This window comes from Oryzias latipes, chromosome 8, assembly GCF_053564925.1.
Source record: "Oryzias latipes strain Hd-rR chromosome 8, Olatipes_Hd-rR_3.1".
Lineage (NCBI taxonomy): Eukaryota > Metazoa > Chordata > Actinopteri > Beloniformes > Adrianichthyidae > Oryzias > Oryzias latipes.
In genome coordinates this window covers 25,558,476-25,822,647 of record NC_136244.1, presented here as the reverse complement: position 1 = coordinate 25,822,647, position 264,172 = coordinate 25,558,476, and the positions used below count along the sequence as shown (strand labels likewise).

Here is a 264,172-nt window from a genome sequence, read left to right as displayed (position 1 = left end):
CAACAGTTTGGTTTCACGCAGAGAAAGAGAACATCAGGTGCAATATGTGCTTTCAGGATGTTTCTGGAGAAGAACAGAGAAGATCAGAAGGAGCTGCACTATTTATTTGCAGATCTAGAGTAAGACTATGACAGGTGGAGGTGGGACTGCACCAAAGATCAGCTTTCAGCTCCTTCTTGTTTGCTGTGGTGATGGACAGACTGACAGATGAGGTTAGACAGGAATCTCTGGATCATGATGTTTGCAGACGATATTGTGTTCTGTAGTGAAAACAGGGAGGAAGATCAGCTGCAGCAAGAAATATCTATATGTAAATTAGAGGAAATCTAGTGGAACGTGAAGGGGAGAAGGTGGAGGACTGAGGGTCCTGAGGCATGGGTAAGCAGGTTGGAACAGGTGGACAAAGGTTTCAGGTGAGATCTGTGACACCTGAATGAAAGGAAAGGTGCAGAAGACTGTGGTGAGAGCCGTCATGTTGTTGGTTTAACCCTTGTGCTACCTTAGATGACCCCACCCTTACATTGACGTGTTCTCCCTACCATGAAAAAGGTGGATAAAGGTGGAAAGATTTCATGTAATCCATGGACACCAGTGAAGATCACAAATCATTGAAGAAAAAAGGTTCAGCGCACTGTCTAGTGGGTCTAGATGACCCAACTCCCAATGTTAAAGTGCCTAGGATAGCACAAGGGTTCAGGAAGACCAAAAACGATGAGGTAGGAGAATGCAAAGGAGAGACAGATGATCCACCATGGGTGGCGTCCTCTAAAGGAAACAGCAGAAAATACATTTTCTAGAAAGTTTCGATGATTAGTTTCAGCAGTAGCAGCAGCAACTTCGGCCTTCATCCAAAGAGAAAACATTTTTCCACAACTCAGACTAATGTGGATTAAATGTTTGGCCTGAGGACACAGTGTCAAAGCTTGGAGTTGAACCCCCGAGCAAAGCTTCTATTTAACACTTGTATTTATTTACTACTTTCAGTGTCAGATGGCAAAAGCTTCAAAACTTTCCTCTTTAAGCAGAAAACATCATTTATCAGTTTTGAACTAGTTAAACATTCATTTGTAGAGTCTGCAGCTTTCATAATAAACTATTTGTGAGAAAAACATAGTTATGTCTGAACGAACCTTTGACATTCAAAAAATGTAAGATGACGAATTATGCTGAGTCTAAATGAACAATGTGCAGAACTAAATAGATGATCTATTTTCACTGTGCTTAAGAAATAAGTGCATTAAATCTTAATTGATTGTTTAATTAATCATTAGTTTTCTGTTTTTTCAGACTGTGTCTCACAGTTAGCGGGTAAGTGAACATAATTATTACATTTTCTGTTTCAAAAGCCAAAATGTTTATTTCGTGGTAGAGCAGAAAACTACAAAAGGCCTTTAAATATTGAAATACCAAATGCATTTCTTTTGCTTAATTAATATCACATATACTATATTACATTATAGTAAGTAAGTAAGTAAGTAATCTTTATTTATATAGCACTTTTCACAGAGAGCGACTCACAAAGTGCTTCAAAATGTTAAAACAATATGTTACACATTTACTTATTTTATTTTGAATTTATAGCAGTTGAAAATAGTTTTTAAGCCATTAATCAAACTATATTTGTCAGTCATTATATTTAATGGATTTAGTCTGTCATATGTGTGTACTGTATGTATAAATGTATGGAAGCATATCTGTCTCAATATTCAAAATAAAAGTCAATACCCAAAATGCTTTTTCATTATCACAATAAAGCTGAGTTCGTTGACTCAAAAATAAAATGAAAATCTGTCCACCAAACGATTGTTTCTTTTTCTTCTTAAACATCACGTATTTTGTGACATGATTAAAGTGATTATGCGAAGAGGGGATTGGATTTTTGTTTTCACACCCACCGTGCAAAAAGTGTCCCTCATTTCATTTCTAGTCAGGAGCTCCAGGGGGGAGGCGGGGCAATGATGTCAGTCCTCAGTCAGTGTGGCGCTCCAGGGAAGGCTTTGGAGCGCGAAAAGGACCAGCCGGCTGCTCCACGCGAGCAAAGCATGCCTCTAGTGGATTGATTTTTCATTTTATTTTTGAGTCAACAAACGCAGTTTTATTGTGGAAATGAAAAAGCGTTTCGGGTATTGACTTTTATTTTGAATTATGAGACAGATATGCTTCCATATACGTGGACAGTTGTCAAGAAGACAGCATCATCTTCTTTTATTATCTTTATTTTTTCTTAATTTATGGATTAATATCCTAATTAGACTTGATATGACTATGCATTATTTTTTTAATTGATTGTCTCTTTTTTGCTGAAGTTGCTTGAAATTAGGCAAATCAATCAATCAGTTTAAATTGTTGATGCCCCTTAGTTTTATACTCCTAACTAAATTTGCTAATTTTAATAAAGTTTTTTTTATTTACCGAGTAACTAAAAATGTGTAACTATAAATTTCATAAAATACTTTGTTATGACATTTAAAATATTTATTTCCTGTCACTTAATTTTAAACTTAAATGTCTCTTGCAGTCTGGCGACATTTCCTGACAATATTTATTTTATTACATAATTGCAGTTTCTGAGTCCACAAAAACCAAACCAGTACTTTTCTTTGCAGTTTGTGGTCTGGCAAATCTAAACACCAGTATTGTTGGAGGACAAGATGCTCCTGCAGGGTTCTGGCCTTGGCAGGTCAGTCTGCAGTCACCTTCACACTTCTGTGGAGGATCCCTCATCAACAACCAGTGGGTGCTGACGGCCGCTCACTGCTTTCCAAGGTGAGTAACAATAGTAGAACTGATCAATTATCATCAGAAGTTGAGTTGATTACTGGGGTCTATTCTTGTTTTGATTCATAACTAAGATTAAAACAATCCTGAGAAAAAAAAGCTTTATAAGAAGCAATAGACCTGATTATCTACATTTAACTTTCAATAACATTATTTTCTGAATCCTTTGTTTTTGATTCCGTGCTGTTTTCTTCTGTAATTTAATGAAGGAAACAGTTGAGAACAATGTCTCCAATCAAACCTCACAAAACGTTTCTGTTTTCTTTCTCAGTGGCAGTGCATCTGATGTGACTGTAGTTCTGGGTCTTCAGAGTCTGGAGGGATCCAACCCCAACAATGTTTCTCAAACAGTGACAACTGTAATCGTTCATCCGAACTACAACTCAACGTCATCGGATAACGACATCGCCCTCCTGCAGCTCTCCTCACCAGTAACCTTCAACAACTACATTTCTCCAGTCTGTCTGTCTGCCACCAACAGCACCTTCTACAGCGGAGTCAACACCTGGGTCACCGGCTGGGGCAACAATGAAAGTGGAGGTCAGTTAGTCATTGAAAAACATGTTGATTTACTATTGTTAAGGGAAATTTTATTACAGTTGTATTTATAGACCTTCATGGTGATTAGGACATCATAGCGAGAAGCTCCTGGTTTGAATTTTGTCTCTGTGTGGAGTTCTCATGTGTGCTCTTTAGTCACATGATCTGCCAAAGACTTAAAGCTGTATCCCGCAACAACTGCATGACTCAACAATTTTTGAAGTTTAATAAGTAAAGATTGTATTAATTCAAATAAAATAAAGCCTGATTTGTGGTACAAAAAAATGCATGAAATTAGTCAATTAGTCAACATCTTTCATGTTGGTGGAATAAGCTCGGACCACAGATGGATAAAACCTAGAGCCTAGATGAGGATGAGTCTAGGCTCTATAGGCACCAGTTGTCATCAACTGAATGCACAACATTGCTAATCCCAATACACATTAGGATTAACAAGAACATATAAAAAAAGAAAGCAGAGCAAGAAAGGTTTTGCTGACCATGTCCTGACACCATGTACCTGCTTGGAGCTTCTATTGAATGCTGATAAGAAGTACTGTTTGATCATGTCAAGCTGGTACTGGTTCCAAATACATCAACTTAAAGCTTGCAAGTAATAAAACGACATGGCACACTATGTAAACAAGTACAAACTCTTTGAAATTAGGATTTACAGCAAAGAATTACAACCAATCTGGTGCATTTTTTGACAAACACTTTACCTGAAATCTGAAAAATGTACATTACAAATGATAAAGCCCTTTGATTTGTTAAGGAAGAATGTCTGTACCTCTCAGTATTCCGTGAATCCGGTTGTTTTTGAGACATTACAAACATTCAGAAGCAGTTCTTTCATGGACTTTAGATGTTGTCAGTTGATCAATCTTTTTCTTCTCTTAGTCTCCCTTCCTGCCCCACAAACCCTTCAGGAAGTACAAGTACCGATTGTGGGAAACAGACAGTGTAAGTGCAGCTATGGAGCCAGCTCGATCACTGACAACATGGTGTGTGCCGGGTTACTGGAAGGAGGCAAAGACTCTTGTCAGGTAGATATCTTCATAATTTTTGTTTTCCAGATCTTTCGCTGAATTCTTCCTTAAATTAAAATGTTTTCATCTTGAAGGGAGACTCTGGAGGTCCGCTGGTAATTAAGCAGAACAACCTCTGGATCCAAGCAGGAGTTGTGAGTTTTGGAGAAGGTTGTGTTGAACCTAATTACCCAGGAGTCTACACCAGAGTGTCCCAGTACCAGACCTGGATCAACACCCAAATCACCAGCAATCAGCCGGGCTTTATCGCCTTCACCTCCAATGGAACTGACAGTGACCTCAGTGTGTCGTGTCCAGGAGTGCCACCAATTGTAACCGGAAATGCAACCACCACAACCCCCACCCTCACCACTCCCACCACCCCCAACCCTGCCACCATTACAACCCCCACCCCCACCACCCCCACCACAACCCCCACCCCCAACACCCCCACCACCATCACCACAACCGCCAGTACAACCCCCTCCACCACCAGCACCCCCACCCCTGCCACCACTACAACCACCCCCACCACCACAACCACCCCCCCCACCACCACAACAACAACCACCCCCACCACCACAACCACCACCCCTACCACTACCACCACAACCACCCTCACAACCACAACCACCACCCCTACCACTACCACCCCCACCACCACAACCACCACCCCTACCACCCCCACAACCCCCACCCCCACCACTACAACCACAACCACCCCCACCACCACAACCCCCACCCCTACCACCACCACAACCACCACCACCACAGTGTCTACAACCACGAAGCCTACTGGTAAAATATTCTGTTAAACAATACATTGTTTTTAATTTATTCAAAACTAAGGAATGAGTTTAACATGGACTGAAAGTTCCAGACTTAAGCTTTGGTCACTTGTACCAGTATGGCAGGGAGTAAACCCGTTTGGGTTCCTTGTGCAGTCCGCATGCAGGATTTTTATTTGGGGGGTGGTGGGGAAAAAGACAAATATGTAGCTGCATCTCACCCACTTAACCTTTGCTTACATTTATTTTTCTCAAATGCGCAAGAATATTTTCAAGTTCACTGACCGGTTTATGCCCTTGATATTTTTGTTGTTGTTTTTTTTGCAGCTGCCGTCTGTGGATATGCACCACTAAACTCCAGACTTGTTGGTGTAAGTTCAGTGACGAATAATGGTCAGTGGCCGTGGATGGCAAGTCTGCAAAGGAATGGAAAGCATGTGTGTGGGGGGACTTTAGTTTCCTTAAACGCTGTGCTGAGCAATGCTGAATGCTTCTCAAGGTGAGTTACAGCTGAAGTTGATGGGCTTATGCAGACCATATCATCATGACCTGAGATGACCTTTTTTACAGTTCAGTGTTTAGGCGCCATGAAATCGTAAATGGCTACAGATTAAAAATCTTAGATTTACAGCAATTATCAACTTTATATTGACTCTGATCTGCAGGTGTTCTACCACTTTCAAAGATATAATAAATGCTGAAACACTGTAAAGTTTTAGAATACTTCAATGTTTCCAGTTTTTAAGAAGTATTAAGAGTAAAGTGTTGAAGCACTCTGAAAAAAAAGACGGATGGTACAAAAGAGCGAATGGAGTTACACTAAGATATTCAGGAATTAAATCATAGACCAATATGATTAAAGCAGCACAGTTGAAAGATTTAACAGATGAACACAGCCCGTGTTAGGGTTAGGACTTCTTTTGGCAACTGAAATAAATTATTCCTCATAAAGTTCTCTCCACGTCTCCTGCAGAAGTTTATTTATTTTATTTATTATTCGTTTATTTAACAGGGACAGTGCACATTAAAAGCATCACTGCAATGCGCCAGAATTAGCCCAAAGGCTATTTTTCATCCGTAGTCCCCGGACAGGTGTTAAAAATTGTCAACCTAAAAACATAAATTAAAAACATTAATTAAAAAATATACATTTACAATTAAATTATCATCTAAAATACATATACTAATAAAAACATGCACATAGTGAAAACATAAAAAACAAGTATAAAACACACAAAAGTGATAGAGGGGAGGAGGAAGGGCAGGTGTTAATCCAGTTCAATGTGAACATGTTTGCTGTGATATGAGCCAGTTTTTTAGGTTCTTTTTAAACAGAGTATGTGGTGATGCGTCTTATGATGTGAGGGACAGAGTTCCATTCCTGTGCTGCTGTTACAGAGAAGGCGCTCTGGCTGAAGGCACTTCTCCTCAGAGGAACTATACAGTCTTGTTGACCCGACCCTCGAGTCACTCTTTGGGAGGATCTTATTTTAACAAACTGACTGAGTGGAGGGGATGACAGACCGTTAAGGATTTTATAGAATAGGCATAGTTTTGTATACTTGATGAAATTCTCCCAGCTTAACAGTTTGTGTTTTTGTAAAATGTCACAGTGATGATGTCTTATTGGTTTTCTATCCAGTACTTTAATTGTTTGTTTGTAAAGTGACTCCAGAGGTTTTAATGCTGATTTGTTTGCCTGTGACCAGGTAGTGAGGCAGTATGTCATGTGTGATAAAATCATTGCATGCATGAACATTGTGGCAGCTTGCAGTGACAAATTTGCCCTAATAAATCTAAAATTGGACAGGTTAGACCTCACACGGTTACAAACTTTTTGAATTTGTGATTTAAAATTGAATGTTGTGTCAATCAAAATCCCAAAGTATTCAAACTTTTCTACAATGTCTATTTTCTTTCCTGCCACAAAAACATCAGCCAGAATATTTTTACGTTTCTGGAAATGTTTGCCTCTTGTAATTTTCTATAGTTTCATTCTTCTGTCCATTTCATTCCAAATCTGCTCAATGGGGTTTAAATAAAAATAACCTTTTTTTAATCGGGTAAATTTACTGAGATCCAACTCCCACGTAGAATTACGACCTGGCCCAGAGGCGGCTCAAGGACAGGCATAACAACAACAGTAAAACTATATGCAAACAACATTTGCAAAAAGAACAGACAAGATGTACACCTACAGCCATAACTACAAATTTGCCAGGAGCGTAGTTTTTAACATTTAGAAAACTGAGATGACAGCTTGTAAGGAGTTCTGAAAAGTGGGCACTAGTAGAGTTTATAGCAAATGACTTCAGCCTTTAGCAACAGAGAACTGCAAAGAGGAGGGGCCAACTGAGGTGTGGCCTTTTAGAAAAACAAGACTGCTGCTATATAGCTAACAACTACAGTTTTGGACTTTAAGCAGGTATCTCACATATTAAGTTGATTTTTTAAATAAAGTTTTTTTATTATTTAAACCCAAAGAAAATGTCTACAGGAATGGAGAGGAAGCCAGTTTAATAAGAAAATAGAGGTGGCAGTGGGGGGGTGTTAAAGTGGGCCCCAGCCATAAAGCTGGTGATAGGGGTCAAAAAATTATATATAAAGATTTTTTACTATAATGAAATCTAAATCTAGATTTTGCATTTGCAAATCTATCATGTATTTGTGTCAAATAAAAACAAGTTGTTCAGCCAGATGCATTGATATTTGTAACAATCACCTGAGAACAGGCTGGTATTATCTGCGTATTGGTGAATATAGTGTATTGCTTGAATTTTTGGCATTAACTTTGATCAAATCTAATATTTCGTTCCTGAGCTGTCATCCCTCTGGGTTGTTAGTCCTACTCTGATACTCAAGAATTGTCAACGTTGTAAAATGTGTCCGTTGTAAAAAACCTGTTTTTTCTGTACCTCTGTCAGTTCCTGACTTACCATTGTACCACTTCAAGCTGATCATTGGACTTTACTACTGTGAACTGGAATAAACACTTGGGATGATTAAGATGTAAAGAAACTTTTGATCGGTAGTGTTCAGAGAACACAAGGATCACACAAGGACAAAACCTAAAACTTTGTTATGAAACCAAACAAATATTTTCATTCTGGTTGACTCCATCATGTTTTCCACAGTCCTCCTGTGGCGTCTGAGTGGACGGTTGTGTTGGGTCGTCTGAAGCAGAATGGATCAAACCCCTTTGAGGTGTCACTGAATGTGACAAATATCACTCTGAGCAACCAGACAGGGTCCAATGTTGCTGTGCTGCAACTCTCCACCCCGCCCCCCCTGAATAATTACATCCAGCCCATCTGTCTGGACAACGGAAGAACTTTTACTGTGGGAACAACATGCTGGGCTGCAGGCTGGAGTTCTGGACGGGGAGGAGGTGAGTCTACAGCTACAGAGACTCTCTCTGTAGAGAGTCTACAGAGAGATTCAGACGTTCCCACAATTGTCAAAAGCACCAGAGTTCTCCATATACTTTTTTTCTACTCTTCTAGATGAGCAACTTTTGCAGGAGTTCCAGACGTCTGTGTTAGACTGTGGGACAAATTCTACAAGTGACAGCATTTGCACAGATATATTTACACTGGAGCAGGTAAATGATGAGGCATTGAATTAAACTCATTTACTGTCTGAAAATATTTTACAAAATGTCTTCATACAACCAAAAAAGAGCTGCTGCCTCCAAAACTGAAATGATTGATTTTACAAAGCTAAAAGCTAAATGTTAGTAAAATGATTTTAAAAAACATTTTTAAAACTAATATGTGTAAACAATATTTGATTACAATATTCTCACTGTTGTTTGTTTTTAATTTGTCTAAAGTCTTATTCTCAACTGCCCTTATGGGTAAATATGGGCTGTTTTTGGATGGAAAATGGTCATTTATGATATTTTTATGATATCAAGATCACACATCGCTGAGTGTACCCATAGAGAGAAAAAGTTCATGGACAATTTTTTCTACCGGCATGTTAGCAAACATTTAAACATGTGCGGGTAAGTAATGGGGGAGTAGGTTACATACAACGTATGCAGTGGATATGTTAGTTTTGTTAAAGTTTTGCTCATATTTCTAATGGAAACACAGCTAGTAAGGTCCAGAGCTGTTGGCACATTTTTGCCTATATGAGTCCATAGTGTAAAAACCCCTAAAAATGTTATGTTTGAAGTCAAAACTTGAATGAGTTGGGACAAAAAAGGTCATTCTTAGGTCAGGAGCAGCAGTTCTTACTTTAAAAAGCGACCTGGAACCAGATACAGGAGCACGATTTCTGATGTTCATCTGGACAACAGTTGGAATCTGATCAGTTCACTGATGACATCACTAAGCCAGCTTTCCTCTGTTTACCGTCTGTTTCATCAGGGTGACTCTGGAGGTCCGCTCATGTGTAAGCTGGATGGGTATTGGTTCCAGACGGTTGTGCTGTCATCTGTGAGCAGCACATCCAGGACAAAGCGAGCTACACCCATGATGGTTTTTGAAAAAGTGTCCAACTTTCAGGACTTCCTTTTGCGCACACTGGAGACATTTCTGAATCCACCCAACACCACTTCAAATCCTCTGGCTTCAAGCGCCAGAGAGGGAACTCCCTTTTTTTTCAGCTTCCACCTCTTTATCCTCTCTTTCTGTCTGCTGTTCTTCTCAAATAGAAGTTGAAGTTTTTCTAGAATTACATGATGTGAAATCCACAAATGAATGTAAGTAGTTCATTTTGAAACCCAGACAGGCGTTTCCTGGTTGACTACAATTTTGTTAACATGTAAAAATCAAGTGGGGCTGTTTGTTGGGGTGCTGAATCAGACATTCTGGGGTATATCTGCAAAAACTTTGACCCTTCATCTTCCATCAAGTTATTCAGTTATTCAGGCTTACATCCAATGAACCAGTCGACATGTTTGCTTTGACAGAATAAGGAAGTCTGTGACCCGATTGGTTCAGCTGTTTTGTTTGTCAAATGTGGTCAAAGGACCCAAATGCTAGAATTTTGCACATCCTCTGGGGGGCGCTGTGATTCTTTTTATCTTCTTCAAACCTGTGCTGTGTCACAGTACAAATTATTAATTGATTTAATCCGTCCTGTCTTAGCATTAATTTATTTCCTATGGAAGGACTCAGAATGTTAGCAAACGTTTCTATCCTCTAAAAAAACTCATTTTTTAGGAGCCCTGCTTGATTAAACGGACATTTTAAATGAAAAAAAAAGTGAAAAACTTTTATAAGTGCAAAGTGCAATTTAAATCACAGCTGTTTTCTGATGTTAATAAAAAGATGAAGTAATAAATGGACTGAAATTATTAAGAATGTTACTTTGATTACATCTTTTGTTTAGCAAGATTTACTGACTTTATTTTTTTTTCTTTGTAAATATCACAACTGATGCAAATATTTAGAAGAGATAGAACATTGTGATGATCTATTTTAAAATAATGGTAAGGAGGTATGTTTTTCTCTTTGTTTAAAAACATTACTTATTTAGTCATATGCTTAAGTTCAATCAAATCTAAAAAAAAAAACATTGGCTTGGTAAACTCTGCCATGTTTTGTTATAATTAATCTTAAAAAATTTGGATATCTAAAACTGAAAAAGAAAATTATGAATTTCTGCATCCATGAACAATACTTCACTACTGTTCTTCAATGCTCCATCTTCCTTTAACATGGCTGCTTGGCCATCAATGTCTGAATGGATGGCTCGCCATCAAGCTTCATTCTCTCTTCAAGAGAATCAAAGGGTAAATGAAAAACCTGACCTGTCACTCAAGTGCAACATAAACAAAACAAACATGGTTTCTAGTGATGGGACATTGTGTACTGAGGCATTGAGGCGTGTGCCAAGTGGTGGAGGGGGCGTTTCCTCTGTGTGTGTATTGAGGCTTCCTTTATTTAAGGGAGGAGTGGAAAATGATGTCGTCCAAAGCCGCCGCCAGGCTGTACCACATGACTGATGCATGAAGTGGTTTGGATGCTGCCATGAGTTCTGACAGATATGAATCCCTCTGGTTCAGGTAAAAATGTGTTTGATGGAGAGTTACGGTTGGTGAGAGTTGGGAGATAAGTAAAGATTGTTTGGAAATTTAAGAGATGTCATAAAAGCATGATCAGTGTCCAAACTCAAACCAGCCTCACATAGGAATGGGTATCCAAACTTGGTGTCAAGTCGGTACCAGTACAGTGTAAAACACGGATTTTGGTGCTTCATTTCGGTGGTTCACTTCTAACACGTCAATGATTTGTATTCCACTGAGTTTTGTTGTTCAATTCTAGCCGATCAATCATTTTACCTCTGCAAGGATTGTGGGCGGGCTCATTGAAGAAGGTTTAGGCTCTAAGGGTGGGTGGAGTTTCAGTCAAAACACAGACGGTGAAGCGAGCCAAAGGTATCAGGGGTGTAATGATTCATTTTAACAATGGTGTAATTTGTGGTTGACAATACGATCCAATTCACTGACTTAAAATGGATCCAGGACGTCTTTAGCTAAAACCTCAACCAATGTGACTCAGAGAGAAATGCCTAAACAGGTGAAGTTTTCCAGATTCCTTGTTAGTTTTTTCAAGATCATCAAATGTTTAAATTAAATATATGTACTACCAAGCAATTAAACTAGAATGAATGTCAAATCCATTCACATTTTTGTTTCCTAAAATTAAGCCCACTGTTGTTTTTCCACATCCCAAGAATCCAAAGGGAACATTCATTCATTCATCTTCTAATACGTTTTTTCCTTTCGGGGTCACGGGGCTGCTGGAGCCTATCCCGGCCTCTTGTGGGCGAGGGGACATCATGGACAGGTTGCCAGTCTGTCGCAGGGTCGAGTGTCCGCAATCACACACCCATGCACTCTCACATTCACATCTAGGGACAATTTAGGTTGACCTATTAACCTATGAAAGGGAACATTCTTAGAACATTCTAGCACACTGGATGGTCACATGTCTTTGCTAAATTCAAAGTGTTTCCACACATTGGACTGAAATGATAGACTGATCCATTCCATTCTAATGCACACAATAAGGTCCATGAACGTCTTTGTTTTCCTAGTTAGAGCTGGAATCTGGATCTTGATTGTACGGATGGATTTTGCTCGTAATTTTTCTAGCACCGCTAATGTTAGCTTGGGATTATCAAGGGCTGTAAGTTAGAGAGAAAACAAACAGATGACAGGAAATTGTGGCAAGCTTACTCCGTGCCAACAGTTCCACCCACAAATGGGGTGGAACTGGCTCAGTCTGTGGCCAATCCACAGACCACTTTGAGGGGGCTGAGTGCAATACGTTTTGTGAGTTGATTTTTTTGTCTCAGTAAAGGTTTGCATTCAAAGATACCAAGTGTCTCACCTTTGTGAAGCTGATCTGGTTTCTTCTGTCAGTAATGATAAGCCCTGTCAAGAAGGTTCTCCCTGTTTATAGATGCAGGTTTATTGTGGAGCCAGTTCTAGATAGAACGGTTGCAGACTCTATATTATCTTATTGTATTATTGACGTAAAGTGGTTCCGGATTTTGCTTCTTTTTCCAGTGTCTCTCATTTTCTTTTTAATTATGAGGTCAATCGTGGTGGTCAGTTGTGAGTAGACGGTCCAGTTCCTACTAATGCTGGCTTGTTTTAATTGCGACTGTCCGCCGCTGTTCATATATGTATATATAAATATATATACATATATGAACAAGAAAGGCAGACTGAACAAAATGGGAAACACCCCTGAAGGTGGTAGAGAAGGAGAGGGCAAAGATCCTGTGGGACTTCCAGATCCAGACTGATAGGATGATAATGGCGGACCAACCAGACATTGTAGTGGTGGATAAAGAACAGAGGAAAGTTGTTGTGGTGGATGTGGCAGTGCCAAGCGATGGGAACATCAGGAAGAAGGAACATGAGAAACTGGAGAAATACCAGGGACTCAGAGAAGAACTGGAGAAAGCCTGGAAAGTGAAGGTGACAGTGGTGCCTGTGGTAATTGGAGCACTTGGGGCAGTAACCCCCAAGCTGGAGGAGTGGCTACAACAGATACCTGGAAAGACCTCAGACCTCTCAAGCCCGAGAAAAGCGCAGTGCTAGGAACAGCTAAGATACTGCGCAGGACCCTCAAGCTATCAGGCCTCTGGTAGAGGACCCCAGCTTGGAGGAGAAACCACCCACGGAGGGTGAGAGGGGCGTTTTTTTTTCTTTTCAGTTTATAATCCTAAAGATTGAGTGTACATACCCTAAAATCAAAATAACGAATCTACTCTCAATGTATAAAAAAATGTATGTGGCGAGCCAAACTTAATCATCTCAGGAAACACTCCTGAATCTGGTAAGTGGTAATTTTCTATAAAGAAACTTGTAAAATGTGAAGAAAAAAATGCAATTACTGCGACGAAGGAGGAGGAAGCAGGATCACATGGGCCTCAGTCTTCACAAAGCAGCCAGTGGTAGTTGGAGAGTTTCACCCCAATACAATTACCTTCCTATCCAAAAACATCTGTGTAGTGAAACAAACGCTGTTAACGTCATCCACTGAGTTTTCCCCAATGTTTCTGAGTTCTGTATTTTCAGTGTCTGATGTTTCTATTTCCTAACACTTTTTCAATCGTTGAAGGTTCACACAGGTTCATGTTTAACAGCCTGTGTTTCCATTTCAGAAATATTTGGCCAAATTCAAAGAAGAAATTTGAGCATGTAGGTGTGTCTTTATTTTAAGAACAAGGAACACGGAAAGGAATTTAAAAAAACAACAACCCTGGTCATCCTGAGCATTTCAATACCACTTAAGTTCATCTTAAACATGTAGTCAATTCTGATTTTTAATAGAAGCTTGAGTCACTTTGGTTTTAACATGAATAATCTAAATACAGATTAAAATCTAAAAAGGATTTTAGCTGAAAAATGAAACAAACTTAACAGTAAACTAGTTTGACGGGGAAAACCTAAACATTTGCTGTATAACAGAAACTAAGAATAAACTGGTTTTGTAGCTGTGAGGTATTTTCCCCTTTGCTCTTACAAATTATTAGCACTGATTGTCTTCTTTCTGCAAGGCTGGTTCTTCAGATCTATCCCTCTGTCTGGTTTCCAGCTGTCTACTCCATGTTCCATGGCTTTGTCACAACTGCCCTAAGGGGTGGATATGGGCTGCCTGTGGGGGAAAATGTGGCAAACCTGTATGGGGCACATAGAACATTTCTAGACAACCAATGAGCCCTTAAGGCAAAATTGCTGCTGCACATTTATCCATGGGTGTGCTGCTGGTGACAGGTTGTAGTAGTTACACAACACGTGAGGGTAAGTAAGGACAAAGTAGGTGAGATGCATGCTGGTTGTACACCCCCACCCCCGATCCTGCATGCTGCGCCCAAATCCTGTCCAAAGAGCCCCTTAAGTGCTGTTCATGTGATAAGTGCACATTCTTTGCTGCAGCCTGACTGTTAGAAACGAGGAAATTAAACGATCACAGTGTAGCCTGTGTGGACATCCAATGGGTGTCCTACAGGAACTTTATATATTAAGTGCACACCCCGTACTGCAGCATTTCTGCACGGTCAGTAAAGAGTACTCACTCCTTACTAATTAATGACTGGAGTGTAGCATAAAGACACGGCACAACAGCATCGTCTGTATGTCAACTTCCATCAGTCTTACAAATACTTTTCTGTCTATACCACACACACAAAGGGGTACGTTCCATTTTCATTACATTTCTTAAGGTGGCTATCCGTGCTTCCTCCTCTCTACGACCCCCCCATTAAAACCAGATACATCAAAAAACCTGTTAAACCCACAGGTCCACTCCCCATAAGACATTTCCTGGATCAGGTGTGATCCGTCTATCATAACAAGCAATCACATGATCCAGGTTAGTAGTTTTAAAAAGCTAATCACAGCCTGAGAGCAAACAGGAAGCCCAGCTTTAATCATAAACTTATTAACATCTGTTCTGCTCTAAACTCATTGTCACGGTGCTTCCGTCAGTCACCTTCCCCCTCCCAACTCTGCTCATTGGAACCAGCTGCACCTCATCACCTCATCACCGGCAGACCTTCTTAAGGAGATCCATCCCAGCATTCTACACCAGTCTGTTACACTCTCTCCGGTGCCTATGCCTGGCCTCAAGCTAAGGCTCGTTTCTCCCAAGTCTAGTCACGCTCTTACCTTATCTTGTCCTACGCCTTCAGGTTCTACTCTCCACGGGTGTCGCTGGTCTCTCCACGCCTCTGGCTGTTCAAGCCACGCAGTCCGCGCTCAGGATCATCTGCCATATGATTCTCGGCGCCGAACCACAGTCTTCTGGATACTCCACTGGAACTTCCCACCAGACTCTCTTGCTTCCAAGCTCTACGCTTATTTCTTGGACGTTTAATATTAATTAAAGTTACAACCAAGTCCCTGAGTCTGAGTCTCTTTCCGGGTTTCATCAACTGGGTCTGTTTCATCATCGCGACCATGACAGAACGGACTGGCCAAAACCCAGACCCAGCTGACCCGGAAGGACTCCGCCTAGCCGTCACTCAGAAAGGCATAGCTTTGGGACGTCAAGCTGAATCCCTCCATCAAATGGCTTCCGCCCAACAGGACCTGTTTCGCCGCTTGGATGGAATCTCGCAAGCTCTGATGGCACTTACTGGGCAGCAATCAGCCACCTCAACGGCCAGCGCCTCACCTCCTGCCGCCGGCAATCCGGTCTTTGCTACTGCTATAGCGGGGCTAACGAAAACATCTGGCTCCAACCGGAAACCTTCCAGGGGGATGTCGAGGCCTGCGGGGGTTTCCTCCTGCACTGCCAGCTGATCTTTCAGCAAGCTCCGCGACATTACCACGCTGATCACAGCAAAATAACTCTCATTGTTAACTCCCTCAGGGGTAAGGTGCTCCAATGGGCGCAGGCTTACCTTACAGCTAACCCCATTTTCCGGGTCCCATTCAAATGGTTTATCGGGGAGTTTCGTTTGGTGTTTGACCAGCCCCGCAAGGAGGAGGAGGCTACACGCCGACTACTAGCTCTCAGACAACACAACAGATCAGTGAGTGAACATTTAATTGATTTTCATATTCTGGCGGTGAAAGCTGGGTGGCCGGACATCGCACTGAAAGGAGTTTTTTATCAATCTCTCAATAACTCTATCAAGGACCATTTATGCTCACAGCCTGAAGCTAGAACTTTTGAGGAGCTAGTCACCGCGGCGCCTTACCCCACACAGGCCTTACGACTTCCATAAAACTTTTGAAAGGGGCTACTCTGCCCAAGGGCCACCTGTTCAATTACCCGGCCCTGAGAAACAAGCAATGGAGAAATACATCCACGACGCCCTTTCTTCTGGTCACATCCGTCCCTCTTCTTCCCCTGTAGGCGCTGGGTTCTTTTTTTGTCCAGAAGAAAGATAAGTCCTTACGTCCTTGCATCGATTTCCGCAAGCTTAATCAGATCACCGTTAAAAATAAGTACCCCCTCCCACTCATCAGCTCCGCCCTTGACTCTTTCCAGGAGGATCGGATCTTTACTAAATTAGATCTTCGCAATGCATATCATCTTGTGCGTATGAGGGAGGGGGATGAATGGAAAACGGCGTTTAACACACCCCACGGGCACTTTGAATATTTAGTGATGCCCTTCGGTCTTTCGAACGCCCCCGCCATTTTTCAACATCTGGTAAACGATGTTCTCCGAGATTTCCTGAATCATTTTGTATTTGTGTATTTGGACGATATTCTTATTTACTCCCATGATCAGGTCCAACACACTCACCAAGTTCGGCAGGTCCTCGAAAACCAACTTTTTGTTAAGGTGGAGAAGTGTGAGTTTCACGTGTCCTCCATTTCCTATCTCGGATTCATTATAGAGGCAGGCAACATTCGTCCCGATGCGGCTAAGGTCACCGCGGTAGCCACCTGGGAACCACCTGGATCGAGAAAACAGCTCCAGTGAAAACTTTCACTTAGAGAAATGAGTTCACTCTCAGGGCCCAATTTCAGAAGTCCGCTCACATTAGAGCACAAAGTTGCGCATGCGCTAAATTGGTGTTTTGCGGCAGATGAGCACAGACTGATGTTGGAATTAGTCTACCGACGCAGGCAGCATTAAAAAAGGATCAGTTCGCTACGGAAGGTGTGTAAAGACCGGTATGGACAATGTAATCAGCCTTTGAAGACAGAATTTTAACATCTTTTAAGCACAAGAGATGCGCTGCTTCTGTGACGCTCAGGGCACCGCAGCGCACTCTGTAGCTGGTCAGCCTGTTTCTGCGCTGATGTGGGCAAACACGCCCTTCATTGAAGGTCAAAGACGGGGCAAAGGTGGTGGTAAGGGATCCCCATGCGAGCTGCTCCGATGGGTCGCTGCAGAGTTCGCTACGGTCTCTTTTGATGTATGTAATGTATTATAATATCTTGTGATGTATATAAAATGAATTAACACATTTTCAAATTAAATTGCCCGGAAGCCTCCCGTTTTTTACACACCTTCCGCCGCGAACTGATCTTCATTCTATGCTGCTCTAGACGGAGGACCAATTCCACCATCTGTGCTGATCACCCGCAAAGAAAGCAATCTAGCGCGCACAACTTATAAATGAGTTCTTCCAGTTTTTCACTTTCAAACGGGAAAAATACTAAAGGCCGTGTCACACTGCCTTTACGAAAAAAAGAAGCAAATTCCATTCTAGTGCAAAACAAAAAATATGTTTAAATGAGATAAAAGCTGTTTCGTTCTAGAAAACACATCACAGTTTTGTTCAGTCTGTCCTTTTTGTTCCTGGAGCCATAAATAAAAAAAAGAGATGTTTTTTTTCTTCTAAAAAATAAATAAATAAATAAATAGATAAAACTCTTAAAGCAGGAGTATTTACATCCTACAATTAAAATACCTTGTCTTTTCCTGAATTCAAAAAATGTTCATGGCAAACCTTAATTAATTATCTTAGGGTACACTCCCAAATCCAGTAAGCGGCAAAATCGTACAAGGAAACTGATAAAATGCGAAGAAAAATATGGTGACGAAGAGGAATCGCATACAGTGGGCGGAGCGCACTGACCGCCTTCTGGCACCTCGAGGAAAGAGGGGGTGGGTGTGGCAGGCCCAGATGCGGATCTCCCCAACTGCGGCCCCTGCCCAGAGGCCTGTCTCGGCCATCACACACTGCCGCTATGTACAGTTTGCACATTTTGCACAGAGGAATATTTGTCATACGTGAATATTTTTGGAAAAAGTGAGAAAAGTAGCGGTCTTTACTGAAATTTTCACGGATGTATCATGAATGAACCACATTAAAACACTGGAAGATTCAATTGAATTCAATTCAATTTTATTTGTATAGCCCGAATTCACAACAACAGGTGTCTCAATGGGCTTCATACTGGTAATTATAAGATAAACATACAATCAAAAAGGATCCTAAATCCATAGAATTCAATAGGAGAATACTAAACTTTAACTAAACAGACTAAACTGGGCATCTCTGCCCTTAGACCCATCTTAGCGGGAAGGACAAACTCTTAAAAAATGAAGAAACCTCAGGGGTGTCCACGTGAAGGAGGGATCCTCCCCAGGACGGACATGCGACAGAATTAACTTAACTAACTCTAAAACTACCTATTTAAAGTCCAGCACATGAGCTTCATCCAGATCTACAAATAAACCACACATAGAACACAGAAACCTGCACTGCTCTGAATTTCTTCACGTTGACATTCAGAGCACTCAACAGAAATCACATCAGCACCATGGTCAGCTCCAGCCCTCAAAATGCTTTGTTTTCATTGAACAGTCAGATGGATTCCCCTGGTCAGCATCAGTTCTAAGTCTATCGAATGAAATCAGATGAAGCTGACAGGAAAGCAAACAAGAAAAACAGAAAAGTGAAAAATTCAAAGCAATGTGAGCCGAATAAACTGTAAAATATTTTATTCACCATTCAACATATTTGGATGTGCATTCCTGACATACCAGCAGTTATTATATTTGAGTTTTTTATGAAACCAACTGTTGTTTCCAAATGCTTTTAATCCTCCTGACATCTCAAATTTAACTTTTTTCATGTCTGTCTTTTTCTGTGAATTCTGGTTTTTATCATAATAATTATTTATTCTGTTCTAATAGATGTTTACATCGATTACGATGAGAATTTGTAAAAATCAGAATTTACTGATACATACATTGACATTAACCACCACATCTAAACTGTAGGAGAAAAAATGTTTTACTGAGAAAAACTTGCATTTGATAAAATAATGTGTCTTAATTTTGAACATTTGAAAACTGTATAATCTAAGAGTGTCATGATCTCGCGGGATTTCTGACAGACCCAAACGCTGGAACCCAGAAGGACACTAGGAGACGTAAGGCGAGTTAAGTGAGTTTAATTCTCAGAGGGTGAGTATATTGCAGGATTCTTGATGTGGTGTGGCGGCTGACTGAAGGTTTGTGGCAGGACGGCCCTGAGTGCGTGGCTTCGGCTGAATCCAAGGAGGGGAGCGAGAGCGGAGGATTGCGACCCGTGGTTCACTCGTGATGAGGATATTTCCTGAGAGTGGAGCAGAGAGGAACAGTTAGTGAGACTGGAACTAGACAAGGTACAAAACATGAGCTTGGCCAGACATAAGCACCGTGAAAGGAACAACGGACTGGCGTCTAAAACAGGTCCTGGATCTCCTTAATTAGGCGGGGATGAAGAGGAGGTGAGTGGAACCAGCTGGTCGAGTCCACAGCAGATCAGGACAGGGGGAGGAGGTAAGTAATTGACAGAGGCATCATGTCAAAGAGTTTTAGTTTCTTTAGATGTGTACATTTCAGCTTCCATAACATTTTAAAATGTTTTACTATAGAGAAGAAACCTGAGCAGAATCCATCATCTGTCTGAACTTGAAAGCAAAGTATTGGATCCAAAAAGGATAAAATTCTCTCAGCAAACAGCTTTCTGTTTACTAAAGAGATAAGGTTTCCAGTTTAACCTGTTTTTCTTTTGCTTCCATTTTCAGAGTCGGTGTCGCAGCTTTCTGGTAAGTTTCTGAGCAGAAAAGCTAACTGAGTTTGTTTCTATCATCAAACTATTTATCTGAGACAGTCAGTAATACAGAGAGGAACATAAAACAGTAAAAAATAATCTGAAATGAGAGAAGATAAGATAAGATAAACCTTTATTCACTAGACAATGGGGAAGTTCTTTTATCTCCAGCAGCAAAAAAAAGACATTCAGAAGTACAAACAGCAAACAAAAACAACTACGTAAAAATACACAGCAGAAGCAACCGTAGCAGAATAAATAAAGCAACTGAAAAACAACGACAACAGTTTTCAAAATAAGTAAAAAGAGTGAATGAATGAGCAAACAAAACAAAATCACTAAAATACCCGAGGGTCCGTGGAGTGTCCCTGTAACACTGTGTTGTACAGTCTGATGGCTGTGGGGAGAATTAACCTGCAGTATCTCCTTCTTGTACTAAGGGTGTCGCAGTCTGGTGCTGAAGGAGCTGGTCAGTGCCTCTACAGTTTGGGGCAGGGGGTGGGAGGGGTTATCCACGATGGATGTTAACTTAGCCAACATCATCCTGTCCACCACCTCCTCCATGGACTCTCGTGTGCAGCCCAGGGCAGAGCGGGCCTTCCTCACCAGTTTAAGCCTCCTCATGTCTCTGCCTAACAAACACACATTGCATTAAACCTAATCATTTTATGAATCTTATTGGTTTTGTTTGTAATTTAATGAAAGAAACAGTTGAGAACAATGTCTCCTATCAAACCTCACAAAACGTTTCTGTTTTCTTTCTCAGTGGCAGTGCATCTGATGTGAACGTAGTTCTGGGTCTTCAGAGTCTGCAGGGATCCAACCTGAACAAAGTGTCTCAAACAGTAACAACTGTAATCATTCATCCGAACTACGACTCAGTGACATCGGATAACGACATTGCCCTCCTGCAGCTCTCCTCACCAGTAACCTTCAACAACTAAATCACCCCAGTCTGTCTGCCTTCCACCAACAGCACCTTCTACAGCGGCGTCAACACCTGGGTCACCGGCTGGGGCAACATTAGAAGTGGAGGTCAGTTAGTCATTGAAAGAAAAAGTCAGCTGGTTTCAGGCTTTTGGAACTTTAAATGGAATTCCATAGACCTGTAATCTAAATAATAATGACAACATTCTTTAAACTTGATAGGGATAATTCAGATGCACCTACAGTGATCTGTGACTGCAGCTGTTTTGGAGATTTTACAAACAATCAGAAGCTTTTCTTTCATGGAATACAGATGTTGTCAGTTGATCAATCTTTTTCTTCTCTTAGTCTCCCTTCCTGCCCCACAAACCCTCCAGGAAGTACAAGTACCGATTGTGGGAAACAGACAGTGTAAGTGCAGCTATGGAGCCAGCTCAATCACTGACAACATGGTGTGTGCCGGGTTACTGGCAGGAGGCAAAGACTCTTGTCAGGTGATTCTCCTTTATTTCCTGTTTTCAGATATTTCTCTGAATTTTTCCTTAAATTGAAATGTTTTTTATCTTGTAGGGAGACTCTGGAGGTCCGCTGGTGATTAAGCAGAACAACCGATGGATCCAAGCAGGAGTTGTGAGTTTTGGAGAAGGTTGTGTTGAACCTGATTACCCAGGAGTCTACACCAGAGTGTCCCAGTACCAGACCTGGATCAACACCCAAATCAGCAGCAGTCAGCCGGGCTTTATCGCCTTCACCTCCAATGGAACTGACAGTGACCTCAGTGTGTCATGTCCAGGAGTGCCACCAATTACTACTACTTCACCAGAGGGTAACTATTTGTCATTAAGAGTTTAAAACATTTTGCACTTTTGATGTCTACTAAAAACATTTTACTAAACATAAAAAGAATATGTGTACTGGTAGCAACTTGATGAAAGTGTTATTGTTGTTCACAGGGTAGATGAATTCTGTGTTTCTTGGTATGATAGACTATTACATACAATATTAATAAATCCATAGTAGGTCTGTAATGTTTATGTGTCTTTTCTCCAGCTGTGGTTTGTGGACGAGCCACCCTGAACTCTCGTGTCTTAAATGGAAGTTCAGTGGTATCTGAAGGTCAGTGGCCATGGATGGCAAGTCTACAGAAGAATGGACAGCATGTCTGTGGAGGGACTCTAGTTTCTCTGGACTCTGTGCTCAGTGATGCTAACTGCTTCTCAAGGTGAGTAACATCCCAAGGTGAATGTTTTTCAGCTTCAACTACAGGTGGATAGAAGAATCCGTAGACTGGAATGTATCAATTTATCAATGTATCCCCAGCTACAAAAATCTTTCATTTATAAACATGGAGATTGTTCATGTTTTACATTTGGATATGATCTTTGAGCAATATTGTGGATGGGATTTGAACTTAGACTCTAGAAAACAAACATCTATAGGAAAATAATTAAAAGTGCTGCATTTCTTTAGATGTTTTTTGTCATGATTAAACCAAAATGTGTTTTCCATAGTTCTCCTGTGGCGTCTGAGTGGACGGTTGTGTTGGGTCGTCTGAAGCAGAATGGATCAAACCCCTTTGAGGTGTCACTGAATGTGACAAATATCACTCTGAGCAACCAGACAGGGTCCAATGTTGCTGTGCTTCAACTCTCCATCCGGCCCCCCCTGAATAATTACATCCAGCCCATCTGTCTGGACAACGGAAGAACTTTTCCTGTGGGAACAACATGCTGGGCTGCAGGCTGGAGTTCTGGACGTGGAGGAGGTGAGTCCACATTACAGTTTAAGAAAATGCATGATGTCTGAAGAGCATGCAAACATGCTTCATTTGATCACATTTCTACCAAACTTTCAGAAGAAGAAGTTCTGCAGGAGTTCCAAACCTCAGTTCTAGAATGTCCGACTTCAACAGCTGCAAATGGCAGCATTTGTACCGGACGCTTTACCCTGGAACAGGTAAATCATTAGATGAAGAATTGCATGCATCATTCTTTTGTGTTTGCTAACAATTTTCCTCAGATCTGAACGAAATGCTGCGAAATTACAGAGAAGGAGGGTTTAAGGGCAAGGATGCCCAGTTTAGTTTAGTCTGTTTACTTTAGTTCAGTTTAGAATTTTCCTAAAGAATTCTATGTTTTCATGGTCCTGTTGATATTATGTTTACTTCACAATTACGGGCATGAAGCTCTTTGATACAACTGTTGTTGTGATTTAGGGATATATAAATAACATTTAATTGAATTGAATGAAATGCTGTGTAACTGAGGCACTTGAAGCCTGAAGAGCCCATGACCTTTGCTTCTTGGTAGTTTTTCTAGGATATAGTGCAGGTCAAAGTGGAATCTGGATGAGAACCAGACTTGCGTATCTTCCGGACCTGTGCAATAATTTTTTTATTTAAGTGTGCTGAAAATGTACTTTCAATACACTTTCAAATAAACATTGATTTCATTAAGTAATTGCAGTAAAAATGTTTGGTAATGCTTTCTTTTACAGTACAGTACTTACAGTGTACTTAAGTGGTACTTACATGGTACTTATTGTGTAACTACTGGGTAAGTACAGGGTACTTACATGGTACTTACTAAGTACTTACAGGGTATTTACATGGTACTTCTTATGAGACTTACTGGGTACTTACATGGTACTTTTTGGTGTCTACTCGGTACTTACAGGGTATTTGCTGTGTATTTAGCCATAAGGTCCCTGTTCCATTCCATTCGTATGCATCCTCTTGCAGACAGACAAATAGATCCATAAACGTCATTGTTTTCTTTGTCTGAGTTGGAATCTGGATCTAAATGTGTGGCTGCATAGCTCTGATATTGCTTTTAGAGAGTGGCGGTTCTACACCAACTTATTCTCCGGGCAAATCCCCACCCCCACCCCCCATTTTTTTAAAAACCTGTTTTTGTAAATATCCTTTTGAGGTCTCAATATACATTACAAATCTAAATCAGACAACTCAACAGTGTAATCACTCCAAAAATATTTGGCATTCTCCTAATTTTGTGCAACACCAACACTCAAACATTCATAAACAAATGATCTATTGTTTATTTATGATCTCAAAAAGCGCAACTGTTTTACTGCCTGCATTACCAGCTGTCTTTATGTGAAATACTGACACCAACTGAACGACAGGCAGACGTAAAAAAAAAACCCACTTTATATGGAAAATAAAGACACGTGTGAAAAATGTCTAGAATATTTATTAAAGAATTACATAATTAGAATTAGCTGAGTAATCTAAAGATACGTATGATCCAGGTTTTGCGCAATCGAGGCTGTGCTCCGTGTGCCGTTTTACCTTGCAGACCCCCCCCCCCCCCCCCCCCCCCCCCCATTTTCCTTCACACACTTTTGCGGCACCTCCTCAAAGAGTGTTCACAGCAGGGGATTTTTACACACAGATGCAGATTTTTGGTTTGCAAGTTCTCAGATCAAATCTACAAGTGCGTTCTTTTCCGGAGCATATTTACCTTCATAGTTTCTACTCCTCATAAAGGCATGTGATGAAAGAAGAGCAAACAAACCTGTCAGATGACTTTTCCATGAGTTTGAAAAAAAAGGAAAACAAAACGATTCCCATTAATCACAATAAATCATCATCTGTGAACAGCACATCCAGGACAAAGCGAGCTACACCCATGATGGTTTTTGAAAAAGTGTCCAACTTTAAGGACTTCCTTTTGCGCACACTGGGGACATTTTTGAGTCCAGCCTCCACCAGTACAACTAGCACCAACACAACCAACACATCATCTACCAACTCCACCAACACCACTTCAAATCCTCTGGCTTCAAGCGCCACAGAGGGAACTCCCTTTTTCTTCAGCTTCCACCTCTTTATCCTCTCTTTCTGTCTGCTGTTCTTCTCACATAGAAGTTGAACTGTTTGTTGGTGTCGGTGCTGTTTGTTGGGGTAATTTACGCATTCTGGGGTATATCTGTAAAATCTCAGAGGAAACCCCAGTTATTCAGGCTTACACCCAATGAACCAGTCGACATGTTTTCTATGACAGAATAAGGAAGTCTGTGACCCGATTGTTTCCTGTTTTCACTCTGAAGAACAGATCTGCTCTGCTCTAAACTCTATGCTATGATGATACACAAAAGCGATTCTTAAATATCCATCATAACAGTTTCTAATTTAATGTAACCTTTGTGTGAGTGTGTGTAGAGGGGGGTTGTCCCACAACCCAAACAGTTCTACATAAATATGAAACAAACCACAGGAAAATTGACAAATCAAATGATTCAGTTTGTGACAATTTGACAATAAAAATGCTTATAAAGTAGCAATAAACATCTTTAATAAAAGTTTAGAATAAGACAACACTGTGAAAATGCAAGAAGAGTGTTAAATGGTAGGTTGATGTCTAAAATATGAGGAAACATTCAGTGTATATAAAGTTCTAATAAAAGACCAGATAGTTATTCGAAAGACTGCAGACATGGCTCTGAAGCTGATCTTTGTGGTGGTTCATAAAAGCTAATAACCTCAGTCAGAGCTCACTTTATTACCTAAAAGAATATTCAATGATGTTAACGTATATAAATAAAAATATAAACTTGATTGATAAAATAAAGAAACAACTACAAAGTCGATCATTGACCTACAGCCCAGGGTGTCTTGATGCCACGTGTACTGATGGACACCCTTGAGCTCGATCATGGTGTTCGTTATGGACAAACTATGATGAACACAGAAGTCCAACAACAAAACACAGCTCTGGGTCAGATCAGGGAGACCATTCAAGCCCCTCCAGGTGACACTGTCATTGCCCACGTGGGTTTTGAAGTCCCCAAGGAGGACAATGGAGTCCCCCGTTGGGGCACTTTCCAGTCCCCCTTTGAGAGACACCAAAAAGAACTGCTGTTCGGCTCGTAACCTAAAACCACAGTGAGAGACCTGCCCCCCACCCGAAGGCGGAGAGACATGACCCTCTGGTCCACCGGGGTGCAAACTCCAACAATTGGCGGCTGAGATGGGGGCTCAACGAGGAAGTCCACAGCAGCCCCCCGTCTCTCACCATGAGCAACTCCTGAATGGTAGAGTCCAACCTCTCTAAGGACTGAGTTTCTTTACTATCTATACCACACACACAACAATCCATTTCATTTTCATTACATTTCTTAAGATAGCCGTCCGAACGTTCTCCTCTACACGACCCCCCCATGAACCCGGAAAACTCAAAAACCAGGAAAACCCACAGTACAGGTCCTCTCCCCATAAGACATTTCTTGGAACAGATGTGATCAGTCTATCACAACAAGCAATCACACGATCTGGGTTAGTTGTTTTAAAAAGCTTGTTCTGCTCTAAACTCATATTTTCATTTTTACCTTGATATTTTGATAAGGAGGACCAGTCTGACAGGTAAAAGGTGTTAAAGATGCTTTCTGGTTGTGTCTAAAATATGAGGAAAAACATGCAGTGTATATAAAGTTCTCACAAAGACCAGATAGTTATTCGACTAAAGACTGCAGACATGGCTCTGAAGCTGATCTTTGTGGTGGCTCTGCAGACTCTCTTCATAAAAGGTAAGAAGATTATCACCAAACCGCAGTCAGAGCTCACTTTATTACCTAAAATAGGAATATCCAGGCAGGTTCGAGTATATGAATAAAAATAAAACTCATTCGCTTAAATAAAGGATTAAGATTTCTGGTAGAAGCTGAATCTTGGATGATTTAGCCATAGACCAGTGCTTTAACTCTTGTGCTATCCTAGGCATTTTAACATTGGGAGTGGGGTCATCTAGACCCACTAGACAGTGCTGTGAACCTTTTTTTCTTCACTGATTTGTGATCTTCACTGTCCATGGATTACATGAAATCCTCTCCACCGTTATCCACTTTTCTCATGGTGGGGATAATATGTCAAGGGTCATCTTGACCCCATAGGAATGCACAAGGGTTATTCAAAAATGGGGAAAGATGCACTGAAAGATATTATTTTATTCACCAACCTTGGCGTCATCCTGGAAAGTGATTTTAAATCTGACAAACAGATAAATGGTGTTTTAAAATCGAGTTTTTATTATTTGCAGCTTTTATCTGAAGTTAAACCCTTTTTATCGTTTATTATTTTTGAGCAGGTCGTGCACGCTTTTATCTCTTCTCGACTGGACTACTGCAACGCTCTTTACACCGGAATTTCCCACAAGGCACTTTCGCGGTTGCAATTAGTCCAGAACTCCGCTCCACGACTTTTAACGGGTACCGAAAAGATATGAGCACATTACACCTATTCTTCCATCCTTGTACTGGCTTCCTGTTAATTTTAGGATTCATTTTGAATTTGTTTTAATTGTTGTATTTTCCTTGTTTTTATTTTGTTTGATAATTTTTAACTAATTTTAGTCTCTGCACAGCACTTTGGAAACTGTTTGTTTAGCAAACGTGCTCTATAAATAAAGTGGATTGCATTGGATATTTTTTATCTGACAGCTTTGTCTGAAGTTGATTCATCTGGATCTTAAAAAAAAGATTTTAAGTCCAGATAAATTAATTTCAAGACAACATTACCTGAATTATGGTGTTTCATCGCTGCCATAACTTGAAAGAGCATAAAGACAACTGAGTTAGCCAACCTTACAACCGCGCGACCCCACATTTTACAACCGCACGCCTGCAATCCTAACTTAGCGGGGATCCTGCATGCTCACTTCCCCTTTGCGCGCTCGCCTGGGTTTGCGCTCAGTGTTAAGAGGGCGCTTTTTTCACTTGGGAGGTGGTGTTCAGGGGTGTGTTTTTCACTGGGGGGTGGAAACCTTTCTGGTTGATCTGATTGGCTGAAATTTGCATGTCAAATCCGGCGAGGCAGCGGGGTGGGACTTTCATTTAGAGGTTTTAATAGATCAGAAACGGCGCCTGTAGCATGGATTAAAACGGTAACGAATGCAGTGAAACAGCACAAAAAAACCCGCTGCTCTTTCTTACCTTGGTCTTGGGTCATTGGTTAACGTTTTAATCCATGTTACATCCACAGTTTTTTTCTTTGAAACCCTCTAACACAAAAAGGGGTGGCGAACAAGTTTGACACAAAGAGCCTAAATTTTTAACTGTGAGAGTCAAAGAGGCACACCACACACTGACCTGCACACAAACGCACACAAACACACAATATTATTTCCTCTCCTTACAATACAACAGCACTGGTTTCTGTATTTGACGTTAACACATACCAGTAAAGAATGCATGCTAGTGTGTGTTTTAAAAGAGCAGCAAGAGCTAAACTGAGTTGGTTGTGATTTATTTTTTATTTTTTCAGTCATCACTCAGCATCCAAAAATCCATCAAAGTCCTCATTTTCTGTAGCTGAAATGAACAGCTGGGCTAAATTTTGTATCAAACACGCCAGCTTCCCTTTCTTCATCGTGTCTTTTTGCATTTCCAGGGTTTCCAAAATAAAGTTGTTCTGCATTATGCTCATATCTGCAGCATTGTACTATGGGGGGGGGGGGGGGGGGGGTGTCTTCTTTCATGTCCTCCCCTCTCTCCATACCGTTCTCTCCTAGGTCCTCTTTACCAAAGTCACACAACACATTAGGGCGCTCCGTACATTTTGGAGAAAATGTAAGACTTTCATGTGCTCCTTATGGTGGTGAAAGTACGGTTTATAGAAAATATGATAAAAGGCAGAGAGCCCTATGCTGCTCAAGAGCCGCCTGTTAGCCCCCCCCCCCCCCCCCCCCCCCCCCTCCAAGGTCCCGCCTCGCTGCCTCGCCAGATTTGACATCCAAATTTCGGCCAATCAAATCAACCAGAAAAGCTACCGCCCCCAATTGACAAAAACGCCCTCTTTACACTGCGCACAAACCCAGCGAGCGCACATAGGGGAAGTGAGCGCACGGAAACTGAAAAAAAAACAAGATTAAAAAAAATAGAAAAAGGAAGTGATATAAATTAAAACATCGGGATCCAAACAGAGAAAAGTGGACAAAGTTTTTAAACAAGAATGTATAGACTTTCTTTCTTATTTATTTATTATTTTAAAGGTTCTGACTACTTAGAAGCCGTTTCGTTCTAGAAAACACATCACAGTTTTGTTCAGTTTGTCCTTTTTGTTTCTGCAGCCATGAATAAAAAGAGCTGTTTTTTTTCTAAAAAAATAAAAATAAGAAAAATAACTCTTGTAGCAGGAGTGTTCATATCCTAAAATCAAAATAAATAAAAAAGGCAGGGAAATGGCAGGCCTAGATGCGTCTGTGTGATGGCCAGGCCCTTCTAACTCGTCCGTCACACACTGCCACTATTTAGAGTTTGCACAAATCGCACGGATGAAAACTGGTCATACGTGAATATATTTGGAAAAAAGTGAGAGAAGTTGTGGTCTTTATGTGAAATTTTCACGGATGTATCATGAATGAACCATGTTATAACAATGGAAGAAATACAAATAAACCACACAAAGAACACATAAACTGCACTCTTCATTGAATTTCTTCCCTTTGACATTCAGAGCACTGAACAGAAATCACGTCAGCACCATGGTCAGCTCCATCAATGCTTTGTTTTCATTTAACAGTCAGATGGATTCCTCTGGTCAGAACCAGTTGTAAGTCTATCAAATGAAATCAGATGAAGCTGACAGGAAAGCAAACAAGAAAACAGAACAGAATTGAAAAACTCAAAGCAATGTGAGTCGAATAAACTGTAAAATATTTTATTCACAGTTCAACATACTTGGATGTACATTCCTGACATTACAGCAGTTATTAGATTTGAGGGTTTTATGAAACCAACTGTTGTTTCCAAATGTTTTTATTCCTCCTGACATCTATTGACAAATTTAACGTTTTCTCCTGACATGATGTTTGTGTTTATTAGTACATAAAAGGACTTCGTTGTTTTTTTCAGAGCTGATCAGAGTTTCATGTCTGTCTTTTTTCTTTGAGTTCTGATTTTTGTCATAATAATTATTTATTCTGTTCTAATAGATGTATACATCGTTTTCATTAAAGATTTTTTACAAATCAGAATTTACTGATAAAGACATTGAGATTAACCACCACATATTAACTGTAGGAGAAAAAATGTTTTATTGAGAAAAACTTACATTTGATGAAATACTGTGTCTTAATTTTGAACATTTAAAAACTGTATATAATCTAAGAGTTTTAGTTTCTTTAGATGTGTACATTTCAGCTTCCATTACATATTAAAATTATTTTAAAGGTTACTAATAGGCTGAACAGAATCCATCACCTGTCTGAACTTGAAAGCAAAGTATTGGATCCAAAAAGGATCAAATTCTCAAATCAAAGTGATAAAGTTTCCAGTTTAACCTGTTTTTCTTTTGCTTTTATTTTCAGAGTCGGTGTCGCAGCTTTCTGGTAAGTTTCTGAGCAGAAAAGCTAACTTTATTTGTTTCTATCATCAAACAATTTATCTGACACAGAAATACAGAGAGAAACATGAAACACAAAACATAATCTGAAGCATGGTAAATACTTGTATAGTGCTCTTCTACCTTCCTTGAAGGTTCAAGCCGCTTTACAGTCACAGTCCCATCCACCCTTTTATACACATTCACACACTGATGGCGACTCCGCTGCTGAACAATGACAACCATCCACCAGGGGCAAAATGGGGTTTGGTGTCTTGCCCAAGGACACATCGACACATGGGCGGGAGAGGCAGGAATCAAGCCTGCAATCTCCCATCAGTGATCGACCGCCCTACCACTGCACCACAGCCGCCCTATGATATGATATAATTCAAAATTTTAAATACTTTGAAAAGGTGTCTTCTTCAATTTTTTTATCTCTGTAGTTTTTGTTTCAGATACAAATTTCCTCAAATAGCTAATTCTTTTAATTTTTCCTTGAACATTTTACATTTTAAAAGAAACATAAACATTTGAGAAAGAAATGACAATATAAAGACATGAAATGACATGTTCAATCTCTTGAAAGAAACTTTCAAGTGTGAAAAAGCAAATCAAATACAAAAACCTCCCATTAGGAGAAAAAAAGAGCATTGTGAGAGATTTATGAACTGCAGCAGTTTCCGAGTCCACAAAAACCAAACCAGAACTTTTCTTTGCAGTTTGTGGTCGAGCAAATCTGAACAACAGGATTGTTGGAGGACAAGATGCTCCTGCAGGGTTCTGGCCTTGGCAGGTCAGTCTGCAGACATCTTCACACTTCTGTGGAGGATCCCTCATCAACAACCAGTGGGTGCTGACGGCAGCTCACTGCTTTCCAAGGTAATCAACAATAGTAGAACTGATCAGTCATGACAGCTTTGGAGCTGATTACTGAGGTCTCCTCTTGTTTTAGTCATGAGAAGAAAAGCTGAACAACGGCCGTGTCACACAGACACTACGAACATTTTCCACCTATAAAATTTCAGTTTTTCATGAGACTTGTGTGAAATACTTAAGGTGTTTCTTGCGTTCATCATTCATCAATGTGCACAGATATCTGCCAACGGGTCTTTATGTGAATTCAATTTTGAGCTGTTTAAAATTTTTGGTTGGTTGAGAATAATGCAGTTTACTTTTTATGAAGTTCATATGCAAATATTGCAAAATCTGCTGCAATTGGTAAATGGTGTATACTTATATAGCTCTTTTCTACCTACAAGGCCCAAAGCGCTTTACAGTCACAGACCCATTCACACACTGATGGCCGCTCTGCTGCCAAACACTGGCGCCAACCTCCCACCAGAGGCAAGGTGGGGTCCAGTGTCTTGCCTAAGGACACTTCGACACGTGGGTGTGCAAGGCGGGAATCGAACCTGCAATATTACAATCATGGGTCGACCGCCCTACCACTGCACCACAGCCGCTCACAATTGTGTGTTATTTTTGCTAGATGCATGTGCACCTATGTGGCTTTCCAAGACCATCTGAAGTATGCCTAATGGACTTTTCACACATGAACCACTAATGTACAACTTTTATATCGCGTATACAGTGCACATATCACATTCAAATTTTATAATTGATGCTCAAATCAGTAACGAATTACATATAAACAGCTCAATAATCACACGGTTCATGTTCTATGTTGGTTTACGTGTTCTTTGCGAGGTTTATTCGTACTTCTTCAGTGGTTCAAACGTGATACATCTGTGAAAATTCTTCATATAGAACCACAACGTTTCTCACTTTCTGCACTTATGTTCATGTATGAGTAATTTTCCTCGTAGTGTCTGTGCGACGCGGCCTTAACAAACACATATTACATTAAACCTAATCATTTTATGAATATTATTGATTTTGTTTGTAATTTAATGAAAGAAACAGTTGAGAACAATGTCTCCAATCTAACCTCACAAAACGTTTCTGTTTTCTTTCTCAGGGGCAGTGCATCTGGTGTGAACGTAGTTCTGGGTCTTCAGAGTCTGCAGGGATCCAACCCCAACAGTGTGTCTCAAACAGTAACAACTGTAATCGTTCATCCGAACTACAACTCAGAGACATCGGATAACGACATCGCCCTCCTGCAGCTCTCCTCACCAGTAAACTTCACCAACTACATTACTCCAGTCTGTCTGTCTGCCACCAACAGCACCTTCTACAGCGGCGTCAACACCTGGGTCACTGGCTGGGGCACCATTAGAAGTGGAGGTCAGTTAGTCATTGAAAGAAAAAGTCAGCTGGTTTCAGGCTTTCGGAACTGTAAATGGAATTCTTTAGACCTGTAATGTAAAAAGAGATGACAAGTGAATTTGAAATTCAGATGCATCTACAGTGATCTGTGACTGCAGCTGTTTTGGAGATTTTACAATCAATCAGAAGCTTTTCTTTCATGGACTTCAGATGTTGTCAGTTGATCAATCTTTTTGTTCTCTTAGTCTCCCTTCCTGCCCCACAAACCCTCCAGGAAGTACAAGTACCGATTGTGGGAAACAGACAGTGTAAGTGCAGTTATGGAGCCAGCTCAATCACTGACAACATGGTGTGTGCCGGGTTACTGGCAGGAGGCAAAGACTCTTGTCAGGTGAGTCCCCTTTATTTCCTGTTTTCAGATCTTTCTCTGAATTCTTCCTTAAATTAAAATGTTTTCATCTTGAAGGGAGACTCTGGAGGTCCGCTGGTGATTAAGCAGAACAACCGCTGGATCCAAGCAGGAGTTGTGAGTTTTGGAGAAGGTTGTGCTCTACCTAATTTCCCAGGAGTCTACACCAGAGTGTCCCAGTACCAGACCTGGATCAACACCCAAATCAGCAGCAATCAGCCGGGCTTTATCGCCTTCACCTCCAATGGAACTGACAGTGACCTCAGTGTGTCGTGTCCAGTAGAGCCACCAATTACTTCTTCACCAGAAGGTAACTATTAGTTGAGGATGAGTTTAAAACATTTTGTATTTTTGATGTCTTCTAAAAATATTTTGCTAAACATAAAAAGAATGTGTGTACTGGTAGCAACTTGATGAAAGTGTTATTGTTGTTCAAACAGTGGAAGAATTCTGTGTTTCTTGGTACGATAGACTATTATATACAATATTAATAAATCCATAGTAGTTCTGTAATTTTTATGTGTCTTTTCTGCAGCTGTGGTTTGTGGACGAGCCACCCTGAACTCTCGTGTCTTAAATGGAAGTTCAGTGGTAACTGAAGGTCAGTGGCCGTGGATGGCGAGTCTACAGAAGAATGGACAGCATGTCTGTGGAGGGACACTAGTTTCTCTAGACTCTGTTCTCAGTGATGCTAACTGCTTCTCAAGGTGAGTAACATCCAAAGGTGAATGTGTTTCAGCTTCAACTACAGGTGGATGAAAGAATGTATTTTTATCCCCAGTTACTAGAATATGTCATTTCAAAACATACGTTCATCTTTTACATTTGGATATAATCTTTGAGCAATATTATGGATGGGATTTGAACTTAGACTCTAGAAAACGAACATCTATAGAAAAAAAACTGAAAGTGTTGAATTTTTGTCGATATTTTCTGTCATGATTAAACTAAAGTGTGTTTTCCACAGTCCTCCTGTGGCATCTGAGTGGACGGTTGTGTTGGGTCGTCTGAAGCAGAATGGATCAAACCCCTTTGAGGTGTCACTGAATGTGACAAATATCACTCTGAGCAACCAGACAGGGTCCAATGTTGCTGTGCTGCAACTCTCCACCCAGCCCCCCCTCAATAATTACATCCAGCCCATCTGTCTGGACAACGGAAGAACTTTTCCTCTGGGAACAACATGCTGGGCTGCAGGCTGGAGTTCTGGACGTGGAGGAGGTGAGTCCACATTACAGTTTAAGAAAATGCATGATGTCTGAAGAGCACGCACACATGCTTCAATTGATCACATTTCTACCAAACTTTCAGAAGAAGAAGTTCTGCAGGAGTTCCAAACCTCAGTTCTAGAATGTCCGACTTCAACAGCTGCAAATGGCAGCATTTGTACCGGACGCTTTACCCTTCAACAGGTAAATCATTAGATGAAGAATTGCATGCATCATTCTTTTGTGTTTCCTAACAATCTTCTTCAGATCTGAATGAAATGCTGTGTAACTGAGGTACTTGAACCCGTAAGATCCCATTACCTTTGCTTCTAGGTAGTTTTTCTAGGATGTAGTGTAGGTCAAAGTGGAATTTGGATAAGAACCAGACCTGCGTATTTGCCGGACCTGTGCAATAAAACACATTTTTTATTAAAGTGTGCTGACAATTTAAGGGAAAAAACACACTTTCAATAAAACATTACGGTAATTTCATTAAGTAAAGGCACTAAATAGATATTCATCCAAGGGTCTGTGCTGCAATCCATGCTGATTCATCCACTTGTAGACTAACAGATCCACGAACATCTTTGTAAATTAATAGATTAATTTGCCTTTTAATGGATTTTTTATCAGGGTGACTCTGGAGGCCCCCTCATGTGTAAGCAGGACGGCTCTTGGCATCAGGCAGCTGTGTTGTCATCTACGGCAGTGATGGAGTTTGAAAGACTCAGCCGATTCCAGGACTTCCTGGTTGAGACGGTGGGAACATTCCTGTCTCCTGCCTCAACCACCACCACCACCACTACCACACCAACGACCAGACCAACTACCAGACCTATCAGACCTTCTGCTAGACCAACTACCAGACCTACCAGACCTTATACTAGACCCACTATCAGACCAACTACCAGACCTACCAGACCTTATACTAGACCCACTATCAGACCAACTACCAGACCTACCAGACCTCATAGACCTACCAGACCTTATACCAGCCCCCCTTCTCCCCACATGACTACAATGAATGGCTGGAACATTCATCATAAGGTTTTCTTCTACCTTCGTCTCATTTTCCGGACCTTGTGTTCCCTTTTCTCCTCACACGAAAGTTAAACTTCTAATGATGAGAAATCCATAAATCTCTCCTAAACAAGCTCTAGTTTTTACTCTTTCTTTACACATGCATCTATGTTTCATCCTTGTAATACTACTACTACTTAACAGCAGGAGCTTTTGTTTCAAAGTCTTGCAGAGAAAATAAAGAACAAATTTGAACTTTAATTCCTGATTATCAGGCTGTTCCAGAGCGTCTTCAAAAAGCTCCAGGATGTTTGCAGGGTTCTGACAAAAACTGGTAGAATTCTCCAACCTTTGCTTCTCTTTGTTAGTGGCCGTTTAATACATTTTTGAATTCTACATAAACTTTTTTAATGATAAAATCTTCCTCCTCACAGAACTTTAAGTTCCAAATGATCCAAACCGAACTCTTCCTCCTCAGTCATTACTGGATACTTTTTTGGTTCTTCTTGGTTTTCAGTTGGGTTTATAGTAAAAGCTTGTTATGGTGATCCTGAATCTTACTCTTAGTTGTGCTGCAGGACTTTCTGATCCTGCTGGGGGGATTATAATGGGGGGGGGGGGGGGGGGGGGGGTTTGGTCATTTTTCTTCACGTTTCCCTGTAGATCTTTCCTCCGTCTTTCTTCTCCAAACCCGTATTTGCCATTGTTGCTGTTACTCTCTTTGTTGTTACATGTGTTCCTGTGTTTTTGTGTCGTTTGGGACTCCTCAGCAGTTCAATCATCTCTACAGTCACTAAAATATTTGCTCAGTCAGGGGAAACCATTGACTGTAAATGAAAACTGGGTGAATTCTGCCCCCTGGAGTTCCAAACAGGAAGTACCCACAGACTGCAGGAAGTCAAACTCATGGAAGTAAACAGATATGACTCAGTCATGCCATTTTTCAGAATAACCATTCTTGCTCTGAAACATCTTAACATGTTCTTTCGAATCCTCTTTTATTTTCATATTTTTTCCATAGAAATGTTGACTCAAACGGATACAGTCCTATCACTGCTTATTGGCATTTCTGGTTCCAACATGGAGGCACAAAAATAGGGACTAAATTGACTTAATTTGCTTGGATCTGGGAGTAAATCATTATCTGTGGGTGACGTCACAGTCTCTCTCTCTCCAGTTCTCAGATACAGTCAATAGGAGAAACAGAACATTTCTCACTGATCACCTATTACTACGGAGCCCTGACACTAAGATATTAAAATATATCTTGTTCCCACAGATTAATATCTTGTTCCCTCAGATTAATATCTCGTTCGTACGAAATACTATTCTGTTCCCACAAGATACTATTGCGTTCCCTCGAAACACTATCCCGTTCCCTCGAAATGATTAACTCGTTCGAACGCAATAATTATTCATGTCATAAGTCATTCACGCGGATATGCTGTCTGTACGCCGGCAAAAGCCGCTTTCAGAGGTAACTTCCGTGTCTCTGTGACCCATATGTGACCCAGACAGAAATGTGAAGGTATCTGCGGTAAATCTATGATGTAAATTAATAACAGGATAAATTATCGGCTAGTTAGTTAGTTAGCATGTAGCCTAATAGCCTTCGAATGTAAAGCGACTGACTGCTAAAGTTAATAAAAGACAAGTCCTGAATATTATTTTTCCTATTCGACCCTAAACTACAATATCAGCTGTCTGTCTGAGAACCGACCAGCCAGTTGCCCAAATGCCGGCATACATCAAAGAGCTCTGCGGCGGCGCTAGTAGTAGCCTAGCAGGAGCTATCGTATGACAAAGCAGCCTAGTTATCATAAATCTTTTGATATTTTTCTTATATTCATTGTGACAGTAATAAAGTGATCATTTTTGTTTTCATGTTCCTTTTTTGAACGAATGTGGGTCACAGAGACACGGAAGTTACCTCTGAAAGCGGCTTTTGCCGGCGTACAGAGAGCATATCCGCGTGAATGACTTATGACGTGAATAATTATTAAGTTCGAACGGATTAATTATTGCGTTCGAACGCAATAATAAATCCGTTCGCACGAGTCAATCATTTCGAGGGAACGGAATTGTATTTCGAGGGAATGCAATAGTATTTCGTACGAACGAGATATTAATCTGAGGGAACAAGATATATTTTAATATCTTAATGTCAGGACAAGGGCTCCGTATATTACAAAAAAGTCATGATCATTTTTCTTTATTGTTGGGATTTACTGAAATGAGAAGGGATTAGAATTTGATTATATAAATCTTAATGTTTAAAACCTTTTGTTATTGTTTAATGTGGTATTTTCTTTGATTCTTTCAATTATGTGATTACAAAAATGCTTTATGAATGAAGAGAATGGAACTATCTAAATGTTTTATCAGGTTTTCTGGGCTCAAATGAAAAACCATTCTCTGCTTGCTGATTTAGAAAATAGATTTTCTCTTAGGTGAAAAAAGAAAATAAACTTCAAATGCTGAGGTTTCAATCGAGTTCAGATCATATTTTCTGCATGTTGGGCTTTTTTAATTTTTTTTTTGTAAATTTAAGTTTTATTAAAGGACAAAGAATCAACAATTTTTATGTGTTTGTTATGTAGAGAAACATAAATCGAAATGAAATCAAATTACAGTTGTATTCATGGTTGAGGGGAAATAAATCAATGAAAACTGTCTGGGGTGTCTTTCTTTTAGAAGTTGCAAGACTTTTCAACTGCTTTGATTGACTCTTTAGGGTTTAATCATATTTTTTTGGTGTCCAACAGTCTTTGTGTTTACATGGTTTGGGTGTCTTTGCATTAGTTTTGCTTCCTTCAGTTTCTGTCATGTTTGAGTTCTGTTTCCTGTTTTATTTTGGAAGGTTTCCTGTTTTGTTACGCTCTGGAGTTTTACTTTCCTGGTTCCAGTCTCTCCTGATCATGTACACCTGTGTCTTGTTAGTCCTGTTTTGTATTTCAGTCTTGTCTCTGCCTTCCTCTTGTGCTGGGGCCTGTTTCAGAAAGGAGGTTAAGTGTAAACTCTGAGTGCATTAACCCTGAAATCAGGGAAACCCTGGGTTTTCCGTTTCAGAATGGGAGGTTTGTTAAACCAGAGAAAGCAGAGTAAGTCAAACCCGTTTCTGAAAGAGAGGTAACTTATACTCGGAGTCAGTGTCCATGGTTACTTACGCTGTGAACCTAACCTGGTCGGGAGCAGGTTTTATCCTCTAAAGTCAAGGTTTCTGCCGGTCCCCTCCCCTTTTTAAAGACGAAGCGGTATTTTTCGCTTTAACCTTCATTGCCCACATTTCCGTCACACAGAGACAAGTGACAAGAATGGCTTGTCCTTTTCTGGAGGACCCAATAGACGAGGAGGCTGCATTAATTCATAGAGAATTACATTTACCTCGTACGAGGATTTTGAGAAGACTCGATTTTTTTTTTCTTTTTTCACTTTTAGCTGCTGCCATGTTCTTTTAATTCCTGCAGGATTGCATCTACATGAAAATGAAATCAGGGACATTGAATTAGATTAATGTAACAATTACTTTTTGGAAACACAATTTTCTAGTACTGCTTACTTTCTTAACCCCACATACACCTATACCACTTGATCAATACAAGGGTAGTGTTGCAGCGTGTGTGCTGAGCGGGGTGCGATCCACGAGAGACAAGGGGAGGGGCGATTGCAGGTGCAGATGGGGGGGGTGTGAGCACGGAGCGGAGGTGTGTGCGTGGTATATATTGTGTGTTCGGAGGACGGAGCACTTAGTTAAATAAAGAGAAGGTGTCATTCCCAGAATAACTGTTTTGGAATCATTCTTAATCCGCTCTGGAGGTTGAGGGTTTCCAACGGGAAGTGAACCCCGAAGGAGAATTCCCTTCGGCCCTGAAGGAAATCTCCCCTGCGCTTCTGACCACGGTCGGTCGGAAAGACGAGAGAAAAGAAAGGAGAAGTCTTCGCGCAGCGAAAGGTTCAACAGTAGACAAAAGTTCACTTTTAAAAACACAATTGCATGTATTAATATTAAACTGACCAACGTTTGCAAGAGGGGAAGGTTAACAAAAAAGTCCTCTAAACATTACCGACGTTAAATGCATTTTTCCCCAGATTGGTTCTGTACACTATGCAGCATTTCATGCATTTACACCAGGAATAACACTTCAAAAGTACACCTAAATATCGCCATTTTTATTTCACACCTTACGCAATTAAAAAAGTTATTACAGTCAATATTTTATAACAATGATTTAAATGCAAACTTAGGCATTAACTTGAGCAGCTATGTTTTCCCACGCTAACCGTCTCTGTTTTGCAGATGCAGCGGTGTTGCTTTTCTTCTGGAATATGTGCTCATATTCACTGTAACTCTGCAGCAGCACGTCAAGTTCAGCTGGCGAAAAATACGCAGACCTCTTTTTTTTCACGGTTGCCATGGTGACTCGTGATATCTGCGCTCCATTGATAATGGCTTCTTATAGTCGCGGTGCGCACGCTCACCTCCGAATCAGTCCACTCAGAGTTGATTGACCTAACTCAGATCAGCTTCTCTGAAACAGAAAACTCAGAGTTGTTAATCTCCCGATTGACCAACTCAGAGTTCAAGTTCAACCTCAGAGTTGGTTGAACCTCCTTTCTGAAACAGGCCCCTGGTCCATACTGTCTCTTCCCTGCCTGTCTTCTGCCATGTTATCATGCTTACCCACAGTAAGTTTAGTTTTGCTTCCCTGCCCTGCAGCGCTTTTGTGTAAGAAAAAAACCCTTGCCCTGGAACTCTGTGCCTCCCGTCTCTGCATATTGGGTCCTTCGTGCCCACCAGCCCCCCCCCCCCCCCCTACCTGACAGTATCAGACATCAGGTAGATTTGTTTGTATTTTTACTGCAGGGACAAATAGATAAAAAGAATATGACGTGGCTTAAGATGATGTACAAATAAAGAACACCACATTTGCTTAAAATGTATCTGATTTTCAGTAAATTCAGTCTCTGAAGAATCACAAAATAATTTGTATTTCACTTGGCAATTATTTAAACTGGTGTTCGTGTTTAATTTAAAAACCCACTCCGATAAATTGTATTTTTCTGTGTTTTTAACATGTTCTAATGGCCTTTTTCAGATGATTGAGAACAAATTTGTAGAAAATTGAGATTAAAACTGCATTTCAAAGTATTTCTTTATTTTAATTGCTGTGAATCAGAAGCAGACAAAAAATGCAGTTTTTGAAATATTGTATTTATGATGTAGAAAATACACTGGGCAGGGCCAACAGCTCCCTGCTCCACCCCTTCCTGATGCATCCTCTTGCATACAAATAGATCCATCTACGTCTTTGTTTTCCTCGTCTGAGCTGGAATCTGGATCAGAACCGTACGGATGGATAGCTCTGATATCGCTCCCCACTATTGTTGCACCGCTGACGTCAGGTTGGAGGTGTGAGGGGCTGTAAGCAAGAGGGAGAGAGTGTAAACAAAAGGATGGTGGGAAGTGGGGGCAGGCTTACTATGCATCAACAGTCTTGTGCACAGCTCAGGGGTAAATTACAAACTCCTGCTGCTCTGCAGAAACTATGTCCTGTGATTGAAAGACCACTGGGAAAACCTTTACAATCAAACAATGATCAGAGTGGAACTTTAATTGTTCTTACATGAGGTTTAAACATGTTTGGGTCTCGATATGAAAGGTCAACATTCTTTAAAGAAAATCTTATGAAGTTTTGTTTGACATAAAAACAAAACCTCCTTTAGTAGAAACTGTTTTCTCAGTATTTTGTATGAATTTGTGTGTTTCAAGTTTCCTTTTCTAATATAGCAAGCACAAATTAAAATGATGTAGAAATAAATAAATAAAAGAAGCAGTAAAGCCAGCTGGATGGAAAATGTTCCTGTCATTTAACACATCAGATGACACACTCACTTTTAAGAGCTGTCCTTTGTTCCACCATCAGCAACGTTTGTACTTCTCATAAAGGCATGTGATGAAAGAAGAGCAGACAAACCTGCCAGATGACTTTTCAATGAGTTGCAAGAAAAATGTAAAAAATATAACCATTAATCCCAATAAAAGCCTCATGATGACTGTGTGTTTTTATAATTTATTCAAATCTAAGCAGCAGAGGAATTTATGGAAACCTGAAATGGTGAATTCTTTCCAAGGCATTTGGAAAAAATGCCAATGAAAGTTTCTCTGGTAAATTGGAAAACTAAAGATATGGAAAATCTAAGACAATGACAAGACAGACGGCTACAGACAAAGGGAGATTTTTTTATATCTCCAAAGCTGCAGGAATGCTGTCAGGTCAGAGTAGATGAAGTTGTTTTCACTCTCTGCTGATGTCTGTTGCATCCGCAGTCTGGCTGCAGACATCAATTGCAATCAGAATGCAAACTGGATTTTTATCATTCAAATTTACGTAAGATCTTATTTATTTATTTGTTCCTTTCATGAAAGCACCCGATACACAACCACACAATATATATCTCTTCAAAACATACACAAATTCCAAAATCCATTCAAAACAAACAACAAAACAAAATAATGGAAAAGGGAAGACAGTAAAAAAAAATACTCATTTTTTCATTCTGTTTCTTTATCAATATTAATAGAAAATACAAAAATACGTTTTCTTAACTTGTTCTGTCCAAAAACTAAGCAAACAGATTAGAGCTGAAGGCCTTTTTTTGTTGGACAGGTTTTAGTATCACACAGAGGTTATCTTAGAAAACCAGAGTGTAAATTTGTATAAACCCCTTTTTGTTTTTTTCCCATTATTTTTTATTTATTTGTTACATTCAATGTGTGTGGGGAGGGAAAGGGGAAGAATGTGAGGGGGGGTAAAAGGAAGAAGGGTGGAGAAAGTGGGGGATACAGGCACTGATTTGAATAAGTTATTATTTTAAGCTGTGTAACAATAATACCAGATCGGCTGAGACGACAAATATTACATCAAAGTTGAAATTCTCACCCGAAGATGAGCAGAAGACTGTCCATCAATACACTGTGGGTTAGGAGGAGGATGAAGCAGACAGGGAGCAGTGTGGCAGTGTGCACGTGGGGGTGGAGATACATGCATGCTGCCGATGTGAACCGTGTGTTCATGAGGGGAACCAGATCCCCCCAAATACATGTAACATTTTAAAACATCCTGTCGATCACAGAGAAAACACGTTTATCTTTAGAGTGGTTACTTGGGGGGCGGTATTCAGGGTTGTTTTTGTCACTTGGGGGAAGTAACCTTTTTGGTTGATCTTATTGGGTGAAATTTGCATGTCAAGTCCGGCGAAGAAGCGGGGCGGGACTTTCTTTTAGAGGCTTTAATAAAAAAGAAACAGCGGCTGTAACGTGGATTAAAAGGATTAAAACTGACACAAAACTTCCTCTACTGACTAATCATGACCTTATTTTCCTACTACAATAAAGATTATGTAAAAATATTCTAGCATCTTCAGAGCTATTGAGGATTTTTGACCAAATCTGATCCATTTGTAAATATGAAAAATTCCTTAAAATAAACAAAGTGAAATATTGACATATTCTTTATTTTATTATGACAATAAGGTCATGATTAGTCTGTACAGAAGGTTTGGTGACAGTAGCTTCAGTATCTTCATAACTATTGACAACTTCAAATTTGAAAACGTATATGCAACAAGATAAAATAAAGATGGACTTTCCTACAAAATATTTATTGTAACACGAATATGCTGACGAGTCTTCATTACCAGCTCATATAAATATAGACATTTATTTTTTTTTGTGAGATTATTGATTTTTTCAGAATGGTGTTTCACAGAGTCTACACTTTGTTGACGGTTCCTTGTGGCTGCATGTCTGCATTCACAGCTTGAACGAAGCGAAGAATTCTGATTAAAAATACTTTTGTAGTTCACTCTCTGTGTTAATACAAAAGGATTGAGGTACTTGCTGACACATTTGAACGTTTATCAGAAGAGTTATTGAAGCAGGAAGTCCAAATCTGTGAAGATCTAATTTAACCGAACTGCAGCTGCTCTATTCCCGTGTTCCTCTGCGTAGCTGATAGCTTGCAGCTTAAACTGTGCCTCATAATCGTGTCTCTTTGCATTTCCAGGGTTTCCAAAACGAAGTTGTTCTGCATTATTCACATATCTGCACCTTTGTACTAAAGAAGGGTGTCTTCTTTCACGTCCTCACTTCTTTCCGTACCGTTCTCATGCTGTTCTCTCCTAGATCCTCTTTACCGAAGTCACACAACAACACATTAGGGCGGCTCCGAACATTTTGGAGAAAATGTAAGACTTTCACCTTATGGTTGTGAAAGTACTGTACATAGAAAATATGATAAAAGGCAGAGACCCGCATGCAGCTCAAGAGCCGCCTGTTAGCCCCCCCCCTCCTGCGCTGAAAGATGAAAGTCCCGCCCCGCTGCCTCGCTTATAAGATATGCAAATTTCAGCCAATCAGATCAACCAGAATGGTCACTGCCCCCAATTGACAAACACACCCCTGAACACCGCCCCCTCAAGTGACAAAAAAGCCCCCTTAACACTGAGCGTAAATCCTGGTGAGGGCGCAAAGGAGGATTGTAGCCGTGCAGTTGTAAAATACGGGGTAGCTCGGTTAGAATTGCGCCTGCGTGGTTGTAAGGTTCACACACTCGCCTGAATACGCCCGCTCAGTTGTCTTTACGCCCTTTCACTTTATGGCAGAGATGAAACGCCAAAGGTATTTAAATCAACTCAGTTTTTCAACTGATCTGAGGCTTTTTAGAAGTGTGTTCTAGATATTGCTGTGTTTTCCTTGTTTGGTTTTCATTTTTTCTCACTGTTACCTTTTTTTGTTTTTTTCTGGACGTTAACAGTGACTCCGCCCACTCACCAGTGGATCTTTTGTCACGGCTGCCTCCACTTAGCTAATTAGCCACTCTGCATTTAAGAACCGCTACCTGAGGCTTCATGGGCAGCCCATCTTTTTCATGATGAAATCGCTTGGTATATTTCTGAAGGTTATTAGTTTTTTCTTCTTTATTTAATCCTTAGGATTCTGTTACGTCTTTTCTTGTGATTCTCTGTCCGCTTGTCTGACCATGACAGATCTGTGGAGCATAGAAGCTGAATACAGCTTCTCCATGTTTGGATTTGAGTTTGGGCACCGACAAAAGACCAAGATCCAGGTGACCGGCACCTGTACAAACTGTGTCAGGAGGTCAATTATGTATTTTGGCACTAAACCATTTAAAGCTTTATTAAACTGCCTCAGAACCTTAAATTCTATCTGACAGGTAGCCAGTGGAAAGCCCTCAGAACTGGTCTGATGTGGTCAACGTTTGTGGGAACCCGAGCAGCAGAGTTCTGAATAAGCTGCAGTTTCCTGATTTTTAAACTTCACGTTTTTAGTGTTTATTCTTTTTGGAAGATAGTAGGCTGATTTTGTGACTTCCTTAATGTGTGTATTAAAATCTAGGTCTGTGTCCAAAACTTTCACCCAAGTTTCTGGCCTGGTTGGTTTTAAATGATTATATTGAAGCTCTGTAGCGACCTCCAACTGTTTCTCATTAGACCCTAAAATGATAACCTCCGTTTTCTTTTCTTTTTTAGCTAAAAAAAGTTGTGGCTCATTCAGTAATTAATATACCAATGTACCAAGAGCCTGTACAGGGCCTCGGTCTCCTGGTGTCATTGTGATATATATATATATGTGTGTCGTCTCCGTACAGTAGCTAAGGTAACGAATGTCTATAACCTGGGCCAGTGGGAGCATGTAGATGTTAAACAGTGGTGTACCCAGGATAAAGCCTTGGTGAACTCCATATATGATCTCTGTTGGCTCAGATGTGAAGATACCAATTGACAAGAAATATTTTTTTCCAAGTATGTTTGAATCAGTTTAGTACTGGTTCCGTGAAACTCACCCACTTTTCTAGTCGTTGAGTAATAAAGCGTGGTCATTAATATCAAATGCAGCGCTGAGATCCAATAAAACTAGCACAGATATATTTTCCACGGTCTGTATGAAGATGTATATCATTACACACTTTGGTCAGAGCTATCTCAGTGCATATATATATATATATATATATATATATATATATATATATATATATATATATATATATATATATATATATATATAACATCTGTGGTCTGTACCTCTTCCTTTGGCCATCTTATTATTCCTGCAGGGTATCTGATAACTGGCAGTGCGTAGCTGTTTATTGCCCGGGTCTTATTTTTGCCATTGAGCTGGCTTCTCAGGAGTTGCCTTACCCGTTGGAGGTATTTAGCTGTTGCAGCTTTCCTTGTTTCCTGCTCCAGGTTGCCATTTGCCTGTGGAATTCCGAGGTACTTGTAACTGTCCTCGATGTCTGCTGTTGTTCCTTCTGGGAGTGAGACCCCTTCTGTGTGGACTACCTTGCCTCTCTTTGTCACCATCCGGCTGCATTTCTCGAGCCCGAATGACATCCCAATGTCAGTACTGTAGATCCTGGTGGTGTGGATCAGGGAGTCAATGTCACGTTGGCTCTTAGCATATAGCTTGATGTCATCCATGTAGAGGAGGTGACTGATGTTGGCCCCATTTCTGAGTCGGTATCCATAGCCAGTCTTGTTGATTATTTGGCTGAGGGGGTTCAGACCTATGCAGAACAGCAGTGGGGACAGAGCATCACCTTGGTATATCCCACATTTGATGGACACTTGTGCAAGTGGCTTCCCATTGGCTTCAAGGGTGGTTTTCCACAGCTTAATTGAGTTTCCTATGAAGGCTCTTAGAGTCCTGTTTATGTTGTACAGCTCCAAGCATTCAGTGATCCACCTGTGTGGCATTGAGTCATAGGCTTTCTTGTAATCAATCCAGGCTGTGCACAGGTTGGTGTGTCGTGACTTGCAGTCTTGAGCGACTGTTCTGTCAACCAGGAGTTGGTGTTTCGCTCCTCTGGAGTCTCTACCAATGCCTTTCTGTGTGTTACTCATGAATTGATCCATGTGCCTATTTATCTTGGTTGCAATGATGCCTGACATGAGCTTCCATGTTGTGGAGAGACAGGTTATTGGCCGGTAGTTGGATGGGACTGCACCCTTTGAGGGATCCTTCTGGATCAGGATCGTTCGTCCTTCTGTTAGCCATTCGGGATGAGTCCCATCTCTTAGCAGCTGGTTCATTTGTGCTGCCAGGCGCTCGTGGAGTGCTGTGAGCTTCTTTAGCCAGTAGGCATGTATCATGTCAGGGCCCGGTGCTGTCCAGTTCTTCATACCTGAGACTCTTTCTTGGATGTCTGCCACTGTGATGGTTACTGGATTCTGTTCGGGGAGGTTGCTATGTTCTTCTCTCAGAGAGACCAGCCACTGGGCATTGCTGTTATGTGCTGTCTCTTTCTCCCATATACTTTTCCAGTACTGTTCAGTTTCTAGCCTTGGTGGGTCTGCTCGGCTGTTTTGACCCTGCCACTGAGCGTACACTTTCGCAGGTTGAGTTGCGAACAGCCTGTTTATCCGTCTGGCTTCATTGTCTCTTGTGTACCTCTTTAGGCGGCTGCTCAAGGCTAGGAGCCTTTGTTTGGCAGTTTCCAGTGCTTCAGGTATGGGCATCTGGCTGTATCTCTTAGGTACTTGCTTTCTCATTGTACCTCTTTGAGCCTCTGTCAGCTTACTCACATCCTTCCGAGTTGCCTTGATTTTGGCCTCCATGGTGGCCTCCATGGTGGCCTCCATGGTGGCCTCCATGGTGGGTATTGTTTTCTCCCATGGTTACCCTTATAGCCAAGCATCTCAAGGATCACTGCTGCTGAAGTGTAAACCAGTTCATTGGTTTCTGTGATGGTTGTGGTAGGAATTGCCCTCAATGCTTCATTCACAGTTTCCAGTAGACTTTCAGGTGGTACATCACTTAACCGTTGTAGCTGGTGTCGAGGTTGCCAAGTGTTCATTCTAGACATGATCTTGTCTTTCAGGTCAGTTGCTGCCTCGCTCAGCGTAACTGTGGTTGTTGGGGCTGTGTACCCAATCTCATGGTGGGAGTGTAGTATAGCCTGCTCTCTGACCTGTTGTTCTGGCTCTCCCGGGGTATTGCCATTGTATTGTATCGCTTCAATCTCAAGTTGTGATAGGAGTTGCCTCTTGTGGATGTTCGAGCATTGGGCTGCCAGTTGTTTGGCAGTTAGCCTTGATTGTGAGTTTCGAAGCATCCATTCATTCCACATTCTCTGCATGTAACCACGCTGGTTGGGATTACTTGAGTAGTAGCATTCTATTTCCATTTCCGTCTTGTTCCAGTAGCCCTCTTTCCATCAGAGTGCTCTGGTCCCCCAGCACCTGACGCAGACCTTGTTTGGCCGGGCGACGTCTGAGCCGGCATGACATGTGGTTCATTGTCTCTCATGTTTGTGAGGTAGGCCGTAGCGTAAAGGGTCTATATATATATATATATATCCCAAATCCAGCACCCTGAGACTGTATGCTAGCCGCAAGGAAGGAGGCCGAGGACTAGTGAGCGTAGAAGCCACTATCCAGGATGAAACATCCAAGATGCATGAGTACATCAAGCTCAAGGCCCCAACTGACAGTGTGCTCAGTGAATGTCTCAGGCAATGGAGAGCAGAGGATACAGTGCTGGAGGACAGACCCTCATGGGAGGACAAACCCCTGCATGGGATGTACCACCGGACCATAACTGAAGTGGCTGACATCAAGAAGTCCTACCAATGGCTAGAAAGGGCTGGCCTACAGGGCAGCACTGAAGCGCTCCTCCTGGCAGCCCAGGAACAAGCCCTGAGCAACAGAGCCATAGAGGCTCAGATCTACCACACTGACAAGACCCAAGGTGTAGATCTACCACACCAGACGAGACCCAAGGTGTAGATCTACCCCACCAGACAAGACCCAAGGTGAAGATCTACCACACCAGACAAGACCCAAGGTGTAGGCTGTGCAAAGAGGCGCCTGAAACAATCCAGCACATAACTGCAGGATGTAAGATGCTGGCAGGTAAAGCATACATGGAGCGCCACAATCAAGTGGCTGGAATAATATACAGGAACATGTGTGCAGAATATTGACTGGAAACCCAAAGGTCAAAATGGGAAACACCTCCGAAGGTGGTAGAGAATAATAATAATAATGGATTGGATTTATCTGCGCTTTTCAAGACACCCAAAGCACTTACAGTGTGTCCATTATTTATTCACTCCTCATTCATACTTGGTGACGGTAAGCTACGGGTGTAGGCACAGCTGCCCTGGGGCAGACTGACAGAGGCGTGGCTGCCAGTTCGCGCCTACAGCCCCTCTGCCCATCACCGGGATCATTCATGCGCATTCACACACACCAGTGGAGCCACACTGGAGGCAAGGAGGGTGTCTTGCCCAAGGACACATGACATTTTGGCTGGTGGGAGCGGGGATTGAACCGCCAACCCTTTGATCATTGGATGACCCGCTCAACCACCTGAGCCACTGTCTGGCAGTGTAGAATGGAAGGGCAAAGATCCTGTGGGACTTCCAGATCCAGACTGATAGGATGGTAATGGTTTTGATTTGAAATGGTTTATTTCAAGCAATTAAGTAGAAATAATACACAACTGCAACATAATCATCAGTTATACATTCATACAGTAACTAATCAAACTTAGGATAATTAGACATATTAATAAATATTGCTTGAAAGGGAGTGGAAGGAAGCGAACTTATATAATCCCACCCCGTTATGATGGTAATGGCGAACCAACCAGACATTGTAGTGGTGGATGAAGAACAGAGGAAAGCCGTTGTGGTGGATGTGGCAGTGCCAAGCGATGGGAACATCAGGAAGAAGGACTATGAGAAACTGGAGAAATACCAGGGACTCAGAGAAGAACTGGAGAAAGCCTGGAAAGTGAAGGTGACAGTGGTGCCTGTGGTAATTGGAGCACTCGGGGCAGTAACCCCCAAGCTGGAGGAGTGGCTACAACAGATACCTGGAAAGACCTCAGACCTCTCAGTCCAGAAAAGCGCAGTGCTAGGATCAGCTAAGATACTGCAGGACCCTCAAGCTCCCAGGCCTCTGGTAGAGGACCCCAGCTTGGAGGAGAAACCACCTGCGGAGGGTGAGAGGGGCGTTTTTTTTTTTAATTCCTAAAGCTTGAGTGTTCATACTCTAAAATCAAAATAGCTAATCTTCTCCCAAAGTATTTCATAGTTAAGCGAACCTAACTTAACCGTCTCAGGAAACGCTTCTGAAACTGGTAAGTGGTACCACATTGCACATAGAAACTTGTAAAATTTGAAGAAAAAGACAGCAACTACTGTGTTGAAGAAGAATCACATGCAGTGGGCCTCAGTCTTCACAAAGCAGCCAGTGGTAGTTGGAGAGTTTTACTCCAATACAATTACTTCCCTATCCAAAAACATCTGTGTAGTGAAGCAAAGACTGTTTATCCACTGAGTTTTTCCACAATTATCCTGAGTTCTGTATTTTCTGTGTCTGATGTTTCTGTTTCTTAACACTTTTTCAATCTTTGAAAGTCATTCTGGTCATAAAAGTTATACAGGTTATACAAGGCATACAGGTTCAGTTTACCAGGCTATGTTTCCTGTTTGTTAATATTTGGCCAAATTCAAAGCAGAAATTTTAGAATGTAGGTGTGTTTCTATTTAAAGAACAAGGAACACGGAAAGGAATTTTAAAAACAAACCCTGGTCATCCTGAGCATTTCCATACCAATTTAATTCATCCTAAACATGTACCCAATTCTGATTTTTAATAGAAGCTTGAGTCACTTTGGTTTTAAGCTGAATAATCTAACTACAGATTAAAATCTAAAAAGGATTTCAGCTGAAGTATGAAACAAACTTAACAGTAAACTAGTTTGATGGGGAAAACCTAAACTATTGCTTTATAACAGAAACTAAGAACTAACTGGTTTTGTAGCCGTGAGGTATTTTCCCCTTTGCTCTTACAAATTATTAGCACTAATTGTCTCATTTCTTCAAGGTTGGTTCTTAAGATCTATCCCTCTGTCTGGTTTCCAGCTGTCTGTTCCATGTTCTATGCCTTAGTCACATCTGCCCTAAGGGGTGGATATGGGCTGCCTTTGGGGGAAAATGTGGCAAACCCGTGTGGGGCACATAGAACATTTCTAGACAACCAAAATTGATGCTGCACATTTATCTATGGGTGTGCTGCTGGTGACAGGTTGTAGTATTTATACAGCATGTGTTCATGTGATAAGTGCACGTTTCTTGCTGCAGCCTGACTGTTAGAGACGAGGAAATTCAACAATCACAGTGTAGCCTGTGTAGACATCCAATGGGTGTCCTACAGGAACTTTATATATTAAGTGCACACCCCGTACGTGCAGCATTTGTCAGTCACGGTCAGTAAAGAGAACTCACTCCTTACTAATTAATGACTGGGGTGTAGCATAAAGACACGGCACAACAGCATCGTCTGTATGTCAACTTCCATCAGTCTTACAAATACTTTTCTGTCTATACCACACACAAAGGGGTACGTTCCATTTTGATTACATTTCTTAAGGTGGCTATCCGTGCTTCCTCCTCTACACGACCCACCTATGAACCCGGACAACTCAAAAACCTGTAAAACCCACAGGTCCACTCCCCATAAGACATTTCCTGGATCAGGTGTGATCCGTCTATCATAACAAGCAATCACATGATCCAGGTTAGTAGTTTTAAAAAGCTAATCACAGCTTGACAGCAAACAGGAAGCCCAGCTTTAATCACAAACTTATTGACATCTGTTCTGCTCTAAACTCATGTTTTCATTGTTTCCTTCCTGTCATTCACAAAAGCAATTCTAATGTGTCCATCATGACAGTTTCTGCTCTGATATAACTTTTGTGTGTGTGGGGGGGTCCAACAACACAAACAATTCTTCATAAATATGAGATGAGATGAGAAGAAATGTCGCTTTAGTTAAACTGGTAACAAACCACAAGATAACAGACAACTTAAATTATTCAGTTTGTCACAATTTGACAATAAAAATGCTTAAAAAGTAGCAATAAACATTTTTAATAAAAGCTTAGAAAAAGACAACAGTGTGAAAATGCAAGAAGAGTGTTTAAATGGAGTTCTGTATAAAATTATGTCAGACGTGACTCACTTCTAGGTTGATGTAAGGAGGACCAGTCTGATAGGTAAAAGGTGTTGAAGATGCTTTCTGGGTGTGTCTAAAATATGGGGAAACATTCAGTGTATATAAAGTTCTCACAAAGACCAGATTTTGCAACAAATGACTGCAGACATGGCCCTGAAGCTGATCTTTGTGGTGGCTCTGCAGACTCTCTTCATAAAAGGTAAGAACCTCAGTCAGAGCTCACTTTATTACCTAAAAAAGGAATGTCCAGTATCCAGTGATGTTGACGTATATAAATAAAACTAAAACTCGATCACTTAAATATAGAATAAAATTATCTAGTAGAAGCCAAATCTGAGATGATTTAATTAGGGCTTCAATCAGAAATGGAGAAAGATGCATTGATGGATAATATTTTCTAAATTACACTTTTGTCTTAAAAAGAACATGTTTAGTGCAGATGAATCAACTTCAAGACAGCGTCACCTGGTTGAATTAAAACTTTGACCAACATCTGAAACCCATGAATATTAAAGAAATGACTTCACTCTCAGGCCCCAATTTCAGAAGTCCGCTCACATTAAGAGCGCAAAGTTGCGCACGCTAAATTGGTGTTTTGCAGCAGATCAGCACAGACTGATGGTGGAATTAGTCTACAATCAATCAAAAGGAGCATTAAATAGGGATCAGTTCGCTACGGAAGGTGTGTAAAGACTGGTATGGACAATGTAATCAGTTTCTGAAGACATAATTTTAACATCTTTTACGCACAAGAGATGCGCTGCTTTCTGTGACGCTCAGGGCACCGCAGCGCACTCTGTAGCTGATCAGCCTGTTTCTGCTCTGATGTGAGCAAACATGCCCTTCATTGAAGGTCAAGGAAGGAGCAAATTTGGTGGTAAGGGATCTCCATGCGAGCTGCTCTGACACGCAGAGGTCGGGTCACTGCAGAGAGCGCGACGGTGACCTGTGCGTCACACGAAACTCTTGTGCGTAAAATATATAAAAATATTTTCAAAATAAATTGCCTAGAAGCATCCCGTTATTTACATACCTTCCGCTGCGCACTGATCTTTATCTAATGCTGCCTGTAACTCTGGAAAAATCCCGCCATCAGTCTGTGCTGATGACCCGTAAAAAAAGCAATCTAGCGCGCGCAACTATGCGCTCTTAAGACGCGTCCACTTATAAATGAGTTCTACCAGCATTTCACCTTCAAACGGGAAAAACAGTAAAGGCCGTGTCACACTGCCTTTATGACATAAAAGAAGCAAATTGCATTCTCTAGTTTAGTGCAAAATCAGAAATATATTTTAATGAGATAAAAGCAGTTTTGTTCTAGAAAACACATCACAGTTTTGTTCAGTCTGTCCTGTTTTTTTTTCCTTAAAAGGAAAGACTCTTCCTCTTCCTGAATTAAAAAATGTTCATGGCGATCCTTAGTTTACCTTAGGGTAAACTCCCAAATCCAGTAAGCGACAATATCGCACAAGGAAACTTATTAAATGCGAAGAAATATATGATGACGAAGAAGAACCACATACAGTGGGCGGAGCGCACTGACCGCCTTCTGGCACCCAGCGGAAGGTGGAGAAAAGGGGGGTGGGTGTGACAGGCCCAGATGCGACCCACGCGCAGGGCGCCAGGCCCTTCTCGTGGATCTCCCCAACTGCCGCGATGTACAGTTTGCACATTTTGCACAGACGAAAATTGGTCACGTTAATATTTTTGAAAAAGTGATTTTTTTTTTGTTTCTACTGAAATGTTCACGGATGTACCATGAATGAACCACATTAAAACCACAGATGTACAAATAAACCACGCAGAGAACACATAAACCCACACTTCATTGAATTTCTTCATGTTGACATTCAGATCACTGAACAGAAATCACGTCAGCACCATGGTCAGCTCCATCAATGCTTTGTTTTCATTGCACAGTCAGATGGATTCCTCTGGTCAGAACCAGTTCTAAGTCTATCAAATGAAATCAGATGAAGCTGACAGGAAAGCAAACAAGAAAACAGAACAGAAGTGAAAAATTCAAAGCAATGTGAGCCCAATAAACTGTGAAATATTTTATTCACAATTCAACATATTTGGATGTATATTTTACTTTTTCTCCTGACACGATGTTTGTGTTTATTAGTACAAAAAAATGACATTCTTGTTTTTTTTTAAGCTGATCAGAGTTTTATGTGCCTTTCCTGAGTTCTGATTTTAATCATGATAAATATTTATTCTGTTCTAATGGATGTTTACATCGATTACAATGATCGATCACAATTTATACAAATCAGAATTTACTGATAAATAAATTGAAATTAATCACCACATCTTAACTGTAGGAGAAAAAATGTTTTACTGAGAAAAACTTACATTTGATAAAAAGTGTGTCTTAATTTTGAACATTTAAAAACTGTATATAATCAAAGAGTTTTAGTTTCTTTAGATGTGTACATTTCAGCTTCCATTACATAATAAAATTATTTTAAAAGTTACTAATAGGCTGAGCAGAATCCATCACCTGTCTGAACTTTCAAGCGAAGTATTGGATCCAAAAAGGATCAAATTCTCTCAGCAAACAGCTTTCTGTTTGCCAAAGTGATAAAGTTTCCAGTTTAATGTGTTTTTCTTTTGCTTCCATTTTCAGAGTCGGTGTCGCAGCTTTCTGGTAAGTTTCTGAGCAGAAAAGCTAACTTTGTTTGTTTTCATCATCAAACTATTTATCTGACAGAAAAACAGAGGGGAAGATAAAACAGTAAAAAAAAGAGAAATATGATATAATTCGAACCTTAAATGCTTAATAAAGGCGGTCTCTCCAAATCTTTTTTACTGTAGTTTTTTTAGATAACTAATTCAAAAAAAAAAAAAAATCCAGCAGTTTCTGAGTCCACAAAAACCAAACCAGTACTTTTCTTTCCAGTTTGTGGTCGAGCAAATCTGAACAATAGGATTGTTGGAGGACAAGATGCTCCTGCAGGGTTCTGGCCTTGGCAGGTCAGTCTGCAGGGATCTAGACACTTCTGTGGAGGATCCCTCATCAACAACCAGTGGGTGCTGACGGCAGCTCACTGCTTTCCAAGGTAATCAACATTGGTAGAATTGATCAATCATGATCAGAATTTAAGCTGATTATTGAGGTCTCCACTTGTTTTTGATAGTCATGAGAAGAAAAGCTGAACAAAGGCCATGTCACACAGACACTACGAACATTTTTCCACATATAAATTCGGTCTTTCGTGATACATGTGTGAAATACTTAACCCTTGTGCTATCCTAGGCACTTTAACGTTGGGAGTTGGGTCATCTAGACCCCACAAGACAGTGCGCTAAACCTTGTTTCTTCAATGATTTGTGATCTTCACTGGTGTCCATGGATTAAATTAAATCCTCTTTACCTTTATTCACCTTTGTCATGGTAGGGATCACAGGTCAATGTAAGAATCAGGTCATCTGAACCCCATAGGATAGCACAGGGTAAAAGTTTTTCTTGTGATTGTTTTTCGTAAATGTGCATTGATATTCGTAGATGTGTCTTTACTTGAAATCAGTTGTGAGCTGTTGGTTGAGAATATTGTAGTTTATGTGCATTTTATGTAATTTATACACAATTATTACAACGTCTGACACAATTGTGCATGATTTTGCTAGATGCATGTGCACATTTGTGGCTATCCAAGACCATTCGCCGTATGTCTGAAGGACTTTTCAAGCTTGTGATGTATAATATATAAATAATATATAAATATTTTTTATTGCACTATTTGGCACACATATGTTTAAATTATATAATTGACCTGCAGCACACACACTGCACCCCCACACTACAATACATAGGCAGTATCGGGAAGGGGCGGCCAGTCTTCACTCGCCTGGTCCTGTCAGGGCGGACTGGTGTGTGGGGATCCTGTTGGCCGGAGCGGTGGGCGAGTGAGCGTTGGTGGGGGGTCGGTTACCCAGACGGGGTTACTGTATGGCAATAGGGGTGGGGGGCAACCAGGAGAATGTGTGTGCGAGAGTGCATGGGTGGGGACAGGCATGGGGACTACCTCACTGAGACCCCCTGGGGCTCATCTTTACTTTTGCAGTGGGGGGGGGGGGTGAAGGGGGGGTTGGGTGAGGGGGCTGTAGAGGGTAGTGTACTGTGGGGGGAGGTAGGGGTGGAGCTTTGGTTGTGTCGTGATCTATGGGCTGCTGGGGTTGGGTGCCGCGGCTGACCTGCAGAGACGAGGCTCCGGCTGGGTGGTGGGCGGCTCCTGGGTCCTCTGGGTTCTGGCTCCGTCCTTGGCCCGCGTCTCGGTGTCCAGCGGCCAGTGGCCCCACTGTGCAGATGCTGGGCTCGCTTATGCCTTCTGGAGTGGCTCTTGTAATAAACGTTATTTCATTTTCTCATTCCCACTCCTTTTCACACTTTCCCCCTTTCCCTTCCCTCTGTTAAAAAAAAGAAAATATATATTTTTACAAGATATAATGTAACAAATAAATAATAATAATAAAAAATAGGGGTTAATACAAAAATACACCCTGGTTATTAGAAGATACATCACCTTATAACCTCAGCAACAAAAAAAACAAGAAATTACATAATTGACACATGAATCATATAAATGGCACATTCATCACACACGGTTCATGTTACACGTTGATTTATGTGTTATTTGGATGGTTTATTCATACTTCTCTGGTTTTTATGAGGTTAAAACGTGATATCTATGAATATTGCACATAAAGACCACAACTTTTCTCACTTTTTGCACATATGTTCGCATATGACCAATTTTCCTCCATGCAGTATGTGCAAAATGAACGTAGTGTCTGTGTGACGCGGCCTAAACAAATACATATTGCATTAAACCTAATCATTTTATGAATCCTATTGATTTTATTTGTAATTTAATGAAAGAAACAGTTGAGAAAAATGTCTCCAATCAAACCTCACAAAACATTTCTGGGTTTTTTCTCAGTCGCAGTGCATCTGGTGTGACTGTAGTTCTGGGTCTTCAGAGTCTGCAGGGATCCAACCCCAACAGAGTGTCCCGAACAATAACGACTTTAATCGTTCATCCGAACTTCAACTCAGCGACACAGAATAACGACATCGCCCTCCTGCAGCTCTCCTCACCAGTAACCTTCACCAACTACATCACTCCAGTCTGTCTGCCTTCCACCGGCAGCACCTTCTACAGCGGTGTCAACACCTGGGTCACCGGCTGGGGCACCATCAGAAGTGGAGGTAGATTAGTCATTGAAAGGAAAACTCAGCTGGTTTCAGGCTTTAGAAACTGTATGTGTAATTTTATAGACCTTAAATCTAAATGATCTTGACAAAGTTATTTGAATCTGATGGGGACAGACAGTGATCTGTGACTGCAGCTGTTTTGGAGATTTTCCAAACAATCATAAGCTTTTCTTTCATGGACTACAGATGTTGTCAGTTGATCAATCTTCTTCTTCTCTTAGTCTCCCTTCCTGCCCCACAAACCCTCCAGGAAGTACAAATACCGATTGTGGGAAACAGACGGTGTAAGTGCAGCTATGGAGCCAGCTTAATCACTGACAACATGATGTGTGCCGGGTTACTGGCAGGAGGCAAAGACTCTTGTCAGGTGATTCCCCTTTATATCCTGTTTTCCAGATATTTCTCTGAATTCTTCCTTAATTAAAATATTTTTCCTCTTGAAGGGAGACTCTGGAGGTCCGCTGGTGATTAAGCAGAACATCCGATGGATCCAGGCAGGAATTGTGAGTTTTGGAAAAGGTTGTGCTCTACCTAATTTCCCAGGAATCTACACCAGAGTGTCCCAGTACCAGACCTGGATCAACACCCAAATCACCACCAATAAGCCGGGCTTTATCGCCTTCACCTCCACTGGAACTGACAGTGACCTCAGTGTGTCGTGTACAAGAGTGCTGCCAATTGCTTAATTGTTTTTCGTTCAGTTCATATTTTCTGCATGTTGGGCTTTCTTTAGGTTTGTTTGCAAATTTAGGTTTTATTAAAGGACAAAGAATCAATAATTTTTATGCGTTTGTTATGTAGAGAAACATAAATTAGAATGAAATTAAATGACAGGTGTATTCAAGGTTGGGAAAAATAAATCAATGAAAACTGTCTGGTGTGTCCTTTTTTTTTAAAAGTAGCAAGACTTTTCAACTGGTTTGATTGACTCTTTAGGGTTAAGTAATATTTTTTAGAGGTCCAACGGCCTTTATGATCACTCACACACATGATCCAGTCTTGTGTATCAGGACATCAGGTAGATTTGTTTTTAATTTATAATGCAAGGACAGATTCTGTCATGATGTTACTAGACTTGGCAGACCCAGATGCTGGAACCCAGAAGTAAGCCCAGATGACGTGAGGTAAGTAAGAGGTATTGAATTTATAGTCGGATATTTTGGTAGCAAACTTGAAGGATTGATTCTAATGACAAGCGGAATGATGTGGATCAGGAATCTTGTCTTGGAGGCGAGGCGTGGCTGGAGGGTACAGCAGAAGGTATTCAGGAAAGCAGGGCTTGAGCAGGTGACCAGGTAAGTACTCGTGGAGGAATTTTCCTGTAGGCAAAGCGTAGGAGAAATTAGCGAGAGGCAAACAGACATGAACAAGATACTTGAGGCGACCAGACTATGCACCATAGAGGAACACTGAACTGGCGTTGAATACTGGCACTGGATCTCCCTAAGAGGCTGCAGGCTGATGAGGTGAATGGAGACAGCTGGTCACGTCAGGAACAGAGCAGAGAGGGGAGGGGGAGGAGAACTGACAGAGGCACCATGACAGTACCCTCCCTCAACGACCGGCACGGTAGAATTCGTCATTGACGGTATGGTCCAGGATGAGGGAACGGGAGATCCAGGAGCGTTCCTACAGACCATTACCCTGTCCACCAGAGATTGGAGGCCACGACCACGGCACCGGATGTCCAACAGCCTGCTAACAGTAAAGGCCGGGGCGCCTTCGATGATACGGTCGGGCGGAGGGGAAGCAGATGGCGAGCACAAAGGGCTTTTTAGGGATGGGTATTGTTAAGGTTTTAACGGTACTACTACTCTTATTGATACTGCTTATCGATCGGGTAATTTAACGATACTCTTATCGATACTTTTTGAGGACGAAAAATAAATAAAAAACAAATTTATTTTTCATTATGCAACAATGTTTTTTTTAACAAACTGACTTACAAGTTTAATTAAGCTGTTTTTAAATACATCAACATATTCCTTAATAAACTACTTATAAGAAATTAACAAGCATGAGTAATGTGGAATTACACTACTTATAAAGACATTTATTAGCATTTGTTACTCCTATTCACAGGCTATTTAGAAATTGCTTGTGTGGGATCAATAAACATATTAACAGTGTTCTTATTAACACTTTATTTAGTGTTTGCAGCCCCCCAATGTAAAGCGTGACCAAATGGGGGTGATCTTTACAAGCCATTTACAAATGGCTTGTTTGGGATTAATATACATATTAACAGTTCCCCTGTCAAGGTGGACTTACTTTTTTTTAAGTCCAGCTGATGTGACTCAACCTCCAGACTACACAACCTGGATGAACGAGAACCTTCATTGATAGTTTGAGGTCCTTCCTAAAGTGTGGGCTATGTTCTGCCACAAAGAAAAAAAAAAACTGAATAGAATATCATTAAATTTAACTACATTAATCGAACAGATAAGAAATTAATTTCTTATGGCAGCTAGAAAAAATATATCAATATAGAGTTCTTGATATAGATTTATTCATAATACCCCATACTAATACTTCTATGTATTAATACCAAAGTAGTAAAGTATTGATTTTATAAATTCATACTCTGTAGTATTAATGGTATTAATGTACAAGTTTTCTCAGGGAAAGGCCAAATGCTAAATATTTATGAAGGGCTTTGGATGAAAAATTTTGTGGTTGAGTATTTCTAAACCATAGGTTATTGTCTTTTCCTGATCCATCACATCTTGAATAAAGAAATATTCAGAAACCCAGTTTTCATTTTAAATTATTTTCAATTCGTCGTCTATTATGAAAGAATTCTACAAGATCATGTTAAAAACACCAAAACGCCATTGTCGGAGGTTGTACATAGCAGAAATGTTTCTCTTTTCCAGATTTTCTCAAGGTTTGCGTCTACGGCAGATTGATATGACGGCAGATAACATAGAGATAGAGATAGAGATATTCTTTATTGATCCCACATTGGGGAAATCCAATTGTTACAGCAGTTCACAAAGCAGAGAAGAATGACAGCAATGTGCAAAAGTGAGGGGTGTTCAAAATGTGCAAAAATACAAATACAAACTGTGCAAAAATAGTGCAAAATAGTGCAAAAAAAGTAAGTAATAACTTATGTACACTATTACGACATAACATATGTTATGCGTAATAATAAAATTAAATAAATAAAGTAAAAACACAGAATATACAGATGGGCTATGGATGTATGATTACCGGTTTGTACATCCATATTTAAACTGTGGCATTGTACAATCTCACAGCTGTTGGGATGAATGACTTGCGGAACCGTTCCTTCCTGCATGGGGGGTGTAGAAGTCTGCAACTGAAGGAGCTGCTCAGCGCCTCCACTGTCTGATGTAGTGGGTGAGAGGTGTTGTCCATGATGGATGTTAACTTGGCCAACATCCTCCTTTCACCCACTTCCTCCACAAAGTCCAGTGGGCAGCCCAGGACAGAACTGGCCCTCCTGACCAGCTTGTTAAGTCTCTTCCTGTCCCGGTCTGTGCTGCCTGCTCCCCAACAGGCCACGGCGTAGTAGATAACAGAGGCTACCACAGAGTCATAAAAAGTCCTTAGGGGAGGCCTGCACACTCCAAAGGACCTCAGTCTCCTCAGAAGGTGGAGGCCACTTTGGCCCTTCAGATCCAGGGCATCGGTGTTGTGAGTCCAGTCCAGTTTCTTGTTGAGGTGAATATCCAGGTACTTAAAACTGTCCACTACCTCAATGTCCAAGCCCTGGATACTCACCGGTGTAAATTGTGGTGTTCTTCTCCGGAAGTCAATCAGCATCTCCTTTGTTTTAATTGGTGTTCAAGCACAGGTGATTTCGCTCACACCAGTCCACAAAGTCCTTGATGACGGACCTGTACTCCAGCTCGTTCCCCCCCGACACACAGCCAACAATGGCAGAGTCGTCAGAGAACTTCTGGAGGTGGCAACTGCCGGTGTTGTAGGTAAAGTCGAATGTATAAAGGGTGAAGAGGAACGGTGAGAGCACCGTCCCCTGAGGAGCACCAGTGCTGGAAACCACCACCTCCGACACACAGTTGTGTAGCTTTACATACTGTGGTCTGTTGGTGAGGTAGTCGGTTGTCCATGCAGTCAGTCGTCCGTCCGCTCCAGCCCCTTTCCAGCTTCTCTCTCAGCAGAGCTGGCCGGATGGTGTTGAAGGCGCTGGAGAAGTCAAAAGAGCATGACCCTCACAGCGGTTCCGGCGTCCTCCAGGTGAGTCAACCCCGGTGCAGCAGGTAGATGATTGCGTCATCCACCCCGATGTTCGGCCTGTAGGCAAACTGCAGAGGGTCCGTTGCGGTGCTGACCACTGAGCGGAGGAGCAGCAAGCTCCACCACTCTCAAAAAAATGGCAAAAAACTACGCCTTTTACTGCTGTTAAAAGAATGAGGCGGCTAATGGGACTTTAACTTTAAATACATGCGACCATCAACAAATCCAGCCCTGGATGCACTTTAAATTAATGTGTGATGCATGCAGCAATGTGCATCTTGGTTGCACATATTACGTGTGACCAATCTGAATTTCCATCAGTTTTTGTGCTTGACCTCACATAAATACGTGTGAATAACATCAGCATTTAAAAAAAGCCCCAAATAAAGACATTTATTAACTTATTTACTGAAACAAGCAAAGGTATTTGTATTTGGAAACAACTTTCATACAAACAGTATTCTTGATCAAATAAGTGTACATATAATGAAAATCTCAGAACAATAATTCTTGCACAATTAGTCGTTTTCTTTTATTTAGCGCCACGGTGAGCGGATGTAGTAGTCGCATCTGGAGCGTGCTCCGGCCGACCTCTTACTTTTCATACCTTTTCAGCCCTCATACTCTTTAACCCTGTCTAAGTTTTCTCTATTATCACTTCCTTATATCACCGCATCTGACAAAGGGGACTAAAATGCAGCCTAAAGGACAGAAAGCTTTTGATAAAGAGGATGCTACTGTTAGCCCTAGCCCAGGGGTCGGCATCCCAAAATGTTGAAAGAGCCAAATTGGACGAAAAAAAACAAAAAACAAACATGTCTGAAGCCGCAAAATATTAAAAGCCCCATTTAAGCCTTATAATGAAGGCAACACATGCAATATGTATCGATATTAGCTATATTAGCCTACTATCAAAATGACTAAGTTGCTACAAATACATCATGAGCATTAACGATTAAATGTTTATTTGCCCTGCAGTGCATTCTGGGGAGAACCACGCGTCACGTGACTGCTCTGTTGTGCAAGTTTAACTTCATTACAATACCAATGAATTATGTTTCATTGTGTTGATAAAATTAAAGAAACGTAATAAAGAAGTCCGATTTTTGATGTCATTTTTATTTTGAGGATTTGAACACAAAACAATAAAATGGAACATGCATGCCCCACGACAGTCAGCTTGCACTGGAATGACAGAACAGCTTCAAGCATTTGCGGCGCCTGGAGACTTTCATTCAGCTTGTTTAGGTGGCCTGTCAGTCATCTTCACCAAAAAGTGCAGCTTTTCGTGCCACTCAGGATCTTCCAGTTGCGGGTAGTTCAGGTCTTTGCTTTTCTAGAATGTTTTCACGTGTTCGAAATAGACGATAAAGTGACGCAAAACGTCACCCCTGGACAGCCATCGGACTTTGTTGTGTAGCAGCAGATCAGAATATTCGCTTTCAACTTCATCAAACAATGCACGGAACTGACGGTGGTTCATTTACATCAGCCACCTGCCTAGCGGTCCGCTAAAAGTAAAAAAAAAATGTTATTTTAAAAAGCCCTGCTGGTAGAAACGTGTGTCGCAGGCTATGACGCAAATCTTCGTTTGACAGAAATGTCGAAATGTAATATTGTATCAGAAAGCTGTATGTTTATATGAAAGTTGTAAAAACCTGAATGTGAATATGTATGCTCCCCTGGCATATCTGAAGTTTATTTTGTAAATTTGTGCTTTGTATTGTACTTTCGTTTTGTACAATAAAGTTAAAAAAACCTAATATAGTAATGGCGGTCATGTGCATTTTAGGTCTGTTAGCAGCAGGGGATTGTGGGACCCGGTCCCCTAATCTTATTAGGGCTCAGCATGAGCGTTTCTGTTTGCCCACGTTTCTTTTTGTATGGCAGTTTTGTTGTTCCACCTTAGTTTATTCTTCCTCTTATGTTGTTTCTTTATGTTGCACCATGAGTGTGGAAGGGGGAGAGGTTGATGAGCCCTGTGCAATGTTCAATGTGGTGCGTGTTCAAAGTTAAGGGGCTTGTTATGCTAGAAAGGAAACTGCGCTCTCAGCTAGTCTTTCTGCCTGCCCCTCTCTGAAACTGTTTGGAGACGTGCGTTGTACTGGACAAAGACAGTTCTCCAGCGCAGCCAATTGATTGACAGCTCTACTTTTAGACAGCTTGGCTCCCGTTTTGCCCGCTGTAAGTGACGTACCTGCTGGGCGTTACAATATTTTTCTACGCATTCTTACAGCATTGGGAAACGTTAAGAATGTTTGTGTCTTGTTTTTCCTCCTACAGAAACCATATTAAAACAAAAAATATACACTAACCAAAAATATAAACGCAACACTTTTGTTATTGCTCCCATTTTTTATGGTATGAACTCAAAGATGTGAAACATTTTCCACATTCACAAAAAAAAAACCAGTTGTCTGAAATATTGTTCACAAATCTGTCTGAATCTGTGAGAGTGAGCACTTTTCCTTTGCCAAAACTATCCATCCCACCTTGCAGGTGTGCCATATCAAGATGCTGATTAGACAGCATGATTATTGCACAGGTGTGCCTTAGACTGGCCACAAGAAAAGGCCACTCTGAAATCTTCAGTTGTATCACACAGCACAATGCCACAGATGTCGCAAGTTGTGAGGGAGCCTGCAATTGGCATGCTGATAGCAGGAATGTCCACCAGAGCTGTTACTATGGAATTGAATGTCCATTTCTCCACCATTAGCCGTCTCCAAAGGCGTTTCCGAGAATTTGGCAGCACATCCAACCGGCCTCACAACCGCAGACAGCGTGTAACCACACCAGCCCAAGACCTCCACATCCAGCATGTCCACCTCCGAGATCGTCTGAGACCAGCCACTCGGACAGCTGCTGAAACAATCGGTTTGCATAACCACAGAAATTCTGCACAAACTGTCAGAAACCGTCTCAGGGAAGCTCATCTGCATGCTCCTCGTCCTCATCGAGGTCTGGACCTCACTCCAGTTTGTCGTCGTAACCGACTTGAGTGGGCAAATGCTCACATGCGATGGCGTCTGGCACGTTGGAGAGGTGTTCTCTTCACGGATGGATCCCAGTTTACACTGTTCAGGGCAGATGGCAGACAGTGTGTGTGGCGTCGTGTGGGTGAGCGGTTTTCTGATGTCAATGTTGTGGATCGAGTAGCCCATGGTGGTGGTGGGGTTATGGTATGGGCAGGCATATGTTATGGGCGAAGAACACAGGTGCATTTCATTGATGGTATTCTGAATGCACAGAGATACCATGACGAGATACTGGGGCCCATTGTTGTGCCTACATCCAACAACACCACCTCATGTTGCAGCATGATAATGCACGGCCCCATGTTGCAAGGATCTGTACACAATTCTTGGACGCTGAAAACATCCCAGTTCTTGCATGGCCAGCATACTCACCGGACATGTCACCCATTGAGCATGTTTGGGATGTCCTGGATCGGCGTATACGACAGCGTGTTCCAGTTCCTGCCAATATCCAGCAACTTCGCACAGCCATTGAAGAAGAGTGGACCAACATTCCACAGGCCACAATAGACAACCTGATCAACTCTATGCGAAGGAGATGTGTCGCACTTCATGAGGCAAATGGTGGTCACACCAGACACTGACTGGTTGTCTGAGCCCCCTGACCCCCTCAATAAAACCAAACTGAAGATTTCAGAGTGGCCTTTTCTTGTGGCCAATCTAAGGCACACCTGTGCCTTAGATTGGCCACAAGAAAAGGCACAATCATACTGTCTAATCAGCATCTTGATATGGCACACCTGTGAGGTGGGATGGATTGTCTTGGCAAAGGAGAAGTGCTCACTATCCCAGATTTAGACAGATTTGTGAACAATATTTCAGAGAACTGGTTATGTTGTGTATGTGGAGTTCATACCATAAAAAATGGGAGCAATAACAAAAGTGTTGCGTTTATATTTTTGGTCAGTGTATTTCTCTCCCCCGTCCTTTTACATTTTCAAATATTTTTGAAAATGCTCCAGGGAGCCACTAGGACAGCACTAAAGAGCTCACAAAGTTGATTCTAATGTATCTATCATAACAGTTTTCTAATCTAATACTGTATAACCTTTGTGTATGTGTGTGTGTGTGTGGGGGGGGGGGGGGGTCCCAACAACACAAACAGTTCTTCAAAAATATGATTTGAGATGCAGGGAAATGTAAATGGTAATTCTGTATAAAATATGTCAGCAGTGAATATTTTTAGGTTGATGTAAGGAGGACCATGTATGGAATGTATGATGCATGGAAGCGAATCTGTAGCATAATTAAAAATAAAAGTCAAAAGCAGAAATGCTTTTTCATTTTCAAAATGAAGCTGCACTTTTTGACTCAAAATTACAATGGAAAAGTATTCCACAAAAATGGCAGCTAGGTCCAAAGAAAAACACGGTCAACACAAAGCCCCTTTTCTCTGCCGCTAACACAAAGCTCCACTGCTCCTAACATGTCTGTGTCTCTTAGCAGCCGGATACACAGAAGAAGCACTGACGTCATCGCCCCGCCTCCTCACTGGAAATGCTTTTTTTTAATTGAATATAGTGACAATGTTCGCAATGTTGTTAAAATGAAAATACAATTCCCTCTTTGCATTTTCGTTTTAATCATGACACAGACTACGCATTTTGAAGTATTGCTATTTTATTTTAATATTGAGTCATTTGATGGAATTTCATTTTGAAAATTAAAAGGCATTTCTGTTAATCCATTTTAATGATCAAATTAGACATTTCTAAATGAATTTTGCAACGCATTTACCAGAAAAACGTTTTGAAAATCAAACGTCATCAAACGTCAAATCAAACGGGGCTCATTTTCTTAATCATTTTAATTAAGTGACAGAATAAGGGGTGTTGAAGAAGAAAATGAAAAAGTATTTTTTAATTTTGAGTCAAAAAGTGCAGCTTCATTTTGAAAATGAAAAGGCATTTCTGTTTTCTCTTTTGTTTTTAATTATGCTACAGAATCGCTTCCCTAGTCTGACAGGTAACAGGTGTCAAAGATGCTTTCTGAGTGTGTCTAAAATATGGGGAACCGTGCAGTGCATATAAAGTTCTCACAAAATATTATATTTTGCAACAAAAGACTGCGGGCATGGCTCTGAAGCTGATCTTTGTGGTGGCTCTGCAGACTCTCTTCCTAAAAGGTAAGAAGATTATCACCAAACCTCAGTCCGAGCTTACATTTTTACCTAAAATAATAATATTCAGTGATGTTGACGTATATAAATAAAACTAAAACTCCATCACTTGAATATAGAATGAAGAAATCTAATAGATGCCAAATCTGAGATGATTTAATTAGGGGTCAGAAATGGAGAACGATGCATTGAAGGATAATATTTTTCTAAATGACACTTTTGTCTTAAAAAGAAGATTTTTAGTCCAGATGAATCAACTTCAGAGATGCGCTGCTTTCTGTGACGCTCAGGCCACCGCAGCGCACTCTGCAGCGGGTCAGCCTGTTTCTGCGCTGATGTTGGCAAACACGCCCTTCACTGAAGGTCAAAGACGGGGCAAAGGTGGAGGTAAGGGATCTCCATGCGTGCTGCTCCGACGCGCAGAGGTCGGGTCGCTGCAGAGTGCGCTACTGCCAGAGCGTCACACATCTCTTGTGCGTAAAATATATTAAAACATTTTCAAATTAAATTGCCCAGAAACTTCCCTTTATTTACACACCTTTCACCGCGCGCTGATCTTTATTCTATGCTGCTCTAGACGGAGGACCAATTCCACCATCAGTCTGTGCTGATCACCCGCAATAAAGCCAAAACCAACGCACAACTTTGCGCTCTTCAAACGCCTCCACTTATAAATGTGTTCTACCAGTTTTTCACTTTCAAACGGACAAAATACGTGTCACACTGCCTTTACGAAAAAAAGAAGCAAATTGCATTCTAGGGCAAAATTTGAAATATATTTAAATGAGATAAAAGCTGTTGTAGAAAACAGTTTTGTTCAGTCTCTCCTTTTTGTTCCTGTAGCCATAAATAGAAAGGGCTGTTTATTTTCTAAAAAACAGAAGAAGAAATGGAAAAAACTCTTAAACCAGGAGTGTTCATATAATGAATTAAAATAACATTTCTTTTCTTGAATTCAAAAAAAGTTCATGGCGAACCTTAGTTTAATTATCTTAGGGTACACCCTCAAATCCAGTGAGTGGCAATTTCTCACAAGGAAACTTATAAAATGCAAAGTAAAATACGGCAGGTGACGAAGAAGGATCACATACAGTGGGCGGAGCACAAGAGTGTCCATCAATACACCTGGCATCAGGAGACCCTAAGCAGGAGGTCGATGATGACGACTTTGTAGTTGTTTGAGGCGACTTTCGGCCTTGTGTCTTAGACACTCGGGTGAAGAGATGGGCAGAGCTGTCCACCGATCACTACCAGGTGGTGAGTTGGATTCGCTGGCGGGGAAGGAGGCCGGAAAGACTTGGAAGACCCAAACGTACAGTGAGGGTCTGCTGGGAACGTCTGGCTTAGCCCTCCGTCAGGGAAGTCTTTAACTCCCACATCCGGGAGAACTTCAAACAGGCACCGAGGGAGGTTGGGGACATTGAGTCCGAGTGGACCATGTTTTCCGCTTCCATTGTCTCTGCTGCTGCTCGGAGCTGTGGTCGCAAGGTCTCTGGTGCCTTTCGCGGCGGTAACCCCCAAACCCGGTGGTGGACACCGGAAGTGAGGGATGCTGTCAAGCTGAAGAAAGAGTCCTAACAGGTCTGGCTGGCTTGCGGGACTCCAGAAGCAGCTGACAGTTATCGGCAGTCTAAGCGAGCTGCAGCCCGGACAGTTGCGGAGGCAAAAACTCAGTCCTGGGAGGAGTTCGGTGAGGCCGTGGAGAAGGACTATCGGTTGGCCTTGAAGAAATTCTGGCAAACCATCCGGCGCCTCAGGAGGGGAAAGCAGTTCTCCACAGGCACCGTCTTCAGTCCAGGTGGGGGGCTGTTGACTTCGACTGGGGACATTGTCGGGCGGTGGAAGGAATACTTCGAGGATCTCCTCAATCCCACTGACACGCCTTCTTTTGAGGAAGAAGAGAATGAGGACTTTGGGGTGAGGCTGTCTATTACCCGGGCTGAAGTCACTTAGGTAGTCAACGAGCTCCTCAGTGGCAAGGCTCCGGAAGTGGATGTGGTCCGCCCTGAGTACCTCAAGTCTCTCACCAAAGGTGTATGTGTTTCACCTTCAACTACAGGTGGATGAAACAAGCACACTTGAATGTATTTTTGTATTTTTATCCTCAGCTACTAAAATATGTCATTTCAAAACATAGAGATTGTTCATGTTTTACATTTAGATATACTATTTGAGTAATATTGTGGATGGGGTTTGAACTTGAAAACAAACATTTTTTAGATGTTTTCTGTCATGATTAAACTAAAGTGTGTTTTCCACAGTCCTCCTGTGGCGTCTGAGTGGACGGTTGTGTTGGGTCGTCTGAAGCAGAATGGATCAAACCCCTTTGAGGTGTCACTGAATGTGACAAATATCACTCTGAGCAACCAGACAGGGTCCAATGTTGCTGTGCTGCAACTCTCCACCCGGCCCCCCCTGAATAATTACATCCAGCCCATCTGTCTGGACAACGGAAGAACTTTTCCTGTGGGAACAACATGCTGGGCTGCAGGCTGGAGTTCTGGACGTGGAGGAAGTGAGTCCACATTAAAGTATAAGAAATTGCATGATGTCTGAAGAGCACGCAGACATGCTTCAATTGATCACATTTCTACCAAACTTTCAGAAGAAGAAGTTCTGCAGGAGTTCCAAACCTCAGTTCTAGAATGTCCGACTTCAACAGCTGCAAATCCCAGCATTTGTACCGGACGCTTTACCCTTGAACAGGTAAATCATTTGTTGAAGAATTGCATGCATCATTATTTTGTGTTTCCTAACAATTTTCTTCAGATCTGAATGAAATGCTGTGTAACTGAGGTACTTCAACCCTGAAGATCCCATGAAATTTACTTCTAGGTAGTTTTTCTATGATGTAGTGCAGGTTATAGTGGAATCTGGATGAGAACCAGACCTATGTATCTGGGGATAAAACACAGTTTCAATAAAACATTAATTTAAATAAGTAAAGGCTATTTATTCTAAATAGATATTTATCCAAGGGTCTGTGCTGCATTCCATGCTGATTCATCCACTTGTAGACAAACAGATCCACGAACATCTTTGTAAATTAATTGATTAATTTGACTTTTAATGGATTTTTTATCAGGGTGACTCTGGAGGCCCCCTCATGTGTAAGCAGGATGGCTCTTGGCATCAGGCAGCTGTGTTATCATCTACGGCAGTGATGGAGTTTGAAAGACTCAGCCGATTCCAGGACTTCCTGGTTGAGACAGTGGGAACATTCCTGTCTCCTGCCTCAACCACCACCACTGCCACTACCGCACCAACTATCAGACCAACTACCAGACCAACTACCAGACCTTATAGACCTACCAGACCTTTTACCAGCCCCCCTTCTGCCCACATGACTACAATGAATGGCATGGAACATTCATCATAAGGTTTTCTTCTACCCTCTACCTTGTGTTCCCTTTTCTCCTCACAAGAAAGTTAAACTTCTAATGATGTGAAATCCAAAATTCTCTCCTAAACAAGCTCTTGTGTTTACTCTTTCTTTATACATGCATCTTTGTTTCATCCTTGTAATACTATTACTACTTAACAGCAGGAGCTTTTGTTTCAAAGTCTTGCAGAGAAAATAAAGAACAACTTTGGGGGGGTCATTTTTCTTCTTGTTTCCCTGTAGATTTTTCCTCCGTCTTTCTTCTCCAAACCTGTATTTGCCATTGTTGCTGTTACTCTCTTTGTTGTTACATGTGTTCCTGTGTGTTTGTGTCGTTTGGGACTCCTCAGCAGTTCAATCATCTCTACAGTCACTAATATTAGCTCAGTCAGGGGAAACCATTGACTGTAAATGAAAACTGGGTGAACTCTGCCCCCTGGAGTTCCAAACAGGAAGTACCCACAGACTGCAGGAAGTCAAACTCTCATAGAAGTAAACAGACACAAGTCAGTCATGCCATTTTTCAGAATAACCATTCTTGCTCTGAAACATCTTCTTAACATGTTCTTTAGAATCCTCTTTTTTCATATTTTTCCATAGAAATGTTGACCCTGATGGATTCGGTCCCATCACTGCTTATTGACAATTTCTGGTTTCAACATGGAGTCACAAAAAATAGCGACTAAATTGACTTAATTTGCTTGGATCTGGGAGTAAATCATGACGGCACAGTCTCTCTCTCCAGTTCTCAGATACAGTCAATAGGAGAAACAGAACATTTAAAACTGACTGATCACCTATTATTACAAAAAAGTCGTGATCATTTTTCTTTGTTAGTGGGATTTATTGAAATGAGAAGGGATTGGAATTTGATTATCAATCATCTGGTGATCATCTACGTCTTTGTTTTCCTCGTCTGAGCTGGAATCTGGATCAGAACCGTACGGATGGATAGCTCTGATATCGCTCCCCACTATTGTTGCACCGCTGACGTCAGGTTGGAGGTGTGAGGGGCTGTAAGCAAGAGGGAGAGAGTGTAAACAAAAGGATGGTGGGAAGTGGGGGCAGGCTTACTATGCATCAACAGTCTTGTGCACAGCTCAGGGGTAAATTACAAACTCCTGCTGCTCTGCAGAAACTATGTCCTGTGATTGAAAGACCACTGGGAAAACCTTTACAATCAAACAATGATCAGAGTGGAACTTTAATTGTTCTTACATGAGGTTTAAACATGTTTGGGTCTCGATATGAAAGGTCAACATTCTTTAAAGAAAATCTTATGAAGTTTTGTTTGACATAAAAACAAAACCTCCTTTAGTAGAAACTGTTTTCTCAGTATTTTGTATGAATTTGTGTGTTTCAAGTTTCCTTTTCTAATATAGCAAGCACAAATTAAAATGATGTAGAAATAAATAAATAAATAAAAGAAGCAGTAAAGCCAGCTGGATGGAAAATGTTCCTGTCATTTAACACATCAGATGACACACTCACTTTTAAGAGCTGTCCCTTGTTCCACCATCAGCAACGTTTCTACTCCTCATAAAGGCATGTGATGAAAGAAGAGCAGACAAACCTGCCAGATGACTTTTCAATGAGTTTGCAAGAAAAATGTAAAAAATATAACCATTAATCCCAATAAAAGCCTCATGATGACTGTGTGTTTTTATAATTTATTCAAATCTAAGCAGCAGAGGAATTTATGGAAACCTGAAATGGTGAATTCTTTTCAAGGCATTTGGAAAAAATGCCAATGAAAGTTTCTCTGGTAAATTGGAAAACTAAAGATGTGGAAAATCTAAGACAATGACAAGACAGACGGCTACAGACAAAGGGAGATTTTTTTATATCTCCAAAGCTGCAGGAATGCTGTCAGGTCAGAGTAGATGAAGTTGTTTTCACTCTCTGCTGATGTCTGTTGCATCCGCAGTCTGGCTGCAGACATCAATTGCAATCAGAATGCAAACTGGATTTTTATCATTCAAATTTACGTAAGATCTTATTTATTTATTTGTTCCTTTCATGAAAGCACCCGATACACAACCACACAATATATATCTCTTCAAAACATACACAAATTCCAAAATCCATTCAATACAAACAACAAAACAAAATAATGGAAAAGGGAAGACAGTAAAAAAAAATACTCATTTTTTCATTCTGTTTCTTTATCAATATTAATAGAAAATACAAAAATACGTTTTCTTAACTTGTTCTGTCCAAAAACTAAGCAAACAGATTAGAGCTGAAGGCCTTTTTTTGTTGGACAGGTTTTAGTATCACACAGAGGTTATCTTAGAAAACCAGAGTGTAAATTTGTATAAACCCCTTTTTGTTTTTTTCCCATTATTTTTTATTTATTTGTTACATTCAATGTGTGTGGGGAGGGAAAGGGGAAGAATGTGAGGGGGGGTAAAAGGAAGAAGGGTGGAGAAAGTGGGGGATACAGGCGCTGATTTGAATAAGTTATTATTTTAAGCTGTGTAACAATAATACCAGATCGGCTGAGACGACAAATATTACATCAAAGTTGAAATTCTCACCCGAAGATGAGCAGAAGACTGTCCATCAATACACTGTGGGTTAGGAGGAGGATGAAGCAGACAGGGAGCAGTGTGGCAGTGTGCACGTGGGGGTGGAGATACATGCATGCTGCCGATGTGAACCGTGTGTTCATGAGGGGAACCAGATCCCCCCAAATACATGTAACATTTTAAAACATCCTGTCGATCACAGAGAAAACATGTTTATTTTTAGAGTGGTTACTTGGGGGGCGGTATTCAGGGGTGTTTTTGTCACTTGGGGGAAGTAACCTTTTTGGCTGATCTGATTGGGTGAAATTTGCATGTCAAGTCCGGCGAAGAAGCGGGGCGGGACTTTCTTTTAGAGGCTTTAATAAAAAAGAAACAGCGGCTGTAACGTGGATTAAAAGGATTAAAACTGACACAAAACTTCCTGTACTGACTAATCATGACCTTATTTTCCTACTAAAATAAAGATTATGTAAAAAAATTTTAACATCTTCAGAGCTATTGAGGATTTCTGACCAAATCTGATCCATTTGTAAATATGAAAAATTCCTAAAAATAAACAAAGTGAAATATTAACATATTCTTTATTATATTATGACAATAAGGTCATCATTGGTCTGTACAGAAGGTTTGGTGACAGTAGCTTCAGTATCTTCATAACTATTGATAACTTTAGTCATGATTCATATCTAGTAAAATTTGAAAACGTATATGCAACAAGATAAAATAAAGATGGACTTTCCTACAAAATATTTATTGTAACACGATTATGCTGACGAGTCTTCATTACCAGCTCATATAAATATAGACATTTATTCTTTTTTGTGAGGTTATTGATTTTTACAGAATGGTGTTTCACAGAGTCTACACTTTGTTGACGGTTCCTTGTGGCTGCATGTCTGCATTCACAGCTTGAAGCGAACAATTCTGATTAGAAATACATTTGTAGTTCACTCTCTGTGTTAATACAAAAGGATTGAGGTACTTGCTGACACATTTGAACGTTTATCAGAAGACTTATTGAAGCAGGAAGTCCAAATCTGTGAAGATCTAATTTAACCGAACTGCAGCTGCTCTATTCCCGTGTTCCTCCGCGTAGCTGCTAGCTTGCAGTTTAAACTGTGCTTCATAATCGAGTCTCTTTGCATTTCCAGGGTTTCCAAAACGAAGTTGTTCTGCATTATGCTCATATCTGCACCTTAGTACTAAAGAGGGGGGGTGTCTTCTTTCACGTCCTCACTTCTCTCCGTACCGTTCTCATGCTGTTCTCTCCTAGATCCTCTTTACCGAAGTCACACAACAACACATTAGGGCGGCTCCGAACATTTTGGAGAAAATGTAAGACGTTCACCTTATGGTTGTGAAAGTACTGTACATAGAAAATATGATAAAAGGCAGAGAGCCTCCTGTTGGCCCCCCCCTGCGCTGAAAGATGAAAGTCCCGCCCCACTGCCTCGCCGATAAGATATGCAAATTTCAGCCAATCAGATCAACCAGAAAGGTCACTGCCCCCAAGTGACAAACACACCCCTGAACACCGCCCCCTCAAGTGACAAAAAACGTCCCCTTAACACTGAGCGTAAATCCTGGTGAGGGCGCAAAGGAGGATTGCAGCCATGCAGTTGTAAAATACGGGGTAGCTCGGTTAGAATTGCGCCTGCGTTGTTGTAAGGTTCACTCACTCAGTTCCTGAACCCCTGCTCAGTTGTCTTTACGCCCTTTCACTTTATGGCATGAGATGAATCGCCATAGGTATTTAAATAGACTCAGTTTTTCAACTGATCTGAGGCTTTTTAGAAGTCTGTTCTAGATATTGCTGTGTTTTCCTTGTTTGGTTTTCATTTTTTCTCACTGTTGCCTTTTTTTTTCCTTTGTGCACGTTAACAGTGACTCCGCCCACTCACCAGTGGATCTTTTGTCACGGCTGCCTCCACTTAGCTAATTAGCTACCCTGCATTTAAGAACCGCTACCTGAGGCTTCATGGGCAGCCCATCTTTTTCATGATGAAGTTGCTGGGTATATTTCTGAAGGTCATTAGCTTTTTTTTTTTCTTTTTTTTTCAGATACTTTATTTATCCCTCAATGGGGAAATTCTTCTCTGCATTTGACCCATCCCCTGGGGGGGATGGTGAGCTGCAACTGAACTGCGCTCGGGAGGCGGTACCGTTAAGGGTCTTGCCTAAGGACCCTCACTGAGTGATGTTAACTGCTCACCATTGATATGGTAATTGCCCCCAGTACCATTGTTTCTTCCCCTCCAGGAATTGAACCCTGGATTCCTGCATGGTAGCTTCTCACCTTACCAACCGAGCTACTCAGCCGCTATCAGCCCCTTTATTTAATCCTTAGGATTCTGTTACGTCTTTTCTTGTGATTCTCTGTCCGCTTGTCTGACCATGACAGATCTGTGGAGCATAGAAGCTGAAGGCAGCTTCTTCATGTTTGGATTTGACTTTGGGCACTAACAAAAGACCAAGATCCAGGTGACCGGCGCCGGTACAAACTGTGTCAGGAGGTCAATCATGTATTTTGGCACTAAACCATTTAAAGCTTTATTAAACTGCCTTAGAACCTTAAATTCTATCCGACAGGCAGCCAGTGGAAAGCCCTCAGAACTGGACTGATGTGGTCAAAGTTTGCCTTAATGTGTTTATTAAAATCTAGGTCTGTGTCCAAAAGAGGACACGGGTTTGGAGGAGAAACAACCCGCAGAGGGTTTTTTTTTTTAATTCCCAGAGCTTGAGTGTTCATACCCTAAAATCAAAATAACTAATCATCTCCCAAAGTATAGTTAGGCGAACCTAACTTAACCGTCTCAAGAAACACTCCTAAAACTGGTAATTGGTAACATTGCACATAGAAACTTGTAAAATGTGAAGAAAAAGACGGCAATTACTGTGAAGAAGAATCACATGCAGTGGGCCTCAGTCTACACAAAGCGGCCAGGGTAGTTGGAGAGTTTTACTCCAATACTATTACCTCCCATATCCAAACACATCTGTGTAGTGAAGCAAACACTGTTTATCCACTGAGTTTTTCCACAATTATCCTGAGTTCTGTATTTTCTGTGTCTGATGTAGAGGGCTGCATTGGGTTGGGTCCCGCCGGGTCCCGCGGTCCCAAATCTCGCGGGATTGGGGGGTTTGAATTGTGCTGCGGGTGGGAGCGGGCGGCAAAAAAAACCCCCGCGGGATCAGTGCTGCCATGAATATCTCATGAATATATATTAGAGGACTACGTTGGGCTGTGCAGCTGTTGGATTCTTATGTACTGAAGCTCCGTGAAGGCACCAGGTAGAGACGCCCAATGGCCTCTGTCATCTAACCTGTTGTTGGGGGTGTGCAACGCCCCGCCTCCTAGTGTGTTCTTTAAAGCCTGATACCGTGGTCGCGTGTAGGCGGAGCTACCAGCTAAAGTTATGGTCTGATCGCTGCATGGAGCGATGTGTTTATCAATGCATGGTAGACACCAAGAATGTGGAGAGACCAGGTTTATTATTTTGAAGAGTTCTACTTGGTAATCATGTTTCCATGTTTGAGATCATAAGATCATCCCAGGGAAAGTCTCTGCTTCAACTCCTGCAGTGAAAGCTGCATCTCAATCCGATGCCGTGTTTGCATCTCTCTGACAGAGTTGAAGCCAAAGCCCCTCCCCCGCCTCTGTAACTGCTTTTCCTCTCTACCTGTTCACCTGTTCATATCCTCTGTAGTTGAGAGTTGTTTTTCCCCGCGCTCCCAATGTATTTTACACAGAGCGCAAAATACGGTCATCATAGGTTGACACGATAGTCGGGGCGCTTTAGCGCAGCACAAGGAAGAAAGAGCTGTTACTCTATCTGGCAATACTGCGCGGATAAGGCTGGAGCAGCAGGGACAGGATGTCAATGGATGAAGCAGAAAAGAACCTCAAACGAGCTTCATCCTGAGTCACGCATGGTTCTCAGATCTGCGAATCAGCAAAACTGGAAAAGGCTGACGCTAAAAAAAAAGTATTTTTCTGTCGGGAAAAAATGAATTCATAGATTTTCAGCTCTGTTGAACCATTACAATGTTTTTTTCTCTCCATGAATTCAAATGACTTTGACCTGCATCTTTACCAGCTGGTTCAGCGTGCTTCAGGCTGTCTGTCTGCGCGCGGACACACGCACACTTTTAACCAAACAGGATTTGTGAAAATATATTTAATAATTAAGTTGCACATTACACAAAAGAGGAATGCATGAAAAGATGAGGCTGGAGGAGGGACACGAATCTCTTTAATAATATCAATACAAATACGTTTTTTTTTCCTGCGGGACGGGAGACGATCCAAATCAATGCTTCTCTATTACTGTGCGGGACTAAATTCTCTGAATTTTGTGGGTGCGGGCGGGAGTGGACATACATATTGCGGGTGCGGGCGGGAGTGTAACGCATACGTTGCGGGAGCGGGCGGGATTGGTCAGAAATTCAGCAGGCGCGGGCGGGAGCGGGATGAAGAAAATAGTCCTGCGCAGGGCTCTAGTCTGATGTTTCTGTTTCTTAACACTTTTTCAATCTTTGAAGGTCATTCTGGTCATAAAGGTTATACGGGTTATACAAGGGATACAGGTTCAGTTTACCAGGCTATGTTTCCTGTTTGTAAATATTTGGCCAAATTCAAAGAAGAAATTTTAGAATGTAGGTGTGTTTTTATTTTAAGAACAAGGAACACGGAAAGAAATATCAAAAAAACAAACCCTGGTCATCCTGAGTATTTCCATACCAATTTAATTCATCATATACATGCATTCAATTTTGATTTTTAATAGAAGCTTGAGTCACTTTGGTTTTAAGATGAATAATCTAAATACAGATTAAAATCTAAAAAGGATTTTAGCTGAAATATGAAACAAACTTAACAGTAAACTAGTTTGATGGGGAAAACCTAAACACTTGCTGTATACCAGAAACTAAGAACTAACTGGTTTTGTAGCTGTGAGGTATTTTCCCCTTTGCTCTTACAAATTATTAGCACTAATTGTCTTCTTTGCTTCAAGGTTGGTTCTTCAGATCTATCCCTCTGTCTGGTGTCCAGCTGTCTGCTCTTTGTCCTATGGCTTAGTCACAACTGCCCTAAGGGGTGGATATGGGGCTGCCTGTGGGGGAAAATGTGGCAAACCTGTATGGGGCACATAGAACATTTCTAGACAACCAAAATTGATGCTGCACATTTATTTATGGGTGTGCTGCTGGTGACAGGTTGTAGTAATTACACTACACGTGAGGGTAAGTAAGGGCGAAGTAGGTGAAATGCAGGCATGTTGTGCATATTTTTCATTGTTATACCCCCCCCCCCCCCCCCCCCACGATCCTGCATGCTGTGCCTAAATCCTGTCCAAAGAGCCCCTTTAGTGCTGTTCATGTGATAAGTGCACGTTCTTTGCTGCAGCCTGACTGCTAGAAACGAGGAAATTCAACAATCACAGTGTAGCCTGTGTAGACATCCAATGGGTGTCCTACAGGAACTTTATATATTAAGTGCACACCCCGTACGTGCAGCATTTCTGCACGGTCAGTAAAGAGTACTCACTCCTTACCAATTAATGACTAGAGTGTAGCATAAAGAGACGGGACAACAGCATCGTCTGTATGTCAACTTCCATCAGTCTTACCAATACTTTTCTGTCTATACCACACACAAAGGGGTACGTTCCATTTTCATTACATTTCTTAAGGTGGCTATCCGTGCTTCCTCCTCTACACGACCCACCTATGAACCCGGACAACTCAAAAACCTGTTAAACCCACAGGTCCACTCCCCATAAGACATTTCCTGGATCAGGTGTCATCAGTCTATCATAACAAGCAATCACATGATCCAGGTTAGTAGTTTTAAAAAGCTAATCACAGCTTGAGAGCAAACAGGAAGCCCAGCTTTAATCATAAACTTAACATCTGTTGTGCTCTAAACTCATGTTTTCATTGTTTCCTTCCTGTTATTCACAAAAGCGATTCTAATGTGTCCATCATGACAGTTTCTGATCTAATATAACTTTTGTGTGTGTGCGTGGGGGGGGGGGGTCCCACAACACAAACAGTTCTTCATAAATATGATATGAGATGAGAAGAAATGTCGCTTTAGTTAAACTGGTAACAAACCACAAGATAATAGACAAATTAAATGATTCAGTTTGTCACAATTTGACAATAAAAATGCTTAAAAAGTAGCAATAAACATTTTTAATAAAAGCTTAGAAAAAGACAACAGTGTGAAAATACAAGAAGAGTGTTTAACTGGAGTTCTGTTTAAAATATGTCAGAGGTGACTCATTTCTTGGTTGATGTAAGGAGGACAAGTCTGATAGGTAACAGGTGTTAAAGATGCTTTCTGGGTGTGTCTAAAATATGGGGAAACATTCAGTGTATATAAAGTTCTCACAAAGACCAGATTTTGCAACAAAAGACTGCAGACATGGCACTGAAGCTGATCTTTGTGGTGGCTCTGCAGACTCTCTTCATAAAAGGTAAGAACCTCAGTCAGAGCTCACTTTATTACCTAAAATAGGAATATCCAGTGATGTTGACAAATCTAAAACTAAAACTCAATCGCTTATATAAAGAAAGAAAATGTCTGGTAGATGATGGAACTATGGACTACGGCTTCATTCAGAAATAGAGAAATATGCACTGAAAGAATAGAAGGTGTCACATAGAAACATATTTTCTTATAAATAATAATACTGACACTTTTATCTGGATGTTGATTCATCTTAACTTCAAACCTTAAAAAGAAGATTTTTAGTCCAGATGAATCAACTTCAAGACAGCGTCACCTGGATGAATTAAAATCTTCACCAACATCTGAAACCCATGAATATTAGAGAAATGACTTCACTCTCAGGCCCCAATTTCAGAAGTCCGCTCACATTAAGAGCGCAAAGTTGCGCGCGCGCTGAATTGGTGTTTTGCAGCAGATCAGCACAGACTGATGTTGGAATTAGTCTACTGACGCAGGCAGCATTAAAAAAGGATGAGTGCGCTGCGGAAGGTGTGTAAAGACCGGTATGGACAATGTAATCAGCCTTTGAAGATATTTTTATATATTTTTAAAGGGCGACAGTGGCTCAGGTGGTTGAGCGGGTCGTCCAATGATCGAAGGGTTGGCAGTTCGATTCCCCGCTCCCACCAGCCAAAATGTCATTGTGTCCTTGGGCAAGACACTTCACCCTCCTTGCCTTCAGTGTGGCTCCACTGGTGTGTGAATGCGCATGAATGATCCTTATGATGGTCAGAGGGGCCGTAGGCACGAACTGGCAGCCACGCCTCTGTCAGTCTGCCCCAGGGCAGCTGTGGCTACAACCGTAGCTTACCATCACCAAGTATGAATGAGGAGTGTATGAATAATGGACACAATGTAAGCGCTTTGGGTGTCTTCAAAAGCGCAGATAAATCCAATCCATTATTATTATTTTACGCACAAGAGATGCGCCGCTTCTGTGACGCTCAGGGCACCGCAGCGCACTCTGCAGCTGATCAGCCTGTTTCTGCGCTGAAGTGGGCAAACACGCCCTTCATTGAAGATCAAAAACGGAGCAAAGGTGGTGGTAACGGATCTCCATGCGAGCTGCTCTAACGTGCAGAGAATCAGCTCGATGCAGAGCGTGCCCAACGGTGGCGTGAGCGTCCAAGAAAGATGCGCAACTCTTGTGCGTAAAAGATATTAAAACATTTTCAAATTAAATTGACCAGAAGTATCTCGTTTTTTACACTCTTTCTGACGCGCACTGATCTTTATTTATGCTGCCTGTGTCGGTAGACTAATTCCGCCATCAGTCACTCTGTGCATCCACAAAAAAGCAATGTAGCGCGCGCAACTTTGCACTCTTAAGACGCCTCTTACAAATTAGTTCTACCAGTATTTCACTTTCAAACGAGCAAAATAGTAAAGGCCGTGTCACACGAAAAAAGAAGCAAATTGCATTCTAGTGCAAAATATGAAATATATTTAAATGAGATAAAAGCCACCTGGTTCTAGTCAACACATCACAGTTTGGTTCAGTCTGTCCTTTTTGTTTATGCAGCCATAAATAATAAGGCGTGTTCAAGAGTATTTATATTCTGAAATCAAAATAACTTGTTTTCCTTAGTTGAAGACATGTTCATGGCGAACCTTAATTGAATTATCTTAGGGTACACTCGCAAATCCGGTAAGTGGCAATATCGCACAAGAAAGCTAATAAAATGCGAAGTAAAATACGGCAGATGACGAAGAGGAATCACGTACAGTAAGCGGAGCGCACTGACCGCCTTCTGGCACCACGCGAAAGGCGGGGAAATGCGGGTGGGTGTGACAGGCCTAGATGCCACTCAGGGACGCGTCAGGTCCTTCTCGTGGATCTCCCCAACTGCGGCCCCTGTCCAGAAGCCCGTCTTGACCGTTACACACTGCCCCTATGTACAGTTTGCACATATTGTTCGTATGAAAACTGTTTATACGTGAATATTTTTGAAAAAGTGAGAAAAGTTGTGGTCTTTATGTGAAATTCTCACGGATGTATCATGAATGAACCACATTAAAACCACAGAAGTACGAATAAACCACAACACATAAACCCGCACTTCATTGAATTTCTTCACTTCACATTCAGAGCACTGAACAGAAATCACGTCAGCACCATGGTCAGCTCCATCAATGCTTTGTTTTTATTGCACAGTCAGATGGATTCCTCTGGTCAGAACCAGTTCTAAGTCTATCAAATTAAATCAGATGAAGCTGACAGGAAAGCAAACAAAAAACAGAACAGAACTAAAAAACTCAAAGCAATGTGAGCCGAATAAACTGTAAAATATTTTATTCACAATTCAACATATTAGGACGTACATTCCTGACATAACAGCAGTTATTAGATTAGAGGGTTTTGTGAAACCAACTGTTGTTTCCAAATGCTTTTATTCCTCCTGACATCTCATGACAAATTTAACGTTTTCTCCTGAGATGATGTTTGTGTTTATTAGTACAAAAAAAGGACTTTCTGATTTTTATTAAAAAGCTGATCAGAGTTTCATGTCTGTCTTTTCCTGAGTTCTAATTTTTATCATGATAATTATTTATTCTGTTCTAATGGATGTTTACATCGATTTCATTAAAGAATATATACAAATCAGAATTTACTGATAAATACATTGAAATTAACCACCACATCTTAACTGTAGGAGAAAAAATGTTTTATTGAGAAAAACTGACATTTGATAAAATAATGTGTCTTAATTTTGAACATTTAAAAACTGTATATAATCTAAGAGTTTTTGTTTTTTTAGATGTGTACATTTCAGCTTCCATAACATTTTAAAATGTTTTACTATAGAGAAGAAACCTGAGCAGAATCCATCATCTGTCTGAACTTGAAAGCAAAGTATTGGATCCAAAAGGGATCAGTTCTCTCAGCAAACAGCTTCCTCTTTACCAGAAACATAAAGTTTCCAGTTTAACCTGTTTTTCTTTTGCTTCCATTTTCAGAGTCGGTGTCGCAGCTTTCTGGTAAGTTTCTGAGCAGAAAAGCTAACTTAGTCTGTTTCCATTATCAAACTATTCATCAGACACAGATATACAGAGAGGAACAAGAAACAGTAAAAAAAAATCTCAAATATGACATAATTCAAATTTTTAAATACTTTAAAAGGTAGTCTCTTCAAATTTCTTGTTACTGTAGTTTTTTTTTTAGATACAACTTTTCACAAATAGCTCATTCTTTTCATTTTTCCTTGAGCATTCTGCATTTTAAAGGAAGCATGTAAACATTTGATAAAGAAACAAAAATATAAAGATATGAAATGACATATTTATTCTTTTGAGAGTAACTTTCAAGTGTTTGAAAAGCAAATTAAATACAAAAACTTCCCCTCAGGAGGAAAAAAGCTTCCTAATTTGTGAGAGATTTATGAAATCCAGCAGTTTCTGAGTCTACAACAACCAAACCAGTACTTTTCTTTGCAGTTTGTGGTCGAGCAAATCTGAACAACAGGATTGTTGGAGGACAAGATGCTCCTGCAGGGTTCTGGCCTTGGCAGGTCAGTCTGCAGACATCTTCACACTTCTGTGGAGGATCCCTCATCAACAACCAGTGGGTGCTGACGGCTGCTCACTGCTTTCCAAGGTAATCAACAATAGTAGAACAGATCAGTCATGACAGCTTTGGAGCTGATTACTGAGGTCTCCTCTTGTTTTAGTCATGAACAGAAAAGCTGAACAAAGGCCGTGTCACACAGACACTACGAACATTTTCCACCTATTAAATTTCAGTTTTTCGTGATACATGTGTGAAATACTTAAGGTGTTTCTTGCGTTCATCATTCATCAATGTGCACAGATATCTGCCAACGGGTCTTTATGTGAATTCGATTTGAGCTCTTTAAAAGTTTTTGTTGGTTGAGAATAATGCAGTTTACTTTTTATGAAGTTCATATGCAAATATTAGAAAACCTGCTGCAATTGTGTGTGATTTTTGTAAGATGCATGTGCACATTTGTGGCTTTCCAAGACCATTCAAAGTATGCCTAATGGACCTTTCACACATGAACCGTCGATGTTTAACTTTTATATCACGTGTACAGTGCACATAACACATTCAAAATTTCATAATTGATGCACAAATACATTTCAAATAAACAGCACAGTAATCATGCACGCTTCATGTTGGTCCACGTGTTCTCTGCGTGGTTTATTCGTACTTCTTCAGTGGTTCAAACGTGATACATCTGTGAAAATGTCACTTTTCTGACTTTTTCCACAAATACTAACGTATGACCAATTTTCTTCTGTGGAAATTGCAAAATGAACGTAGTGGCTGTGCGACACGGCCTTAACAAACACACATTACATTAGAGCTAACCAGCTTATGAATCCTATTGATTTTGTTTGTAATTTAATGAAAGAACCAGTTGAGAACAATGTCTCCAATCAAACCTCACAAAACGTTTCTGTTTTCTTTCTCAGTGGCAGTGCATCTGGTGTGACTGTAGTTCTGGGTCTTCAAAGTCTGCAGGGATCTAACCCCAACAATGTGTCTCGAACAATAACAAGACTAATCATTCATCCGAACTACAACTCAAATGATAACGACATCGCCCTCCTGCAGCTCTCCTCACCAGTAAACTTCACCAACTACATTTCTCCAGTCTGTCTGTCTGCCACCAACAGCACCTTCTACAGCGGCGTCAACACCTGGGTCACCGGCTGGGGCAACATTGGAAGTGGAGGTCAGTTAGTCATTGAAAGAAAAAGTCAGCTGAGTTCAGGCTTTAGAAACTGTATGTGCAATTCTATAGACCTGTAATCTAAATAATAATGACAACATTCTTTAAACTTGATAGGGATAATTCAGATGCATCTACAGTGATCTGTGACTGCAGCTGTTTTGGAGATTTTACAATTAATCAGAAGCTGTTCTTTCATGGACTACAGATGTTGTCAGTTGATCAATCTTTTTCTTCTCTTAGTCTCCCTTCCTGCCCCACAAACCCTTCAGGAAGTACAAGTACCAATTGTGGGAAACAGACGGTGTAAGTGCAGCTATAGCTCCATCACTGACAACATGGTGTGTGCCGGGTTACTGGAAGGAGGCAAAGACTCTTGTCAGGTGATTCCCCTTTATTTCCTGTTTTCCAGATATTTCTCTGAATTCTTCCTTGAATTAAAATGTTTTCCTCTTGAAGGGAGACTCTGGAGGTCCGCTGGTGATTAAGCAGAACAACCGATGGATCCAAGCAGGAGTTGTGAGTTTTGGAAGAGGTTGTGCTCTACCTAATTTCCCAGGAGTCTACACCAGAGTGTCCCAGTACCAGACCTGGATCAACACCCAAATCATCAGCAATCAGCCGGGCTTTATCGCCTTCACCTCCAATGGAACTGACAGTGACCTCAGTGTGTCGTGTCCAGTAGAGCCACCAATTACTACTACTTTACCAGATGGTAATTATTTGTCATTAAGAGTTTAAAACATTTTGCACTTTTGATGTCTACTAAAAATATTTTGATAAAAATAAATACTAAAACTATTTTACTGAACACAAAAAAAAATGTGTGTACTGGTGGCAACAGGGGTTCTGTTCTCTATTCTCGTCTACTTCTACTCTCTCTCTCTCCTCTATTCTTGATCATTTATTTATCATTTAGTTCTCCATTCATCTGTTTGGTTCAGTGCGATTCATGCACTGTCCCTCCCCAGGAGTGTCTAAAGCACACTCAAAGCACGATCCACTTCCAGATTCCAGTTGGCTCATCCGTGCTCCTGTACCTTAGCATGTACCTCGTCTCTGGCTTGCCTCGACCACCACACCTGGCTGTGGACCCTGTCTCCAGCTCGTCTCATGCCCCCAGCCTCCCCCAACTTTATCTGGATAAAGATCATTTGCTGGACTTTAAATATGTAGTTGTAGAGTTAAATAAGTTGATTCTTTATGAGTTCTGGTAAATCGCCTGTCCGTCCTGGGGGAGGATCCCTCTTTCATGTGGACACCCCTGAGGTTTCTTCGTTTTCTCCGGATTCTTTTTGTTTAGGAGTGTTTCCTTACGCAGAAGGAGGGTCTAAAGGCAGAGATGTCCAGTTCACTTTAGTCTTTTTAGTTAAAGTTTAGTATCATCCTAGTGAATTCTATGCATTTATGATCCTTTTTGATTGTATGTTTACCTTTATAATTACTACGAAGCCCATTGAGACGACTGTTGTTGTGAATTTAGGGTATACAAATAAAATTGAATTGAATTATTAATAAATCCTTAGTAGGTCTTTAATGTTTATGTGTCTTTTCTGCAGCTGTGGTTTGTGGACGAGCCCCCCTGAACTCTCGTGTCTTAAATGGAAGTTCAGTGGTATCTGAAGGTCAGTGGCCGTGGATGGCGAGTCTACAGAAGAATGGACAGCATGTCTGTGGAGGGACTCTAGTTTCTCTGGACTCTGTGCTCAGTGATGCTAAATGCTTCTCAAGGTGGGTAACATCCAAAGGTGAATGTGTTTCAGCTTCAACTACAGGTGGATGAAAGAATGTATTTTTATCCCCAGGTCCTAAAATATGTCATTTCAAAACATGAAGTTTGTTCATGTTTAACATTTGGATATATTATTTGAGTAATATTGTGGATGGGATTTGAAATTAGAGTCTAGTAAACAAACATCTATAGGCAAAAACTAGAAGTGTTGCATTTTTGTCGATATTTTCTGTCATGATTAAACTAAAGTGTTTTCCACAGTCCTCCTGTGGCGTCCAAGTGGACGGTTGTGTTGGGTCGTCTGAAGCAGAATGGATCAAACCCCTTTGAGGTGTCGCTGAATGTGACAAATATCACACTGAGCAACCAGACAGGGTCCAATGTTGCTGTGCTGCAACTCTCCACCCCGCCCCCCCTGAATAATTACATCCAGCCCATCTGTCTGGACAAAGGAAGAACATTTCCTGTGGGAACAACATGCTGGGCTGCAGGCTGGAGTTCTGGACGTGGAGGAAGTGAGTCTACCTTACAGTATAAGTAGTATGGAGTGATATTTTAAGTTGCAAGAGAAAATATTAAATTTTTGCTTTTCAACAATTTTTTATTCTGCTTTGATATATTTTTTTTTGCTTTCAATTTCTTTTTTTTGCTTTCAAAAACTTTTTTGCGTTTGAAAAAAATATTTTTGCGTGCGTTCTGTCAAATCTTGCTTTTGTTCTATCTTTGAATTTGCTAACCTAAGTTTCAGTCTCTGTGTCATATTGACGGTACTCTGAGGCAGACATGGACTTCGTGTCAGTTCTGTTCGTACGGGGTTCTGCCATTTTCAACCATTCTGACCCGTTTCTCTCAGACTAAAACCCAGAAGGAGCAGCAAAGCAGCTAAAATCAAACCAAGTTTTGTATTTATTCATGTCTGTGTAGTGTCCAACGTGTTTAAAACGTCTGCAGCAGAAATAAAACGTCCGAGCTCCGACTCCGTCCAGCCGGAAGAAGTTAAACTTTTAAACATTTGTATCTGAACTATTGTTTTATTTTAATCAATAATTGTTGAAATATTAAGAGAAAATAGCATTTTTATGACTAATATTTCTTCTGTTATATACATTGAGTCTACTGTGGTGAACCATCATTCTTTTGCTTATTATTGCTGTTGATCTGATCCCAAACTCGTGTGCAGCATAAAATAAATAATATGTGCTGTAAATCTTTTATTGTTTAATTTTAACAAACAGATCTAAAAGAAAATCACACTTTTCACTAATAATTTGCTCTGCAGGATTCACAGATCACACAGACCTGTTGATTTAATGTCAGCTGATAAACTTTACAGTTTCAGGAGATCCTCAGCCATAAATTCACAAATCTGACTTAATAAAAATGAACCAATGCCTAAAAAAAAAAAAAAGAAACTATGAATTATTAAAAAAAATTAAAACGTCTTCATCCAAAAAGACAAAAATGAGGGTTAAAAGAGCTGGTTCAGCCTCTGAGCCTGGGGAGCAGACACCATTCATATGGCAATTTTATTGGTTAGAATCTGGACCAATCAGCAGCTGTTTGATGGCAGCTTGGTCACGTCAAACCGAAACTTAACTCAGCAAAGATAGAAAAAAAGTTAGATGAGACAGAAGGCATGCAGATTTCTTTTTGGCGATGCCACTGGCAGTCATGTCACGCTAAGTCGCGCTCAAAGTGGTCAGCAAAATCAAAGAATGGACAAAAGCGAGATTTGACGCAACGCACGCAAAAACATGTTTTGCAAACGCAAAAAACGTTTTTGAAAGCAAAAAAAAATGCTTTTGAAAGAAAAAAAAGAAAGTTGAAAAGCAAAAAAAATTGACAGCAAAATAAAAAATGATTGAAAAGCAAATATTTAATATTTTCACACGCGACATAGAAAGTTTTGTGAGCGACATGGTGACAGAAATATCACTCCATATTTAAGAAAATGCATGATGTCTGAAGAGCACGCAGACATGCTTCATTTGATCACATTTCTACCAAACTTTCAGAAGAAGAAGTTCTGCAGGAGTTCCAAACCTCAGTTCTAGAATGTCCGACTTCAACAGCTGCAAATGGCAGCATTTGTACCGGACGCTTTACCCTTGAACAGGTAAATCATTAGTTGAAGAATTGCATGCATCATTCTTTTGTGATTCCTAACAATTTTCTTCAGATCTGAATGAAATGCTGTGTAACTGAGGTACTTAAACCCTGAGGATCCCATTACCTTTACTTCTAGGTAGTTTTTCTAGGATGTAGGTCAAAGTGGAATCTGGATGAGAACCAGACCTACAAATCTGCTGGATCTGTGCAATAAAACACATTTTTTATTAAAGTGCGCTGAAAATGTACACTTTCAATAAAAAAAATAATTTCATTAAGTAAATGCACTAAAGAGATATTTGTCCAAGAGGTCCGTGCTCAGCTCCATTCTGATGCATCCACCTGCAGACAAATGGAATCCATTAACTTCTTTGTCTTTTGTCTGAGCTGGAATCTGGATCTAAACTGTACGGCTGGATGGCTCTAATAGTGCTCGCCAATTTCGTTACACCGCTAATGTTAGCTTGGGGGTGTGAGGGGCTGTAAGATAGTGGGAAAGAGAATAAACATAGAGCTCTCAGTAAAGGAGAAGGGGAAGTGGGGTTACTCTGCTCTGAAGAAACTGATAGTAAACTATGATAAATTGAAAAAATCCATGATTCTTTGTACTGTACTTCTAGTTTCACATTTTTATTGATTTTATTTGCAGGTGAAGAAAACTTTGATTATGTTACTACTTGCTACAAACCACTCTGAAAATTCAGAACATTTTGAATCTTTTGTTAGAGAATTACATTTTCTACTAACTATTTTCGTAGCTGGTTGTATAACTTATGGTGAGATTAAATTATTAGAAGCAGATAAAAGTAAATGTGAACCGTGATAGTTTACCAATACATTATGATTTCAAATAAGGATCAATACAGCAGCACTGGTGGGTCGTAGACCTCATCTTTATGACATCTCAACACAAACTGCTTCATGTTCTCAGTCAGCCTATATAAGTGAATGAATTGATTAATTTGCCCTTTTAATGGATTTTTCATCAGGGTGACTCTGGAGGCCCCCTCCTGTGTAAGCAGGACGGTTCTTGGTATCAGGCAGCTGTGTTATCATCTACGAACATTTCAAGCAGGAAAAAACGAGCTGTGTTATCATCTACGGCAGTGATGCAGTTTGAAAAAATCAGCCGATTCCAGGACTTCCTGGTTAAGACGGTGGGAACATTCCTGTCTCCTGCCTCAACCACCAACATTACAATTACCACACCGACGACCAGACCTACTACCGGACCTACCAGACCTTATACTAGACCTACTACCGGACCTACCAGACCTTATACTAGACCAACTACCGGACCTACCAGACCTTTTACCAGCCCCCCTTCTCCCCACACGACTACAATGAATGGCTGGAACATTCATCATAAGGTTTTCTTCTACCTTCGTCTCATTTTCCGGACCTTGTGTTCCCTTTTCTCCTCACACGAAAGTTAAACTTCTAATGATGTAAAATCCAAAAATCTCTCCTAAACAAGCTAGCGTTTGACTCCTCCCTCATGGCGTTCCAAATAGGAAGTACACACAGACTTCAAGGGGCCAAATCTTATAGAAATGACTCGGTTATTCCATTTATCAAAATAACCATTCTTGCTCTGATACATCTTTATAACATGTTCTTCATAATCCTTTTTTTCATATTTTTTCTGTAGTTCAAGTTATTGTGGGAGGGGTGTGGCGTTTTCTTTGATTCTTTCAATTATTTGATTTCAAAAAAGCTTTATAAATGAAGATGATCTAAATGTTAGATCAGGTGTTCTGGTCTCAAATGAAAATCCATCCATCCTCCTCTGGATGTTGATTTAGAAAATATATTTTTCTCTTTGGTGTAAAAAGAAAATAAACTTCAAATGCTGCGGTTTCAATCGATTTCTGGTAATTATTTTTAGTTCCGTTCATATTTTCTACATGTTGGGCTTTTTTCTAGGTTTGTTTGTAAATTTAGGTTTTATTAAAGGACAAAGAATCAACTTGTTTCTATGTGTTTGTTATGTAGAGAAACATAAATCGCAATGAAATCAAATTACAGTTGTATTCAAGGTTGGGGGGAAAAATAAATTAATGAAAACTGTCTGGGGTGTCTTTTTATTCTTAAGAAGTAGAAAGACCTTTCAAATGCTTTGATTGACTTTTTAAGGTTTAGTCGTATTTTATTAGAGGTCCATCAGTCTTTGTTTACTCAGACACATGATCTAGTCTTGTGTATCAGGACATCAGGTGGATTTGTTTGTATTTTTTACTGCAGGGACAGATACAGTAGATAAAAAATAATATGACATGCAGCACTTTTGTGTAAGAATAAACCCCTTTCCCTGGAACCGTGTGCCTCCCATCTCTGCATTTTGGGTCCTTCATGCTCACCAGACAGATAAAAAGAATATGACGTGGCTTAAGATGACATACAAATAAAGAACACCACATCGGGTGAAAATGTATGATTTTTAGTAAATTCAGTCTCTGAAGAATCATAAAATAAATTGTATTTCACTTGGCAATTATTTAAACTAGTGTTTGTGTTTAATTTAAAAACCCACTTAGATAAAAATTGCATTTTTTTGTGTTTTTAACATGTTCTTGTGGCACTTTCTGATGATTGAGAACATATTTGTAGAAAATTAAGATTAAAATTGCATTTCCAAGTATTTATTTTAATTGCTGTGAATCAGAAGCAGACATAAAAAGCAGCTTTTGAAAGATCGTGATTATGACGTAAAAAATACGCTGGGCGGGGCCACCATCTCCCTGCTCCACCCCGTTCTGATGCATCCTCTTGCAGACAAATAGATCCATCTACATCTTTGTTTTCCTCGTCTGAGCTGGAATCTGGATCAGAACCGTACGGATGGATAGCTCCGATATCGCTCCCCACTATTGTTGCACCGCTGACGTCAGGTTGGAGGTGTGAGGGGCTGTAAGCAACAGGGATAGAGTGTAAACAAAAGGATGATGGGAAGTGGGGGCAGGCTTACTATGCATCAACAGTCTCGTGCACAGCTCAGGGTAAATTACAAACTCCTGCCGCTCTGCAGAAACTATGTCCTGTGATTGAAAGACCACTGGGAACACTTTTACAATCGATCAGACGATGATCAGAGTGGAACTTTAACTGTTCTCACATGAGGTTTGAACATGTTTGGGTCTCGTGTATGAAAGGTCAACATTCTTTAAAAAAATCTTATCAAATTTTGTTTGACATAAAAAGAAACCTGTTGCCATAAAAACAAAAATTGTTTTCACAGTATTTTGTATGAATTTGTGTTTCAAGTTTTCTTTTCTAATATGGCAAGCACAAATTAATATGATGTAGAAATAAATAAAAGAAGCAGTAAAGCCAGCTGGATGGAAAATGTTCCTGTCATTTAACACATCAGATGACACACTCACATTTATGAGCTGTCCTTTGTTCCACCATCAGCAACGTTTCTACTCCTCATAAAGGCATGCGATGAAAGAAGAGCAGACAAACCTGTCAGATGACTTTTCAATGAGTTTGCAAGAAAAATGTAAAAAAATACTACAATTAATCACAATAAAAGCCTCATGATGACTGTGTGTTTTTATAATTTATTCAAATCTGAGCAGCAGAGGAATTTATGGAAACCTGAAATGGTGAATTCTTTTCAAGCTGTCATGATCTGATCAAGGCGGACCCAGATTCTGCAACCCGGAAGGAAGAGGCAGGTAGGTAAAAGCAATGAGTTGTATCACTAGAGGAGACATCACGTGGTTCCTCATGGGAGGAGAGCACCGCCATCTTGGTGAGGTCCAGTCACTGCTGCAGTGAATGCATGTCAACACATTTTTTGCATAATACCAGTTCATTGTTTGGGTTTCAACTGCCAAAATCAGAGAACTGAGTCCATGAAGGAGGAAGGTATATCATTTCACAGGTAGGTACTATAATTTTTTTCTTTTAATGCTGCAGGGGCTTCATTAATCATACACGTGTTGACATTCATGATGCTGCAAGGCTGTTATCAACATGCTGCATGATGTTCGTATAATTTGCTGTCAATATGAATGTACATTTTATTTTGCTAAACTTGTATACAGCATACTAGGCTATTATAGTCTTCTTTCTCTTTCGGCTTTTCCCATCAGGGGTCGCCACAGCGAATCATCCTTTTCCACCTCACTCTATCATGAACATCATCTACCCTAACATTAGCCAACTTCATGTCCTCTGTTAAGACATCCATATATCTCCTCTTTGGCCGTCCTCTTGCCCTCCTGCCAGGCAGCTCCATCTCCAACATCCTTCTACCAATATATCCACTATCCCTCCTCTGAACATGTCCAAACCATCTCAGTCTGGCTTCTCTGACTTTGTCGCTAACACAGGCAACATGAGCCGTCCCTCTGATGTACTCGTTCCTTATCCTGTCTAACCTGGTCACTCCTAAGGAGAACCTCAACATCTTCATCTCTGCTACCTCCATCTCAGCCTCTTGTCTCTGTCTCACTGCTACCGTCTCTAACCCATAGAGCAGAGCTGGTCTCACCACTGTCTTGTACACCTTTCCTTTGAGTCTTGCTGACACTCTTCTGTCACACAACACTCCTGACACTTTCCTCCACCCGCTCCAACCTGCCTGCACTCGCCTCTTCACCTCTTTTCCACACTCCCCATCACACTGAACTGTTGACCCCAAGTACTTAAACTCCTGCACCTTCTTCACCTCAGCCCCCTGTAACCTAACGCTTCTACCTTGATCCCTCTCGTTCAGACACATGTATTCTGTCTTACTACGACTGACCTTCATGCCTCTTCTTTCCAGAGCAAACCTCCACCTCTCTAGCTGTTCCTCCACCTGCTCTCTACTCTCACTGCAAATTACAATGTCATCCGCAAACATCATTGTCCAGGGAGATTCCTGTCTTACCTCATCTGTCAGCCTGTCCATCAACATAGCAAACAAAAAGGGACTCAAAGCTGATCCTTGGTGTAGTCCCACCTCCACCTTGAACTCCTCTGTCTGACCTACAGCACATCTCACCACCGTCATACTTCTCTCATACATGTCCTGAACTACTCTGACATACTTCTCTGCCACTCCAGACGACCTCATACAGTACCACAGCTCCTCCCTCGGCACCCTGTCATACGCCTTCTCTAAATCTACGAACACACAATGCAGCTCCTTCTGACCTTCTCTGTATTTTTCCATCAACATCCTCAAAGCAAAATGTTGATGGATACTAGGCTATTATAGTAATATAGATTTATACATTTCTGACTCAGAGACTGAACTTTTCTTGCAGGTTTCCAATGGATTCAGACTTAAGGAAAAAAAAAAAAAATATATATATATATATATATATATATATATATATATATATATATATATATATATATATATATATATATATATATATATATATATATACACCTATATACCAGGACAAGAACTGGAGACAGCCTGGAAAGTGAAGGTGACAGTGGTGCCTGTGGTAATTGGAGCACTCGTGGCAGTAACCCCCAAGCTGGAGGAGTGGCTACAACAGATACCTGGAAAGACCTCAGACCTCTCAGTCCAGAAAAGAACAGGAACAGCTAAGATACTGCAGGACCCTCAAGCTATCAGGCCTCTGGTAGAGGACCCCAGCTTGGAGGAGAAACCACCCGCGGAGGGTGAGAGGGGCGTTTTTTTTTTTTATTCCTAAAGCTTGAATGTTCATACTCTAAGATCAAAATAGCTAATCTTCTCCCAAAGTATTTCATAGTTAAGCGAACCTAATTTAACCGTCTCAGGAAACAGTCCTGAAACTGGTAAGTGGTAATTTTGCACATAGAAACTTTTTCAATCTTTGAAGGTTATAATAGTTACAAAGGTTATACGGTTCATGTTTACCAGGCTGTGTTTCCTGTTTGTTAAAATTTGGCCAAATTGAAAGAAGAAATTTGAGCATGTAGTTGTGTTTTTATTTTAAGAACAAGGAACACGGAAAGGAATTTCAAAAAAACAACCCTGGTCATCCTGAGCATTTCCATACCAATTTAATTCATCCTAAACATGTAGTCAATTCTGATTTTGAATAGAAGCTTGAGTCACTTTGGTTTTAAGATGAATAATCTAATACAGATTAAAATCTAAAAAGGATTTCAGCTAAAATATGAAACAAACTTAACAGTAAACTAGTTTGAAGGGGAAAACCTAAACTATTGCTTTATAACAGAAACTAAGAACTAACTGGTTTTGTAGCCGTGAGGTATTTTCCCCTTTGCTCTTACAAATTATTAGCACTGATTGTCTTCTTTCTGCAAGGCTGGTTCTTCAGATCTATCCCTCTGTCTGGTTTCCAGCTGTCTACTCCATGTTCCATGGCTTAGTCACAACTGCCCTAAGGGGTGGATATGGGCTGCCTGTGGGGGGAAATGAGGCAAACCTGTTTGGGGCACATAGAACATTTCTAGACAACCAATGAGCCCTTAAGGTAAAATTGCTGCTGCACATTTATCCATGGGTGTGCTGCTGGTGACAGGTTGTAGTAGTTACACAACACATGTGGGTAAATGAGGGCGAATTAGGTGAGATGCAGTCATGTTGAACAGATTTTTCATTTTTATACCCCCCCCACCCCATCCTGCATGCTGCACCCAAATCCTGTCCAAAGAGCCCTGTATAGTTCCAGTGTTAAGTCCTCAGTTTTGACGCTCCTGCAGCTCTCCTCGTTATCCAACGATCCAATAAAAATCCACATTCCAAAAGTAAAATAGAAAAATCTTTAATTCCTTTTCTTCAGGTTGAAAAATGAACAATAATCCACAGTGAACTTAAGGGAAAACACAAATAAATATATAGAAAATATCCAAATTAACGAGAAGAACTTAGCGAGGTCAAAAAACTGTTTGACTCCATTCCAAAATTGAGACTGACATGCATCTGCTGCGTAAACCACAGAGTGAAACCCCTACTGGCTATAAACTGAATAACACACCGAATGCAAAATGGTCATCTCTGGCATTAAGGCTCCTACACTACCGGCCCCTAATTGTTATCACACCCTTTGAAACGATTACTTAATGTACTAATAAACTTAAATAAGCACTTCTTACAAACAAAAAAACATGCATCTAGCACCTATTCAAACATTTACATTCTCATTAGTGCTCATGCTTACTCATCAGACTCCACAAGAAGACACAACTTAGTTATTGGTCGACAAAGTTCATTGGTCTTAGTCTTCACTTTCACTTGTCCAACAAAAACCTTGCCTATCAGGAAGGGTTTGCACGACTCTTCCAAGCGGCCAGGATTTCCTGGGTGAGGTGTCATCTATGATGAGAACCACATCTCCCACATGAAAGTTCCTGCTAGGTGTAGCCCACCTTGGACGTTCCTGAAATGGGTGAGGTATTCCTTACACCAGCGTTTCCAGAATATGTCCGCCAGGTACTGAACTCTACGATTTACGTACAAATCGTTTCTTTCAAAAATCCCTGGAGGCAGCTCAGGTTTGGTCTTAAGCAGCAACAGATGGTTAGGTGTGAGGGCTTCAAGGTCGTTGAGGTCGGTAGAAGCTGTCGTTATGGGCCGACTGTTTATGATCGATTCTGCCTCACAAAGCAAGGTATGAAGACTGTCCTCGTCGAAAATTTGCTCATTCACAGTGGTGTTCAGAACTTTCCTCACTGAGCGGATTAATCTTTCCCAGCTTCCACCGTGATGAGAACCTGAAGGAGGATTGAAGTGCCACTGGATGTTTTTCTGTTGCAAATCCTTTGTGATTTTGCTGATATTCCACTCTTTGATTGATCTCTTTAACTCATTGTCAGCTGATCTTTAGTTTGTGTCATTGTCCGAGTACATTTCTTTCACCTGTCCTCTCCTAGCGATGAACCTTCTGATTGCATTGAGGCAAGCGTTAGTGTCCAGTGATGCAGCCTCTTCTAAGTCCACAGCTCGAATGGCTAAATACGTAAATATAACACCATATCTTTTGACTTGAGTTCTCCCTCTTCTTACCAGAAATGGGCCAAAGTAATCAACACCAACTCTGGTAAATGGAGGGTTGTGAGGAATGACTCTGCATCTTGGTAAATCTGCCATAAGTTGTTTACCACATGAACCATACATCCTCTTGCAAATTATACATTCAGACAAAACTTTCCTTATAGCACCGTGAGCCCCTGGGATCCAGAACCTTTGACGCAAAGTGGCCAACATGCGATTTCTTCCAGCATGTCCAGTGCTATGGTGAATGTGTCTCAGCAGAAGTTTTGAGATGTATGACCCTTTTGGTAGGATGGATTGATGCTTTGATTCATATGGCATTGCAGAATGCCTTAACCTTCCTCCAACTTTTAGTACATCCTCTTGCAGAATTGGGTTCAACTTGAAGAGAGGGTTACTTTTCTTCAAAACTGTGCCATTCCTTAATGCTGATACATCATCTTTGAATGTTTGCCTTTGACAGTATTTCACAATCTCTGTCTCTGCTCTTGTCAGATCATCAAAAGTCAAAGGAGTTCCATTGCAAACATTTTTATGGAGGTTGGTTGTCTTCAATTCAGTTGAAGCACTTGAATCCTTCTTGGTTTTTATTTCTTTTGGCAAGTCTTTCAACTTCAGGAACCAGGCCACTGCACGCTTAAGTTTATTCCAAGATGAGTAATAGGTCATCAGTTTGTCCATGGCTGTATGGTATGTGTTTGAACTGCTCTCTTGACCTCTGGATCAGTGTGATCCAACACTTCCGGAGCAGGGTTTTTGGGCCACTGTGACTGATCATGGCATATGAAGTCTGGTCCTGTCAGCCAATCTTGATTGTGTTGGCAGCATACCCTGCCACACCCACAAATAAAATGGCGGTAACCTCCCCCCATTATTGCACACTTTCTTTTTAATTTTATTTCCGATTCTTTATTCTTAAATAAATGCACACATTTCTTTGAATTAAAATATACATTTATTATCTATTTTCAATCATTTCTAGCACATGCACATTTGTTTAGTTTACTTATTTTGGTTTGTTTAATTAATGTCACCTGTTTTTGAGTTGCCAGTGCTGAGGGAGCTACTGGTCGCTACGGGTGTGGCTGAGGTTCTGCTCCTGGAGCTGTGCTGGGAGGACTGGCAATGGAGAAGATCAAGTCTTCACAGCCTTTAAATACTCCAGTCAGGTAATTGGGCAGGCACCATCTACAGGAACCTCCAGGGGAGAAACTAATGGACTTATTTAATGTTTATTTGGTTTGCTTCTGTTGGTCATTATTCATTTTGTTCCACTTTTGATGATTTTTTTCTTCCAGGAGACCAAGTTTTGTGTTTAGTCTTGTCTTTATAGTCTTTGTTGAATGTCTGTGTAGTCATGTTAGTCCCCCCCCCCCCCCATGTTTCTCAAGTGGTCTGATCAGCCACTATATATGTTCCCCTGTTGTGTCTTTGGGTAGGTCAGTTTGTTTCTGTTACTTGGTCTGTTCATTTGGTTAAGTTAAAGTTATTGCCTGAGTTATTTTTGTTTCTGTCGACCTCTTTTAAGGGCCCAGTTTGGTCATCTTTTTACATTTTTTGAGAAAATTAAAACTTTCATTTTTGATCAATTTCTGTTGTCCTCTTTGGCTGCTTGATCCCTCACATTGATGTTTCAGAAAAGCATCCACTGTTAGTCCTCTAGACACAACACAAACAGTTCTTCATAAATATGACATATGATGAGAGGAAATTTCACTTTAGTTAAACTGGTAAAAAACCACAATATAATCTTCTTTCTCTTTCGGCTTTTCCCATCAGGGGTCGCCACAGCGAATCATCCTTTTCCACCTCACTCTATCATGAACATCATCTACCCTAACATTAGCCAACTTCATGTCCTCTGTTAAGACATCCATATATCTCCTCTGTGGCCGTCCTCTTGCCCTCCTGCCAGGCAGCTCCATCTCCAACATCCTTCTACCAATATATCCACTATCCCTCCTCTGAACATGTCCAAACCATCTCAGTCTGGCTTCTCTGACTTTGTCGCTAACACAGGCAACATGAGCCGTCCCTCTGATGTACTCGTTCCTTATCCTGTCTAACCTGGTCACTCCTAAGGAGAACCTCAACATCTTCATCTCCGCTACCTCCATCTCAGCCTCTTGTCTCTGTCTCACTGCTACCGTCTCTAACCCATAGAGCAGAGCTGGTCTCACCACTGTCCTGTACACCTTTCCTTTGAGTCTTGCTGGCACTCTTCTGTCACACAACACTCCTGACACTTTCCTCCACCCGCTCCAACCTGCCTGCACTCGCCTCTTCACCTCTTTTCCACACTCCCCATCCCACTGAACTGTTGACCCCAAGTACTTAAACTCCTGCACCTTCTTCACCTCAGTCCCCTGTAACCTAACGCTTCTACCTTGATCCCTCTCGTTCAGACACATGTATTCTGTCTTACTACGACTGACCTTCATACCTCTTCTTTCCAGAGCAAACCTCCACCTCTCTAGCTGTTCCTCCACCTGCTCTCTACTCTCACTGCAAATTACAATGTCATCCGCAAACATCATTGTCCAGGGAGATTCCTGTCTTACCTCGTCTGTCAGCCTGTCCATCAGCATAGCAAACAAAAAAGGACTCAAAGCTGATCCTTGGTGTAGTCCCACCTCCACCTTGAACTCCTCTGTCTGACCTACAGCACATCTCACCACCGTCATACTTCTCTCATACATGTCCTGAACTACTCTGACATACTTCTCTGCCACTCCAGACGACCTCATACAGTACCACAGCTCCTCCCTCGGCACCCTGTCATACGCCTTCTCTAAATCTACGAACACACAATGCAGCTCCTTCTGACCTTCTCTGTACTTTTCCATCAACATTCTCAAAGCAAAAATGGCATCAGTGGTGCTCTTACGGGGCAAGAAACCATACTGCTGCTCACAGATCTCCACCTTCTTCCTAAGCCTGGCTTCCACTACTCTTTCCCACAGCTTCATTGTGTGGCTCATCAACTTTATTCCTCTATAGTTGCTGCAGTTCTGCATGTCACCCTTGTTTTTAAAGATCGGGACCAGAACGCTTCTCCTCCATTCCTCAGGCATCTTCTCATTCTCTAAAATCCTATTGAACAACCTTGTTAGAAATTCCACTGCTGTCTCTCCTAGGCACTTCCATACCTCCACAGGTACGTCATCAGGACCAACGGCCTTTCCGCTCTTCATCCTTTTCAGAGCCTTCCTAACCTCATCCTTTCCAATCTCTGCTACTTCCTGCTCCACAACAACCACATCTTCCTCCCTTCTTTCCCTGTCATTTTCCACGTTCATCAGCTCTTCAAAATACTCCTTCCATCTTTTCTGTACACTCTCTTGGGTTGTTAGCACCTTTCCATCTCTGTCCTTAATCACCCTTATCTGTTGCACGTCCTTCCCATCTCTGTCTCTCTGTCTGGCTAGCCTGTACAAGTCCTTCTCTCCTTCCTTTGTGTCTAACCTGTCATAAAGCTCATCGTAAGCTTTCTGTTTGGCCTTTGCCACCTCTCTCTTCACTCTACGCTGCGCTTCCTTGTACTCCTGTCTACCTTCCTCAGTCCTTTCTACATCCCACTTCCTTTTAGCCAACCTCTTCCTCTGGACGCATTCCTGTACTTCCTCATTCCACCACCAAGTCTCTTTACCGTCTTTCCTCTTTCCAGATGACACACCTAGCACCTTCCTACCTGTTTCCCTGATAATCTCTGCTGTAGTTTCCCAGTCCTCTGGAAGCTCATCCTGACCACCCAGGACCTGCCTCAACTTCTGCCTAAATTCCTCACAAGTTTCTTCATTCTGTAGCTTCCACCACTTGGTCTTCTTTTCTGTTTTCCCTATCTTCTTCTTCCTGACCTCCAGAGTCATCTTACACACCACCATGCGGTGCTGTCTGGCTACACTCTCTCCTACCACCACTTTGCAGTCATTAACCTCTCTCAAATGACCTCGTCTACATAGGATGTAGTCCACCTGAGTACTCCTACCTCCACTTCTGTATGTCAATCTATGTTCCTCTCTCTTCTGGAAGTAAGTGTTGACTACAGCCATTTCCATCCTCTTCGCAAAGTCCACCACCATCTGTCCCTCCAGATTCCTTTCCTTCACACCAAACCTGCCCATCACCTCCTCATCACCTCTGTTGCCCTCACCAACATGCCCATTAAAGTCTGCTCCAATAACAACTCTCTCTCCTCTGGGAAAACTCTCTATGACCTCATCCAACTCACTCCAGAATCTCTCCTTCACTTCTAACTCACAGCCAACCTGTGGCGCATACCCACTGGCTACATTCACCATCACCCCTTCAATTTCTAACTTTAGGCTCATCATCCTGTCTGAGACTCTTTTCACCTCTAGAACACTGTTTACAAACTCCCCCTTCAGAATCACTCCTACCCCGTTTCTCTTCCTATCAACACCATGATAGAAAAGTTTGTATCCTCCTCCAATACTACGTGCCTTGCTGCCCTTCCACCTTGTCTCCTGCACACACAGTACATCTACCTTCCTTCTCTCCATCATGTCTGCCAGCTCTCTGCCTTTCCCTGTCATTGTGCCAACGTTAAGAGTCCCTATTCTCAAACCTATGTTCCTGCCTTTTCCCTTCTCTCTCTGGCAACGGACCCTTCTGCCTCCCCTCTTTCTTCCACCAACAGTAGTCAAATTTCCACCGACACCCTGTAGGTTAACAGCATCGGTGGCGGTCGTTGTTAACCCGGGCCTCGACCGATCCGGTATGTCTAAAGTGTTGTGGATGATTCGCATGGTTATTTTGGCAATTTTTACGCCGGATGCCCTTCCTGACGCAACCCTCTCTATTTATCCGGGCTTGGGACCGGCACAGAAGTTACTGGCTTGCAACCCCTGTGGCTAGATTAAAAAAAAAAACCACAATATAATAGACACATTAAATGATTCAGTTTGTCACAATTTGACAATAAAAATGCTTAAAACATAGCAATAAATAGTTTTAATAAAAATTTGGAAAAAGACGACACTGAAAATGCAAGGAAAATGTTTAACTAGAGTTCTGTATAAAATATGTAAGCAGTGAATATTTCTTGGTTGATGTAAGGAGGACCAGTCTGACAGGTAACAGGTGTTGAAGATGCTATCTGGTTGTGTCTAAAATATGGGGAAACATTCAGTGTATATAAAGTTCTCACAAAAGACCAGGCATGGCTCTGAAGCTGATCTGTTTGCTGGCTCTGCAGACTCTATTCATAAAAGGTAAGAACCTCAGTCAGAACTCACTTTATTACCTAAAAGAACATTCAATGATGTTTACATATATAAATAAAACTAAAAACTTGATTGATAAAATAAAGAAACAACTACAAAGTCGATCATTGACCTACTGCCCAGGGTGTCTTGATGCCACGTGTACTGATGGACACCCTTGAGCTCGATCATGGTGTTCATTATGGACAAACTATGATGAACACAGAAGTCCAACAACAAAACACAGCTCTGGGTCAGATCAGGGAGACCATTCAAGCCCCTCCAGGTGACACTGTCATTGCCCACGTGGGTTCTGAAGTCCCCAAGGGGGACAATGGAGTCCCCCGTTGGGGCACTTTACAGTCCCCCTTTGAGAGACACTAAAAAAAACTGCTGTTCGGCTTGTAACCTAAAACCACAGTCAGAAAACTGCCCCCCACCCGAAGGCGGAGGGACATGACCCTCTCGTCCACCGGGGTGAACTCCAATACTTGGGGGGTGAGATGGGGGCTCTAGAGGAAGTCCACAGCAGCCCCCCGTCTCTCACCATGAGCAACTCCTGAATGGTAGAGTCCAACCTCTCTAAGGACTGAGTTTCTTTACTATCTATACCACACACACAACAATCCATTTCATTTTCATTACATTTCTTAAGATAGCCGTCCGAACGTTCTCCTCTACACGACCCCCCCATGAACCCGGAAAACTCAAAAACCAGGAAAACCCACAGTACAGGTCCTCTCCCCATAAGACATTTCTTGGAACAGGTGTGATCAGTCTATCATAACAAGCAATCACACGATCTGGGTTAGTTGTTTTAAAAAGTTTGTTCTGCTCTAAACTCATATTTTCATTGTTACCTTGATATTATGATAAGGATGACCAGTCTGACAGGTAAAAGGTGTTAAAGATGCTTTCTGGTTGTGTCTAAAATATGAGGAAACATGCAGTGTATATAAAGTTCTCACAAAGACCAGATAGTTATTCGACTAAAGACTGCAGACATGGCTCTGAAGCTGATCTTTGTGGTGGCTCTGCAGACTCTCTTCATAAAAGGTAAGAAGATTATCACCAAACCGCAGGCAGAGCTCACTGAAAGGATAAAAGGTGTCATATAGAAACATATTTTCTTTTAAATAATAAATCTGACACTTTTGTCTGGATGTTGATTCATCTGGACTTCAAATCTTAAAAAGAAGAATTTTAGTCCAGATGAATCAACTTCAAGACAGCGTCACCTTGATGAACGAAAACTTTCACCAACATCTGAAACCAATGAATATTAGAGAAATGACTTCACTCTCAGGCCCCAATTTCAGAAGTCTGCTCACATTAGAGCGCAAAGTTGCGCGCGCGCTAAATTGCTGTTTTGGGGCAGATCAGCACAGACTGATGGTGGAATTAGTCTGCAGTCGTAATCGGAATTAAAAAAGGATCAGTGCGCTGCAGAATGTGTGTAAAGACAAGGGTGCTTCCGGACAATCATGTTATCAGCCTTTGAAGATATTTTAATGAATTTATAAGAACATAAACACTCACTTGAGCACAGGTGTTAGCTCACCATTGTACTAATAGTTTGCGTGATTGAATGAAATATTTCACATTAGTTGGTTTGAAGGCATAAGTATGCGTGTGTGAACACCATCTGTATTGTGAAAATGTTGACATGTGGACATTTTTGCCGCTAGCTGGTGAGTTTGAAACATTTGAGTGTGTGTGTGGACAGGCCCCGCCCTTTGAGATTTGTATTATATCTAAACTTTATCGTAATGATAAACACCCAGTAGTTTGTTGCTTTATGCTGCTTCATGGTTTTACCCCCCTCCCCCCTCCTATGATCACCCTCCTACACCACCCCTCTCTCTCACATCCCTCTCTCTTCTTCCCTCCTTTCCTTTTCCATCCGGTCCAACACAAAAGATTTTCAAATATGATTAAAATGAATAAAGTTTTGCCTCCATTACAAAAGGCGTTTATTCAGACATACCTCTAGTTTGTCAGAAGACTCATAATCCAACACAAGAGGACTTCAGCTCTCATTTATCTGCCCAGCTGTTGGACAGGACAAGTTAAAAAAAAAAGAGTTCTGCCAGTATTTTACCTTAAAACGGGCAAAATACTAAAGGTCGTGTCACACTGCCTTTACGAAAAAAAGAAGCAAATTGTACTCTAGTCTAGTGCAAAATATGAAATATACTCAAATGAGGTAAAAGCTGTCTGGTTCTAGTCAACACATCACAGTTCTATTCTCTCTGTCCTTTTTGTTTATGCAGCTATAAATAAAAAGGCCTGTTCAGGAGTATTCTAAAATCAAAATAACTTGTTTTCCTGAGTTAAAAAAATGTTCATGGGGAACCTTAATTTAATTACCTTAGGGTACACTCCCAAATCTGGTTACTGGCAATATCGCACAAGGAAACTTATAAAATGGAAGTAAAATACGGCAGGTGACGAAGAGGAATCACGTACAGTGAGCGGAGCGCACTGACCGCCTTCTGGCACCACGCGAAAGGCGGGGAGAGGCGGGTGGGTGTGGCAGGCCCAAATGCGACTCTGGGACGGGTCAGGCCCTTCTCGTGGATCTCCCCAACTGCGGCCCCTGTCCAGAGGCCCGTCTCGACTGTTACACACTGCGCTATAAACAGTTTGCACATTTTGCACAGATGAAAACTCGTCAGACGTGAATATTTTTGGAAAAGTGAGAAAAGTTGTGGTCTTCATGTGAAGTTTTCACGGATGTATCATGAATGAACCACATTAAAACCACAGAAGTACGAATAAACCACAACACATAAACCTGCACGTCACTGAGTTTCTTCACTTAGACATTCGGAGCACTGAACAGAAATCACGTCAGCACTATGGAGAGAAATTAGACTCAGTCGGATTGTGTGTGTGTAAGTAGTTTCAAGCTGTTGTAATCTTATTTTGTGCATACGTAAATTGCGTTTTGTATTTTTTTCATTTTATATTTTTTTAACTTATACACAAAACGTATTATGTGCGTAACAAATCACGCACAAATCCAAATTTATGCGCAAATCCTAATTTACGCACGCACAAAGCAAGAATATGCATACACAAATCCTAATTTACGCACAAATCGGCTGGGTAGCTCGGTTGGTAAGGTGAGAAGCTACCATGCAGGAAACCAGGGTTCAATTCCCGGAGGGGAATGAGCAATGGTACTGGGGGCAATTACCATATCAATGGTGAGCAGTTAACATCACCCAGTGAGGGTCCTTAGGCAAGACCCTTAACGCTACTGCCTCCCGAGCGCGGTTTCGGCTGCAGCTCACCGCTCCCCAAGGGGATGGGTCAAATGCGGAGAAAGAATTTCCCTTCGTGGGATAAAATACAGTGTATAAAAAAAAAAAAAAAAAAAAAAATCAAGAATTACGCACGCACAAATCTGACTGAGTCTAATTTCTCTCCATACAGCACCATGGTCAGCTCCATCAATGCTCTATTTTCATTGAACAGTCAGATGGATTCCTCTGGTCAGAACCAGTTTTAAGTCAATCAAATGAAATCAGATGAAGCTGACAGGAAAGCAAACAAGAAAATGGAACAGAACTGAAAAATTCAAAGCAATATGAGCCGAATAAACTGTGAATTTTATTCACAAGTCAACACAATTCAAGGGCTCCAACCCAAATCCATTTATTCACAATTCAACATATTTGGACATCCCTGACATGCCAGAAGTTATTAGATTTGAGAGTTTTATGAAACTGTTGTTTCCAAATGCTTTTAATCCTCCTGACCTCTCATGACAAATTTAACTTTTTTCTCCTGACATGATGTTGTTGTTTAGTAGAACAAAATATGACTTTTTTTTTAAAGCTGATCAGAGTTTCATGTCTGTCTTTTTCTGTGAGTTTTGATTTTTATCATAGTAATTATTTATTCTGTTGTAATTTGTACAAATCAGAATTTACTGATAAATACATTGAGATTAACCACCACATCTTAACTGTAGGAGAAAAAATATTTATTGAGAAACACTTACATTTGATAAAATAATGTGTCTTAATTTTGAAAATTTAAAAACTGTATATAATCTGAGAGGTTTAGTTTCTTTAGATGTGTACATTTCAACTTCCATAACATATTAAAATGATTTTAAAAGTTGCTAATAGGCTAAGCAGAATCCATCACCTGTCGGAACTTGAAAGCAAAGTATTGGATCCAAAAAGGATCAAATTATTTTAGCAAACAGCTTTCTGTTTACCAGAAACATAAAGTTTCCAGTTTAACCTGTTTTTCTTTTGCTTTTATTTTCAGAGTCGGTGTCGCAGCTTTCTGGTAAGTTTCTGAGAAGAAAAGCTAACTTTGTTTTCTTTGTTTCTTTTTTATTTTTTTTTATTTTATTAACTTTGTTTGTTTCTATCATCAAACTATTAAGCTTACACAGAAATACAGAAAGGAACATAAAACAGTAAAAAAAAAAACTCAAATATGACATAATTCAAAATTTTAAATACTTTAAAAGGCAGTCTCTTCAAATTTCTTGTTATTGTAGTTTTTGTTTTAGGTACAACTTTTCACAAATAGCTCATTCTTTTCATTTTTCCTTGAGCATTGTGCATTTTAAAGGAAGCGTGGAAACATTTGATAAAGAAACAAAAATATACAGATATGAAATGACATGTTTATTCTCTTGAGAGTAACTTTCAAGTGTTTGAAAAGCAAATTAAATACAAAAACTTCCCCTCAGGAGGAAAAAAGCTTCCTAATTTGTGAGAGATTTATGAAATCCAGCAGTTTCTGAGTCTACAACAACCAAACCAGTACTTTTCTTTGCAGTTTGTGGTCTGGCAAATTTGAACAACAGGATTGTTGGAGGACAAAATGCTCCTGCAGGGTTCTGGCCTTGGCAGGTCAGTCTGCAGACATCTTCACACTTCTGTGGAGGATCCCTCATCAACAACCAGTGGGTGCTGACGGCTGCTCACTGCTTTCCAAGGTAATCAACAATAGTAGAACAGATCAGTCATGACAGCTTTGGAGCTGATTACTGAGGTCTCCTCTTGTTTTAGTCATGAACAGAAAAGCTGAACAAAGGCCGTGTCACACAGACACTACGAACATTTTCCACCCATAAAATTTCAGTTTTTCATGAGACTTGTGTGAAATACTTAAGGTGTTTCTTGCGTTCATCATTCATCAATGTGCACAGATATCTGCCAACGGGTCTTTATGTGAATTCGATTTGAGCTCTTTAAAAGTTTTTGTTGGTTGAGAATAATGCAGTTTACTTTTTATGAAGTTCAAATGCAAATATTAGAAAACCTGCTGCAATTGTGTGTGATTTTTGCTAGATGCCTGTGCACATTTGTGGCTTTCAAAGACCATTGGAAGTATGTCTAATGGACTTTTCACACATGTTTAATTTTTATATCACGTCACGTGTATAGTGCACATGTCACATTCAAATTTCATAATTGATTCACAAATTGCTAATAAATTTCAAATAAACGGCACAGTAATCATGCACGCTTCATGTTGGTCCACGTGTTCTCTGCGTGGTTTATTCGTACTTCTTCAGTGGTTCAAACGTGATACATCTGTGAAAATGTCACTTTTCTGACTTTTTCCACAAATACTAACGTATGACCAATTTTCTTCTGTGGAAATTGCAAAATGAACGTAGTGGCTGTGCGACACGGCCTTAACAAACACACATTACATTAGAGCTAACCAGCTTATGAATCCTATTGGTTTTGTTTGTAATTTCATGAAAGAACCAGTTGAGAACAATGTCTCCAATCAAACCTCACAAAACGTTTCTGTTTTCTTTCTCAGTGGCAGTGCATCTGGTGTGACTGTAGTTCTGGGTCTTCAGAGTCTGCAGGGATCCAACCCCAACAGAGTGTCTCGAACAATAACAACTTTAATCATTCATCCGAACTACAACTCAGAGACATCGGATAACGACATCGCCCTCCTGCAGCTCTCCTCACCAGTAACCTTCAACAACTACATTACTCCAGTCTGTCTGTCTGCCACCAACAGCACCTTCTACAGCGGCGTCAACACCTGGGTCACCGGCTGGGGCAACATTGGAAGTGGAGGTCAGTTAGTCATTGAAAGAAAAAGTTAGCTGGGTTCAGGCTTTAGAAACTGTATGTGCAATTCTCTAGACCTTAAATCTAAATAATAATGACAACATTCTTTAAACTTGATAGGGATAATTCAGATGCATCTACAGTGATCTGTGACTGCAGCTGTTTTGGAGATTTTACAATTAATCAGAAGCTGTTCTTTCATGGACTACAGATGTTGTCAGTTGATCAATCTTTTTCTTCTCTTAGTCTCCCTTCCTGCCCCACAAACCCTTCAGGAAGTACAAGTACCTATTGTGGGAAACAGACGGTGTAAGTGCAGCTATGGAGCCAGCTCAATCACTGACAACATGGTGTGTGCCGGGTTACTGGAAGGAGGCAAAGACTCTTGTCAGGTGATTCTCCTTTATTTCCTGTTTTCCAGATATTCCTCTGAATTCTTTCTCAAATTAAAATATTTTTCATCTTGAAGGGAGACTCTGGAGGTCCACTGGTGATTAAGCAGAACAACCGCTGGATCCAAGCAGGAGTTGTGAGTTTTGGAATAGGTTGTGCTCTACCTAATTTCCCAGGAGTCTACACCAGAGTGTCCCAGTACCAGACCTGGATCAATACCCAAATCACCAGCAATCAGCCGGGCTTTATCGCCTTCACCTCCAATGGAACTGACAGTGACCTCAGTGTGTCGTGTCCAGGAGTGCCACCAATTGCTACTACTGCCACAACTATACCTATTACAAGAACTTATGTATCTCTAATACCAACTAAAACCATCACAACTATAACAACCATGAAGCGCCCAACAACTGCAACTACAACTAAACCTACAACAACCGCCACCCATTCAACAACCACTACAGCAAAAACTACAACCCGGCCACCAACCGCCACCCATTCAACAACAACTACAGCAAAAACTACAAACCGACCACCAACCACCACACCCAAAGGTAATAATAAATGCAACGTCTAGTTAACTTTCATATCGCCTTCACCTCCAATGGAACTGACAGTGACCTCAGTGTGTCGTGTCCAGTAGAGCCACCAATTACTACTACTTCACCAGAGGGCAACTATTTGGCATTAAGAGTTTAAAACATTTTGCATTTTTGATGTCTACTAAAAATGTTTTGCTAAAAAATATATAGTAAAACTTTTTCACTGAAAACAAAAAAAATGTGTGTACTGGTAGCAGCAGGGGTTCTGCCCTCTATTCACGCCTACTTCTCCTCTCTCTCTCTCCTCTATTCTTGATCATTTATTTATCATTTAGTTCTCCATGCCTCCGTTTCACCAACATCTGAAACCAATGAATATTAGAGAAATGACTTCACTCTCAGGCCCCAATTTCAGAAGTTCGCTCATATTAGAGCGCAAAGCTGGGCGCGTGCTAAATTGCTGTTTTGCAGCCGATCAGCAAAGACTGACTCTTACTAAGAGGTTTAGTTTCTTTAGATGTGTACATTTCCGCTTCCATTACATATTGAAATGATTTTAAAAGTTGCTAATAGGCTAAGCAGAATCCATCATCTGTCTGAAATTGAAAGCAAAGTATTGGATCCCAAAAGGATCAAATTATTTTAGCAAACAGCTTTCTGTTTACCAGAAACATAAAGTTTTCAGTTTAACCTGTTTTTCTTTTGCTTCCATTTTCAGAGTCGGTGTCGCAGCTTTCTGGTAAGTTTCTAAGCAGAAAAGCTAACTTAGTTTGTTTCTTTCATGCAACTATTTATCTGTCACAGAAATACAGAGAGGAACATGAAATAGTAAAAAAAATCTCAAATATGACATAATTCAAAATTTTAAATACTTTAAAAGGCAATCTCTTCAAATTTCTTGTTACTGTAGTTTTTGTTTTAGGTACAACTTTTCACAAATAGCTCATTCTTTTCATTTTTCCTTGAGCATTGTGCATTTTAAAGGAAGCGTGGAAACATTTGATAAAGAAACAAAAATATACAGATATGAAATGACATGTTTATTCTCTTGAGAGTAACTTTCAAGTGTTTGAAAAGCAAATTAAATACAAAAACTTCCCCTCAGGAGGAAAAAAGCTTCCTAATTTGTGAGAGATTTATGAAATCCAGCAGTTTCTGAGTCTACAACAACCAAACCAGTACTTTTCTTTGCAGTTTGTGGTCTGGCAAATTTGAACAACAGGATTGTTGGAGGACAAAATGCTCCTGCAGGGTTCTGGCCTTGGCAGGTCAGTCTGCAGACATCTTCACACTTCTGTGGAGGATCCCTCATCAACAACCAGTGGGTGCTGACGGCTGCTCACTGCTTTCCAAGGTAATCAACAATAGTAGAACAGATCAGTCATGACAGCTTTGGAGCTGATTACTGAGGTCTCCTCTTGTTTTAGTCATGAACAGAAAAGCTGAACAAAGGCCGTGTCACACAGACACTACGAACATTTTCCACCCATAAAATTTCAGTTTTTCATGAGACTTGTGTGAAATACTTAAGGTGTTTCTTGCGTTCATCATTCATCAATGTGCACAGATATCTGCCAACGGGTCTTTATGTGAATTCGATTTGAGCTCTTTAAAAGTTTTTGTTGGTTGAGAATAATGCAGTTTACTTTTTATGAAGTTCATATGCAAATATTAGAAAACCTGCTGCAATTGTGTGTGATTTTTGTAAGATGCATGTGCACATTTGTGGCTTTCCAAGACCATTCAAAGTATGCCTAATGGACCTTTCACACATGAACCGTCGATGTTTAACTTTTATATCACGTGTACAGTGCACATAACACATTCAAAATTTCATAATTGATGCACAAATACATTTCAAATAAACAGCACAGTAATCATGCACGCTTCATGTTGGTCCACGTGTTCTCTGCGTGGTTTATTCGTACTTCTTCAGTGGTTCAAACGTGATACATCTGTGAAAATGTCACTTTTCTGACTTTTTCCACAAATACTAACGTATGACCAATTTTCTTCTGTGGAAATTGCAAAATGAACGTAGTGGCTGTGCGACACGGCCTTAACAAACACACATTACATTAGAGCTAACCAGCTTATGAATCCTATTGATTTTGTTTGTAATTTAATGAAAGAACCAGTTGAGAACAATGTCTCCAATCAAACCTCACAAAACGTTTCTGTTTTCTTTCTCAGTGGCAGTGCATCTGGTGTGACTGTAGTTCTGGGTCTTCAAAGTCTGCAGGGATCTAACCCCAACAATGTGTCTCGAACAATAACAAGACTAATCATTCATCCGAACTACAACTCAAATGATAACGACATCGCCCTCCTGCAGCTCTCCTCACCAGTAAACTTCACCAACTACATTTCTCCAGTCTGTCTGTCTGCCACCAACAGCACCTTCTACAGCGGCGTCAACACCTGGGTCACCGGCTGGGGCAACATTGGAAGTGGAGGTCAGTTAGTCATTGAAAGAAAAAGTCAGCTGAGTTCAGGCTTTAGAAACTGTATGTGCAATTCTATAGACCTGTAATCTAAATAATAATGACAACATTCTTTAAACTTGATAGGGATAATTCAGATGCATCTACAGTGATCTGTGACTGCAGCTGTTTTGGAGATTTTACAATTAATCAGAAGCTGTTCTTTCATGGACTACAGATGTTGTCAGTTGATCAATCTTTTTCTTCTCTTAGTCTCCCTTCCTGCCCCACAAACCCTTCAGGAAGTACAAGTACCTATTGTGGGAAACAGACGGTGTAAGTGCAGCTATGGAGCCAGCTCAATCACTGACAACATGGTGTGTGCCGGGTTACTGGAAGGAGGCAAAGACTCTTGTCAGGTGATTCTCCTTTATTTCCTGTTTTCCAGATATTCCTCTGAATTCTTTCTCAAATTAAAATATTTTTCATCTTGAAGGGAGACTCTGGAGGTCCACTGGTGATTAAGCAGAACAACCGCTGGATCCAAGCAGGAGTTGTGAGTTTTGGAATAGGTTGTGCTCTACCTAATTTCCCAGGAGTCTACACCAGAGTGTCCCAGTACCAGACCTGGATCAATACCCAAATCACCAGCAATCAGCCGGGCTTTATCGCCTTCACCTCCAATGGAACTGACAGTGACCTCAGTGTGTCGTGTCCAGGAGTGCCACCAATTGCTACTACTGCCACAACTATACCTATTACAAGAACTTATGTATCTCTAATACCAACTAAAACCATCACAACTATAACAACCATGAAGCGCCCAACAACTGCAACTACAACTAAACCTACAACAACCGCCACCCATTCAACAACCACTACAGCAAAAACTACAACCCGGCCACCAACCGCCACCCATTCAACAACAACTACAGCAAAAACTACAAACCGACCACCAACCACCACACCCAAAGGTAATAATAAATGCAACGTCTAGTTAACTTTCATATCGCCTTCACCTCCAATGGAACTGACAGTGACCTCAGTGTGTCGTGTCCAGTAGAGCCACCAATTACTACTACTTCACCAGAGGGCAACTATTTGGCATTAAGAGTTTAAAACATTTTGCATTTTTGATGTCTACTAAAAATGTTTTGCTAAAAAATATATAGTAAAACTTTTTCACTGAAAACAAAAAAAATGTGTGTACTGGTAGCAGCAGGGGTTCTGCCCTCTATTCACGCCTACTTCTCCTCTCTCTCTCTCCTCTATTCTTGATCATTTATTTATCATTTAGTTCTCCATGCCTCCGTTTCACCAACATCTGAAACCAATGAATATTAGAGAAATGACTTCACTCTCAGGCCCCAATTTCAGAAGTTCGCTCATATTAGAGCGCAAAGCTGGGCGCGTGCTAAATTGCTGTTTTGCAGCCGATCAGCAAAGACTGACTCTTACTAAGAGGTTTAGTTTCTTTAGATGTGTACATTTCCGCTTCCATTACATATTGAAATGATTTTAAAAGTTGCTAATAGGCTAAGCAGAATCCATCATCTGTCTGAAATTGAAAGCAAAGTATTGGATCCCAAAAGGATCAAATTATTTTAGCAAACAGCTTTCTGTTTACCAGAAACATAAAGTTTTCAGTTTAACCTGTTTTTCTTTTGCTTCCATTTTCAGAGTCGGTGTCGCAGCTTTCTGGTAAGTTTCTAAGCAGAAAAGCTAACTTAGTTTGTTTCTTTCATGCAACTATTTATCTGTCACAGAAATACAGAGAGGAACATGAAATAGTAAAAAAAATCTCAAATATGACATAATTCAAAATTTTAAATACTTTAAAAGGCAATCTCTTCAAATTTCTTGTTACTGTAGTTTTTGTTTTAGGTACAACTTTTCACAAATAGCTCATTCTTTTCATTTTTCCTTGAGCATTGTGCATTTTAAAGGAAGCGTGGAAACATTTGATAAAGAAACAAAAATATACAGATATGAAATGACATGTTTATTCTCTTGAGAGTAACTTTCAAGTGTTTGAAAAGCAAATTAAATACAAAAACTTCCCCTCAGGAGGAAAAAAGCTTCCTAATTTGTGAGAGATTTATGAAATCCAGCAGTTTCTGAGTCTACAACAACCAAACCAGTACTTTTCTTTGCAGTTTGTGGTCTGGCAAATTTGAACAACAGGATTGTTGGAGGACAAAATGCTCCTGCAGGGTTCTGGCCTTGGCAGGTCAGTCTGCAGACATCTTCACACTTCTGTGGAGGATCCCTCATCAACAACCAGTGGGTGCTGACGGCTGCTCACTGCTTTCCAAGGTAATCAACAATAGTAGAACAGATCAGTCATGACAGCTTTGGAGCTGATTACTGAGGTCTCCTCTTGTTTTAGTCATGAACAGAAAAGCTGAACAAAGGCCGTGTCACACAGACACTACGAACATTTTCCACCCATAAAATTTCAGTTTTTCATGAGACTTGTGTGAAATACTTAAGGTGTTTCTTGCGTTCATCATTCATCAATGTGCACAGATATCTGCCAACGGGTCTTTATGTGAATTCGATTTGAGCTCTTTAAAAGTTTTTGTTGGTTGAGAATAATGCAGTTTACTTTTTATGAAGTTCAAATGCAATTAAAGCTACAAGTAGCATTTAGCGGGCCCGAGCACGTGCGACCGCATGGCACGAGCGACCGCCCCGTGAGCAACGCCCTGCTCGAGCCATTCTCGTCGTTTTTTCTTGTCCATTCTGGAGCTCCAAGCTATTGTTAATACGACAGCAGCCTGGGGGGGGGGGGGGGGGGGGGGCTGTAATCTGTTGCCTTAAGGGACAAAGACTTTTGCATATAGCATGAAAAAAATTCAAGCAATGATGATAATTGCTATCACTGTCCCTAAGGATGAGAACAATAGAACTCATTCAATTTCCACTACAATGTCTAGATGAGTGTCAGCTATGTCTGATAACTTGGCCAATTAGCTGGACCGGGATCTTGCAAAGTGCAGGTGGTTAACGTCCAGTGTGATGAGTCTGTGGACGGCAACAGTACAGCATAGCTTTTGGTTTCCACAAGAGAAGAACTCCTGACACATCTGCCCTAACAGACAATTACAAGAGGAGTTGAAATGTATAACACGGTGAAGGAGTTTTTGTGCAGAAAAAGGTACAATTAGAAAAGCTGGTAGCAGTGACTGCAGATGGGACTCCTGCTATGATCAATAGACAAACAGGTTTCATCACTCACTGTAAAGCTGACCCAGACTTTCCAAAATGTCTGCATTACTGCTGCGTCATTCACCAGCAGGCCTTATGTGCAGAAGTGATTGGCTCTGGACATATAATGACTCTTATTCTGAAAATCGTAAACAACCTCAGCTGGAAAGCTAAACAGCACAGGATTTTTAAGGTGCTATTGGAGGAGATGTCTGTTGAATATGGTGAATATGAACATTGTGAATCTGAACTTGCATTCTTGACAGACATTACTGGAAAACTAAACCACTTGATCTGCGAGCTGCAAGACAATGGCAAAACTATTTTTTTTGACCAGCCTGCCTGAGCCAGTGTTTTTCTTGTGGGGATCTTTTCTGCCAGGGCTTGTCAGCTTGGTCAGTGGATGTTGCTGCAGTTGTCTACCTTGCTGGGACAGCTGGAGTTAAACACAGCAGCTCACGGCTCTGAAGTGGACCCCGTTGCTGTCCCAGTCTGGATGGGCACTGTGGCGATGTTCCAATGGCCAGGCTGGCTCCTGGTATAAAGAGATTCCCAAATACCATTTCCTAACCGCAGAGCCAAGGATGTGTTTACATGTTTAGGTCAAAAATGTGATGGACAGCTTCATGTTGTCTAAACATGCCACCCTGTTATTAATCCAGTTGATATGGTTCTCCATCTGTGTCTAGGTGATAGAAAAGCATTTTTTTTATATTTAGAGCTCTAAGCAAACAAACAGTTGTCTATATAAAAGAGCTTTTACAATTGTGCACTTTTAGCAGGTCTCTGAGTTCATGTGACCAATGTATGGTGGATTTTCACAGACCTTGTTTAAAACTGAAGGTGAGAGAGACTTAGAGAAATGGCTTCATTGTTCTGGAGTTCTTTGTTTCATCCACAGAAGAGTAGAATTGGTGATTGATTTTGAAAAGCTGCTGAAAAAAGTATCTTTTTCAAATTGCAATTTCTAACTTGGGTTTTACATTTTGTGTTCCATTTTTTGTGCTTTAATTGGGAAGCATTTGTTATTTGTTTGGTGTTTTTAAGGTTCTGCAAATATACACATCATTTTTTAGAGACATTTGTTATCAGTTGTGTTTGTTGATTTGTAGTTTAATTTCATTGGATGTATAAATGTCGTGTGGGGGGGAGGCTCGAGAGCAGGTAGGACCCAGGCGCAGAGACGGGAGGCAAACGGGTTCAGGGCAAGTGGGTTTATTTAACTAACAAAAAGCGCTGCAGAGCAGGATGACAAAACTAAAAACAAAAACTTACTGTGGCATGGCAAGGGACATGGACGCCAGACAAGAAGACGTGATCAACATGAGCAGAAGTTAATGGACCAGCACAGGAGGAAGGCAGAGACAAGACTTATATACAGACAGGGCAGACAAGACACAGGTGAACACGATTAGGGCAGATGGGGACCAAAGGAAGTAAAACTCAAGAAACATGACAAGACAGGAAACCTTTCAAAATAAAACAGGAAACAGAACCAAACAAGACAGAACAAGAACTAAAGCGAAAAACAAGACAACAAACTGAAACCATGACAATAGAAAGGAAAAGAAGTTCAAACATTGATTATAAAAAAGGATATAAGAGATAAAAAAAAAAGAAAAAGGAAAAAGATAAAATATTGATTTAATTGCATTTTGAATGAATAAAAAACAATGATTAATAGAATCAGAATCAGAATCAGGAATCAGAAAAAGTTTTATTGCCAGGTTCAGTAGAGCGCACTTTACAAAACGAGGAATTTGACTTGGTGTATAGTGCAATTAAGAATAAGTTAAAAATTAAGTTAACAACAACAACACACTATATACAGTAGAGTAAGGTGAATTAAAGTGGGAGCACAGATGGGCTGGGATGGTGGGGCCTGTAAGTGGCACCGACAGTCCTTTGGTGGGCGGGGGGGGAGGGGGGGGTCACCTGGGGGAGTTGGGGTTCTGTTCAGCAGGCTGGCTGCAGTGGGGAAGAAGCTGTTCTTGTGGCGCGAGGTCCTGGTCCTTATGGACCGGAGCCTCTTGCCAGAAGGGAGGGGCCGAAAGAGATTATGTCCTGGATGAGAGGGGTTGGCTACAATCCTGGCTGCCCGCCTCCAGGTCCTGGAGATGTGCAGCTCCTGGAGAGACGGGAGGTGGCAGCCGATCACCTTCTCTGCTGAGTGGATGACGCGTTGCAGCTTGGCCTTGTCTCTGGCCGTGGCCGCAGCGAACCAGACTGTGATGGAGGACGTGAGGGTGGATTCGATGATGGCGGTGTAAAAGTCTACCAGCATCTTTTCAGGGAGGTGAAACTTCTTCAGCTGCCTCAGGAAGTACATCCTCTGCTGGACCTTCTTAGTGATGGAGCTGATGTTCTGCTCCCACTTGAGGTCCTGGCTGATGATGGTTCCCAGGAAGCAGAAGGACTCCACAGAGGTCACCGGGGAGTCACAGAGGATGACAGGGGGGAGGGGGGCTGGGGCCTTCCTGAAGTCCACTGTCATCTCCACTGTCTTCAGAGCATTAAGCTCCAGGTTGTTAGCGCTGCACTATGACACCAGCCTGGCTATTTCACTCCTGTAGGCCGACTCATCTCCGTCAGAGATGAGGCCGATGAGTGTGGTGTCGTCAGCCAACTTCAGGAGTTTGACAGACAGGTGACCAGCTGTGCAGCTGTTTGTGTACAGGGAGAGTAACAGGGGTGAAAGGACACAGCCCTGGGGGGATCCGGTGCTTGTGGTCCGAGTATCTGAGACGAGCTTCCCCAGCCTCACATACTGCTGTCTGTCCGTCAGGAAGTCTGTGATCCACCTGCAGGTGGAGTCAGGCACATTCATCTTGGAGAGTTTTTAATACTAAAGATGTATGAAAGACATACCGAAAAAATATGTCTTTCAGTGTTTAACTGGCTGTCTTTGGATTATGCATGCCTGAATAATGGCCATTCTTACTCCTCATCTCTCTGTTCACTGCTTGCTAATTTACATAGCAGGGGTCCCAGCAGGAGGGGGCGGGGTTGTAACACGACTCCTTCAGCAGAGCCAGGCTGAGAGAGGCTTTGACATGTAAGATGTTAGATGTTAGAATGCCAGATGTTAGAATGACCAGTTCATTTTATATCTATGAAAATATTCAGGGAGCTATGGGACATGTTCAGCTTTAGGTCTGTGAAAATTGGTGTCGATTGTTGAAACATAAGTTACCATAAAAAAATGTTTGTTTGGAGTCTAGACAGATTTAACACAGGTTTTTGGATGAAAAGGATTTTTTATAAATCATCTGTTACACTTTTAAGTCTGAAAAAAATATGGAAGGCAGCAAACACAGATCCCTACCGTTTTTAATTTTTTTGTGCTGATATTTGAAAGATAAGTTATGCAAAAAAATAGGTGTTTGCAGTTTTGCCTAAAAAGACGTTTTCGGACCTTTTTGGATGTAATGCTCTCTAAGATGTCACCTGTAACTTCAATCATTCTGAATTTTTTTAGGAAGCAGTAGCACATAAATGCCTATGAAAGTTGAATTCTTGGTGCTGATAACCTAAACAGAATTTATGCTAAAAATCTTTGTTCAGTCCAAAATTTCATTAAAAAAATCAAGTGATGAAGTTTCTCGTAGACCCTATAGTGTTACATATCAAAGCTGGAGGTTATTAAAGGCATCTAATTCTGAAATCTCAGCTTCCTGAGACAAACGGCTGATTTATAATAAATTTCTATTATTTGGGTGCACATAATCGACCACTTCCTGTTACGCAGGCACCGTCAGGTGTACACCCATGAAACTTTACATGATGAGAGAGGACCCTTCTGAGTATCTCCAGTTTTAATTTCATGCACATCGGACAAAGCAAAGAGAAAATACAGGGCAGAATGTGCCCAATGCAATAACTAGGTGGCGCTATAGAGCTCGTCCAAGATTGTCATATCCATGGGTTCAGAATAGAAGCTTCATCATATCCATTGAATTTCAGTGAGATTGGACAAGGAATGTGCACGTGAGAGCAACTTTTGTGTGCATAGCGAGATGCCCAACTTTGCCGCTCTGTCACGACCACACCCCCGCATTGAAAGTTATGGTTTTTTGTCAGAGTAAACTTCAATGGCTTTTCAACAGGTGGACGTCATTTTCAGGTGTGTCGGCTCATCCTACTTGGAGCAGTGATGCTCCAAGTCTAACATGTCATTTCCACTTGCCAGCAGGTGGCGCTACACTTTTTCCAGATTCTTTCACTGCAGATGTGTTCAGAGTCAGACTACAATCATGCATATCAATTTTGGATCAGATTGGATTATGCATGGCTGAGTAATGGCCATTTTTCTTTTCATGGCGTGTTTTCGAAACAACGTCGAATTTCTACGCGCCGCCACGGTCACAAACAACCGTAAAAACTTAAAAGCTTCGCAATTTAACATCGGACATGTGTCTAGTTTACAAAACCAAAGTTTGTAGTCATTATTCACAAATCTCTAGGAGGAGTTCGTTCTAGAGCGAGGCCTGCAAATGTCCAAAATAGAGCAAAAATGACATATTGACCTCAATATATCAGACTTCCTGTGCGAGTGACAGGTGGGTCCTTTCAGACTTTTTTGTAAGTCTCCATCTGAAGAACATGCCCTGTAAAAATCAAGCTTGTACGTTAAAGCGTATGCGGGGCGTCGGGACAAACGTCACTGTAGGTGGCGCTATCGAGCCGTTTTTGTGCGCCCATGCCAATCTCCTATAAAATACGAAATTTTTCGCGACTCCTGATGTGTGTGCCAAATTTGGTGAGTTTTGGGGTATGTTAAAGGCCTCAAAAAGGCGACTCTTCCGGTAGAATAATAATAATAATAATAATAAACATTCGAATTACAATAGGGTCCTTGCACTCCGTGCTCGGGCCCTAAATATTAGAAAACCTGCTGCAATTGTGTGTGATTTTTGCTAGATGCCTGTGCACATTTGTGGCTTTCAAAGACCATTGGAAGTATGTCTAATGGACTTTTCACACATGTTTAATTTTTATATCACGTCACGTGTATAGTGCACATGTCACATTCAAATTTCATAATTGATTCACAAATTGCTAATAAATTTCAAATAAACGGCACAGTAATCATGCACGCTTCATGTTGGTCCACGTGTTCTCTGCGTGGTTTATTCGTACTTCTTCAGTGGTTCAAACGTGATACATCTGTGAAAATGTCACTTTTCTGACTTTTTCCACAAATACTAACGTATGACCAATTTTCTTCTGTGGAAATTGCAAAATGAACGTAGTGGCTGTGCGACACGGCCTTAACAAACACACATTACATTAGAGCTAACCAGCTTATGAATCCTATTGGTTTTGTTTGTAATTTCATGAAAGAACCAGTTGAGAACAATGTCTCCAATCAAACCTCACAAAACGTTTCTGTTTTCTTTCTCAGTGGCAGTGCATCTGGTGTGACTGTAGTTCTGGGTCTTCAGAGTCTGCAGGGATCCAACCCCAACAGAGTGTCTCGAACAATAACAACTTTAATCATTCATCCGAACTACAACTCAGAGACATCGGATAACGACATCGCCCTCCTGCAGCTCTCCTCACCAGTAACCTTCAACAACTACATTACTCCAGTCTGTCTGTCTGCCACCAACAGCACCTTCTACAGCGGCGTCAACACCTGGGTCACCGGCTGGGGCAACATTGGAAGTGGAGGTCAGTTAGTCATTGAAAGAAAAAGTTAGCTGGGTTCAGGCTTTAGAAACTGTATGTGCAATTCTCTAGACCTTAAATCTAAATAATAATGACAACATTCTTTAAACTTGATAGGGATAATTCAGATGCATCTACAGTGATCTGTGACTGCAGCTGTTTTGGAGATTTTACAATTAATCAGAAGCTGTTCTTTCATGGACTACAGATGTTGTCAGTTGATCAATCTTTTTCTTCTCTTAGTCTCCCTTCCTGCCCCACAAACCCTTCAGGAAGTACAAGTACCTATTGTGGGAAACAGACGGTGTAAGTGCAGCTATGGAGCCAGCTCAATCACTGACAACATGGTGTGTGCCGGGTTACTGGAAGGAGGCAAAGACTCTTGTCAGGTGATTCTCCTTTATTTCCTGTTTTCCAGATATTCCTCTGAATTCTTTCTCAAATTAAAATATTTTTCATCTTGAAGGGAGACTCTGGAGGTCCACTGGTGATTAAGCAGAACAACCGCTGGATCCAAGCAGGAGTTGTGAGTTTTGGAATAGGTTGTGCTCTACCTAATTTCCCAGGAGTCTACACCAGAGTGTCCCAGTACCAGACCTGGATCAATACCCAAATCACCAGCAATCAGCCGGGCTTTATCGCCTTCACCTCCAATGGAACTGACAGTGACCTCAGTGTGTCGTGTCCAGGAGTGCCACCAATTGCTACTACTGCCACAACTATACCTATTACAAGAACTTATGTATCTCTAATACCAACTAAAACCATCACAACTATAACAACCATGAAGCGCCCAACAACTGCAACTACAACTAAACCTACAACAACCGCCACCCATTCAACAACCACTACAGCAAAAACTACAACCCGGCCACCAACCGCCACCCATTCAACAACAACTACAGCAAAAACTACAAACCGACCACCAACCACCACACCCAAAGGTAATAATAAATGCAACGTCTAGTTAACTTTCATATCGCCTTCACCTCCAATGGAACTGACAGTGACCTCAGTGTGTCGTGTCCAGTAGAGCCACCAATTACTACTACTTCACCAGAGGGCAACTATTTGGCATTAAGAGTTTAAAACATTTTGCATTTTTGATGTCTACTAAAAATGTTTTGCTAAAAAATATATAGTAAAACTTTTTCACTGAAAACAAAAAAAATGTGTGTACTGGTAGCAGCAGGGGTTCTGCCCTCTATTCACGCCTACTTCTCCTCTCTCTCTCTCCTCTATTCTTGATCATTTATTTATCATTTAGTTCTCCATGCCTCCGTTTCACCAACATCTGAAACCAATGAATATTAGAGAAATGACTTCACTCTCAGGCCCCAATTTCAGAAGTTCGCTCATATTAGAGCGCAAAGCTGGGCGCGTGCTAAATTGCTGTTTTGCAGCCGATCAGCAAAGACTGACTCTTACTAAGAGGTTTAGTTTCTTTAGATGTGTACATTTCCGCTTCCATTACATATTGAAATGATTTTAAAAGTTGCTAATAGGCTAAGCAGAATCCATCATCTGTCTGAAATTGAAAGCAAAGTATTGGATCCCAAAAGGATCAAATTATTTTAGCAAACAGCTTTCTGTTTACCAGAAACATAAAGTTTTCAGTTTAACCTGTTTTTCTTTTGCTTCCATTTTCAGAGTCGGTGTCGCAGCTTTCTGGTAAGTTTCTAAGCAGAAAAGCTAACTTAGTTTGTTTCTTTCATGCAACTATTTATCTGTCACAGAAATACAGAGAGGAACATGAAATAGTAAAAAAAATCTCAAATATGACATAATTCAAAATTTTTAAATACTTTAAAAGGCAATCTCTTCAAATTTCTTGTTACTGTAGTTTTTGTTTTAGGTACAACTTTTCACAAATAGCTCATTCTTTTCATTTTTCCTTGAGCATTGTGCATTTTAAAGGAAGCGTGGAAACATTTGATAAAGAAACAAAAATATACAGATATGAAATGACATGTTTATTCTCTTGAGAGTAACTTTCAAGTGTTTGAAAAGCAAATTAAATACAAAAACTTCCCCTCAGGAGGAAAAAAGCTTCCTAATTTGTGAGAGATTTATGAAATCCAGCAGTTTCTGAGTCTACAACAACCAAACCAGTACTTTTCTTTGCAGTTTGTGGTCTGGCAAATTTGAACAACAGGATTGTTGGAGGACAAAATGCTCCTGCAGGGTTCTGGCCTTGGCAGGTCAGTCTGCAGACATCTTCACACTTCTGTGGAGGATCCCTCATCAACAACCAGTGGGTGCTGACGGCTGCTCACTGCTTTCCAAGGTAATCAACAATAGTAGAACAGATCAGTCATGACAGCTTTGGAGCTGATTACTGAGGTCTCCTCTTGTTTTAGTCATGAACAGAAAAGCTGAACAAAGGCCGTGTCACACAGACACTACGAACATTTTCCACCCATAAAATTTCAGTTTTTCATGAGACTTGTGTGAAATACTTAAGGTGTTTCTTGCGTTCATCATTCATCAATGTGCACAGATATCTGCCAACGGGTCTTTATGTGAATTCGATTTGAGCTCTTTAAAAGTTTTTGTTGGTTGAGAATAATGCAGTTTACTTTTTATGAAGTTCAAATGCAAATATTAGAAAACCTGCTGCAATTGTGTGTGATTTTTGCTAGATGCCTGTGCACATTTGTGGCTTTCAAAGACCATTGGAAGTATGTCTAATGGACTTTTCACACATGTTTAATTTTTATATCACGTCACGTGTATAGTGCACATGTCACATTCAAATTTCATAATTGATTCACAAATTGCTAATAAATTTCAAATAAACAGCACAGTAATCATGCACGCTTCATGTTGGTCCACGTGTTCTCTGCGTGGTTTATTCGTACTTCTTCAGTGGTTCAAACGTGATACATCTGTGAAAATGTCACTTTTCTGACTTTTTCCACAAATACTAACGTATGACCAATTTTCTTCTGTGGAAATTGCAAAATGAACGTAGTGGCTGTGCGACACGGCCTTAACAAACACACATTACATTAGAGCTAACCAGCTTATGAATCCTATTGGTTTTGTTTGTAATTTCATGAAAGAACCAGCTGAGAACAATGTCTCCAATCAAACCTCACAAAACGTTTCTGTTTTCTTTCTCAGTGGCAGTGCATCTGGTGTGACTGTAGTTCTGGGTCTTCAGAGTCTGCAGGGATCCAACCCCAACAGAGTGTCTCGAACAATAACAACTTTAATCATTCATCCGAACTACAACTCAGAGACATCGGATAACGACATCGCCCTCCTGCAGCTCTCCTCACCAGTAACCTTCAACAACTACATTACTCCAGTCTGTCTGTCTGCCACCAACAGCACCTTCTACAGCGGCGTCAACACCTGGGTCACCGGCTGGGGCAACATTGGAAGTGGAGGTCAGTTAGTCATTGAAAGAAAAAGTTAGCTGGGTTCAGGCTTTAGAAACTGTATGTGCAATTCTCTAGACCTTAAATCTAAATAATAATGACAACATTCTTTAAACTTGATAGGGATAATTCAGATGCATCTACAGTGATCTGTGACTGCAGCTGTTTTGGAGATTTTACAATTAATCAGAAGCTGTTCTTTCATGGACTACAGATGTTGTCAGTTGATCAATCTTTTTCTTCTCTTAGTCTCCCTTCCTGCCCCACAAACCCTTCAGGAAGTACAAGTACCTATTGTGGGAAACAGACGGTGTAAGTGCAGCTATGGAGCCAGCTCAATCACTGACAACATGGTGTGTGCCGGGTTACTTGCAGGAGGCAAAGACTCTTGTCAGGTGATTCTCCTTTATTTCCTGTTTTCCAGATATTCCTCTGAATTCTTTCTCAAATTAAAATATTTTTCCTCTTGAAGGGAGACTCTGGAGGTCCGCTGGTGATTAAGCAGAACAACCGCTGGATCCAAGCAGGAGTTGTGAGTTTTGGAATAGGTTGTGCTGAACCTAATTTCCCAGGAGTCTACACCAGAGTGTCCCAGTACCAGACCTGGATCAATACCCAAATCACCAGCAATCAGCCGGGCTTTATCGCCTTCACCTCCAATGGAACTGACAGTGACCTCAGTGTGTCGTGTTTAAGAGCGCTGCCAATTGCTACTACTGCCACAACTATACCTATTACAAGAACTTATGTATCTCTAATAACAACTACAACCATCACAACTATAACAACCATGAAGCGCCCAACAACTGCAACTACAACTAAACCTACAACAACCGCCACCCATTCAACAACCACTACAGCAAAAACTACAACCCGGCCACCAACCGCCACCCATTCAACAACAACTACAAAAATAACTACAACCTGGCCACCAACTACCACACCCAAAGGTAATAATAAATGCAACGTCTAGTTAACTTTCATATCGTCTTCACCTCCAATGGAACTGACAGTGACCTCAGTGTGTCGTGTCCAGTAGAGCCACCAATTACTACTACTTCACTAGAGGGTAACTATTAGTCATTAAGAGTTTAAAACATTTTGCATTTTTGCATGTCTACTAAAAATATTTTACTAAAAAATAAATACTAAAATTGTTTTACTGAACACAAAAAAAATGTGTGTACTGGTGGCAACAGGGGTTCTGTTCTCTATTCTCGTCTACTTCTACTCTCTCTCTCTCCTCTATTCTTGATCATTTATTTATCATTTAGTTCTCCATTCATCTGTTTGGTTCAGTGCGATTCATGCACTGTCCCTCCCCAGGAGTGTCTAAAGCACACTCAAAGCACGATCCACTTCCAGATTCTAGTCGGCTCATCCGTGCTCCTGTACCTTAGCGTGTACCTCGTCTCTGGGTTGCCTCCACCACTACACCTGGCTGTGGACCCTGTCTCCAGCTCGTTTCATGCCCCCAGCCGCCCCCCAACTTCAACTGGATGAAGATCATTTGCTGGACTTTAAATATGTAGTTTATGTGTCTTTTCTGCAGCTGTGGTTTGTGGACGAGCCACCCTGAACTCTCGTGTCTTAAATGGAAGTTCAGTGGTATCTGAAGGTCAGTGGCCGTGGATGGCGAGTCTACAGAAGAATGGACAGCATGTCTGTGGAGGGACACTAGTTTCTCTGGACTCTGTGCTCAGTGATGCTAACTGCTTCTCAAGGTGGGTAACATCCAAAGGTGAATGTTTTTCAGCTTCAACTGGATAAAAAAATGTATTTTTATCCCCAGGTTCTAAAATGTCATTTCAAAACATACGTTCATGTTTTACATTTGGATATATTATTTGAGTAATATTGTGGATGGGGTTTGAACTTAGACTCTAGAAAACAAACATCTACACGAAAAAAACTAAAAGTGTTGCACTTTTTTAGTTGTTTTCTGTCATGATTAAACTAAAGTGTTTTCCACAGTCCTCCTGTGGCGTCTGAGTGGACGGTTGTGTTGGGTCGTCTGAAGCAGAATGGATCAAACCCCTTTGAGGTGTCACTGAATGTGACAAATATCACTCTGAGCAACCAGACAGGGTCCAATGTTGCTGTGCTGCAACTCTCCACCCCGCCCCGCCTGAATAATTACATCCAGCCCATCTGTCTGGACAACGGAAGAACTTTTCCTGTGGGAACAACATGCTGGGCTGCAGGCTGGAGTTCTGGACGTGGAGGAAGTGAGTCAACATTACAGTATAAGTAGTATGGAGTGATATTTATGCCACCACGTTGCACACAAAACATTTTGTAAGTAGCAAGTGAAAATATTGCATATTTACTTTTCAATATTTTTTTATTCTGCTTTGATATTTTCTTTTTTTGCTTTTGAATGTTTTTTTTTTTGCTTTCAAAAACGTTTTTTGCGTTTGCAAAACGTGTTTTTACGTGCGTTGTGTCAAATCTCGCTTTTGTCCTATCTTTGATTTTGCTGACCACTTTGAGTGCGACTTAGCGTGATATGACTGCCACTGCCACCACCAAAAAAGTTTTCGCATGCGTTGATTGATTAAAATAAAACAATAGCTCAGATACAAATCTTAAAAAGTTTAACATCCGGCTGGACGGAGATGGAGCTCGGACATTTTTGTTCTGCTGCAGACATTTTAAACACTTTGGTCGCTACACTGACATAAATAAATACAAAACTTGGTTTGATTTTGGCTGCTTTGCTGCTCCTTCTGGATTTTACTCTGACAGAAACGGGTCAGAATGGTTGAAAACGGCAGAACCCCATTCAAACATAACCGACGCAAAGTACATGTCTGCCTCCAAGTGCCTTCAATATTAGACAGACACCTGATTGGTTAGAATCTGAACCAATCAGCAGCTGTTTGATGGCAGCTTTGTCACGTCAAACTGAAACTTAACTCAGCAAAATCAAAGTTAGGAAAAAGTAAAATGGCACACAACGCATGCGAAAACTATTTTGGCGGTGGCAATGGTGGCAGTTTTATCACGCTAAGTCGCGCTAAGAGTAGTCAGCAAAAAAAAAAAAAAAAAGAGTAGTCAGCAAAATCACAGATAGGAAAAAAGCGAGATTTGACACAACGCACATGAAAACACGTGTTTTGCAAACGAAAAAATAGTTTTTGAAAGAAAAAAAAAAGAAAGTTGAAAAGCAAAATAAAAAATGATTGAAAAGCAAATATTTAATATTTTCACACGCGACATAGAAAGTTTTGTGAGCGACATGGTGACAGAAATATCACTCCATATTTAAGAAAATGCATGATGTCTGAAGAGCATGCAAACATGCTTCATTTGATCACATTTCTACCAAACTTTCAGAAGAAGAAGTTCTGCAGGAGTTCCAAACCTCAGTTCTAGAATGTCCGACTTCAACAGCTGCAAATGGCAGCATTTGTACCGGACGCTTTACCCTTGAACAGGTAAATCATTAGTTGAAGAATTGCATGCATCATTCTTTTGTGATTCCTAACAATTTTCTTCAGATCTGAATGAAATGCTGTGTAACTGAGGTACTTAAACCCTGAGGATCCCATTACCTTTACTTCTAGGTAGTTTTTCTAGGATGTAGGTCAAAGTGGAATCTGGATGAGAACCAGACCTACAAATCTGCTGGATCTGTGCAATAAAACAAATTTTTTATTAAAGTGCGCTGAAAATGTACACTTTCAATAAAAAAAATAATTTCATTAAGTAAATGCACTAAAGAGATATTTGTCCAAGAGGTCCGTGCTCAGCTCCATTCTGATGCATCCACCTGCAGACAAATGGAATCCATTAACTTCTTTGTCTTTTGTCAGAGCTGGAATCTGGATCTAAACTGTACGGCTGGATGGCTCTAATAGTGCTCGCCAATTTCGTTACACCGCTAATGTTAGCTTGGGGGTGTGAGGGGCTGTAAGATAGTGGGAAAGAGAATAAACATAGAGCTCTCAGTAAAGGAGAAGGGGAAGTGGGGTTACTCTGCTCTGAAGAAACTGATAGTAAACTATGATAAATTGAAAAAATCCATGATTCTTTGTACTGTACTTCTAGTTTCACATTTTTATTGATTTTATTTGCAGGTGAAGAAAACTTTGATTATGTTACTACTTGCTACAAACCACTCTGAAAATTCAGAACATTTTGAATCTTTTGTTAGAGAATTACATTTTGTACTAACTATTTACGTAGCTGGTTGTATAACTTATGGTGAGATTAAATTATTAGAAGCAGATAAAAGTAAATGTGAACCGTGATAGTTTACCAATACATTATGATTTCAAATAAGGATCAATACAGCAGCACTGGTGGGTCGTAGACCTCATCTTTATGACATCTCAACACAAACTGCTTCATGTTCTCAGTCAGCCTATATAAGTGAATGAATTGATTAATTTGCCCTTTTAATGGATTTTTCATCAGGGTGACTCTGGAGGCCCCCTCCTGTGTAAGCAGGACGGTTCTTGGTATCAGGCAGCTGTGTTATCATCTACGAACATTTCAAGCAGGAGAAAACGAGCTGTGTTATCATCTACGGCAGTGATGCAGTTTGAAAAAATCAGCCGATTCCAGGACTTCCTGGTTAAGGCGGTGGGAACATTCCTGTCTCCTGCCTCAACCACCAACATTACAATTACCACACCGACGACCAGACCTACTACCGGACCTACCAGACCTTATACTAGACCAACTACCGGACCTACCAGACCTTATACCAGCCCCCCTTCTCCCCACACGACTACAATGAATGGCTGGAACGTTCATCATAAGGTTTTCTTCTACCTTCGTCTCATTTTCCGGACCTTGTGTTCCCTTTTCTCCTCAAACGAAAGTTAAACTTCTAATGATGTGAAATCCAAAAATCTCTCCTAAACAAGCTAGCGTTTGACTCCTCCCTCATGGCGTTCCAAATAGGAAGTACACACAGACTTCAAGGGGCCAAATCTTATAGAAATGACTCGGTTATTCCATTTATCAAAATAACCATTCTTGCTCTGATACATCTTTATAACATGTTCTTCATAATCCTTTTTTTCATATTTTTTCTGTAGTTCAAGTTATTCAAACTATAAACTAACCAGTCAGATGCTTCAATATGAGTAGGGCTGGACTCAGATGAAGAAGAGAAGAGCTTCAATCTGATTGCTAAGTCTATGGAACAGGATAAAACCAAACAATCTGGCACAGGACAAAGGGAGACTCAGGGTACGTCTGAATTTCCACCCTAACCCCTATGTAGTGCACTATATAGTGCTTTCGACATTTTGTTGATGTCCGAATCTACAATTCCCAAATCCAGTGCCCTGGAAATTTCCTAAAAAGTCTCTGCAAAAAACCAGTGTGCATCGATGCTCACTAGATCAACAAATTTAGACCACAATGCAATGAATTGCATTGGAAAAAATTTTAACAAAAAGAGCGTTATCTACAAAAGACAGTGGACTCATAAATAATCGTCGCAAAACGCTAATTTTAATTTGATTTTAACTTCGGGAAATCGATGATGTCATATCTGCCGTTTAAAAAAAAAGTAGTGAGCATGGTGTCCGAATTGCTTTTAATATTCATGGCACTTCATAGTGCCGCACTATATAGTTTTTATTTATCAAGTAAGGGTTAGGGTGGGAATTTGGACACAACCTCAGACTTTTTAAGACACGAGGAAGGGAAGCACATGGAAACTTCTTCTTCTTCTTCTCCTTCTTGTAGTTTAATTGGTGGGCGGCACCAACGACAAGGTGCAGTACCGCCACCTACTGTGCTGGAATATGGGTCGGAATGGGGGACTACCTAACTAAAATAAAATAATACTATTTCCTCCTCAATGATCGGGTTCTGCTCAAAAACCTATAATTACTCCATTTAAATTTTCCTCCCCTCCCAAAAGCCTCTTCAAACTCATCTCTTTCCTTCTGGCAACCGTACTCTATCCTCCAGCTGTCGTCTTCTTCCCCATACAATTCACAATGACATAAAATGTGCTCCACTGACTCTTCCCCTTTCCCAAAATCACACAAACCAGTTGGATATTTCCCTATTAAATGTAATGTATTATTCAAACCAGTGTGTCCCATCCTCAATCATGATATTATGTCGTGAACTCTGGTGTTTACATGTGGAAACAATCAGGGAAGATTAAACAGTCACACCTGTAGGGAACAGTCAAAGACAGGAAGTAACAAGACCTGAAACGAGAAGAGAGTTAGTGTAGTCGGTTTAGGGGCTGTCATCTGGCCTTGGTTTTTAAAAGTTAGAAGACATTTCACCTCTTATCCAAGAGGCTTTGTCAATTCTGAAAGAGCTGGTCGGAGAGCTGGTGTATATGTGCTCATGGGGGAGGAGTCAGACCAGAAACTGGATGGTACTGTCTACTTAGCCTACAGGGTTTCGGGTCGTTAAGAGTCCTTTGTCCTCAGCTGGGGGTTGGGGAGCCAGTGACTCCCTCCCCAAACTGGTCGTCTCTTTCCACTGTTAACGACTCAGGTGAAACTGGTTTGGGTTGTTTAGGTTTCACAACACTGCCGTAGATGGATGGAAGAATAAACCTGAAACCACCATTCTTATTAAGAGCAGGTTTATCCTTCCAGACAAAGATGGCTTCTTTCACTCCTCGCTCAAACCATCCTTTCTCTCTGGCTAGAATTCGGACTTCACTATCCTCGAACGAGTGGTTTGTGGCCTTCAGGTGGAGATGCACTGCAGACTCAGGTCCACTTGGGTTGGCTCTGCGATGTTGGTAAAGCCGCTTATGTAGAGGTTGTTTTGTTTCTCCTATATACTGTTCCTGGCAGTTCTCTTTGTAGTGGATAGAGTACACAACATTACTCTGTTTGTAGCTGGGAATTTTGTCCTTTGGATGAACCAGTTTTTGTCTGAGAGTATTGACTGGTTTGAGATGAACTGGGATGTTATGTTGTTTGAAAATCCTTTTTAGTTTTTCCGACAGGCCTGCGATATAGGGAATTGAAATACTGTTCTGTTTCGGTTCTTGTTCCTTCTTGTCTTGTTTTCTTGTATGTTGGGATCTGGTGAATGCCCACTTGGGATATCCACAGGTTTGGAGGGCTTGACGGATATGTTGTTCTTCCTTCTTCTTTCCGTCAGAGCTTGTGGGCACCTCCTGGGCTCTGTGTTGTAATGTCCTGATAACATCTAGTTTGTGCTGTAAAGGGGGGTTGGAGTCAAATAACAGGTACTGATCTGTGTGAGTAGGATTCCTGTACTCTTCAACCTGGAGCTGTCTGTCCTCTCCAATGATCACAGCAGTCTGTTCTACTTTGTGTCTTCCCTGGTGAACTTGAAGTTCTTGTCGACTGCGTTGATATGATCTGTGAAAGTCTCCACTTCCTGGATTTTGATCTTGACCCAAGTGTCGTCCACATATCTGAACCAGTGGCTTGGAGTAGTACCTGGGAAAGAGTCCAGGGCTCTTCTCTCGACTTCTTCCATGTACAAATTGGCCACAATATGCGAGATTGGAGAGCCCATAGCACAGCCGTGCCTCTGCCTGTAGAAGTTTCCCCTGAATTGGAAATATGTGGAGTTGAGGCACACTTCCAGCAGTTCGCAGATGTGGTCTGGTGTCAGATTTTTTCTGTCTTGTAACTGAGAATCCTGCAGTAATCTCTTCCTTACTTCTAACTTTTAAAAACCGAGTCCAGAGGACAGCCCCGAAACCAACTACAATGGAACCAACCTGGATGAATGAGAGTCTTCATAGACGAGAAGAGAGTTAGTGTTTCAAAATAAACCAGGAAGTGCAACACAGGAAAACACAGGTGACAGACTTTGACCAAAAGTGCACAACTCAGGATATAAAACACGACTGACGAGACATGACAAGGTGGAGCCTGCTGTCCCTCACGTGCAATGTTTGGTCAACAAATTTTGTGTAGCTCGCTTTCAAGTGGGAGGGGTGTGGCCTTTTCTTTGATTCTTTCAATTATTTGATTACAAAAATGCTTTGTAAATGCAGAGGATGGGACTATCTAAATGTTAAATCAGGTTTTCTGGGCTCAAATGAAAATCCATCCATCCTCCTCTGGTTGTTGATTTAGAAAATATATTTTTCTCTTTGGTGTAAAAAGAAAATAAACCTCAAATGCTGCGGTTTCAATCAATTTTTGTTAATTATTTTTAGTTCAGTTCATATTTTCTGCATGTTGGGCTGTTTTCTAGGTTTGTTCGTTAATTTGGGTTGTATTAAAGGATAGAGAAACAAAAAAATCTTATGTGTTTGTTATGTAGGGAAACATAAATCACAATGAAATCAAGTTACAGTTGTATTCAAGGTTGGGGGGAAAAATAAATCAATGAAAAACTTCTGGGGTGTCTTTTTTTATTCTTAAGAAGTAGCAAAACTTTTCAACTGCTTTGATTGACTCTTTAGGGTTTAGTCATATTTTTTTAGAGGTCCAAACGTCTTTGTGTTTACTCAGATACAGGATCTAGTTTTGTGTTTTAGGACATCAGGTGGATTTGTTTGTTTTTTTACTGCAGGGACAGATAGAAGAAAAAGAATATGACATGGCTTAAGATGACGTACAAATAAAGAACACCACATCTGGCTAAAATGTATCTGATTTTAAATAAATTCAGTCTCTGAACAATTACAAAATAATTTCTGTTTCACTTGGCAATTATTTAAACAGGTGTTCCTGTTTAATTTAAAAACCCACTCCAATAAAAATTGAATTTTTCTGTGTTTTTAACATGTTCTTGTGGCATTTTCCTGATGATTGAGAACATATTTGTAGAAAATTACGATTAAAACTACATTTTAATTGCTGTGAATCAGAAGCAGACAAAAAATGCAGTTTTTGAAAGATTGTATTTATGATGTAGAAAATACGCTGGGCGGGGCCACCAGCTCACTGCTCCACCCCTTTCTGATGCATCCTCTTGCAGACAAATAGATCCATCTACGTCTTTGTTTTCTGGTCTGATCTGGAATCTGGATCAGAACTGTACGGATGGATAGCTCCGATATCGCTCCCCATTTTTGTTACACTAGTAATGTATGGTCAAAACTATGCCCTAGAAAACAACATCGTTTTTTTTCTGGCTATAAACAGCATAATCATGATTGAAAGACCACTGGGAACGCTTTTACAATTAAACGATGATCAGAGTGGAACTTTAACTGTTCTTACATAAGGTTAAAACATGTTCTGGTCTCATGCATTCTTAAAATAAGAAAATAATAATAAAATAAAAAAACTCCTTTGGCAGAAACTGTTTTCATAGTATTTTGTAAGAATTTGTGTGTTATCATTTCTACTTTTCTAATATGGCAAGCACAAATTAATATGACGTAGAAATAAACTAAAGGAAGCGGTAAAACCAGCTGAGTAATAAAGCGTGGTCAAGTCAACTGTATCAAATGCAGCACTGAGATCCAATAAAACTAGCACAGATATATTTCCACGGTCTGTATTAAGATGTATATCATTACACACTTTGGTCAGAGCCATCTCAGTGCTATGATGCTGTCTGAAGCCAATCAGCAAAGAATTCATTTAAATGACAGAAAACTGCATTTTCAATTATCTTACTTAGAAGTGGTTTGATATGTCTGTTGCTCATTTCTGTCTTGACAAGACTTTCCTAAGCGGTAAAACCAGCTTAATGAAAAATGTTCCTGTCCCTGAACACAACAGATCACACAATCACTTATGACAGCAGTCCTTTGTTTCACCATCAGCAACGTTTCCACTCATCATAATGACCTATCTTATCTACGGTGTGATGAAGGAAGAGCTGACAAACCTGTCAGGTGACTTTTGCATGAGTTTGGAAATATATATGTGTATATATATTCTTTAAAACTTTTCAATGAGTTTGAAAGAAAAATGTAAAAAAAATATAACCATTATTCATGATAAAAGCCTCATGAGAATTTACGGAAACCTGAAATGAAATGGTGAATTATTTTCAAGCCATTTGGAAAAAGAAGCAAAAGTCAGTGCGGAATGAGGAAACGTTTATCTGAAGCCATCCTGGTAAATTGGGAAACTATCTAAATCTGAGAAAATGACAAGACAAACAGCTACATACAAATGGAGATTTGTATCTGCAAAGCTGCAGGAATGCTGTCAGGTCAGAGTAGATGATGTTGTTTTTACTCTCTGCTGATGTCTTCATTGATGATTTGTTGCATCTTCAGTCTGGCTCGGGGGGCAACAGCTGGCTGGGGAGAGTGGGGATCGATCCAACAACTGAAGGGTTGGCGACCTGCTTTGGATTTTACTCTGGGAACTAACAAAAGACTAAGATCCAGGTGACCGGAGACGGTACAAACTGTGTCAGGAGGTCAATTATGTATTTTGGCACTACACCATTTAAAACTTTATTAAACTGCCTCACAACTTTAAATTCTATCCGACAGGTAGCCAGTGGAAAGCCCTCAGAACTGGACTGATGCAGTCTATGTTTGTGTTTACTAAATGATTTCTGAAATGAAATATGGAAGTTTTCAAAGTTAAAAATCAATAATATGATTTTATTTGTCAAAATAACTTATTTTCTCAACCATAAAGATGATTAAAGGTTTTACATTTATCATTGATCAAAGGCTTCAAGGGATCCGTTGAGGCGAAAAAGGAAACTTAAGGTTTAAATAAGTCTTTCACATACAAGTTCCAGTCTGTGAGGAGGCGCTGTCAGACAGGTGAGCTGTTCGTGGGCGTGTATAAATACCAGGTGGTTTTGTTTTGAGAGCAAATATGTTGAGTCTGTTTGGAGTCATGGCTTTCAGGCTGATCTCTGTGACTCTGCTGATTCTCTGCACACAAGGTAAGAAGTTCCACACCGGGTCAGAACCAGAGTCAGAATCTGAGATTCCTTCAATAAAACAAAATTCTTTAACCTCTAACGGTTACACGTGAACTAACATCAACATTTTAGTCTGTGACTTTGACATTGGTAGAGTACCGGTATGTCAAGTACGTTCTGTCAGCGTTTTCAAATAGTTCCGTCTTACTGTATTATCCTGTGAAGTAGTTTGTATTTTGTTCTTGATCATTTCTGCTCTAAGCCTTTAGGGGGAATCATATAATCCTGATGTTACTCCAAAAAAATAGACATTTTACTTTTAGATATGTTTTTTGATAGCAATTAAAATGTATTCAGTTTTTAGTTATATAAGACCAGTTGGTGTTACAAACCTAAACTTACAAATTTGCATCATTAACCTGAAAAACAAATTGAAAATTTGTCATTTAATTCAAAGATTGGTACATATTTGATTATCTATTTGTGATGTAAGATACACAAAATACACATAATTCTTGCTCTAATATTTGTGTTGTTTATACTAATTTACAAAAAGGTGTCATATAAGGGTCTTACAACAGAAGGGTTTGAGTTATTTTGAAAGATATAAGTGTTTGAGAATCAATCGATGACTGTGAGAATGACGGTGTTACCTTGAGACGTGGGTGACCCGGTGACGAAATCCATAGCTAGACGGGACCAAGGCTGGTTAGGTGTCCAGGATGGAGCAACCCAGCCGGAGCACAGCATGACGACTTAGACCGGGCACAGGTGGTGCAGGCCGAGATGTACTCACGTACATCCCTGTCCATAGACGGCCAGTGGAACCTCTTGCGGAGGAGGTTAAGGGTCCGGTGCACCCCTCCACGGCAAGCCATATGGAAAGTATGCCCCCAGGCAATCACTTCAGAGCAGAGAGAAGATGGTACAAACAAGTAAGTAAGTAAGTAAGTAATCTTTATTTATATAGCACTTCTCACAGAGAGCAACTCACAAAGTGCTTCACAAAGTAAAAACAATATAAAATCAGTAGAGATACCCAATAAAACGCACACAGGCATAGAAATAGAAACAGGAGGGTGATTAGTGTCCTCATTTTGGGCTTGGAGTACCTTGGTCTCGATGTCCCAAGTAAGGCTTCCGATGATGCAGGTGGGTGGTAAGATATTGGAGGGTGTGTGTTCAGACGGGCTGTATTTCCGAGATAGGGCATCGGGCTTGACGTTACAGGATCCGGGTCTGTAGGTGATGGTGAATTGGAAACGGTCAAAAAAGAGACACCAGCGAGCTTGCCTGGAGTTGAGCCTCTTGGCGGAGCGGAGATAGGCAAGGTTCTTATGATCCGTCCATACGATAAATGGCTGCTCGGCTCCCTCCAACCAGTGACGCCACTCTTCCAAAGCCAACTTGATGGCTAGGAGTTCCCGGTTTCCAACATCGTAATTCTGTTCAGAGGGGGACAGTTTACGAGAGAAGAAGGCACATGGTTTCAATTTGCCAGAGATGGCAATGCCTTTTGAGAGAGAACGGCTCCCACTCCTGAGTCAGAGGCATCCACTTCGACTATGAATTTTCGTGAGGGGTCATAGCTGGATGAGGATGGGAGCAGATACAAAAAGGCTCTTTGATTTGTCGAAAGCCTGCTGAGCTTCCGTGGACCAGACAAAAGGGTGATTAACGGATTTGACACATGTGAGAGGGGAAGCAATGCTGCTGAAATTACGTCTGTAGAAGTTGGCGAAACCCAGAAACTGTTGTAGCTTCTTACGACTGTCAGGACGTGCCCAGTTCGTGACCGCTTCTATTTTGGAGGGGTCCGGACGGATGCAGCCTGCTTCGATGATGTAACCAAGAAACTGTGCTGTGGTAGTATGGAATTCACATTTTTCGTACTTAACAAAGAGCTGATTTTCTAGTAGTCTCTCGAGCACGAGGCGTACGTGGTGTTCATGCTGGGCCTGATCGTGAGAATAAATGAGAATATCGTCCAAGTAAACAAAAACGAAACGATTAAGGAAATCACAAAGAATGTCATTGACCAACCTCTGAAAGACTGCCGGGGCATTGGTGCGGGCCTTTTTTAACTGAATCAAAAACTGAGGAAATTAATGTCAAGGAATATTTATTTTTTATGGTGATCTGGTTTAATTCACAGTAATCAATGCAAGGCCTGAGTGTCTTATCTTTTTTCTCCACAAAAAAGAAACCGGCTCCCACGGGTGAGGGGGATGGTCGAATGTGACCCAGGGAGAGGGCTTCTTGGACGTATTGTTCCATAGCTGTTCTTTCAGGGCCTGATAGATTAAATAGACGACCCTTGGGCAGAGGGGCACCAGGCAGCAGGTTTATAGCGCAATCGTAAGGTCTATGGGGAGGGAGAGCGCTAGCTTTGGCTTTGCTAAACACGGCTTTTAAGTCATGATGGCAGCGAGGGATGTTAGCCAGGTCGACTTGGCTGGGACTCTCGATGCTAGGAAAGGATACAGAGAGAATAGCAGACAGTTGGCGAGACAATACGGGCTCCATTTGGTGACAGTACCCTGAGACCAGTTGAACTGGGGGTTATGTAATTTGAGCCAGGTAAATCCTAAAACGATGGGAGTGTGCGCAGACTGGGTGATGAGGAATCGGATTGACTCCCTATGGTTACCTGAAGCAACAATCAGGATAGGCTTGGTGCGGTGAGTGATTCGTGACAAATGCTGACCGCCTAGACTGGAGGCTTTAATGGGAAAGTCCAGGGGTTCTGTGGGTTTCGACAGATGATTAACAAGTTGCTGGTCAATAAGACTCTGTTCAGCCCCAGAATCTCCAAGGGCCCATAAATCTTGGACGTGGAGATCACAAGAAAGCTTGACAGGAATGAACAAAAACTCTTCACCAGAATCGTTAATGTTAGGCTCCCCCCGCGGCCTGTCGTCTAGTGAGGGGCTCGGTCTTTTAAACGAAGTGGGCAGGAGGAAACCAAATGACCTTTAGTTCCGCAGTAGAAACAGGCTCCTTCTTCACGTCATTTGCGAAGTTCCTCTTTTAACAGTCTTGAATGGCCGATCTGCATGGGCTCGTCCGGAGGCTTGGTGGGAACGGGAATTTCGGTGTGCATGCTGTGATCGGCGGGTGGAGCGCTGAACACCTTAGCGCCGGAGCAAGGAGGAAGGTGAGTTTGTTCTTTTTGACGCTCCCGCAATCTGATGTCCGAGCGGAGAGACGCGGAAACTGGCTCTTCGAACGAGCGTGCTTCGGGTTGTGAGCAGAGGTGATTTTTGATCTGTTCGTTTAAAGATTGGTAGAAAATACCTTTCAGGGCTAAGTCGGGCCAGCCAGCTTCAACAGCTAGAATCCGAAAGTCGATGACGTGGTCACTAACCAGTCAGTTCCGCTGCTTGAGAGCGAGTATCCGCCAGGTCGCTTCTTCCTCTTTGCGGGGTTGGTCGAAGATGAGGCGGAACTCACTGTGGAAACATTTGTACATGAGATGACTAATGGGATTGGCAGTAAGATACACTTGGGCCCACTGGAGAGCTTTATTTCTTAGTGAATTTATTATTAAAGTGATCTTACTGTTGTCCGTTTGGTAGTATCGGGGGCTTGTTGACAGATCAGCTGGCACTGTAGTAAAAACCCTCCGCAGGTTTTCACGTCCCCGAAGAATGGTTACAGTTGAAGCCGGATATTTTCAGGAGCGGTAGATGGCCCGGAAGCGGAAGGAGTCGGGTTGACCGTAGCATGGGCTGTAGCAGCTGAAACATGAGAAAATTGTCCAGTTAGTTCATGTAAGGTCTGAGTCATACCGTCCAGGCAGAGAAATAGATCCTGTTGAGCGGCTGCCATCTGAGAAAGGGTGTCCGCCTGGCGTCCAAGCATGATGCCTTGCTGGGAAACGGCTAATCTGAGTTCTTCTGGGTCAGCTGGGTCGGGATTACGGCCAGTCCGTTCTGTCATGGCTTACAGAACAATAGAGACCCAGATGCTGAAACCCGGAAGAAGACACAGGTGAGAACAGGCGTGGCAAGGAAGTAGATTTAATAATCAGGGTTCGGAGTATGGCAGCGTCGATGGAGGCCCGTATGGTATGAGGCTCGGCAGAGGCTCGTGGTGTGACCGGGTGGAGCAGACAGAATGAGGTTTCCAGACTGAGGCTGATTCAGACGACCTCTCGTGGCTATGGATTCCATCAGGGGCAACGGACTGGCGATGAATACTGGTCCTGGAGCTCCTTAAGAAGGCAGGCGGTGAGATGAGGTAAGTGGTTGCAGCTGGGCTGAATCAGGAACCAAGCGGAGAGGAGACGGGGAGGAGACTGGCAGAGGCACCATAACACTCTTGTTTTTTTTAAGCAGAGGGGCGTTGGTTAAAGAGTTGGAGGAAAAAGGATTTTAAAAAAAGAGCGAAGCAGGAAAATAAAAAATCCAAAAATTCTTCCTCAGCAACAAAAAAAGGAAAAACGGAAGATATTTTGATGGTCATCCACTTATTGTCATTATGCCACGATCAGGGAAATCTGGCCTTATTAGAAATATCTATACTGAATTGGAGAATAAAAAAATCTAGTTTGGCTTGTGCTTTGTTGTTTCATTTGAAGCATTTTAAAATAAACTTGGTTTTACTTAATCAAAACACCTGCTTAGAAATTTAGAGGCATAAAGATCCTGGCAGGTGAAATTATAAATTTATGACCATTTTCCCCCTGCACAGCTGCCCCCCCCCCATTAAAAACACAGACCCCCCACCACCACCTAATTTTATGTCAATATTTATATCATTATGACAAAGATAAAGAAACCATAATTACAAGCTTTTTTAAGCATTAAAAATATAACAACCTAATTTTAATATATGCTGTATGCAACACAAGCTTGTGTTGAAGAAAGGTACTATAAGGACGGTAAGGCCAGTTTGTTTAGTAACTAAATATAAAACAGGTCGATGACGTCTTTTAAGTGTTTAGAGGATGACTCTGTAAAAAAAACTCAAAAAAGCTCAGATTCTGAATAGTGATAGACTAAGTGACTGTTCGTTGTTTTGAAAGTAGAATGCGCGACACCACTTGCACACGTCCCATTTTCACCATGTCTTTAGCAGTGGCCGTGCAAGCCTCAGGGAAACGGCAAGACAGATGCACCCGCTCCTCTTTACGACCCTCCATGGACCAGACAACCCTAAAAACCTCAGAGCACAAGTACGGGTCGACCCTCCTGTACGAGTGCATGTGACCAAGGGTTTACTGCTTCACTATGAAAAAGGAAGAACTTTAAAAGTTGTGCTGTCACTCAAGACAGTAAACTTGGCATAAATCAAAGAGTGACTGTCTGATTTTGTTTTCTTTCTTTCTGATTTTCATTCCAGAGAGTGTGGCACAGCTATCTGGTGAGTGAAACTTTTATTCAGCTTTTAATGTTTCAGTTTTTTTTTTTAAAGAAAGTCAGAAACCTGGACACAAACACGGTACAAACACAACAAGAAAATGTCTAAGAAAATAAAAGGAATGTCAAAAGATCAGCCATAAGGCTTCCTAACTTTCTCTGATAGGCAGTCTATCTGTTGAAGACAGAAATTTAAAAATCTTGTCTGATGTGGAAAAAAAAAACTAATAATATAAACACTTTAATGTCTCAAGTGATTCTTAGACCAAAAAATGTAAGAAATACACAAAAACGATTTTTATAAGGCTCATGGAATGAAACTATCAACCCTAGCAGATGAAAAGGATAGAAGGCACCAATTTAGTTTTCACTAAGAATATTAAATAAAAACTGACAAAAAAAAACAAGAAAAAAGATGCCAGTGGAATTTGTGATGGATTTTTGTATGACCAGCAGTTTCTGAGTCCACAAAAACCAAACCAGTACTTTTCTTTGCAGTTTGTGGTCTGGCAAATCTGAACAACAGGATTGTTGGAGGACAAAATGCTCCTGCAGGGTTCTGGCCTTGGCAGGTCAGTCTGCAGACATCTTCACACTTCTGTGGAGGATCCCTCATCAACAACCAGTGGGTGCTGACGGCCGCTCACTGCTTTCCAAGGTAATCAACAATAGTAGAAGTGGTCATTCATGACAGCTTTGGAAAGATTCAGAAAAAAGATTAAGAATAAAAGGTCTGATCAACTACACATAACGTAAGAGATCATCAATTCTATCTATTACAGATTTTTTTGTAGTTAACTGAAGACAACACTTAAAACAATGGCTCCAATCTAAAGGTCTCACAATTTTCTGTTTTCCTTCTCAGCCGGAGTGCATCTGGTGTGAACGTAGTTCTGGGTCTTCAGAGTCTGCAGGGATCAAACCCCAACAGAGTGTCTCAAACAATAGCAACTTTAATCATTCATCCAAACTACAACTCAAAGACAGAGGATAACGACATTGCTCTCCTGCAGCTCTCCTCACCAGTAAACTTCAACAACTACATCACTCCAGTCTGTCTGCCACCAACAGCACCTTCTACAGCGGCGTCAACACCTGGGTCACCGGCTGGGGCAACATTGGAACTAATGGTAGGGTTGATGTTTTAAAAAGAATCCCAAACTTTTCTTTCATGGACTTCAGATGTTGTCAGTTGATCAATCCTTTTCTTCTCTTAGTCTCCCTTCCTGCCCCACAAACCCTCCAGGAAGTACAAATACCGATTGTGGGAAACAGACAATGCAAGTGCAGCTATGGAGCCAGCTCAATCACTGACAACATGGTGTGTGCCGGGTTACTGGAAGGAGGCAAAGACTCTTGTCAGGTGATTCCCCTTTATTTTCTGTTTTTCAGATATTCCTCTGAATTCTTTCTTAAATTAAAATACTTTTCCTCTTGAAGGGAGACTCTGGAGGTCCGCTGGTGATTAAGCAGAACAACCGATGGATCCAAGCAGGAGTTGTGAGTTTTGGAATAGGTTGTGCTGAACCTAATTTCCCAGGAGTCTACACCAGAGTGTCCCAGTACCAGACCTGGATCAATACCCAAATCACCAGCAATCAGCCGGGCTTTATCGCCTTCACCTCCACTGGAACTGACAGTGACCTCAGTGTGTCATGTCCAGGAGTGCCACCAATTGCTACTACTGCCACAACTATAGCAATTACAACAACTTATGTATCTCTAATACCAACTACAACCATCAAAACTACAGCAACCATGACACAGCCAACAACTACAACTAAACCTACAACAGCCACCACCTATTCAACAACCACTACAACAAAAACTACAACCCAGCCACCATCCACCACACCCAATGGTAATGATAAATGTAATGTCTAGTTAACTTTCCTATCTGCTTTATGTATAGCTATCAAATTTTGACACAAAATGTAATATATTACCAAAAGTATTGGCTCACCTTGACTCACGTTTGAGCTGAAGTGCCATTCCATTTCTAACTCATAGAGTTAAGTATGATGCCTTTTGCAGCTCTTACAGCTTTAACTCTTCTGGGAAGGCTGTCCACAAGGTTGAAGAGTGTTTTTATGGTATTGTCCAAAATATGTTGGTGTCCTGAAACATCCAGTTCCCTTCACTGGAGTTATTGGGCCAAACCCAAGACTTGAAAAAACTACCCCACACCATTATTCCTCCACCACCAAATTTCACACTCGGCACAATGCAGTCTGGAATGCACCGTTCCTGGCAACCTCCATTGATTGCCAGATGGAAAACTGTGATTCATCACTCCTGAGAAGGCATCTCCAGCAGTGTCCAGTGGCTGTGTGCTTTACACCACTGCATCTGACGTTTTGCATTCCACTTGGTGATGTGTGGCTTGGATGCAGCTGCTTGACCACAGAAACCCATTCCATGAAGCTCTCTGTATGCTGTATATGGACTAATCTGAAGGTCACATGAAGTATGGAGCTCTGTAGCAATTGAAAATGCACAATTTCGGCAAACTCTTTGCACAAAGTGCTTCAGCATCCGCTGACCCCTCTCCATCAGTTTCCGTGGTCTACCACTGGGTGGCTGAGTTGCTGTTGTTCCCAAACTATTCCATTTTGTCCTGATGGAGCTGACAGTTGATTGTGGAATATTTATGAGCAAGGACATTTTACCACTGGATTTGTTTCACAAGTGGCATCCTATGACTGTTCCCCACTGGAGTTCACTGAGCTCCTGAGAGTGACCAATTCTTTCACAAATGTTTTTGAAAACAGTCTGCATGAGTCATGCTAGACTTCTAATCATTTGGATAGGTGAGCGTAAGCTTTTGGTAATATATTGTAGATGTGTAGTAAAGAATTTCATCAAAAATTTTTGTACACATCAGGATTTTTCTGCTTTAAGTAAATAAAACACTCATTTGGTATACAGTGATCCCTTGATTATCGCGGGGGTTACGTTCCAAATAGAACCCGTGATAAGCAAAACCCGTGAAGTAGAAACCTTTATTTTTTTACAATTATTATACAATGAAATACACTATTATACATTGAAAAGAAAAAACAAACCATTTAACAGGCTAAATCAATTTTTTTTTAACAAATAAAAGTACTTTAGAAACGTTTTTTTAACAAATAACTTCTGTAGTGTGCTGTCAAATAATAATTTCAATCATCGATAAGAACAGAAGGCTTTAAATTGCGGAGATAAGCCCCGCCCACCGCGACCCGAGTGGATTAAACGGAAGAAAATTTAAAATGATTATAAAAAAAAAAAAAAAAGTACAGTGGGACAGATAGTGACTCCGGTCTTCTTTTTCACTGCTCTTCATACTGAGCCGCTGCATCCTCTGCAGCGTTTTTTCCTTCTGAAGCCCGCGGTGCAGCTGCAGGTGTGTTTGTTCGGGAGAGGAACATAGTGATAGGCAGTTGTTGTCGCTCTTTTTTCTTCTTTGCTAAAGATCCTTATACACCGACATGCCACCATCGATTATGTTGGAGAACTGTAATGAACGGCTCATCAAAGGGTCCCATTCTTGAGCTACTCGCTGAGTGACTTTTTAGCCAATCAGAATGCAGAACACAATGCACAATCCAAATCCGTGAAGTAGCGAAACCGTGAAAAGTAAACCGTGATATAGCAAGGGATCACTGTATCTAAATAAATCCTAATCTAGCAAATTGTTATTAATAAATCCATAGTAGGTATTTCAAGTTTGTATCTTCTCTGCAGCTGTGGTTTGTGGACAGGCCACCCTGAATTCCCGTGTCTTAAATGGAAGTTCAGTGATAACTGCAGGTCAGTGGCCTTGGATGGCGAGTCTACAGAAGAATGGAAAGCATGTGTGCGGAGGGACACTAGTTGCTCTGGACTCTGTTCTTAGCGATGCTAACTGCTTCACAAGGTGAGTAAAATCCAAAGATGATGGCTTAGTACTGATTTGTATTCCGTGTGATTGGTTAAGTTAGAATGGCAAGTTTTTGCGCACCATAGGTGTATCACAAAAAACAAACCTGATTTCACCACAGTGGACCGACACAAGTACCACATGACAATGTGTGCTTTTCCTATTTGCCTGTCGATCTGAAGGCTCATTTTCCTTCACTCTTGAAAAAGATCCCAAGATACTTAAACTCCTCCAACTGAGGCAAGAGCACTTCACCCGTCCAGAAAGGACAACCTATGCTTTTGCAATTAAGAACCATGGCCTCAGACTTGGCTATGCTAACCCATCGCCCCGCCCATTTCAATCTTGGCCACAAATCGCCTCAAACCCCTGCTAGAGGTTAGGGTTAGGGTTAGCTAGAGGTCCTGGCTCAATCAGGCCAACAGGACAACATAATCTGCAAAGAGAAGTTCACTCTGGTCACCAAACTAGACTCCTTCTGGTCCTTGACCGTGCCTCGAAATTCTGACCATAAATTTATGAACAGAAGGAGTGATAAAGAACAAATCTCCTAGAATGCAACATGCACCGGTCCACAGGTCCACATTACTGCTGTCTGGGGGAAGCAAGCTCATTCTCTGATCACACATAGAGCAGACAGCCCTCAGTAAGGCTTCCCGGACCCCATACTTATTGAGCACCTTCAACAGGACACTACTGGAGACGCAGTTTAATGCCTTCTGCAAATGAAGTTAACAGCTCCCGCAGAAATCTTTGATCGAGATCTGGACCTAATTTCTATGAAGGTTTGAGATTTTAAACAAGAGAAAAGGGTGAAAATGTTCATGTCTGTCTGAGAAAAGTGTAGAAAGTGGGCATTGAGGAGTTTTACTGCCATAAACGTCTGTAATCAGACTCCATGGATTTCACAGATCACGGTTATTTTTAGAACGTAACTCCTCCAATAAATGAGGGAACTCTGTGAAAAGGTAACGCAGATATTTGCGTAGCTGCAGCAGGAGACATAGAAATTTGCTTTTTCCATTTCGACTGGATGAGAAACAGATGCGCAGGACACAGCTGCTCAGTTTGAGCACAAATTGTGAGAGGTGTGAGGAGCTGCAGCGTTCTTAAGTCTCAGCAGGGAGAAGATCGATTATATTTATTTATTGTTTTTTCTTTTTAATAAATCAGTATATTTTTTCCCTGATTTTTTGTTTTTGAAAATCACAGTTATTTGGTCATTTTTTTATTTCATAAATAGTGTTATTTATTTTATTAAAACATTTGATTTGAAACCTTTAGGAATGATTAAAATGGTAATAATATAGGGAGTATAAAGATCCAGCCTGATTCTGGACAGTTCTGGACAGGGAGGAAGTGAGTCTACGGCACGCAGACAGGAGAGATTCAACATTTCTCAAAAATATCAAAGCACCAGAGTTATTTCTATATTTTCATTTTTCTATTTGTCTAGATGAGCAACTTTTGCAGGAGTTCAAGACGTCTGTGTTAGACTGTGGGACAAATTCTACAAGTGACAGGATTTGTACAGATATATTTACACTGGAGCAGGTAAATGGTAAGACAAAATGTATTGTTGGCCCTGTGATCATCTGCAAGACACCCCTACAGTCTCTGATGGGGCCGCTCCTCTCTGTGACCCACCATGGACCCGGCAACCCAAAAACCCACAGCAACCATTCGGGTCAACTCCCCGTATGGTGCATGTGATGAAGGCCTGAGGCTCAATCAATGAATTAGCAAACAATACATTGACAATATCTCTGTTTTTACAGTTTAGAATGCAATGAAGCTCTTTTTGAACAGCAGATATTTCTTTTGGCACAAAGTTTCAAATGAGCATGGCCATAACTGAACGGTCTTCTCTGTAGTCATGGTAGGGGACATTTTTAACAAATAGGATCTTGAAGATTTTCCTTGTTTCTACAAGGAAGAAAGTGGACAATAGTAGGAATCTGATCAGTTCACTGATGACATCACTAAGTAAACTTTCCTCTGTTTACCGTCTGTTTCCTCAGGGTGACTGGAGGTCCGCTCATGTGTAAACTGGATGGGTATTGGTTCCAGACGGTTGTGCTGTCATCTGTGAGCAGCACATCCAGGACAAAGCGAGCTACACCCATGAGGGTTTTTGAAAAAGTGGACAACTTTCAGGACTTCCTTTTGCGCACACTGGAGACATTTTTGAGTCCAGCCTCCACCAATACAACTAGCACCAACACCACCAACACATCATCTACAAACTCCACCAACACCACTTCAAATCCTCTGGCTTCAAGCGCCAGAGAGGGAACTCCCTATTTCTTCAGCTTCCACCTCTTTATCCTCTCTTTGTCTGCTGGTCTTCTAACATAGAAGTTGAACTTTTCCAGAATTACATGATGTGAAATCCACAAATGAGTATAAGTAGTTCATATTGAAACCCAGACAGGAGTTTCCTGGTTGACTACATTTTTTGTTAAGAGGTGCTGTTTTTTGGGGTGCTGAATCAGACATTCTGGGGTATATGTGTAAAAACTCAGAGGAACCCCAGTTATTCAATTCAACTTTATTTGTATAGTACTTTTCATGGTACAGAGCATCTCAAAGTGCTTCCCATGATAAAATAGATCTTAGTAAGTTTAAAAGAATAAAAAAATAGTAGTTAAAATAGTAAGTATACTAAAAATATTACTAATAATAAAAAATAAATAAATACACAAAATTCTAACACATACACATCCCACCAGTACAATCAAAACAATTAAATTATTTGTTAAGATTTATATGTGTTTAGGTTTTTTCTTAAAAACCTCCACAGTGGATGAAGCCTTCACGGCTGTTCCACAGGCGAGGCCCACAGTGCTGAGATGAAGCCTCACCGTGGGTTTGAGTTCTGACCTTTGGGACCACCAGCAGACCTGAGGGCTCTGGGAGGGTCATAAACGAAAAGTAAATCTGATAAAAATGAGGGGCCAGTTCCAAAACTTTTGTAGACTAATAAAAGAACCTTAAAATCGATCCTAAAGCTGACTGGCAGCCAGTGCAAAGACTTCAAAATTGGAGTTATGTCCTCCTTCTTTCTGGTTCCAATTAAAAGGTGTGCAGCCGAGTTTTGCACAAGCTGCAGCCGGTTGATAGTACTTTTCTTAATACTAGAGAGAAGAACATTACAAAAATCTATCATAGATGTTATAAAAGCATGGATTAATATTCAGGCTTACACCCAATGAACCAGTCGACATGTTTTCTTTGACAGAATAAGGAAGTCTGTGAACCGTTTGGTTCATGTTTTAACTCTGAAGGACCGTTGCTTTAAGTCGCTGTTTATGGAAGCGATTCTGTAGCATAAATAAAAAGCAAAGTCAAAACCAGAAATGCTTTTTAATTTTCAAAATGTAGCTGCAATTTTTGGCTCAAAATTAAAATGAAAAAGCAATACTTCAAAATGCTTTTTCATTTTATACTTCAACACAGCTTTTTCTGTCACTAAATTAAAATGCTAATGAAAATGGTTTTTGACATTTCATTTTCAAAAAGGTCCCTGGTAAATGTGTAGCAAAAATCATTTAGAAATGTCTAATTTGACATTTAAAATGGATTAATAAAAATTTATAGACATTTCTGGTTTTGACTTTGCTTTTTATTTATGCTACAGAATCGCTTCCATAGCTGTTGTGGTCAAAGGACCCATATGCTAAAATGTTGCACATCCTCTGGGGGGCGCTGTGATTCTTTTTATCTACTTCAAACCTGTGCTGTATCACAGTATAAATTATGAATTGATTTAATCTGTACTATTTTAGCATTAATTTATTTTAAAGTACTCAGATTGTGGCAAACATGTCTATAATCCTGTTTATTTCTGTTATAGGAGCTCTGCATGATTGTAACTGACATCATATAAAACATCTTTAGTAATTAAATTATTTTTATAAGTGCAAAGTGCAATTAAAATCACAGCTGTTTTCTGATGACAATTAACTTGTGGATAGACTGAATCTATTACAAAATGAAAACCAGTGAATGTTCACTGGTTTTCATTTTGTTCCTTTTTTTTAGTGATACGTTCAAATTTTAACATGTAATTTAAATTTCATGCAGTAATTTTTAAACTGATGGTAGAAGATTTGTTTTTGACTTTGTGCTTTAGTTTAATGCTTAATTTAATCAATTCTTCAAAATTTTGGCATATTAATATTTTACAATGTCTCTGTAATGATGATATATTGTGTTTAGACATGTTAAAAATAAAAATAAATAAAATTGTGAGTCTATAAATACCTTTGTTCTCCAGCGTTCCATCTTCTTTTATCAACATTGCATTAAGTAAAGGCTGAAATTCTGTGGTTGACCTGAGAATTTAAGCAGGAGAATTTGAGGAGCGGAGCTGGAGAATGTTAGTTTGACAGAAGATTTAGTCAAAACAGATTTAAAAATACGTGCACACTGTCAGCCTGCTCTCTGTCTCTCCTCCTTACCCACTGTGTATTGATGGACGGATATCTTCCACTTATCTTAGTGTCAGAATATCACTCTTGGATGTAACATTTGTCTTTCCAGCAGATCTAACATAAATGTTATGGAGCTTAGGGTGGGGAACTGCATTACACGCAAACTCAAACTAATGTAGTCATTTTAAAAAAAAAGAGTGAATTTAATTTTCTTTTCTAACAAATTGCCTTATTTTTAAATGTAATGGAAATCTGTTAAATATTTAACAAGAAATAAAAACAGATTTTTTATTTGCAAGTGTTTAAAATATGTTTTATCTAAATATTTTTAACAGCATTTTTGAAAATCACCTTTTGATTGTAAAATCATTCCCAGTGGTCTTTTAATTAGGATGAAGCAGATTTGAGCTAAAACCTGTGTGATTTATGAAGACATATTTCTGCAGACTGGCAGGAGTTCATCAGAAGTTTGCCTCTGCAGTTTGCCTGCCTAATAAACGACGGAGAAAATGCCTAAACTGGGTCATTCTTAACAGACCAAACATTTTAACAGCTCAAAACTGAATTCAAGTGAAACCCTTGACAGATATCTGCACACAACGACGAATGACGAACGCAAGAAACACTTATGGATTATGTCGATCACGCATGGATCACCAACGACTGAAATGTCATACGTGGAAAATGTGCAGACTGTACGTAGCAGCCGTGTGACACAGCCTTAAAATGGTAAGTTTGTTTTTCTAGACGTATGCAAAAAATGATGAACTCATGTTACAGAAAGACGTCACCGTAAATTCTTTGTTTGAATATAGTAAAGAATGAGAAAAAGTTTATCGATAGCCTTTCTATGGTGTGTTGAGAAATCTAAAGATGCTGTGGAAATTCATAGGCATCAACAAGACAGACATCTACAAACAAAAGGTTTTTTTCAAGTCTGCAAAAGTGCAGGAATGCTGTCAGGTCAGATTAGACGACGCTGTTTTCACTCTCTGCTGATGTCTTCATGGAAGATCTGTCACATCCTCGTTCTGGTTTCAGAAATCTAAATGCTCAGACATTTTGCATCAGAAGCAAACTTGTTTGTTGTTTAAATGTTTGTTTGCTATAGAAGGAAAATGGCTGAGTCACAATGGAAGCAGAGTCATGAGAAGTTTGGGGATGAACCTGCAGAGCTGCTTGAGAGATGGACTGCAGACATTTTCTACTTCAATCGTTTCTGCACTAAAGCGTAAATGCAGGTTCAGCATGAGAGCCGCATCGCAAATGTGTTTTAGCAACAAAAAATAATACGAAGAAGATTTGCTTAGTTTACTTATTTGTTCACTTTTAAATAGGCAAATGCATAATCACCCTACTCTCATTCCAGTCATTTGGTTTAACATGTTTCCTTGATTAGCAGGTCTGGCATCCAACAGAACAGGAAGTATTAAATGATTAAAAACAACAGGGTTCATTTTTCCCAGCCCTGTACATGCATAAGATTTTGGATTCTTTACAGTGACTACAAACATTTTCTATTCCTGCACTTTATACGCTTTTGTCAGATAAATGTTCTGAATTATGTTCCAATAAATCAACCTTTTCACCCACAGAGAACTAGACGAACCTCTGGAGGACTGTCTGATTCAGCGACCCCGTGACCCTGCGCAGGAAAAAGCGGGTATAGAAGATGGACGGAAGGACGGACGGACGGAGAACCGAACGTTTCTGTATCTGATGGGATTTTAGGAACCCAAATTAAAAACACTTAATATGATAAAAGTTCAAAATAACCTTTACTGAAACCAAAGTGGTGTATGATTCAACAATCGATGCACTTAAAAATGTCACTTTTAACTCCTGAATTTATTTGCAGCTATGAAAGCAAAAATGTCACTGATGTTTTCTTCTTGAATAGGCGTCAAGAGCATAAAGTTTAGCAATATTTCTGTAAATTAAAGAATATAATCGCATTAATGGAGACATAACTTTATTTATTGATAATAATTCAAGAAGTGAGGAAGTTATCCAAGTATCAATAACAAAAATAAAAAGATTGAATTTGTCACAATAACTTCTTCTTTACCACATAGATGATTAAAGGGTTTAGATTTATCATTCAGAACCACTGAGAGGGAAGTTTAAGGATAAAGGAAGCTTAAGCCGTCAGAAGCCATGGTGGCATCTGTGTGACAAAAAAATATCAGAAATCTTTGGTGGTCCACTTCTTTTTTTAATTTCTCAGGGAAAATGGGCTCTTATGGGGAAAGGTTCAAATAAGTCTTTCACTTCAGGCTCCAGTCTGTGAGGAGGAGCTGGCAGACAGGTGAGCCGCAGGTAGGTGTGTATAAATACTAGGTGGTTTTGTTTTGAGAGCAAATCATTTTAGAATTCGTTTGGAGTCATGGCTTTCAGGCTGATCTCTGTGACTCTGCTGATTCTCTGCACACAAGGTAAGAAGCTTCACAGCGGGTCAGAACCAGAGTCAGAGTCTAAGATTCCGGCAGTGAAACAAACTTCTGAAATCTCTATCTTTGTGAGAATCAACAGTTTTATCCTGCAATCTTGATCCTTTGGATTTAACTAAAAACTCAGACCTGATTAGAACAGGTTCATGTTGTTGAGTTCTGACTGAACCAGAACTTTGGATCAGTTTGGCCTCACACCCCTCACAAAAACTGAAATAACAGTTCACAGTAGAAAGTTTAGCCACAGGCATTTTCTGTCAGAGTTTTTCAATGTTTCTGTCTGACCACAGACTGCATAATCATGTGAAGTGGTCTTAATTTTGTTTAAGTCTTTAAGAGATCACATAAAAACTTATTGAAATCTCTCATAATCCCTTAGCTACTGCAAAAAATCCAAGATTTTTAGTTTTTATTTATGTTCTTTTGATGAAATGTAAATGTATTTTTTAGTTGTATGACACCAGCTGCTGTTACAAAACATAATTTATATTTTTTGCGTCATTAACTTGAATTGAATATGGAAAAGGTAGTCATTTTATTCATGGGATGGTAAATATTTGGGTTTCAAAATGATAAATATGATTCCTTTGTGATGTAAAATACACAAATTACACATAATTCCTCTCCTTTTGTGTGAATAGTTTGTAGTCATTTACATAATTGTGTGAAAAAGCCTGTCTCCTAACAGAGAGTTTGTTATTTTGAAAAGTCTTTAATGAAAGTTATCCCTTGTGCTATCCTAGGCACTTTAACATTGTGAGTTGGGTCATCTAGACCCACTAGACAGTGCTCTGAACTTTTTATCTTCAATGATTTGTGATCTTCACTGGTGTCCATGGATTACATGAAATCCTCTCCACCTGTCATGGTAGGGATAACACGTCAATGTAAGGATCGGGTCATCTGGACCCCATAGGATAGCACAAGGGACCCAGGAAATGCGTTTATATCTAAGATATGTTAGAAAAAGAAAAAACGTTAGGAAAATCACTTTAACTTTCCATGGTTTTAAAAACACAAGAATGTGGAACATGAAAAAAAAGAAACAAGCATTTAACATGCATAGTTGAGGACATGTTATTATCAAGAGGAAATAGGAGCTTAAGGGATTACTAGAACTAGCAAAAATGAAAATGAAAACCTAACAGTAAAATCTAGATTACAGGATTTCAGTTCATGCTGTCCAAGTCAGATTATTTTAATGTCATTTTGAAGTTTTATTATCTTGGGTTTTTTTTAATCTGGTTTTGTTCTTTGGGAATGTAGAGAATTTTGTGTTGGACATGTTAGCATATGAAAGAAATGATTAATAGATTGATTAATTGACTGGTTGGTTGTTTGATTAGTATATGGATGGATGGATGGATGGATGGATGGATGGATGGATGGATGGATGGATGGATGGATGGATGGATGGATGGATGGATGGATGGATGGATGGATGGATGGATGGATGGATGGATGGATGGATGGATGGATGGATGGATGGATGGATGGATGGATGGATGGATGGATGTCTTGATTCACTATGAAAAATACTTAGTTGGCCAAAAGTGGTGCTCTGTTTGTTTTGGGAAGGGGCTAGTGGTTAGAAATTATAGGGAAGACAACAACTACCACTACTACTTTCTATCATTCTAACACAATCTGGCCTTATTTTGATTATCTGGACTGAATTAAATAACTTTTTCTTTTGCTACATCTTAAAATAAAACTTTAGTTTGAAATTAGTGCATTTAAAACATTTGATTTGAAACCTTTAGGAATGATTAAAATGATAATAATAAAGGGAGTATGAAGATCCAGCCGGGTGAAACCAAGCATTTATAACACTTTTGATGTTGAGCTGAAGGAGGTTCATAAGAAACAGATTAAACTGCAAATAGCTTTGTGTTTGTTTAACCCTTTTGCTATCCTATGACCCCACCCTTACAGTAATTGATGTGTTCTCTCTACCATGACAAAGGTGGATAAAGGTGGAAAGATTTCATGTAATCCATGGACACCAGTGAAGATCACAAATCATTGAAGAAAAAAGGTTTAGAGCACTGTCTAGTGGGTCTAGATGACCCAACTCCCAATGTTAAAGTGCCTAGGATAGCACAAGGGTTAAGACCCTTTCCACCACTTCCTGTATGATTGAATGAAACATAACAAAAGCTTGTGTCGGAAAAAATGTGCCAATCGAGACACGGTGAAACCAGTTTGTTAGTTCCTGTAACTGGATACAAAACAAGTTCATGACATCATAGAAAATTGTGTGAGAATAGACTGAGCAGAAAGTCATGCAGAGCTTTTATTCTGAACAGCTGAAGTGACTTTTATTTTGAAGGAAGAAATGGAGAACAGTTGACGGTAAAACTCATAACCTCTGTGTTTCATCTCCTACATCTTTTGCTGCTCAACTAAAAAACCAGAACTGCATCAAAACTCCCCAACTAAGTTCACAGACACAAATGTGCTGACTCACTTTACTGCTTCACAGAAGGAAGAACTTTAAAAGCAACAAATTAAACCTCACATTGTTTTCTTGTTTTCTGTGGTTTCTTCCAGAGAGTGTGGCACAGCTATCTGGTGAGTAAAAGTTTTTTCAGCTTTTAAGTTTTCAGTTTTTTCAAAGAAAGTCAGAAACACAAACAGTTTCTGGAGTCCCTAAAAACATTTTCCAACACAAAAACAGTCAGAAGGCAAATGAGAAATTGTCCAAAAGAACAGCCATAAGGCTTCCTAACTCGCACTGATTGACAGTTATTCTGCTGAACATTTAAAAATGTTGGCTGCTGTAAAGAAAAAAAACCTACTAATATAATAACTTTGATGTCATCGGGTAGTCTCAGATCAACAAAATCTAAGGCCCAATATTTCAAATATAATCCTATAGGAGGATTGTATCCTGATTTGTTATTGGGTATCCCAAACCAATTGCAAATTTGGTCATCCGGTCCGGTTTTTCATTCATATTAAAGGCCTCTGTTGTGTATTTAGAAACTTTGGATTGAATCCTGGATCAGTTTGATCCAAAAATGAGGATTATTCTGATCCCGATTCAAAGCAGGATGTGAGGCTGAGCCAGTGTTGGTTTGTGTTTATGTCCCTAAAACTATAGGACGTGTGAATTTAGCAAAACCTTGTTAAAACGTCCTTTTCATCTGTTTAAAAATGTGACATGTATTGACAAACAGAAAAATTAGGGTGTCACGAGAAACAACATGTCTTTGGAATTTTAAGAGGGAATTTAAGACACCCAGTAGTTTCTGAGTCCACAAAAACCAAACTGACAGCTTTTCTCTGCAGATTGTGGTCGAGCAAATCTGAACACCAGGATTGTTGGAGGACAAGATGCTCCTCCAGGGTTCTGGCCTTGGCAGGTCAGTCTGCAGAAATCTTCACACTTCTGTGGAGGATCTCTCATCAACAACCAGTGGGTGCTGACGGCAGCTCACTGCTTTCCAAGGTAATCAACAATATACTGTAACTGTAGTAATGATAGTACTTGTATTACTGTATATACATGTTGACATGTATCTGTGTGAAGGTTTGTGGAGCCAACGGGTATGTTTGTAATATTTGAGTGTGTCTGTGGACAGGCCCCGCCCCTTTTGACTAGCATCTACATTTGACAGTAATAACGATAAACCTCTTTGTCAGGAAAAGTTTTCTAAAAACAGACACAAAGAAATGGTGTTAGTGAGTACGCTGTTATGAGACATACAACAAGATTCAATAATACTTAGCAGTCAAATCTCATCATTTAGAGTTTTACTGAGAGCAAGGAGTGAACAAAAGATGGTCACACTCAATCTGTGAACTGAAGGTGCGTTCATTCAGAAACCACAGTTATACTGTCTGAAAAAACACAAACACACACAAACACACTTTTTTCTCTTTCTTTTTTCTATTCGCTCCAACAAGAAATGCATGCAAATGTCTTAAATATAAATAAAATTTTGCTTTAAATCCAAAAGGGGTTTATACAAATATACACCTCGTGTGTCTGATAATTCATTATCCCATACAGAAACAGTAAGATCTGTCCAAGACAATGGTAGCTTTGGGGCTGGATACTAAGGTCTCCTCTTGTTTTGATGGATAGTTGAAATTTAAAAGGAATGAGAAAAAAAGCTTTATAAGAAACAAAAGATCTGATCAGCCACACATTACGTTAAAGCTCATGAACTTGACTTATTTGAGTCTTTGATTTCCGACTGTTTTAGCCTTTAACAAAACCTCTAACCTAAATCTATCACAGTTACAACGTTTCTGTTTTCTTTCTCAGTGGCAGTGCATCTGGTGTGAACGTAGTTCTGGGTCTTCAGACTCTGCAGGGATCCAACCCTAATAGTGTGTCTCAAACAGTAACAACTGTAATCGTTCATCCGGACTACAACTCAGGGACATCGGATAACGACATCGCCCTCCTGCAGCTCTCATCACCAGTAACCTTCAACAACTACATTACTCCAGTTTGTCTGTCTTCCACCGGCAGCACCTTCTACAGCGGCGTCAACACCTGGGTCACTGGCTGGGGCAACATTGGAAGTGGAGGTACGGTAGATATTTCAAAAACTTTTCTTTCACGGACTACAGATGTCAATTGATCAATCTTTTTCTTCTCTTAGTCTCCCTTCCTGCCCCACAAACCCTTCAGGAAGTACAAGTACCGATTGTGGGAAACAGACAGTGTAAGTGCAGCTATGGAGCCAGCAAAATCACTGACAACATGGTGTGTGCCGGGTTACTGGAAGGAGGCAAAGACTCTTGTCAGGTGAGTCCCCTTTATGTTTGCTTTCTAGATATTTCTCTGAATTCTTCCTTAACATAAAATATTTTTCATGTTGAAGGGAGACTCTGGAGGCCCGCTGGTGATTAAGCAGAACAACCGCTGGATCCAAGCAGGAATTGTGAGCTTTGGACAAGGTTGTGCTGAACCTAATTTCCCAGGAGTCTACTCAAGAGTGTCCCAGTACCAGACCTGGATCAATACCCAAATCACCAGCAATCGGCCGGGCTTTATCGCCTTCACTTCCACTGGAACTGACAGTGACCTCAGTGTGTCGTGTCCAGGAGTGCCACCAATTTCAAATGTCACTACTACTCCTACTAGCACTACCACTACAACAACTACAATGACTTCTGTACCACGAACAACAACAACTACTACTAAGCCTGCAACTACAACCCCCACTACAACAACTACAACCCCCACTACAACAACTACAACTACCACTACAACAACGACTTCTTTACCACGAACAACAACTACTAAGTCTGCAACTACAACCCCCACTACAACAACTACAACTACAACAACTACAACGACTTCTGTAGCACGAACAACAACTACTAAGCCTGCAACTACAACCCCCACTACAACAACTACAACTACCATCAAACCTACAACTACCACCACACGTTCAACAACTACAACTACCATTACAACAACTAAAACAACTTCCGTACCCCAAACAACAACTACAACTACCATTAAACCTACAACTACTACCACACGTTCAACAACAACAAACTCCACCACAACAAAAGCTACAACCCGGTCACCAACCACCACACCCAAAGGTAACCAGTTGTTATAAACAGATTAAATGCAATTTCTAGTGAACGTTAATTCCTGCTTAGTGTAAAACTATAAAATATACAGATATGCAGAAGTAATAACTTTGTGAAAGTAATGTGTACACATTAGAAATCCTCTGTTTTTAGAAACAAAAACACTCGTGATATATCTGAATGAATCTTAATTTAGCAAATTGCTATTGATAAATCCATAGTAGGTCTTTAATGTTTGTGTCTTTTCTGCAGCTGTGGTTTGTGGACGAGCCACCCTGAACTCTCGTGTCTTAAATGGAAGTTCAGTGGTATCTGAAGGTCAGTGGCCGTGGATGGCGAGTCTACAGAAGAATGGACAGCATGTGTGTGGAGGGACACTAGTTTCTCTGGACTCTGTGCTTAGCGATGCTAACTGCTTCTCAAGGTGAGTGACATCCATAGCAGATGTGTTCAGTGGGATTGACTGATGTGTTAGAAATGGCAAGTCTTTGGTTACCACAGATGTATCGCAAAAACCTAACCCGTCCAAGAAGCCAGGAAAGTAGACAAAGGAGATTTTCCTACAAAGATGAACGGACAACAATACAAATCGAAAAAACTGAGGATGATTAAGTTTGATTACTAGGTAAAACTAGGTATTTTAGGATTTACCAAATGATTTAAGATATTAAGATATTTGTAACATTGACTCAAACCATGAATGGTGGCAGCTGAAGTGCAGAGGTAGAGGGGTCAACCTTGTCAACACAAGGTTCAGGTTTTGTTCCCATTTCTTCTGCCAAAGTATCCAGGTGTCCTTGGCCCAGACACTAAACCCCACATTGTTTATGGCGGTGTGGTTTGTCCCTTGCATGGCAGTGGAGCCACTATGAGTATGGGAATGTGTATAGGCATGAATTTAAAACACTTTGGACCTTAGATGAAGGCATTAAACTGTGTATAAGTACACATCACTTACAATCAAGAGCTACTGATTGAACGGGGAAAAAAAACTGAAGATATTTAATCCATTTCCAGTTCTGGTAAGTCCTAATTGAATCAGTCGTCTCTTCCATAGTTCTCCTGTGCCGTCTGAGTGGACGGTTGTGTTGGGTCGTCTGAAGCAGAATGGATCAAACCCCTTTGAGGTGTCGCTGAAAGTGACAAATATCACTCTGAGCAACCAGACAGGGTCCAATGTTGCTGTGCTGCAATTCTCCAACAATCCCCCCCTAAATAATTACATCCAGCCCATCTGTCTGGACAATGGAAGAACTTATCCTGTGGGAACAACATGCTGGGCTGCAGGCTGGAGTTCTGGACAGGGAGGAGGTGAGTCCACATTACACTAAAAGAAAATGTATGTCTGAAAACATGCCAATGTGATTTATTTAAACACTTCTGTTCTTTTCTACCAAATTTTTAGAAGAAGAAGTTCTGCAGGAGTTCCAAACCTCGGTTCTAGAATGTCCGAGGCCAACAGCTGCAAATGACAGCATTTGTACCACAGTTTTTACCCTGACTGAGGTAAAGTAAAACATTATCTGGTTTTGACATTTATGCACTTCCTGAGAACAGTTGTGTGTTGATGATAGTAATGGTTCAAGTGCCTTATAATATCCAGTGTTTTTGGAGTAGACTAAAATATTCAGTTATTTAATATAAGTGCCATTGTCTTGATCTGAAAGTTACATCCAGAAAATGTCCTACAACCTTTGGTCCAAAAACAGTTGGACAAAGAATCTGTGCAGCTTCATTTTTGGTGCCTGGTATGGTAACAAATTCATAGATATATATCTGAGAACATTGGAAGCTTATGGCTAAAGATCAAGTTCCATCAAGCAAACTGCTCAAAACAAAGAGGTCCGTGGCTGATGACAGGAAGAAACCTAAACCTGTAGTGATTCCTGTTCTTAGCAGGCACAATGGAGCACCACAAATAAAGAGTTTTCCAGACAAAAAAACTGAAGGGACAAGAACTTTAGAAGGATCTAATTACAGCACACCGTTTGTTTTATTGTTAAAGTCTAATCAGTTGTCACCGTGGGGTGAGAATGTTGTTTTCAGTGACCATTTGATGGTTTAAAACCCTCCATCCAACACCTTAGTGCTGAGTGTTAAGCAGGGAGCCATTGGTACCCATTCTTCAGAGTCTTTGGCATGACCCAACCATGTAAGGAGTGGAGTGGAGTGGACAGAAATGGATGGTAAACAAAAATGCTGGTGACTGGACATCTGCAACGTCTGAGAAATGAGCTGATTATGGGATGTCTGGGTGACATTTCCCTTAAATTCAACATTGCACCATATATACAATATAAAAAATTTTATAAAAACTTGCCCCTCTCACCCTCCGCGGGTGGTTTCTCCTCCAAGCTCGGGTCCTCTACCAGAGGCCTGGGAGCTTGAGGGTCCTGCAGTATCTTAGCTGTTCCTAGCACTGCGCTTTTCTGGACTGAGAGGTCTGAGGTCTTTCCAGGTATCTGTTGTAGCCACTCCTCCAGCTTGGGGGTTACTGCCCCGAGTGCTCCAATTACCACAGGCACCACTGTCACCTTCACTTTCCAGGCTTTCTCCAGTTCTTCTCCGAGTCCCTGGTATTTCTCCAGTTTCTCATAGTCCTTCTTCCTGATGTTCCCATCGCTTGGCACTGCCACATCCACCACAATGGCTTTCCTCTGTTCTTTATCCACCACTACAATGTCTGGTTGGTTCGCCATTACCATCCTATCAGTCTGGATCTGGAAGTCCCACAGGATATTTGCCCTTTCATTGTCTACCACCTTCGGAGGTGTTTCCCATTTTGACCTTGGGGTTTCCAGTCCATATTCTGCACACATGTTTCTGTATATTATTCCAGCCACTTGATTGTGGCGCTCCATGTATGCTTTACCTGCCAGCATCTTACATCCTGCAGTTATGTGCTGGATTGTTCAGGCGCCTCTTTGCACATCCTACACCTTGGGTCTTGTCTGGTATGGTAGATCTGAGCCTCTATGGCTCTGGTGCTCAGGGCTTGTTCCTGAGCTGCCAGGATGAGCGCTTCAGTGCTGTCCTGTAGGCCAGCCCTTTCTAGCCATTGGTAGGACTTCTTGATATCAGCCACTTCAGTTATGGTCCAGTGATACATCCCATGCAGGGGTTTGTCCTCCCATGAGGATCTGTCCTCCAGCACTGTATCGTCTGCTCTCCATTGCCTGAGACATTCACTGAGCACAATGTCAGTTGGGGCCTTGAGCTTGATGTACTCATGCATCTTGGATGTTTCATCCTGGATAGTGGCTTCTACGCTCACTAGTCCTCGGCCTCCTTCCTTGCGGCTAGCATACAGTCTCAGGATGCTGGATTTGGGATGGAACCCTCCATGCATGGTGAGGAGCTTTCGTGTTTTAACATCTGTGGTCTGTATCTCTTCCTTTGGCCATCTTATTATTCCTGCAGGGTATCTGATAACTGGCAGTGCGTAGCTGTTTATTGCCCGGGTCTTATTTTTGTCATTGAGCTGGCTTCTCAGGACTTGCCTCACTCGTTGGAGGTATTTAGCTGTTGCAGCTTATCTTGTTGCCTGCTCCAGGTTGCCATTTGCCTGCGGAATTCCAAGGTACTTGTAACTGTCCTCGATGTCTGCTATTGTTCCCTCTGGGAGTGAGACCCCTCCTGTGTGGACTACCTTGCCTCTCTTTGTCACCATCCGGCTGCATTTCTCGAGCCCGAATGACATCCCAATGTCAGTACTGTAGATCCTGCTGGTGTGGATCAGGGAGTCAATGTCACGCTCGCTCTTAGCATATAGCTTGATGTCATCCATGTAGAGGAGGTGACTGATGTTGGCCCCATTTCTGAGTCGGTATCCATAGCCAGTCTTGTTGATTATTTGGCTGAGGGGGTTCAGACCTATGCAGAACAGCAGTGGGGACAGAGCATCACCTTGTTATATCCCACATTTGATGGACACTTGTGCAAGTGGCTTCCCATTGGCTTCAAGGGGGTTTTTCCACAGCTTAATTGAGTTTTCTATGAAGGCTCTTAGAGTCCTGTTGATGTTGTACAGCTCCGAGCATTCAGTGATCCATGTGTGTGGCATTGAGTCATAGGCCTTCTTGTAATCAATCCAGGCTGTGCACAGGTTGGTGTGTCGTGACTTGCACTCTTGAGCGACTGTTCTGTCGACCAGGAGTTGGTGTTTGGCTCCTCTGGAGTCTCTACCAATGCCCTTCTGTGTGTTGCTCATGAATTGATCCATGTGCCTATTTATCTCTGTTGCAATGATGCCTGACATGAGCTTCCATGTTGTGGAGAGACAGGTTATTCTCTTAGCAGCTGGTTCATTTGTGCTGCCAGGCGCTCATGGAGTGCGGTAAGCTTCTTTAGCCAGTAGGCATATATCATGTCAGGGCCCGGTGCTGTCCAGTTTTTCAAACCTGAGACTCTTTCTTGGATGTCTGCCACTGTGATGGTTACTGGATTCTGTTCAGGGAGGTTGCTATGTTCTTTTCTCAGAGAGACCAGCCACTGGGCATTGCTGTTATGTGCTGTCTCTTTCTCCCATATACTTTTCCAGTACTGTTCAGTTTCCAGCCTTGGTGGGTCTGCTCGACAGTTTTGACCCTGCCACTGAGCGTACACTTTCGCAGGTTGAGTTGCGAAGAGCCAGAACCAATCCAACCACTTTATGTCAAGCAAGGAGTCTTTAGAGTCTTTGGTATGACTGGACCGTTGATTTGAACCCACAACCTTCCAGTTTTAGGGCAGACACTCCTCCACAAGGCCTCTAAGTTGATTTGGAGAAGGGCAGTCTGAGGTGATGGCTATTCTTTTTGAAGTGTTAGACAGATAGTTAAAATTGTTTCTGTTCTACATTTGGGTACTGAATCTCTGTGATGCTGCCTTTTATTGACGGTTTGGCTTTGACGATTGTGGGCTCGTGTTGTAGAAAGTCAACAAGCACATGCTTTTTATTTTAAAATAAATTGCTTGCTAGACATGTTGTAAGCAGTGATTGATCCAAATTGGTTTGAGTCATCGTTTCTATGGGAACAACTCTCACCAATCAGGAGTGAGCCTGTTGGAAAACCACACCCCTACCACTTGAAAGCGGGCTACACAGACTCTGTCAATCAAAAGTTTTAATCATTGGATGGAGGTCCAGCAGGCTTCATCTACTTTTATTGAGGTATCTGAGTAATAGCTGTTTATTTTTTCTTTCTATACTTCCTGTATAGAACTCCAACAGGAAGCTCTCTCAGTCCAGTTCTCCTATACAGTCAATGGGTCTGACTGACACTTGTTTTCTCTCTAATAGAGATAACTGTCACTGAGTGAATTTCATAAAAGCCACTAAAGAAGAGAGATTCAAAAATGTCTGTGAATTAAAGTTTCCAGCAGGTTGTAAAAACTAAAAGGTTTCCCTTCTCTGTGCACAGGGCGACTCTGGAGGCCCGCTCATGTGTCAGCAGGACGGCTCTTGGTATCAGGCCGCTGTGTTGTCGTTTGTACGCCGCCCACTGAGGAAAAGACGAGCTGCTGCCGTGATGGTGTTTGAAAAACTCAGCAGCTTTGAGGACTTCCTGGTACAGACGGTGGGGCCATTTTTGCCTTCAACCATCAACAGCACCAATTTCAACACTGCCTTCACCACCACAACCACCACCACAACCACCACACCCACCCCCTACGTCTTTACTTCCCCGTCAAAGCCTGGTTGGCACATTCACAAAAAGATTTTCTTCTACCTCCGTCTCATTTTCCGCTCTTTATGTAACATCTTCTCCTCAGATCATAAGCATTAACCTGAGTCACAAATGTGGAATTTAATTCTCCATGTTGTTAAACTCAATCTAATTATCTGCTGGTTTGTTATGTCTTTTTTCTGTGAGGCGAAGAGCTGAAGCTTGAACTGGTGTTAAATCAGATACCTGAGGCTCTGTTATAATAAAATGTTGATGCATTCGTCTGATTCCTCCATGTGGATCCACATCTCAACATTGTGGTGAGCTTCGAAAATCTGTGCAGTTAGAAGAAGTCTGAATTGTGTCAGGGTTTTAGTAATTCATGTTTTCATTTTTAAAGACTGCTCTTATGATTAGATGCTATTGGCTTGCTGTTGAAAGCTTAATGTATTGTCATGCAAACATGTTGACATACCTGAAATTATGAGAAACCAATAATATGATGTTGGAGTGGTGCATTTATGTCCTTTGGAAAATTCCCCAAACCCTGTTTCTTCCTTTTTAGTTGTATTGTAGGAGCAAGAACATATAAGTCATGTTAAAATTGTTGGAATTAAAGGTCAATAAAGGGGCAGTAAGGTGATGGGAAGGGGGGGGGGGGGGGGGTTGCTCCGTGCCAAAAGACCCGCCCACAACTCATTGGTGAATTTTTAATTAACTCCTGTCACTCTGCAGAAACCATGTACTAGAATATGACTTTGTTATTTATTTTGTCTAAAGACAGCATAAGAATCATTAATAGACTAATAAATGAAAACACTTTGAAGATCAAAAGATGATTGAAGTGGGTCTTTAAGAAAGAAGGAAAACTACTTGGGCAAAAACTACACTTTCACCAAAAAGTCTCATAACCATTATAAAACATGGAGGTGGGGGTTATTGATGAGGGCTTCTGGCTTTTACCAACAAAAGAATCAATAATAAAACTACAGGGCAACAGTGGCTCAGGTGGTTGAGCGGGTCGTCCAATGATCGAAGGGTTGGCGGTTCAATCCCAGATCCCACCAGCCAAATGTCGTTGTGTCCTTGGGCAAGACACTTCACCCTCCTTGCCTTCAGTGTGGCTCCACTGGTGTGTGAATGTGCATGAATGATCCCGGTGATGTACAGAGGGGCCGTAGCTTCGAACTGGCAGCCACGCCTCTGTCAGTCTGCCCCAGGGCAGCTGTGGCTACAACCATAGCTTACCATCACCAAGTATGAATGAGGAGTGAATGAATAATGGACACAATGTAAGCGCTTTGAGTGTCTTGAAAAGCGCAGATAAATCCAATCCATTATTATTATTATTATTACAATATTGCGTATTTTCTTCTGTGTATACTATCAAAACCCTTTTTTTTTTTTTTTGGATACAACAACAATGTTCTAAAATGCGCTTGAGTCAGACGAACATTAAGATGAACCCTGAAACGAAGCAAGAAAAAGTCACACGACGTCATTTTTTTTAATAAAAACAAAACACAGCAGAATATTAACCATGTGTACAGTCGGGCCTGTTTGACAAGTCCTCAGGTGTTTGCAACATTGAAACAAGTTCATTTATGTAGAAGGATTTCCAATGACAGGAACTGTTTGTTTTCATCGTCTTCCGTGTGTTGACAGCCCGGATTCCTCTGATGTGAGTTTGCAGTTTTATTTTTAGACATAGATCTTTTTCCTGATACCTTTCATATTTTTTCCCTCTAATGTCTTTCTCTTAGATCAAAATTTTAGAAAAGCGGTAGACATGTTAAAAAATGCCACTCCAACTATATTTTTATCTGTTGTACAATCGTTCCCAGTGGTCTTTAAATAATGATTATCTAAAATGTAAAAATCCTGTGTTGTTTTCTAAGACATGGTTCATCAGAACTTCCCCTCTTAGGGTGTTGGCACAGAAATAACCCCCCACTGATTCCTTTTGATTGACTTTGATCCGCCCATTTCACTTACTGCATCACAACTCTGAGCTTTTTTCAAACGGCAGATTTTTTTTATCTGCTCCTGATTCACAACGATTTAAAGAAAGAAATACTCATAAATGCCGTTTTAATCTTAAAATCCTTTATACACATCCTCCATGAGAAAAATGCTACAAGAAGATGCTAAAAACACTGTTTTCATTGGAGTTGGTCTTTAGAGGAAGACATGCAGCGATTTCTGCTTTTTTTGTGACCGGTTGATTTTATAACTGAAAGCCTCTCACTGTAGCAAAAAAACCCAAACAATGCCTCTAATCAGTTCCTTTCCTACTTTTCTGGTTGGTAAACTGCAAAGAATTCCTACAGAAACGTCTCAGGGGAAAATGTCCTCCTTTATGGAGACCTTTGCTACAAACACAACTCAAACTCCATGTTTTGGCATCGGTCCTGCATGTGGTCCAGGCTGCCCTGCTTCAGCACACCTGATTCAGCTCAACACAAAGCTGGGTAGAAGCCTGATGATGTCATCAAAGGCAGGTGGGATTGATGACGGTAGGACTGAAAACCTGCAGGACAGTGTACCCCGGGGCCCAGGACACTCTTCCAAATGACACCAGTGGAGGCTGTGAGTTGATTCAAGTTTTTGAAACCAGAAGATTAGAAATCCGTCATTTATAACCCTCACTGTTGTTTCCCTGGAGCTTGATGAAAGGCCCAAATGATGCTTTGATTTATTCAGACATAGAGGTCTTCAGCTTCTCTTAACGGCCATTTTTCACGCCCCAACAGTGCCGTCAGAACTAAACAAAACACAGATAACACATAACTTTATTGGAAAGTGTTCTCACAGAGAATAAAAATAAGAAATAATAACGTGTGCTGTCTACAAATAGACACTTAATTAGCCTTACATGTAGTTAGCAAAGCACTTTAACGTTGGGAGTTGGGTCATCTAGACCCACTAGACCAGAGGTGGGCACTGAGGGCCGCAGTCCTGCATGTTTTCCAGCATACCCTGCTCTGGCATGTTCTGATTGGCTGGACACACCTGAACCAGGTAATCAGCCATGAGTAGGGGAAGAGTATCTGGAAATCATGCAGACACACCGGCCCTCGAGGCCTGGAATTGCCCACCCCTGCACTAGACAGTGCTCTGAACCTTTTTTCTTCAATGATTTGTGATCTTCACTGGTGTCCATGGATTACATTAAATCTTTCCACCTTTATCCACCTTTGTCATGGTAGGGAGAACACGCCAATGGTCATCTTGACCCCATAAGATAGCAAAAGGGTTAAGACCAATCACCTCATTGGTTGCATAACTCAACAAGGACATCTTAAAGCATGCAGCCATGTACATGTAAGCTTCTGTAACTTACACTTCACAGACATGACACTCACCGATCATGCATCAGTGCAGGACCTCTTTCAGGTGCAGTAGGCTGGTATAACCTCCCCCATTGCAACAATTTTTTATTTTAAGCGGATGACTATTCCTCCCCTTTTTTGTTTCAAAGTTTTTAACTGTTTAATTCCAAAATGCATTTTTATTTATTGACTGTGAAACCTGTAAGAGATAATGAGGTACACATTATCTTAAATTAACGGACGATGCGGAAGCTTGAACCGGAACCGGAGGACGGTTCTGACAATGGACATCTCGTTAGGCCTTATCCCGTTTATAGCATGGTCACTTACAAAAGAAAATGAATCTACATTCAATATTTTGGTATTTTAGTCTTGGTGTTTTTTTCCGTTAAAATCGCTTTTCTTACAAAAAGTTGACTATTTGATAAGTGGAGTGACGCTTTGTCAGGGTGACGGCGTTGACTGCAAAAGGAAAAAAGTTAAGTGACTATGTGCTGATGGTCATGAGAGGTTAAAAAAAACAGCATCCTTCCAGAAGAAAAGTTCACCTTGATTTTTTGATTTTGTCAATATGATGCAGCAAAAGTTTGAAACAAAGTCTAAAGTCTAAATACTTCAATTCCTCCTGGTGTATTATTTTGTCCTTCTTCTTTTCTCTTCATCTGCGTCCCAGCCTTTAAAAAATAAAGGTCAAATATAAAATAAGATAAATTGCTGTTGTGATAAACTGTGTAACAAGGTATGACAATGTTTTTTATGTCAATAATGAGAATAATGACTTGCATGATTGATCAGAGGAGTGATGTAGAACATTTGGGCCACAATAATTCACTTTATTTCAGACTGAGATGCAGTTCATAAAAGACAGAAACACCACACAAAATAAAAATAAATAAGTAAATACTAAAAAGTGTTAAAAACCAACCATTTAAAAAGAGAATAATCTCTGTGCCCAGTGCTTCCTCAAAGTGGAGGTGAAGCGGCATGGGCCATGTGACCGGAACTTCTATTTTAGGTGTGGTGCGTGACTTTTTAACACACTCTCTGCAGCCAATCAGAATCGAGTATTTACCTGCACCATGGCATAATGACAACAGCAACATTTAGCTGATGTAAATGAGAATAACATGTGAGCAGCAGTGAAGCCAACGTGTCTGTGAAGAAGGTCAGGCGGGGAAAACTCTTCTGGCTTCAGAGTCTGTGTTGAAAATGAAACCTGAGCTCTCACTGTGAGGATGGGATGACTTTCTGAGTTTGGGAGGGAAAGGCTCACCACACCTCTGCGCAAAACCTCCTGACCACTGACAGGTGAAGTAAACAATAGTCTCCTTTCATCAGGGAGTCTTTTGTCAAATCGAATTGGAGATATCCAGCTGTACAGTTCTGATCCAGATTCCTGCTCACACGAGGAAAACAAAGACGTTGGATCTATTTGTCTGCCGGTGGATGCATCAGAAAGGGGCGGAGCAGGGAGCTTGTGGCCCCGCCCAGCGTATTTTCTACATCACATACAACGTCATCTTTTCATCTGCTCCTGATTCACAACAATTTGAACCAAAAAACACTCAGAAATGCAATTTTAATCTTAAATTTATTTAAATCCGTCCTCCGTTGTCAGAAAAATGCCAAAAAAAACCATGCTGAAAAGACCATTTTCATGTGAGATGGTCCTTAACCTGGACATGCATGTGAATCAGTCCACCGTTCCCCCCCCTTTGTCCCCTGATCAGCACTGGAGCTGGAGATGCTCCCCCTTCATCTTCAGTCTTTCTGTCCAGACTAACATTAAAAACAAAATCAAAAGAATCTGGTTAAAAAGACAGGTCTATTTATATGCATATGAAAACCACATAATGTATATATGTGTGCCACATCACTATCAGCCATTCAAAGAAACAACATGTAGTCCCAGCTGTAAAATCTGGGAACATCAAAGTAAAATCACAACAATAAAGTAAGTGTTATTATGATTTAGCCTTTAGAAACACAATTGTATTTACACCTAAACTAAAAGTGGGAAACTCTGGCTTAGTTTGTTTATATGTTCTCCTTTGGCGCCACCTGCAGGACAGGCCCTGAAACTGTTTTGAGATACTATTTACTTGCACATTTACAAACGATAAAGTTCTCAGATCTAAACACAGATTCTATTCTCTCATAGCATAACAATACTTTATAATATATATATACTTTATCATTTATAATATAGATTTAGCCAAACAGTATCTCTCTTTAGCCGTAAGAATGATGGAGGGATGTTAATGAAAACTTTTAGTATATTTGTAATTTTTATTTAAGCTTTATTTTAACAGGAGGTCCCATTGAGATGAGGTCTCTTTTTTGAAGGTTAGGGTTAGATCTGACCAAAAAGCATCATCACAATAAAAGCATACAGCTAAGACAATAAAATAGAGCTAAAATACAATTAAAATGATAGATCCAAGAGTTTAGACAGACTTTATTAGGTTTAGTCTAAAGTCAGCTGCGTGAAGTAAACCCATGAGTCATCATTAAACCTGCACAGGGCGTTAAAAAGTAAATGACTGGAGGGCAGGCTGCAGGGACAGACAGACAGACAGACGCTTTCATAACAGTTGAAAACCAGCTGTAGGGCTCAGAGAGCATGCTGGGAGTTTTTGTTGTAGGAATTTGATCGTTTCAGTTTTCCAAAGAGCTTCAATTGGACAAAAACATTTAAACCATCTGTCATTTTACATCAACAACAACAAAGTACATGAAGAATTTGTAGGAGGAGTTGTATGGAGTGATTTTTGTGCCATCATTCCAAACGCAACACTCACTGTTTTAAACCCAAAACTTGACAACGTTTGTGTGACAAAAAAGTATTTTACACTTGAAACTCAAAAATAGGTGCAAACAAAACAATTGAACATTAAAAATATGTACATTTAAAACAATTTTCATTCATGAGAAATTCTCTCTCTCCTCTGCGCTCCAAACAGAGCCCTGCGTTACAAATGTGCCACAAAAGCCAGCCAATCACAGGCATGAACATGAATGCTGATTGGTCGGAAATTCTCCCAATCCCGGACAAGCCTGAAGCTCAAAAACTGTCTTAAAGATGGATGTAGCAATGCTTTAATACGAGAGTTCTGAATGTGGAGGCCTAGAACGCGAATATGCGTGTTTACATAGACTTCAAGAGAGGCGGTCGCTCCAAAGCGCGTTTCCGAGCGCGGTGTGAAGATGGCAGAACAGTCAGCCTGCACGCAATGAGCGCGCACTTATCACGTGAATAGCGCTGATGATCTCCCCAATTTCCCATAAAAAGACATTCCAAGCACGTGCTGCATGTGAAGGAAAGGAAGTCAGGAATTCTAATATCTATAGAGATTAACATTATCTAAATGTTTGGAAATCTAAAACCATTCATTCATTCATCTTCTAAACCCATATTTGTGCCTTTCCTGTCCTACTTAAATTCTTCAAAACTTCCCCTCCCTAAAGATCTTCAAAACGTTTCATTCTCTTTCACTTTTGCTGTTTTCAAAAAGGATTCTGTTACTAATGATTCAACAGTTTTTCTTGAAAACATGCAGCACTGGTAACCTCCAAGCAGACAGGTTTCTCACATGTGCAGTTTTGATGTGTCATGTCATGTGTTGGAGAAATAGATATTAAATCAATCTTTCTTTAAAAAGAAAATCCATAAGTTCAAATTATGAACCAGTCTGATAAAAAAACCGTCACTGGGTTCATTCTGGCTGATTGCAGTGATGTTTTCTATGGGCACTGTCCCCAAGAAATAAACAAAATGTTAACTTTCAAGGTTATTTAACGTATAATCTCCTCATTAAATATTGAGACAAGAAAATTGATTTATCTGGAAAAAAAACCCAAAGATGTACAGACAAAACAGGAAACAATCTTTCTTTTTTCCTTAAGTGGAGTGTCCACAGGCATCATGTAGCTGCTGCTGTGAGTCGAAACAATAAGTGGCTTTCTTGTTATACGCTAATAGCAAAACCAAGCAAAATGGAGTGCTGCAGTTCACATTTGAGGGTTACTGGTATGTTTGACATCAACTGTTCGGTCAAATTAAAGTGCCTACATCATGCAAAATCCACTTTTTGAGCTTTTAAGTGTATCATAATGAAAGAAAACGTCAAAGCGGTATTTTGATCTGAGTGTTCCTCTAAAACCCTGCTCTCTGAGCACCAGCCCCTCCTCACACTGTGACATCACAAAGTGAGGAACCGCCCCTTCCAGGGAGAGTCTGCGCGGCCAGCTCCGCCCCCAGACTAACACACACACCCAAAACCTGTGTGGCGACACGTAAATGTGAGAGTTGGTGAGAGAACCACAAATCCTGCATTTACCCAGACTCCTCTTTGGAAGCGGTTTCTTGAACGCGTGTTATTGAGGGCGGTGTGAACGTAGCTACACACACACATTTACACACACATCTCCATAACCTCAGCTGACGCCTGGATCTGCTTTTGTTGTGTTTGAAATCAGTTTTTTTCTTGTTTGTTGAGAATGGCTCTTCCGCTATTTGGAAGCTCATTTACATCGAGGGGAACTCGTGGAGGAGGAGAACTTCCTCTGCACTTTGGACTCCTTAGTTAAACTTTGCTCGTGGCTCGTTCTTCGTTTCCGGTTTTGTTGGTTAAATGTTCGTGCCATCGACAACGCTGTTGAAGCCTGGGGCTTTTGAGGCTGCCGGCATCTCACCGCCTTCTGTTTCTCTGATCGTTTAATGTTTCAATCCAGTCATATTTGACTTTTGTCACCTTTTAGTTCATGTTTTATTGATCTCGTCTTTATAAAAGTTTTATCTGTTCGTTTTCTCTTATTTGGGTTCATCACTAACCATCCCATCGGTGACAGTAGGAACATCGATTTGACTTTACAAATAAGTAAAGTATCTGCAAAATGTGTTTCCACAAGAAAAACTCCTGAGCTGTTCGATTGGTTAAAAAAAATGTGTTTTTTTGTTAAAGATTTAATACTTTACTATAGATTTAGTTCAACCTGCAGAGATGTTTCCCTGAGTGTTCGTGTGTCTAACTCAATCACATTAGAATAACTAGTTTTAAATAGTAATCTCTTCATTTTGCATTCTGCAAATCTCACTTTTTAATAAAAAAAAATCTTTTCAAACTATTCAAGAGGGAAATCAGTTTAGTTGACGGAAAAAGAAAACAACAAACCAGACTGGAATCAAATCCAAGTCCAAACTAAATAATGGACACGTTTCTTTTTGCCAGTTAGTCAATTTTATTCTATGCTAAGAAGATGTTCTATTGAAATATTTATGCAAAAAGTAACATATCCAAAAAAGCTGCTACTGGTAAGAATTTCTGAGGAAAACAATGTTCATAAAAAAGGAATCGGCGGATATTTAGAACTATCAGTCTGAGCTGCAACTTTCCAGTTAATTCACTGTAATCAGGAAGAGGTGAGGTGTTGAACCTGTTGGACGAGGTGACTGTTGGAGCTGGAGGAGGAGGAGGAGGAGGAGGGACGTTCAAACAGCTGAGAATAAAGGCTCCAATCCGACCAGGTAACCAGAACTTGAAATGATGGCGTTCACGCTCAGCCGTGTTGCAGCTGTGCTGATCCTCTTCCTGCAAGGTGAGTAGCTTCTCACCAGACCGAGATTTTAATCATCAGGCAAAATCTGTCGGAATATGGAAAGATAGTAACATAGAAAAAAGATAAATCCAATATTTACATTTTTTCTCACATGTTGAAAGTTTTCAGTTTTAAGCAGAAAAGTTCCTTTTAATCTTGAATGAGCGAATGAAAAATGAAGAAATTTTATTTTAGAGTTTAAAAACAAGGCCTGTGCATTTATCCCAAGAAAAGCCAGGATAGGCTCCAGCATCACCAAGCAGGATGGGAGATGGATTATAATCCTTTCCCTCTTGTCACTTTAGGCTTTGTACTTCAACAGATACACAATTATGTTTAGAGGTATTTTGTTTTCTAATTTTTAAACATTTTAAAATAAATAAATAGTAATAACCTTTCATTTATTCTTTTTGAATAAAATACTTTTTCATTTTTTTGATTATATATAAATATTGCTTAGTGCAAAGTGCGATTACTATAAAAACGTAAACATTTATATTTTAAGTTCCTTTTAATGAAAATTTTCAGAAACTTTGAAAAGTTATTTAGTTGTTTTAAAAAAATGTAACTTAAATGTCATATTTTGGTTAACTTGTATTTAAAAGGAGGGGTCCATCCTGTCTTCTGAAGCAGCGGTGTCGGACCGTGAGGCGTTGGTACCGGGCGGCAGAGCCTACATTTTTTCTGTTTTATTTTTTTATCTGATTCTGAGGGAAATTTATTTTGGAAGACTCACGGATTCTCTCCACCGACTCATTCTTGACGCATGTCAAGTTGTTTGGTCATGTGTTGAAAATCCACTACTTTCTTAAAGCGGCCGCTCTGACCGCTAGTTCAAAACCCACAAGCTAACAAAGTTAACAAATGTATTTGGAAAGAGAAGAAACAGAAGAGCCTTCCACTTCAAAATCAAAGAAAGCCACATCAGACAAAAACAGGAGTCTTTACTCCAAATATGGATTTTTTTGTGCCAGTTGTTCCTACAGACCATAATAAGAATACACAATTTTCAGGAACCGGCAGTCTAATGTTACAACTATGCTGCCAATAAAGTTGGTTAAACGGTGGATTCCCTTTATTATTATATTTAGAAAATAACAGTTTAAGTGATTGTTTCTATATATATTTATCCATCCCACTTTATAAGTTAGACTGGGCTGAAGTTGGTGTCTGATTTTTTTTTAACGTCCACTCTGACAGTTAGCCTATCACATTTGATTGATTCCTATACAACATCTAGTAAACAAAAAAAAGTTTAAAGCAGCAGCAGGATATTTTTCAAAGCATGAAGATAAACTTTACCTTCAAAAGTTAAGAGAAACTGGGAAATTAAAAAATAAATAAATCAGACACCAACTTCAGCCTCGTACAGTAAATATTATCTGACATGAAACCGGTCTGTGGCCTGAAAAACGTTGAAAAAGGACTATTTTTCAACGTTTCTGCAGCTGCCCAGAACAGACATAGATCCACCTGCAGACTGAGCAGCTCAACAGCTTTGCTCAAGAGCACTACAGAGAGCTCAACAAGAGGAGGACAAACAGTGTTGGCATCTGTCCTTCTGTCGGTCCTGCAAACGATTCACCCTAAATGCATCAAGTAGAGATCCTTTTGTTTCTCTTTTTTAGAAAGGAAACATGAACATTTAGTGTTTAAATGTGAGGATGAGAGCACCCTTCATGCTGCAGAAAATCAGCTGTGGCGTGAATACTGGAATGAGTGAGGAGAACACCGAGTGCAGGCAGCTGTGATCTTTCACACCACTAACCCTACTATTGAAAATGACAGTGAATGCTGACATAGTCAAACATTCAGTCAGCTGCAGGAAACACAAGTCCAAACTGCACTAGTTCTGTTTTTACAGCAGCATGCCTGAAGAAAAAAGAGGCAAAAAATTTGAATGATGTGGAGAAAAAAATAGTTTCTTTGGTCCTCTAAGACAGAGCAGGAAAACCGGTCTGTTGTAAGTGTTCTTTCCTCAGGTAGAACCAGAATGCTGTTCACCTTTCTGCACATCCCCCCAGCAGCTCTATATTAACGGATGCAGAGCCGCTCAGCTCCACCGCGTCACAACGAGTCTCTCAGCTCGTGTGGTTTTAGACCAAAACTCATATTAAATCCTGCTGTTGCAGAAGAAAACGAACTCACCTTTGACAGAATAAAGAGCCTGTCTGACACATTTTATGCTTCTCTTTTCAGATGGTGCGTCTCAGCTGCCAGGTGAGCCACAGTCCTTGTTCCTAACTGAAACATGTTACGTATCGATGCAAATTCACACTCCAGATTATGTAACTCCTCACATTTTAGCAGAGAACTGAATGTTTGTGTAAATCCTGAAAAACAGGCTATTTCTTACATTTCAAGATCCGTCTGATGGTTGATTTAGTGTAGTTGAAAAAGCAAGAAAGATTTTTATTTTCTAAACTTGCAAAGTGAACCTCAACACATTTTAGATTAAAAAAAAACAATTCATCTTATTTATGCAACACAAATTCACCACAGAGGTTGAGTCAAGATGAAAAAGGGACTAAAATAGAGCTACTGTAAAGACAGAATAGCTTAATGTTGAAAGCTGAACAAGTTCATTTCAAAATACAACATCTCAGCAAGTTTAAAAACAATGAAAAGTTTGCAAAGCAGAAAGCTTGATAAAATCCCCATGAATGAAAAACACAACCAACCAAGAACTCAAAACGGATTCATGTCTTGAACATAGTTCTCCGCCGTTCATGTGCAGTTTCAGTTAAAATATTCTAAAATTCCACATCAGGGATATGATGTTCTTAATGGATGCCAAACTATTCCTAACTAAATTAGCATTTCTAACTTTTCTTTTTGCAAATCTTTGCAGCTTAACTGATTTAAAAAGCATGATTGCGTGTTGGGATTTATGTGGGGTCAATGTCAGAAAAGACTTTCCAGAGATTCCAAGGAGATTCAGCTGGATCGTTGTGACTCCACAGATTGCGGTCAACCAGCTCTGAACACCAGGATTGTTGGAGGACAAGATGCTCCTGCAGGGTTCTGGCCTTGGCAGGTCAGTCTGCAGAAATCTTCACACTTCTGTGGAGGATCCCTCATCAACAACCAGTGGGTGCTGACGGCAGCTCACTGCTTTCCAAGGTGAGTGACAGCTGTTGGAGCTGATTACTGAGGTCTCCTCCAGAAGTTCACAGATAAATATTGACATAAAAAAAGCTTAATTTAATCAAAAACATCTTGGATGATCTTAGCACCAACCCGTCCGGCGTGACTGTACGCCTGGGTCTTCAGAGTCTCCAAGGATCAAACCCAAATGCAGTATCTCGATCAATAGTAAAGATAATCATTCATCCAGGCTACAGCTCATCCACACTTGAAAATGACATCACCCTCCTGATGCTGGCCTCACCGGTGAATTTCAACGACCACATTGCTCCTGTGTGCCTGGCTGCAGCGAGCAGCTCCTTCTACAGCGGCACCGACAGCTGGGTCACCGGCTGGGGCAACATTGGAAGTGGAGGTCAGTTAAACGTCAAAGCAAATATAAACCATCTTAAACTGAATGACGCTGCAGCGGCTGTATTGTCAACAGAGACATTTCCTGTTGAGTAACTGTAAAATCTCACCATCGCAAACATTATGCTTCAGACTTAGACGGAAAGGAGAGGACAATAGATTAAAGTCTAGTCCACTCCAATCCAATTATTTATTACGGTGCAAAACTGTAAAGAATCTTACAAAAGAAGTCAGATAACAACGATGGAACCACAAAGGGAGCACAATCCAGTTCTTTCGTGTGCTGGTCCCAAGTCCAGATAAACACAAAGGGTTGTGTCAAAGCTAATGCAAGCATCCGACTTGCAAACAGGATTTAAGGAACGAATCTGTCAGAGGAACAAATTGTGGTGGATGATTTAAAGGTCAATGCAGGGAAGCAGATGGAGATTTTGGTAAAGGATGCTGAGGTTGGATCTACCAGGAAAGAGGCGTAGAAAGAGGAGGTACGTTGATGTAAAGAAGGAGGACATGAGGGTGGTTGGATGCAGAGGAGAGGGTTAGATGGAAGCACAAGTTTAGTTGTGGCGACCCTTGAAGGGAGAAGAACAGGAGAGGTCATCAGTGACCATTTAGGGTTTATTAGTGTCTCTTATGTCATTGCAAAGAGAACATCTTTAATGTGTTACATAATGGGATTAAATTTGTTTCCTTAGTTTCCCTTCCTGCCCCACAAAACCTCCAGGAAGTACAAGTACCGATTGTGGGAAACAGACAGTGTAAGTGCAGCTATGGAGCCAACTCAATCACTGACAACATGGTGTGTGCCGGGTTACTGGAAGGAGGCAAAGACTCTTGTCAGGTAGACATCTTCATTTTTTTTGTTTTCCAAATGTTTCTCTTAACTTCATCCTTAAATTAAAATGTTTTTGTCCTTGAAGGGAGACTCTGGTGGTCCGCTGGTCATAAAGCAAAGCAACCGCTGGATCCAAGCAGGAGTTGTGAGTTTTGGCAATGGTTGTGCTCAACCTGATTTCCCAGGAGTCTACACCAGAGTGTCCCAGTATCAGACCTGGATCAACACCCAAATCACCACCAATCAGCCGGGCTTTATCGCCTTCACCTCCAATGGAACTGACAGTGACCTTAGTGTGTCGTGTCCAGGAGTGCCACCAATTACACTCACAGAAACAACCACAGCCACAACTACCTCTGCTGCTTCTCGAACCACTACACTGATGGTAACAACACCTAAAGGTAAAACATCCGTCAAAACAGAATTTAGACAATCTTTTTGTTTTCTAAGGTTTCCAACATTGTGTTTACATATTCACCTAGAGTTTAAGGGTGGGTTTTTTGTTTTTTAACTCTGCAGCTGTGGTTTGTGGACGAGCCCCACTGAACTCAGGTGTTTTGGATGGAAGTTCAGTGGCGACTGCGGGTCAGTGGCCGTGGATGGCGAGTCTGCAGAGGAACGGACAGCACGTGTGCGGCGGAACGCTGGTGTCTTTAGACTACGTGTTGAGCAGCGCTGACTGCTTCTCAGGGTGAGTTCAAGCTAAATCTGTAGTCTTGTAGAAGTCCAGAATGCCTTTACAGCCACAGGTCAGCCACTAAAGCCTTAGTCCCAACTGCCCTTACAAGTGGATACAGGCTGTCTGCAGGTGAAAAATGGTCAAACCTGTATAGATTACCTGCAAGAAATATCGAGGTCGTAGAGCGCTCAATGATTCCTCAAAGAACAAATCTTTTCTACACGTATGCTGCAGGCGACAGGTCATAGAGAACACTTAAACAACAGGTAAGTAAGAATGAAGTAGGTACGATGCAGACAGATTTTTCTTTTTTTTTTTTAAATGAGGAAATAAGACAATCAGAGCTAAGTTTGTGCAGACATCGTACGGGCACCTACCTATCACGTGCACACCTCATGCAGTAATCACACCTTGCTAACTAGAATGTGGCGTAAGGACGCTGTAAGACAGCATCAAAGTACATCACAAGTAACTTGCATTAGCCGTACAAATATTTCACGATACTCTTACCACACACACAACAATGGTACGTTCCATTTTCCCGATGATGTCCCTGAAGGTGGCCGTACGTGGCTCTAGACAACTATACATACCTGTGCTCCCTACTATGACCCTTCATGAATCTGGACAACCCAAAAACCCACGGTACCCCTACGGGTCAAACCCACGTACACTTTATGAAAGGCTTCATCTTTAAGGCTTTATCTGAGTAGGACCACGAAGGTCTCTTCAGTCTTGGTTGACACCATCTTGTCTTCCACAGGTCGTCTGTGGCGTCCGAGTGGAGGGTTGTTTTGGGTCGTCTGAAGCAGATTGGATCAAACCCCTTTGAGGTGTCGCTGAAAGTGACAAGAATCGTCCTCAGCAACCTGACGGGCTTCAACATAGGAGTGATGCAACTGTCAAGTCAGCCCCCGCTGGCGGATTACATCCAGCCCATCTGCCTGGACAACGGAAGAACGTTCCTGGAAGGAGCGACGTGCTGGGCGGCGGGCTGGAATTCTGGACGGGGAGGAAGTGAGTCCATTAAAAGAAATGATTCAGAAATGCAACACGGTTTTTGCTCAGATCCATGTTCTTTTTTCTCCAACTTTAGGTGAGCAGGTTATGCAGCAGTTCCAAACCTCACTGTTAAACTGTGGAGGAGCACTGAGCAACAGCGTTTGTACAACTGTCTTCCCACTGCAGCAGGTACAAGTCTGGCAGTTATGCTGCTTTTAGAGATTTTGTTTCCTGTTAGTCTTTCACACAACTGGAACAAAGCCAACACATTGTTAGAATATTTATCAGTGACGTGGAACTCGGGGTGCAGTGGTTAGCACTCTCGCCTCACAGTGAGAAGGCTCTGGTTCAAATCCCATCTGGGTCTCTTCGGTGTAGAGTTTGCACATGCTCCTCGTCCATCCCACAGTCCAGAAACATGCTTCATAAGTTCAGTGTGGCCTTTAAATTGCCCTTCAGTGTTAATGTAAGTGTGCGTTGCCCCGCTACAGACAGGCAACCTGTTCAGGGTGAACCCCACCTTTGCCCAAAAGTTGCTGGGATAGGCTCCAGCAGCCCTGTGACCCCAAAAGTGATTGATGGGTGGACGGTAGAGCTGTGTTTACACGCTAAAGTCCCAGGAATGTGGACAAACTGAGAAACGTTCCCTGTTTTTTCAGGGTGACTCTGGAGGGCCCCTCATGTGTGAGCAGGATGGATCCTGGTTCCAGGCTGCCGTCCTATCCTTAGACAACAGCTCGTCCAGGAAAAAACGGAGCAATTCTCAGATGGTTTTTGTCAAACTGAGTCTTTTTCGGGACTTCTTGGTTCAGATGATGGACCCTTTCTACTCTCCGACCTCCAGCAGCGGCAGAGCCGCTCAGGCTCACCAGATTTTGTGCCTCCATCTCTGTTTCCTCACCTTCAGTCTCCTTCTCTAAGAAAGACTGTGGTCATGGAGGAAAATCTAGATAATGTGAAGTGTAATGTCATCACTTTGATGACATTAAAAATGCAGAGCTGTACCACTGGGTGTGTACTAGCACAGAGTAGCTCTTGATGGTTAGTCACAGGATTTTTCAGTTTTATTCTTTCTATGTAAGAAACTTGCTGAGGTTAATGTGTTCAAATCTGTTTGATTTTCTTAGTTTTTAGAAAATCCGCTTGATTAAAAAAAAATGTAAGAAAATTTCACATCTGCTGAATCAGTTAAAATAAAAGTGATGTTCGGCCAGTCTGTAAATAGGTGACTTTTGGAGCTTTGAGCTGTTGAAGATGAATGTATCTGTGCAACTCAAAACCACCTTTGGTCTTTTTAATGCTGCTTCTTTAGTAGATACATTGTGTTTTGTTGTTTATAAGCTGCAAAAGCAGTGCACATTTTTTAACAGGAACTGTACAGTAATTAAAAATAAATAATAATGCTGTCAAACCCATGCATGTTACTTGCAATGTATCCTTATTACTGTTTGTGGACACGGTTAGAAGAGTCTTCTTCTTCTCACCTGTTTCATATAATGCACATATTTGGGGGTTGCTTTCTCTTCTGTTTTCAGGTGTAAACAATGGGTTGCATAAAGGATATCATAAAATGTGGCTGCATTTTATGACGTAATCAACCTGAATCACATTTGATACATGCATTTCTGAGACACCACTTGTTTTCCGCCCTGTAGTTCATGATCATTCCACTAGAGGCAGTAGAAGGACTTTACCTGCTCATTTCAAAATGGCAGCTTCCGTGAAATCTCACTGGAAAAGTTCTGCTAATTCTCTGAACTTTGTGGTGAGATTAAATCATCCATTGTTGTTCTAGTTAGAAACGACTTTTCTGTTTTGAATGAAAACAAAATGTGTTGATTATTAATTCTTAATTATGTCATTAATTCATGTCACAAATGTGTGGTTCAAATGTGAGACAAATGTCAATATTTTTGTATTTTGAACTAACTTTGTTGGAGCAAAAACTTAACAAATCACCAACAATTGATACCATCTATATCTCATTAAAACTGATACTGCCATATTATTCCTGTGGGTCGGTTGGGTGGTTGCCTGGGGCGTTGGGGTGGCTCTCTTTTGGGGGGCCCTGGTTCACGCCTGGGGTTGGGGTGGGGCGATGTTCAAAACTCCCAGGTGGTGGTGCTGCTGGTGTGGGGCTGGGGGTTGGCTCTCTGGTGAGTAGAGTCGTGTGCTGAGCCCCCTGGCATGGCAGGAGGGCTGTTCTCTGGCTGGGTTGGAGCTTGCATTTTCAATGCCACTGCGCCCCCCACGTGGTGACCAACGTTGGGGTTCCAGGCGAGTAGACTCCCCTGATCTGTTATCCCACAAGGGCCCTGGGTGTTGCTTTTGTTTCGCGGAGGGCTTGATATGGGGGTATCCGGGCACCTCTTTTTACAGTCCAACATCCATAAGTAGAACTCAAACACTTACCTGAGCACAGGTGTCAGCTCACCTTTGCACCAATAGTATGACACGATTTACGTGAAGTGGTTTATATGCATACGTGTGTGCATGTGAGGTGTATTGTGTACATGTTGACAGTTTGTGTGTGAAATCTTTGGAGCTCTTATCTATTTGATTTACTTAAACTTTTTTGTCCCCTTTTTTAAAGTATTACTTGTTTTCATCTACCTATCATTGAAATGGAAGTCACTGACAGAAATGGCGTGATTGTTTGTGAAATACTTGCATCAATAAAATACTTTTTTTTAATTCTATGTGGGGGGGGTCGATCCGGGAAAATTCTATTTTACATATTGTCTTTAAACGCACCTCAACCGCGTCAGACAGAAACCGGAAATGAAGCGGGATTACTGCTAACCAATCGCGCGCGTGGCCGCGAATTACCTTTTTGTGTCCAGGTGTGCAGTCAAATCAAAGACAGCAGGAACAGGTTGGTGAGTTTTTCTTTTATTTTCTGATAAAAGTGTTATTTCCAGACAACCGTTGGAGCCATTTTGTCCTCAATGAGTTTTTATTTGTGAGTTTCTCATCTGTACGTGTTGGTTTTCCACTTAAAATATCCAATAAACACAAATATGACATGTGTTGTGTCTTTAATAAAAAATGTGCATATTTTCTTCAAAAATAAAAATAAAAGCATGCTGGGAAGTAAAGCTGCTCGAATAGCAAACATGTATTGTAAGACATAAATATTTCCTAAATACATGTTTATATTTAGACCCTTTAAAAAAATAGAAATCATGAAAAGGTGTGTTCTTTTGTATAACTCAATCAAAAAAAATTTCAAAGTATACAGTACAGGGGCAGCAACTGTTTCATTAAATTTCAATTATTTTAATCTTATATTTACAACTCCTAAAAGCCACAAAACCAGGATGAAATGAACAGCAATGATATGCAAATAAATGTAAATAATCATATACTTATTTCCTCCACTGTAGCAGGCCACAGTTAAAAATAAAAAACATTGCTCTGCTGTACGTCTGTAAAGAAAAATGCAAATGCTTAAAAAAAGTTGGCCTTAATATAAAAAAAGTGCCTCTTTTAACATCAGATGTTTGGCGCATATAACTAAAGGTTAAATAAAATGAAAAGTCCATTAGATTGTCTTAGGCACTCTGCTGATGGTTATCACACGCTGCATACCTGCATGTCTGCACATACCTGATCTGAAGCCAACTGCATTCTGCAGCATTCTGCATGGAAGGTGACGTGTTCCTGCAGGAATGTCTTCTTCCAGCAGCACCAACCGCATTCTGCTTCGTCCTGAACTTAACGACCCAGAAGTAAAAATGATCCGCAGTACAGATCCAAAACTAGGGACGCCACAACGCCACACAAAAAAAGACGTCCAGAGCTCAAGCTGAGGACATTGGAACAAATGACAGTGATTGCTATAGCAGGTTTCAGCTATAGGTGCTCCTATTGATTACCCAGAGGCCCAGGGGTAGAGCGGTCTGCATCTTGGCTCATTTTCCCTCCAATAAATAATCAGTTTTGCAGTTTTATTTAGTTGGTTTTTTTTCATTTATGTCTAAATATTGAACATTTTTGTTTTTGTTTTTTTAGATTATTTTTTATCAGGTAAATTATTCCATTTTTTATTTTTTATACTTATTTTACCTTTAATGTGTTTTTAATCTACTGTGTGTGTTTTCTGATGGAAGTATGCAGACTGGCATGCAAATTCCCTGTAGAGATTAATACAATATTTATGTATTTATGTTAGATAACTGAGCAAAATAATAATAAATTAATCTATAAATTTTTTATTGTTATTTGTTATTGTTGTTATTATGCTGTATAACAGTGTCTAGTTGATTTTCAGACACAAAGTTTTTAAAGTATAGAAATCCGTTTACATGTTTAAGAAAAAGACAAAAGGATTCTACACCAATATTGTCATCTTTACATTCAATATAAAAAAAGAATTATAATGTTGGAAATTCCTTTGAAAATGAAATGAAAATGACTTTCTTGCCTTTTTTAAACTCCAGTAAATCTGCTGCAGCAGGAGGATCTCATTAGACACAGCATGTATTTTATTTTGAAAGGAACTCATTTAATTATTGTAAATATTTAAAACCACCTTTTTATTTTTAATCAATAATAACATCCTTTTTGTAAATGGTAAAGTGGGACATTGTTGGGGTTTTGTTCTGTGAGGAACCGGACCAAAGGACTCTTTCAGCGTTGGAGGTTTCTGACCTCTGACCTCTGAGTCAGACCAGCCAAACACGAGCTGTCAGGTCAGAGGTTGTCTTTTAGTGTCCATTGCCGCTTCAGAGTCACAATTGTTTTTGTCACCGCAGAATTTGAAATACTTATGCCTGAAGAAGACACGCGTATTTGTTCCAAACAGCTGGAAAAACACAGAAGCTCGAGGACGATTTTCCAGCAGAGTTCAAAGTGGAGCTCGGGACGGTGTGGTGACCTCAGGTTGATTGGGGGGTTTGGACCTGAAGGGGTGTGTTCGAATGACAGAGGAAGGTCCAAAGTTATTTATGTAGGAGGAAAAACGGCAAACCTTTCAGAACTTTTCGACATGGCTTTCAAAGTGATCTTTGTGGCCATGGCTCTGACCCTGCTGGCTAAAGGTAAGCGTCATCAGAACCGGGTCTGTCGGGCCAACACCACTGAATTCAGACACAAGGAACCGCATAAATTCTGTTTTCTCTTGGTCTTGATTGTTGGATTCTCGGCTCTTACAGCTAATAGTAAAGGTGTGAGCTCTGTTTTTGCATCTTAAATGAAAGACGAGTCTATCGGTCGGCGCTCTGGATTTGTCACCATAAACTTCTGATTATTGCTAAAAAAATATTCATTATTGTTTAAACAGTGGTAGTTGTTCTGTGCAAGTGATGCTGTCTTGCTGACTTCACTTCTTAACCTCCAAACTGCTTTTAAACGCTGTTTCATTAAGCAAAAATGTATTGACAAATTTGCAGCTCAAAATGTTTGATGTTTTGATATTTGTGATATTTGCAGAATCTGAGTCACAAAACTCTGGTAAGTAAAAGTTTCCTATATCATTATTTCACTGCTAAAAAACAGTTTTAAGTAGGAAGAACGGTCAGAATGTGTGCATGCATCATTTGTTGTTGTTTATTACTGAAAATATGAGAAAAGAATAAGTTTAAGCTTTTATTCTGCAGCTTTTCTGGTTTGCAGCTAAACTTTTCCTTAACAAAAGCATGAAAAGTTAAAAATGTTTTCATGCTTTTACTCTGAAAAACGCTGTACTGTGTTTTAGCTCACAGTTGAGTGTTTTTTTAAAAAAAAATCTGCAAAGTAAACCATAAAAGTGAAATTTTTTTGTTTTGAACAAAACTTCGTTGTTTAAATTGTTGTTGTTTTTTTGTTGCTCACTTCCTGTTATCAGTCTGCCGATTAGCCGTGTCTGAATTCCCTCGCTACCCCCTAACGTGCGGGACAGCATTTCTGATTTCCTGAAATAAAAGCCAAATAAAATAAATGTCACAAAGACTTTCTTATAAATTTGCGCTTTCTGATGATTACAGATTGGATGGTTATTAAAAGGAAAATTAAAGAAAAAAAAATTTTCAAACTAAAAATTGTTCTAACGCAAAGCATTGTGGTCTATATGCGCTAATCTTGTGAGCGTTAATGTTCGCTATTTTTGTTTTGTTGTAAAAAAGCTAATAAATATGAACATTTTACAAAGACTTGTTGTGAATCCATGGCGTTCTGATGGCTACAGTTTGGATGGTTATAAGACAAAATAGTAACATACATTTTTTTGCATGAAATTTGACTCAAAAGCAATGCATTGTGGTCTATATTTGCTAATCTAGTGAGCATACTGAGTGATTTTTCACAAAGCCTTCTGGGAAATTTCTTTGGGGCTCGATTTTGGAATTGTAGGCTGTGTCCCAATTCCTTCCCTACTCACTATATAGTGCACTATACTGTAAAGGGCGTTGGCCATTTTGTAGTGCTCTCCCAATCTACAATTCCAGAATGCAGTGCCCTAGAAAGTTCCCAGAAGCCCGAATTGCTTTTAAGGGCACTACATAGTGCCGCACCATGTCGTTTTTTAGTAGTTAGGGGTTAGGGTGGGAATTCGGACACAGCTGTTCATCCGGACTATAAAGTGCACTAAGTTGTGGGTAGTGAAGGAATTGGGACACAGCCGTGGTCTTCATCTACAGACCGGAACGCTTCATCGTCTTCGTCTCCTCAGATTGCGGTCAGCCGCGGCTCAATACCAGGATAGTTGGGGGAGAAGAAGCCCCTCCAGGCAGCTGGCCCTGGCAGGTCAGCCTGCACAGACCCTCGCAGTACTGTGGAGGGTCCCTCATCAACGACCAGTGGGTGTTGACCGCTGCTCACTGCGCTCCGGGGTGAGGACCGGTGGAAGGAGGCGTCCAGTCAAGCCTGCATTTCTTCTGATCTGAACTTTGTCTTCTGCTGACCTCAGCGCCAACCCGGCCGGCCTGACCGCATATCTGGGCCGTCACAGTCAGCAGGAGTCCAACCCTAATGAGGTCAACCGGACTGTAGCCGAGGTCATCATTCATCCTGACTACAAAGGCGAAACGAATGAAAATGACATCGCCCTCCTGAAGCTCTCCTCACCAGTAACCTTCACCGCCTACATCGCCCCCGTCTGCCTCGCCGCCTCAGGCAGCAGCTTCTACAGCGGCGTGGAGTGCTGGGTCACCGGCTGGGGCAACATCGCAATTGGAGGTGAAAGAAAAAAAAGAATTAGTAGATCCTTTGAAAAATATGTGAGAAGAGGAGAGCTGAATTCACTAGATAAGAATATCTTCTGACAAAGGCATAGATTTAGAATTTATGGTGCAGTTTTAGTCTGATGTCATAACCCCCTTTTGATGAAGAATTAAAGCCACAGAACAGAAACTTCTGCAGTCAGCAGTTTACTCTAACTCTAACTAAAAAACATCCAACGGTCAGTTTGGGCTTTTATCCACGCAACAACCTGGACAAAGTCTTAATAATCTTCCTGCTGGTGATTCTGAGCTGAGAAGTGACAAACATCTGGGATTTGGACACGATGTCTGAAACGCCGTTTCATATTTTTAGGTAATCGCACAAAATCCGGAGCAGCTTAAAATGAAAACTCATTTGTGAACAGTTTCAAGCTCAAAAGTCAATTCTGCAAACATGACAGAAATATTTAAAATGTAAAAAATAAGCATTTTAAATGTTGAAAAACTTGAATAAAAAAATATAAACTTAAAAGTGTTGCCAAATCAAAATAAATGTTTATTTGTAACAGGTATTTTCAATTTTTGTTTTCACTTTCTGTCCTGAATTTACAGTTTTTAATCAGACTTTTCAGATTTGAGCCCATTAGCTGTATGGGAGAACGGGACTGAGTGACTCCAACCCCATGGCGTTCCAAACAGGAAGTAGTCACTGGCTCCAGGAAGCCAGGAGGAAACTCTGACCGTAACAGCTGTTACTCAGTCATTCTATTGGTCAGAATCATCATTCTGCCTCTTACACCTTTTTCTTAACATGTTCTTGATAATCCTCTTTTTTTCTGGAGTTGTAAAGTTGTAAACTGACCAATCAGGAGCCTCAATAAAAGTGGGTGGAGCCAACGTCCAAAACATTTGATTAACAGATTTCATGTTGCCCAATTTCAAGTGGTAAGGGTGTGGCCTTCCAATAAGCTCACTCCTGAGTGGTTGCCATAGAAACGTTGTCCAACTCGGACCAATCGCTGCTTACTGACGTCATCTGGCGCCAATATGGCAACGTCTGTATTGTGACAAAATGGCGACCAAATTTGGGTGAACCTGGAAATAAAAATAATTTTCTGTAGGTGACGTCAAAATCATTTAGACCATTTCTCACATACAGCCAATGGCTGAGCATAACTTTACGTGGGGGCGGGGCTTTGAGCCCATAGCTTACCAGCACATGGTTGACATCAGTTGATTGTGGTCATGGTGACGTCATGTCCGCGCAGAATCGACGTCACCATAACCACTGCCACCCAACGCCAATCATGTCCTGGTGGCAAATGGGCTTAAAGCCCCGCCCCCATGTGAAGTAAGGGTCAACCCCCAAAAAGGAAAATTTTGAATTGAAAGAACAGCGAAAAATGAAAGAAAAAAAAAACTAAAGTTACAAATACAAAAAGCCAAATATTGTGGTGATGATTTTTTTTTTTTTTTTTTTTTTTGGTATTTCTTCAGATGTATTTATTTGTTTATTTTTCAAATTTTCAATATTTCTTCCAGGTTTACAATGTGAACTTTTAAGTTTATAACTATTTTCAAATTTTCTATTTCGTTTTCAAATTCATAATCTGTTTTTTGTTCACTTTAAGCTGATCCTGATTTGACTGCAAACCAAACTTCAATAAAATGTCAAATAATAAAAATATTCAGCTCAACGTTGGTTTTAGTAAATTCCAGTGCTGCAGGTCTGAGCATTCAGACAAAAAGGTGCATCTTATTCTGAAGGCAGGGTTTGAGTTTAAATGGGGTTCATTTTGCTCTGGGTGAACTCAGGAGGCAGAAATGATTACAGCACTTTACGTTCTAAACATGAACTTTTAAGGAATGCTTCTGTCAACATAGAAGTTACTTTACTGTAGGAATTATTGATTTAAATGCTAAATGATTTTCTCCATCTCCTCAGAAGCCCTTCCTTACCCTCAAAATCTCCAGGAAGTGAAGGTGCCCATTGTGGGAAATCGACAGTGTCAGTGCAACTTTGGACAAAACAAAATCTCTGAAGACATGATTTGTGCCGGGTTACAGAAGGGAGGCAAAGATGCATGTCAGGTGATCATTGCTGCTCACCAGACCTTTTTACGCAGCTTTCCTCTTGACCGGCTTCAAAATAAAATGCTTCTGCTTCATAAAGCTCGACTCCGGAGGTCCGCTGGTCGGGAAGCAGGGCAGCCGCTGGATCCAAGCCGGGATTGTGAGTTTTGGGGAAGGTTGTGCTGAACCTAATTTCCCAGGAGTCTACACCAGAGTGTCCCAGTACCAGACCTGGATCAACACCCAAATCACCAGCAATCAGCCGGGCTTTATCGCCTTCACCTCCACTGGAACTGACAGTGACCTCAGTGTGTCGTGTCCAGAGGTGCCGCCACTTATCCTCAGAACCACTGACCTCCTTCAGACTCAAACAAAATGTAAACTCCTGTTTCTACAATGCTTATAGGATCTGACAACTGCTTCTCTAAAAATACACAAATGGAGAATTTCAAAATAAAATAAGAGGCTGTTTACGTTCCACCCCTGCAGCTGTGGTCTGTGGACGAGCCCCACTGAACCTCCGTGTTTCAGGAGGAAGTTCAGTGGCGACTGCAGGTCAGTGGCCGTGGATGGCGAGTCTGCAGAAGGACAGACAGCACGTGTGCGGCGGAACGCTGGTGTCTTTAGACTACGTGTTGAGCAGCGCTGACTGCTTCTCAGGGTGAGTTCAAACTCCCCCAAACCAAAGTCTTCTCTCTTCAGTTTCTTTATGAAGCTTGGAAATTTTCATTTTTTTAAATTTGTCTTTGATGCAACATAAAAGGCTTAAAGCGTTTTTAAATACATTTTCTCTGCATCCACAGTCCTCCTGTGGCGTCTGAGTGGACGGTTGTGTTGGGTCGTCTGAAGCAGAATGGATCAAACCCCTTTGAGGTGTCACTGAATGTAACAAATATCACTCTGAGCAACCAGACAGGGTCCAATGTTGCTGTGCTGAATAATTACATCCAGCCCATCTGTCTGGACAACGGAAGAACTTTTCCTGTGGGAACAACATGCTGGGCTGCAGGCTGGAGTTCTGGACGTGGAGGAAGTGAGTTCATATCACAGCAATTTGTCCCAGAACAGAAGGGCGGGGATCATTCAGTCATTAATTCACTGCCCCCCATTTTATTTTTTTTGTTTTTTATTTTTAGAAGAGCAGGTTCTGCAGGAGGTCCAGACTACGGTGCAGAGCTGTGGGAACGGGTCATTGAGGTCCTCCATCTGCACTGGAGCGTTTACAGTGGAGTCGGTAAACGATCTCAGTCTCAAAAGTTCTGTCTATTAAATGTTCCTTAAACCTGGGGTTTTAGGGAAAAGCCTCCGGTAAATTAATAAGACCTGCACGTTTCATTGTTTTCATGTCGTAGTCTAAGGTGGATGCATTTAATGCACAGAAATGTGTTTTTGTTCCTGATTTGTTTTCTGTGCAACAGAAAAGTTGTCTCTTTTGCAAATTCATCATACTCACACGAACTTGGTCTATAAAATTAAATTAAATCATGCCATCTGTCACATTTGTTCTCCGCATTTGACCCCTCCCCTGGGGGAGCGGTGAGCTGCAGACACAGCTGTGCTCGGGAATCATTTGGTGGATTTAACCCCCCAATCCAATTCCTTAATGCTGAGTGTCAAGCAGGGAGGCATTGGGTCTCATATTTAAAGTTATTGGTATGACTCTGCCTGGGTTTGAATCCACGACCTTCCAGTCTCAGGGCGGTCACTCTACCACAAGGCCCCTGATGCTCGGAAGTATTTGAGGACGGCAGCCCAGTTTGGTAATATCTGCTTTACTCATTCATGCAGATGCTGAGGAACTTTGAAGATGTTTCTTGAAGGTGGTTCAGCTGTTTCTGTAGGGAAGAAACGGCTGAAAGTCTTTGGGACAAAGGTGCGGCTGGAAAGATGGTCAGGCCTGTGCGGCTCACACAGAACATCAAGGTCGTAGACCGCTCAGCCAATCCAAAGAAAATGTTCATTGTTTCATTACGCGCACACTCCTGGCTGCAGCCCGACTGTTAGAAAGGAGGATATTGTGAGTGCAGTTTGTGTGGACGTCCTACGGGCACTGATGTACCGCCTGCATCCCTATGCGTGCAGCATGTGTGCGCGCTCAGTAAGGAGCCAATACTCCCAACAACAGCATCATCCGTGTGTCAGAAGTGGAAATTGCATTACAAATACTTCGTGATTCATTCACTAAATGCACGATAGTGGTACGTTCCATTTTCATGATGTCCCTTGCGGGGGCAATACGAACCTCAGGGGGACTGCAAGACACACCTGTGCTCCCCCTTTAAATGCAGCCGCTCCTCTCTACAACCCCCCCCCCCCCCCCCCCCCCCCCCCCCAGGCCGGAAAACCCCAAAAACCTGCAGGTCGCCCCCCACCCCCAGCCCAGCTGGTACATGTGACTTTGGCTTTACCTACATGTTAGACTTGGCAGATTTTTAAAGTATATTTCATTTGTATACACAGTTGTGAAATAAGACCCCCCCCCCTAAACTTTGAGGTAACTTTCACTGCAGTTGGGAAGAATCTGGAGTGTGTGTGAAAACGGCAGCTTCTTGTTTCCCCCTCAGGGTGACGGAGGCGGGCCGCTCGTGTGTGAGCAGAACGGGTCCTGGTACCAGGTGGCCATCTTGCCTCATACAAGCAGTTTATCCGGGGGCAGAAAAGCAGACGTGGGGAGGATTTTTCAAAAGCTGGATCAATTTCGGGACTTCTTGACTCGGACGGCGGGGCTGATCTTGGCGCCGACCTTCAGCGGCGGCAGCAGGACGAATGGCAAAGTCTCCACCCCCTCTCCTGCCACCATGGCTACCACCACCTCAGTGACTAGTGGAGGCTGTCGGTACCAGTTTTGTCTCTGCCTTTGTTTCCTTCTGTTGTTTCTTCTTAGCTCCGCCCCCTGCATGTTTTCTCCATAAACTCCTCCTCAGTGTTTGCAGATGCCTGTCCGTCTGTGTTCAGGACATGAAAGCAATCAGGTCGATGGATTTTCCCGTGAGTGTGATCCCACAGACCTTGACGAATAAAACGTTTAGAGGTTGTTCGAGCAGAAATTCAATTTTGTTCATTTCATTTCACGCCTCATCTTTGAAACTGGTGTTTTAACATGTTCCAGTGAAGATGGAGAACATAAAGGACAGGTTAAAATTAGGATTTCTTTAATTACCGTAAATTCCGGACTACAAAGCGCACCCGATTACAAGCCGCACCCACCCATATTCACGTGTTTGACTGCTTTTATACATACACAAGCCGCACCAGAGTACAAGCCGCGCATGTGTTCGCCGATATTGTCATCCTGACAAATCACGCCTAGCATCCCAGAGTGAGTGCAATTCATTAGCGCATTGTGGGTGGTGCCAATTTTGCCTCTGGGTCACGTATTTGAGTGTATCGACAACTGACAAACAGCATGGAGCTCTATTCTGTTCACAAGTCCCTCAGTTATGGTGTTTTTATTTCATTTTTTTTTTTTTACTTATTGACAATCTAGGTATCATACATAAAATTACAAACAGTAACCATATAATCAACATTACATCCCTCAGTTATAATGAGGAAATTTACATCCGCGATTCCACATTTCCCATGAGTCTTAGGGGATAAAGGCGGGGCCAATGCCCGGCTCGCCATACTGTTGTACGTGTTTAAGAATTAGCAAGTAGCAGCAGTGCATGGAGGGGTGAACGGGAAAAGCTCTCCTTCCGCTTGTGTCGCGGCAGCGTTATGGGAGTAACAGGACTGGTTAAAAAACACACCGGTAAAATACAGCAGCGGCGACTGAAAAGCGCGCGCCTCAGCGCGATACGCGCGCCTCAGTGCGGCGCGTGCGTCAGAATTCAGAAGCCTCTGCGCTCCGCTCCCGCCCCGCGCGCTCCTTGTCTCCCCTTCCTATCTACTCTGACACCTCTGGCCAGGGCGACTTCAAGGAGGAGCACTTCGTCCCCGTTGCGCCGGTGGATGGAGCAAATCGTTTCTGTGCAAAGCAATCGGACTTAAAACTGTACGTTTAGTGTATGAGGGGCGGGTGCGTTGTTACGTGTGGGAGCCTTCAGACTGCCATCGGCCCCGCAGCTCTATAAGAGCAGCAGGAGAAGATGTCTCCAGCTCACACGGAGGCTGTGAGTTTTTCAAAGCAAAATTCCGCTTTTACGGTTTCCTTAGAAACCGTAAATGGAGTGTAAATCCACTCCATGCGCTGTTCTCTCCGTCACGCAGCAAACCGGCTTTTCCAAACCCGTTGGTGACGGTGGACTTTTTTACGCTGCTTTTAACGATTGCTTTTAACTTGAAAGCTTCATCATAATGTAGCGGCGATCACGTGCACGTTGGGTCTAATGGCCCCAAAGGATTCTGGGATGCGGCTGGACATGCGTGTTTCGTTTTGTTGAACCATGACTGAAGTGTCTAAGACCTGAAGTCAAGTCCATGCTGTTTGGCTGCTTAGAGGTGTGTTGAATAAAAATGCCTCGTGCTTGGTGTTAGATAGAGAATTCAAACTATTCACTGAGTTCGAAAATACGTACATGGCGGCCGCCAATTAAATCCATAAAATAGCCGCGTCACTGAAAAAGCCGCAGGGCTGTTAGCGCAGGAAAAAAGTAGCGGCTTGTAGTCCGGAAATTACGGTAGTTGTAATTCAGGAGCTCACAAAAAATGCAGTTTAGAAAAAGATCTTATTTGTGACGTAGAAAATACAATGGGTGGGGCATAAACTCCATGCTCCGCCCCTTTATGACTCATCCACCTGCAGACAAACGGATCTATGAACGACTTTGTTTTCCTGGTTTGAGCTGGAATCTGGACCAGAAGTGTACGGCTGGATAGCTCAGATATTGCTCGCCATTTTCGTTGAACTGCTAATGTCAGGTTGGAGTTGAGCTACTGAGAGAGCATGCCGCTCTGCAGAAACTATGTCCCAGAAAACAATTGATTTTAGCCAGAAATGACAGAATCATGAAGGGGAGTGGGACTTTAAAGATTATCCAGAACATAAGGTTTTCCCCGACAGATTTTTTTATTCAAAATACTGTATGCTAACATTCATGCAGAGAAGTTGGTCAACATATGGTAGACGTGGAGCAGATCCACTTCAGCGTTCTCTGTGGAAGACAAAACAAGTCCAAACGGAGCTCAGTAAGAGGAGACTCGGTAACGGACATCCGTGTTTCATGCTACGTTCTGTGTTGCCAGATAGTCACAATTTTCCAGCCCAAATATCATATAAAAAACGGCAAACCCCCCCAAAAAATAAAGAAACCCCTAAAAAAGTTCGTCGGTGATGAATTATCATCCGTTATTTAAGGATTTATAATAATATTGCATTCGCCATTTTGGCAGTTGAAATAAAAAAACTGAACTTTAAATCTTTGAAGAACAATTGGACTGTTTGGAAAGAGAAGACATGGAATGAATAGAAAAATTAATAAATCCTATTTGCCCTTTGCAAAGGATAGTGCAGTCTGTTGAGGCAGAGTTTAGTCCTGCAGGCTGTGCTGTATTTGAACAGGAAAAATTCAAAGATTTTTGGAGATAAAAATAACAAAAAATATATAATTATTAGAATCGCACAAATAAATTGCATTTATAGAACAGATTAGTGGACACATTTATTTTATTATTAGGTGTCCCTGACGGCTAGGATGCTCACAGGTGAGATACGCCCCTGACTGCACACAGATTTATTATCTAAACCACCCAATTGGGTGGGTAAGTGTCCAATCTGGCAACACTTAGAGGTGTAAAATACCACAGGGTGGGCACCTCAGTCGTCTACTTGATCCGGATCTCGAAGCAGAGGCAGTTGCAGGACTCGCACTCGGGAGGCTGGCAGGTGCAGGCACAGTCCAGGTTGACACACTGATGGAGGGGTGGGGGTACCAGAACAATCATGAGAACTAAAAACCTCTCATTTAACAAATGTACTCACTGAAACCTCTACAAAAGTCACTCGTTTTTCTCTGAAATCCCAGATAAATGGATGAAAGTAACGAAGCAAACTTTTGTGTCCAATTAAGTCATAAGATGAATCACTTTTACTGAGCTGCACACCAAAGGAGATTCTTTTACTGAGACAACGTCCTCAAAAACCAAACATTTAACTTGACTCATCAAGAGCATCATGACAAAAACTCTGACTCTTTGCTGGGCTTGAGGATTTCTTAGATTGACTCCTGATGACAGGATTTCCCATCATCTGATTGGGGCGTTTGTCACCGCAGAAACGTGGTTTAATGTCGCCGTTTGCTGACGACAGCAGACTGTTCACTCACGTTGGGTGAAAGGCACGGATTAGGCAGGAACGCGCCGATGGCTGGCAGGCGGCAGTTACACATTTCAGCCAATCGGAGGCAATTCTCGCACAGAGAAACTTCCGGACAGCAGCCGCCACATTCTGAAGAACAGCGGTCCTGTGGGAGGAAGAAGCGACAGAACTCATCATCGACACACAACAACACAACGTCGAGTCTTCAAGGCGAAAATCAGATGGAGCACGGATGAAACATCGTAATCATTGACTGTATCATAGAACTGGATTGAGTGAGTGGGATGTCATCCATAGAAAACAGTTTACTTCCAGCTCCAACCGAATGATGTTCATTCCGTCGCCATTCTCGCGATAGGGATGCCGCCATGTTGGCGTCAGACCCTGTCAGTAAGAATTTGAGTCTGATTATCCTTAAGTTTGATACGTCTTTGAATGAATGAATGAATGAATGCTTATTGTATCGTTTTGTGCATTATTCCTTGATTGCTTGAATTAAACAATTTCAAATCAAATCAAACATTGCTATGGCAACCACTCTCGCCGATCAGGGTTGAGCTCATTGGACGGCCCCACTCCTACTACTTGAAAGCGGGCTACACGAAATCTGTCAACAAACGTTTTGAACATTGGATGTGGGGGCAAGCAGGCTCCTCCCACTTCCATTGAGGCATCTGATTGGTCAGTTTACAACGTAAAAGAATGACTGAGTTTATTTCTCTATAGAAGTCTATGGGATTTTGGCTTCCAAAAAACAGATGGTACTTCCTGTTTGGAATGCCAGGGGGCGGGGTTACTCAGTCAAGCTCTCATCTACAGTCAATGGTCCTGCACTGTTTTGTTTGAGTTACTAAAGGAAAAGACTTAGATTAAGCTTCAAGGAAAACGGAAACAGGATGCTGTTCAAAAAAGATATTTATAGACCCATTCTGATCCTCTTTTGATCTATTGTCAAAGTGTTCCCTGTGTTGTTTTAATTACGATTATGCTTATTTTAGCTCAAATCAAAAATTAACCACCTCACCATTTGGTCCCTTGCTGCATCATCTTTGAAATATTGGATTTTTGCTAAACCATTGTGACCTTCTAGAAACAAAAGACGTTCTTTCTAAGAAGTGATCAAACTAATCCTATGTGTATTTCTTAGATCTGTGTTGTTTTCAGATGAGTTTTTACATTTATAATTCTCTGTTTTTGACTTTTGGAACTTCTGCTGAGTATATGGACAACAGGCGGGCCTGCGGTACCGACCTTTAGACAGCATCGGATCCAAAACCCAACCCCCACCAGAACCATGTAGAGACTGACGGTGATGATCATCACTGCGGGCAGAGGAATGGCGAGTCCCCAGATGGGCAACACCTCAGAAGAAACGGCAGGAAAAGAAACGTCTAAAGCTGCAGCCGCTGAGCTTTAATGCACAGAAGGGGACTTGAACACTTACCTGCATGGTGTGACTCCAGGATGAGGCGTTCAGGTGTCACACAATTTTTACAATTCTGTCAACAACAAAAATAATCAACTTGCTAAACTATTTGTTAGGTTAAAAACCTAAACTTACACATCTTTTCCGCTTCTATTGAAGGCATTTCTATTCCTGATAAATATATATACTGTTGGTGTGTCTGCAGGATCTGGTCTGTTTTTAGCTTTGATCATGGAAATCTGCAACAATTGTTCCATTTGACATCAAAGGCTAACAAAGACTCACCGCCTCTAAGCTCCGCCTCCTCCGCCATGTAAACAACGAGCAGCGACTTTCCCGCAAACTGAATAAAGTCCCACATGTTCATCCTGTTCTTAAAACAAAGGGAGAAGGAAATGGTCTGGAGGTTTTGAAATCAATCCGAGGCTCGCGGGATGGCGGTTAGCACAGCTGCGTCGCCGTGGAAACGGACGGATCCCCGTGAGGGTTAAAAGACGCGGAGCAAAAAAACAAGTTCGTGCAACATTTGTCTGATGATGGTGGACATAAAGAAATACAATTAAGCCTAAATTTGCATTTGTAAGTATGTATTTATTACAATCGTTGTGTATCAGGGGCAGACAACAAAAATGCAGCTTTAAAAATAGTTTTTTGGGGTGTAGAAAATGCTCTGCAATGGGGGACGGGAAAGGGGAGTGGGGTTGCTATCTAACAGTCCTGCCCACAACTCAGAACCAATTTCTAATGAACTCCTGCCAATGTGTGACAGGTTTTGTTTTAAATGTCTTAAAGATCAAAATCCTTACGGAAACTGGAAACGCCTTGAAAATATATCAAAATAGAGCGGGTCTCTCAGAATTATGTTAGTCACAACTATATTATAATCAGTTTTAATGAGTCTCTATAATTAAAGATGCAAACAACGCAGATTAAACGGTATGTCAACCTGAACATTACTCTAAACCAACCATTTTAATGTTTTGTATTGTTTGCATTGCGTCAAATATGAAAGATCAGACTGGTTCTTCCTGCAAACCTTTATTAAAGTCTACAGAATTGAGCTTTATGGTTCAGCTCAGGATGCCAACAGGTCATCAAGCATTAGAACAGCATTCCTGCTAGCAAAAGCACCCCCCCCACACACAGCTTTGTGAACTGCATCATCTTTATTACCCCAAATGATGAATTTACCACACATCCAGTCCACCACCTCCTCTGTTCTCATGGCTTTAGGTTTTAATCCACTAAACATTGCCATGTTTATAAATTATTGCATTACAGGACTTAATATCCATGAAAAAGAGGATTGGTACCTAATCAGGTTAAGCACCAGTGTAGTCAATTTCTGAATAACTGCCTCAATGCGTTTACTGCCCCCTCACCCCGGTTCCCTCCCATCTGATCACAGTGAGATGCCTCAGCCCTCCTTACGACTTCCAGCCCACCAGTGACTGAATACAGAACAGGCAGTGATCTGACAGCAGTCACCCGCTCTCCTGATCTTTAACACTCGTTTCTATGCAGTTTTACTTTGAAGGGTGGGGGATAAAAACAAAAAAAGTATGACCCTCCTTCACACACCCCACCCCATGACAACACTCCACTCCAAACCATGGAGACTCATTGTTTTATTGAAACACATAAGTACAAAACAAAAAATGTTACATGAGATGGTGCCTTTTCATCGGGGCACAATCTAAAAATGGAAAAAAGAAAGAGGGGGCAACACGGAAAGAGGAAGTGTGTGTGGGAGGGTCATCACCACTCATCCCTGATGTGTGGAACTGTGGTGCGTTTCTGTGAGAGCGCCCCCACCCCCCGGTGTTGTAGGGGGATGTTACAGAGTCCCATGTCATTCAGAGGTAATTCAGGTGTTAGCTAATAAAAGCTGGTGGTATTGCAAATGGGAAAAGGGGGGGAGGAAGGGCAACAGCAGCACATAGGTGGGAAGAGAGGGGCGCTTGGTGGCCTTCAAGGAGAAAGAGGGGGGAGGGCCGCTGGCAGCTCCTAAAAGCCGTGAACCTTGAGCTGCTCCTCCTTCGCCAGGTCAATCTGCAAAATGAAGGTGAGAACTGATTAACACCCACCTGGATCAGACGCCACAGAATGTGATAAAGAACCGCTCACCTCAATCAAAAACTGGCAGATATTCTTGCGTTGGTCTCCTTGAAGCTGAATCACTTCACCATACTCTGGGTGCTCAATCACTGTCCCATTGCAGGCAAACTTCTGTTGGATTGAAAATACCAGGTGTGAAGGAGAGGAAGGCCGAACTCCAGCAGCTGCTCTGCGTAGGCCGGAGCTTCCGTTACCTTTTTGAAGGCCTTGACTAGCTTCTTCTTGTCATAATCGGCCGCGATGCCCTGTACAGTGGTGAGGGTCTTCCTGCCGTTCCGCTGTTGGATTCTTATGTGGATGTAGTCCTCAGTCCCGGCTGGGAGGCGGTCATCACCCTTAGTTGCATCAGCAAAGGGGTCTACGAAGAAAAATACGTAAATGAGGACGGGTGAGAACCCCGAGGGGGGAGCTGCCTGCCGGCGTTAGTCCCCCATGTCGATGTCCTAAAGAGGAATCCGCTCTCGACAAGTTAGTGACCCTTTGGTATTGTTGAGGGGGTCACATTTCAACCAAACTGCGCAGACGGACGTGCTATATATAACGCTTTAGCCGCTTCCGCTCGTTAGCATATTAACTCAGCAAACGCGAAACTAAAGGCCGGCTGCCATTTAAGCCTACAAGCAGCGTAAAGTCCCCAACATGTCAACCATCTAACGGGTTACCTCTATCCACATTCTAATAGAACGCATAACGGAAGAAGAAGGGGGGGCAAAAAAGAAAAGTAGCTGCGCTGCTAATCTCTTAGCTTTACTTTAGGCCTAATGGCGGACATTTAAAAACGGCAACTTAAAAATCCTCATATATGTAATTCAACACCCAACAAAAACAAGTTTATAGAAAAAGTTTTTCGTTTAAAATAAAGCAAACACTAACAAAGACCCTTCAAATATGGTTTAAAAAGACAATTCATCCTCATACAAATTTAAATGTTAGCATTAGCCTGATTAGCTTGATGATGGCCGCCCAACCCCCACCCTCTGCGCCGATCCAACAGAAAAACGACTTACCAAAAGTTTGGAGGTTCTGGATAGCGGACATACGATAAGATTTGCTTTCCTTTCGGAAAATGACTTGGTTATCGGGCAGCCTTTCGGGTAACTTTGACAGTTTTTGTTCTATGACGGATCGGCCTCCGCGCGCTGGGACAATAAGACTATGGCGGCTCTCACAAAATGGAGATCTTCAACACCGAAACAGTGGGAAAACAAGCCTATATAGCCCCGCCCCGACGCTGACGTCAGTGCGTATCAGACGTATGAACGAGACGCCGGCGGGAGCCACGCCCTGAAGTATTTCTCAACTTTACTGGAACGGTGACGTCACCCTCTCAGCTCTCTGTTATTTTTCCCAAAACATTTAGCAATTCCCCAGCTTATCTAACCCCCCCATCTCAGTAACGTGATGTCATGTTATTTACTCCCGATACTTATGTCTTAGTAGTCAATCATGAACAATGCTCCTGTTAAATGCCAAATATTTTTAACAAGTTTTCTAAAAAATACTGCGTCTGTGTTTATGGAAAACTGCAAACTCAGCTTAAATTTGTGGTCACAACGTGAAATATCCATTTCTTCTCACTAAAGGCCGTGTCACACTGCTGCTACGCACAATTATATACACACGTTATATGTGCCTGATATACGTAATGCACAAGTGTTTCCTACAGTTATGTAAATAATTTTGAGGGGGATTTTTGTTTTTTAAAGTTTCCTATTTTTATTCAGTTAGAAAAACACAGTTGTAGTTTCCACTGATAAATGAGTTGATTTGGCATTCTATGTTTACTAATATATGGGAAATGTTTCATTCAGAAAAACAGAAACCACTATTTAACCCATTCCAGAATGAGATCTGTTTGTATTATAATAATCTTTAAAACTTATGAAAAACAAAAATATAAGAATACTGTACACTTTCATTAAAGACAACTAGTTGTACGAAAACCCCTCATTCTACATAATTTGCGTTTGATTGTGATTGTTATTTTAGTGTTGTTAATTTTTAATTTTTTTATTATTTTTTCTCTTTATATATATTCTGCATAATTTACTTAGTTTATATCCCAATAATTTGCAATTGTTTATGATTCTTGCAAGATGCATTATGCAAATGTGTGGCTTTTCATGAGTGTTCAGCATATGTCCACCATTCGGGCGGGTCTCTGAAGGTGTGGTGTCCAGCGCCGCACAGAAAGCTGGTTGCGGGTGCAGCCGGGTACGGAAAACCGCGAAGGCGCCGGGCCTTTCTCACAGCAGGGAAGGCCAGGTCACACTGACAGATGAAAATTGGTTATACATGAATATGCAAAGAAAAAGGGAGAAAAGTTGTGGATCTAAATGAGAAAGAATGAACCACATTAAACCCACAGAAGAAGTGTATGAAGTAAGAGTAAAGTCAAACCTGCTTCATTGAATTTCTTCACTCTGACATTCAGAGCAGAAATCACTTGGCGTCAGCACCATGGTCAGCTCCCGCCACGGGCCCTGGCGACGCTTTGGATTCGGATTCCCCTGGTCCGCACCGGGATAACAGTTTTTCAGGAAGAGTCTCATGCGTCACTGGATTACCGTGGGATGGGAGTCGTCTCTGCCATTATTCACGGGAGATGGGGGCAAGTTCAAAAAAAAGAATCAAAATCGGGAACCATTTGACTTTTATTGATAATACAAAAGAAGGATATAGAGTAAATAATTTAGAACCGGCTCCAGAACCAATCTGTACCAACACCTCAGAACTAAGAGAAACAAATGTCTACCATTTATTGTGACTAAAACTATTTTTCTTGGTTTTGCACATTTTAATTTGTATTTTGGGCTGCTGTTGCGGGTTTTGTGAGGCGTGCATGAACCGTGTGTGATCTTTACATTGTTTATGTGCACTTTATTAGTGGCGGGAGCTGACCATGGTGCTGATACAATGTGATTTCTGCTCAGTGATCTGAACATCAAAGAGAAGAAATTCCATTAAGTGCAGGTTTACGTGTATTTTGTGGGGTTTATTTGTACTTTTTCAGTGATTCATTTGTGGTTCTGATACATCTGTGAAAATCTCACGTAAAGAACCACAACTTCTCTCACTTTTTCCTTTTTCCACGTTTTCATCCATGGAAATTTTGTAAATTGTATGTAGCGGCAGTGTGACACAGCCTTCAAATGTATCGTCTCTTTAGATTATCCGTGGCTAAACCTGCGAGAAAAGCAATAAATCAGGATAACCTCAACTTTATCCCAAATAACAAAAGACATTATATGAAAAAGAGGAGCTTCAGAATGATAGTAATGGTGGATGGACAGAATTTGAATTTAAATTGTACCATTAGAACAAACACATCATTCCTAAAAATTAAAATAAGAATCCGTCTTCATCTGAGTTTTTTTTTTGAAAGATAACTAGATATTTTTTTAATAAGGCCTTTATTGAACAGAGTGGACGTTTACCGTAAGGCAGTGCTTCTCAATTATTTTTTGCCAGCCCCCCCCCCCCCCCCCCCTAGGAAAAAGAAAATGTTTCGGGCCCCCCCTAACCCCCCACCCCCACACACACTCGCGCGGTGACAATATATTACGTTAGTATCTATAAAAATTGTGTAAGTATACCTAAAATTGTATCTTTTAACATTAACAAAAGAAAAAAGTAATATAAATCCACTTTCAACTAATATTAACTTTATTTAGTCACAGAAACCCTGTTCTAGTCTAAAACAGAAAAGAAGCTTAAATTGCCTGAAATAAAAAAATCTGTCATTCATTCCTTATTTAAACTAGAAACATTCTGACCCACTGAACCATTTGATGCTGAGAAAAATATTTCAATCAATAAAAAATATTAAATGTAAATTAATGTGAAACATGAACACAGCAGCACCAATATAGTTAACGTTTTTAGTCTGAAGAAATAGACAAAAACATAGTTTTGATTTGTTTTCTAAATGATGGATCGTTTTTCATGATGTCATAAAGTGCAGCTGTTTTCCTGCATTACCTGCTGTCTTACTGTCAAATACTGACACCAACTAAACCACAGGCAGACGTCAAAAGTACATTTATGTGGAAAATAAAGACACGTCATCAAAATGTCTACAATAGTTCCTAAAGGATGACATTATTAGCATGAGCCGAGTGATCTAAAGGCACGCCATGATCCTGGTGTTGCGCAACAGGCAGCGCTTGCTGCTCTCCGCGTGCACGTTTCTCCTGGCAGACTGAGCCCACACCACCCCTCCCCTTTTTGTTCTCGCACACGCAGCCGCGTGTGACAGGAGACGGGAACGCGCAGCTCCACGAACAGGGATTCACAGTTTCAGGCTGTTACAAACTCTGTGATAGAACAGACAACAGGAAACTCGTTTGAATATAGAATTAAAATAATTTAAAATATTTTTTTGTGTGTGTTTTTGAGTTTTAAAAAAGAAAAATTAATTTGTACATTTTCCCATCTTATGGAGAAATCTTTAAAGATATAAATAATAATAAATTGACTTAAATTCTTCCAAAATCTTTGAACAAACAGTAACAAAAAGGGATGCGTAATAGTTTTTGAATGATTTCCACAAAAACTACAATTAATATTGATCTATTTTTTTAATGTTATGTATCGCTTTGCTGGTTGAATTTTATAAAACACGTTAAATAATTTCAAATTATTTACTTATATTATATTTATTTATAATAACAAATGGCCAAAAGGACATTAACCTTTTGAAATCTGTGTATTTTTATGTCATAATCATGTCCAGGATTAGGTTTTTTGACTTTTGTTTCTCAACAAAAGTCAAAAAACCTGAGACCCCCCCCAGGACTGACGACACACAAAAACCAGGATGTTAATGTTTGGGCCGTTCCGCCTTATTTCCCTAAAATGTTAGGATTTGCTTACCTTCTTATTGTCCCGCACTGACGAGCTTAAGCTAAGGAACGACCCCCGGAAATGTTTTTTCGGTGACAGAAAGTCGCCTCGTGTTGAGGAAAAATTCAAGACCCATTCACCAAAATGTAACAGTTTTAAGCTTTTAAGGCCTGATTTTGGTTCAATTAAATTTACGACCGTTTAGCTCTTTTTCAGGATCACCATCATAAACAAAATGTTTAGTTTCCTGAAATCTACTCCAGGATAACTTAATATTCTCTGGCAGCCAAAACAGTCATTTTAAATGTATTGTTTTTCCTCTTGTGATGCAGGTTTATTGTATATTTTTAAGAGTTTTATCACTGTTGGCACCTTATTTGTTACTTTCTTTGCACCTTGATTCTCAGATTTGTTGTAATCATTGAACTTAGCGGGATCATTAGTTCGTCCGGTCATCTTTATTTACATCATCTTCTATATGAACAGGATTAACTTTGAGTAAATTACAGGTGAAATCACTGTTTTCCATCTGTCAGACAACAAAAATTGAAAGACCAGACCCCCACCTGCTGGATTTGTTCCAAAACTTTCCTGTAGATTTAAATGAACACAGAATCAAATGAGGCGGTTTCAGACAAAAAAAACCCAAATCTTTAATGAATGAAAGTCCCGTTTTCCAGTCAAAACCTCCATTTGTCACAAAAGGACAGACTGACTTTAGCAGCCGTAGCAGCGCAGTCACAGCAGCTTTCTGGAGAAAACTGGAAACATCCAAGCCCCCCGCACAGCAACATGGCACCTTAACAGCTAACCAGCACAATTCAACAGCTACACAACTGCGCCTAGTGCACAAAAACAAACACAAGCACCGTTAGAATGAAAGAAAAGCAGATGCAAAATGTCACTCAGTGAAGCCTAATCCAACAAAAATCAGCTTCAGCTTATTGTTTTACTGTTTCGCAGCAAACAAATTCACTTTGACAGGATGCATGAACCAAATAAATGCAAACAATTATTCAACTGATTGTTTAATGTCATTTCCAAGCAGATTTAGAAAATACAAAAAAAGCCTAAAGCATGAAAGTAAACCTCAAAGTTCTAGTCTTTATTTGAACCTGCAGAGTCTCCACCAAGATTTTCTAAAATTTACTCTCAAATTAAAGAAAAATAACAAACATGAATTAAACCAAATCCCTCTATAAACGTGAAGTCAAATTGTATTTTAAGGGCAGCTAAATAGAAAAGACTGAAACACAAAATACAGCAACCTTTGACAGATGAACGCTGCTGCTGGCGGCGGCGGCACGAGAGCCAAACTCTGACGTCTTCCATCGAAACTGCCAAAAGAAGCAAAGGTCATGATGGGTTATTTAACAACACACCTGAGAAAACAGGAGAAAGCTTTTGAAATGTCAGGCTTTTCCTGCACCATTACGGACCACAAAGGATGGATTTTACTCTTCGTTTCATGCATCTACTTTAGTTTCAACAACAAAAAAGGCTTCATCAATAAAGCCCGACACAACGCGCCGCCGGACCTCAGATCGCGTCTGTACCATTGACTTAACATTGAAAGGTAACCCTGACCGTCAGTCCTAAGACATGCAGCCCAGAAATTAGTTTAGTTTTGAAAATGACATGCAAATAATCACTTCTTTCTGGCATTTCATTCCATTTGCTGTGCGATTGAGTTCAACAATCTGCATCATGTCCTGATCCACAGCCAGTGCTGCTGCATGAAGCCTAAATTCTGATGTCATTCAGAGCTTTGTTCATCTCATCAAAGCTCCTTTTGGTGTGTCATTTCAGTGAACAGCAGCATCTGGTTTTGTCGTTCCACATATTGTTCAAAAAGTGTCGATTCGGAACCAAAAATGTCACTTTTCACACTTTATTGCTAAATTGAAAGGTTGGACAATAGAGACTGTCAGTCGGTGGTGCCTGAAACACTGGTTGGTCTGCTGATTCTTCCTATTGGCTGTCCTGTTTTCAGGTATGCATCACTTTTTATTTGAGTGTTGTTCCTCTTGACCAGAGGTTGTATTCTGGTCACGGCTCCGCCTGCCTTCACCAGCAGCACCTGAACAAACTTTAAGGAAGTTCTGAACTCACCTTTCCCAAAGGACTCCGTTCAATTCTCTGCCTGTTTCGGCGGACTTTTAGATCTGGACCTGGAGCCCTTTTTGGAGGAAGGGCTGCCGCTCCTGGACCTGGACCTCGGCTTGGAGTGGGACCTGGATCGAGATCTTGAGGGAGAATGTACCTTGGACTTTTTGTCTCTGGGGGAGCGGGATTTGGATCTTGAGTTGGACCTGGATCGGCTGTAGCGGGACCGGCTTCTGGAACGAGAGCGGCTCCTGCTGCGGGATCGGCTTTGTCTTCTTCGCCTTGGGCTGCCGGAATGGCTGAACACATTCAGAGGGGGAGGGTAAATAGGTGTGAATCTCTGTAAATTTATGTGCAATAAAGTTTATTGCAAAAAAAAAAAAAAAAGTTCTGATAAGCCAGCCCCAAAGAAAAAGCTATTACTGAATGTCATCTGTGTTTTAAATAATAGGTAAAAAAAACAATAATATATTTTGTAAAATAAACAAAATTTCCCATCATGCTTTGTGATGTTCTAGTACATTTTTTTTTGTTTATTAAAAATACAGGTACGATCATTTAGATGAAGAGTTGTGAATCTAGGGAGTGTAAATGATCGAAGGGATCTTCGGAAATGGTGTGAACTGTCGTAAACACTCATTCTTCGGTTTAGACGCTCTCACCTCCTGCTTCTGCGTCCAGAGCCGCTGCGCCTCTGGCCCGACGATCCTCCTCCGCGTCCCCCGTGATGGGAGTCGGGAGGGCGGCCGTATCGCGCCATCTGGACCCGTAACTCCCGGCCGTCCAGGAGCGCCCCGTCCATGGCGTCCATCGCATCCTCCGCGTCCCGCTTGTCGTGGAAACGGACAAACGCGAATCCCCGGCTCTCCTTCGTGTAGCGGTCACGGGGTATGTAGATGTCCCCGACCCGGCCGTACTTCTCGAACACGTACCTGAGGGTTTCGGGTGAAGTTCTGTAGGTCAGGTTGTCCACTTTGAGGGAAGTCATGCCGCCGATGTCTGGCGGGGCCCTGCCGTAACTCATGCTGACTAACCCGGGAGGCCGCGCAGCCTTGACTAAAAGTATAACACCTTTAAAATTCACCACAAGAGATTAAAAACACTGTTTAAAAAAATCCACTAGAGCACAAATTACAAACTCTTCCTACAGATAATCTTAACGAGTGACGTTAACCGAAACGAACTCAGCTACTTCTGGCCATTCGAATCACCAATTCTTCTTTACGGAAACAGCGAGGAAACCCGACGGGGTGTACTGCCCCCTAGTGGACTGGAATATGAATTACAGACATTGTATTTAATTTTATTTTCAAGTACAAATGAATTCAGGGTAAACATTATTCAGAAATTGGCATAAAATAACCGAAATGACACACTGAAAAAACATGGCAAATTAAGGACATGTTTTTTAATTTACATATATGAATTATGTATTTGCAAAAAATAAAGATAAGGTTGATTCCATCACAAAATTCTGAGTCAAAACTGGCCATGAGGTGGAGAACATCCCGTGTCCAAAGCTTTTGTAGATCTGCGCTTTGGTCCCGCGCGGCGCAGCTTTTGTAGATCTGCGGTTGCTTCATGTTAGCTGCTTCGTCAGCTGACTCATTCACATGACTCCCCGTTTCGCCTCTGTCGGTCCCTATTTTCGATTCTGCGGAGATAAGGAAATAATTTAACACCGGTTAAGATTAAGGACCGTTTAGAGGAGATAAATGGCTAAAAACACCGGACTGTAAACAAGAAACTAGCTATGCTAACGAGGAGGCAGTAAGGCACGCGGAGCCGGAGCTGTTAGCTAAAATAAACGTCCTGAGTCTTGGTAAGTTTTGTTTTGTTACAGACTTTTGGGAAGCTAATTCTTTACTCTCGTAATTCGTTTATCGCCATTTACTTCATTTCATTTTAGACTTCTGTTTTAAAACTTAATACATGATTACTTTACAAAGTAAGTCGGATGTTAGCCTGCTCAAATGAGCTTTTTCAGTTGTTCTGTTTTTTGTTTTTGTTTTTTACAGTACGTTCACTGTTTTTGAGTGTGTGACACATTTAAATGTCATGTATTTATTCCAGAATTGACAGGTTTGTAAGCTAGCAGAGACAGTCCTGGTGTCTTCATGACCCCTGACCTGCTGACTGACTGACTGACTGACTGATGTTTGGATTTGCTTCCAGGTCATCAGAACTCTTCCAACATGAGTCCAGAGGGGAAGAAGCTTTGGAACATCATCGTCCTGGGCTTTGGCTTCATGTTCATGTTTACTGCTTTCCAAACATGTGGAAACATAGAGGTACTCTGCGTTTCTGGCTTTCCCCAAAACACTCTGTTCACTTCAATAATAAATATGACTTTCTTTTTCTGTCGTCTTTCCAGCAAACGGTTATAAAAAGCTTCAACAGCACAGAGTTTCACGGGAGCGGATACACAAGGTGACCCGGCTGACCCCATCTGATTTGACATCAATCGGGTGGGATGTTTCAGAACCATTCAGTGAATGAAAACAATTGGATGTGGGTTTGTGTGTCTGCTACAGCATGGCCATCATCTACGGGGTTTTCTCTGCCTCCAACCTGATCGCTCCGTCGGTCGTGGCAGTCATCGGGCCTCAGCTCTCCATGTTCTTCAGCGGCCTTTTATACAGGCGAGTCCTCCCTCTGAATCCCCTGCAAATGTTGTCGGCTAAAGCAGGAGTGTCATTTTGTTCTTTTCTTTGTTTGCTCCTGACGTCCCTCTCACAGCTGCTACATTGCTGTGTTCATTTACCTGTACACCTGGAGTTTCTACACAGCGTCTGTGCTGGTTGGAGTCGCAGCAGCAGGTACAGGAACGCCCAACTCGCTTTTCTGCTTTGTGAATCGTTGTCTTCCGTCATCCGTCACGGTTTTTTCTGTTCTGCAGTGCTGTGGACGGCTCAGGGAAACGTTCTCGCCATCAACTCCTCTGACAGCACCATCGGAAGAAATAGTGGCATTTTCTGGTCGCTGATGCAGTTCAGGTAAACCTGTTTGTCCAGTCCAGGCCACACGCTCGCTTTTCAGATAATTATAATAACAATAATCACAAAACAACAATATCTATTTATTTAAATTAGTTGAAATGGGTTGGTAAAAATAAAGCAAATCAATAAAACTTCAGAGTTTAGTTGATTTTGGGCATATTAGTGGTAATGTTTTTAAATGTGAATGCAGAAATGACTGGCATACAAAGCGAATAATGACGGTAACCATGGAAACCCTTCTGTACAAAACTCCCTCCCTGCTAAAGGCATGTTAGTCACATTGGCTTTGCGGCTTCCTGTGAACCTGCGGCATGCACAGACGTGCACTGAGCATGTGCAGCGTCCACCGGGAAGGCTCCACAGCTGGACGATGGCGAGAGCGTCACTGCTGAACGTGAGCAGGAGCAGTGGAAAATCTTGCCCTGAGTTCTTAGGGGACACTTTTAAAGTTGTTTTTCCTTTAATTATATGTATAGTTTTTACAATTTTAGTTTGGAAAAAGGTCAAGTTTTGTGATTTAAAAGAAAAAGGAAAGTGTTACAGTTTAGAAATCACACAGGATGACAGACGGAGGGACAGCAGGACTCTATTTGAATACCGCCACAATAAAAGCATTAAAAGCTGTCTTACGATTTAAGTGTTTAGCAAAGCGTGTTTTGCAGGTCAGTCAAGCCTCTGAATGCAGACAATAAACCAAAAAGGTCAACAGAATATGAGTGTTGTAAATAATAATAATAATAATAATAATAATAATAAACAAGACCAGGTGTGACACAAAAAGATGAGACGGAACAATAAAACGTTCTGTGCAGGAAGCAGTCAGTGATGCCGGATTGGGCACTTTCCCGCCCATTTTATGTTCTGAATTAGTTGGTAAAGAAGGCTTAGTGCGAGTGGACATAATTCGGCGGCTTTTAGTGACATGAACCTTTGGGGCTTTTGACTTTGTGGGGTGTGGCGGTTTTTAGATGACTTTTGGACAATGGTGACTGTCTGGCAGTGGGGGTGACATCAGAGAGGACAGCGGGGCTTTCTGAAGGACAGAAACTTGAGCAGCAAACAAAGAAAACTGAAAACCGTCATCTTCATCTACATTTGTCTTGTTTGAGGAAAAAGTTTTTCAGCATCTCTGATTCCCTGCAGCTTATTCTTCGGGAATCTGTACATCTACTGCTCCTGGCACGGACACGTCCACATCACGGGTATGAACCAACCTCTAACATCGTTTCTGCTTTGTTTCTTCGTCCTGTTCACGGAAACTTGTGCTGTGGACCTAATTTAAGCATTTGACTCATGTGTGTCTCAGACCTCGACCGTCAGACCGTCTTCATCTCTCTCACCGTCATCAGTCTGGTCGGATGCTTCCTCTTTTTCCTGATCCGGAAGCCCGATCCCGAGGGTTCTTCTGCTCCTGAGGGGGCGGAGTCGCTGCTGCCCTCGGATTCCAGTGACGGCACCACAGAGGGGTGAGGCTGGGCAGATGTGTTCAGAGATGAGGTTTGGTCGTGTCTGAAGTGTACGACGAGGTGGCCGTATCATGACACCTCCGCCGCTGTGCCTGAGGGGTGGTTTCAGGTGTTTCGTGTGTATTTTTGACTTAAAACCCGCGTTAAGTTTTGTAGAAATGTTTTCAGCATTTATGCTTCACTGCTGAGTTTTTTTAATCTTTTGAGAAGGATGTTTTTGTTTCATCTTTCCTCTGCAGTCCCGCTGGTCCTTGTGCTCAGGCCGGCGATGCTTTCAGTAAGTTTTTAACCCCTTCTGGCGATGTTCCTCAGAGCATCCAGCCTGTTAACCTCCAGCTTTATGTTTGCAGTCAAAGCCTGCAAAATGTTTGTGACCAAAGAAATGCTGCTGCTGAGCGTCTCCATCGGATACACAGGTGAGTCATAAAGAAGTTCAGTTTTTAGCAGCAATATTTTTGTTTTATCTTCAATTTTCTTTTACAATGAATAAATAAAAGTTGAGCAAATACAGCTTCATTCCCATCATTTACCGTATTTTCCAGGGTACCACACACACACACCCACACACACAGTCACATTTGCAGTGATGGCGGCTCGCTGGTGAATTTAGGCAGAACAAACTCGAGGAGCCTGAGCTGGGTTTTCTGTGTGCTGACAGGGCTGGAGCTCACCTTCTACAGCGGCGTGTACGGGACCTGCATCGGCGCCATGACCCGCTTTGGCACAGACGCCAAGAGCCTGATCGGAATTTCTGGGATCTGCATCGGCGTCGGCGAGATCCTGGGTGAGTCCCGGAGCGCTGACGCGTTCTGGTCTGTGGTGCCTCAGAGCTTCAGAGCTGTTCTCTGCCGTCCCACCAGGAGGAGGCGTGTTCGGGCTCCTGAACAAAAGCAACCGCTTTGGGAGGAACCCTGTGGTGCTGCTGGGACTGATCACTCACTATGTGGCCTTCTACTTGATTTTTCTCAATATTGCCAGCGATGCTCCTCTGGCACCAGAGGGGGGGACAGACCTGGAGGCGTTCATCACTCCCAGGTACAGAAAGCCATCAGTGAACAGAGGTCAGATGAGACCTGGAAGGATTCCTTTTCCAGAGAGTTTTATGTGACCTTAGCATGAGCTTCAGTGGCATTATGGGAGTTTTTCAGTGTGGCGGCCGCCCTGACTGTTTCCTCCTGGGCGTTTCAGCGTTTGGGTGGCGTTGTTCTGCAGCTTCCTGCTCGGCCTGGGCGACAGCTGCTTCAACACACAGCTCCTGAGCATCATTGGCCTCTTGTTCCGCGACAACAGCGCCCCCGCCTTCGCCGTCTTCAAATTCATCCAGGTGACGGTGGCAGGTAAAGGTTCTTTACTGCTCGACCGTGAAGACGACTAACCTGTCCTTCTCCCTGCAGTCCATCATGGCGGCTGTGGCCTTCTTCTACAGCAACTACCTGCTGCTCCACTGGCAGCTGCTCATCCTGGTCGTCATGGGTTTCCTGGGCTCCGTTTCCTTTTTCGTGACCGAGTGGGTGGCCCAGTCCAGCCGGAGGGACTACGACCGGTACTGAGCGGCCTCTGCAGAGAACGCCGCCTGGATCCAGAACCCACAGACTGTGGTATGTTTGGTTTTTCCTGAGCAGCCCCGACTATCTGACCACAACAGAGAACACTCGTGCATGGAGGACACGCCTGCCATCCTTCACCTCTGGCTTCTTCTGGTTTCATTATGTGCACACCTTTGGGTCTGAGGAGTTCGGGCGGATGGAGATGGCAAGCGGTGATATAAGCCAATAAAACTGCTGGTGATGAAGGAGCATTGAGGGATGTTACAATGAATCTGCTGCAGGTTTTTGGGTTTCTTCTACACATTTAGTGACGCGCTGTTAATGTCCTCATTTCTATCAATACACAGCCTGTTAGGAGTCAGAGGATCTTCACTGTACATAAAATCTACTTCCTCACAGGTCAGGAATGGGTTTGCTTCCCTGATTGACCATTTCTTGATGGCCTTTTGGAAAATGTGTTTGGCTTTGAGGTCCAGACTGAGTCTTCAGCATCTGGAAAACACTTTAAAAGAGATGGAACTTGGATCTTAAAGGGTTATTCATCACAGAATCACTTGACATAAAGGATGTGCCGAAAACGTACCGCTCCTTTCTTTGAGGGTGCTGGTTAAACTCCGCCCCTCCTCTGACTTAAAGGGAATCCGGTTTTGCGAGGAAAATCTCCTGGATGCTGTCGAGCTTTGATTGACGTCAAAACTGATGTTTTGACAGAAAAACTAAACAAAGCATTTTATTATGAAAAGCAAAACCTGAGCCACAAGCAACTTCCTGTCACATGTAAACCGCTTTCTGCAGCCATGAATGATTTATCAAATGTTATTCCTTCAACTGAAATGAAAAATAGAACAGCTTTGCAATGAGTGAACACAGGATTAAAATAAAATCGTAGATGTATACATTTTGAAAAAAAGAGTTACGAAAAAGACAAACTTTGTCATTTCTTACGGCATTAACGCTGTAATATTTATATCCTTTTCTGACCTTCGGCTTAACAATCGGATTCATCATGTGGGTATTAAGTTGAATCTTCATGTAATTTGTTTACTTTTCAACTCAAATGTATGTTCTATTCATATTTCCTTTTTTTTATATGGTTGATCTCTAATTTACAAACAAATATGGTTTCATTTTCATTTTATTACTTTATTTTTCCAAGTTTTTTTTTTCCTCTTACAAAATTTTCTTTGTTGATCTTTTTCCTTTTTTTCTGCCAAACAATGTCTCAAACATTTTGGAGCGACTTTTATCCCAGAGCAAATGTCATTCTCCCAGTTCTAGCGGCGAGCGTGAAACGTCGCTGCACCCCAGCGTCCGTCACGCCATCGGTCTGATCGATGCGCTCCAGCAGCCGATTCTTTCTCACGGTGCTGAATTCAGCTGTGCTGTAACCGTCACTTTATTTGTTTCTATATTGTAATTGTTAATTTATTACTCCACGAACAGAATGGGTGTTTGTTTTTGTTTCAATATTTTCTTTTTGTTGTGGCTGCAATGTGCAATTAAGGGTAATAAGGGAGGTAAATATGCCATAAGGGTGATTTTTATACTTGAATATGATTATTTAGAATGTGGTTAAGAATTTTGCTCTCTTGTTTTTATCAATAAAACGTTCCTCTGACCTTCAGCTTTTTGCTTTGTCGTGTTAAATGTCAGGAAAAAGAGGGTGATGGTTGTAAAAGGGGCTGGAGTTAAAGTTTTCTGCCTTTTTTCACTTTAAAGCTTTAAAAGATGCACGGCATCAAAAATACATGATGTTTGAACGATTTGCTAAGATGTAAAAATATGCCACTGGCAGTAATTTCTATAAAAAATGTTTTGATTTGTTAACAAAATTACACATTTTAACAGTAAATGCGTAAACTGCATTCTTAGACAGAAACAAAAAAAAATTTCTGAACTGAAATATTCTTTTTTTCAACATTTAAACGTGTTTGAATAATATTTCCTATTGATTTCCTTCATTCTTTAAGGTAGTTTGATTGCTTTCTTGTTACCAAGCAACGAAAAACGCCATGACTTGCTCAACGTGGAAATCCAACGTGTGAAGCAAGATCAAGCTTATCGAGCTTTTGAAGCTAATATCCGGTGGGGATCTTCAAAATAAAGGCGTGAGGGGCAACTACGATTTAGAAATTTCAGACGAAAGGGGTAAAAATTATCATTGATTAGAACTTAAATTTTGACTAATGGTTCTTTAAATGCTTCTACTACGAAGTGTTACACCAAAGAAATCTATTTATTCCCGGTATGAAATTTTATTGTGAAAGATATTCTATTGGCTTCCGGTAAAAACGATTAGCTAACCTCCGCAGGTTCCAATTTTCTTTTGAAAAATATTGAATTCAACAAACAACCTCCAACATGTCGGAAAGAAGCATTTCCCTACATGAGCTGTTAAATCTGTCCATCGGGCCGCCTCGGATGAGCTCGGTGAACTTCGGCGCTCTGCACGCGCTCCTCCTCGCGGTGCTGAAGGAGCTGGGTATCCAGGAGCAGACGAGCCCGTGGAGGGACTCTTCTCCCCGCAGCAAAGCGGAGGAGTTCTCCGCTCAGACCCAGGAGGAGGAGGAGGAGGAGGAAGGGGACTCGCACCTCCAGCGGCATGGATGGGAGGCGCGCGCGGGCCTTCCGTCCAGCATCCAGAGCCTGGAGGACGGCGTGTCGGAGGTGAGGAGCACCTGGACACCTCAGAAGCAGCGCGTTACTCTAGTAACGCCAGTCCTGTTTTACTGAGTACACGTTAAATAACGATTACAGGAAGCAACAACACAACAGGAACACAAAAAAGGCTTGTTTTTTTTAAACTGTAATTATTATTGTGTTGTTGGCATGTAGTTCAAATGCATTTATTTTGACATCATTTTTGTTTTATAAACCTCAAACCTAAAAATGTTTTATTTATTTTTTATGACCTAAATTAGTTGTGTTTCGCCTTTAGGTTCTTTTCCATAGACCAAAGCGTCTCAAACCTGAGGGTTTTTGTGAAAAATACAGACAAAACCAGCAAACCTCCAGCCACAGCTGCACACATGAATTCCTGTCCGTTACCGGTGTTTGTCTTATCTTTTTATTTCTTAGGTGATCTTCTGACTCCTACATGTCAAATGTTCAGGAGATCTTCTTTAGATCTTCGGTTCTGCTTCTGCAGTAACTCAGATTTAGGGATTACTTTTACAGACCATAAGTAATCTGTTACAACTGAATGATTGTGGCTGTTTTCTGGAGAGGGAACTGGAAGGATGGGTCCCCCATCCTGGTGCATTTTGGGAGCTCAAGCTGGTTAAACTGTGTTTCTTGATCAGTCTGGTTCTGTTTAAACGGAGCAACTTTTGTTTTGATGTTTAAAGCGATCCGTGAGATCAAACTGATCCGGTAACAGGATTCTACCGTGGTTCTGTGTCACAAAGAAAGCTCTGTCCTTCTAAGCTGCCTCACATGCTCCTCCTCCTCCTCCTCTTCCTGTGGCTGAGACATTTCAACGCGGCGCTAAGCTGCTGATGACAGGACGCACAAAGGAGACGGGCGCCGCCCTGACATCTCCAATGACCTCCGTGTTCCTGTCAGGCCAACAGAGAAGTTTTCCTCTGGAGAACACGACTGCGGCCTCTGAGCTCCACGGTTTGTGGTTTGATGCCCCGGGTCGGGCCTGCTGTCCTCCTGCTGCTCCATGTGACAGGAGGGGGGGGGGGGTAATTAGTCCCCCGCAGAGAGAGCTGTCAGTGATGAATGCCTCTCAGGTGAAGGGCCCGGGGCAGGCGAGGCTTTCAGAGGCCCGTCTGAATCATTCATGGACGCTCTCCCTCTGTTGGCTTCACCGCGGCGAGGTGACCCGGCATGTCCTCGCCCGCCGGTGCTCGCCACATGTCACGGACCGGAGCCTCGGGTTCAACCGCCCCTCTGTCGAGCTTTGGGCCTACAGTGAGAGCCCCCCCCCCCCCCCCCCCCCCCAGCTGATGCTGTTTATGATCCATTTAATGAGTGACTGTTTCACCTGAGAGGAGATCTGAACTATTAACAGGCCTGTTGCCTTGACTTAAACATGTCATAAAGTTAAAGACTCATTTATGCAAAAGGATTTTTAAAGTTTTATCAGCAGTAAAAAACATAAACTCTTAAAAACCTTTTTGATTAAATACGAAAACCTTTGAGACTCCTTCCTTGGTTATAAATTATTAGAGATGGTGGTAAATGAGGTTAAACCGTGTAGGTCTGCACTCATTAACCTGCTGTGAGTCATCGGGCCCCAGCCGAGAACAGAGAGGCTGCGGGGGGCCGCTACGCATCATTTCCTGTCCGGCCAGCCCCTCCCTTCACGGCTCAGGAATGTCCGTGGCTCCTCGATCGAACGTTTGTTCTGCAGGCAGACCTCCATAAACGCTCGGGGTCACAGGTCACGGGGGCCACGCCCCTTTCACATGTAAAATGCACATCCTGAACGATCCTGTCTGTTCTCCGTCAGGCAATGGCGCTCATCCAGGAGCTGAGGACGCAAAAAGAGGAGCTGAGGACGCAGGTGGAGGCGCTCCAGCAGCAGGTGAGGCGGCGCCAGGAAACCAGACCCTCCTCCTGACGGTCACCCTTATGAAACATCAGCAAACGTCACAGAAGGAAAACTAAAACATTAAAACAGCATCCGCAACATGAATTCAGTTTAATTTTTAACATTTGAGCATAAAAATCCAGGTGTTTTTGAAAACATCACCAAGGTTAAATGAAGGTTAAAACCTTCTGCAGCTGCTTCTTCCCAAAAAAGACTACAGCATAGATTTAATTCAGGCGCATTTGTGTAGAAAAAGTTGATTGGAGTCAAAATGACAGAACTTGTCGTTTAAACAAACATGGTCACGCAGCGTTTTTATTCATCTTCTTAAAAAAATGTGGGAACCCAGTAAAAATGTGGTTTTGTTCCGTTGTGTGTTTGTGTAGATAATGTCTCCGTCTCCTCCTCAGATGGATGGAGGAGAAGCCGAGGAATTGAGGAAGTGCTGCCACCGTGTGGAGGCGCTGGAGGAGGACCTGGTGAGCGTCGGAAAGACTTTTTTCCTCCGTTTGATCCACTTTAACCGTTTCCCAATTCAAAAAAAAAGTGTGAACAGAAGATTGTAAATTTGTTGAACGGTGGATAATTTGGATATAAGAAGATGAAGGATGAGTTAGAACTGTTTCTGCTGTTTCTGCGGAGCGGGTCTCCCTTGGGGGGTCCTGGCTCGTACCTGGGGTTGGGGCGGGGGGATGCCCGGAACTCCTGGGTGGTGGTGGGGTGCTCGTCTGGGGCTGTGGGCGTCCTTCTCCGGTGGGGCCCTGCGTTGGGTTCTCCCGGCGCGGCGGGGGGGCTGCTCTCCTGGTTGGGCTGGGGCGGCGCTCTCTTTCCCTCCGTGCCTCCCTGGCCTCTGGCTCCGGGGGCCTTGCGGCGGTCCTGCTGGCCCTGGCCTGGGTGGCGGGCTTGGTCGCCCGGGCGGCGGTTGTTCCCTGCCGGTTCCCGTGTGGCGTTGGGGGGATTCCGGCTGCCGCTGCTGGTGCGGTGGGGGTCTTGGGGTGGGGATGGCTGGGCACTGTCCCTCCTTCTTTTCACGTTCCACCATCCATTTTAGAAGAACATAAACACTCACCTGAGCACAGGTGTTAGCTCAACAGACTGAATGACTGAGATATTTCACACTAGTTGGTTTTAAGGCATAAGTATGCGTGTGAACACTATCTGTTTTGTGTACATGTCGACAGGTGGACATTTTTGCAACTAACAGGTGTGTTTATAACATTTGAGTGTGTGTGTGGACAGGCTCCGCCCTTTTTTTTCTTCTTTTTTTTTACTACGTTTGAACCTTACCATAATGATTAACAACCAGTAAACTTGTTGCTGTATGCTGCTTCATGGTCTTATCCCCCTTCCCCTTCTATTATCACCCCTAACCCCCCTCTCTCTAACGTCCCTCTCTCTTCTTCCCCTCTTTCCTTTTCCGTCCGGTCCAACACCAAAGATTTTCAGACATGATTGAAATTAATAAAGTTTGGCCTCAATTACAAAAGGGGTTTATTCAGACATACCTTTGGTTTGTCTGAAGATTAATAACCCCTCTTGTTAAAGTAAAATATGTCCAACACAAGAGGCCCTCAGCTCTCATCTGACTGCCCAGCTGTTGGACAGGACAAGTTAAAAAAAAAAAAAAAAAAAAAAAGAACTGTTTCTGCTGCACACGGGGAGTGAGGAAGAACCGACACCGTGCATCTGAACATCCGTCCTGCTGCTCACATGTTCTCTGCAGGAGCCGGGAGAACTTCCTGTGTTCTCATGTCACAGAGCTGTTTGGATCCGTCTGTAGTTCTGTTTTCAGCAGCAGCAGCAGCAGCTGTGTGTGAAGGAGCTCCAGACTTTGCAGGAGGAGATGTTTCAGGTTGAGTCTGGTGTGTCTTTGTTGTGGCAGAAGTCCCTGAGAGGCGCCTTCCAGAGCTTTCCGGACCAGGAGCAGATGAGTCATGTGACCAGAGACGCCATGCAGTCGGTGCTGCTGAGTGACAGAGGACACCTCCAGCAGGTGAGACACGCCTCCTGCAGGGAGACACGCCTCCTACAGGTGAGACACGCCTCCTACAGGTGAGACACGCCTCCTGCAGGCGAGACACGCCTCCTGCAGGCGAGACACGCCTCCTGCATGCGAGACACGCCTCCTGCAGGCGAGACACGCCTCCTGCAGGCGAGACACGCCTCCTGCAGGTGAGACACGCCTCCTGCAGGTGAGACACGCCTCCTGCAGGGGAGACACGCCTCCTGCAGGTGAGACACGCCTCCTGCAGGTGAGACACGCCTCCTGCAGGGGAGACACGCCTCCTGCAGGTGAGGCACGCCTCTCCTGCAGGTGAGGCAGGCCTCCTGCAGGTGAGACACGCCCCCTGCAGGTGAAGCACGCCTCCAGCAGGTGAGGCACGCCTCCTGCAGGTGAGACACACCCTCTGCAGGTGAGACACACCCTCTGCAGATGAGGCACGCCCCTTGCAGGTGAGGCACACCTCCTGCAGGCGCTGCTGCCATGAAGATGACCAGTATGAAGGTAATAATGTGTCTAAATGGACGAGCTTGTAATATAGAATGTGAGAACTTGCTCACCAAAAATCTGCATCAGTGTGTAAAAATCTTCTGCTGTGAACTGATAAATTCCCATTTGCATGTGTTTATTTAGAGTTACGACTTCAAATCTGCGATTCCAACTGCTCAAATGTGTTTCTGCGTGTGCTCCTATATGCTGGCGCAAACCACAAATGCGCTACAACTGCGCTCTGAATTCTGACACAGTCCTTGCGAGAAACTTGTGTCAAAACTGATCTGTGTCCGATAATGGAAGTGGGGGAGGGTGTTTAGAGGAGGCGGGGTCAACCAATCAGAGTGCAGCACTCAGAAGATTAGGTAAAGTTAGAAAGGTCTTCACAGATTCAGCTCTGGCTCTATTGTCTTGCTACAACAAAGAAGATTTTTCCTTTTGACGGCACGTTGGCAGCCGTCTCGCTGCATGTCTGCATTTAAAGCAAGAAGACATCATTTCTTATTAAAAGGCAGGAAAAAAATGACTTTTTTCTTTAGAAATGCATTTGTGGTTCACTCTCTGTGTTAATACAAATTGATTGAGAGACTTGCTGTCACATTTGAACGTCTATCAGAAGAGTTATTAAAGCAGGAAGTCTGAATCTGTGAAGACCTTTCTAACTTTACGAAATCCTCTGAGTCCTGCACTCTGATTGGTTGACTCCGCCTCCTCTAACCCGCCCTCCCCGCCTACTTCCATTATCGGACACAGATCAGTTTTGACACACGTTTCTCGCAAGGAATGTGTCAGAATTCAGAGCGCAGTGTAGCGCATTTGTGATTTGCGCCAGCAGATTGATGCAGAAACACATTTGAGCAGTTGGAATCACAGATTTGATGTTGTAACTCTAAATGAACACATGCAAATGGGAATTTGTCAGTTCACAGCAGAAAATTTTACACACAGCTGCAGATTTTTGGTGCACAAGTTCTCACATTCTGTTTTACAAGTTCTCACATCAAATCTACAAGCTCGTCTATTTAGACACATTATGGCCTTCATAGACCAGGAATCTTCATTTGAATGGGCTGATGGTCTCACATGCTTTGCTGAGCTCTGCTCCTCGTGGAGTCAAAATGACAGAACTTGTCGTTTAAACAAACATGGTCATGCGGCGTTTTTATTCATCTTCTTAAAAAAATGTGGGAACCCAGTAAAAATGTGGTTTTGTCCCGTTGTGTGTTTGTGTAGATAATGTCTCCGTCTCCTCTTTAGATGGTTGGAGGAGAAGCCGAGGAGTTGAAGAAGTGCTGCCACCGTGTGGAGGCGCTGGAGGAGGACCTGGTGAGCAGCAGCAGCTGCAGCAGCTGTGTGTGAAGGAGCTCCAGACTTTGCAGGAGGAGATGTTTCAGGTTGAGTCTGGTGTGTCTTTGTTGTGGCAGAAGTCCCTGAGAGGCGCCTTCCAGAGCTTTCCGGACCAGGAGCAGATGAGTCGCGTGACCAGAGACGCCATGCAAACGGTGCTGCTGAGTGACAGAGGACACCTCCAGCAGGTGAGACACGCCTCCTGCAGGGAGACACGCCTCCTACAGGTGAGACACGCCTCCAGCAGGTGAGACACGCCTCCTGCAGGGAGACACGCCTCCTACAGGTGAGACACGCCTCCTGCAGGTGAGACACGCCTCCTGCAGGCGACACACGCCTCCTGCAGGTGAGGCACGCCTCCTGCAGGAGAGACACGCCTCCTGCAGGTGAGACACGCCTCCTGCAGGCGAGACACGCCTCCTGCAGGTGAGGCACGCCTCCTGCAGGAGAGACACGCCTCCTGCAGGCGAGGCACGCCTCCAGCTGGTGAGACACGCCTCCTGCAGGTGAGACACGCCTCCTGCAGGGAGACACGCCTCCTGCAGGTGTGACACGCCTCCTGCAGGCGAGGCACGCCTCCAGCTGGTGAGACACGCCTCCTGCAGGTGAGACACGCCTCCAGCTGGTGAGACACGCCTCCAGCTGGTGAGACACGCCTCCTGCAGGCGAGGCACGCCTCCAGCTGGTGAGACACGCCTCCTGCAGGCGAGGCACGCCTCCAGCTGGTGAGACACGCCTCCAGCTGGTGAGACACGCCTCCAGCTGGTGAGACACGCCTCCAGCTGGTGAGACACGCCTCCTGCAGGCGAGACACGCCTCCTGCAGGCGAGACACGCCTCCTGCAGGCGAGGCACGCCTCCAGCTGGTGAGACACGCCTCCTGCAGGTGAGACACGCCTCCAGCTGGTGAGACACGCCTCCTGCAGGCGAGGCACGCCTCCAGCTGGTGAGACACGCCTCCTGCAGGCGAGGCACGCCTCCAGCTGGTGAGACACGCCTCCAGCTGGTGAGACACGCCTCCAGCTGGTGAGACACGCCTCCAGCTGGTGAGACACGCCTCCTGCAGGCGAGACACGCCTCCTGCAGGCGAGACACGCCTCCTGCAGGCGAGGCACGCCTCCTGCAGGCGCTGCAGCCATGGAGATGACCAGGAATCTTCATTTGAATAGGCTGAAGGTCTCTATGCTGATCTCTGCTCCTTGTTGGAGGAGGTCTTTGTCATTCTTCCTCCTCAAAACGGAAGGTTGTGACATTTTGACCTCCAGAGTCGTCGTTGGTGATTGAAGTGAAGCAGAGAATTGAGCTGGAACTCAAATCAGACTCCCACATCTTTGTTGTGTTTCGGTGGAGGTCCTCCTCCCCCCCTCGCTGGAGGAGAGATTTTCAAACCAAACAGCAGATCAGATGGCTTCTCCCCCGCAGAGCGGTACCGGCGCCGATGCGGCGGAGGCTTCGAGGACCGTCGGCCTTCAGCAGGAGAAGTTCAACGAGCTGGAGGCTCGCGTCGCTGCTCTGGAGGAGGATCAGACCCAGCTGGCCGAGCTCAGAGAGCTGCTCGCTGACCGAGGTGAGCGTTCTTCAGCTTCCTGTCAAGTGATAAACTGACCCATCAGATGCCTCAATGAAAGTAGGCGGTCATGTGTCAAACGTCCGAAGCGTTTGATCGACAGATTCTCCCGAGCCCTTAGAAACGCAGAATCTTACCGACGATTTCTGGTTCCAACATGGCGACGGAAACGGCTTCATTTAGCTGGAGCCGCAAGTCAACCATTTTCGATGAATGACATCACGCTCGCAAGTCCAGTTCCATCATACAGTCAATGGTCAGAGAGCATCTGAACGCGCTCAGACCGAAGGCGTCCTCAAGGCAAAATGTCAAATGAATCATTTAAAGTCTTATGAATAGAAATATAAACAAAGGATTCAGTCTGTCTGTTTAACATTTTATGACAAATGACAGCAATCAATGACTTGAATCCACCAAAAACTACAATTCCCAGAGTTCCACCCTCCACATTTGGTATCATTGAAAAGCCCCAAATGTCCTCTGTAGAAACAAAAGGAGATAGTTTAGACATTCAGGTTTAGAAGGTAGATCTGCATTTCTGCTCATCAGGAGGATAAACTGATCACCTCCTTCAAAATGAGGAGGTGCTCAGTGAGTCTGCTGCTATAAGGCATAAACGTGTTCTTGGTTGTTCAGGAAACCCGGAGCAGCTGATGGAGGAGCTGAACCAGCAGAGAGCTTTGATCGAGAGTCTGATGAGCGAACAAGAGAAGGTGAGGCGGGCTTTAGGACGGCTCCTCGCCGTCTGCTCCGCTTGTGACGGCGTGACGTCTCTGCCCGCAGCTGGAACACCTGGAGGAGGGCGCCTTCGAGGAGGCCTCGGATGGCGTGGATGCAGACGGCGGAGCTCTCCGTGAGCTCAAACTGCAGGTGTCACATCTCAGGTAAAGACATGCAGCAGCAGTCACGGCGTCAGAACCTCTCCACCTGTTCTCCTTTCAGCTTCCGTTTGGACTCCACGTGACGTCTCTGCTCTTTGAGATCAAGCTGGTTTGTTGGCATGTTCTTCTCCTGTTGCTGTCCAGGAAGTGTGTTCATCAGCTGGAGGAGGACATGAAGCTTCTGAGGGACAGACAGGACCAGTGTGAGGAGACGGCAGCCGAGCAGAACCTGCAGGAGCAGGTCCGTTCTCTGCAGCGGGCCTCACCCCGTAGGGATGTTTTTACAGGCCGGAACGTTCCGCCCTAACCTCAGTTCTTCATGCTCTCCTCCTGCGCGACCTCAGCTGGATGACCTGCAGGCCATGTTGGAGGACTTCATCCTGTCCCTGACCTCCCACCTGTCCGGCAGCCTGCAGGACGACGCCGGACCGGACCGGACCCAAAGCCAGGAGTCCAATCAAAGCGCCAAGAGATCAGCCTTCACAGCCAAAACCGTAAAGGTTTGCAGAGAGCTCCGCCTTCTGTTCCAGCGCTACGAGCACCTGCAGGAGTCTGTGAAGATGCTGATGGGTGGAGGCGGGGCGCCGCCGAGGGACAGAGATCCGGACAGAGTGGATCCAGAGGGCGGTCAGGTCAGAACCACGGAGGTCGTCCTTCTGCAGCCTCTGCTCATAGCCAGAGCAGGCGGAGACTTCCAGAGGAGTGACGGGAACATTTCCGTTTCTTCCCAAGGTGCAGCTGAACGACGTGCAGAGGAGCGTCCTCCACCTCCAGGCAGACTGCGAGAAGCTGCAGGAGGCGACGGCGCTCCTGCACGACGACAGCAGGCGGAAACACGAACGCATCGAGGTAAACGAGGCCTTCATGCCCGCGTGGTTTCTTCAGAACTGCTGCGCTCACGGCTTACTTTCAACACTTTAGATCACGCTGTCTTATTTAATGAACCCTTCAGATTAAAAGCCTCTTCAGTGGAGTTTACACAGTCCTTCTCCTCGAGTTTAACCCTTCACATCAATAATGACAGCCTTCATCTCTGCAGGAGCTCTTCAAGATGACGGAGGAGCTGAGCGTCAGGAAGGCCGACAAGCAGATGGTGGAAGATGAAATCGTACGTTCAAAGATGCGAAGCACTAATGTTAGCGCAGCATCACATACGTTTGTTTCATCCCAAATTCATGAAAAAGATGGGAGGGATGGGAGCTCTTCTGTTGTTTTCGTCTCCATAGCAACCACTTTGTTTTTTGGTCGCCTGGAGACGACGAACTGGTCTGTGTAATTTTTAAAAGAATTAGCCAAAGTAAACTTTGGATTTCCTTGGCAACAGAGGTTTGTTGTCAACCACGCCCACATTCCTAATTTAGTCATATCCTATTGATGAAGACTCTGGGAAACAAAACAAATAAACATGCAGCATTTTTCCAACAAACAGCTTCCCAATGATGCTCGAGGAGTTGGGAGGCGATAGATTAATTTTCCCTAGGAGGAGGTAGGTTTGTAGAGGATCCTACAGGCCTGTGTGCCAATTCCCAGCCATCCAGTGACCTGGATTTTAAAAGCAATTCAGGCACCAGGCTCACTACTTTTTTCTTTTAAACGGCAGATATGACGTCATCGATTTCAAGAAGTTATTTGTGAGTCCACTGTCTTCTGAAGATAAAAACGTTGATGGTTTGTTTAAAAAATACATTTAAATACATTTTTTTTTGGCAAAAATTGTTCTGATGCAATGCATTCTGGTCAATATTCGCCAATCTAGTGAGCATCAATCCACACTGGTTTTTCGCAGAGACTTCTGGGAAATTTCTAGGGCGCTCGATTTGGAAATTGTAGATTCGGAACAGCAACAGAAAAAGGAAAACGCACTATATAGTGAGTAGGGAAGGTATTTGGGCACAACCCAGGTTACCTTTGACCTCTACTTGAAGGTCAAAGGTAAAATAAAACGTCAGTTGTGGTTGTAGACGTTATCTGGTGGCATTTGGGTGAAATTCTGTGAAGATCGCCCAAACACAAGTTTTTCTTGTACCAATATTTAGCGCTACTATGCAAAATATAGGCCTTTACTATACCCAATTTTCACCGGGTACTAGGTGTGCAAATGTTGGTCAGTCTTTGAGTTTTCTTGCTCAAAGGGAGCGCCAACAAAGAAGAATTGCAAAATTGATCTGGACCTGCTGCTGCGGGACAGAAGGCCCCTCACTTTACATAGATGCGTGTAAAATGCTCAAAAAGCAGAAATGGGTGACACAAATGGAGGGGGGGTTGTGCAAAAACAGCTGTGCTGCTGCTGCTCATTTAGAAATGTTGTCTGACGCCTGAGGGGAGACATGACCTGCGCTAGAGTCATAGCGGACGCCAGGAAAACGTCTAAAAATGAAAGAGAGGCTGAAAAATGCAGGGTTGTGTCTAGAAATGAAGCTGCTACCTCTGGTCTGATGGACTCCGTGGCGGTCAGAGCTTCAGGAAGACCCCTATTTTTGAATCTGAAGGGTCTAAACCACCACAGACTTTATGTTCGGACGTTCGGTTTCCTCGCCGCCTTTACATTCACAGCTGTCGATCCTGCAGGAAGCAGATAAAACGGCTCTGGAGAACAAGGTGAGCCGGCTGCAGTTCGACGCCACCATGGAGCAGCTGAACGCCATGTTCCACGAGCTGCTGAACAAAGTGACGGACCAGGAGCAGGACTGGCACAGCGTCATGGACAAACTGTCCTCAGAGATGGACTGTAAGGTAGGCAGGAGGGGAGGAAGCTGCAGCGTCCTCCTCCATCGTGTTCAGTTAGAGTCCAGATCGGAAAGACCTTTGTGAAAAACCCAAAAAAGAAGCAGGAAATGATGCTTCTGACGTTCCTGCAGCTCAACAGGATGGAGCTGGACTCCATGAAGAAGCAGCTGGAGGACCGCTGGAGGAACATCTTCAAGACGCTGCAGGCCCAGGAAGCTCCGGAGGCCGACGACGCCGCCGCCCTGAGGAAGTGAGTCTCTACTGCTGGAGACGGTCTGCATGGTGCTTGAACGTCTCTGCAGCGAGAAGCTGTGTGAAGCCTCAGGCTGTTTCCAGCTCTGTCAATCTGCAGAAATGATGTTGAGATGGTTTCACTTGAGCTGTTCTCATCTGCTTGTCAAAATAAAAGCCTAAAGAGAGACTGTGCTTCCTGCAGGCAGCTTGTGGAGCGGTTCCACTGCTTGTCGTGTGACCGGCCCGTCCTGAAGCGCTTCCCCAGCGCGTGAGTCCAGATCTCCGCACAGCGGTGGTTCCGGTCTGAGCTGCCTCTAACTCTGCTTCTGTTTTCGGCTATAAAGCGCCATGGTGACGCTCCCATCCTTCTCGCCGTTTCCCTCCCGGAAGTCCAGGCGCATCCACCCGGCGGAGGCGTTGCGTCAGCAGTACAGAAGGTAAGACCCGCAGCATCGCCGCATACTGATGCCCCAGTATGGAGTCACAGTTATGCCACAGCGGTGCACACAAAACTTTAGAAATTACAAATGAAAATATTCAATATTTGCTTTCAAAAACTTTTTCTTTTTAGCTTCAATCAGTATTTTTGCAGAACACCACAAGCTTATCAAACTTTTTGTTTTGTGGGGGAAATTTAGGGAATTATTTTTAATAAATACTAGCCAAATTGTTATCTTTTAAACAGCAATTGTAAAAATGTGCAACTTCAAGATAATTTTTTCTTCAAGCTAATGTTTTCGCTTGCGTTGTGTGTCATCTGGCTTTCTTCCTATCTTGGATTTTGCTCACATTAGTTTCAGTTTAGCGTGACAAAACCGCCATCAAACAGCTGCTGATTGGTCCAGATTCTAACCAATCAAATCGCGGCATTTATCTAACATAGTCTTCTACTGAGGCTCAGAAGCTGAACCAGCTCTTTTTACCCTTGATTTTGTCTTTTTAGATGAAGAAAATTTCATTTTTAATCATTTTAACAATAATCCATAATTTTTTTTTTTATCATTGATTAATTTTTATTTAGTCAGATTTGGGAATTTATGGCTGAGGATCTCCTGAAACTGTAAAAAAAATACTTTTTGAAAGCAAAGACTTTTTTTTTAAAGCAGATATTTAATATTGTAATGTGCAATTTAAAAAGTTTTGTGTGAAGCGTGGTGGCATAATATCCCTCCACTCCCCAGCGCTTGCGCTCCGTCTGCTGCGACTAAGCCGCTTTCCCCACCGCAGCCGCGCGCCAGAACCCGGCCAACGCGGCTTCAGGGTGGCCTGCTTAGGCTGGAGGAGGGCGGAGCTTCAGAGGACGTACGCCGCTGTGTGCAGGCAGATCCAGAGCTTAGAGAGGCTGAGGAATCTGAACCAGAACAGGCAGAACCCCAGCAGGAGCGCTGAGTCAGGGCCAGTCAGGGCAGAGGACAGCCACCCCACACAGCCCCCCTACTGTCAGACCTGTGACATCACCGTGGCCGGGCCTGCGAGGTCATGAGTGAAGTCAAAGATAATAAAGACACTGATAGAAACGGTTCTGGTGGTCTTAACTGGACCTCATTACTGTGTCCAGAAATCAGACAGATGCATGTCCTACAGCTCTGTAGAAGGTGAGAAAAGTCTGAGAGGTTCCTGTGATTCGGGCTGCGGAGAGCTTTGGGGAGCGGGCGGAGCAGAGCGGCGCCCTCACGGCTTATTCTGTGTCCGAGCAGCGAGCGGATCCCCGAGCTGGTGGAGTACGGACGCATGCTGATGTCCAGGAACTGCGGCGGGAGTCACACCAGCACCTCCACGCTGCCGCGCCGCAGCTGCCCGCCGCACGCCAAGCTCCACGGCCTGGCCGAGGCCGACGGCGCCGGTCAGGTAGAGACGGGCAGAGTGGACGCCGTCTGTCCCCGAAAACGGGTCCGAACCCAGAAGCAGATGTTCAGAACGTCAGACGGAAAACAGGCCCACTAGAAACCATAGAAACCAGCCGAAAATGCTTCAAATAAAAACGGGATGAGGAAGAATACGGAGCCCCTAAAGGGACAAAATTTAGAGAAAAAAAAACAATTTAAGTTAAAAAACACAAACTAACTGGTGGGCACCCATTAGTTTAGGTTTTTTATTATAAATTGTTTTTCTTTCTTCAGCGCCCTTTAGGGGCTCCGTACTAATCGCTAAGAAGTGTTTTCTTAAACCAAGATGATTTTGTTATTTACAAAATTTTCTGGAAAAGATTATTTTTCTTGCAAAACAGAAAATAAAACATCCTCAGATGTTTGAGTCAAAGCTCTGCCAAACTTTTACCAAATTTTAGTTGATTTGGGAGAAAACATAAAAAAAGCAACAAAAATCTGTTGTTTGGACCGTTTCCAGGTGATTTATTTTTTATCCTTTTTTTTTTCCCCCGTGCGGTCGGAGGTGGACATCATCGGAGAGGACGGACGGTTGTACCGAGGTCGTCTGGACCTGAGGAGCCCAGACTCCAAACTGCCCACAATTGCCCCCAAAGACGGTGAGTCCGGATGGGGCGGTGCGTCTTCTGAAAGCAGGAGGGGCATTTAAAGCCCGACTATAGGATCACTAAAAGCGTGGTCGACCTTCGGCTACAGGATTTCATTTAGTTCTTACATTTTAAGGTTTTTCTAAACCAAAAAAGAAGTCCCTTCCTGCAAAACCTGGACTGAATTGATGGATATTTAGGGATATGGATCCACAAATAATGAAATAAATGCTGGATTTAACTGGATTAAATAATCTCAAGGTTTTTTTTCGGACACAAAACTTTAAATACCAGAAAACTTGAACAGCTGTTCATTCGTGACAGTTTAAAGAAATGATCTTTTCATGAGGTTTTCTTCAGATTTGATTCAGGTTTTTTTTTTCTCAGTTTCTCCTGATCATTTATGTTGTTCTGGTTGGTCAGCAGGTCATCTGTAAAGCGTCCCACTGGACTCTAACCCCGCCCCCAAAATGCGACAGATTCAGTGCTTTCACCTTTTTTCTGTCTCAGGTGCACACCGGACTAAAGACAGGGCCAAGAGCTCCGCCTCCTTGAGACCGGTACCGTCCCCTGAGGGGGGGCAGACCAGTCCAGTTGAGCAGCCGGCCCACAGCGCCAGGAGCCCACAGTTCAGCCGCTCAGGTGAGTCCGGGCTCACAGGTGCTTACCCGCCTCTGTCTGAACACTGGAGAAAGCGGCGGGTCACATTGCCCCCCTCCCCCCTCCAGCCTCCAGCTGCTCTGGCCGGGATTGGCCCGTCTCGGCTCTGGGATGCTGCACGCCTCAGAGCTCCATCACTCAGGCCTCCGCCGCCGTGAGCAGCCTGGATCCTCGGGGCGGCAGCGCGCCGCTCAACCTGTAGGGGGCGACGCTGAGCTCCACAGGGTTCAGCCTGAGGTAAGCGGAAAGCTGCGGGGTCCGACTGCACCGACACTCTGCTCCAGAACTGACACTAAACTGGGTTCACACGCTTTGATCTTCTAGATTAATAAGTGCAGGTGAAGCAAAACCCAGGAGCCCCTTCAGCCAGTGGGCGGAGCCTGATCCGTCATCAGAGCGTGACTCATTTTTCTGCACTCCTCTGTTGAGCCGTCAGACCTGCATGCAGCCGGACGGCGTTACGCAATGTTAGAAGTTCCTGGCAGCGAGCAGCAGAACTGAACATCCTGTTCACAGAAACGAGGTTGCGGGAGGCCCACGAGGCGCCGCTGTGACCACGGTGACGGTCTGCTGTCGAGGAACTGGTCCTGCTGGCAGAGCAGGAGCTCGGAGATCTTTATGGAAACGCCTCTGCATGAGCAGACAGTGACAGGCCTACAACTAACTTCTATCATTTGACCTCCACTCCAGGTCAAACTGGGATGGATGCTGCGTTTACTTGCAGTCAGGAAAACAAGGCGCCGTAATGATCGGCGTGATGTAAAGCAGCTGTGAGGTCACAACAGTTTAGGTTTGAGCTTCATTTCCAAACATTCAACAGAAACTGTCCCGTTTCTACTGTGATTCTATTCAGCTTCTACAGAATTTAATGAAAATGGTGTTTTTAAAACGTCCCTGTAGCATTTTTCTGAAAAAAGAAAAAGATTAAAACTGCATTTCAGAGTTTTTCTTTATTCAAATTGTCGTGAATCAGGAGCAAATGCTGTTTGAAAAAGATCACATTTGTGACGTAGAAAACACGCTGGGCGGGGCCACAAGCTCCCTGCCCCGCCCCCTTTTCCGATGCATCCACTTGTAGACGATTAGATCCACGAACGTCTTTGTTTTCCTCGTCTGACCTGGAATCTGGCTCTAAACTGCACGGCTGCAGCTGCAAGCTAGCGGGAGAAAGCGTAAACAAAGAAATGATGGGAAATGAGGGCAGGCTTCCTCCATGCTAACAGTCCGCCACTCAAGAGGCGAATCTCTGATGAACTCTGCAGAAACGATGTCCTCGAACACCACACGGGTTGTTTGATTTGGGCTAAAAATGGCATCGTCGTGATTCAAAGACCCGCTTTGGAAACGGATCAAAAGACGATCGGAGCGGCGCCTTCGGGTTGAAACACGTCTGTGTAAAACGCCTCAAACGGGAGCAGACGTTCCTCCTCAGAGCAGACGTTCTTCCTCAGAGCAGACGTGTGGAGCCACGGAAACCCGGAGCGCTGAAGCTGGAAGTCTTTATTAGACGTGTAGGAGTGGCTGACAGGCGCCATCAAAACGCTGCAGGTTTATTGTTCCGTTTACAGACTCGTCGTCCAAACCTACAGGAGCTCCTTCACATTCCTGCACACGTCACATCTGTGAGACCCGTTCTGGTCGTTGCCGACCGAGCTTCGGGTCGGAACCCGAAGAACTCACATCAGCTGGAAAAGAAACAAAAAACAAAACAAACAAAAAAAAAAACTCCACAGCTCCAGATTGAGACAAACAGGAAGTTCAGTTCTGGATTTCTCTGCTGCTGCTGACGGACTTCCTGTCCGACCCGCCGCAGCAGCAGAAGTGAGGCACAGACGTGGGGGGGGGCGTTGACGGTCACATGGTTCCTCTCCTTTGTAAGTGCTGATAGTCACGGGGGTGCATGACCCCCCACCCCCCATGTTCTTCTGTGCATTAAGCCCCTCCCACCCGCCCCTCATGTCAGCCTCATCTCTGAGCGTGGACTGCAGAAACGACGGCGGGCTGCTGGGGGCCGGCGGGCTGAGTCACGGGGGGCCACAGTGGAGTCTGTTGCATGTGGTGGAAGTGGTGGTGCAGGTGGTGGCCCGTGGGGGACGACGGGGGCAGCCACGAGGGCTGGTGGCTGGGGGGCGAGGAGGCCCAGAAGGAGCCGAAACCCGACGTGGAGGAAGAGGAGGCGGCCGGTGGGGAGCACGCCATGGACGCCTGCGAAGGGGGGCCGCTGCCGCCGCCACACTCAGAAGCTCGCAGCTTGGAGAACATGGTGATGGCGTCCGGGAAGTTGGGCGGCGTGGCGGGGGTGTTCCTGGGGGTGCACATCTGTGAGAGGAAGAGAAGCAATCAGTCTGCAGCGAGGAAGAGTCAAAGAGAATGTTTCCTGACGTTTTACATCATCACTCCAGGCTCCAGCCTTCCTCAACCACAACATGTTTTTTTTATCCGTCTACGCTGAAGGAGCAGAAGGCGCCGTCCCTCCTCAGCGCCGTCAGACCCGTTCCCTCGTCTTCATCACACACAGTCCTAGTACTGTACTTTTCCACCGCCACGGAGAACCGGTTCTGCAACATTCAGTCTGTGATGCGATTTAACGGATCAGTAACTCCGCCCCCTGACTGATCCTTATCTGGTCTCTAAAATGATCTTCCACTGCAACTAGACAGAGTGGCCCCGCCCCCCTGGTGTTCCAAACAGGAAGGACCTGCATAGACTTCTATATAGAAATAAACGGCTGTTGCTCAGTCATAACCGTTCTTGCTCTAATGCCTTTTTTTAAATTCAAGTTCAAAACTGACCAATCAGAAGCCTGAATTAAAAGTGGGTGGAGCCTGCTGCCCCCAAGTCCAGCATTCAAAACCTTTGACAGGTTTAGTGTCAAACGTTTCAAGTGGTAGGGGCGTGGGCTTCCTACAAGCTCACTCCTGATTGGCCGGCGTGGTTGCCATAGAAAACGACGACTCGCTGCTTACTGACGTCCGGCTCCAACGTGGCGCCGACCACATTTTAAAAACTTTTAAAAAGGCGACAGAATTGACTTCATTTGGTTGGAGCTGGAAGTAAACCCTCTTCTATGGATGGTGTCACACTCAACGCCTCGCTCCAGTTCTCACATACACACAATGGGCTGGAGCCCCGCCCCAGCTGCCCCCCCCCCCCCCCCCCCCCCAACACAGGAAGTGCAAACAGTTGAGTCAGACCCGAGCGGATCCGTTGACCTCCTGCAGAAATGATGTCACCCAAAACAGAAACACATCCAACAGCTGACGCCTTGTTTCTGCCTCCTCCTCACCCCACACAAACGGGTCAACACCAGAACCAACACAGCCACAGCAGCGCCACATGTACCGACCCCCGTTCTGGGAGTTGTAGTCCCATGACCCCCATCTGAATGCAGCTGCATTCAGAACACGAAGCCCGGACGGGTCGGGAGTTTGGACCGCTTCCTGCTACTCTATAAACAAAGACAATCTTTTTTTTTTTTAGAGCCAATCATTTGTGCTTCTAAACCTGCTGGTAGCTTCAGTTTCAGTGTTCATGTGTCCACACTGACGAACATTCAGATCCAGATTTAAAACCTGATTTCAGCTGCTTCTTCCTGACACACGTATGTTTCGCAGTCCGCCTGTCGACGGGAGTCGGCATTCCTGCAGAGGAAGACGGGATCGAGTGTCGTGGAGGGGAGCTGGAAATGCATTTACCATCTGGTGGTGTCCCGGGACGTTGGCCTCCTGGAAGAAGGAGCTTAGCGCCGTCTGCAAGAGAGATGGAGACCAGTTCAGGAATGTTCCTCCGTCCTGTCAGCTTAAAGTCAACCAAAGTCTAAATATATAGAAATCTATTTCAAATTAAATATTTTTCAGGTCAAACATGTGAAGTTTCAGTAAACGACTGAATGTAAAACATTGTTTCTGCTCGGATGTTTTCCATGATGCGTTCAGGGGCTTTGGAAAGCAGAAATTCCCTGATTCCTGCTGCTTTTTAAATGGACTGAACCCATGAAAAATCAGATCCCAGTCTTTCTGCAATAAACCGCCTCAGGAGTCCGGCCTGACTTTTGGGTTTTGTTTTCATGAGCTTTGCCGAGTCGGCAGAAAGTGAGCCTAAGGCAGAGTTTTTCAACCTTTTTTGAGCCACGGCACACTTTAACCGTGACAAAATCCTGCGGCACACCAACATCCAAAATTTAAAAAAAAGGAGAAACTCATAGTCTGTATTGATCTACAGTCCCTCCACAATCTCACATTCATTTTTGTGATAATTGTGGCAGAAAAAGCTGGAAACTGCAGCTGTTTTTTCTAAAAGATGTAATAAAAGTTAAGTTAGAAGATTTAAAAACTGTTTGATGTGTTCGTTGTGGTTTTAGATGTCAAAGGAAGATTCATTGTGCGCTGAGACGCTGTTACTTTAACCCAATGCATCATGGGAGATGTAGTTCATTAATCCGCCGAACGCAGAGAGACTAGCATCTCTGAGCTTCATTGTTTTGTTCACTTGTTCCACGGTCTGACACCGGATTCTGTGGAAAGTTACACCACTAAAGACGAGCTTTAGCTGGTACTTTTGTTGGAACTGAGAGACTTTATGAGCAGAATCAGAACAAGGAAGTGAAGACTTTAACCACTTATGATTGGTCAGACTGATGACGTGATTAAGCCTCCAAGAATGATTGGTGGAGACAGTTAAAGGGGCGGGACTGTTCCTAAAACAGCTGACGCTGTACCGTCATTCTCCTCAAAATGTCTTTAATAGAATCAATTAAACACAAAAGAAAAGTATTTTATGATCTTTTATTTTCCTAACTACTCAGTGTTTTATCAGGGCCTGTTTGGATGAACACAGAGCTGAAATCCTGGAGATGGAAAATGTTTTTAGATCAGTTAATGAGGGCAATTTCCCGCGGCACACCTGGCCATCTCCCACGGCACACTAGTGTGGTTGAAAAACACTGCTGGGAAATTTCAAGAGTGAGCGGGCTGGGACTGTCCCCATGGCAACCGTGGTCCTGAACACTTCGTGACCTCAGGCTGGACGTAGAACAGGCGGCACCTGTCTTCTTCCACCTGAAAGGAAGCCTTCATCTTCATCATCATCATCATCATCATCTGTGGTGAGTTTGGTGTCTGTAACAGGAGCCGGTTGCTTGGTCGTTTACACGCTACAGAGAGCGTGTCATGCAGGAAGTGTGAGTGTTTTTACAGCACAGATTGTTCCTCACAGACACTTGAATGGACGCACCCCCCCCCAGGCAGTGCAGGAATGCCACGGTGACGCTGCTCTCTATGGTCTCACGTTTCCTGCCTGCGAGAAGGAGCCGCCATGTTCACTGTTAGAAAACGTCAGGTTGATCCTGAAGCTCCCGTCTGCGGCGTTTTGGTGCAAACATTGCGTTTGTGCGTCGGGTGCCAACTTCCTGTTTGGTTAACGGTTCTAGGCGTGTTCAGGCTCAAGGCGGAAGAATTGTTTTTCCCAGCAGAATCTGGGTGAAGGTTGAATTCCTGCGCCTCAACCGTTAGTGAAGAAATGTTCTGAGTTTCCTCTCAGCACTTTCACCAGAATGAGCCCTAACAGTGCTCCCAAAATCCCCCCCCCCTTTTGTCAGGAATCTGTTATGGAAAATCTTTAAGTCCTCATCTGACCTGAAGGTAGATCACCCCCCCCCCCCACACACACACACACACACACACGGGTCCAGATGAACAGGATTTGACCCGCCGTGGATCCAGAGAAGATCCTAGGTTCAAGTAGAAGTAACGACTGTTCAGGAGCTGAACTACAGACGTCTGCGTTTGAACACTAAGTGTTGGTAAAAACCACACAAGTCTGAAATGGTTCCGACCACAAGTTCAACAGAGAGTTCTGAGACGGTGTTGCTGGTGACTTCAGGTCCATCTGCTCAGATCTTCTGGCTTAAGGTCACCAGCAACTCCGGGGGCCTGTTTCACAAAGGAGGTTCAACCAACTCTGAGGTCAAACCTGAACTCTGAGTTGGTCAATCGAGAGATTGACAACTCTGAGTTTTCAGTTTCAGAGCAGCTGATCCGCGTTAGATCAATCAACTCTGAGTGGACTGATTCGGAGGTGAGCGTGAGCACCGCGTCTATAAGAAGCCATTATCAATGGAGCGCAGATATCACGAGTCACCATGGCAACCGTGAAAACAAAGAGGTCTGCGTATTTTTCGCCAGCTGAACTTGACGTGCTGCTGCAGAGTTACAGTGAATATGAGCACAGATTCCAGAAGAAAAGCAACACCGCTGCATCTGCAAAACAGAGACAGTTAGCGTGGGAAAACATAGCTGTTCAAGTTAATGCCTAAGTTTGCATTTAAATCATTGTTATAAATATTGACTGTAATAACTTTTTAAATAGCGTAAGGTGTGAAATAAAAAATGGCTATATTTAGGTGTACTTTTGAAGTGTTATTCCTGGTGTAAATGCATGAAATGCTGCATAGTGTACAGAACCAATCTGGGGGGGAAAATGCATTTAACGTCGGTAATGTTTAGAGGAGTTTTTTGTTAACCTTCCCCTCTAGCAAACGTTGGTCATTTTAATATTAATACATGCAATTGTGTTTTTAAAAGTGAACTTTTGTCTACTGTTGAACCTTTCGCTGCGCAAAGACTTCCTTCTTTTCTCTCGTCTTTCCGACCGTGCGTGGTCAAAAGCGCAGGGGAGATTTCCTTCAGGGCCGAAGGGAATTCTCCTTCGGGGTTCACTTCCCGTTGGAAACCCTCAACCTCCAGAGCGGAATAAGAATGACTCCAAAACAGTTATTCTGGGAATGACACCTTCTCCGTCCTCCTCATCCGTGCTCACCCCACCCCCCCCATCTGCACCTGCAATCGCCCCCCCCCCCCCATCTGCACCTGCACTCGCACCCCGCTCAGCACACACACACTGCAACACTACCCCTGTATTGATCAAGTGGTATAGGTTTATATGGGATTAAGAAAGTAAGCAGTGCTAGAAAATTGTGTTTCCAAAAAGTAATTGTTACATTAATCTAATTCAATGTCCCTGATTTCATTTTCATGTAGATGCAATCCTGCAGGAATTAAAAGAACATGGCAGCAGCTAAAAATGAAGTATAAAAACATAATTCAATCAGGTATAATGTGAGCATGTCATGGATGTAGGCTTTGTTGACAATATTTGACATATGAAACATCTACATAGCAAGACCTAATGTTGTTTTCATTTTGTATATGTAATTGACTGCAACGAAAAACGGTAACGCTCAAACAAAAACGTATGGGGAAATGACAAAACATCGAGTCTAGGTCTCAAAATCCTCGCACGACGTAAATGTAATTCTCTACGAATTAATGCAGCCTCCTCGTCTATTGGGTAATCCAAAAAAGGACAAGCCATTCTTGTCACTTAGATCGCGTGACGGAAATGTGGGCAATGAAGGTTGAAGCGAAATATAGTGCTTCGTCTTTAAAAAGGGGAGGGGACCGGCAGAAACTTCGAGTTTGGAGAATAAAACCTGCTCCCGACCAGGTTAGGTTCACAGCATAAGTAACCATGGATACTGACTCCGAGTAAAAGTTAACTCTCTTTCAGAAACGGGTTTGACTTACTCTGCTTTCTCTTGTTTGACAAACCTCCGATTCTGAAACGGAAAACCCAGGGTTTCCCTGATTTCAGGGTTTATGAACTCAGAGTTTACACTTAACCTCCTTTGTGAAACAGGCCCCAGATCACCCGGTTCTGAGATTTCAAAAAATAAAAACACGTTTCCTCATGTCAGTGTTTGGAAACAATCCAGCAAATCTGCCGACTTCCTGTTTCGACCTGACTGAACAGCTGAGACGTTTGGGTCTGGCGCCACACATGTCCAGAGTCTGCAGAACCAGAACCCACAGAAACCTGCCGCAGATGAAGGAGCTGCCGACTCGCCGCTGGCCGGAGGAACCGGTGGGACGGAAACCAAACCCTCCAAACGTGAACCAGTCTGGAGGTTCCTGCAACATCTTCAGGTGTGTCAGCAGCTTCCTGGACGTTCAGTCTGCCTCTGGAGCAGAGCAGGGCTGTAGATATCAGCTGTTATCAGGCGGCTGCTGCGTTTTTGTCCTCCAAATGAAATCTGATGCTCTGTTCCTGTGTTTGACCACAAACCTCCTTGTTTTGCTGCTGATTACTAGTTTGTGTCTGAAGACTCTCTGTCCTCCAGGTCATGTTATCGCAGGAATTGCACCGACAACCCCACAGAGCAGCAGCACCCTTCCGATAAAGGGCTGCTGCTCACGTGACTTCTGCTTATTGAACTTCATGTCCAAACCCTCTGAAGCTCCAGCAGCGGTTCGGACGGACGAGCAGAACTTGAGGTCCATCTGAGGACCAGAACCCCCAAGAAGGTGAAGGAGTTCACGCCGCCTCGAACCACAACAGCTGGAAGGGTGAATCTCTTAATCAGCCTACAATTAACCGAGCGGCGGTGGATTAAAGTCACGCGGTGACTTCCTTATCCGCTTCCGGAGGCGCGAGCTCGGATCGACTGAAGCTCGTCCTGCTGATCCGGGCCGTCAGAGCCAGAACTGCCGGACTCTGGGTCAGTCAGAGAAGCGGGGTTCCGCCAGAGTCTGGGTTCTTCTGGTGGCGGCGTTCAGAGGAGCGAGGCGAAGGAATGTAAACAAAAGCGGCCATGATTGACGGAAGCGCCGCGTCCCCGAGCTGCTAGCTGTGCTAACGCTAGCTGCGGGAGGAGCGCGTGGCCGCGGTCCGAAACATCCACAACAACAACACCCTTACATTTGTTTAAAAGCTACGAGTAGGAGAGTCGTTCGCGCGTGGGAGCGTGTCCGGCGCCCACTCACCTCAAACTGCCAGTGGGCCGCCTGCAGGAGCTGCTTCGCCTGATCCGCGGCGCAGCCCGCCGTCAAAACAAACTGGTTGATCATCACTTGATGCCGGAGTTCGTCCATATTCACCGACATAGCTGCGTCCCCCGCAACGCCAAGCTGCGTTTGTATTAAAAAAAAAAATAAATAAAAAAACAAAAGCAAAATAAACTTGTCCCCTCGAATCAACCAGAGGTGATCTCCGCCTGACTGTCCGCCTCCTGCCGCAGCCTTCAGCAGCAACAACAATATTTTCATGTCACCACCAACAACAAAGGAAACCTCGAAGCTGATTGGTCCGCGGCGGAGCGAGGCTGTAGTAAAACACGCTGATTGGCTACTGTAGAAAAGAGTTTAAACTGAGGGTGCGTTCGTTTTGTTGTTGTTGTGGCACATCATTTAAGGGAGGAGTAGAACAGAAAAGCGAGTAAACCGGTTATCCGCCCTCGGCAGTTGTCCGATGTAATGACACACGCGCCGTTCTTCACGTCCGTTAGGATGACGTCACTGTTTGGTTTATTTAGCGTGAATTCATAGAGTTGATTGGCTGATTTTTTTTCCTGACAGATTTGTAAACTGCGCAAAGGTAAACACAGCCCACAGATAAAGAACAAGACTTATGAGCAATTATACTTGTGTGTTTTAACTTATGTTTCGTTTTTTTCTAATTGGAAAAAGTTTTTACTATTATATCATCAAAAAATACGACGTATTCTTTATTAATTATTTTCTTTTATTTATGTACTTTCAGTAAGTTTCCTGCCAGGGGACTGCAGATGAAAATTAACCTAGGGCTGAAATATGGCTTATTTTCACATGTTATTTAATTTTTTATTGTTATGCCATGTTAATCTCTTTATAGTTAAATGCTCAAATTAACACTATTTTGTATTACCCAAAAAAATGGTTTGGAAAAAAATAAAATAAAAAATCACAGTTTCTTTACGCATTTCACATCAACATGAATAAAAACAGTTTTTTAATAGATAATTTTGAGGTTTCTGTACCAACACGGTACTTTTGTTGCAGCTTTCTCATTTCAGCTAAAATATTCCACCCAAAGATGACAATGAGCTTCAGTTCTTGAAAGCTTTTGTTTCCGTTTGAAACGTGATCATCTTGTGTCTTCACGCTCCTGCAGCGCTCTCCTCCTCATGGAGCGGCACTAATCTTCCTATCATGTGAGAGCTCATCTTCAGCTCCTGCCAGCCGACTGAATAATTCAGCAGGTGAGCACACACTGCTCCAGCACACGGCATGGTCACATGGTCAAATGCGCTGTTTCCACTGGAATGATGGACCGATCATTTTTTGCTGACATCACATTTGTGTCGTGATGGTATAGTTGTTGACATGATTGTAAAATAAAACTATACCGTGTCTCAATCCAAATGTTGTTTTCCACTAAAAACAATTTTATGATGCATGAGTGGATTTGATCAACATCTTGCCTAAGACAGATCAATCTGGTTGGATAAACTGACCACGTCCATTAATCATTACACCCCAACCATCTAATATTTTAATGACTTTGGGTCAAAACGCTGAAGGTGAAGTTCTAAAGCAGGTCCGCTTTAGCAGAAGCAACAACAGGTGAGTTTCTCCTCCAAACAATCTTTTCTTTCTTGGAAGAACAGAGGAGAAAGCTGAAGAGGAGGAGAGTCCAGATGTTTGGTGAACTTTGGCGCCCTCTTGTGTTCATCAACAACATCTGCTAACAAACCCATTTTCCTGAAACATTTTGGAATCTTTCTCTGCGCTTTTTTTTTTACCACAGTGTCATCATCTCATCTCTCTCGGCATTGGTGGGTCAAACATCCTCAGAAGAAAGATTTAAGATGATTCCTCAGACTTTGATGGCAGACGGCAGACAGACTTTTTCATCTTTTTTCACTCTCTTTCTCCTGTTATTCTGTCTTTAGAAACACCGGACTTTACTTTCCGAGGTCATTTATTCGTAGAATGATTTCGGCCTTAAGTTCTCCTATTTTTCTTCATTCAGGAAGCATATCTTCTGTCATTTAGAAAGTAAAGGTTTGATATTTGTTTGAGTTGATTCTTTTATTTTGGAGGAGGAGGCTGAGTGAGGAGCAGCCGTGGGCATCATCAGGCTGTGTCCACAGCTGTCAGCAGCACACGGCGCTCCTCGTCAGGCCCACAGGGAGCAGGAGGCCTTTTATTGCTTTACAGTGGCTTTGTGAGGAGCCTCAGGAAACCACTCAGCCACACTAATAGAACGTTAGATGAGCCAAACCTTTTTTGTTTGGCCTTTCTCTGCCTTTTCTGTCTTATGAACAAAAGTGCATTCCTTCGCACTCGCCTCCTCCTGAAACATCCAACGGAGAGGCTCGTTAAAACCTCCAGGCCAGAGCTGGACAGAACCTGCAGCGAGGAAAGTCATCTTTGTCTTTTAGCGCCATCAGGAACTGTTCAACTTTTGTTTTATTGTTATTTAGCTTTGTCTTCCTCCTGCAGGGGCCGGGCTTCTCTGAAAGACAGAAAATGAGAAGAACAAAAATGACCTTTAATAGTTTGTCATCTAGTAAAAAAAATCCATGCGGTTAAAAAGATAATAATTTGGTAAAAAACCTGTTGGAGGCGTCAGAAGTGACGAAATTAAGACAAAAAAGTTCTACTGCGATAAATTAAACTGAACAGTTTTACTAATTTAAAAAGAGAAAATTCAAGGATTTTAATAGAAAACCATCTTTCCAATTAATTTTCCAATATTTATTTTATTTTAATTTTTTTATTTTACTCTCCATCTTTTATTAAAAAATAAAATAACATTAAAAAAGAAGAAGTGTAGATCCTCTAGGATGGCCCCGCGGGGCCCCGGGCCTCACTCTGAGGACCTCCAGCCTCGGCTGACTTTAGGGTGATTAAAAATGAAGCTCCATGGCAACCAGCCGGCCAATGGGGGCGCTTGAAGCTGTTTACAGGGGGAGTGTATCGTTTCTATGGCTCCCGGACAAACCTCCTGCACCAGGTATTAAACTGTCCCCCCCCCGGCGGAGCCCGCTGACACCCGCGCGGAGAGGAGGACGAGCAGCGCAGGAGAGCACGGATCCTGTTCTCGGTCGAGGACGCGCGTGCAGGCGGCAGATGCGCGGTGCGCAGACCGAGGATCGCCGAGCGCAGCCGGTTTAGAATTTAAAGGTTTTTGAGAGAAAACAGCAGTTCCGAGGTGAGTGTGACTGTTAGAATGATCCAAAAGTGATCAGAAGGGACAACTCCAGCTGACTAATTACATTTATTTAAAATCGGTTCCTTGAACACGATCCAACGGTTTTATTTCGTTTGCAATATTAACCTCACTGTCTAAACACACAAACATGGATTTTAGGCACAACAGTTTCTACAATATGAAAGAAAATATACTCTCTCTATATATAATATTTTTAATATAACATTTATCACTGTTAACAATTTTAAAGGTTTTTTTAAACGTCTTTTACGCCTCGTGATCATTAAGAGTTCGGAGAGGAGGCCGTTCTGCGTCATTACGCATGAGGTCCACAGGAAAGTTCTGGTGTTAAAGAAAAAGAACCATTAAAGTTTAATGCGGTTTTAGCTCAAATTTCCTGCTTTATTCGGGAACATTTAAAAAAGAACCGCAGTGTTTTTGCCCAAACTGCTTCTGTTTTCTCATCTGCGCCGTGCTGGAGCTGATGTTAATGTTGGTCTTGTCAGGCGGTGGCAGGGGGGGAAGGATAGAGCGATGCTGTCACTCAGCTGCGCGGACCCCTGGCCCGAAGGCTCGGTGGTGCTGGAGGAGGAGGTGGTGACCGCCGCGGCGCAGGCGGAGGAGCGGGACGCCGCCGGGAGCTGCAGCAGCAGCAGCAGCAGCAGCAGCAGCAGCAGCAGCAGCAGCAGCAGCTGGTGCGGCTCCGACAACCTGGATGACAGCCTGACCAGCCTGCAGTGGCTGCAGGACTTCTCCATCCTCGGCGCCAACGTTCCGCAGCACGCGCACCAGCAGCCCCACTTTTTCGGACAGCAGCTGGGGTTGGACGCGCCCGCTTCCCCCCTGGCCGGGGACCCCGCGTCCATGGGGATGCCCCTGACCCCGGGGAAGCCCACGGCCGCGTCCTACAGCAGGATCCAGCCCGGCGTCGTGGCGCGCGGACTGACGCCGGACGGCGCGGATTACCGGAACAACGCGCGCGTCAAGCCGCCGTTCTCCTACGCCACCCTGATCTGCATGGCGATGCAGGCCAGCAAGAAGAGCAAGATCACGCTGTCCTGCATCTACAAGTGGATCACAGACAACTTCTGCTACTACCGCCACGCGGACCCCACCTGGCAGGTACACCGGCACGTGCATGCACAGCAGGAAACGCGCGCGCCCCTCAGATGGTGTGACATTGAGTCTGTGCGCGAGACTTGAGGCAGAGTGAGCCTGCAGGTGTTAGGCTATATCACACTATTTTGTTTTTGGTTTGATTATTTGGAGTTTGGAGGAGAAGAATTCCCGTCAGGAATGTTCCAGAAAAGTTTAATTTTCTTGGATAAATGATTGATGAAGCCGTTAGCTGTTCTGTGGGACTCAGACACTTAAGAGCATTTTGTTATTGTAAGTCTGAACACGGGGCAGATAATATTTAACAGAGGTCGGCAGCTCACGGCTCTGTTTGGACTTCAGGGAGGAGGGCCAGCAGGATGGGGGGGGGGGGCACAGAGATGCTAATAGGATGCAGGCAGACAGGTTCAGAGGGGGACTCTCACTCAGAACATCTTGTGTGTTTCAGAACTCCATCCGACACAACCTGTCGCTCAACAAGTGCTTCATCAAAGTCCCCCGGCAGAAGGACGAGCCGGGCAAAGGGGGCTTCTGGAAGATCGACCCGCAGTACGCCGAACACCTCCTCAGCGGTTCCCACAAGAAGAGGCGGATGCCCCCGGTCCAGATCAACCCCGCCCTGCAGAGCAGACTCCACATCCACCTGCAGCCACGCTCCAGCACCCCCTGCCCCCTGGCGGACGGCCTGGACTTCAACCCACATGCCCCGAGCCTCATGCAGGGGTTGGAGGAGGTGACCGGTGCCGACCAGAGCTGGAACCCCCGTCTGGCCGAGGGGACGATGCTGGGGGCCTGGCCGGTGGTGAGGGGAAGAAGAGGGAAAAAGAGGAAAAATCCGTTTGGATCCAGGAATGGCGGCACCAGAGGGTTCCGGGGCTCCAGCTCCCCCCTCCTCTGTGGGGAGGAGCAGAAGCAGGTGGGACCTCTGGAGGGCGACTTCGACTGGGATGCCCTGCTGGACTCAGCGCTCAGCGGGGAGCTCAGCCTGGATGAAGAGGGGCCTCTGAGCCCCATCCTGAAAGAAGAGGCCCTGACAGCGAGGGGGGGCCAGGTTGCAGCCGGCGAAGCTCCGGCAGGAACGACGGCCGATCAAAGGAGTAATGTGCCTGACTTTGACGAGGAGACCCTTCTCGCCACAGCCTTCCTGGAGACTCCCTGGCCAGGAGAAGAAGAGGAGGAGCAAAGTCAGGCCAACTTCCTCTGTAACTCCAATCTGGATCAGCTGTTCGACCTGGGAGACTCTTTACATGGAGATCCCAGCGGCCAGATGGACCCCCTCCTCTGAGGAATAACTGCAGCTCAAACCCTCATCAGATCTACAGGGAATATTTTTAAATCTGAATTGACTCTCGTTCTCCTGTTCAGGAAAAGAAGAGTTTTCATGCAGGTGGGGAAACATCCTCATGACCACAGAAGAAAGATGCCACGACAAGCAGCAGGCGTTGACCTGAAACGTTGTTGAGTCTAACCTGAAACCGGCCTGGACACACCAGAAACAGGAAGTTATGGAAACCCAATCTCTGAGATTACCGGTCCGGATTGTCAGTTATCCTCGTCAAGTTTTCACCACAAACAAACGTCAAATACGTTTGTTTACTGCAGCATTCTCTGCGGTTACGTCTATCGTCATCATATCGTCTGCATAGAGTTTGACTGGCCGGTAGATGTTGAAGGAGATGTTGGAAGTGGAAAACTCCACTTAATTCCAAGTATTTGGAGCCTGAATGCAGATGTTCTGTCCTCTGTGGAGTGCAGTTATGAGTTGATTCAAGTTCTAGTTTTCCTTAATTCGCAAAATCAGGAGAAAAAATAAAAACAACAACAACCAGATGGTGGCAAACCTGAGCGGTCAAAGTAGAAAAACAACCACAATAGTTCTGGTTTCACGGTTGGAGCCGGTTTTCTGTTCTGGTGTGGCCAGGCCTTCAACATGGTGTCTGTTTACATGGCGACGTGTTTCATGCATTTTGGAAGAAGATTCGTTCACGTCTGTTTGCGGAACATCTGAGGGTGTGACGCCAACTCTGGGATTTTCAGAGTCTTCCTCTGCTCGCGGCTCATCACCGTCACCACGACGCTTCCCTCAGAAGACGGACGATGAGACGTTTGCCAAAAGTCCCTCTGGAGTGTTTTTCTGTGTTGGTCTTGGTGTGGGGTTAGCTCTGCTCTATGCTTTTTTATATTAACCCCTCTAACCTCTTTTCTGATTTCATTTTCCATCTGAATAAGAGTGAACTGTTTGTTTGTGTTTAGAAACATTTGTCTCACTTAGCTGATAGATTCCAGAGCAGCAAAGGGGAGTTTGGCGGATCGGACGTAAAACAGCTGGAGGCGAAACCCTCCTTAGATAGACTTAGGTTGCAGAAATGCGGCGGCGGCGGCGGCGCCCTGTCAATGAATACCCGACCTTCCATGTGGCGAGAGCAGCACTGAGACTCGACAGGGCGGCAGAGTTCAGCGGTTCTGCTTCACTGCTGCCAGCGCGTCTCGTTGTGTTGCTGCTGTTGCCTGTGGACCTTCAGATGCAGCCAGAATTCAACCATCATGTCAGAGAATTTTCAGCTGCAGGACTTTGTGTTTGCACTTTGTGTATTTTCAGGTCAACACACTTGTTACACAAACCCACCGTGGTCAAATCCAGACCACCGACTCCTCAGATGATGGAAGCGGATGTTCCTGTTAGACGCTGTCTGCATTCAGTCTGTTCCTTTAATCCACTTTACTTTCAAAATAAAAGCCTTTTTTCCTGCTTGGGTCTAACTGAGATGATTTCCAGCTTTTGTTTCAAAGATTTGAGTTTGTGTTTGACGTTCAGGTTCCTCAGAGGAAGAATCTGAAGATGCTCCCGTCGGACTTTAAGTCATTTAAAAAAAAAACTTTGTTTTCCTCTCATCATTTCATTTATTCACAAGTGTTTTTTTCTAGTAATAGTCTCATTTTTTAGCAGAAACGTTTGCTTTACTAAAAACAATAACATCGTTTGATTTACTTTTGTTTGACTTGAATCGATTTTATTCAGCAGTTTTGTTTTCACCAGAGAACTTTCTTTTTTCTGTCCTCTTTGGAACCAAAATAAATGTCGTTTTAGTTTTAATCCAAATTTTGTTTTTATTTTCTTTCTCATTTTTTGTTTTTTGCAATTTGAATAACAGCTGGAACTACTCCATTTAGTCTGATCGTTTCAGGCTGAAGCCCTTTTTAAAATTTTAAAGAGCCACTCTGATGAAAATTGTGTTTTAACATGTTCTTGTGGCATTTTTTCTTCATATATGAAGAAAATTATGATTAAAACGGCATTTCTGAGTATTTCTTTATTCAAATCATTGTGAAAACGGATCAACTGTATAAATGCCACTTAAAAAAGACATACTGGGCGGGGCCTCAAGCTCCCTGCTCCGCCCCTTTCATGCATCCACTTGTGGACAAATAGATCCACAAACGTCTTTGTTTTCCTCGCCTGACTTGGATTCTGGTTAGGTTGGGGGGGTGTGAGGGGCTGTAAGCTAGCGGGAGTGCGTGTAAACAGTTAGATGACGGGATATGGGGGCGGGCTTACTCAGCACCAGTAGCCCCGCCCACAACTCAGTGGTGAATTTCTGATGAACTCCAGCTGCTCTGCAGAATGTTTGTCCTAGAAAAAATGACTCCGGTTTTTTGTCTTATTTTGGCTAAAAACGACTTCATCATGATCCAAAGACAATAGATCAAAAGATGATCAGAGTTTGAGGATTTCCTCCCAAACAAACTCGTCTCATTTCAACCAAAACTCGTCCTGATCTGAAGCTTAAATCCTCAAACGGCGCCGTTTCATTTTTTTCGCTGCCGTTTCAGACTTCCTGTTTCTTTTTGCTTGTTTTTATTCTCAGAGATTTACGCCTGCTGTGAGATTTACGTCTTTTCTCGTTCATCGTCGTGATCATATGGCGGTGGTGAGTAGGGGAGGGGGGTGACCATGGGGGGGCTGGTGCCTTTTGTCTCTTCTCAGTCAGACTTTTGTTGTTTGTGGCACTTGGACCTGTGGAACCTCATTAGGTTGGTGTGGGGTCTAATGGGTACAAGCGTCCCACAGCCCCATATATCACACACGCCCCCCCCACTGCAGACCCTGACCCCGCCGCAGATTAGCCGGGCGCCATGAACAGCCACAGAAGTCAATTGAAGAAGCGGCGCCCCCACAGATCCTGAACGACACTGACGCAGAGCTGCAACACGACTCCCCCATCATGGAAACCCAACACTCCCTGGAAGAGCAGGATCCTGCCCTGTCAATCCGGGCAGAGCTGTTTGTTTTTTCTGGAAAGGGGAGCTGATGTCCCCCCCTACCCCTAAGATCGAGCCCCCCCCGAAGGCCCCCCCGGACCGCCATTACCTGCTGGACTTGGCTCTCCAGCTGGATCTCTGGGCTCGTGATTGCAATGCGGCGGTGCTGTCAGATGAGAGGCCGCGGTAACCCGATGCAGGCTGTGCTGCTGACGGATGCCGGTAAGAGGAGCTGCTGAAACATGAAGCTTCAGAGCCTCTTCCAAACAGAAACGCCGCAAACTGAAAGTGATAAACGCCAACACCTGGGGTGACCGCCATGATGAGAAAGCTGCTGATGGGGGCTCATGTGGAAGGAGCCGTCGACGGACATCAGGGTCTCCAGATAATCCTGATCCTGGAGCTGAGATTAAAGACACCTGGAAAGGGTCAAAAATACACGTGGGAGTGGTCAAAACAACTACACACCAGCAACACACCTCATGATAGATAAGCTACATGGAAGAAACGATGCAGCTGCAGGTGTGAGATCTCACCTGAACTCCTGAGTCTTTTTGATGATCTTTGCTCAGTTGCAGGTGAACTCTGCTGCGAGTCCATTGACTGTGCCTGAGAACTGGACTGAGCGATTGAGACATCATCCATAGAAAATAGTTATAGTTATATCCATAGAAAATAATCACATTTTCACAACACGGACGCCGCCACGTTGGAGCCAGACAGCGTCAGTCAGCAGTGATTGGTCCGAGTCGGATTGAGTTTCTATGGCAACCACTCTCACCAATTAGGAGTGAGCTTATTGGAAGAGAGCTACACAAAATCTGTCAATCAAACGTTTTGAATTTTGCAATGCACGTTCAGACCAATAACAGAGGATGGACCACAGCCGAGGTCACATGTCCCACTTTCTGTCTTCCCGACATCACAAACTCGGTTAAAAAAGACAGAAAATGCTAATAAGTTTCCCACTTTGGTCTGGTTTGGTTTGCGTTCACACACAACAGTCTAAGAAGCAAACCAAAGACTGACCAAACGACCTGGAATGACTCATTTCTGCTCACTCAGGGGAGATATCGGCCAATCAAGACGTCAAAAAACACAAGAAGAAACCCGGATAGTCCTGCTGATTCCCTGAAAATCTCTCCAAGCTACACTTCCATAACTTCGTAAACAATCGATCGCAACATTTCACAATTTTGTTGTGAGTCCAGCTTCCGTGGGGAGCTCGGTGTGATTGTGTCTTTGTGATCACGTTCTTCACTTTCAAGTGCACCAAAGTTCAGGTGAGCTTTCACAGTCGCCAAACCAACATGGTCACGTTTCCATGTCATGTTTTGTCTCTCCGCCTGTCAGTCGCAGCGGGTTCAGGCTAATGCTCAAGTTCATTTCCCTCAGTGTAGACAAAGAGCTCTCAGCAATAGGTGACGGGAAGGGGGGCTGCTTTGTGCCAACAGTTCCGTCCACGACTAAGAGGTCTATTTTGGATGAACGTCTGACGCATTTTTTTTTTTAATTTGTCTCAAAACAGCACAATCTTTGGTAACACTTTGGAGAATTCAACAAAAGATGATCAGAGTAGGTCTTTTAATGTCTGACTTTCAGTTCATCCATCCAGATCAGAGGGTCTGTTCGGTTGCCCCCCTTCACTCGTATCTGAACAGTTGAAGTTTATTTCTCAAATGCCTCCTGCAGTTTGGATCCATCACAATCGGTTGGTGACAGCAACTGCTTGAACGTTGGATGGAGATCCGTTGAGGGCTGAGGATGGAGGTTGGTTTGTGGCTCCGGTCTTGTTCGCCGACACAGAAGCAGCTGCTGCGGCGGAACAGCACAGAGGTGGAACACCTTATTGAACGTTGCATAAAATAAAGTGGCAATGTTTGGTTTTGGTGCCACAAATGTTCACGCTGGGCTGCTCATGCAAAGCAATCAGGCACGGCGGTGGAGGGATGATGATTGGAGCTTGTATTGCTGTGATCAGCCATAAACTGCTTGAAATGGCAGAGAATCCAGGAGGAAAAGTCCAGATTCATATTTGTGAAGCAAAAAAAGAGGAAAGAATGATTCCTAAAGATGTGAAGCCTCTGTCCTCTCCGACTTTCTGATTTTTCTGTGGTTAGAAGCTGACCAGAGAGAAACTGTTTCGATTTGGGGACCAAACAAAGGCAGATAATTGAGGTGACAGGAGGTAAAGCCTCCACATTTTGTTCAGGCTCAGACGGATGTTCCTCACAGAAAACTAATGATGCTCTCCGTTCTCAGGAGCAGCTCTGCAGTCGGATCCGACTCTCTTTGTTGCCCCACAACCCCGGCTGGTATTCCCGGACGCCCTGAAATCCAAAATGAAGCATTCCCTGGAAGTTGAAGCTTATCTACAAGACGAGACGAAGTGGACACAGGAGCTACAGGGAATACATCTTTTTTATCTCACAGCTAATGAAAGGGCCGTCTCCTGGGTAACTGCTGGTACCATTGTCATGCAGGGCCGGGGGGGAAGGGGGTGTTACGGAGCCCTGTGGGCTCCATCGGGGCTGAAAACGCACGGGGAGCCCGGACGAAGCCCCAGATTTATTGCAAAGCTGGTTTTGTGAAAGTTCAACTAACTTGACAAAACGAGGCTCCGCAGCCTCACAAACCGCTCCACCCCAGGAGGCGGAGGAAGAAAAACTCCGCTCTGTTAAAATACCGACTCCACAAATGTAACCACGCAGGAGCGCCGGTGAAAGCCTGCGTTCAGGCCGGCACCACTTCAAAGCAGAACCTTTCTCCCAAAGATGAGGAGATAAATATGATGTCAATTTATTAAGTCACTTCTGCAAGTTTTCCCACAGTAAATGATCTCCACTTGTCAACTTTTATGCAACTTCTGAGCTGCAAACAGGGAGACCAGCAAATTCATGGTCCTTTTGGTGTTTTCACTATTTTCTTGCGACAGTTTTCTGATGATGGAGGACATTTATTTAAAAAAAATTAAGCTTCAAATTGCATTTCTGAGCATTTCTTTATTCAAATGGTTGTGAATCAGGAGCAGATGAAAAGATGCAGGTTAAAAAAAATCATATTTTTGACGTAGAAAAATAGGTTGGGCGGGGCCACAAGCTCCCTGCTCCGCCCCCATTCTGATGCATCCACCTGCAGACAAATAGATCCATGAACGTCTTTGTTTTTCACTCGTTTGAGCTGGAATCTGGATCTAAAGTGTAGGGATGGATTATTCCAGAAAAACTCAGGTCTGCTCGCCGTTTTGACCGACTGGGAGAGCTTTGAAAACAGATGAAAAGAAGATCAGAGTGATAACTTTTGCATCCGTCCTTTACATAAGCGGTCTTGTGGCTTCTTTTTTTAAATGACAAAATGACGTTTAACCCGTCTGACCAAAGCGGGACCTCAACAACGGAGACGCTTCTCTCCCACAGCAGCGTCACGGCAACCGCTCAAGCTGTCAAAGCCTTTCACTTTTCTGTGTTTCAAACACACAAACTCACAAAACAAGCAGAAAAGCTTCGTTGCATCTGATGACGATTAGAAGAGCTGAGGTCATTTCCAGGGTAAAGCTGGTTTGGAGGCCAGGTTTCTGGCTTTCTATGACTGTTTTCCACCTGGTCCTCGCTCAGCAGACTTGAGATGTCTGTTTGCCGCTTTTCTTCCTCCTTTCATCAGAGATCTAAAGATCAGTCTTCATTCAAAAGGTTTAAATTTTGAAGCTGCTTGTAAATCATTTGGATCTTAAGTTAGAACATAAAGCATCAGTTCGGCCAACAAAGCATCTGGATCCTTCAAGGTCACAGAAACGATCAGCTGATCACTGCAGGTGGGACTTTAGGCCTAAAGTCCGGCTGGGAGTGTGTGCGTTTGCCTTGGTGTGTGTGTGTTCTTCTTTGTCAGGAGGACACAGGCGGAGGGGCTGTCTGACATCCATCACATGCATCACGCTCTGTGTAACAACAAGGAAACAATGGTGGGGAAACAGTGGGAGGGCCTCTGCATTCATCCCACCAGGCAAGAGGACCTTCTTTTGTAGGTGTTTCAGGGCAAAGAATGAGGCCGACATGACAACCTCGTTTGTGCTGCGACTAGTAAAACTCCACAGCCGGCTGGGAGGAAAAACACCGTGACCCAATGAACTTCGGACAGTTGTCGAACGCTGGAGGAAGGTCTCCGAAAAACAAGAAAGCGTGCACAAACATCAGGAACAAAAAAAAACACCACACGAACGCTGCAGGAACGTCTCAAGATTTCACGCCGTTTCTGGGCTTCGTGGAGACACAAGCGCGTTTGGTAAGACGAGTCTGCAGACTCCAGACTGAGCGGATTCCGTTTCCACCGGCAGTTAAAGCACTCCATACCATCATACTCCCACCAGCAGAATCTGTGTCCATTTCCACAGCTTCAGGTGGATCTGTAGCTCTGTTCCTCAAAGCTGTAAAACATTTTCTAAAGAAATTCTGTACGTTCTCAGGGATCCTGTTGCTGTGAGGTCACCGTATGTGTTTGTCAGTTTGAAGCTGAGTTGGACTTTTACTGATGGCCATATCAAGAAATGCCTTTGAACTCCCCTAACCCATGAAAATGGTGTTTTTAACATGTTCTTGAGGCCTTTTTCTGACACTGGGGGACATACAGTAAGAAAGTTTCCTTTTCTAATGACCCCTGCCGCTCTGCAGAAACTATGTTCTAGAAAATGACACTTTGTCTTGTCTTTAATTAATTGATCAGTAGATGACCGACCCGAGTCGTCGGAACAGACGTCCGATCACCTTTACTGAATTTTTAGGCCACACCTGTTTGGACTTCCATCATCAAAAGGCTGAAAGAATCTTTTTCATTTGGGTTTCCATGTTTTTGTTGTCTTGGCGTGACTGCTGTGCTTTCATTATTCACACAGCCTTCGTGGTGGTTGTTGTTGTTTGATGCCGTCCAGGTGAAGGCCCGTGACTCCGAACAATGCCCTCTGAACACCAGCGTCGGTTACCAAACAGGCTCTCGGCTTACGCCGCCACATTTCACACCGACTGTTTCCCCTCACCTCATCCTGCAGCTCTCATGCGAGCCCGAAGGGGAGGATCAAGGTTTAACGGCTCCGTTCACAGCTTTGTGTGTGAGCACAGCCAGTACCTGTATGCAGTGTGAGCACGCCGCTCCTCCTCTTCCTCCTCTGAGGAGCAGGAGGAGGAGGAGGTTCCACCTGATACCTGCTGCAGTGTTTGTGGCTCGCCTGAGAAACCTGCGCCCCCTTGGCGGTTAAAGTGTGACCTTGGCCGGGCGAGTCCGGGCCTGCCTCTGAATGCCAGGAATTGGACCGAGTCAATGAGGAGAGAAAATGGCCGTCTGGGCCAAAGGGGGGCACACCGGCCTCCGTCATTTTCTCTCTCCTTTCTCCTCCTCTCTCTGGACTCTTGGCACGATGCAGAAGATACGTTCTCTCTCTTCCAAACTCTTGTTTGATGTCTTTATTTCTCTGTTTGCTTGGCAGCAAAAGGGGAGTCCTGAGACGCTGCTGCTGCTGCTGCTTTACATAACTTAAAGTCTGCCTGGAATTGGGGAGCGCTCGCAGCCACAATAGTGACAAAAGCCGTCCGGCGTGATGATGCAGACCTCCGCCCCCTCTCTGCTGCGTTCATTCAGCCTCGGCCGTGTGTGTTGTTTGTGTGCTGGATGCGTCCACTCGGTGACTTGATGCGAGTGGACGTGGGATCCAGAGTTCTCACAGCGGCCGTGATTTCTGCTGACGTCACGTCGCTCTCCTCGCCGTTTATGGAGAAGAGAAAAAAAAAAACCTTGTTTGCTCTCACGCGTCTCAGACAGACGGGAAGGGCTCACTTCATTTGTGTTCATTCATTGGGTCTCGATTTACAACCGAGACTGTCTGCAAAAAAAGAAAAACTACCATTTTTAAATCAAATTTCAATATTTGAAGGCCCATCCTGATGGAATTTGTTGTTTTCAATGTGTTCTTGGGGCGTTTCTCTCATGATGGAGGACATGTGTAAAGAAAATGAAGCATGTCTGATTATTTCTTTGTTGTTCTAAATCAGTAGCAGGTGAAAAAAGAAGCTTGTAGATGTGATGTGGAACCACATCGCCTGAGCTGGAATCTGGATCCAAACCGAACGGCTGGAAAGCTCTGATTTCACCACTGATGTTAGGGCTGTAAGCTAGCGGGAAGGCGCGTAAACAGGTGGATAATGGCAAATGAGGACAGGCTTACTCTGCACCAACAATAATGAATGCCTGCCGCTCTGCAGAAACTGTGTCCCTGAAAACGACATCATCATAATCAAAAGACGTTCACACGTCATCCAATCAGAGCTCGATGGCGTGTGCGGGTGAAGAGTTGCGGCGTGTCAAAGACTGTGTGTTACTTAGGCGACATCTTTGGTGTTTAAGGGTTAAATAATTGGTTTGCATTCCAAACCTCTGACATCGTTGTAGTTTTACTAACCTCCTGAGTTCGCGAGGCCCTTTTTTGTCGTCAGGACACGTTTAATTATGTCAAAACTTTTGATTGGAGCTGCAGATGACCTGTTCTTCTGCCATCTTTGGCGTTCCGTTGAGGAGAGGCCTGGCTGCAGCTGGAGGATGCGGGTTCTCCGCCTGGTTGGCAGCACCGAAACCGCTCTGCGGTTCTTTAATATGTGATCCAATAACCTCTGCGGTTCAGGAATGATTGACCCGCAGAAAACCGGCTGACAGTCGACACGCTTCGTAGCGGGAAACGGCTCTGGAAATGCCGTCCTCGCAGGCGCAGCCAACACCGCCGCTGCCTTCACGGACGGGTGAGTCGGTGGGGTCGGTGGGGGGGGGGGGGGGGGGGGGGGGGGGTCTGTGTTTGTGTGGGGCGATCTTCACACCCCCCACCACCGGGATCAGACAAACACTTATTAACTGAGAGGAATGCAAACAGGGAGGAGGGGAGGGAAGGAGGGGAAGACATCACTCTCCCTGCCTCCTTCACCCCCCCCCCCCCCCCCCACTTTGTGAAGGGATGGATCCCGAGTTTTCCAGAGGGAAGCAGCTCGCCGACAGGCCTTTGGAGGTGGAACATTTCCACAACTTCCGATGTAAAATGTTAAAAGCAAAGTAAACTAAAGGAAAGATTTGAGGTTTTCTTCAAATCAAAGAAAAAACTACACAAGTAATTTTATTTTAAAGTTGTTGTTTATCATTTACAAATGTAATAGTTTCATTGTGTCATGAACTATAATAGCTAATATCTTCATTTATGATTAAGAGTAATAATTGAATTACTTTACTAGCGTATGTGGACATATTTTCCTATCATTTTTCAATATATCTTTGTATAGATCTAAATGTATGTTGTTTGTCTGATGTTTTGGCTTTGAATGCTTGAAACAAACCATTTCCTCTTCCAAATGACTTAAATTTTCAACAAAAAACTTTTCTCTTCTTTTTTTCTTGGCTTTTGTGGTTCTTTGTGGAAACATGTTCAATATTTTAAAGTCATTACAGAAGTTAATAGACGATCATCCACCTGAATGTGTGTTTGGTCAAAAGCTGACTTTAAAGAAAAGTAATTTAGAACAGTTTGCAGAACAGTTTTTCTGCCTGTGGATGGAAGTTGCACTGAAGTCTTAGCCCCAAAGGCCCTACAGGTGGATATGGGCTGGAGAAAAGGAGCAAATCTGTAGGGGGCATGCAAGTGACCCGGATGACATTTCAAGGTCGTTGACTGCTCTGTAAATTTGTTCATGCATGCATTTTTATTTCTGGGCCTCAAGGAAACTGAAAGACACACCCGCACTTCCCTCGAGATGCAGCCGCTCCTCACTACGACCCTCCACGGTCCCTGAACGACCCAAAACCCAGCAGAACCGGTACGCCATGCGGATGCGTCTGGTTGTCAAGTTTGGATTCAAAAGGTCTTTCAAGCACAAAATGTTAACTTAGAACTGTGAAAAATTCCACTTCTGGGAGCAGAAACATCGATTAAACGGTGAACAGTTTGATCACGTCATGGTTTAGCTTAGACTCCAGACTCGGACTTGAGTCTCACTCAAGTCCTGAGATGTTTATTTGTTTGATTTTTGATTTTCAATGTCAGTTCTTGAAATAAAATTTTGTTCAAAGTATCTTTATGAGAATTTGTCACAGTTAGATATTAATTTTCAACCATAAGGTTAAAGACTCGAGGATTGACTTGGATTTGTCACTGCAACTGCAAAAACTGCAACAGAAAATGCAAACCTTTGATGTTGCTACATTAACTTTAAAAAAAAAGGAAACGAATGTTTGTGTTTATTCAGGTTAATCATCTGCAAACAACGCTGAAAATAAAACTGAACTAGGAAATGAGCGCGGCACGTGTGAAGGTGTGGAGGTGTGGAAAGCATTTGCAAACAAAGCCAGACAGAGAGCTCCCTCCCTCACCTGACGTCGTCTGCAGGTGATCTGTCTCTGATCTGCTGAATCTGTTGTCATCTGTGCTCACTACACAACAAACAAACAGCCCTTTCACACAAAATCCAAGACTTCCTGAGGTTTGAAGACGTGGATCCAGAGACGCAAACAGGAAACGCAGCCAACCAGTCAATAGAGTAGAAGAGTTCAGTGTTTAATGTATGGAATGCACTTTTTAAAACTATTTGTTCAACATTTTTTATATTAGTTGTGTTTTTAATTTAGTTTAAAGAAACAAAAACAAAAAAAATTATGGATCCAAATTCAGGAAAATTTCATCTGTTTGGCAAAAGTTGCTAAACACGGACCTTAAAATGGACCAGAGTGTTGAAATATTCTTCATTTTCTTTGAATTTCTCAGGTTAAATAAAACATTTTATCAGCAATAAATGAATCAAATGGTCTAAAAAAACATCTTAATTTCAAATTTTTATCGATAAAACAAGTCTGACAGGTCATTTCAGTCATCGTGTCCTAAAAACTTGACGTTAAATCATAATTCACTTGATGTTAAATCATAATTCACTTGATGAAGTCATGAGTCTGTCACATAAATGTGGAGGTTTTTGAGAAACTATTGAAGTGGCCCTAAGATGGAACCTTGTGGAACTCCCAAACCAACTGTGAATTTGGGGGAGGGGTCAGAAACACTGTTTAAGAAACATTGAACAGGATTTTTATTATTCGGGTTTTCATTGAAGCTTCTCTATGTGAAGTTAGTCGTCTAAATGTTTTTAAGTTGATCCTAAATTGTTGGATTTTTATTTTTTTATTGTCCAGGGATTCAAACCTTTGGCATGCTGTTGCTTTTATCAGACAAAATTTCAACTTTGAAGGAATCTAAGTAAACTTGGTTTTTGAGCTGTTGTTTAGTCCGTTCCCAGATTTCCAGGTGGGACGTTTGAAGGTAGTTGGATGAGTTTTGACTCCCCAAAAATCTTGAGTTAGCAGAGAACTCTCCGTTTTGGTTTCAGTCAGTCGGTGTAAATGTCCACCAAAGCTTGGAAGTCCGAACAGTTTCTTTATGTTGAGAACCCGTTTTCTTCCATGCAGCAGAAAACCTGTTAAAGGGTTGAATCCTCATCAAAAGTCACAAAATCCATTTTCCTCTGGGAAACTTGGTGAAGTTTCTGGAAATACCCCACAGTTCAGTCGTTCGGGACTTGGCATGAGCGCCCCCCGCTGACCACAGTGAGCATCGAAGTCAGATGACGAGAGAAGAAAAGTGGTCCTGGAGAATGTGGACCTGCAGCCGTTTGTGGAAAAGGTTGAGATGATCCAGAGAGGAGGTTCCTGGGATCCTCAGGATCGTGAGAACCGGCTGGGATCAGGCCAGCCTTTGATGGGAACCAGCCGCTGATGCCGACTGAAGCCTCTGATGGGAACCAGCCTCTGATGCCGGCTAAAGCCGCTGATGCCGACTGAAGCCCCTGATGGGAACCAGCCTCTGAGGCCGGCTGAAGCCCCTGATGGGAACCAGCCTCTGAGGCCGGCTGAAGCCCCTGATGGGAACCAGCCTCTGATGCCGGCTGAAGCCTCTGATGGGAACCAGCCTCTGAGGCCAGCTGAAGCCCCTGATGGGAACCAGCCCCTGATGCCGGCTGAAGCCGCTGAGGCTGAACATCATCTGGATTCATGTGAATAAAATGAAGACGTGTCTGACTCTCTCATCCTGGCACCTCTCGTGGTCACCTTGCAGCCCCCCCCCCCCCCCCCCCCCCCCCCCCCCCCCAGACTGGCCTGGCTTCTTCAGACAAGTCAACATTCCCATAAGAAGCAGGAGCCCCCTCCCTGCCCCGAGCTCACAATCCGACGGTTATTCAGCGCCTCGGAGGAGCAGCGGATTAGGGAATCGGGGATCCTGAAAGGATGCCACACAGCCCGGGACTCAGGAGTTAAGCAGCCGTGAATGAGATGTGGCGACCCCAATACAAAGCTACTGTGTCAGTGTGTGTGTATGTGTGTGTGTGTGTGTGTGTGTGGGGGGGGGGTGACGTCAGCGGGGGACTCGAGCAGACAGACGCTCCTGCATGGTCCACGCTTGAGTCGGAGCTGCGTTGGGCCCTCCGCCCCCCCCCCCCCCCCCCCCCTCCCAATGGGGGGCCCCCCGCTTGGCCTCAGAATCTCATAGTGGTCTCCATGGGGATGAGCAGGGCTGGCAGAGCTATCTGACTTACTGGAAACGTGGTTTACTGTTGACTCTCAGGAATGGTGGTGGGGGGGGTCTGCTCCGTCTAGGGAAAGGCGGGTTGGGGGTCGGGGGGCTTGAAGTTAGCTGAGCTCACAGTCAGGTGAGACCAACCTGCAGGCTTTTAGGAAAAAGCAGGAAAATTACAGGAAGTCTTTCTGTTTGTCAACCTTTTCTTTTCCTTCTGAGTTTGTTCTTTTGGTTTTTTACATTTTATGACTGAGATGCAATTTTTTGACATTTTCTGATCTTTTCTTGTCCTGCAGGTTCCTGTTGTTCTGCAGTTAAAAGTTGCTTTCATTGATTTTGTTGGAAAAAAGAAGTACTTAAATAAACTGTTTCTCAAAATAAAACAAAATATTACAATTTTAATTCAAACTATTTTGATTTCAGGTAATTTTAAAAGTTTGTCTCAACATTTTATAATCAATAGTATTTAAACATATATCTATCTGTGTCAAACATTTTTACAGAAATATTGATCTAAAATCCTTGAAACTTTAAAAAGCTCCATTTAATTCTAACATGAAAGAAAAAAGAAAAAAAGCTCCAGAGGATTAAAATAAAAAAAAGAAATTTAAGAGAAAAGTTGTGTTTCTGCGCCCTCAGCTGGACAGAAGGAGACCTGGATTAAAATAAACCATTAAAAATACTTTAGTATATAAATATATTTGCAGACGTCAAACCCAAAAGATTTTTGTCTCCTGACATGAAGCTCCATCATTTAAACAAGATTTTTTTTTAAAAAACAGCAACTTAATAAAACACAAAAACAAGAAACACTTTGGGGGAAAAAATCGTTATCAAAACGGACTTCAATTTAATGACAAAAACTCAAAGAAAAACATTTTAAAATAATAAGATCTTCAAACGGAAAAGTCTGTAAAAGTAAATAATAAATGTTTTATTCATAATTTAGAGTTTAAGAATATAAACCTGAAGTCAAGCAGATCTTTACAGAAATTCAGCCATCGTCAGAACTAAACTAAAATAAAATAAAAATAAAAAAAGGCTCGAGATGAAAAACAAAGATTATTAAAATAATAAGTCCAAATTAATTTTAAGAGAATTTTAAAAACTTCGTGATCAGAAAACCCCCCGAAAATGAAACAGGTTGGATGTTTTCTGGACAATCTGAAACTTTTTCTTCAGACTTAAACGAATAAAGGTTCAAATCCGCCACAGTTGACCTTTGCCCTCCATCAGCTGTGCGGCTCTTTCCTCTGCTGTTCGGATCAGCTGACCGGCGTCACGTGACTCCGCCCGCTTCCCTGTTTTTCCTCCGCGCAGACGGAAAACAGGCGAACCTCCGGTCCGGATCAGCCGCAGCTCGGCCGGTACCGGCATGCAGCGGTCCTCCGCGTTCAGGTGTCAGACGGCTCCGTGTGGATCGTCGCGCTGAGGACCCGCGGGTTTGATTCCCGCAGAGCTGCCGTCCACAACTTGGACGGAGCTTCCCTGTCAACCTGAGCCGAAAATCTGAGGTTCGTTCAAGAGGTTTTAGTGCAAACGAGGTCAAAGTCTGCAGCCACGCTGATAAGACCGGAGCGGAGCGGAGCCACAGACTCCAACCTGAAGGATCTTTTCTCTTTTAAACATTTCGGCTTCTGCTCTTTCTGAACTCAAACTTTTCCACCTCAGAATCAGCGTTTGATTCTTCCTCCGGCGCGTCTCCGTCATCTGCAGACGGGTGGAGTTGATCTGGAAAGCAAACATGCCTTCCAACAAGTCTGTGTCTGCGGCGCCAATCACCCAGTTCATCAACTGCAGGATCCTGAGGGATCACCGGCTGCAGAGGTACGCACACGTGACACACAACTCACACAAAGGAACGCACACTTCCGATGTGCAACACTGGTTTTCTACAGAAAACTAGACTTCACACCAATCCAGTAACCGTGGAAACCTGCTGTTGCTTCACTTTTGAGCCAACAGAAATGACGTGGGGTTCCCCAAGGCTCCATCCTGGGGCCCCTTCTTAAAATTTATATTTGCCTACTGGCCCAGGTTATAAACAACAACGGTTTCCATAGCTACGCAGATGACTCACAGATACTGACACCAGGATCTTGGGGACATCAAGGACTTAAGAATGAGACACAGAATTTCTATTAAATGATCACTCCTTTTAACATTTCTTTTATGTGAGGCATTGACTAGAAAGGCGCTACACAAATAAACGTCTCTTGGCAGAGAGGACCTGTGGGTCCGCGAGGGGAAGATTTTAGACCCGGAGAAGCTGTTCTTTGATGAGCTGGGATACGCAGACGAGCGTGTGGACTGTGAGAACGGCATCATCGCCCCGGGCTTCATCGACATCCAGATCAACGGTGCAAATGCACACCATCCATCCATCCTTACTTCCATCCATCCCTCCCTCAGAACCCACACATGCACTTTCATGCAAACTTTCCACAGAAAGTCCCAAAGTTCGGGATTCGAACCAGGGCCTTGTCACCGAGTGGCTAGAGTGCTCACCATCACGCCACCACGCAGCTGCAAATTAACTCTTCCAGTCTTTACACCAAAATGTTAAATTTGTTCTATTTTTGTTTTTTAGGTTTAGATTGTTGCAACTTTTGAGTTTTTAGTTAGTAATACAGTAAAGTAAACCTGCAGTCTCCACCCTCTGCCCCTCTGCCCCGCCTTCACTGGCTGAGCGGCGGCTACAAACCCCTCACTCTCCCCTTCTGCCCCCGCCACCCTGCTCAGAGCTGCACATGACAAATAAATTAAAAAAAACATGTTTTTAACAATGCTGGCTTTTCTGTTGGGTTTATCCCCATAGCAACCATTTTATGGTTTGGTCGCCTGGCGGTTACGAACAGGTCGACGTAATTTTTAGAAGAATTGGCAAAAGTAAATTTTTGGATTTCCTTGACAACAGAGGTTTTTTTGTTAACCACGCCCTTATTCATAACATGTTCATATCATATGTCACATCATTTCCTTTAACTTGAGCCAGCGAGTCATGTTTTACAATTTTACAACATTCAGGTAAAAAATGTGGGAACAACAGGAAAACGCCACTTTTGCGAGCTCGCCACGCCAACACTGTTAAAAAACTACAATAATTAAATTTAACGGCGCTTAACCTGGTGACACGTGTGTGTGTGTGAAATTTCATAAATATCGCTGGAGCAATCGTTTCTTTTTCACATATCGTAGGACAATATTCATTTTTTTATGGTTTCTCCCACTGTGATGTCATCATTTTTTTGGGGGGGGGGGTTCCCTGCAGGAGGTTACGGCATCGACTTCTCTCAGCCGTCAGACGACGTCGACGGCGGCGTTTCCTTCGTGGCTAAGAAGATCCTGGAACATGGAGTCACGTCCTTCTGCCCGACCCTGGTCACCTCACCGCCTGAAGTCTACCACAAGGTGGCGCCACTTCAGCCGACGCGCCCAGTTCGAGCTCATGGCGTGAATCACATCGTTTTGTGGGTTTCAGGTGTTGCCTCGAATCAAAGTCCGCAGCGGAGGAGCGCACGGAGCCGGAGTTCTGGGTGAGGCCTCAGCGCCGGCGCTCCAGAACGCCAGCGTGCCCCGAAGAGCCTGAAGGTTTAGGGGGGCGTATGGAAACAAATCAATCGTTCTGAGTGAACTTTGACCACAGAAATGTGTCAAAACAATTTCTGCCACAAACTCAGCTCAGATGGATTCAGTCGTCATCTTGATTGAGCAAATCGGAGGAGGTTTTTCAAAGTAAAAGCCTGACCTGAAAATCAGATTAAAGGACAAAAACTATTTTAAAGCTGGGATTTCTTTAGGTTTTTCCTAAGTTCATTTGATGAAATAAAAAAAAAACACATCCGAGGACAGATAAAGTGCACCAGGGGCAGTTAGTCACTGAGGTTGGCGGTTCAGTAGCTGCTGCTGCTGCTGCTGAAAGTGGGGATGATCAGGAAAAGTGTCGCCTGCAGGTTTCCACCTGGAAGGTCCGTTCATCAGCGCAGAGAAGAAAGGAGCTCACCCTGAACAGTTCCTTCGCACCTTCCAGCCCGGAGGCTTCCAGGACCTGATGGACACCTATGGCAGCCTGGATGGTGTTGCCATGGTGACGCTGGCGCCCGAGCTGAGCGGCAGCCGCACGGTGGTTAGGGAGCTCTGCCAGCGGGGCATCAAGGTGTCGTTAGGTGATCCAGGTTTAAAATATCTCGTCCTCGGTTTGAAGTTCAGCGTTTGCATCGCGGTTCTGACCTCTCTGCGGGGTTCTGGTTCCGATCCGGCTGCAGGTCACTCGGTGGCTGACCTGTCTCAGGCTGAGGAGGCGGTTCAGCACGGCGCGTCCTGCATCACTCACCTCTTCAACGCCATGCAGCCTGTGAGTCCTCGCCGGTCGCCGCGGGGTTCCCGTGATCCGCTTGGTTCTGATCGTCTGGATTCTGTTTTGGTCCAGTTCCACCATCGGGACCCGGGCATCGTGGGTCTGCTGACCAGTGACAAGGTTCCAGCAGGCAGGACGGTTTTCTACGGCATGATCGCCGACGGGATCCACACCAACCCGGCCGCCCTGCGGATCGCACACAGAGCCCACCCCTCAGGTGAGTCCTTCACCTGCTGCAGGGGGAGGAGCCTGGAACTGCACAGATTACTTTTCAATAAAAGTAATGGAATTACCTTTTTTTTTAGCCACATTGACGCTTTTTAAAAGATTCAAAAAGATTTTTAAAAAGTGATGTCGACCTTTCCTTTTGATTTTTTTTGTGTTTTTTCTTTATAGAATTATTTGGATTTATTTAAATATAAATATCTTCATTTTTAATACAAATTTTCAGTATTTTATGTCAGTTTTTCTACTAATTTATCTTTCTGGTCTTCATTTTTGTCCTGCAGTCCTGGACTGAAGGACCAGATTGTTCTTACCTATCTTCTTTCTTTCTGCGCCTTTAATTCTACGACCACAACCAGTCTTATTGACCTTTGACCTCGGGAAGAGGGGGCCATCTTGAATTTTATAAAAAATAAAAAAAAAATCCTCTTTTGTACCTTTTTAGATTATTTTGATCTATTGCCTCCTTACTCTTCGAGCATCATTGGGAAGCTATTGGGTTGAAAAATGTTGTTTTTATAAGCTGTGGATTTCTATTGCCGTGAGCGTGGCGAGCTCGCAGAACGGCCGTTCCCCTGTTGCTCACGCATTTTTTACCAGAATATTGTGAAAATTGAAAACATGAATGGCTGGCTCAAGCTGAACAAAACAAAACGACATACGCTATGGACATATTAGAAATGTGGGCGTGGTTTACAAAAAAAAAACCTCTGTTGCCAAGGAAATCCAAAAGTTTACTTTTGCCGATTCTTCTAAAAATTACACCGACATGTTCGTAACCCCCAGACGACCAAAACGTAAAATGGTTGCTATGGAGATAAAGCCAACAGAAAAGCCACCATTGTTAAAAATAAAAAGTTAACTATTTATTTGTGAAGTTGTCATGTGCAGCTCTGAACAGGTGGGGCAGAAGGGGGAGAGTAAGGGGCACGTAGCAGCTGCTCATTCAGTGAGAAATGGGGTAATTTGGGGTTGGCGAGGGCGGGCTGCAAGTGGAGTTGAGCGAAGCAGACACTTTATTGACTTTTCATGGGTTTAGCTGATCATTCTGGAGTCAAACATTAACTCGGAGGCGGCGTTTCTGTCGTTTATTTCCCTTCAGAAACGGATCGTCCATAAAGTCAGATCAGAACCGTGCATGAGGAGGTTGAATCCGCTCACAACTTTGATCAAAAACACGTATTTTTCTGACTGCATCAGACGAAAACAGGAAAAGGAGATGTTTCTGATGAAGATGATAACTAATCTGAGCGATCCTGGACTAAATCTGTGACAGCGCTGTCATCTGCCGCTCCTTTTTTTTTGGTGCTTTTATAGATTCCAGCAGTTTAACGATTAACACTAACAGCCTGGACGCTCATTTAATCATCAGCTTTAAAGTGGAGCACAGAAAAAGGCTGTGAAACTCCACCACAGCAGCAAACAAGGATTCATCCGCCGCCGAAAGTAGTCCCCAGAAAAGAGCTGTCTTCTTCAGCGCTGTGGATTGAACGACATGATCTCATGTGAGCGGGATCAGAACCGGGACGCACTCTGACTCGTGTGTTTGCTCCTGCAGGTTTGGTGTTGGTCACAGACGCCATCACAGCCATGGGTCTTCCTCCGGGCCGACACACTCTGGGCCAGCAGGTCATCGAGATCCAGGGTCTGCACGCCTACGTGGCAGGTCCGTCTGTCAGCTTCCCTAAACGGACTTTTTATTTGAAAAAGACAAGAAAAACATGATTTAAAAACATAAAAAACAAAATAAATCAAAGAGGCGACATTTTCCTACTGTTTTAACTCCAGAAATATAAATAAAGGGAAATGACCTCCTGCAGGATTCTGGATCGGTTTCCAACTTTATGGCACAAATCGGAAATTTTAGGTTTGTTCAATTTGGGTCGCAGTAAACACAAAGAGCGGAAAAATGACTGAACAAAAAATACGGAAATAAAATGAGCAAATAAATAAAATTACAAGCAAGCACAAAAATACAGCGAACAAATGAATAGGAACCTAAAGTTTAAAAGTAAATTCATAGAAAGAAAAAAAAAATGACTAAATATACTGGCATATACATACTGAGCATTGAGAGCTTTACCCTTCTTCCAAAGGGATTTGTTATGACTCACTGGGTTTCAGAAACTGGACCTTATGGTTTTTTAGCATGAACTGTGCAGACCTCTGGTATAGTAGCTTGTTCAAAGCCTGTTTTTTGTAGAGTTAATGAAAAAAAAACTGTTGTTTTGTGATGCAGTAAATAGGCAGATTTTTCTTTTTATTGGACTCATCCTGACCGCGGTTCCTCCGTCTTTCAGGCACACAGACGTTGAGCGGCAGCATCGCCACCATGGACATGTGTGTGCGCCACTTCAGGCAGGCCTCAGGTCTGCTGTCAGACAACCAAACATTATTCAAGAAATGATGCTTTTTTTGTCTCTAATCTGCCGTCCATCCTTTCTCGGTTCAGGCTGCAAAGTTGAAGAAGCTCTGGAAGCTGCTTCGCTCCATCCGGCTCAGGCTCTTGGAATCAGCCACAGGAAAGGAAGGCTGGATTACGGCTCAGACGCAGGTCAGACCCTTTGGACGTCTGGCTCTGAAACCAAAGCTGGAGAGCAACATCATGAGATGTTCTCTCAGCATCTCCTAAAGATGCTCTTCACGAGAAGAAAGTTTTGCCGGTTTTGTAGTCCTAACTTTAGTCTAGACCACCGGTCTGCAACCTTCATCACTTAAAGAGACATTTGGGTTAAATTCTTACTAACCACAACCGAGCAGGAGCCATCAAGTCTTACTTCACCCTTTAGAAAAATAAGACATTTATTTGTATTTATGGTATTGTTATTATTGTGATTTAAAAACAAATATACTGTTGTTTTGGGCAAAACAAAGAAAATAGCTTTTTTTCCCAAAATATGAAACAGTTTATAACTTTTGACAGAGGTTCCCATGACTTCCTTTCAAAATAAAAGACATCCTGCGTGACATAGGATCATCTCAAGGCAGTTTTCAGTACAGACCAAAAGTTTGGACACACCTTCATTTGAATTAGAAGGGGAATTTTTAAATCTAACTATCCAAAATTAAATCAGTTAATTCAGTGACCCTTAACGAACTTTTTGAACCCTCAGACAAACTTAAAGTCCATGATTGATCTCAAAAATAGAAAATCTGATTTATAATCCAGTGTGCCTTAATTCTGGTTGTGCATCCAGAAAAATCTGTCAAAATGTTTCAGCTCAACTTGTGAAATGTACTGTCCTTCAGATATTTGAACACACTTTGAGTTAGTTTACTTTATTTTTATTTATTTATTACTTTTTACTCTACAGTTACTTTTTCAAATTAAAAGCTTTTTATTTTTCTTTAACCCGAGAACCACAATGGAGGGGTTGAAGAGTCACATGTGGCTCCGGAGCCTCAGGTTGCAGACCCCTGGTCTAGATAAAGATAAAAGATGCCAAGTTCAACTTTTTCCTTTCTTTCAGACCTGGTTTTGCTGGACGACTCACTCAACATCAAGGCCACCTTCATTTCTGGGGAGGAGGTTTGGAGAACAGGCCCTTAGAGGAAATGCCTTCCCGCCTCTGCCGTCACGCTCAGACGCCGTTCGGAGCTTCATCCACATCCGTCTGCAGTCGACTTGGGGAGGTTTTCCGTTGGGTGGCACATGCAGGATGTCACTGAATGAGTCTTTGATGTAAAACCTTCTTGAGAATCGGTCAGGTTGTCTGTTTTCTGCAGCTTCAGTGAAACACTTGAAGACCCACTTTGATTAAAATGCTATTTTTGGTGTTTTTAACATGTTCTCGTGGCATTTTTCGGATGATGGGATGTCGGAGATAAAAAAATTACGCTTAAAATCACATTTCTAAGTATTTCTTTATTTAAGTCATTTTGAATCAGGAGCAGATGCAAAAATGCTGTTTAAAAAAGATCGTATTTGTGACGTAAAAAATACGCTGGGCAGGCTACAAGCTCCTTGCTCTGAGCGCTCAGCACATGGGAAAGGGAAGAGGGGCGGGGTTACTCTGCATCAACAGGCTGCGCACAACTACATTTCTAATGAACTCCTGGGGGGTATTCCAGGAAGCATGTTTAAACTAGCCTGACTTTAAGCCTGAACTCTGGCTGAAATCCGCCTGAACTTGTTTACTCTGGGTATGTCGGTTCCAAAAGACCGGATATGAGTTGGCGTAATTACGCTCGACTTGGTAACCCTGGGTTAACGCACGGTACATAAAGACATTCTCAATAGATCGCCGATTTCTGGAGTCACCATGGAAACGCGTGGAGAAAAAAAAAGAAAGCGCTGTACTTAAGTGAGACGGAGTCTGAGATTTTAATGACGGCGGAAAAAAATTACAAGTCCATCAAAAAAGTAACATGGCTGTAAAATAATTTAAATAATTTAGTTAAATTAATTCAAACTCAATAATTGTTTATACAACTCAAATTTACGTATTTATCTAACTAAATGTCAGATTACTCCATTAATCTTTTTTCCATCTTAATTACTTATATTTCTTGAACTTTCATATGTCTAAGTTTGAGCCGGCAGATATGCTCATTTTTATAACATTAAAAAGAACGGAAAAAAATGCACGGAGTGCAAAAATTCATTAAAGAATTTTCCGTCACTGTCATAACATGTGTAGGAAGGTAGGGGTGCTATATAAACTCATCATCCTTTCCCTTACTCTCACTCATGGTGCAGAGACGTAAGCATAGTAGGACAAAATAACTCGGCAAAACACGGTGAAACACAGTAAAACAGCTATACAACTAAACACATTTTGTAAAAAACCCACACTTAAACCCAAATCCGTCCAGACAGGCAAAGGGAATGATATCCCAGAATCCCTTGCGGTGCTTATTTAACAGCAGCATCAAAGTTACACCTACTTAATTGAATTAATTTGAACGAAAGGAAAATAATTGTCTGAAAACTACGTGTTATTTTTAAGGTGACCTAACAAAAAAATGATTTATCTTAACTGAAGCAAATAATTAAGTTAGATCAAAGTAAAAAAGTTTATCTTTCCAACATCCATATGTGGTCTAATCACCCTCTCATGGTGGAACAAGTGTTATCTGAGCTTTTTCATCCATTAAGTCATCTTTAAATGGACACGCCATGCTGCTTCACCTCTCTGTAAACAAACTAAGCTTCAACTAAACCTGCTCCAGACCAGGTTATGTTCAGAGCATGAGTTGCCATGGTAACTTGACCTACCCTGAAACATACCTCAATTTCTGGAACCAAAAGCTGAGGTTATCAACTTCCTTAGCCTCAAACTTACCGTGGGAGCTAGCATAACCTGCTTTCTGGAATACCCCCCTGCTGCTCTGCAGAAACGACATCCTAGAAAACGACATAATTATGATTAAAAGACCACTGGGAACGCTTTAAGAATAGGTCAAAATATGATCGGAGTGGGACTTCACGGAGTAAAAACTCTGTGAAAACCAAATCTGTCTTTGTCCAGCAAAGTTACTGGGAAAGATAATCGATTCTTAAAAAATCATTTATTTGGAGAAAAGTCTGTTTAAATTTATGTCACATCATAAAAGAAAAACGCAGCTTCCCACTGAAATGACATTTATTATTCCCTCACATACGCAGTAGGACAAAGCAGAAGGAGACAAAGAACGACCAAAACAGACACACAAGTCCAAGACAAAAAACGGAGACAAAACGGCAATAAAGAGACCACTGATGCCCAAAAAAAGACGTTTAAAAACAGCCGCACAGCCTAGCCGTGACCCTGAGAGGACAACAACGGAGAGGCAACACAAAGAATGACAACAATGACACACCAGGCAGATGCAAAAGGGACACCAAAGAAACAGAGACGCTGGAAACCAAACAGACGTCCCACAGAGGAGGCTTAAAGACAACAAGAGACACGAAGAGAGCAAAATTAGGCAACAAATCAAACCTCACACAAAGAAAACACATGAATTAGCATATAACCCGCAGGCTATTTGTATGAAGTGACATTTGTGCCCCCACATTAAGAACACAAGTCAAAGTTTTTAATTCAACATTTCCTAAATCGTGAAAGAAAATGATTAATTTTAAAAACTAAACTTTCAAAGTTGGAAATAAAAATAATGTTTGACTTTCAAAATCTTTTTCTTTCCCTTCTTTGCCATCTGAGCACAGCGTGACGCGTTTGCCATCATACAGCTCGCTGATTGGTCTATAATTCTGTTATTCTAACGTTGGGTCAGTTACCACTTTCAGCCACGAGAGGGCAGCCTGTCACCTACTTTCCGCGTGCAGAAGGAAGATTTCAGCGATGACGCAGCGTTTTCCGGAGGTTTTTATAGTAGGAACTATCCCTTCATATTATAGTAAGTAAAGAAAATACACAGTCCATAAACTTTTAAATATGTAAAAAGATTATTTTGTTGCTGAAATATTTGTATTTATTGCCCCCCTACATCTTTTGTGGAATTCTGGACCGAGGCTAAATGCTAGTTTAAGCTAGCAGCTAATTGAGTCTTATGTTTTTATATTTTTAATCTCAAATTTGATTCGGTTTTTTGTTTTTGTTTATTTTGACGCTAAAGACAAGATGATTTTATTTGAAATAATGTGATCATCAGTGGTTGCTTTTCTGAAGATTCATTTATTTATTCGGTTTCTGAGGAGTTTAGCTCAGGCAGTGAAACTAAAGTAGTTCCTCACCGGTAGTTAGTTATTATCAAAATGTAATTGTTCTTATTTTATGTTTTTCTTTCTTTCTTTTTAAATTTTAGCACTGTTAACACTCTGGAATTTGAAAGATATTCTTACTAATTTTTGTGGCTTAAACGTTTAATTTTTAAGGCAGCTTTTCAAAAGAAATGTGTTTATTTAAGCGTTATTTATTTGTATTTTATTTATCAATATGTATAAAACATAATTTAGAATTTAAATTAGTGGGAATTCTTCAGTTCATTTCCAAAAAAGAACACATTTATTTTTTTATGTCCGGTGCCAAAACACATTAATTTGTGATTCTGTCAAATCAAAACTCATTTTAAGGACATTTTAATTTCTTCTGGTTCATTTTCTTTTAGCAGTAGAACTATAAATCTGATTTGAACTCTCTAGTGTTTTAGTCAGAGATGCAATCGTCTGTTTTTGTTTCACTTGTTTCTCTTTGCTGGTATCAGTTCCGGCTCCGTCCAGCAGAGGGCGCTCGTGTCTCCGGTCTATGTTGACGTCGACCGTGAGCACCATGAAGGGGGAAGTATGAAGGGATCTTTATGCAAACAAAACTTTCTAAGTAGCAAATGAAAATATAAAACATTTTCTTTAAAAAACTTCACTTCATACGGAAGGAGCATCCCCTGCAGCTCAATCTGAGCAGAGTCACTATAACTTCTAGCAGAACCTACATGTTCCTGATGATCTCAGTCGTCACGTGATTTTTTACATTTTTTCTAAACCTTTCAGAACTTATAAGTTAGAAATCTTTTTGCATGGATGAAACTCTCCTTTCTTTTCTTCCTTCCAGATTGTGCCGTAAAGGGAAGAAGTCCAACCAACCAATGAACCTCGTGAGCTGCAGCTGGATGAAAACTGCAGGATGACGCACCTCGACGGGCCCTCTGTGCCGCTCAGAGATCGTTTTGCTGCCTGCACGATTCATGTAAGGCTGCATTTACACTGCAGGTCTTGATGCCCAAATCCGATTTTCTGACTATATCCAGGAATAAGGAGGGCTGCTCGGTTGGCTTATGTGCTCTCTCTGAGTTTTGAATGAGGAAGTGTTTGCAGATGTTGTGCTGCACTAACAGTTTGATCCAAGCAAAGAAATAAACGGCTTCTAGCCTGTTCCATAGCAACGGTGTCCAGCTTAATTAGTTACCGTTTGCGTCCCGACCGGGACCGGATCGGAAATAA

The 264,172-nt window shown here is 42.4% G+C and overlaps 16 protein-coding genes, 3 long non-coding RNA genes and 2 pseudogenes across 36 annotated transcripts in view; 16 read left to right on the top strand and 5 right to left on the bottom strand.

The window, feature by feature from the left end:
- LOC101156975 (polyserase-2-like) overlaps positions 1-9,930 on the top strand; it is a 10,504-nt gene extending 574 nt beyond the window's left edge. The window contains exons 2-11 of the mRNA XM_078951914.1: positions 1,288-1,308; positions 2,607-2,766; positions 3,050-3,318; positions 4,219-4,364; positions 4,442-4,670; positions 5,076-5,135; positions 5,456-5,633; positions 8,269-8,522; positions 8,638-8,735; positions 9,508-9,930. Coding sequence (XP_078808040.1) covers positions 1,288-1,308; positions 2,607-2,766; positions 3,050-3,318; positions 4,219-4,364; positions 4,442-4,670; positions 5,076-5,135; positions 5,456-5,633; positions 8,269-8,522; positions 8,638-8,735; positions 9,508-9,801 — 1,709 coding nt within the window. The 3' untranslated portion in view covers positions 9,802-9,930. The remainder of the gene's footprint in view (positions 1-1,287; positions 1,309-2,606; positions 2,767-3,049; positions 3,319-4,218; positions 4,365-4,441; positions 4,671-5,075; positions 5,136-5,455; positions 5,634-8,268; positions 8,523-8,637; positions 8,736-9,507) is intronic.
- A 10,703-nt stretch (positions 9,931-20,633) lies between these two features.
- On the top strand, positions 20,634-23,087 carry LOC144994122 (polyserase-2-like; annotated as a pseudogene). The gene is made up of 7 exons (XR_013657538.1): positions 20,634-20,740; positions 20,883-21,151; positions 21,392-21,537; positions 21,614-21,869; positions 22,061-22,265; positions 22,555-22,808; positions 22,899-23,087. The product of XR_013657538.1 is annotated as a polyserase-2-like (transcript).
- A 3,388-nt stretch (positions 23,088-26,475) lies between these two features.
- On the top strand, positions 26,476-35,486 carry LOC101157216 (polyserase-2). The gene is made up of 10 exons (XM_023957298.2): positions 26,476-26,590; positions 30,367-30,387; positions 31,103-31,262; positions 32,362-32,630; positions 32,858-33,003; positions 33,079-33,331; positions 33,557-33,728; positions 33,989-34,242; positions 34,333-34,433; positions 34,863-35,486. The coding sequence occupies exons 1-10, from the start codon at positions 26,539-26,541 to the stop codon at positions 35,340-35,342; spliced, it is 1,908 nt and encodes a 635-aa protein (XP_023813066.1). The 5' UTR covers positions 26,476-26,538; the 3' UTR covers positions 35,343-35,486.
- A 15,895-nt stretch (positions 35,487-51,381) lies between these two features.
- LOC101157454 (mast cell tryptase-like) lies at positions 51,382-57,393 on the top strand. The gene is made up of 6 exons (XM_011477767.4): positions 51,382-51,498; positions 53,932-53,952; positions 54,205-54,364; positions 56,246-56,514; positions 56,742-56,887; positions 56,964-57,393. The coding sequence occupies exons 1-6, from the start codon at positions 51,435-51,437 to the stop codon at positions 57,204-57,206; spliced, it is 903 nt and encodes a 300-aa protein (XP_011476069.1). The 5' UTR covers positions 51,382-51,434; the 3' UTR covers positions 57,207-57,393.
- A 20,824-nt stretch (positions 57,394-78,217) lies between these two features.
- On the top strand, positions 78,218-83,784 carry LOC101157699 (mast cell tryptase-like). The gene is made up of 6 exons (XM_023957928.2): positions 78,218-78,299; positions 81,293-81,313; positions 81,770-81,929; positions 82,769-83,031; positions 83,272-83,411; positions 83,488-83,784. Exons 1-6 carry the CDS (start codon positions 78,248-78,250, stop codon positions 83,767-83,769), a joined length of 918 nt encoding a protein of 305 aa, XP_023813696.2. The 5' UTR covers positions 78,218-78,247; the 3' UTR covers positions 83,770-83,784.
- A 1,351-nt stretch (positions 83,785-85,135) lies between these two features.
- Positions 85,136-88,027, top strand: LOC111947730 (uncharacterized). Its single transcript, XR_013657843.1, has 3 exons — positions 85,136-85,275; positions 86,776-86,876; positions 87,859-88,027. It is a non-coding gene; the product is annotated as an uncharacterized LOC111947730 (long non-coding RNA).
- A 12,995-nt stretch (positions 88,028-101,022) lies between these two features.
- LOC105358455 (uncharacterized) lies at positions 101,023-130,066 on the top strand. Its single transcript, XM_023957293.2, has 25 exons — positions 101,023-101,104; positions 104,336-104,356; positions 104,858-105,017; positions 105,857-106,125; positions 106,366-106,511; positions 106,589-107,066; positions 107,773-107,793; positions 108,249-108,408; positions 109,248-109,510; positions 109,751-109,896; positions 109,974-110,451; positions 111,158-111,178; positions 111,634-111,793; positions 118,092-118,360; positions 118,601-118,746; positions 118,824-119,301; positions 120,008-120,028; positions 120,485-120,644; positions 121,484-121,752; positions 121,993-122,138; positions 122,216-122,693; positions 123,296-123,467; positions 123,718-123,971; positions 125,083-125,183; positions 126,166-130,066. Exons 1-25 carry the CDS (start codon positions 101,053-101,055, stop codon positions 126,577-126,579), a joined length of 5,283 nt encoding a protein of 1,760 aa, XP_023813061.1. The 5' UTR covers positions 101,023-101,052; the 3' UTR covers positions 126,580-130,066.
- A 2,152-nt stretch (positions 130,067-132,218) lies between these two features.
- On the top strand, positions 132,219-146,001 carry LOC101157943 (trypsin-like; annotated as a pseudogene). Its single transcript, XR_013657841.1, has 7 exons — positions 132,219-132,537; positions 137,863-137,883; positions 138,378-138,537; positions 138,745-139,009; positions 139,097-139,242; positions 139,320-139,740; positions 141,609-146,001. The product of XR_013657841.1 is annotated as a trypsin-like (transcript).
- A 2,541-nt stretch (positions 146,002-148,542) lies between these two features.
- LOC144994337 (uncharacterized) lies at positions 148,543-160,716 on the top strand. The gene is made up of 10 exons (XM_078951909.1): positions 148,543-148,654; positions 151,223-151,243; positions 151,964-152,123; positions 152,946-153,214; positions 153,289-153,434; positions 153,511-154,243; positions 154,487-154,658; positions 155,292-155,545; positions 155,640-155,740; positions 159,637-160,716. Exons 1-10 carry the CDS (start codon positions 148,606-148,608, stop codon positions 160,000-160,002), a joined length of 2,271 nt encoding a protein of 756 aa, XP_078808035.1. The 5' UTR covers positions 148,543-148,605; the 3' UTR covers positions 160,003-160,716.
- A 1,396-nt stretch (positions 160,717-162,112) lies between these two features.
- Positions 162,113-176,234, top strand: LOC101158197 (transmembrane protease serine 9-like). 2 transcript variants are annotated; one of them, XM_020704973.2, is made up of 10 exons: positions 162,113-162,471; positions 171,012-171,032; positions 171,776-171,935; positions 172,046-172,314; positions 173,006-173,151; positions 173,231-173,546; positions 173,665-173,836; positions 174,588-174,841; positions 174,921-175,015; positions 175,486-176,234. In XM_020704973.2, exons 1-10 carry the CDS (start codon positions 162,393-162,395, stop codon positions 175,744-175,746), a joined length of 1,773 nt encoding a protein of 590 aa, XP_020560632.2. In that variant the 5' UTR covers positions 162,113-162,392; the 3' UTR covers positions 175,747-176,234. The 2 variants fall into 2 exon arrangements, with proteins under 2 accessions (XP_020560632.2, XP_078808036.1); XM_078951910.1 differs by lacking the exon at positions 162,113-162,471 and adding an exon at positions 168,735-168,812.
- LOC144994338 (uncharacterized) lies at positions 165,656-171,201 on the bottom strand. The gene is made up of 2 exons (XR_013657842.1): positions 170,961-171,201; positions 165,656-168,858 (listed from the first exon to the last, which is right to left on the bottom strand). It is a non-coding gene; the product is annotated as an uncharacterized LOC144994338 (long non-coding RNA).
- Positions 176,235-177,751: 1,517 nt separating the features above from the next.
- LOC101158445 (polyserase-2) lies at positions 177,752-187,085 on the top strand. Of its 2 annotated transcripts, XM_023957297.2 has the most exons (11): positions 177,752-179,868; positions 180,260-180,280; positions 181,476-181,635; positions 181,713-181,981; positions 183,911-184,056; positions 184,139-184,415; positions 184,528-184,699; positions 184,842-184,911; positions 184,990-185,071; positions 185,175-185,272; positions 186,603-187,085. In XM_023957297.2, exons 1-11 carry the CDS (start codon positions 179,598-179,600, stop codon positions 186,948-186,950), a joined length of 1,914 nt encoding a protein of 637 aa, XP_023813065.1. In that variant the 5' UTR covers positions 177,752-179,597; the 3' UTR covers positions 186,951-187,085. The 2 variants fall into 2 exon arrangements, with proteins under 2 accessions (XP_023813065.1, XP_023813063.1); XM_023957295.2 differs by having other exon boundaries at positions 184,842-185,071.
- A 1,945-nt stretch (positions 187,086-189,030) lies between these two features.
- Positions 189,031-192,202, bottom strand: si:ch211-198p11.6 (uncharacterized). Of its 2 annotated transcripts, none has more exons than XM_011477770.4 (6): positions 192,009-192,202; positions 191,742-191,796; positions 191,549-191,659; positions 190,305-190,442; positions 189,782-189,891; positions 189,031-189,134 (listed from the first exon to the last, which is right to left on the bottom strand). In XM_011477770.4, exons 2-5 carry the CDS (start codon positions 191,745-191,747, stop codon positions 189,805-189,807), a joined length of 342 nt encoding a protein of 113 aa, XP_011476072.1. In that variant the 5' UTR covers positions 191,748-191,796; positions 192,009-192,202; the 3' UTR covers positions 189,031-189,134; positions 189,782-189,804. The 2 variants fall into 2 exon arrangements, with proteins under 2 accessions (XP_011476072.1, XP_004071193.1); XM_004071145.5 differs by having other exon boundaries at positions 189,796-189,891; positions 192,009-192,201.
- Positions 192,203-192,745: 543 nt separating this feature from the next.
- eif1 (eukaryotic translation initiation factor 1) lies at positions 192,746-195,097 on the bottom strand. Its single transcript, XM_004071146.4, has 4 exons — positions 194,849-195,097; positions 194,036-194,199; positions 193,851-193,952; positions 192,746-193,775 (listed from the first exon to the last, which is right to left on the bottom strand). The coding sequence occupies exons 1-4, from the start codon at positions 194,877-194,879 to the stop codon at positions 193,731-193,733; spliced, it is 342 nt and encodes a 113-aa protein (XP_004071194.1). The 5' UTR covers positions 194,880-195,097; the 3' UTR covers positions 192,746-193,730.
- Positions 195,098-199,314: 4,217 nt separating this feature from the next.
- srsf2b (serine and arginine rich splicing factor 2b) lies at positions 199,315-202,065 on the bottom strand. Of its 2 annotated transcripts, XR_909108.4 has the most exons (4): positions 201,455-202,057; positions 200,799-201,091; positions 199,955-200,023; positions 199,315-199,528 (listed from the first exon to the last, which is right to left on the bottom strand). XR_909108.4 is itself a non-coding variant. In XM_011477771.4 (3 exons), the coding sequence occupies exons 1-2, from the start codon at positions 201,814-201,816 to the stop codon at positions 200,818-200,820; spliced, it is 636 nt and encodes a 211-aa protein (XP_011476073.1). In that variant the 5' UTR covers positions 201,817-202,065; the 3' UTR covers positions 199,315-200,023; positions 200,799-200,817. The 2 variants fall into 2 exon arrangements, 1 of the variants encoding a protein (XP_011476073.1); XM_011477771.4 differs by having other exon boundaries at positions 199,315-200,023; positions 201,455-202,065.
- Positions 202,066-202,299: 234 nt separating this feature from the next.
- Positions 202,300-208,428, top strand: mfsd11 (major facilitator superfamily domain containing 11). 2 transcript variants are annotated; one of them, XM_004071148.5, is made up of 14 exons: positions 202,300-202,614; positions 202,968-203,083; positions 203,167-203,222; positions 203,327-203,434; positions 203,532-203,611; positions 203,692-203,788; positions 204,935-204,993; positions 205,098-205,257; positions 205,497-205,534; positions 205,608-205,673; positions 205,916-206,041; positions 206,118-206,292; positions 206,446-206,581; positions 206,652-208,428. In XM_004071148.5, the coding sequence occupies exons 2-14, from the start codon at positions 202,988-202,990 to the stop codon at positions 206,805-206,807; spliced, it is 1,353 nt and encodes a 450-aa protein (XP_004071196.1). In that variant the 5' UTR covers positions 202,300-202,614; positions 202,968-202,987; the 3' UTR covers positions 206,808-208,428. The 2 variants fall into 2 exon arrangements, with proteins under 2 accessions (XP_004071196.1, XP_078808034.1); XM_078951908.1 differs by having other exon boundaries at positions 202,468-202,607.
- Positions 208,429-209,114: 686 nt separating this feature from the next.
- LOC101158946 (glutamine-rich protein 2) lies at positions 209,115-227,766 on the top strand. Of its 10 annotated transcripts, none has more exons than XM_078951905.1 (22): positions 209,115-209,471; positions 211,264-211,338; positions 211,731-211,823; positions 213,227-213,337; positions 215,096-215,164; positions 215,263-215,373; positions 216,607-216,751; positions 217,388-217,464; positions 217,535-217,635; positions 217,777-217,873; positions 217,977-218,264; positions 218,371-218,481; positions 218,672-218,740; positions 220,201-220,365; positions 220,491-220,609; positions 220,796-220,861; positions 220,938-221,030; positions 222,291-222,441; positions 222,979-223,078; positions 223,577-223,708; positions 223,795-223,963; positions 227,341-227,479. In XM_078951905.1, the coding sequence occupies exons 1-21, from the start codon at positions 209,166-209,168 to the stop codon at positions 223,926-223,928; spliced, it is 2,613 nt and encodes an 870-aa protein (XP_078808031.1). In that variant the 5' UTR covers positions 209,115-209,165; the 3' UTR covers positions 223,929-223,963; positions 227,341-227,479. The 10 variants fall into 10 exon arrangements, with proteins under 10 accessions (XP_078808031.1, XP_078808032.1, XP_023813068.1 ...); XM_078951906.1 differs by having other exon boundaries at positions 209,116-209,471; positions 211,755-211,823; XM_023957300.2 differs by having other exon boundaries at positions 209,117-209,471; positions 218,365-218,481.
- ubald2 (UBA-like domain containing 2) lies at positions 224,658-233,467 on the bottom strand. The gene is made up of 3 exons (XM_023957309.2): positions 232,546-233,467; positions 227,422-227,475; positions 224,658-226,045 (listed from the first exon to the last, which is right to left on the bottom strand). Exons 1-3 carry the CDS (start codon positions 232,825-232,827, stop codon positions 225,692-225,694), a joined length of 690 nt encoding a protein of 229 aa, XP_023813077.1. The 5' UTR covers positions 232,828-233,467; the 3' UTR covers positions 224,658-225,691.
- LOC144994336 (uncharacterized) lies at positions 231,575-232,317 on the top strand. The gene is made up of 2 exons (XR_013657840.1): positions 231,575-231,708; positions 231,903-232,317. It is a non-coding gene; the product is annotated as an uncharacterized LOC144994336 (long non-coding RNA).
- Positions 233,468-235,487: 2,020 nt separating the features above from the next.
- On the top strand, positions 235,488-239,632 carry foxj1a (forkhead box J1a). Of its 2 annotated transcripts, NM_001160461.1 has the most exon segments (4): positions 236,291-236,391; positions 236,449-236,768; positions 236,844-236,878; positions 237,321-238,157. In NM_001160461.1, coding segments are annotated over 4 exon segments (1,293 nt in total).
- Positions 239,633-252,756: 13,124 nt separating this feature from the next.
- On the top strand, positions 252,757-260,074 carry amdhd2 (amidohydrolase domain containing 2). Its single transcript, XM_004071150.5, has 12 exons — positions 252,757-253,222; positions 253,380-253,535; positions 253,932-254,068; positions 254,980-255,119; positions 255,190-255,244; positions 255,662-255,874; positions 255,974-256,062; positions 256,138-256,282; positions 257,849-257,956; positions 258,591-258,659; positions 258,743-258,844; positions 259,761-260,074. Exons 2-12 carry the CDS (start codon positions 253,453-253,455, stop codon positions 259,838-259,840), a joined length of 1,221 nt encoding a protein of 406 aa, XP_004071198.1. The 5' UTR covers positions 252,757-253,222; positions 253,380-253,452; the 3' UTR covers positions 259,841-260,074.
- Positions 260,075-264,172: the final 4,098 nt, after the last annotated feature.

Coding starts and splice junctions, on each gene's coding strand:
- LOC101157216 (XM_023957298.2), top strand. CDS start 26,539: ATGGCTCTGAAGCTGATCTTTGTGGTGGCTCTGCAGACTCTCTTCATA. Junction 26,591..30,366: donor GCAGACTCTCTTCATAAAAG/GTAAGAAGATTA, acceptor TTTTATTTTCAG/AGTCGGTGTCGCAGCTTTCT. Junction 32,631..32,857: donor GGGCACCATTAGAAGTGGAG/GTCAGTTAGTCA, acceptor TTGTTCTCTTAG/TCTCCCTTCCTGCCCCACAA.
- LOC101157454 (XM_011477767.4), top strand. CDS start 51,435: ATGACTGCAGACATGGCCCTGAAGCTGATCTTTGTGGTGGCTCTGCAG. Junction 53,953..54,204: donor GTCGGTGTCGCAGCTTTCTG/GTAAGTTTCTGA, acceptor TTTTCTTTCCAG/TTTGTGGTCGAGCAAATCTG. Junction 56,888..56,963: donor GAGGCAAAGACTCTTGTCAG/GTGATTCCCCTT, acceptor TTCCTCTTGAAG/GGAGACTCTGGAGGTCCGCT.
- LOC101157699 (XM_023957928.2), top strand. CDS start 78,248: ATGGCACTGAAGCTGATCTTTGTGGTGGCTCTGCAGACTCTCTTCATA. Junction 81,930..82,768: donor GCTGCTCACTGCTTTCCAAG/GTAATCAACAAT, acceptor TTTCTTTCTCAG/TGGCAGTGCATCTGGTGTGA. Junction 83,412..83,487: donor GAGGCAAAGACTCTTGTCAG/GTGATTCCCCTT, acceptor TTCCTCTTGAAG/GGAGACTCTGGAGGTCCGCT.
- LOC105358455 (XM_023957293.2), top strand. CDS start 101,053: ATGGCTCTGAAGCTGATCTTTGTGGTGGCTCTGCAGACTCTCTTCATA. Junction 106,512..106,588: donor GAGGCAAAGACTCTTGTCAG/GTGATTCTCCTT, acceptor TTCATCTTGAAG/GGAGACTCTGGAGGTCCACT. Junction 110,452..111,157: donor ACCAACCACCACACCCAAAG/GTAATAATAAAT, acceptor TTCCATTTTCAG/AGTCGGTGTCGCAGCTTTCT.
- LOC144994337 (XM_078951909.1), top strand. CDS start 148,606: ATGGCTTTCAGGCTGATCTCTGTGACTCTGCTGATTCTCTGCACACAA. Junction 148,655..151,222: donor GCTGATTCTCTGCACACAAG/GTAAGAAGCTTC, acceptor GGTTTCTTCCAG/AGAGTGTGGCACAGCTATCT. Junction 151,244..151,963: donor GAGTGTGGCACAGCTATCTG/GTGAGTAAAAGT, acceptor TTTTCTCTGCAG/ATTGTGGTCGAGCAAATCTG.
- LOC101158197 (XM_020704973.2), top strand. CDS start 162,393: ATGACGGTAGGACTGAAAACCTGCAGGACAGTGTACCCCGGGGCCCAG. Junction 171,033..171,775: donor TGGTGCGTCTCAGCTGCCAG/GTGAGCCACAGT, acceptor GTGACTCCACAG/ATTGCGGTCAACCAGCTCTG. Junction 173,152..173,230: donor GAGGCAAAGACTCTTGTCAG/GTAGACATCTTC, acceptor TTGTCCTTGAAG/GGAGACTCTGGTGGTCCGCT.
- LOC101158445 (XM_023957295.2), top strand. CDS start 179,598: ATGCCTGAAGAAGACACGCGTATTTGTTCCAAACAGCTGGAAAAACAC. Junction 179,869..180,259: donor TCTGACCCTGCTGGCTAAAG/GTAAGCGTCATC, acceptor TGATATTTGCAG/AATCTGAGTCACAAAACTCT. Junction 184,416..184,527: donor CCTTCAGACTCAAACAAAAT/GTAAACTCCTGT, acceptor CCACCCCTGCAG/CTGTGGTCTGTGGACGAGCC.
- si:ch211-198p11.6 (XM_011477770.4), bottom strand. Junction 190,443..191,548: donor GGATCCGATGCTGTCTAAAG/GTCGGTACCGCA, acceptor TTCCTCCCACAG/GACCGCTGTTCTTCAGAATG. Junction 189,892..190,304: donor ATCCGTGCCTTTCACCCAAC/GTGAGTGAACAG, acceptor CCCCTCCATCAG/TGTGTCAACCTGGACTGTGC.
- eif1 (XM_004071146.4), bottom strand. CDS start 194,879: ATGTCCGCTATCCAGAACCTCCAAACTTTTG. Junction 194,200..194,848: donor CCAGAACCTCCAAACTTTTG/GTAAGTCGTTTT, acceptor TTTTCTTCGTAG/ACCCCTTTGCTGATGCAACT. Junction 193,953..194,035: donor TAGTCAAGGCCTTCAAAAAG/GTAACGGAAGCT, acceptor TCAATCCAACAG/AAGTTTGCCTGCAATGGGAC.
- srsf2b (XM_011477771.4), bottom strand. CDS start 201,816: ATGAGTTACGGCAGGGCCCCGCCAGACATCGGCGGCATGACTTCCCTC. Junction 201,092..201,454: donor TCTGGACGCAGAAGCAGGAG/GTGAGAGCGTCT, acceptor GAATGTGTTCAG/CCATTCCGGCAGCCCAAGGC.
- mfsd11 (XM_004071148.5), top strand. CDS start 202,988: ATGAGTCCAGAGGGGAAGAAGCTTTGGAACATCATCGTCCTGGGCTTT. Junction 203,612..203,691: donor GGTTGGAGTCGCAGCAGCAG/GTACAGGAACGC, acceptor TCTGTTCTGCAG/TGCTGTGGACGGCTCAGGGA. Junction 206,293..206,445: donor GAGGCGTTCATCACTCCCAG/GTACAGAAAGCC, acceptor TGGGCGTTTCAG/CGTTTGGGTGGCGTTGTTCT.
- LOC101158946 (XM_023957300.2), top strand. CDS start 209,166: ATGTCGGAAAGAAGCATTTCCCTACATGAGCTGTTAAATCTGTCCATC. Junction 215,374..216,606: donor ACAGAGGACACCTCCAGCAG/GTGAGACACGCC, acceptor TCTCCCCCGCAG/AGCGGTACCGGCGCCGATGC. Junction 223,709..223,794: donor CCCACAGTTCAGCCGCTCAG/GTGAGTCCGGGC, acceptor TCCCCCCTCCAG/CCTCCAGCTGCTCTGGCCGG.
- ubald2 (XM_023957309.2), bottom strand. CDS start 232,827: ATGAAAATATTGTTGTTGCTGCTGAAGGCTGCGGCAGGAGGCGGACAG. Junction 227,476..232,545: donor CGGCCCACTGGCAGTTTGAG/GTGAGTGGGCGC, acceptor TCTCTCTTGCAG/ACGGCGCTAAGCTCCTTCTT. Junction 226,046..227,421: donor TCCCGGGACACCACCAGATG/GTAAATGCATTT, acceptor TTCCTCTCACAG/ATGTGCACCCCCAGGAACAC.
- foxj1a (XM_023957147.2), top strand. CDS start 236,291: ATGCTGTCACTCAGCTGCGCGGACCCCTGGCCCGAAGGCTCGGTGGTG. Junction 236,879..237,320: donor ACGCGGACCCCACCTGGCAG/GTACACCGGCAC, acceptor TGTGTGTTTCAG/AACTCCATCCGACACAACCT.
- amdhd2 (XM_004071150.5), top strand. CDS start 253,453: ATGCCTTCCAACAAGTCTGTGTCTGCGGCGCCAATCACCCAGTTCATC. Junction 256,063..256,137: donor TCTTCAACGCCATGCAGCCT/GTGAGTCCTCGC, acceptor GTTTTGGTCCAG/TTCCACCATCGGGACCCGGG. Junction 257,957..258,590: donor TCTGCACGCCTACGTGGCAG/GTCCGTCTGTCA, acceptor TCCGTCTTTCAG/GCACACAGACGTTGAGCGGC.